Here is a 273,588-nt window from a genome sequence, read left to right on the forward strand (position 1 = left end):
CTCAGGAATACATCAGACACCAGGCCCCTGAGTCAAAACTCCAGGGAACACACATCAGGTTTTCCAGATAGTGCCTCTGTGCCCATCTATCTAGGCATGAGGTAGAGCACCCCTCCCCTTTCCCAGGGCAGGGCAAGGCTGGGGAAATGCATGGCACCACAATATCTTCTCTGAAAACTTTTGGCCTCCGCAACTCTTCTTACACTCCTCACAGAGGGTGCTGGACAGAATTGGGTTTTGCATCCATCACTTCGTCATTTGTGTCTTCATCACTTAGTTGTTTTCTTCGCTTGTCTTCTTCATCACTTGTATCTATGACTACTGTTACTAGTAAGATTTCTACAAGAGAACAAATGAATTATTGGGGGTCTTTTTGTGGCCTTTTCCCTATTGAAATTATTATTTTGTCCAATATGAGCTTGATAAAAGAGGTTTATTGGGAAATGAACATTCAAATATAGCAGGGCAGATTCTTTTTTCAGGAGTACCAAGGAGGAAGAGATAATCTGGAGGAGGTGGGGAAAGCATCACCAGAAAGGAAGGCATTGGCTGTAAGTCTTGAAGGCTGGGTAGCATGTCACAAAGTCAAGAAGAGGTGAGAGGACATTCCAAGCAGCAAGTGTAGCACAGGGGGACAAAGACGTCAGAACACCTGGCAAAGTGCAAGAGAGAGGAGACTGCAGTGGCTGAATCAGAGCCTGTCAGCAGTAAATTGTTAACATATTGGAAAGGCATGCATGACATCGAAATCTACTAGACAAGTAATAGTGAGGTACTGAAGGTGTTTCCAGTAGGGACAGGGCATGGTGAGACGTGTGTTTTATAAATATTACTGTGGTAGCAGGGGGAGGATTGTAAAGAAGAGGGAGACAGGGAGACCAGATGGACCATTGAGCGCTCATCCCAGAGAGAACTGATGAGGGCTGGTACTGAGGTGGTGGGGACAAAGAGGAGATACTGGGGCTGAGAGATGTTTCTGAGGGAGGATCTACATGACTTAGTGATCAACTGAAAGGGACAGAGATGCATCAGTGATGATCCTACAGTGTCTAGCTTGGGAGGCCAGCAAGGTGGTAAAACCATTGAATCAGGAAATGCATGAGAAGAAGAAGGGGGTTGGGAAGGTAGAAAGGGAGTTCAGTTTCAAATACATTAAGTTTGAAGCTCATATAGGACCTCCAAGTGAAGATACTCAGAGCTACATCATTCTGGATCTCAGAGGGGAAGTATGATCTAGAATCATGAAGATATCTAGATTTTGTAAGTCACTCTTACTGGTGGATACCATGAGAGATCTTCAGCATGGATGGAAGAGTGCCAAGCACTCCTTCTAAAAAAATTAAGGAGGAGACTTTTAAGAAAATGGAAAAGGAGGGACTGACCTGGTGGTACAGCGGTTAAGTTCACACATTCTGCTTTGGTGGCCAGGGATCCACCAGTTCGAGTCCTGGGTATGGACCTATGCACTGGTCTTCAAGTCATGCTGTGGCAGGCGTCCCACATAAAATAGAGGAAGATGGGTACAGATGTTAGCTCAGGGCCAATCTTCCTCAGCAAAAAGAGGAGGATTGGAGGTGGATGTTAGCTCAGGGCTAATCTTCCTCAAAAAAAAAAAAAAGAAAGAAAGAAAACGGAGAAAGAACATGCAGAGAGATAAAAATAGCACCAGGCAAGAACTCGTGGGTTTCAAGAAGCAAGTGTACAACCATCCCAAATGCTACAGGAGGTCAAATAGAACAAGGACTGAAAAGAGGCCATGGGGTCTGGCGATTGGGATGGGACCCATAACTTTATTATGAGTGCTTTTATTAGAGTGGTAAGGATAGAAGGGAAAATGAGTGGAAAGTGAAGGCATTTGTTCAACAAATATTAAACACCTATTATATAGCCGGCACTGTTCTAGGCCTTGAGTATACAACAGTAAACAAAACAAAGACCCTGCACTCATGGAGTTTGCACTCCAGCATTGCTTATAGAATTTACTCTAAAGAACATTCTCTAAGGATTTGGGAAGACAACTAAACAGTGTTTTGAGGGGAAAGGTGATGTCAAGGTAAGTGTTTCTTACAGGCTGGTAAGGCTTGTGCTTGTGGCTTAATCACTATAGACAGAAAGGAGAGTTTGGAGGAGATGAAGGGAGCAAGGAAGGAATAGGGACAGAGACAGAGTCAGAGAGTCAGAGAGAGACCAGTAGCACAAAATCTCCCCTGAAGAGTGGAGTGGGTGTTTGACTTTGGAAGGGTAAGGGGTCATCTATTTCTCCAAGACGAAATAATTTGACAGTTCACATCTGATGGCCCCCATTTTCCCTGTAAATTAAGAGACAAGCTGAGAACAGATTGAAGGAGATTTGAGACAAGAATTTGAAGAACTGAAGCAGGAAGTAGGAAAGAGCCAAAGGGCGCGAGGTCAACGTTACTTTCCAAGCAGAGTTGTATCCAGTTAAGCAATGAAAGTATGTGACAGGGAGTCAGCTTAACTCACCACCGACACAGTCATCCCCCCAGAGGCTGTATGGTGTCTTCCCCAGGCGCTAGATAAGACTTCTCCTCTGTCCGCATCCCCCGACTTTTGTGACCATAGCAAATATTTATGTGGAGATGAAATTCCAGGAGATCCAACACTTTCTTTTACTTCTCAAAAAAAAGCAATAGTTGTTAGGGAGAGCTTATTGGCCAAGTACTGAATCTATTGACTCTGGCATTTCTAATCACAGTGGAAAGCAGACAGCCCCCCGGACCTACTTTTCCACCCCAATCCCACACCCACCCAACCCAATTTATCTCACAGAAATACCAGCGAGTCTGCCCCGTTCCCCTCTATAAATCCTCAGCAATTTTTTTCATGTTGCTCAAGCAATCAACCTCTAAGTCTAGCATTCAAAAAGCACAGAGAATGGTCAGATGGATTTTCTAGAGTTAACTGCCTCCCATTCCTTTGGTCTCATCACCTCTTTGACCTTGTCAGAAAATGCCTCTTTATCTTCTTCCTTAGGATGTTTGTCCTGCGTTCTCAACGACACTGTGCTTAATGCAACAATCCTCAGCTCCAGACCTGCCTGACAGCACAGCGTCCTCTGTCCATACATACATGTACTTCTTAACAAGATCTTTTGTGTGGACACAGCTGTCTTGGCCCTGGGTATATATTGACACAGATTTACAGAATCACTGTTGGAAGGTTCTGCTTACCCATTTAGATGGTCCTCTTCGAGTGCCTTTAACGAGCAGAACGCTTGTCCATTAGAGGGCAGGATGGAGAAGCCTGGGCTCTGATGACCAGGGGACACCTGGTCATGACCAGGCAACTCATCTCAGCCCTGGCAACTCCCCTCTGGTCTGAGAGCTTTTTACATGGAAGAAAAATAAATTTCTGTCTTGTTTAGGCCACTGCTACTTGATTTTTCTGTTATATGCAGCCAAACTTAATCCTATCTGACCATTTTTGTCTGACGTTAACACAGCTATATTGGCTTTCTTTTCACTTATATTTGTGGTACACAAATCAATGTGTGGTGTCACTTTCCGTCCTTTGACCTTCAACCTATGTTTTTTATTTTATTGTGTCTGTAATCATCATATAGTTGGATTTGTAACCTGCCTTTTAGCTATCTAGTTCATTAATATTGATTGTGACTGCAGGCATATTTGGGTTTATTTCTACTCTGTCATTTGGGGCCTGCCCCTTACTCTGCTGCTTCTCTCCACTCCACTTCCGTCACTTTTGGAAGAGACTTTTTAACTTCATATTTTCTTCTTTACTGGCTTGAAAGCAATAGACTCTCTTTTCTTTACACTAAAATTTTCACATTTGCATTTAACACAGTTGAAAATAAATCAATAGCTCTACCTTTCTCCAAAACAGTACAAGGAACTAGAATATTTGAACTCCCATGATGCCTTCTCATCTTGTGTGATAAATGGCCAGTAATTTATTTCCACTATACTTTTTTCTTAGCAACCTCTACCTCAAATTAGACATTAATGTCATCATCCTACAGCCGATGTTCATTCGGATATGCCCACATAGTTATGTCTTTATTTCTTGGCCATTCTATTTTGAATTTTAGAACTTCCTTCTCCCTGAAATATATAAATCAGTGAATGTGAGCTGATGGTTTCAGTTTTTATCTCAAAATATTAATAGTTATTTTCTCTTGGTGCTTTACAGAGATACTCCACTGTCTGTTGGCTTCTGACTGTACTGTTGAGAAGTCTGCTGTCAACGTAATTGACTTTTTTTCTTTTTTTGTGTGTAATGTGTCTTCACTTTTAGGATTACCTTTGTCTTCATCTGCAGCTTCACTGCAGATATAGATATATGTTTACTTATGCTGCTTGAAATTTGTTGTGCTTCCTGACTTTGAGCATTCAAATGCTTTCTCAATTCTGGAAAGTTCTCAATCACTATCTCTTTATATATTGCCTCTCCTTTATTATATTTTCTCTCCTCTTAATAGTCACACTAAGAGGATAAATAAATACTTGAAAAGCTTCCTGCCAGTTCAGATCAAGTCTTGCTACCAAATAAGTTGCAAAATAACTTTCAGTCTTCAAGTTTCAGAGCTTATTTTATAATAATATTTTATAATTGTGCATAGGAAATTCCTGTATGGTTGAGTGTAACCCCAGGGAATCTGTGAGGCCTGAGTGGTGGGTACATTCCTGCAGTAAGGAATTGCTTTTTCTTTTCTCTGGTAGCCTGGAGTGTGACCAACCTGAGACACTGTAAGTAAATATTCTTCATCTTGGGCTTTCCCAGACCACACTTGTAGTAGAAAGTCAAATCATAAATCTGTGGAAGATGAGACCTGTAGCGACAAAATCGCAGAAGATAATGTTTTCCTATCTACCCTCGGCCAAGGATGACTAGTTTCCTCGTCATCTCCCTTTGCAGACAGGCTGATTTTTCCCTCTATCCTCCCAATGAAGATACAGCCCTTTACAGATCCTGGCTTTGTGCAGAGATTTCAGATCCAACTCAGGACCCACCTTGAATATGTCCATGTACTTGTCTCCATCACAGGGAGCTCATTAATACACCATCTTGTGTTCAAGAAGGTGGATGAATGCTCCCAGTACAGCCATGGCTTCACTTTCATCTTATCTTTCTGGTCTCCAGCTCCTTCTCAGAGATCCTGGGGATTTCCTTATTTTCTTATGATACCCAAAGCATTTAAATGTATATGTCTATTTTTTTAAGCATTTCTAGGCATGTCATTGAGGGAGGGTTTCCGGGGATGTAAATACTTCAGTTCCCTCTTGGGAGTCTGGCTGGGATAATTCTGAGGTGTGAGATGTTCTATACCATTTCCCAGAGTTTCCTCCAGGATTGAGCTTCAGTCTTTCACTGTGGAGCTGGTTGAAGAATGCACCCCCTGTTGGCCACCTCCTCTTTCCAGCGGCACCTCCCAATCTCCCTGCGAGCTCCCTGTGCCCACCAAATACCTAAGGGCCTTTATCCTTATTTCAGGCCTTTCTCCTTCTTTTCCATATTGCCCACCTAATACCACATGATTCTAGGAACTGGAACAAGCTTCTAGGTGCTTCTAGAGGAGGCTTCTAACACATCCTGTTAAGTGCCTGTCCAGTGAACTCCACTTTTTCTTTCAGCAAACAATACTATCCTGGGAAAAATGCACATACTCTAACATTAGCAAGGGAAAAAAAGCCAGTATATAAAGTTGTACTATGTAAAAATACATAGGAATATCTCAAAGAAAATATTTCCAAAGTTTAGCAGTTCCCAAGTAGGTAGGATTACAGGTGATCTTCCCCAACCTGTTTATAGTTTTCGAAGTTTCTGTGATGAACCTGTATCGCTTTGATAGACAGAGAGAAAAATTCCACAATTAAAAAAAAAAAAGCAGTATTTTATTAAATTGGGAGAGAGAAATGGCAAGGAATCTGGAGGCTTCTCCCCAGACCTCATGTCAAGTGAGGCATTATTCCTTGCCACTGTGTCTGTTTTGTAATCTCTTTTTTTCTTCTCTCGTTGCGCTGGCCTTCATCTGACTTAGCTGGCGTTTCAACTAGTCCCCATATGCTCAGCTTATTGGGTTTTATCACACCAATATGCTTTCTTTCGTAACTCTAAACATCCTAACTGTTGTCGAGGACATTTTTCTTTAACTCTAGAAACTTCAGTTGGGTCAGCTCTGCTGGGAAGCCCATTGGTACAGTGAAAAGGACACAGGCCTGACATAGCTGAACTTGACTGCCTCCCTCTCTGTTACCTGCTGTGACCTTGGACAAGTTACCTGAATACTCTGCATCTCAGCTTCTCTTTATTAGTTTGCACTCTTAGAAGCGATAAGAAGCCCAGCTCGAATTGATGTGATGCAAATCATAGCCTCTTGGAAGTCCTCAGGGAAGGTTTGACTACACAGCTTCAGAAATACAGAGTTCTTTTACTACTGGCCCCAGAATGCAAACACCAGGGTTTGCTTTGCTGTCTCTTGTCCCTACTTCTTTCTGCATGTCAGGTTTATCTTCTACATCTTTTCCAAGTTTTACATCTTTCATCTTCAGTCACCTGGGAAAGAATCAAGATCCTGGGGAAGAGACTTATTGGTCGATTGTGAATAAAGTGGCTGCTTCTGAACCAATAGACAATAGCCAGGTGTGCAGCATCAGGTAAGAACCACAAAAATCTCATGGTATATGAGGCAGGGTTAGTTCCTAGATGCATGTGGTATTAGGTGGACAACCCTGTAAGTGCCCACTCCAAGTCCCTTCCTGATAGCATTTTGGTAAGAATTTTTGAGAAAATGTGTGTAAAGTTCATTGATTCTTCTAACTGGTATCTCTTCAGTGCCTACTACATGATAAGCACTGTCCTAGGCAATGGAGAATCAACAGAGAACAAAATCGAACAAGCAGCCTTGTTTTAACGGAACTTATAGTTCAGAAAAAACACTTGACCCACAGTAGCCACTCAGTAAAGACTGACCATTCAGGTGGTCCATTAGTGTGTGCATGTGGGGAGTAAGATAGTGGTTTAGAGTGGAACCCGGCTATACACACATGTCCCATGCTCAGGGAGTACCAGTTACAAAGATAACTCCCTGAGTTCATACGACCCAGACCAGTCTCCATGGACCTGATCTCTGCCAGCTGACCTCCTTGTGTGGAAGACAGGAAGATTAGATAAACAGCCCCCTGGGGTCGTTGCTGCCTGGATCTCTCAGCCTCACCCAGGAAGAACTAGAAAGCCCCAGATGCAGCTGTTGGCCAGAACTCAGTCCCTGGGACAATCTCCAGCTGTGGCCAGTGCCACAGGGCTGAACTGCATGGATGAGCATCCCCTGCGGGGCTCCCCCCAGTGCTCCTGCTCCTGCTGCCATCCCTCCCCCCTTTGCCCTCCACATGTTCCCACTTTCTACAGCCAACATGCAATGCTAAGTGTCTGTGAAGTGCTGGATTTCTGTTATGTGCACAAGGCTAGGATGACTAAGATTTTGGAGCTGGGCACAGCAGCAGCATTCCCAATTAGAACATATGGGCCACGCAGGGCTTCTTGACTCGGCAGTCACAAATCTTAAATGAAGGGCTGTGACACTGTCCCTGTAGTCCCTGCTCGGGCTATAGGACTCCGGGGCTTGTGTGCTGTGTGTGCAGGTTGGGGAAAGAAGACAGGAACAGTCCGTGACTATTTTCACTTGAATTCCTCAAGGCAGCTACTCTTCTACCAGAAGGAGGCTGGACCTGGGGGGAAAGCGATAACACTGGTCTGGCTCTATTGGAGGGAGGCGTAATCAAGGCAGCCACTTCAGTCTCTGAGTGTCAGATTCCACAGGAGGCAGTTGCGGAGGGAGGACCAGACCCTGCGGTTTCACAACATACCCTCAGCCCTTAAGGCTTCCTCAGAGACGCTCTGGAGCCACCATTCAAGGGATAGGTGGGGGATCCCGAGTCTACACCTCTGCCCCTCCCCCCTCCCCACCATAGCAACTCTGCCTTTAACTGCTCTATGTTCTGTGGGTCCAGGTAAGATTTAGTTTGGAAAAAAAATTGTCCTGAGGTATGAATATATATATATATATATATTTCATTTCCCTAATTTTATGTATATATTCATTCTCCTGATTTTACACACACATATATACATCCATACATATTTTAGGTATAGACATATGTATACACACACACACATATATATTTACACTAGATGATTGCTACAATCTGTTTCAGCAACGACACCTATAGTTTCTTTTGTGACCACAGTCAAACTTTGCACCAGACAGGTTAAGTCAATCAGAAGAAGGTTTGTACAAATTCCAAGTTTTAATGGCTGTTAAATAATAAAAGGGAGGATATTTGCACTATGTACATTCTGTCCACTTATGGTACTGTCAGCTGGGCATGCATGTTTTATTGCACATATAAACAGTGTACAAGGATCTGGAAGACGTCTTAGCCATACAAGGACTGCATTTAAAAGGAAAAAAGCCATTTTACAAAATATTGAAGCCATTTGTATTATACAGCCAACTTCAAGAAAATACTGAAAATTAATATCAAAAGAAATATTTTAATTTTGAAAAAAATCTCTCAAAACAAGGATTACAGAGCTTCATGTTGACATATATACATGTAAAAAAATAGTTCAGGACCCTGCATTCTGAATGCCTATCAAGGGGCAGCAATCGAAATTCCTATCTCTATAGTCAACCTTTGAATGTTGCTTACATGGAATACGCTCTTTGTTCAAAATGTCTTTCTTCTTTACACCATTACGCGATTTGACCAAACAGGCATTTATGCAGTACAGGAAAATATTAAAATATATTTTAAGTTAGGTTAAAGTGCACAGTACATTTGATAGAAAATAGCTGCTAGCTGCCAATCCAAATGACCATTTTCAGTCACCCCTCCCTCTTGCCTAGAGCTGGGGGCAGCGTTGGCATTGGCTGGTGTTAGTCTGTGTTCAATGTACACCGTCCTCCTGGTGTCTTTTCTGTTGTGTCTACCTTTATATTTGTCTGACAAATTGTGGCTGCTGCTCTCTAAAACTTCTAATGGCTTTTCACAGAGGTGAGGATGCAGTCAGCATCCACAAGACTTTGAAAGATGAGTGATGGGGAGATCTGTAACAGTAGGGCCAATGCACACGCGTGCACCTGCCTAAAACAGGCTGTTGTGTCTGTGAAGCCTACGTGAATCTCTCAGACCCACACGGCTCCCTTTCCTTCGCTGGCTATTCTCTAGTCATTCTTTTGTTTGAACTTGCTCCTTCCTAGGCCACTCAGCCTCACAAGGGTCACTTACTTAACCTTCTCCTGAGCCCGCCTTGGTGTGGCATGCAGCTGCCCCACCAATTTACAGACTCACTTCTGCGGTTTCACACCAGAGACCATGAATCGTGCAGTGTTTTATGGACTACTCTGAAAGCCACCAAGTAAGTTACAATAAAACGATCATGTCTGCATCTCAGAATCATTTCCTCTTCTAAGTGGCAGTTGAAGAAAGTGCTGGTTTCCTGATCCAGGTCCTACATGCCTTAAGTAATTCTTGATCACTCTCAGTTGAAGCTGCCCTTAAAAAACTTTTTGGTTAAACAATAAACTTTTTATCATCTCCACTTTCCTATACCATTTCCTTATTATCTACCTTTGGTGCTAGACTTTCTTTAATTACCCAAGTCACAGTGCAAAATTATACTTCAAGACACTTCAAGACACATGATGCTAACACTTATTACTTCTTCGTGTTAAAATGTGAATGTTTTGTGCATAGCAAAATAAGTATGAATCCAAAAATATACTTGTTCACATTTTATCTTCAAGTTTAATATGTCTTTTTTTTTCCATCACAGCTATTTACAAGTAACTTTGGGGTGCTCTCTTGATTTCAGTCAGTTCATTATATCAGAGGACAACAGGGCTGATGGAATGTAGGAAACCGGATGGAATGCAGAACTATAAATAAGACCAATGTCCCATAAACCAAAGTGTAAATAATGCCTCCCCAGAAAACAGTTCCTGTCACAGAAGCACCTGTTTTTTGTTTAATTTTTTTCTGAGTCATGTACACCAGAAAACATGATTACTGAGACCTAGAACTACTTGCACACCAAAGAGGATAGAAAATAACTCAATATTTATAATATTAAAATAAAGTGTTTAACCACAAAAAAGCAGTAATAAAATAGTTTCCTAATTTACAATTTGCATCCAAAGGATGAATAACAACTCACTAATAAATAATATTTATATAAATATTTTGCATGTCGAAAATAGTTTTTTAAAAGGCAATGGTCTCAAGAAACTTCTTGAAAAATTTGGTGGTGAAAAACCTGACTGAGTCCCCCTCCCCCCACTAAATACACAATGAGTCTGGTTTTAATAAAACAAATGCATCTTGCTGTAAGACGGTTGTGCTTGGTGTTTGGTAATGGCAGTGGGTGAGCGTGGAAGGGATGACGGAGGTTGTACAAGGCATTGATGTGCTGTTCGGTTCTTCATAGCCAGCTCCCTCACTGGTTTTACGATAAATACCTGTCACGTCTTAACGTCAGTTAAGGTCAGTTCTGAAAGGTGGAAAATCTCTTATGTCCTTCCTTCAATTCAACTAGAGTCGGGGAACTGACAGGCAGTGAGTGGCTGGGGGGGACAGGTGCCGAGAGCAGAGTTCAGGATCTCTGATGGGAGAAGAGTCTGAGCTGACCCAAAGGAGAGGAGTTGCTTTCATGTGAACAGAGCCTTCGTTACACTTATGTCTAGTAACGCTTGAACGGTCATGCCCACTTTGACCAGGCCTTTCTCTTCAAGGATGTGATGTGGTAGGCACAGCTTTCCCTAAAAAGAAGAAGAACAAAACATTGATTTTTAGATGACTGGAATCTAATCATAAAGTCTTGCAACACCACTGACAGGAGTCAAGTAGAGCTCTGTCGTATGCCTGTCTGATCACCTCAGACGGTGCTCCCTCCCTTGCTTTCCACCCATTGCAAAGACCTTTTCTGTGTCTGCAGAGAAAAGAATGACTTTCCACAAGTGAGAGATGTTCCAAAGATCCTGAAATTTGCAAAAGATCTAAACATTTTAAAAAGTTTTACACTAAATAACTGAGCTACACAGAGTCGGTTGGAAACCACACACCAAGGACATATTAGCTTACATTATTACAAAGCAAAATTACAAATAGCCTCTCACACATTTTAAAGGAACTCAAATACTCATTTATATAGACCACACATTCTTCTACTGACCATAAACTTTGGTTTAATTCATTTTATTTCCTGTGATCTCTGGAAAGGAAGCCTGCTGTGGACTGGTATCCTTTCTTCACGGTTTATGAACAGCCTTGTAAATAAGTCATTTTAACCATAGCCTTTACTAGCCTCTCTTTTAAGACTCTTTTATAAAAGTGTCAAAGACACAAATGTCCTGCTACTTTCTCATGCTGTATTTTTGCTCTTGAGAATGTCCAGCACATACTAGTCGAGGAAAAAAGTCAATGCGAGTCACTCTCTGAGGGCAGCACCTTGCACACTCAACCCAACAGTTTACACAAGAACATGATGAAACAATTTTACTCCTTTGTCATTTGACCCTGGTCTGATATAGGGGAACCTCCTTCCAGGGTGTGTCTCCTTGGCTGGGAAAAGACTCCCTGGCAAGCACTCCCTCTTGTCTACACGATGAGAGTGTGTTCTCCACAGCCCAACAACCGCTGTCTTTAAGGAGAGTTTAAGTGGGATCTGCTTCCAGCCACAGGTGATGGACACAGTGTTTAAGTGAAGCTAATCAGGGCCTTTGGACAGAACTGCTTCTCTTGGTGTGACTCTTGCTTGAGGAACCAGATCTTCCTGCTGCCTCAGTGAAGGACTCTCCATAAGTTACCACAAACACAGGCATTCTTCTCTTAAAAAGATCTTTCAAGGACAAAGCATGACATTTCCAATAACCTGTTCCACTACCTCCAAATGTCAGTAGGTTCTACGTTTCCAGCATCTTGCTATCCCCTCTTCCTCCCACTTCCCTAACTTGTGGCGAATTTAGAGTGTCTCAGACTCTGATTCCAGACCTTATGAAATGGCCACATGTCAACATAAGACAGCCCATTCTTTAAAGAGCAATTTTAACCATTATTTCAAGTGGCTGCTGTGTATCATTCTGTGCACAGAATGTCACTGCATCATCTTGTCATCAATGGTATTTTAGGGGGGCATGAAGTTTATGCTGCTTGTCAACATACTAGCCAAATGTCAACCTGAGAAACGGATGGAAAGTTCTGTCTGGGTTGTGAGTCATGAGCCATGCACGAGGCAAGGATGGACGGTGCTTCCTCCTTGTGCCACAGCCAGGTGTCAGTGTGTATCTTCCCGACACCATCTGCCACGGGCTTGTGAAACAACCTGAATCACATTTCATTGCTAAGCTGATTACATGCGGGCAGGGACATGTTTTCCTCATTTTTAGGGCTCCTGCAGCACCCAAGTCCATATCCAGCTTGGTAGGAAATTATAAATGACTACTAATTACGCTTAAGCTCCTGGTACAAGACATTACTTAGGGGAAAAATAAATCTTCACTTTATACCATATACTAAAATCAGTTCAAAATGAAGTAAAGAGTTAAATGTTAAAAAAGCCCAAAACACCCTTCCCAATAAAATATAGATGAATATTTAATATTTTCTCTGATAAATGGATGGGGAAGGATTTTCTAAGCTAAAAAAAGGTTAAAAAATCACAAAGGAAAAAATAAAATCAATTGATTGCCTAAAAGTTTAAAGCTTCCATGTGTCAAAAAAACCCAAATTAATTAAAAGATAAACAACAAACTGTAAAAAAGTATTTGCATCAAATTACAAAGGGTTTTATATGACACATAAGCTCAACAAATCAGTGAGAAAAACACTGAGATGCCAATCGAACACTGGGCGAGGATCTTGAATGGAAATTTAGCAAGGGATTTGCCTGAGGCATTTTGAACAAGACATTTTGCTTTTCGATCTCAGTGTTTACTTACGTTTAGTCCCAAATGTTCCCGAATTCTGGTACTAATATTTGCACAGAGCCTAAACGCTGTGTACAACATGGTTTTTATGGGGCTAGGTGACCCATCCTGAGTCCTGCTTGAGAGGCAACATGTTTTCATTAGTGACAGCCCCAGTCCCATTGACGAGTGGTGGCTCAGTGGTCTGCAGAGCTGAGGTTCCAAGCTAGTCATGGTCAGGAAGGGCTGCGGCTCCAGCAAGACAGGGATGGGAAGGTAATGAGGCCTCAGCCTTCTGCTAACAGGATGTTTGGAGATGTCACACACTGAATTAGCTTAAGGTCATCCTTTCTCCCAGGCATCTCACCTTCCTGGTCTCCTCATTCCTAAACCAGGTGCAGAGTCCGAGATTTTCCCTTCCGCCCTTACAGCTGGTGATGAGGAGTAAACAGAAGACATGAAAAGGTACCCTTTCAACCTTTCTGCCTTTATCTTTTTTTCAGACCCCCCAAGAAGCCCAGTCGTGCCTCCAGATTACTTTTGATGAGGTTGGAGGTACCTAAGAAGACTAGCCTAAGATAATAAAAATCTTAAAAAAAATGGCAGTTCTGGTTATTCCATCACAGGACTGGGATGCAGACTGATAGGCGCTGGTGAACAGGATGAGCAAGGAGAGCCTGCCAGAAATGAGGAGGGGTATTGTGGATGGCCAGAAGGCCACTGCCTATCACACTAGTCCTGTCACTGCATATCCCACAGCAGAGGGAAGCCCTGAAATGAGCTAGAGGTTGGGATGGGGAAGGAACTGCTATAGATTTATAGCTGGATGAGAAATGACAGAGAAGGGCCCCCTACCTTGTATATAAAGGATTAAAGCAGAGATGGCTGTACATTTACACTGACTTCAAATGCATTTAAATTTCATTGTTAGAGGATCTTAGTGGCTTTCACTGAGAATGTGGCAGCAGACTATTCTAGTACACCCATGAGCCCCTTTTAGTTGTGTTTCTTTTTAAGGCACAGAGCAGGGTCTGTCTACAAAGTAGTATCTTGCATAAAAATAATGCTTCTGATTCCCTCTGGAGAACTCATGCTTTGCATTGCTTCTCTGATGGTGGAATCAATGATTCCCTCATATCCCCTCACCCTCTCCTCTTCTGAGCCACACCAAACAAGGCTGGAAAAGGCAGGCAAGCCATAAAGACTAAATCTTAACCCTGAAAGACTTCTGAGGCCCTCCCACATGCCTGGCACCAATGCTACAGATTTCTGTTGCTTATTTCATCATGACAACCTTGCCATGGAGATATAATATCTCTATTTTACAGATGAGAAAACTGAGATGTAGAGAGTTTAAGTAACTTTGCTAACTTCACACAGCTGGTAAGTACTGGAACCAGGATTTGAACACGTTTCATCTTAGACTTGGGCTCCTTCCACGTTATGCTGCTTTCCATAAAGGCCTTGATCTACGAGCAGGTCTGTTTCCTCTGTGCCCAGCAGACAGGAAGAGACCCCTGGACCCTCGGAGTCCTATCCAGGTAAGTCCCATCAAATTCAACGTCAGGTGGAGATCAGAGAACCCTCAACTTGGTGAAAGGTGTTAGCTCTGCCACTCAGCTCATTTGGCTTCTCTGTGTAGCGAGGGACAGACATCTTGTTTTGGCAGAAAACGCCTCGCGGCAGTGGCAGATCACCGCCACTGCCTGCCTCCCCTCTTTCTATAGTTTCTTATGCTCCCAAACAGTCACAGGCTTACTTCCAGGCCAGCTGCTGAACAAAAGGAAGTCCCTCAGGTCAGCACATTTCATTTTGTTCAGTCTGTTTCTAAAATGTCAAGTCCTGGCACTAAACTGATCTGCCACTAAACAAACTGTCTGCATTATTTTAACCTCAGAGAGCTTCAAGTTCTTGCTCTGCCAGCTGGGCACTCTGAGAGTCCATTTCTACCAGTGTAACATGGAGACCATGTCAAACTCCTACAGACCAGGAGGATTTCTTGTCACTCTTCATTTGATGCTCTGCTTTCCAGCCATGTTACCTTCCAGTCCTTCTTTTCTCTAGAACACTTCGTTCTCCACACACATCTACCCCTTCTTTCACCTCCCTAACCCGTGCCCCCTTCATCTGGCCCTTCCCACGCATCTCTTAGGTCTACGTATAAACATCACGTTCCAGGAAGGCTTCACAGACCATCCGCTCCCCATAGGGTCAGGTCTTCGGTCCATGTATTTTAAAGAATCTTGTTTCCGATCAACTACAGGTCCTTATCACACTGAATTCCTCTCTTTTTGTCCACTAGAGCCACTAGATCAGGAATCCAAAAACTACAGCCTGCAGGTCAATCCAGCCCAAAGCCCGTTTTTGTAAAAGTTCTGTTGGAACACAGCCACATCCATTCATTTACAAATCGCCTATGGCTGCTTTCACACTACAACAGCAGAGTCGAACAGTCATAACAGACACTGTATGGCCCACAAAGCCTAAAATGTTTACTATCTGGCACTTTACAGGAAAAGTTTGCCAACTCCTGGTCTAGAAGGCAAATTTTTGAAGACACGGTTACATCTCATGGTCACCTTTTTCTCCCCAAGGCCTACCACGGGGCCTCGCACAACGAGTGCTCATTCCATATTTGAGGAATGAATGAATGAACCCAAGTGTAAACAAAAACACAGTGAAAAGCCAAGGAACTAGAGCCTGACAGTCTTAAAGAAGGAAAAAAGGGCACATTCTATGTACCTAACTGATTATTTATCAAGAACTAATTTCAAAATCTGAAGCCTAATTTTAACAACTTAATCTCCTGAAATAAAATCACATTAAGATATTTTTCACCTAATTCAAAATCACTTCAGGCTCCTGAAATTTTAATCCATTGTTTGTTACTTTTACCATGTAGTTGAAACATCCTTTGTCCTTATGACTTCTTGCCCTTATGACAGGGACCAGCACGGATTTTAGAGAGAGGACTCTAGCCACCCTGCACTAAATTTAATTTCTTACTCACAAGTAAATAGCATCAAGAGATCAAGTCCCTTTCTTTCTCTACTCTCATTGATGAAATTCCTACTCAGCTGTCTTACTTTTGAATTCTGAGGAGCCCCTTTCCACCCTTTCGTAAGTGTATCTCCCCAAGGATGGCGAGCTGCCTAGGATCCACAAATCCGTAAATAGAAAGAACTAATAGATAATACTTAGTTGTCATATATTTTGGAAATCCTGACATTGAGTGGAAAGTTGCCACCAACTGGAAGAACCAGAGAAAGGAGAACTTTCTATTTCAAATGGACTTTTTGATTTTAAAAAGAAAATGTAAATAAAGACGTAGTTCTTCTTATCAGATATTGGAAGGAAGTACTGAAAAGGGGGGTTTTCTTGTGAGAGGAAGGAGATTTAGAATGCACGTATAAATCACACAGCTAAATTCCTGACCACCTTTCAGATGACAACCACGTCCACCAGGGGTCCCTGGTCTCACTGGAACAGCAGGCGTCGCACTGGCATGTGAGTTGGTGCATGGGGACCTTAGGGAAGAACCAGGGAGAGGCTTAATATTCTGAGTAGAAACCAACAGTTTGATAACGGGCAAGAAGGTTCATTCAAAGTTTTGCCTCAGGGTCTGCATTAATTGTGTTCTGCTAGTTACCATACTACCTGATGAAAAAATCCCATCCAACAGATCCCAAGAGGAGCAGCACATTAGGGCACAGAGACATTAATGACACGAGAAATGAAAGTGCATCCAAAGAATCCTTCGGTGCCAGAGTTGAAACACAAAAGTCGCTAGAGAACAATGACAAGTCAACACTGAAAATTAAATCTGATCTCACATAATTGTTCTACACAGTTTTTATTGATAGAATTTTCTTTCAAGTGGCCACCCAGTAAGTCATCTCTCTTCTTCCCCATTGCCCCCCATAAAGAAGAAAATAAAACAAACAGTGGTGACCATTAAAGAGAAGCCTCAATGCACCACAGAGCTGGAGGGAAATGCTGAGCACTGCTGTGAGTACACACAAATCAACGTATTCATGGCCCAATAAAAACTTGGACTAATCACCCAAAATGTGTTTATTAAGCAATTTATGGCTCAGGGTGCTCGTATGACATTGTACAAAGGGATTTTATTGTGTTACAGATCAAGGAGTACAAGATAGCACCAAAGGCAATCAGTACATCTGTGGGTTATTTATACACAACTGAGGTTAACTAGCTAACTTCCATATACCCTGCATTTCACCAATCAACACAAAATCAGGAGGAAAAAGCTCAGTTAACTCAAGATATTATCATATAAAGAATGTTTCCTGTTTTAGAATCTGATCTGATTCAGCAACAAAGAATCTTTATAAATATACTCTTCTAACTATGTGGGTTTTCCATATTGTCAAGTCCCCTGGATTCATGGAAATGTTCAGAAAAATAAAATTATCTTCGTAGTAGCCATCTGTGAAGACTGTCTGCATCTCAGTAAACTAGACATGTATCTTGAGGAAGTTAACTCCATCATCTCCCCAACTTAACAAACAATATCTGGCAACGAGATGTAGATTGAAGCATAGAGACTGACTTAATCTTGGAGCAGGGCCTTCTCGTATTGGAAAAAGACATTCCAGAACCAGGAATATCTTGGCCTAGATAAGATTCTAATTTTTTTTTCTTTTAATTACAAATTGATTACATTGTTCCAAAAGCAGATACAGTTAATATATAATCCTTTAAGCTTATTTAAAAATAAAAGCGGCTTGCTAATGTTACTGGAAATCAAAGGTTACATGGAAATTTTGAGTCATTAGAGAAACTACATTCTTCCAAAATAAGAGAAATCTTACTGGCTCCTGCCATAGCAACCCAAGCACCAGGACCAAGAATGTTCCATGACTCATGGCTTTATTTGAAAATGAACACAGTCAAATCCAATACATTCTGGACCTGCAGTTATGATGTGATGCAGCAAAAAAGCAAAACAACCCATTACACTATTTAAAAATAGAAATCCCTTCTAGAAAACGTTTTTGCTAAGAGCTTTGGAGTAGACCAAACAAGGAGTAAGAAGTAAAAATACTATACGGACAGTGGTGTGCAAGTGAGTCCTCCAGGAGGCTCTCTAACAGCGATGGCCCCTTGCTCCACCAGCTCCCCAGCGCCCCTTCTGCACCCCTTCCTCTCCTGCAGCAGGGCAGAGGGCTGGCTCAGGGGGGAAATGGAGAGCAACCCTCCTGGGTGCCCTTCATGGCTCCCACTGTGGGAAACAGGGAAGAATCCAATCGAGTGGCCAGCAAAGCAGTCATTCTCCAGATGGTATTTTTTAACTTGGTCAATAATGGTATTATTAAAGGCTTTTACAGACCAATTTGGGCCCCAAATGCTAGTTTTCTGTCTCCTCTGCAAGGTGGCCCCTCTACAGCTCAATTGCCCAGTCCTGAATTAGGATTTGACTTAAATACTGACCCAAAGAAAAGATTTCCATATGCTAAATCCCCTCTGCTCCTGTTCTGGAACCTTCCCCCACTCTACCCAGGGCAGCAAAGCTCACTGGGTGAGAGCAGAGAGGAACTGCATAGCACTGCTGCTGGCACCATGTGGATGAGGAAGCATGAGGTCTGGACACACTCTGTTGTCAATGTTTTTCAGTAAGTGAGAGAAATCATTTAATGGGAACTGCATTATATTTATAAAGTTTGTGCTTCTGGAAAATCTGATTTGTAAATGTTCAGCTTCAAAACTCAAGAGAGTAGAGATGCCAGGGATGGAAGTGTGCAAGGCAAAGGCTCAGATGGAGGAAGGACCCTGTAAGGGGTCAGGTGACAGAGCAGAGCGTCTGGAAGCGCACGCAGGCCTTACGCGGACAGAGCACTCCAGCGGTAAGTGATATAGATCAGCACTATAAAGAGAATATGGACAAGACAGAAGCTTATAAGGTCCCTGGAGCGGAGGGCAGAAGTTGGTTGTGGGGGTTTCTCCCCGAGTGCCAGCAGAGTGTCAACAGTCTTTCGAATGTGATGAAAATCCAACTGCAGGATGTCATACGGAGAGCAGAGGTCAGCCTATTCCGAGGGCAGCCATTAGAACAGAAAGAGACAGTGCATACAATTAAAAATACACAGAAGAACAGCTGGAAGAAGCACACATTTCTGGTTACTAGCAAACGGCAAGAGTAACCCCTTATTTTTAAGCAGGTATAACCCATTCCACCATCAAAGATTTTTTAATTCTTTACAAAAGAAAAGTAGCATATCTAGTGTGTTCTACGCAAACAGGACAAAGAAATCTTTCACCCAAAATCTCACTATTGAGGAATAGAACGTTCTGCAATGTATATGTCACTCTGGCATTCAAACAGTTTTAATATTCAAGTGGTATCATGTGCTCACCAATGGCGTTAAAACAAGAGCTTTTCATTTGGGACTTTTAGGCGTTAACCTTACTAAAGGAAAAAATATAAACTTTAAAGTTGAATGCCCACCTTTCCTCACCATTCTCTTAATGCATTTTTTACTCTGGTCTATGAAGACAATATAAAGTATTTCCCTCTGAAAGGTAATACATACACCTAATTTATCTTCCTTTTAGGGTTACTGATAAACTCTGAGGAATGACAGTTCTGATTATGTCCCTATATGTGTCAAAAATACATTAAATTTCACATTTTTGCAACTACATATACACCAAAAGACTAGAGGAGGCTTCTCAGCCATGTAGTTAGAATAAAGCACATCCCACATAGAGCTGTCATGTAAATTTCTTCACCCCTAAACAGGTATGGTTGGGGGGCATGGACCTCCATGTTTTGGCTTCTTGACAGTCACATGTAAGGAGGCAGAATTCCTACTTCATCAACTAAATGCAAAAATAAGATGCTCTGTCTTCTGAGCTGATGTCTGGATGCCCACCGCTGTCAGGAAGCAAATGGTTTTCTGATACACTGAATTCCTGAACCAGAAATGACCAGGGCTTAAAATTAATGGTGATTATAATTGATATGTCACTATGCAAGAAAAGTTGTGGCTTTGTTCCTAAACGGAACAAGGATTGAAAATATTTGTGACATATTGCATAAATGCAGCTTTATTTCCAAACTAGGCAAAGCATTTTAAAATATATATATAATATATATTTTATAACACACTTTGTTACAATATTGTCCTTTGTTTTAGCCTCACTGCTAAGCAGATGCAAATCACAGAGCAACTGAAAGATGATTCTAAGACTGAGGTTTTTTTCTTGCTTGTTCCCTCTGAAGGTGAGCTTGATGTCTTCAGGTGAGCAGGAATGCTACAATATCAAGTGAGTTGAATAAGATAACCATTTTAATCTCATTTTAATTTTTGAAGAGATACTCTTAACAAAAGATTTTGTTGTTGTTGTTGTTGTTGAGGAAGACTGGCCCTGAGCTAACATCTGTGCCAGTCTTCCTCTATTTTGTATGTGGGACACTGCCACAGCATGGCTTGATGAGCAGTGTATAGGTCCACACCCGAGATGCAAACCCCAGGCCACCAAAGTGGAGTGTGGCAACTTAACCACTATGCCACCAGACTGGCCCCAACAAAAGTTTTTTTAAAGATATTAATAAATCATGTTATATCTATTCAGATCATGCATCTTTTCTCAGTGGATTTGGAGGAACCAACCTACCACTGTTATTTTCCCAAGAATTACAACAGCTACTGGTAGACTGGATTTCATTGGGAGAGAGATGCTGGTCAAGGATTAAAGATTGGGAAACATCTAAGAGAAGAGGTTTCCCATTGCAATAAGAACGATTATTGCAATGTTGTGTTTAACCAGTGAAATCCAAGCCAAGCAGACGTAAGACAGAAGGCATCCGCAAACTGAAATGTGATTTTCACAAAAGTGGTATTTCCTTGTTAAAAGCAAATCATTCTATCTCCAGTCTATATTTTCCTAGAACCCTATGGAAAATGTCTGGTCTGCTCCCCAGCAACTCCATCAAAGAACTTGGGTCAGATCCTCTTTGCAGTTTTCAGTGTACTAATTTAGTACTGCACTTCTCACGTAAGTGAGCAACTTAGACCATTCTTCTCCTCCTAGAAATAATTTCATGATGCCACAGATTCTGGGCTTAATTCAGTTAAAGCGGACAGGGCCTAGATTCACAGCCCATGGTGGCTGGTTTAAATTAAATTACAATTCTAAAGAAAAAGGCATGGGTCTAAGATTGTCTGGTAGGCAAAAATCTGCATCACCGTAATGTGTGGAGCACGGGCTGCTGTGGCTTCTGAGAACTGCTCTCTCATTCTACCCCGTGTCACCAGCCCACAGCCTCACAGCAGCCCCCGGCAAGGATGCTACAGTGGGAACCAGGGCAGAAATTGCTAGGGGAAACTGGGACCTTTCTGACCCTGTGCTTTCCAAATTTGAGTCTTAATGAGAGGGACTTAGAGATTAGACTTAATTTTTTCTTAATATCAAAATAGGGAAATACTAAAAAGGAAGGAAATTTAAAGAGGCAAAATTTCACCATGTGCTTACAGGACATTAGTAATTATCACAAGGCATTTGAAAAACACAGTTAATACAAGGACAGTCCCCAGAGGCAGGTGCAGATGCTGTTTCCCACCACAGTGAACAGAAATCCCAATCGCTAGAGATCACCTGATTCTCTTTGAGTCAACACAGGAGTGTGTGTCCTAAGGTTACTGCTCAAGACTGGCTCAGGTTCCCCAAATATTACAGATACAAACAGAAACGCAGACAGACTTGGCAAAAGCTCTAATTTATAGGTGTTCTGAGTGTAACACAGACTAAATACTAGGAAATTTAGAATATATTTAATTTATTTAAATATAATTTTAACTTTGAAAGTCAATATGCTTACCAAGTACTTTTTTTAATCTAGAATATCATAGCATAGGAATGTTCGTCATTCTGAAAATTTAAAGCCCTAACTGACAGGGCGTAATGTGGTGGAGAGTGGACTGAAGCATGAAAGGGTTTCCAGAGTTTTCTCCAAAGATATAAAAACTATCGCCAATTTTATGGACTTGGAGGGTAACTTTAACATCGGTAAGCTTGTTTATCTTGAAATGTAATTTAAAACTTTTTGAAGATGCTGCTTCTAAAGGGTTTATTCTCAACCATGCATATACAGAAGGCCATCAGGGGGGACTCTGCCACCAGGAGACACACAGTGGCAAAGGATTCCTACATGAATGGTAAACACCTACTACCTGTTACAGATGATGGACTGATTTTACAAGCTAGAAACTGGCTCTTTTTAATAAATTAGGAATTTAAAAATTGATGTTGTTAAAACAATAAACATATCAGTTTTCACTTCTGGTTATTCAACCTCAGAATTAACCAATATAAGTAGAAAATTAAAATTAATTCATAATAAAAATCTCAACCCCTCCAAACGTGTTTATTAGTTATAATTTAAATTCATACTAAGTCATTGATTTGGGAAAGAAAAAGAGACATAAGGCTCAAAGAGGAGAAGGAACTCCTTTCTCCTATCTTAAGATTAAAACAACAACAAAATAGTAGCTTCAATTTACAGAATGTCTTTCAATAACAAAAATTCAGATCAGTTACATATGTATAATTTCCTAAACCTTCACAACAGGTGTAAAGTAAGAAGCTTATTACTATTATATTCAAATATAATATCTCACTATAAAAGACAAGAAAATGCAAATTTTACAAAAGGTACTGAAAAGAAGACTCAGTCCTAATTCCACTTACATCAACACAACCACCCTTAGCGTCTGAATGTACCTTAGGGTTTTATTTTTAACCCCATTTGGCTGACGCAGAAGCTGAGGGACTCCAAGTGACCTGTCCTTATGGACACGGAATGAAAACCCTCCACTTCCTACAGTCCTGTAAGGATCCTAGGCCTCTGTGCTGCCCAGGGAGGCAGAAGTGGCCCTGAAAGGCCAAGGTGTCTACCACTGTCGATGGAGAGACTGTCCTTAATCCTCTTCTCTATTTTTTCTCTGGAGACAGTAATGAATATGAAGGGCTGGGCAGCAGGAAAACGAGATGCATTTCTAGTCTAAGTTCCCGCCTCATCTAAGGAGGGCAAGTCTGTTAAATTAAGAACCTTGCTCCTTACAGAGGTCTGGGGCCAAGGCTACTTGCTTAAAATCGAGTAGAAAAATTTTCCTGCTAAACCAAATAAATATCTATTTTCTAATATTTTTGATGCTTCATAAATCAGAGAGTTCTCTTGACCTGAGACAATAAGAGCCCTAAAATAGCCCTAAATTTGGATCAATTTGGAAACCCCCAATAGCCAAACATGAATTCTCTACATCAAGGTCAGAAGACAGGAATGGCCAAGCTGACTCAGAGAAGGCAAAGGAAGCCTCGGTATGTCCACAAACAGCCTCATGACCCAACGCTTAACTGGACTCAGATTCTTGCATGAAACAAAAAATATATGGTGAAGAATTTGGAAGCCCACCAAGGGTAAGGCTGTCTTCAAGATCAAGTTGATGCTTACACCAGAGGTCACAGACAACTTCAGATTCTGACCACCAGCATCAACACCACAGGGGGCTCTGGGATGGTGCCAGCAATATCACCCAATGCTCAGATTTTCCAGGGTGCCATGATGCATGGCTGTGTAGCTGATGAGGGGGGAAGGCAATTATGGAGCTGCAGGAGGTAACTGAGTTTTCATGGAATATTAGAGCTCAAAGAAACCTTAGGGGTCCAGTGATTTGCAAACTATGTTTAGCAATAGGACACATTTCCATCCCCCAAAGGAAATCTTAGCTGGAAAGCCAATATATGCCTCAGGCAAAAGAGAAACTGCTCTGGCTGAAGCAAGGGGGTAGGAGTGATCTGTAGCCTTTCCACCCAGTTTTCCCTCACCTCCTGTGCAGGCCATTCAAAAGAATCAAGGGCTCTGGAGAATGGGGCTTAAATCCACTGCTTACGTCCAACACCCTCAGTTTGCAGAGCAGGGAACTCAGTCCCAGAGAACCTATGCGTGTGCTGGAAAGAGGGTGGGCTATTGATAATACAGACCTGGGTTCAAATGCCAGCTTGGCTGCTCACCAGGAAATTATTTAACCTCTCTGGGCCTCAGTTTCCTCATCGTATGGTAATGAAACATTTATTTCCAATTCTCAACAGTGAGCGTTTGTGATGAAGCATGTGTAGGAAGTTCTCAGTAAATGGTTAACTGCTCCTAGTTTTAGGGGGTTTGCCTTGGGGCACGGAACTAGTTAACAGCACAGATGGGGCTAATTCACCCCAAACCTCTGCATCCCCTCCCCCTGCTCACAGACACTCTTCCCTCACTCACTCTCATGCTGATTCCCGATTATGTTCACTCAATTTGTGTCCCTTTAGTTGGGGAATTGGCCCCAAACAGAAAAACACCAAAACAAAACCAAAAAACCAAAGCACTGGAAATGGGCAGCAGGAAAGGGAAGCAACCTGTATTGAAAGAACTATCTGAAGAAACATCATCCCCCACGCCGAAAGAGAAACTTACCAGCGAGTGCCATTTCTGGTTTGTTTTTAAGGATCTTTCACTGGTATTCTCATTAGCAAACCTCTCCCTCATTCCAGAATCCCTCACAGTTGATGCTAACTAGGCCTGCTGTCACTCTAACAGAATTGCTCCAGAACCCCATCATCAACTTCTTTCCATCAGTGGCGTCTGCTGTTCCAAAGCCCGTCTATTTCCCTGGACTAAGATTCGAGGGCATGGATCCAGTCTTATCCAAACATCACAGTAACAGACAGAGGTCTAGAGTTACCCTACTTGTCTAGTACATACTCCCATCTTCTGCATAGAAACTAGGCTGCTTCCACTGTCGGGAGTTCTGAACACAGCCAGTTTGAAGAAGCCACCTTTATAGGTAAGCCACGCCAGAAGCACTCTATAAAGCACACAATAAAATGCTTCATGAACCTTACCAAACCCGAGGCAGACACCTGGCATTGTGTCCAGGGGGACTTCTAAAGAAAATATAATAAACTATAGCAATTGGAACAATTTTAAAATTGCTTCCATCCCATTGTATTACTTTACATGTAATAATCTAACTAAATCTGCTCAGCAACCAAATTCCACCCACAGGAACTTGATAAAATCATATAAGCTGCCGACCCTGACTTTGGCTTGTAGTTTCAAACGGTGATTCTATTACAAGGGGCAATAAACTTCAGCTTAGAGCACAGCTGTGACTTTTCAGGCTCTACAGGATGATTCATCATTGTCAATTAGATATTTAGCTTAAAAAAAGACAGAATTCAAGATCTCCATGACTTATGAGCGTATGCAGATAAGTTATAGATGGAGAAGAAAGCAGGAAAAGTTGGCAAATTAGGAGGAATTAACTATTTTTGTTACTGGGAAATGAATGAATATTTTGTTACCCAAATATTGTTTGATGCACATAAGAAAATGTAATGTTATAAGGGTCTCTGTTTTTAGGTACCAGGCTTTCAAAATATCTGATTGCAAGTGGAGAATTTCCGCAACTAGATTTGTGATATAACTATCTTTTTAGTGGAAATATCAACTGTGGTGTGCCACATATACACTCAAAATATCAACCCTCTTAACTAGTGATAGAAGAGTAACTATGTAAGTGCGGGGGAGTCATTTCACCCCCTCCCCCAACTTAGCAATGTGTTCCTAGATGAAAACATTTCCTCATTTCCAATAACTTATTCCCCACGCATTCTGTGAGATGGAAGCATGCTCCTCTGCGCATACAGAAAGATTTGCCAATTGCCTTCCAATTGGCAATTTCTGGTTTACCACTAGAATATTCCTTCCTTCCTTTAACATATCTCATTAAACCAGTTCAGCTGCTACCTAATCAACAGACTTTTTCTAGTAGCAATGAATTAATGTAACTCTAGTCACCAGTAAAATACCATTGGATTGCCCATCAGGATGGATATAGATGTATCACACACACACACACACACACACACACGCACACGCACGCACACACGCACCCATATAGACACAACACAAACTTGAAAATCACCTTGGAGCGTACAAATAATTTCAAAAATAGCCTAAGTGATATAATTCTGACTAAGCATAGTTAAGTGGGACACGAGCAAAAAAGGTCATTTACCCCTTGTAATTCAACCTTCTCAAGAATTATAAATTGCTTACTAGTGCTAGGGGCATAATTCAGAAATCACGGTAAAATTTTCTCTGCATTTCTATGGTAATTTAATTTCCTTTTCCTCACTTTAAAAGGAAATTATAATTACCAATCTTTACTCACAATAAATGCCTAAGGGCATTTCCATTTCATTTTGTATCACCGTAAGCCAAGAAAACTTCGATGAGTTTAAAAATATCACAGGGAATTAGGTCATAACTCATCGGTGTTTTCTAATACAGACATGAATAATTTATCCTCTGAAACCTGGGATGATAGCTTTGAGTCACACATGGGAAATCTTATTAGCCCATGACAGAGTCAAATCATTAAAAAAGGTTTGTGTGTAAGAATTTTCACAAACATTTGAAGCCAAGAATGTATATGCAATATTAAAATGTACACATACAATATACACACACAGATTAACATTGTTGAAAGACATTTAGATTGATCACAAGACATTTAGTCCATATATAAAGATAATGCTCTTTTAAAAAGTGAACTTGTAAGCTTCTTTTTATTGGCGAAGCTCTGACTTAAAGATGCTTTAATAATTTTCTCCTTTTCCTCAAATAAGATCGGAAGCCCACAGCTAACTCCTCCCCTTCAAAGGTCCCAAGCTAAAAAATAGGAAAGAAGGAAAGAAGGAGGAAGGAGGAAGGATAGAGAGAAGAAAGGAAAGAGAGGAAGGAAGGGAGGAAGAGGGAAAAGCCGTTCTCACTTTCAATAACTAACACCTATACTGAGTAGAATTATGCTGAAATGTAATTCCTCCACATACTCAAACACAGCATCTCGTGATAAAGTTTGTAGTTACTATACTCCTGGAACATTAGAAAAGATAGAAGACAATTACAAGAAATAGAATTTCTATCCACTTCCATTTATCACATTGATGATACACTTCTCAACTTACCCCCAGATTTTGAGTGGATTGGCTTTTGTCTCCCTAAGAAATAATTTTATGTTATTAATAGCACAGTCTTCAAAAGCCCCAAATCAGCCATCTGGCTGAGGATGAAGATGGGAGAAAGAAAAAGTAGCAAACTATAGTGGGTCTGGCTACAGGGAATTGACAAATAGGTGTACAGTGGACGAAAGGGGAAAATGTAAATGCAAATAGTTAACAAACCATCAAGCAACATACAAACATTGTTATTATTAATAATGATGAATGATAATAATAACAATCATTACAATATTTTCAATGTTGATTATTTTGATCCACATACCCAAAATGCGACTACAGGGAATGGAAATCAACAAGTGACTAGTCAACTATAGGTCTGCTTTGTGTAAGATCTTTGGATAAAGAAAACCATCAGCTCCAAAATTCTTTCCTGTGGAACCTAACAGAAGGCTTACGGAACCCTCAGCAATTTCTGCCTTTGGCGTAGAGAATCAAGCTGACTAAATTTTTTTTTCAAGTTTGAAATTTCACATTTATTTCAAAACCTTAAAGAAATTATATTCCCTTTTTCCTCAGAATTGAACATACTGGTTTAAGCTACTTTTATTTCACTGTAATAGAGCAATTTAAACTAAAATTTTATATAACTTATTTAATATTATTCCTCAACAAAGACTGAGACTAAAAAAGTTGTACAAAGCTGTACATCTATTTAGTGGGTTCAAACAGATATATTAAAGAAAATCTTTACTAAAACATAGTTATTGGGACAAGTTTAACGTTACCTCTGGTACTCCTAATTTTCGGCATGCTTCCAAAAAGTTTTCCACATTTCTTCTGCACTTGGCCATGCTAAGTTTGGGCTATAAATGCAAATATACAGAAATAATGAATTATTAAAAGAGAAATAACTTTAACAACAGGTTAAATTCTAAACGTTCTAATTTTTAAATGGCACAAGTAATATATTTTATTGAAGAAAAACACATGAGCAAATAGAAGACAATAAAAACATATCTAGAAACATCCACCTATAGCTAAGAACTATTAATATTTTCATTATATTTTTCCAGACATCATGTGCGCATGTGTGTGCATATACAAAGATATACATATCTATGTATATACACAGATATGTGTATATATGCAAAATTTCTGCATGTATGTATGCATGTATATCTGTATCCATGTATATACCTGTATGTGTGCATATGCAAAGTTTCTGCATATGTAGGTTAGTGTCTGTATATATATATATATATATATATATATATATATACACATGCACACACATATACATACATACAATTTTTATGAGATCACACTCTTGCATAACCTGCTTTAGTTCACCTAAAAATACACCACAGGCATCACCTTTTCCCATCAGCAAATATATTTCTATATGAAGGGATAAATTCACCAGGCCAATTAATCTCCTTCCCAGCAAAGCAACAGGTTTAATTAGAAAGAGGCATCATGGAGGTAAATGACCCCGAAAATGGCAGGACTTAACCAAGAGCCTCTCATGATCGAGCTGATCCTGGCTAGGTGACCTCTAAGGTGTGGGATGGATAACAGGTACCTCTGACTCACATGTTTTAATTTTCACATGGTAAGTTTTAAAAGCTGTGCACATGCTAAATTTTAATATTCCACTATAAGTTCTTTTAAAAAGGGAAGCAAGAAGCATGACTGACTCCAACAGCCTAGGGGCAGGAGCAGTGTTTCATAGACCGACCTTACCCTGTTAATGAGCATGAAGCGACCCTTATTCCATCTTACAGGGAACCACACCAAATCACCATAAAAACCTAAATCTGCACAATATTTATTAAAAAAAGGGGCTTTCTCTATGTCTCCCCCCACCCCACCCCACACAAAAAATAGAAAGAAAGAAAGACTGCTGATGTGGAACAATTTAATTTAGAGACTAAACAAACATTCTCCGTGTTGGCTAAAGTGGAACTGGTGCCGCTCAACACGAGGCCTGCAAAGGGTGGGCAAGAAGCTGCTTGGGTGGCTTTGCCCACCCCCTGCAAGACCACTGCATTAAGCCTCATACAAAGAGAAGGAACACTCACAGGTAATGTGACATGGGGATAACGGAAATAGGTCCCAGCCTAGAAGATAGGGCACCAAGAGGCATTTCATCATACTGAGACCCTAACATTTGTCTCTCTGATCCTCTAAGCCATTATCTTCCTTCATCTACTCATGATTTAGGAGAGTCTGTTCTTAAATTCCAAAGATGCCCAACACCATTCAAAATATTTAGGTCAGCCTAGTAAAGTCAACATGTTTCAAGCTACATAAACAAAATTTCCCATCTCTGGAAGTGAGGGAGGGCCCATTCTAAGATTGTTGCCTACTTTGAGTTAGAAAAGCGCTTGTTATGAATACAATGACTTGATTCAACCTCACCATTGGTCAACTAATCAAAAATTACAGCAAGTGCACAAACTGGGATACCAGTGTTCAGCTTACTAAACTGTCAAAGACCGGGGAAATCCAACTTAAGAGACTGTTCCTTAGCATACTGACAATGATAGTGATTCTGTTTATGACTACCTTCCCTTAGCTTGGCACAAAAAATGGACAATATCAGTCTCATGAATGAAAAATGAGAATGCTTAACGCTGGCCATAAACCAGGTAGAAAAGGCACTCTCATCTACTGCTGATGGCGCAGATATGACTGTGTTTAAGTTAAAGGAGATCATAGTATAGTATAGTATATAGGTCTTAGTTGAGGGGAGGTTGCTATAGGAACGAAAAAAAAAAAGAAAAGAATCCAACTCAGTGCTAAGAATGGCTTGCCTCTTGTCAACACTAAAGTAGAGGAGAAATGGGAGCTCGTGATGCTGCAGGTGAGCAGCTCTGGAGGCAGGTGGGAGCCGCCCTCTCGTGTCGAGAGAGCAACCTGTGCAGATACTGGGGTGGAGAGTGATGGCACAGACCAGAGACGGGAGCAGGTTCTCCGGCCGCAGCGTGGCTGGGCCTGGTCACTGGGGGCTTCGAGACGCTCGCTGAAGAATTTCTGAGAAGCGGACATCTAAAAACAGCCTGCATCTCTAAAAAGGAAAACTACAATGTAATGACATAAGCTAAAATGTTAGAATCATTAAAATGGATATTTATGAAGAGTTTTAATGATGTGGGAGAATATTTAGGTCTTAATAATAAATTTTAAAAACAACTAAATAGTATATAGGAGATGCCCACAATTAAAAGAAATGCAGAAAGAAGGCTAGTAGTATAGAAGACAAAATGTTGACAGTGATTGTCTTTGGGTGGTGGGGTAAAGGATGATTTATTTTTCTTCTGCATTTCTCTATTTCCTCTTTTTCTCCAATCAGGCGCTATTTCCCATTCTATTTTCAATTAAAAAAATTTACTTAAAGAAGAAAAAAGGCGACAACCAAAGGATTTCTAAAAGAATGTATCATTTTCCCTGAAGAGCTAATAAAATATACAAATGTGTACAGATGCATGATTCATAGCATCCTCTCACATCTTGTAAAATGATAACTGTTCATTCAAATTGGAGGCTGAGGAGTCACAGTCGCTCTCTTACAATTCAGGAAAAATTATTAAATGGAAATTTGGCACACGGCTCAGACAACTTCATAGCAGTTTGGATCCCATTCATAATTGGGATCCCATTTATAATTAAATACTGGAAAGTTTCACACTGGATTATAGGACAAAATTTACTGCTCCAACTAAGGCAGTTACAGACAGATTTGAAGGAGAAGACAAATTGATCTTCTTTCCCCTATGTTTTCTGAGGCAAAAAAGGGGTCCGACTTTTCAAAGCAAAAATATGTTCCATAGTATAGACAGGAAACAGACAGTCGAAATGGGATCATCAGCTAATTTTTCCTGCTGCCAAGAGAAAAGAAACTAGGACAAATGATGTGAGGCGTTCCTGAGGGGCAAGGGAGGGTGCAGAGGGACTTCACTGAGCCTTTCACCCGACACACTCATTACCAGATATGTATGAACATCGTACCTTGAGCTTAGCGGTTCTGGCTTTTGAAAATCTGCTCTATAAACTAATGATAATAATGGCTTACATTCATGTGTCTATCACGTGTAGTACCTCATTGCATCCTCATAAGAATATTTCCATCGCAAAGAAGAGCAAAGCAAATTAAAGAGAGGTTAAATAACTTGCCCAAAGTCAGATGGCTTATAGGAAAATCTGGGATTTGCATCAAAAACCTACTTTTTTAGCCCCTAAACTCTTCTGCCTCTCCTAGCAAAAAGCAAATAGTGTGGAGAGAAACTTCTTTCTTCTCTGCTTGTCTGAACCCGACATAGGCTTCAAAGACAAGCTTGTTCCTGATTCCCCCACCCTCATCTGAATGGCCATAAAACTGACGCAGTGGCTTTCTTCTGGATGGTAACACTCTCCATGACGTATAGGAAGAGGATCACAGCATACGTGCCAGCTTGTCTACCCAACACAGGGAAGATGAGGATTTTTAGGGCATTAATGGCATCTCTCTCATCTCCACTTTCCCCATTGTTCCCCCAGTATCGCCAACACACCCTTGAGAACAGTGAGCGATCAAGCAATTGTTGAATTTATGGCTGGCTGAGCAACCTCTGGCCTGATTGGTTATTAACGATATTTCACAAAGAATCCACATCTTTTCAGCACTCTCCTAAAATCCCCAATGACTGATAAAGGAAAGAGAGTCCATTTAGAAGGGAAGCCACCAATCAAAAGAAGCTTTCCGAAAAGACTTCTCACTGTTCAAATAACGCCTTGTGGGAAGTGAATCTTTATGCCCCTGCAGTCTTAAAGTTAGCACTCCAACCAGTAATTTTTTCATATGATTTGCTCTATATCTGAAATCAATTCTTTTTCTGTCATTTATACCGTTATTTAAAACAGTCTCCCTTTTCCAGTGAAAATGTTGCTTCATTCAGACCTATGCCTTTTCTGCTCTCCTAGGTGTGTGGGGTCCTGGTGATCCCACGGACATCTTTAACCAGCAACACTGTCCCAAAAGAATTGTTTTATGTCAGTTAGTTTCCCTGTCTATGGCGCTACTTACAACTGCTGGCGAGGGGACATGGATGCTGGCAACAGATCGCGGGCGGATGTGATTGACCAGATGGCAGAGGACGACGCCGTCCATGAGCGCAGCCCCCAGGTCTTCATGCAGGCTCACCTTCAGTCTCATCTCGATGCTCTGTTGGGGAAATCAGAAGGAAGCCAGTCGCTATCAGGCAGCGGAGGCTAAAATACAGTTAACGGGTATTTATGAACTGAGACGTCTATTTCACTATGGGGGAGAAGGATAAGAACACCTGGAGAACACTGACATCATTTAAATCTTTTCAAAGGACATTAAAGCAAAAATCTCTCTGTAGACAAACAAATTGAGTTGTGTCTAAACTTTTTAATTAGTTGAATAAGAGGAATAATGGAACCACTTCTGGAGTTCAATGTTGCCTCAGCCTTGGCTATAAAAAGAGAAAAGCAGAAGAGTTGACCAATAAAAACCAAACCCTAACTGGTTCAGACAGGCTGCAAGGGGCAGAAGAGGGTTTACGGGACGCTTTTCTTTTAGACTATGTTTTAGTAGAGAAATGGATTTTTCCCTCTTTTCAAAACATTAGACTTTTTATTTTGAGATAAATATAAATTCATATGCGGTTATGAGAAATAAGACAGAGAGATCCCATACACCCTTTTTCCAGTTTCCCCCAAAGGTAACAACTTGCAAAAATACACTACAATATCACAACCAGGATACTGACATTGATGGGGTCCAGATAGAGAGCATCTCCATCCCCGCAAGGAGTCCGCCTGTTGCCCTTTTGTGGCCACACCCCCTTCGCTCCCACCCCCAAGCACCTCTTCAGCCCTGCCCTCTGTCTCCTTTCCTTCCAGAGCTCCCAGGACGTGAATGTGTATCATTTGTTATACCACCACAGGTCCCTGGGGCTCTGCCCATTTATTTTCAGTCTGTTTTCTCTGTTGTTCAGATTAGGTAATTTCTGTTGTTCTTTCTTCCAGCTCACTGATTTTACCCTTTGTCATCACCATTCTTCTGTTGAGCCATCTACTTTTTATATGGGCTTTTTATTTTGAATAATGTATTTTTCAGCTCTAAATCTACATTTGGCTCTTCTTTATATCTTCTATTTCTTTGGTGAGGTGTTGTATTTTTTCCTTTGTTTCAACCATGGTTTGTAATCGCTCATTGAAGCATTTTTAGCATGAAGGCTTTAAATCTTTGTCAGATGATCCTAACATCACTGCCACATCAGTGTTATCATCTGTTGATTGTCCTTTTGCATTTGGTTTGAGATATTCTGCTTCGTGGTAGGACAAGTGATTTTTGGTTGAAGCCTAGACATTTCTGGTACTATGTTGAGACTCTGGATCCTATTTAAATCTTCTGTTTTAAGTGGCTTTTGTGGACACTGCTCTAACAGGGAAAGGGGGGTTATCACCTTGTTACTGCTGGTGTATCCAGAAATCCGGGTTTTCCACTTGGTCTCAGTTGACTGGGGCGGGGGGTGGGGGGGAGCTGTACTGCTAGGTGGGGTGAGAATCCAGGCTCCCTATGTGGTCTCCACTGATGCCATGGAGGAGGCAGGCTTGTTCCCAGTTGTGGGGGTGAAATTCCTGGCTCCTGTCTTGGCCTTCTCTGATTCCAGCCCAGCAAGGCTGGAAGTCTAGCCTTCAACCTGGTCTTTGCTGGCATGGGTAAGGGTGAAGCCACAATTTTTTCTGTGTTGTTTAGCTGGAGTACAGCATTTATTGTCTAAAGTGTTCTGTCTCACTAGGCTGCCCCTTTCCTTGTCCTCTGACTAAAGAAAGCAAGCTTTTGTTGGGGCTTTTTTTTTTTTTTTTTTTGCTGAGGAAGAGTGGTCCTGAGCTAACATCTGTTGCCAATCTTCCTTTTTTTGCTTGAGGAAGATTCGCCCTGAGCTATCATCTGTGCCAGTCTTCTTCCTCTATTTTTTATGTAGCTCACTGCCATAGCATAGCCACTGACAAGTAGTGTAGGTCTGCACCTGGGAACCAAACCCAGGCTGCCAAGGCAGAGCATGCTGAACTTAACCACTAGGCCACAAGGCCAGCCCCCTTTTTTTGTTTTAATTTGTGCCCAATAACATTTCTGAGTTTCTGGTTACTTCAGCTCCAAGCCTGAAAAATATGAGGCAAAAAAGAATCCTACAGAACTCCCCACTGTGTCATTCCTAGTCCCAAGGACCCTAGCTGGTCTACCTCCTTCTCTTCACCTTTCAAAGCATTCTGGTGTTTATTTTATATATATGTTGGGGAGTTTGGGTAGTCACTAGTAGGAGAAATAGCAAAAAGTACATCTACTCCCTCTTCTCAGAAGAAGAAGTAGAGAAATCGTATTTTCTTTTTTGAGGAAGATTGGCCCTGAGCTAACATCCGTGCCAGTCCTCCTCTATTTTATACATGGGATGCCTGCCTCAGTATGGCCTAACAAGCAGTGCGTAGGTCCACACCTGGGATCTGAACCGGTGAACCCCAGGCCATCGAAACAGAGCATGCAAACTTAACCACTGCGGAACTGGGCCAGCCCCAAGAAATCAATTTTTAAAACTTTCAACACAAGTTTCTGCTTTACAACAGAACCTCCTTTTAAATGGCTAATAGCCTAAAAAAGGATTAAATTTGGAGATTGCAATAAACGAAGCACTTGAAAACGAGTGCATAGCACAGTGTTATATAATTCTCTTTCAGGACTGTCCTGTGTCTAAACACCTCATTTTTTTCTAAGTACTCTTTTGGTCTCTAATTTTACGTCACTAAATTAAAACGTAAGGGATCAATACGACCCAGGCTTTCAGATAGAACTGTATCACTCTTTGAGAGGCATCTCTCAGCTTCTGATCGTCTTTTCACGAAAGCTCCCCTCCCAAGTTTACAGCACATCCAATGCTCTAGGAAATGATGGAGCTCTGACTATCCCCACGTGACTGCTGACTCAACAACGTGGCTTAAAGTGGTGGTGAGAGGCTCTAAGGTTCTAGTTCTTTCCTCCTGACGACCTGCTAAACCGTCTACAAAGTATCAGCTGCAACAACAAAGATGCAGACCTCCCTCAATGTCACTTTGTTTATAGATTCATCGCTCATTTGTAGAACTCATTGCCATCTGAAATTGTGCATTTATTTGCTTCCTTCTTATTTACTATCTCTTCCCAGCAGACTATAGGCTTCAGGAGAGCAGGCACCTTTTGGTTCTCTCCTGTAGCCACGGCCTAGAAAACCGCCTGGCACACAGCGGCAGTCCACAACGATCTGCCAGTGAAAGGAGAAGATGTAGCATAAAATCTCTCTCTTCCAAGAAGCTCCTTATACTCTTCCAGCTCCTGGCTACAGTATTTCTCTTTGAAGACAGAATTTATGTAGCAATTCACGATGTGCTGCCTTTAATAACTATTACTAATGTGTTCTTTGGCGATTGACCCTCGTATAGCTATTTGACCCTCCACATATTTATGTGTGATCTCCCTAACTAGACACAAAGACCACGAGGGTAGACAAAGACCTACAGAGTATCCACTAGGAGCTGTGTGGAAACAGAAACACAACAAGGAATAAGACAGCCATGGTCCCTGCCATTGCCAAGCTTAAAATCTTCCATGGCACCCAGCACAAGACTTCATCCCTGGTACGAACTCAAAAGTTTTGCCTATTAAATTATTGATTAAGAAGTTCTGACCAGTTCGGGGGACAAAGTAAGGATGACTATAAATATCTTTAAATTAATGGACTATTGTTATTAAGCAAATGAACAAGTGCCTTAGTTTAAAGGAAACCTGAATTGAAATAATACTAGCTTTTTGGGGCTGGCCCCGTGGCCGAGTGGTTAAGTTCGCGCGCTCCGCTGCAGACGGCCCAGTGTTTCGTTGGTTCGAATCCTGGGCGCGGACATGGCACTGCTCATCAAACCACGCTGAGGCAGCATCCCACATGCCACAACTAGAAGAACCCACAACGAAGAATATACAACTATGTACCGGGGGGCTTTGGGGAGAAAAAGGAAAAAATAAAATCTTTAAAAAAAAAAAGAAATAATACTAGCTTTTATACACATTATTATTTCTGCTTACATTATCTCATATATTTCTCAAAACCCTACTAAGGCAGAACTATTTTTTTAATACATGAAAAAACTAAAACTCAAGGATGTTACGTGACCTGCCCAACATCAGACGGTCAGTAGGCGACCTGGCTAGACTTGAAACTAGGTCTGTTTGCAGTGCTTCAAAGTCTATTTTTTAAAAATATAGGATGCTGCTTCAATTCTGAAAATGATTGTTCAGTTATAGAATGTTTCTTGGGTACCTCACGGAGTTGTTCCACCACCTCTTTCTCTTCTCTCATCTGTTCCATTTTCCTCCGAATTGTAAACTGCGGGTCTATAGATTCCAAATTTCTCTGAGGTCTTAGAAACACTATAATAGAAAGGAGAAAAAAAAAGCCTTATGGAATGCCAGGTACCAGTTGCCATTTAGAGCTATTCATATTTAAATTAAACAAATAGTTTCTTTATTTATCCCAAATAATTCATTTACCACTCACACAAACAAAGAAATTCTGACAGCATGAAAAGCTTGATTTGAATATTCTAAAGAAGATTATACTTTAAATTATACTGCGTGAGTGGACTAACAAAGCTGCATCTTTTGGTGATAAACTGAATCCAGGAAAGGGTCTCGGTCATCCCGGGAACCATTCCAGACCATTTCTCTGACAGCTGTCCCTTCTCTCTCATTTTCCCACAGCTTTCCTTCTAAGTTTTCATTTACACTCGAGTTTTCACCAGCCTTTCCTTAAATTCAGATAATGTGTTTCAAATAAGAAGACTCAGAATTGTTTTACATATTAAAAATAAGGACAGATTAATGATTTTCTTGGTTAAGATTTTTCATAAGCCTGGGTTAAGAACTAAGTGATGATACATAGGATTACATATTTGAGCGTGGAGGGGAAAAACTCTGCCTTCTATCACGTCACTGACACTGTATCCAGAAAGTTGGCTCTTCAGAGATGACCATAGACTCCTTTTAAAGTTGGCAAGATTATAGGCAGTTTAAGAGATCATCCTTGGCTTCAGGTCCTTAAAATTATGAGCTCCAAGAATAGCAACGAACAGTGGCGCTCCCTCTGAACGGAGTTAAGCTTCTGGCTCCAGAGAAAATGTATGCTCTAAAGCTCTGAAGGATGACATCTTTTAAAGACTAATAAAGAAGGTATAAAATATTCTACATATGACAGAGTGATTATAGCAAGGGCTTTAATCAATTTTTATTATGATACAAAGCCCGGGGCAGATTTAAACTTGAACTGTTTTCTTCCTAGAGACTTTTATCCTACTAAGCCTGTCAACTTTCCACGCGCACCAGCGGGAGCAAAGGGCTGGGAAGAGCCGCCTTTGGACACCCGTCCCACAGACTTTCAGATTGCATGAGTGGTTTCTTTTCCAGAGGGTGGGGGATCCCTTCAGGAAATTTTGGGCAGAGAACTCCAATTTTAAAAATCAATACCACGTAGAAGGCTGCACTGACACACTAGCAGCTTCAATCAGCATATTTTAAACAATGTAGAAGAAGATGATGCAACTTTTATTCTTTTCTGACAAACATTTCCTATAAGCCACTTTAAAAGCTGTTTCAATTTATTGGTTTTTTAAAAAAATTTAAATATGGTTTACAAATATACTTCAAATAAAAAAACTTGAGTCTACTCCATATAATCAATTATCCCATGCTCACCCAACCATGTCATTTTAATCTCAGTGTCTATCTTCGGACCAAATCAACTTAGTAAATGACTTGCACTATACTTCTCACATCTCAGTGATTTCTTTCTAAATCAGTTCTAGGATGTTTGAATCAGCATTCAATGCTCTGTGGAAGACCAGAAAGTTGACACGTCTTAATAAACCCTTGACTTACAGTTAATGGGGAAAGTGGAAGATCTAATGTACATAACGCCTTCTGGAACCCCAGAGAGGAGCCAGCCTGGGGCCTGGGCCTCTGCCTCAAGCCACCCAGGGAAGTCACAGGCAGAAGGAGCCAAAGGCATGTCACCGAAGGGCTGTCAGCAAGACCACAAAAACCAAACCCGCAGGAAGTGAGACCAATTGTTTCCAAAATAAATACAAGGCTGCCAAAGGAAGAAGGGTAGAGTAACCCGGCAGGGAGAAATGAGAAGCTCACAGAGCAAAGGGAAATGAAGAAAAGCTAGCCAAAATAGAAGCATAGAAGTAACTGAAAATGCATTAAATTTGCCTTTACACCATATCAAGCCCAACAAAAAAAAATCTACCCACTTAAACACAGCAACCAGAAGAGATACATATTAAAATGTAAAATGGAGAAATCATCCACATCCTCAAAGAAAGTAAATCAACCGAATTTACCAAAAAAGTCAAGGAATGCGGACAGAGTTGAGTAATACACACGGTAGCCAGCAGGGGGCGTCCAAACACTGTTTGACCAAATCGAATGTTTTCTTTGGAGGTTTTACTTTCCTTTGCCTTTTTTTCTGGGGGCAAGCTTATCTAAAACTTCATGATTAATATTTCCAATATGTTTTTATTGGCAGATTTATTTCGGAATACGAAATTATCAAGAAGTTAAATGAACCGTGAGCTTCTGTTTAACAGTACACAATGCAAGTATCTAGCCCTTGTTAGAGCCCTATGTGAGATAAAATAACGCAACAGTGTCTAGGTTTTAATTTCCTGGCATCGCTTTTCATTTTAAATTCCTATGCGTCTTAAAAATACAAAATGCATGCTTGGGTATTTGTTCTATGAATGTTAAGCAATCACAAAGTGTTAAAATACATATGAACTGTGGTTTTTTTAAATGAACACTTCAAATGGTACATAAAATTACTGGAAACCATTGACTATAATGCTCCAAGTTTTCTAATGGATTAATATTGTGGAATATATTAGAATTTAAAACAAACTCTTTAGCCGAATAATAAATCTACGGAGCACATCAGTGCTTATTTTGCTGGGTTTGGTAGGACAGAATAATTTTAATGGAACCATTATGGAAACTCTGATTATATTACCTACAGTTTTTTTTTCTTTCGGGTCATATTTAAATAATAAAGGCAGTGACCAGCCTGGGTCAAAGCTTCAAGAAATTGATCTGTGGAAGAATTATTCTGGTTCTTCCTTAATTTCATATCACTAAATCTCAAGAACTTTCTCACTTAATTCAGGGGAATACAAGTTTAACTTGAGGCTAAAAGACAATATTAAGAAGAGCCGCACTGTTAGTATCTGTTTTTCAAATCAAATGCCACCTTGACTATTTAAGTGTAAATAAGAAGGAATAAAGAGGGACAAGGGAGCACAAGAGCACAGTGGGTGTGTGTGTACGTGTGCACGCATGCACACGCATCCGTGCATAGCCTAAGGAATAGGAAGAGAAAAGGAGGTGGGTGATTTAAGATGCAGGAAAACAATCAGTCCTACTTAACTGTTTAATTACTAAATATCGAATAAACAACATTTCAAGAATGAAAAAGACAATTTGCTCCTATTTGTAATTTATTTAGCAGAAGAGACAAATTTGTAAGCAAAGACCCTGCAGAGAATGATGCATATGCTTATGCAGAATATTAAATTCATCCTTGCAGGTACAGGTCAAATTCCACTGATTTCCCCATTATCTCTACCTCTTCCTTCACTCTCTTCATCCTCATTCCAGACCTGGGAGTGATGTGTCTGCTATGAACGTACAAAATTCTTCATATGCGTCTATCTCAATCCACTCATCGCTTTCTGTCTTACAGTGTAGACCTGTTTCTTTCCATTATGATTTTGCAAGCGTTTAAGTCTGTTTCCAACTTGTACCTCTACCCCTGCCCCACACAGCAGTTTGTTGGATGAATAAATGAAAGAAGTGTTTCAAAAACTCCCTCATTCAAAGATCAGTCTATTTGGAGAGTATCTTTGCAGAAATTATCCTACTCTGATAAATAGGCACCTGAATTCTTCTTGTCACAAAAAGTCTCCTAAAACTTAGTTCCCAGGTCTGAACACATTAGACTCTGAAATAAAAGTTCCATGAAAGCAGAAATCTGTCTGTCTTTTTCAGAGCTGTATCCATGGTAATGAGCATCATGCCTAGCACATAATAGGCACTCAATAGATATTTAAGGACGTACACAAGAAACCAATTCTGTAATAGTTGTAAGAATATCTTTTAGTTAAGCAAAGAAAGCCCACTGCTCTAAAAACTGCCTGAAATGTTACTTATTTAATTACTACGTGAAACACACTCTTCATACAGAAATTATCAGTCTATATTATTAACCTTGATTATCTAAATTTAACTCAATGAGAGGAAATTTGTGGAGGCAAATCTCTGTGGATGCATGAAGTTTTGAAATTTAGCTCAGTTTCTGCCTGGAAGTTAAGAATGTGGACTGAGTGTGATGTTTCAGATATACAGAGGCAAGGGCAGCAACATGATGGCTTTGAAAAATCATCATGGGCTTTAGATCCAGGACAATGTGAGTTAGGAATCTGACTAGCTCATTCATTTATTCCCTCTTGGCGTCCAAAAATGAATTATATAAATTCTCTGCCCTTAAAATGCTCACATTTCTCTCTATGGTCTTGGAAAATTGACTTCACTCAGTGACTTTCACCTTCTTCAACACAACACAAAGTCAGTAAAAAAAGCATAATCATGGCTAAGACCCCAGGTTACACCAAATAAATCAGCATCTCTGAGTGCGGGGCATAGGCAGTTATAGTTTAAAAAATGTCCAGGTGACTCTAATATGAAGCCACGGTAAAGAATCACTAAAATACCCCTCCTGGCCTCACTTTCCTCATTTTTGTAATGGGGAAAATAATACCTAAAAGAGCAAGATTATAGTAAAAATTAAGGAAAATGTCTGTAAACTGGCCCAAGACAGATATGTCCGTTCATTCGTTCCCCAGTGATAATTTAAAGATCAATTTTAAATAAGCACAAATTACCCCCCACCAATTCATTGCAAATGAAAAAGGGAAAATGACTCAAAGAAGATAGGAACAGCTTTAACGTGAAAGCAAAGAGGAAAAGGAAGGAAAGATGCAGAGTAGTGAGAAGCACGACAGAAAGAGCAGAAGTGAAGTTTTTAAGTTCAGAATAACTTGAAGGGAAGCGGCCCCAACCAGCCCCAGGGACAGACAGACCTACACACACTTCCAGATGCTCCCCATTCAGCTCAAGAGGCAGAACTTCGGGGACTGTGGGAATTCAAACTCCCAAAGACCTTCTAGCCAGCTGCCATTTTCCAATTTCTTTGCAGAATGATTTTAGAGAAAATGGGGAATTTAAAATGAGATCTATTTGGAATGGAATATTGGAAAGAATTTAAGTAAAGGGGCATTTTAATATAAAGTGAGACAGTGAACAAGGTATAAAAAGGCCAACTTGACCAAAAATAATAACTAAAGAATATAAATGAAAGGCAAGTAACATGACGCTGGGTTGAGTCGGTAATAAGATGCCATTTATTTACAAAGGTTGAGATAGCTGCAGATACTGGATAATAGAGAAAATACGAGGAAACTAAACTGATGTGGTAATCAGCTCTGAAATGCCAAGAGAGGCCTCTGAATAGAATCTCCCGCTTAAGAGGAACCAGGAAGAACAAGAAAAAAAGTAGGCTGTATTCCTATTGCAACAGTAGCCCATATACCTGCGGATGCAAATAGTGCAGCTTCATTAATTTAAAAAATGTATTAGAGAATGTATTCAATCACAAGGCAAGGTTTGGCACAAAGAGAATGAAGACTGTGCATGAAAAAATCAGATCTGAGAAACTGCACAAATATTTGCAAAGAAGATTTCTGCACAGAAAATGATCTGTTGCCCGGGGCTTATTCTAGACACATTGCAAGCAGGAAAAAATGACAGCCGCCAATTGTCTGACGTGAAGGACTGAACCACATGAATATTGAAAACAACCCCTTCATTATTATCATGGTACAGCCTGATAGTTACAAGTGAATCCCTGGGATTTTTCACTCATACAAAAAATACCAACTGAGTATTATAAGGTTATTTTATTTGCAGAACGATTTTTCACAATTATTATTTTCTATGGAAATCTTAGGATTTTTAATAAAAAGAAGGCAGTCTGGCTTAGGAGCTTGCCCAGAGTCCTCAATAAAGAGCCAAAGAATGAAGGGGGTTGTGGTGGAGTCAGAACCCCGGGCGGGGCCCCACCTGAGCTCACCCTTCTCATTCTAGTGGTTCATCTGTAAAGACAGAAATTCTACTGCTACAGAAGATGCCTAGATCGTCCCCAGCTTAAAAAAAAAAAAAAAAAAAAAGTCCTCTGGATTCAGATATCGCTTCTAAGGAAATACCAAGTCACACACAAATCTTTCATTCGAGGCTTTATTTCCTTTAAACAACGTCAGACCCATAAATAGCCGTGATCTCTGAAAAGCAAAAATGCCTCTCCCCTCTTTTTTTCATTTTTAAGTAAAGGAACAGTTAGTTTATCAAGAAAGTTTCCATTTGGCCTTTTTCCACTTCCAGAATTTAAAATAGGCTGATATAAGGAGGGATTTTTGTTTCACGGTTGTTCTTGTTTAATCATACTTATTTTCAGTTAAAAAATTGAGAAAGCTATGAAATAATAAAATTCCTTTTATAACTAACCTAACAAAATATACATTATCTTTCTACATAAGGAAATTGAGAAAGCATTTTTGGTTGAATTTTGACCAAAAATCACAGCACATAAATGTTTTAAATATATATTTTTATGTATTATGTATAGCACAATAAAAAAATAAGTATTGTCAGAAAATATATCTTCTTATTGTGTTTTCATTATGGTTAGACTTCATATGTCACTTCTCTTCCCTATAAATCATACTCTGTTTCGTTTAACATTACTTTTATCACTCTGTATCTTGAAATAAAATGTTTAAAATCTGAATTAACATTAGACTAGAATGGAGATTCAGATGTACATGGTATGTAGATCTAATTAATTATATTTATTTTATTTTTGTCTCTTATGCTATTTAAAATATTTAATGGTATGAAATTAAAAGATATATCCACACTAATCCTAGACAGGTGTCCTCAATTTTTTATTTGCACATTTTATTCTCAAGCCAAGTTACTATTTTTGAATATTACATAGATGAATTTACACTCAACAAGATAGGTATCAAAAGTCAAAATGTACAAATAGTTTGCAAAAAAATTAAAAGGGAGAAAGGAAGTGATTTCTCCTCATCTTTAGAAACTTCTCAATATTAACATTATTTTCAGTGCGCCACTCTAGGATCAGCCATGGAACATCTTAATTACCTTAAAAATCTCATATGATAAACTAGATAATGAAAGCTCAGACTCTAAGGGCATTTAGTTCAGACACAGGAGCAAGCAGAGATGATCCAAATGTGCAAACCCCAAATTTTTGCAAATAAAACAAAACCCCAAGCAGAAAAGGTAGAAAAGAAATTATTATAAAGTCCTCCCAAAATTCAGAATATGCGAGATAATTAAACACAGTTTGACAAACTGCTAGAGCAGAATCCACATGCAATTTTCTGGACTTCACTTTCCAGGCTTACTCATGATTTCTTCTGTCAGGCATGCAGAGGAAAACACTCTATCTTCAGCTGCACAGAACTGAATGTTCAGTATATTCATTGGTTTATTAATGAACACATTGAAGTATAGGTACAAAGCCACCTACCATTGTCACTGTCTCCTTCAGATGGAACACTGTAGCTAGAGTTGTCCCATGTTTGTGCCTGTGTAAGTTTGTTGAAGGAGATAGGAGGAAGAGTGAGGGCGGGGTCTGCAGGAGAGCGAGAGAGCCAGTCCGCGTACAGTTGCACAAGGACCCAGGAAAAACCAAAGGGGCAGCAGCATTTCACAAATGGCATAAGATTGTATGGAAATGAAGCGAATTTCATATTATGGGGTTTAATTTCAAATGTACAATATAGGAGAAGAATGAAAGATGGCGCATGGAATAAAAAGAATGATAAAAACTGAGTGTTAGTACTTATCAATCATATACTCTGCATGCAGTTAATATCGTTAATCTTAACAGTTCTGCAAGCCCAGATTTAGAGTACTAATGAATCGTGTCAGCAGGAAGAGAGAGTACCCATAGATTATGCAGATAAAAAGCAAGAGACCTACCAGATACCTTTTCAAAGACCTTCTAAATAACAACTTTAGCAAATATGATTCACACAAAAAATTTGGTTACACAGACAAAGCTTAATATGTGTAAATATATCTATTATTTAGAAATAAAACTATTATAGCATCAGTGTTTACCATTCGTGAACTTTTTTCCCAAGGCAATGTAAAATTTCCCTTTGAAGACATCTGTAAGTCTAGCGGCATGCTTTATGATAGTTCACTAGTCCACACACCTCCCAATAACGTCTTCGATGTTAACCAGTATAAACACAGTTTTAGACACTAGTAGAGTCTCTTTAACGTTAACCAATAGATGTCAATCAATTTCAAGCACTTCTGAGTTAGTCATTTATGAAAGGATAATATCTCTTTTTTTCTGCACTAAATATCCATAGAGTAATTTTATATGTTTAGGAACTATCTATACACTTTTTATTCATTTGTAAGACAGCACCAGTAAAATAAATGGACATGGTTCTAGGAATGAATACTCGGGTATATTCAGTGGTCTTTCTTTGGAGGAAAACACAGAAGCGAAAAAAAAAAACTTTCTTTAAGAAAACTATCAGCCTGCTTTAAGACTCTAAATTCTTATTCCAACTGGCTCATATGAGTAGTCTGTTTTTATCTGTAACACAGAAATCATATAAATCCATGTACTTAACTTTAAAATAAAAATTGTCTTTCAAAAGTTCCAAAGCTACTCAATCGAAAAGAATTTGTATCTTCTTTAATCACTAATTTTCAATTAAGATTACTACATATATTATTTTCTAGAAAATGTGAAAAATACATACTATAATATTTTTAAATTACTAAATAAAATGAAAAAAATTCCTAATACATAACGTTAGCTTTTAAAAGTTTCAACATGCTACTTGATGTTCCTGAAGATAAATCACATTATTTACAGCAATCAAACTCCACAAAGCTTTCAACACTAGAACAATTTCCACACTGGTTAGTCAGCAGGATAGAAAGGCTGGAAGGTTGGAAATTATCTTTGTTTTCTGCTATTCAAAATAAATACTCTATTTATTTTTCACCACTACAAAGAATTTGAAATGGTTTAACAGTGCAAGTACAATATTGATAAGCCGAGTTTGGACTCCATAAAGGAATAAAAAAGTCACTGAGACAATTTTACAATTAAATTGCTAAGATGCGCATTTAAAAGAATATTGTTCTTTGGCGATTCACTCAACTTTTGATTTGCTCAATTATGACCTATTTTTAAATTATGTAAAACTGCCTGTAAGGATTAGAAGAAAGCCTATAGGGCAATATGAGGTCCTCAGTGTGTAGAGACAACTCTCCTGGCGGGCAGTCACTAAAGGCACTAAAGGATGAGATGTACCCCAAGCGACCTCCATTTCTCCCAGCACACACCTGCGACACGGAAATAGAAACCTGGCCCAGCCCCAGCCCAGAGCTGGCAGAATATGCTCACTTCCATAAACGAGGAGGCCAGCCATTGAGTTTTATTTCATGAGCTATTTGGCTTTCCATAAAACACTACCAACCCCTGCCACGCCTAAACATTGTCTCAAATGGCTTTGTCTTACAGCCCATTCAAAATGCTGGGAAGCAGGTTATATGCAACCACATTACCCATCAGTCAACTTGCTCCCAAAATGAAACATTTTCCATAAAAGAATCATCTTTGTTTTTTTCTACGGGTACCCTTTTGCAAAATATACACATGTATAACTTCTCCTGTTGACAAAATGCTTTACTGAAAAACCCAAGAACATCTGAGTTCTTTACTAGCTTTTTTTTTTTAGTGAGGAAGAGTGGCCCTGAGCTAACATCTGTGCCCATCTTCCTCTATTTGGTATGTGAGTTGCCACCACAGCACATCTTGGTGAGTGGTGTAGGTCCACACCCGGGATCCAAACCTGCAAACCCAGGCTGCCAAAGTGGAGCCTGCTGGACTTATCCGCTACACCAATGAGCTGGTCTCCAGTTCTTTCCTAGCTTTTGCTTAAAAATGTCTGAGTCCTCTCTTAACACTTACTTAGAAGCATTAGCATTAGTACTGAGTGTATGTGAAAGACCAAGGAATCAAAAATGTTAAACAAAGAAGGACCTAAAAGAAGGTAGACAGTACCAGAACTTTAAATACATGGAGAAAACAGAAGAACTAAATCTTTCAATACATAGTCCTTCTTTTTAAAATCAATAGTTATTTTGCACATTGCTATAATTTACTTTTGTGAATATACTAATAGTAAATTAAAAGAAAGTAGGTGATAGAAGCAGAAAGGCTTTTTTTCTTAAGTGACTCCTGATGGCTCAGGTGAGCCTTGAAATGATCACCCTGTTATATGAGTAAATACACAGACCCTCCCAGGCTCAGAAAGCAAACGAGGCATGTCTCAGCAAAGAGTCACCCTTCCAGAGGCCTCCTACCCCAGCAGGGTACCAGGAACCATGGGGGAAAGGGGTAGTTATTTTCTCTTCCACGGGTAAAAAAAAACTTAAGACAATATTCCTTCCCCACTTACATGCCCCATCACCTTTTTCTCTTTGCTCTGATTCAAATGGAGGTAAGCTCATCTATTACTGATAATATGGGCTTAACAGGTGATTCACTGAAAAAGAGGCTCCGAAATCCAGCCTCTGCAAGCTGTAGCAAGGTTTTGATGCAAGGACTCCAACTCGCCAGAGTTCATAAGGACCTTCACACTGTAACGTGTACTTTTACAAGGCTAAAGAAAAACCACTGAGTTGTTGACAAGTGTAAGAACACTGAGGTTTTAATTTACCTGATCGAGGCTTCAGGCCAAACGGAGCTGTGCTGTTGGCGGTGGGAGAGATTGCAGGGGAGTTCTCTCTCATCTGTGGTGTGAGGAGGAAAAGAAATTTTTAAAAACCTGAAGCAGAACTATGCATGCTTCTCTCTGTCCAAGGATGATAATAAAACCACAACCTTGTAGCTTTTGCTGCTATGTGATGAAGGCTTGGCTAAAAAGTCATAATACATGCACCTTCAAATGCTTGAAGTGGCATAATCGACAGAATGTTGTTTGGGGAAGAACCATGCAATTTCTTATTTGCTCCTTATAAAAATATTTTACAATCATGTGAAACTGGCCATCCTTTTCTGCTCTGGCACAGATGCCTGCATGCGTGTGTGTGTATGCACACACGCATGCACACACTCACATCCATCTCACAGAAGGCACATCTGATGGAGAATCTCATAACATAATGAGATGAGGAAACAGAATAACACTGAACAGATGTCTCATCTACAGGGAAACCGCACGCTGAATCATTTATGGATAACAAGGCATTCAAAATGTTGCCTATTTGAGCTCTTTTCACTCTGTTTTCTATAAAGATGTTCCTATATTTGGTTTTCAAAATATATCTTATAAAATTAATCTTTAATTACGGATAGAGCCAGATAGGGCTATGATAGCTAATGAGAGAGATTCCCCTAGAGAATCTGGAATACAATTAACTCATTAATCATGCCAATCTTAGATATTTTTAAGGATACTCCAATTCAGTCTTCACAGAATACCTCAGCCTCCATTAATCTTCAGAAAACATACCTCATTTGGCGAATACTCGCTCCCATTACTCTGTAATGTTAGATCATTTTGCACCTTAAAGAAGAAGAAAAATGCACAGTATGTTCTATTAGCCTGTAAAATTACTGAGGCAAGAACTGGGTCTCTCTTACTTCCATCTTATCCCTGGCACATAAGCACATAATAAATACACACTGAATTAACTAATTCATGTGTTAAGTAGCTAAGTAGGTCATACTTAAATCACTTAAAAGCATGCAGCTGTATTCAAAGAAAAATACATCTAAAGTGTCACAGAAACTAAGAAAAGGGATTTCCCAGAGCAGAGAGTTCAGCCCAAAGTTCCTATGAATGTCAGCTTGCTTTGCTAGATTACCAAGCTGCCTGCCACTTCCCACCCCTATTTTAATACAGGGTTTTAGAAATGCTCTAAGGCAGCAATTCCCAAATACACAGAATCTCATTGGGAGCTTTTAATAAGTACACATGCTTGACCCCAAATTACCTGAAAAAACCTTATGCTGTCAATTCAACATCAGTTTACTTTGGCAATCAATGGTTAAGGGAAACCTTCAAGAAATTTTTCTAGCAGTAAAATGCGCAGGATTGATAAGCAGTCACAGAGGAAGGTCAAGATGACATCCTAGTTTCCAGCTGGAGTGGCTGGGTGGGTGGTGGCACCACCGAGTACCAAGAAAATGGGAGCGTTCAAGAGGGAATTGATAACTTCAGTTTAGGCAGGTAGAGAATGAGAAACTTATGGGGCAGGGAGATGCAATATGAATACTGGAGAGAGGGAGGGATTTGGGGCGTGAGCTATAGATTTGAAAGTCATTATTATTCATGAGGTGCCTGAGTCCATGAGGGTGAGCAGCTCCTCCAGAGAGAGAATATGGAATAAGGAACCAGGGCTGAGGGCAGAATCCTAGAAAACCAGTACGAAAGGGACACACAGAGATAAGGGACCCACAATGGGGAAACTCTAGCTTATTTTACCCAGATCTACCTTCTTTATGTGGTAATCAACAACCCATCGATGCATCCTAATAAAAAAGCTGGTGATAGCTAATATAAACATCTTCACATATACCACCAAATGAGCACAGATTGAAGATGTCTATTCCGATTCCTATTGTTGAGGAGTGCTATTAAAAAATATTCCCAACTCTGACAAATCCAAGGGAAAAACGTATTTTTAGAATAAAATGTCATTAATTTCTCTATCCAATTAAATGGCTTTGTTAGAACTGCTACCAAGCAACTCCAGGTTTGATTCTCTTTATATGCAACTCTTTCAACTAATTTTTCCTATTGTCCCCCCAACCCCCTCCCCCATTCAATATTATTTGCATATGAGAATGGAATTGGCAATTCTTCCTGGACAGATGCCAATGTGACCCAAGCTTGACGTAGACTGTCATCGAAAGTGTGCTTGAAATCAGATAACATGATGTGCTACCGATTTCAAACCACTTCATCATCTTGGCCTCACCCAGCTAGCTGGGCGTCACCCCATTCCTCGGTGTCTCTGCCCAGTTCACACACCTTGGCCAGGGCCCTGCTGTCTTGCTTCAGCACGGCCTCCTGGGACCCATCCAAACCCAGATCACCTCCCAAATCTAGGTTTACTTCCCTTCCTTGAGTTCTCCAAGCCAGCCCCAGTCTCCCAGAGCACCTCAAACACTCATGACTACGGACTGCCTCATATCCTTCTCTAAATCTTTTCAGGATCGAATTCTTCTTTCCTCCTCAATTTTTAAAATGCCATAAATGTGAGGGCAACTCATGTCCTTCATATCCCAATCCTTGACACCAAAAACAAAGCTGAATCCAGAACAAGTACTCAATAAATACTGGATAATTGCTTTTAGACTACGCTAAAGATATTTCTTCCTGAATGAGATAGAAGAGAGAATATGACAATAAGCAAACCATAAAAGAAGATCGCATTTAAGGTCTGCATAATCATTAGCAGTGGACTTGCTGATCCACTACTTTCTTTTCCTCTCTTCCTCCTCATGACTTCCTTTTCCCACCACAGTCAGCTATTCCCCCTCCCTTTTTAAAATCATGGAGACGTGTCTGTGACGGGCAGAGAGCTGCCCCAGAGAAGGAAGACAATGAGTAAGAATTCCTTATACTAAATGTGACTCCTCATTCAGCCAAACGAGAAAAAAAAAATTTACATTAACACAAAATATTGTAAATCAAAGTTGGAGTGGAGGTATCTTTTTTTCTAGAGGTTTTGTGTCCTCCTGGTACTCCTGAAATCATGGACACAGTTATATTCCTTTTTAAAACTCTACTCGAGTGAAAGTTCCAGGATGTTTTAAGCAGGGTGCTTAAATGAAGGCCCCAAGGTGGCTGGGTCTGACACATCCTGTGTGACCGTAACAGGAACACAGTCTGCCAGTGTGAGAAGAAAATGCACTCGGAAGAAAAGTGTGTGGTTGCTGGCTTCAAGGCCCTCACAGCACCGAGCTCAGGGCCTTGTGCTGAACTGCAGCTCAACACTTACTGGCTGAATGTCCGGCTGACTGATGGAAGAGAGGCTCATTGTTAGAGGCAAGCTGGGGTGACTAGACTGACCAACTGATCAGTACGTTACGTGGAAGTCACACTTGCTGCTTTAGGACCATGCTAGGCTTTTCCACATTAATATCATGATTGCAAGCATGGTAAAAGTACAGGAAAGTCCCATGAAGCTTTATGAGCATGCGAAAAAGTGTCAGATGAGTTTCAATTTAGACAAGCATAAGAAACTGCATTTAGAAGAACCTAATATACATTTTGCCTACATGATGGAGAGTTTCAGCGATCAGTTAAGACCCCGGAGTCTCTACATTGAAGATGTAGCACATTGACGTTCTCCTTACCAAAGCCAACTCTTTATCATCTCATTTTCTCTTTCTTCATAGTCCTTCCTCCCTTTCACAAACCCTCACTAAAGGCTCACCGGGTCCTAGGGACTGGGTTAGGTCCCACTTAGAGTGAAAACACTAAAGTGTTTGTGCCATGCAGTGGGAGATAGACAAATAATAGGAGAAATAGAGATCAATAAATAGAATAAAAAATCCACTTCTAAAATCTAGAATTTATTGCAGAGATATAGTTCAGCTTTGCTGATGGGAAAATGAGAGGAAGTCCCACATTAAAATAGTATTGGATTGACCCAAAAAAGTCATATTTTGCACATCCCTTCCTAAAGCATGCTTACTGCTTAATTAATGAAATGCTTAATGTCAGTAGCAATTCTTAACAGCCATTGGAATTGGCATCGACAAGAAATACCACCCAATGTATAGCTACTTGGATTAAAAGAGAGGATTAAAACTAGACTGAGACAAAACTGCGAACTGGGCTCAGCCTACATTTGGTATATACCCATCCATGTTCTTTCCATACCCCATCCACATTCCTGGAAGCACTTTTCAAGCACACACAAGGGTTACCCCCTCTCTGCCTTTGCCAAGTCCTGTTCTTAAGAAAAGGTTTGGTGCATTCAGGTCCCACTAAGGTTTGTAAGAAGGACAAGACTTAGAGTGTCACCTCTAGTCTACAGCATGGAGAATTTCTGGACTATGCTGAGTGGAAAAGCAGGGCCTCGCTATTTACCATGCAAGTGATTTGGCCAGTCTCCTGACCTTGAGTTTCAGGTCCTGCACCTGTAAGTTCGGCATGATAACCCCTACCTTTCACTAACCTTAACTGAAATGAAAACTCTAAGGGGAAGGACCTTTGTTTTGGTCAATGACACTTCCTTAGTGTCCAGAATGGTGCTGACACATTGTGGGCACTTGATGGATAGTCATCAAATGAATGAAATAATGATAACATATATAAAATACAAACACACAGTCTGGCATATAGCAAGGCCTCCTATTTTTTTTTAAGTCAGGAATACTTGGTATTTTTAACAGAAGATAAAACTGTTGGAATGACCCTCCAACTGACAAATAGAAATGGCAAGCAATAGGATATATTGGAGTATACGAGGAAGCCCTTAATTTGGGCTGACTTTGTTTTTCTAAGAGGGCCTGACCTGGCCTTTGAGCATGCATTTATATCTGCTTTAAGGATTTGCTATGTCCCAAAGACAAGAACAAATGGCCTTAGGATAAAGGTGCAACTTCCCCCGACACTGGCATTTCCTTAAGGATAAGCATCTCTCCCTAGGCTAGGAACTAACTGCTGTGCTCACCTGTGACCAACCAGCTTGAGACAACAGATGGGCTACCTGCTGTGTCCACCGAGACAGTGGACCTACTACCTGCTATGTCCGTCAATCACTGTGCGGACAGAGCAGTCTTGCAACTATTGTAAAAGGGACATTTCAATCATATGTGATACATGCTCTTTGAGGGTATATAACCACTCTGTACACCCCACTTTTTTGGTGCCCTTCCTTCCTTCCTTCAGGAAGGCCTCAGGCCATGGTCCTCACATTTTGGCTCAGAATAAACTCACCCAAATTTTCACTTATAGATTGGTTATGGATTATTTCCGTCGACAAGATGGAGTGGAGATATCTTTTTTCTAGAGGTTTTGTGTTTTCCTTGTACTCCTGAAATTTATGCACACAGGTGGTCACCTATTTTACTAGAAATGGGTGGCAGCAGGACACTAACATGGTCTTAAAGTGCCTCTTCACTGGCTGCTTATTAGTTGCAAGGGAAAAACAGAACCGTAATTATACAGTGAAGAAACCAGGTTACACCTCAATTGTGTGGTCACATTAACAACAGCAATGAGGCCCAGATGGACATAGTATGTCCGTAAATGTGATACCCCGAGAAGGACACAACATCAACATCCTCTGTGCAGAACCTAAAAAAGAATGCACAACTCAATCGAACCATGAGCGAATTTTGTCCCACAAAATAAGGGGGCATTCCATTAAAAGAAAAAGAGGAGGGCTATACTCTTCAAAATGTCATGGTCATAAAAACCAAATAAAGGTTATGGAAATGTTCCAGAGTAAAGGAAACTACAGACACCTGACAACTAAATGCAACATCTGCCACTAGACCGGATCCTCCACTGGAGAGGAAAAAAAATGCTATGAAGGATGTCATCAGATCAACTGAAATCTTGAGAATATGGATGGTAGATGGAAATGTTTTATCAATGTACATTTATGAAGTTGATAACTGAAACATGGTTATGTAAGATAAAATCTCTATTCTTAGAAAAAACACACTGAAATGTTTAGGGATAAAGGACTATGATGTATGAAACTTACCCTCAAATTTTCAGAAAAAGAAACATGTGTGCAGAGAAAGAGAGAGAGACAGAACAAATGATACCGTAAATGTGGTAAAATGTTAATAATAGGTAAATCTGGATAAAAGGTTGTAATTTTTTGTAACCTTTTGTAATTTTTTTCAAACTTTTATAAAATTCTTTACAAATAAGAAGCTTAAAAAAAAAAGTGAGTCTGCCCGGAATCAAAAGCAGCGCGTCTTGGGGCTGGGCTGGTGATGGTGTAGCGGTTAAGTTAGCGCACTCTGCTTCAGCGGCCTGCGGTTCACCGGGTCAGATCCCAGGCACAGACCTACGCACCGCTTATTGGGCCACGCTGTGGCAGGCGTCCCACTATAAAGCAGAGGAAGATGGGCACAGATGTTAGCTCTGGCCAGTCTTCCTCAGCAATAAGAGGAGGATTGGCAGCAGATGTTAGCTCAGGGCTAATCTTCCTCAAAAAAAAAAAAAAAAGGCAGTACTCTCAAAAGGAGAGCTTGATGAAATAGGCCCAGGGCATTGTTCACATAAAAGGCTTCCTGCTGTTCCACTATTGGGGAATTCGATGATGCCTCCACTGGGAAGAGGTGGTGTAGAGATGCTGTCTAAGGACCACACCAATAACCATAATAGACTAGTGGAGTAACAGTAGCAGCTAACACTTAGGTGCCCTGGGTTGTGACACGGATTCCAATTTACAGAAGACGAAGGTGAAGTTCAGAGAGGCTGCCCATAGTAGCCTGCAGTCAGCAAGTTTTTGAGATGGGCCTGAAACTTATAATTCCAAATCACTGCTTTTAATAATGCAACCTTACTCTGAGAACACGGGTTTTTTTATTACAGTTCTTTTCCCTTTATTTAACACAGAAACTTAGCTAGGCAAGAGTGTGAAACTGCTTTACTACAGTACATGTTCAGACACCCTGGGGGCATAAATTATTTGGTGCCGAAACTACCCATCCTAAGCCTACTTACTAAGAAGGGATGAAATAGGATAAAATCTATGTTTCACTCCCAAGTCACCAGCTCAAACCTTTCTCTCTACGAGTGTTTCTTTGGGACCTTCTAGGCTCCTCTCCAGTTTTAAGTCAAAATTGCTTTAGAGAGCCACCCCAATTTCACCCAATGTAACTCTATCCTTTACTCTGTCCCCAAATACCCCCACCAGTTTCTCTTCATTAGACTCTCTTAATCCTCCCAGGCATTTCCCAAATCATTTGTTCCTCTCTTTCAAGTCTTTTCTACTGAATTTTCATCTGGCCAGTTCATAGGCTTCTTCCGTGGCTCTAAACTCTGCACTGAATGGTCCTGCCTCCAGTTTCTGACACGAAGCAGGTTCCCAGTGCATCCTAGTTGCCATCGCCTGACTCAGCAAGACTATCCGACAAAAAAATTTAGGGACTTTAATGGCGACAGCCAACTCTCATCTTTACTGGGAGGTGAAGTATACAAGATAAGCAGGAAATATAAAGAGGGTAAAAGCATAAAAAATCTGAGAAAGAGATCTTGAACAAATTTGAATACTGGTCTCACTAATGAATGTTCTACCCCCCATGACAAATCTTTACGGAACATGGCGCCACTATTCTGAGGTTCATCCAGGAACATCATTACCTCACTCATCGGAGATGTTTCCAGCTGTATTTGACCACTGTAGAAAGGAAGAAAAAAAAGATATAAAGTGGAATTTAAAGCATATTAAATATTTCAATGCAAAAAAGAGAAAATATACTCAAGTTATAAAAAGGTCAACATACTTTAGTGCAGAATCTTGTAATTCTAAAGCTTCTCCTGATTCCATAGGATAAAAGTTTACAACACTTCTCTCTGTAATATCTGTGCTCAGTCTAAAGAGTAGGAAAAAAAGATGTTAGCAAATTTATTAGACTTTTAATAAATCCTACTGCTCTTGGGCATATTTAGTTTAAAAATTTAATATATTATAAAGCTATGTTAATCATTATGATTAAGTAATAAAATGTTTATGGTAGAAATTCCAAACCACACGGTATTTTCCCATCATGTGCCAAATTTAATATAATTTTAACGTAAGAGTTTTGTATCTGCTATTGGTATCGAAATCCAACTTATTTGAAATATAACCGTAATGTCTGATAAAGTCATAATATTCATAAATAGAACACGCTAAATTTTATTCTAGAACTTTATTAGTTTACAGAAGCAAGTAAAGTTGCCAAGGTACTAGGATTATGGTATATGAACCAAGGGCATTTTGTTTTAATAGGAAGATCTCTCTGATACACGCTAACACCCTCAGTTAAAAAAATAAGAATTCCTGGGCCAGCCTGGTGGCATAGTGCTTGGGTTTATACACTCTGCTTTGGCGGCCTGGGGTTCACAGGTTCAGATCCCAGGCATGGACCTACACACCGCTCATCAAGCCATGCTGTGGTAGCATCCCACATATAAAATGGAGGAAGGGGCTGGCCCCCTGGCCCAGTGGTTGAGTTTGTGCACCCTGCTTTGGTGGCCCAGGGTTCCACGGTTTGGACCCTGGGAATGGGTGTAGCACTGCTCATCAAGCCATTCTGAGGTGGTGTCCCACATAGCAGAACCAGAAGGACTGACAACTAGAATATAAAACTACATACTGGGGGGCTTTAGGGAGAAGAAAATAAAAAAAAGAAGAAAATTGGCAACAGATGTTAGCTCAGGTGCCAATCTTTAAAAAAAAAAATGGAGGAAGACTGGCACAGATGTTAGCTCAGGGACAATCTTCCTCACCAAAACAAAACAAAACAAAACATAAGCAATCTGATAAGCATTTTTATTTATTTATTTTTTATTTTATTTTTTTCCTTAAGATTGGCACCTGGGCTAACAACTGTTGCCAATCTTCCCTTTTTTTTTTTTCCTGCTTTATCTCCCCAAACCCCCCCTGTACACAGTTGTATATCTTAGTTGCATGTCCTTCTAGTTGTGGGATGTGGGACGCCGCGTCAACGTGGCCTGACGAGCGGTGCCATGTCTGCGCCCAGGATCCGAACCCTGGGCCGCGGCAGTGGAGCACACGAACTTAACCACTCGGCCACGGAGCCGACCCCACATTTTTATTTTTGAAATTGTCTCACAGATAGTTTCTGAATTTCTGAAATTTCAAGTGTTCAACTTTTTTTAAGATCTATAAAACCAGGAATTTCTGTAAGTCATATAAAAGTTACAAAGCCATCTTAAAAGGTGGAGATGAGTTCGTGTTATACGTGCCTATTGAAAATGATATCAAACCAACAATCAGAAATCCTTATGAGGAGAAACCAAGACAAAGGTAAAACAGGATAGCAATATTCAGCTAGGTTTTTTGATGTGAAGGTTGAAAGGTAAACCTCGAAATGTAATCCTACCATCGATGGCTTAACTAAAACACAAATATCTGGATCTATGACATATAAGATAAAGGAAAAACCCAATGTGCATGGAAACTTTTTATACTAATATTCAGTCCAAAGCAGCAGGAAATAAATGACGTCTTGATGCGCCCTCTCCTTATCACAAGCAAAAACAGGCCTCTTTCTCTACCTGTGACACTGGCTTACAGAAACATAAAGTTAGAACTGTCATATTATAATTATTTCAGGATGAACAACAAAGATCTAAAGCAGCCAAAGCAGTGAATTATTTTAGGGAGGAAGTGAAATCCACAGAAAGTCTTACAACATAATATAATTTTATAATAGCACTTCATAAAGATGCAAATCAACTATCATTTGGAGGGTGCTCAGGGCTGTTTTCGTCCACAATTCGGCACACACCCACGATTTCCACTCACTCAGCATCCTTGGCAACTTATTGCCTCAGACATTTCCAGGCTGGAGAAGAGTCTGGAGATCCTCAGTTCATCCCTCTTCTCAGGAAGGATGAAAAACACTGAGACCCAGAGGGGGAGCCACTCCCTCCAGGTCACCGGATCTTAATGCTGGGTTCCAGCCCCACAGTCCCACGCCACTGCTATTTCCACCAAACTAGGCTGTTCTGTTTTGCTTTGGGGCTCCTATGTTAATCAATCTAGAATTTGTAAGAAAAGTGTATTGGAAAAGTGATACAAAATGTGAAAGGCAGAACTGTTAAAACAATGTGAAGTTTGATCCCAAGGGGTTTGAGCCTTCTCTCTGTCACGTCTCGTCTTCAAGGCTCTGTCCTGGGCTCACGTTCCCTTCCCATTGATACGCTCGTCCATGGGAACCTCATCCTCTTAGACAGCTTCTGTTACTGCAGCACCTGGTGAAAATGACTTTCAAGTCTAAGTCTTGAAGCCCCAAAACTAAAGGTCTAGCAGCTGAATGGACACTGCCACATTGCCACCTTAGACTCTATTCAGCAGGTCCTACACTGACCCCAACATCCTCCTCCTCAAACCTGTTGTCCCTCCTGGTTCCTCATCCCAGACAGAGCTACCGGGGGCTCAGGTCTAAAACACCTTGACTGTCCTCTCCCATCCTTCTCACCACCCACTTCAAATGGTCACCAAAGACCTACAGCAGTACCTCCCACTGAGCATCTACAATATTTAAAAGTATAAAGAAAAATAGGAATTTAGAAAGACCTACAGCAAAACATCCATCTTAATGTATTTCCTTCTAGTTTAAATTTTCTAAGCTTCTTACACAATTGGATCCTAATTCTGTCTATATAAGTGAGATCAAATTTTATGCACGTATATACTTGTTAAGTCAACATTATATAATGAGCATTCTAAAATATACTGGAAACTTTAAAAACCATTTTATTGGCCACATTATATTCCATCTTATTAACCACCAAAATATACTTAAGTATCTCCAGATTGTTAGATCATTTTCTTTTTTCCAAATAGTTGCTATTAAACACATCTTCCCTCTCACAATCTTTGTTTGTATCTCTTCATCCCTTAGGATAAATTTTTAGAATCTGTTCGAAAAGTTTATGTATTTTTTAAATTGTGGCTCCATATAATGAGGATGTCTTCTGGAATGGTTTTGCCAATTTACCTTCCCACTAGCAGTTTATTTATTATTTCAAATCCTCACAGTCCTAAAAGGTAAGAACTTGGAACCCATCTCATAGAGGAAGAACCTGGGGTGCAGAGAAATTATATAACTTACCCAGATTAACTGGAGTTGGAGATGGGCTCAGAACCAGTGTCTAGCCGATTCAAAGTCTGCTCTTCACCAGCCATGCTACCTGGCCTGTTTCCTTGGGTGCATGAGCACACGCACACACATGCACACACCCCCCCTCACACTCACACACAAGCTCTCTTGTCCCTGTTTCCTACCCTCTCACTGACTGCCCTGGTTAAGGATGTGAAACCCAGCTCTTTAAAGAACGTGCCTTGATTAGGTGCCTACTAATGAGCCAAGCTCTGAGCCAAACATTAGGGAGAACTAACAACATGAATCATCACATTTTAAACCATCATCACCTCCCTCTACACATAAAATAGTCTCGGCTCCTCTGCATAGCAATGGAAGTCCTCCTTTGCTCACTCCAAACTGCCCCCCGGTGATTCTCAGGTCAGGCTGTCTATCAGCGGCACTGGCAGGACTTTCATGGAGATGCCCAGACCCTGAGCCCCAGAGGTAGCGAGTGTCAGGGTGTCTGTGTTACTGCCGCACAGTCAGGATGGAGCCCATCTCATCTATGTGAGATTTTCCAAGCTTGCTCCATTCTTTTTGACCTCCACGCCTTTGCACGAACTTTTAATTCAATCCAGAATTTGCTTTCTCCTTGAAAATGCCAGTTATTAAAGGGTCCAGTTAAATAACCCAACCTTCAGGAAGGCTGGCCCAGCCATTTGCCCTTTTCCATCTGGGGTCAGGCATTCACTCTGATTTATCACTTTTTACCTCCACTTCAAGCACCTAAATCAATTACACTTACAAAAAACTGCACAAGGCAACCTCCATCTACTATAGTTTGGAGTCTTAGAAGGCAAGAGCTGTGTCTTGTTCATCTTTATATCTCCCAAGGTGCACACTGGAGATCTTCCCATGCTCTAAGCACTCACTTAATGTCTAATCGAAATGCTTTTGAAATCAGTTGCTAAGGATTTTCAGCCACACTCAACCTGGCCTGTCATTATTCTTTAGAGCCAGACAACATTGGTGGTGCACTCTCACCAATACTCTGGGACTCACTAACCATCCTTTTCATAAATTCCAAGAAAGTGGAGTGATTTCCATGTCACCTTCATCTTCATATTTAAATTCGCAGGACCCCTGAACAGTTTACCAGGGATAAGCTCTAGATCTATTTCTCTAGTGATAAGGTAGTTATTACCTGATACCAGGTATATTGTCATACTGAAAAATGTTTTGTCCATGGGAATTCATTATCCTTAGAGAAGAAACCAAAAAATATGACTATGGCATATAGTGCCTATTATTAACAATGGCCAATTCAATTAAGAAATTATCTTGGGGCGGGCCCCATGGCTGAGTGGTTAAGTTCATGCGCTCTGCTTTGGCGGCCCAGGGTTTCACTGGTTCGGATCCTGGGTGCGGACACGGCACTGCTCATCAGGCCAGGCTCAGGCGGCATCCCACATGCCACAACTAGAAGGATCCACAACTAAAAAATATGCTACTATGTACTGGGGGGATTGGGGGAGAAAAAGCAAAAAATATATATATATATTGGCAACAGTTGTTAGCTCAGGTGCCAATCTTTAAAAGAAAAATAAGAAATTATCTTGTAACCTAAATCTTTAGAAATATATTATTTAGTTAGCATATATTTGGCACTATCAGAAATAAATAAGGTAGTATTTGATATACCAAATCTTCCCTTTTTGGAAAATCTCCCTTATATTTCTATAAAATAGGGGTTTAAACTTTAAACAATACAAAATATGTGCTTTGCTGTATTTCTGTTTTCTAGGAATTATACTAAAAATTTACATATGAATTTCATAAAGTGTGAGTGAATTTCATGAGGAGTAGAGAAAGGAGAAACTGATCTCAAAATTCCTCCAGAAGTTAGACTCTTTTCCTTATGAATCTTGGGAAAACAGGCAGTTAAAATGACTTTTCTTTGTTTGTTAGTGCTTAGGCTGAGCCCAAACTTGTGTGTATAAATATTTTTTAAAGTGAGATGATGTACTCAGTAAATTAGTATGCATTATTTACACATGAAACCTGGGCCCAGGAAGACACGCGTACCTGTTGGGATCTTGCAGCAAATCTACTGCCTCTCTCAGCTGTTCAATCATTGCTATGTCCATGTCCTGGTCTTTGGATGAACTTATTCTGCAGCATGAAAGCAAGCATGAAAACCAAAATGATCACTAGAGCACAAATATCATCTAGGTTCTTAAGAGCAAACTTATAAAAATCCACCTAACATATAAAACCGATTTTGACAAATTCAACATTATAAGGAAAACATGTCAGTACCCTGCAGGGTGGGTTGACAGAATGTGGTGGAAAGAGCCCATGGGTGGCTGAAGCCCAGCTCTGCTGGACAGCAGCTCACACGTCACAATGCCCGTGGGCCTCCATCTGCTCAGCTGTAAAACCAGGGCAAGGGACTAGCTGGGTGGCTTTCACACTGCGTTTTCCTGAGCCCTAGGGGGATCCACGGGGATGTTCAGCTAGGGCTAGCCTGCACTGCTTCCAGACTTTCCAAACCCAGTTCAATGAGCGTGGCTTAGTTTTATTGCTTTCATACAGCATGAGACTTCAACGGGGGGCAGTGGTTCTCAGTTCAGGCTTTTTATGCAGCAAAATCATCTGTGGCGCTTAAAAAAATCGATGCCAGGTCTGACATCCCCAAGTAGGTCTGACTGGGGCTTGGCCATTTTATTAAGCTCTCCAGATGATCCTGATCTGCAGGCAGGGCTGAGAACAACAGATACAAGATTGAGAACGAGGTTTCCAAAGCTTTATGTAGTTTAAAAACTCTTTCCCTATAAAATCTCTTTCCTTGTTATTCTGTGAGTCTATCATCAAATTAGTCCTCCTTGGCATCACAGAAATATGCCAAACAAATAGGTGGTAATACTGGTCAGTGATGTGAAAGGAACTTTGCAATGTTTTTAAAAGGCAAGAGAGATTTGATCATGATTACTCCTTCCCACTGCAGAACATAAGCCAATGTCTTTCTGGAAGTGGAGAAACTTTCTAACAACGTCATAAATCCTCACGAAAGGGAAAAACTCCCGAAGGAATGATTGGAAGGTCCAGGCCTGCATGCCAGATCACGGAAAACAAAATCCTAGAAGGAATGATGGAAGGTCCAGGCCTGCATGCCAGATCATGGAAAACAAAATTCTAGGAACCAAAAATCTACTCTATGCCACATGGTCCAAACTCAATTCCCCTGGAAATGGTTTATCAGCTGCTAAACCCTCCCCTATTAGGCTGGCCAAGTAAATCTTTACAGACAATCCAGTAGAGGCGATATCTATCCAGTGTAAGATTTTTGGGTTTAGTCCTTGGGGCAAGATAATTAATCTCTCTGTGCCTCAGTTTTGTCATCTGTGAAATGGGGGAAAATAACAGAATTTACCTCATAGGATTGTTGTAAAGATGAAGTGAATTACTATCTGTGAAGTATTTAGGACAGTGCCTGGCACAGGGCATTTCATAAATGTTGGCTATTACAATTAGGAGAGTTAGGACCAGAATATTAGAGATACATGGTTTTCTCGGACCTTGAACCTGAAGACTCTAGGGAAAGAAGGGGACCAGGGCTACAGAATCACTTTGGGTTCAGTTGTCAGCTTCTTCAGACAAATGGAAGAAAGCGAGAATCTCCAGCCTACACATTCTATCTAATTCTCTGAATCACAGTTCCACCCACAGCCTGAAATCAAACAAAACTCAAGGAAGAGGCATGACCTTCCTTTGTATTGTCCCAATACTGAGACAATAAGCATCAGACAGAAGAAAACTTGTAACGTCTTATTAATACCATTGGGTAAGAATATCAGCTTGCCCAAAGAAAAGGGGATCAAAATTCTATCACAACAGGGCAGTGATTCTGCTTGAAACATGAACTTTACAGGCTGGTGTCTCATAACCAGGCCCTCGGCACTCACCTTCCCTCGGGTTGCCAGTGTGCGTCCTCTTCTATCCGTAACAGTTCTTCACAGTCCCCTGCCCTATCCTGTGGACAGGACATATGGGTCTTCTGAGAGCCACTGGCTAGCAGCAGTCAACAGTCAAAACCCACCCCAGCCCATCTTCAGTGCAGCATTATTCACAATAGTCAAAAGGTGGAAACAACCCAAGTGTCCATCAACGGATGAATGGATAAACAAAATGTGGTCGATACATACAATGGAATATTATTCAGCCTTAAAGGGAAGGAAATTCTGACACATGCTACCACGTGGATGAATTTGAGGCCGTTGTGCTGAGGGAAATAAGGCAGTCACAAGAAGACAAATACGGTATGATTCCACTTATATGAGGTACCTAGAGTCATCAAAATCATAGAGACACAGAGTAGCATGTTGGTTGCCAGGGATAAGGGGAGGGGGGAACGAGGAGTTATTGTTTAATGGTGACAGAGTTTCAGTTTGACAGGAGATGGTGGTCATGGTTGCACAACAATGTGAATGTACTTAATACCACTGAACTGTATACTTAAAAAAAGAGCTAAGATGGTAAGTTTTATGTCATATGCATTTTACCACAATTAAAAAAAAACAACTTGGCCCAGGACCACAATACCTGTTAACTTGGAGTTCAGAAATTTAAAGCTTAACTCTATTCCTTATGGCCCTCTTAGCACCTCCTGATGTTGACAGATTCCTCCATTGGGCTTGTCAGTCACATGAGTATGTGCATTCTAGCACTTGCAAGATGAGGGGTATGAGTGTGTGCGTGTGTGTGTGTATGTGTGTGTTGTTGGGGGGAAAAAAGTGTAAAAGATAGTATAGTTTCTGAAAGTATAACAACAGAAAATGCCTCAAATTGCATCTAATACTTTTCACGTGTACAACACCCAAATTTCACTGAAATGCCCCTCCCGCATTATTTTCCCAAAGAAACACTATGGTGGGACTACTTAGAAAGGTGTGTCCCACCACAGGAACTTCCAGGTGTTTCTTTGCACTTTCACCTGCGACACAGAGAAATGCTGCTTTAAGTCAGCTGACAGCTAGAATGGAAGCCACTCCTGAGTGGGGGCATGGTCCCCAGGCAAGGAAGAAACAACAGGGAAAAGAAACTGTTTTCTGTGTCAAAGTTCTGACATGTTGTTCACTTACTCAAGCCTAGCCAATCCTATAGATGTGTCACTGAGAACAAGTTTTCTTCTGAGGAGGTGGCTAGCTGCCTGACACCAGCCTCTGGGTTGGAAAACACTCAGATTTTTCTATATTGATTATACTTTTAGTGCATAATAAACCAACATATAAGTTACTGTGCCACCATTCAAATAGTGAAATTCATAGTTGAAAATATACCACCAGAAAAGGACAAGAAAACACATTCTTATGTCTTCCTGTTGGGTTTCAACTATAGGAGCCAGGAGTATTTCCTTCTAATTTTCAGTTTCGTAATAAAAAATAACTAATAGTATAAAACATCTATTTTTTTTTCCAGTAGGTAAAATGGGGCTTACTGGATTTCTTTTGCTAAGTTAGATGGTTATGGAGTTGATCCTTACTTGTGGATTCTGTACTTATGAATTTGCTGACTCACCGAAACTTATTTGTAACCCCAAAACCAATACTCATGGTGCTTTCAGAGTCACTGGCAGACATGCACAGAATGGTGAAAAATTTGAGTCCCTGACATGCACGTTCCCAGCAGAGACTGAACAGGAGATGCCTGCCTTCTTGTTTCAGCTCTCAGACTGCAAACAAGTGCTCCTCTCTGAGTCTATTTCAGAATGTTACATTTTCATATTTTTGTGCTTTTTTTGAGTGATTTTGCTGTTTAAAATACCCCCAAGCATGGTGCTGCAGTGCTGTCTGGTGTCCCTAAGGCAGGGAGGCTGTGACGTGCCTGATGGAGAAAACACATGTTAGACAAGCTTCTTTCAGGCATGAGTCACAGTGCTGTTGGCCATAGCTCACTGTTAATGAATCAACTATATGTATTCAGTAATGCGTCTTTAAACAGAAACACAGATAAGACAAGGTTATGTATTGATCAGTTGACAAAAATGATGTGAGCAGAGGCTTGCAGGAACCTAATCCTGTATTTCCCTTAGGAGCAAAGGCTCAGTATTGAATAACTCAGTGTTCAAAGTGACTTTCCAGAACAGAGCTGCTGTGAATAAAGAGGATTGACTATAGTTACAAAAGCACAAGATTCTAATTCAGTAAAGGAGAGAAGGAGGATATAAAACACAGAACTCTTGATTGACAAGAGACCAAGTGGTTCAGCACCATTGCAGGCTGCCAAGCACACTCTCACAGGCTTTGAAAGTGATGCAAGTCACGGCTCGCGCAGTCCTGATTTCCAATGCGTGACTTTTTGTTGTAGATTTAGGTTTTATTTTATTACATAAAATGTTATAAGTGTTCTTCCCTTGACTTTCCAGGAGAAGCCTCTTGAGGGAGTGGGCATTCAGGAAACATGTGTCAAGTACATTTCTACGCCCCTATCTGCTCCTTTAGATTCTGCCCACAGGATCCATTCTGCAAAGCAGCTGTTTCCATGGAGCCGTCTGCTTCCCGAAATCTCTGAATCTAGGGAAATTTGCTTTTCTGAAACAAAATGTTTTATTTTACTAATTGCTTTGATTGTTTTCCTTCAGGGTTTCCATCTTTAATTTAGATTCTCAAGATGAACTGTTTGTGAAATAAAGACGAAAGCCCAATTTTCCAAGTTTTCATGACAGATTTATCCCAGAGTTGATAGACAAGCGTCAAATCTGGGAGAGCCTTGTGAGAACCACCAGCCTCAGATTCATGTCACTAAATTTTTACTTTAGGAAAATGTCTGTGGCCAAACATAAAGCATGTGTGTGCGTATGTGGGCCTGTGTGCGAAAAAGGTGGAATGTTGAGTGAGAAGTTTGGGTGGGAGGGACTCCTGTAGTCATCAAAATGGGAAATTATGGGGGCTGGCCCAGTGGCACAGCAGTTAAGTTGACACGCTCCACTTCAGTGGCCTGAGGTCCACCGGTTCGGATCCCAGGTGTGGACCCATGCACCACTTATCAAGCCATGCTGTGGCAGGCGCCCCACATATAAAATAGAGGAAGATGGGCACAGATGTTAGCTCAGGGCCAATCTTCCTCAGCAAAGAGAGGAGGATTGGCAGTGGATGTTTACCTCAGGCTAATCTTCCTCAAAAGAAAAAAAAAAGGGAAATTATGAGGCTTAACTGAAGTCATGTCAATGGAGGTAGAGAGGAAAACAAAGCAACAGGTGTAAGATATTTTGAAATAAGAACTGGTGGATTATTGATGGATTAGATAGAGCAAAGAGTTAAAGCTTTCTATGTTTTACCCTTCTATATAACTTTAGTAATCATTTTAGTTGGGTTTCTACAAAAGTATATCATATTCATTATTTTTGTCTTGAGGGCATGAAGACCTCTTGAGCCCATGAGGGTCTCGTACAGTGTAAAATTTAGCTGTTTCCCTCCCAGTTCCCTAGCAGGTGATGCCCAGAGATGTTAGTTTAGACAGAATCCAGCCATCATAACACAATCCTCAGGAACACGAGTGAGCACTTAGACATCTCATGGTTGCCTTTAGCATGGTAACTCAGAAACCCTCATCTCTCAGAAGCCATAGTGAATCAAAGTTTTACCAAAAAGTTATCTTCGTGATTTTTGGGTGCCACAACCTGAACCAAAAGGACTGGCAGAAATTGACCAAAGCACCTACTCATGTCTCAGCGTGGAACCTGAACTACCAGCTTTAGTAAAAGGCTGGTTTTCCTCCCTTCTTTTTGCTGCTATGATGATGACGCTTCTCCTGACAGCTCGGTGACTTCACCAAACTTTCCACACCCCAATGCAATGACAACAGTTCAGGACTAACTGTGCCAAGAGTGACCTTTCCAAAAAGGGAAGACACGCATCTCCAGATTTTAGAGTCTCCATTTTTCTCTCTAAACTATGGATATACTTCCAAGAAAGGCACTCACCTAGAATACACTGAAAAGCATGTGAAACTTTGTCTATTTTAGCTTTTACTGGATGGTAAGGGTAATTCTGACAAGTTGGCTAATTTATACAATGCACCGGGTAGTGGAAAGCTGAGAAATTTCTGAATAGAAAAGAAAATCATACACACATGCAGACAAATGGAGGGGTATGTATGGCAGGGACCAGCTCCTAACATCAGAAAATACCCAGGCTGCGCTTTGAAAAGATGTTAAAAAGGCCTGAGGAAGGTGGCAGTCAACTGACATTTAAGGTGATGGATTAGAATCTTGAACTTAAACTCGAAGGTGTTAACCAGAGAAAATAAAAAAAAAAAATGAGTTGATCCTCAACTTGCCTTAATATAGTTTATAAATTCCGGATGGAGAACATCTGTTCCACCAGTAAATTGGTCTCTTTCTTCTCCTGAGTTGTCATTGTCACCCAAAAGGGAAGGCTCTGGTTGAAATTCCTGAGGAAATTCCCCTATTAGGAAAATACAGAGAAAGGTAGAAAGCACGACTTCATGCACAAAGGACCCTCAAACACATCATCTAATTATTTCAGCCTTCTCTCTCACCTCTTAAGGAGGCACGTAAGTGACCCGAGTTTTCTCTTCCCCGAGGGTGTGAGGAAAAGACGAAAAAGAAGGAAGAAGAGGCAGAAAAGTAAAAGAAATGGAGAGCCCCAAACCGAACTTAAAAGTCAAGGCCTGTTTATGGCTTAGTTCCTCATGAAAGAAATGAAATGTCCTCTGACTTTTTTAAGGAACAGAGAAATGCAACGATCAAAGAGGGCTTTGGGGCTCTCTGTAATGTGTGACAAGTAACCATTCCAAATTCAAAATTGAAGAAATATTATTCAACAATTACTCAATGGCAGGCGTTACGCTAAACATTTTAGGGATGAAAAAAAAATTAGTCAGACCTGACTCTTGTCCTTAAAACATGAACAATCTCAAGAAAAAGTGTGGGAAGGAACTAAGACAAGAAGCCCAAATCATAACAACAAACTGAGTGACTACATAAGGGCCACGTGGAGGGAAAAGCATCTTGAGCAGAGCACATCTGGCTGGAGGGTGGTCCAGAGGGTACGAGAGCCCAAAGGAACACCAGGCGGCTCTCTCCTCTGACCCAGAGACTCAAAAGGACCAAGTAGGGCCACCTTTAAGGACTCCTAGCCAGAGAATACCCACTTCAGAACAGAAGGGGAAAGACCCATTGGTAAGAAGTTCTATGATTCTATTACTTTACACATGTGCCTAAAACACTACCTCCTATACTGCGCAATGTTACAAAACTTAGCTAAATTAATAAACTTGCAGTTATATCTTTGCATATTTATATTTTTGGATAACGTGTGGTGCCAATCATAATCTCGGATGAACATTAAACGTTAAACTTAAGTGCTGAACTTAAAAACAAACGTAAGAAGAGAAAGCGAACACTGAAGTCTGAGTTGGTTTCAGGCTCGCCCATCACTAATGAGCAGATTCAAACTATCAAGGAGAAAATCCACAAATTCCTCTGGCTCTATTCATATACCATGACATAGTCTCTGCCACAAATCAGCAAACACTAAATTTGGTATTTTCTTTAAAAGTCACTGAATAGATAGAGTCAAAAATACTGTCATAATGTAATCAAGTGAGGCTTCTCACTTCTCACCGACACATGAAATATATTATTAGGATTTTGAAAGTATGTAAGACATAGAGTGCTTACTGATTATTTGGTGATTTTTAAAGAACCACAGGATTTTAGAGCTACAGAGGAACTTAGAGGTTACCTAACCTCATCATCTCATTTACAGGTGAAAGAATGAAGGTCAATCGACTTGTCCAAAGTTAAGCTGATCCCTGGGCACACGTCTCCACTGCATGTCCCGCCCTTGCATATAGCTTCTCGTAGCCACGGAACCAAGTCTAGCTTAGAAGCGATGGGCACTCCTAGGCCCCATCCATAAAACCTCCTTTGAGCAAAACTCCACACTCTTCCTCTTCTGGTTTGAAACTGATGGGCTTGGAAACGCTGGAGGTCGTGTGTTAAAGATGGTGGAGTCACAGGATAAAAGGAGCTTGGGTCCTTGAATCACCACTTGGAAGGGAATTACCTGGTCATCATCAGCTCCCACGGGGACTTAATTTGGACTGTGGTAAGCCAACGAGATTTGGAGATTTTACGTGTTAACAGCAGCTAGTGTTGTCCTAATATATGTATATATCAATATTTTTCTTTCTGAGAATGGATTTCAGGAATCTTACCTAAATCTTCAGAATGAGAACAGCTCTACTACTGACTAGCTGGGTGACTACTGGCAAGTTACTTAAACTCTCTGAGCCTCAGTTTCCTCACCTATAAGAAGGAGATGAGTAGATTATCCATCACAGAGTTTTGAACTTTGACTGAGATCGCCTTCACAGATTAGCACACTGCCTGGTGCACAGAAAATGCTCAAAAACTATACACTATTATCCCTGCCATATCTGTGCATATTATAAACACAGCATTTGAAACTTCAAAACAAGCACTTTCTCCCCATCTTTCATTCTCACACCTTTAACTGGGCTAAGGCGATGGCATGAGTCTTCCTTGAGGATCTGTTCTTCTTCCATGATGTTTGACATTGGCACGTTGAGGCTAACAGTGTCTTCATCAGAAGGCTGAAAAGAAAGCACACGGCTTCATTCAGAGGAGAAGTGTTATCAATGTAGATTAAGAGAATGCCATGTGATAAAAAAAATACCATGACTCTCAAAAACATAATGTTGAGTACAAGATGCCAGATACAAAAGACAATTCCATTTACACAAGTGCAGAAATGGGTAAAACCAAGCCAGTGTTTGAAGTCAAGATAATGGCTGCTGTCAAGTTGGGGTGGAGGGGTGCATGAGTGGGGCTTTCTGGGCTGCTGGGAAAGTTCTGTTTCTTGAACTGGGTGCTGGTAACGAGTGTGCCCACATTGTCAAAATTCATTGAGCTAACACACGCACTTTCCTGTACGTGTGTTTTGAGCTGAAATGTTGTCAGGTTCCTAAGGATATTTTCTAACCTAAGAGCCATAGTCAGGGCACTAAGAAGGACTGTGTAACACCTGACAGAACAAAGGAATACTTGTAAATACACTATCACACTAGCCCTATGTCTAGCCAATCGTTTCAATAGTAATGGTACTCTGAGATCTGACAACAACGCTAATTTACCAAAACTGCATTAAGATTTCATGCGGCTGGTCACAAAAAAGCAAGCAGTCAAACTGTGACAATATCTCACTTATTTACAGTGTCTTACATGCGACATTAAGTTTTGGTTTATACTCCTGTTTTAGGCTGAGGAAGCTTCGTTAAATATATAAAAGTGCTAAACCACTGCAGTACTTAAGAGAAACATGGGTTCTGTGCAATTTTCAGAATAACACTTCAATTCAGTTATTGGAGTTAGTTCTTTCGGGGGGTCTTGTTTCCCACACTAGCTGATGAAGTTTCGTCAGAAAATCTATGACTCTGTCACAAATGAAATATGAGCCTCATTTATTTTCCTGTATCTCCATTTTCACGTTGCTATTTGGTGAAAAGCTTTCCAAATCACAGGACTCGGAAACCTGAGAACCCATTTCAGGTGACTATGGCTTGCTCCTGAATTCCAGAGGCTACAACCTTCAGAGTACAGTGTTCGTTTACTTTGGGACACGTGCACAAAATGTTCAGAAACCGGCAGAAAACAAATGTGCATTTCATTCATTAAACAGATATTCATCGAGTCCCCAATCTTTTTTGCTTGTTTATCTTGAGAAAAATACGTTTTGAACTTCTTAGTGACAAATGCTAAGTCAATCAGAAAATGGCAATAGCCAGAGACAGGGAACGAGCTGTGACTTTTGAACCTAACAACGAGCTATAAGTGGGGAGCAAGATCAAGTGACCATAGATGGTAACGAATTTGCCCAGCAAAGTGAAAACAGAAAGCTACGTAGGATAATTCAGAACCCTTATGATTCTAAAAACCGAATTTCTTGGAGGTGTTCTCCGGTAATAAAGCTACAAAGTGAGACTTTATTGTGTTGAATGTAATCCATTCTGTCTGTAGTCCTTCCTTCCAGCCTCTTCCCATCTTAAAACTTAGCAAAATGCCACAGATCTGCATCTAGTTAAACGAGAGAGAAGAGACCCTTGGCCTCCTTTTAGAAAAATGCTATTAGCATCCTACTTACACTAAGTGAGAACAAAAGGATAATGGAGTTCTTTGTGTAATGTTTTATTAATGAACTTAATTATCCTTAGAAGACAGATAAGGATAAAGCAGAGTCTGTTTTAATTTAATAGAATATAAGCGAGGGTGAGTAATTTCTGAAACAATGGGATATTTCAGGGAACTTATGAGTTTTAATAAAGCTAAGGGGGTTGAATTAAATACAACTTATAAAGCGATGTGTTGAGCGTTTTCTCCCCCAGGGAACCATAGTAAACTATTCATGCGGCTTCATGAGGGTAATTTTCTTATATTGATACTGGCCCTCTTTCTCTGCCTACTAACTCCTCCTCCTTTTGAAATGTTCTATGTTAGAAAGATTTTAGGTGTCCCGATTTTTTTTAGCACATTTCTTTATAAAAGCATTTTGTGGAAAATAAATTCAAATATCTTAGCTACCTATTAAACCTCAAAGACTTGGAGAGAACAGGGAAAAGGCGTTTTTCCTAGAGTCACACATAGTAAAAATGCAGATTCCTGAAATGTACGGGTAATTGTCCTATTAATTATATCTTCAAAGAGCGTTATAATATTTCAAAACTCAATAACCACACAACCTCAATAAATTTCCTCCAAAGGGGAGATCTGCTAACATGCTTCCCCTCCCCCCGCTATCCCTTCCGGCTCCCTTGGTCGAGAAGCTCCATTTAATGGTTTATTAGTGAAAGATTTGGGGGAATCTAATAGACTATAAATGAGATAACAAATGTGCTAAATCAGTTATTTACAACCACTCTTAGGAAACTCTAGTGCAGAAGGACTCTTAGTTTACAAATAACCAAACTTTGAGCCAATTACCTGAAAAGAACACAATCTAAGAGTTTCAGGAAAACAAATATTGCTATAAAAATTATGGCAACTCAAAAATGCATTTCCAGTGGGCAAACTGCTAAAATGCAACGTACATTTCATTCCTCAACATTTATGTGTGCATATAACAACTTTTTCCTAAAATTACTTTGTGACTTAAAAAAGAACATATTTATAAAAATGCCTCATGGGTACTTAGACACCACTTAGTCATTTCATATATTTATTCAGCTTCAAGAACATTCTAGATAAAGTGAGGGGTGTGGTAGGAGGGGAAGGAGATAGGGACCCTCCTCTTGAGACATTTACAAAATATTAAAGCTGTAGAAAAAGCTAACAACAGCTAATATTTATATGATACTTGGAGGATTTCAAATTGCTTTCACAAACATTATCCTGTATTCTCATGCAGTGGGATTAATGCCCTTTATCAGAAAGGAGTTCAACAACAGATCTAGATATATTTAGAAGCACGGAAGAAAAAAAATCTGATCACTAACTTTACCTCTGTGGCAGATAATCGCTTGTCTCCATTATCACTTCCAACGCCAGAGTCAGAATCCTTCTTGCTGAGATAGACGCCATCAATATTGAATTCATTTACAAAAAATTAAAATCACAAAGTTCAGAAGATACATCAATTTATATTCAAATAGTGACTCTGCTATACAAATTTTTATTGTTACCAGAGGCAACAAATCCACCCACTATTAAAGGATATTAAGACAAGGGCCTAATGAAAATCAGATATTTGTACTGTCTAAATATTGCCCAAGATAAATTATGTTCAGGGTTTCATGAATTTGCACTCTAACCTGTTCTTTGAAACAGGTAATGATTTTCTTATTTTATTGATTCTAGCATATAAAAAAGCAGAAACTACCTAATTACTTTTACCTCTTATGTTATCAGGTGCTTTTTACCTCTTACATGGTTATTTTCAATAATTCCGCAAACTTTTATTCAGTGACTAAATAAGTTTCACAGGATGTTTCCAAAAAGAAAATAATGAACACATATTTTAAGCATTATATAAAGGTACCATTAGGGTAGGCTGACATTTTAAGTCACCATATTTACTTTTTTAGTAAACAGTTAAGGAAAAATTTCTGCAGTGAATTCTCAAAAATGACCTGCGTTTCTCTAAGTGTGTTCAGTGTGGGAATTTCATTCTCTGAAAATTCAAGGCCTGATTTATGCCACAAAAAGGCCAAGGACGTATGAAAGGATTCTACATTCCCATTCTAAACAGGAAACGGCAAAAACTATGCACACTGCATTTTTAAAAGACAATTGATAAAAGAAAGCCTGTAGTTTTTCTTAACAATGTTCCGGAAGCACATTGAAAATTAATAATTAAAAAGAAGGCATGTTTCAGCTTGATATGGTTGTTTTAACTGGTAAGTAAAATATACCTACATTTCTACTTCTTATTCATAAGGATACATATAGGGATATATAGGGACACGTATAAGGATAGACATAGATATGAAGTATCTATGTATGTACATATACGTGTGTGCGCACATGCACAGACACATACATATACATATAGCACTAAGGAAGGATTGATTATTGATTAGGAGAAGGTAGATGAGATTTGAGAGATGCCAACATGTTATCAACAGCATCAATTTTCTCTTTCTTATTCTAAAAGTTGTTGTAACTCGAGTTATAAATCTGCATTGGTTGAGTGAAGCAAAGGAATTGTGGGAGTTAGTTCCCTGGAGCACCTTGGCCTAAGCAAATTCTGAACAGGGCCCTTGAGTGACAGCGGTTACACTCACCCGTCTTCCACGTGCTGGTGTAAATGTGGCCTCTCCATCGTGTGGAGATAAAGGGAGTCAGTTGTCTTAATCTGGCATGCCTGTATGCTCAGATACTTGAATATGTGCACTTTGCCCTTTGCGCAAATCTATGAAGAAATTAATAATGCCTATTTATTTTTAATGGGACTGTATTTTAATTTTCGCATTTCATTTTAAGTGACACTTTAACAATGCCCACCCAATTTGATCTCTCCAAAACTCATGAGAATTTAGGCAATTCTATCCTCCAAATTCTACTTTGAATAAAAAACCATGCTTGAGCAACTTCTAGTTTTTCTTGCACTAACCTGCAAAATTCTAACAGCAGTGTGTTTAAATATAAATAATGTAAACAGTATAGAAATCAGATAGTTGACCTGGTAACGTCCCAATTCTGAAAGCATATGTACTTCATTTTTTCTCACACAGTTTAATATTTCAGTTTGAATCTTGTCTCTAAATAACCAATAATCATATTTCAAAATATTTAAACTCCCTTTTCCAGCTGAAATTTAAAGTAAGGGATCTATTACTCCTCTGTAAGTCATATACTCCATGAAAATGTTTCAAATGCATTTACAATTGATCAAGTAACCAAACATACGATTCTGCAATGGCAGTGATCAGAGTAGCGAGGCAAATGCTGGTAATGAACTTGATGTAGCAGGAGACAAGTTACTGTAGTCAGATTCACTCAAGGTTTCATCTTTTTTACAGACTGTGACTGCTTATGATCGTGTCTAACACAATATCAATTCAGCAAATTATAGAAAACTCGGCTCTGCCAAGAGCTGCCTGGGGCTACTGACAGCACATCCCGCGGGCGGAGGCTGTGCTCCGAGACCCCTCACCTGTGCTGGAGGAGACTGCAGAGGGTTATTCTCAAGCAGTAATACTTGCAGCTGCTTCATCTCTCTAAAACAAATGGGAATCACGAGCACTTTATTGCAGGAAAAGTCAAACTTTACCAAGGGAACAGCTACTAGTTCTAAAAGAACAGGAAAAAAAAAAAAAAAAAAAGAAAGAGAAACACTCAGAAAGCAACAAGAGGAAATGCTAAACATTCAAAAATTAATTTCTGCTTATCGGGAAAAACATCATTCAGCACAATCGAAAGCAAATTGTACATTATGAATATATAGTATATGTATACAATATTTTCACCAAAGGGGAAGGAGAATCTTTCATTGGGAGCCCAATAGTTGAAAATTGTTGTTAGTTCTGATTAGAGCTGGAAACGCTGACATTTACGTCTATTGTTTAAAACGATTTCTTACAGCAAAACAATCACATAAGCCATACTACACAGGACATGTTTATGTTTTAATTTCAAAATGTTTTCAAGCAGTACTGGCTAATATGAATAATATGCTAATTACAAAATATTCTTATCTAGTCAATGTATCTGGGCCGGCATAATCTCGAACTAGTTACAAGAAATGTGTTCAGGATCTTTTAATTCCCCTTTAAAAAATAACTGATATCTAATTCAGAATTCTGCAATGGACCCTGTAATCCCGATTTGATGAGGATTTATTGTGCTGCTTTTAAAAAGTCTTCTGTAGCTCCAGAAACAAGACAGAACATTATATTTAGCTTAAAATCCCCACCCAGTGGCATAGTAAACACTCAGTAATTTCAAGCATTCCAACGGACATTGGCAGCTGCAAGAAACGAAGTCAAATATATTCCATAGAGCAGAGAGGGTGAGCAAAGCCAGACATGTAGGGTGACACCGGGCAAACCACCGAGATCTCTGTGTGAGAGGCTACAGAGGGTTCATTTCAGAACCGGGCCCCGCCTCGCTGGTTTTCGGACCTGGTAAGGAGTGAGGTACGGTGCTTTCAAATACTCAAGGAGTTCCAAAGTGGAGGAAGGGGAGGTGCTGTATAAAGGAACCATATAAAGAAGAGGGGCTGATGACAGTGGCCGGAGTAAGAATTAACACTATTCTCTGCCGCACTACCCAAGGGTTTTCACTTCACTCAGATACACTCCTTCAAGTTCCACCAACAAAGATGCACTTAGCAACCAGTATCTCTTCTCTGATTTCCACTCGCTCTGGGCGTGCAAGGGACTTTCCTTCTTTCACACCTTAGTGAACTGCTCTGTATTAAAGAAGTCATGGGACTGAAATGCTAGGAGGCAGAAGAGCATTGAACTCAGCGGGTTCCAAATTCAGGTCTGTGACAGGCAGCTTTGTAGGAGAAACTCAGGGAGCGTATTTTTTAAATCGCCCTGAGGAATTCACTACTCCAACCCAGCTCTCCCTGCATAGGAAAAGTGATTTGCCACAGGCCACCCTAGTCCTGGAGGTCACCTTGAAGGCTCTTGGAGCAGCAGGAGATGGAGAAGAGACTGAGGGTGTAAATATGAAGGACAGCATGGAATCAAGAAGGCGGAAGGAAAAGGGAAAACAAGATCCTTTTATTGCATAGTTTGTTTCTAAAACAGGGGTAACAGTTAGGGAGATTATATATAAGAGGACTCTCTCGTTGCTGTAATCGCTAGTAACATTAATCTGTCTCTGAGATGGTTAACTTTGCTCACTAAAGTTAGGTCGGCAAATTTTAACTGGACTCTGGATCTTCAGCAATTCTTTGCCAGTCAAAAGGAAGACGTTTTAAAGCAAAACTAGAGGGCTAGGTTCCTGAAAGACACAGCAGGAGGGGGAGAGGCTACAGGTAAATAAAATACAAGTAAATGACCTGGCAAATAAAATAAGCCATGGTTTTCATGATGACTATTCCTTTTAGTGCCCCTTTGGAACACAATTATCATCTTAGTTTGGGAAAACTAAAACCTGACACTTTCACAACAAGAAAATGGAAGGGGAAATGATTACTCCAGCTCAGAAAAGGTCAAAAGAAACAGAGCAGAAAAAAGGAGTAAGAAAAAAATAAAAATAACAAGGAATCTGGCTTCTCTCTCTCCTTTGCATAGAGGGGCAACAAATGGCTACTTCAATCCTCTGTCCATTCTGGTCCTAGAAAGAACAAAATATGGTCTCCTTGATGCAGAAGTTGTAGGAAAACCACCGCAAAATTGACACGGGTAATTAGGCCACAGACCTTTTTTTTCCCTCCTCAAATTGGAAGCATATGAGGAGGGGTACTCAAGGAGGAGACACAAGTATGGAAATTTAGAAAGTCTTTAAATTCACTGCCTGAAAGCATTATCAATGCTCTTTTGTGAATAGCGTTCTCCAGATGGAAGCAAAAAAGAAACTTGACATTCAGGAAATTATTAAAAAAAAAAAAAAAAGATTTTCCAGTAAACTGAAGTTTTAGCTTTGAGTGTATCTAAAAATATTGAACCTGAGAAAACATAATTATGGAAAGTATAGAAATTTGTAACTGATCTTTTTAGGAAAGGAATGCTTTTAAGGTGAGAGAGTAAGGAATGGTGAGAGAAATAAAAACCTGCAGATGCATTTTCTTTCCACACATTGCTAAATGATTCCAGACAACTGTAAAATGATTAAATTAAACTCCCTCTTGAAAATGAGAGTTCAATGATTTGTGATGATTTCTCAATGATTAACATGAGAGCTTAAATCTAAATGAGAGTTTTCTTTAATGCTAGGAAAGTTTATATGCTTATAAATTTGCTTTGAGTAAGTTCTCCCTTTGTACTTGCTTAAACCAAGAAAAACAATTCCATCCATTCAAAAAACGGGAATGCACAATGACAAAGTGAAAAATCAGTGCTTTCATACTAAGTCATCTCAAGTAATAAAGCAACGAATCTTCATGCTGAGATAGTTTCTAATTCAATTCTTTAAAATGCTAGTCAGCACGAGAAGGTGAAGATGGCCGGCAGACCCCTAACCCTCCCATCTATGAAGCACATTCCATATTATAAAGTTCTTTCCCTTTCATGAGCTCTGTCTGTCTGCCTTCAATAACGAAGACTTTCAAGGCCAAGATCAAGAAGCAGGAACAGAATAATAAAAATCAGGAAGCCCTCAAACAGCCGCATTAGCATCACATTAAGTGAATGCTCACTGTTTCCAAATATATGCTTTTGCTTTGAGATACCTTTTTAAATATATGTTTGAAATCGAGCATGCCTAGTGTCCTTAAACAAAAAGGATGGAAATCAATGTGATCTTTGAAAATCGCAGTATGCTTTGGAGAAAGCATTCTGAGTTCTATAGCTCATCCACTCATGCCTGATTCAGGTCCAAAGGAGGATCCCAAAAAATGAAATTCAGATCCACCACCACCGACAAGGCAGCTTGTCAAAGCTCCTAATGGTACAAAGTTTCTGAATAAATATATCTTTTTACTCAAGCTCCAACATAACGTATCAGAGGGACACACTGTGGAAGCCCACGGCTGCAGAGAAGGGTTTGCCCGAGTCTGGTTCCTGCGCAGGGCTGCCTGGGGACGCACCGAGTCTCAAAGCTGAGGCTCTGGAGACATCCTTGCTTCTAGACTGGGAGAAATTCACCAAAACTATGTGATTTCAGTCCAAGAATCACTTCAGCAGGGGCAGTGCCCTCGCCTGAGGAACAGATTTTAGATACAAGGGGTTCCCCACCAGAGCTCCCAGATCCACAAGGCCAGAACCCCCGACAGCTGGATCTGCAGGACCAAACATGTCAACTAAACTTTTGGCTTGATGTTCCAGAAAATCATACATCCATCCCCAAAACCATTTACTCTGCCTTCTGCTATGAGCTGAACTGTGTGCCCCCAAAATTCATATGTTAGGGTCCTAACCCCCAGTACCTCAGTACAGAATGTGACTGTATTTGGAGATAGGGTCTTTAAAGGAGTAATTAAGTTAAAATGAGGCCATTAGGGTGGGCCCTAATCCAAGATGCCTGGTGACCTTATGAGAAGAGGAGACTAGGACACAGACACAGAGGGAGGATGACGTGAAGGCAGAGGGAGTAGACGGCCACCTACAGACCAAGGAGAGAGGCTCAGGAGAAACCAAACCAGCCCACACCTTCATCTCAGACTTCCAGCCTCCAGAAGCGTGAGAAATAAATCTCTGTTGTTTAAACTGCTCAGTCCGTGGTACTGTTATGGGAGCCTAAGTAAACTAGTGCACGTGCACGCGCACACACACACACACACACACAGTCTTACCCAGGGCAATGACTGTGTTTCTGTACCCTTGGCTAAAACTAAACGTAATTTTTCTGTTGCCTACACGTGAAACTCAAATTATACTGAATATTAATAGGCATACATAAACATGACTAGACCCAACTTCACAAAAGTGAACAAAAAATAATGTCTCCCATTCTATTTATTTTTCCCCTTTCTCTTTTACCTTGTGGTAAAACTTTAAGGTAATTTCTTCTGACGTTCAGTTCTCGGAGAGATTTCAGCTGCCCTATCTGCTGGGGCAAGGCTGTGATCTCGTTGCAGCTGACGTCCTGTATGGGAAGCAAAGAGAGAAAGAATAAACGCCTTTCCCCAGGAAATCAAGCGCTTAGTGTGAACTCGCCTGAAGGAATTTAAATGTGAGGAAGGACAACGACACAGGTACGTTCTTATGCTGGTCTCCAGGTCCCGCACCAAGTAAGGCTTAGCACAGACAAGAAAAGGAAAATGCAACATCTTCTGAGGAGAGAAAAGAGACAAAAGAAGGATGTTAGTAGCATTCGGTAGTTCCTTGGCTCGTCTTTGGCCGCTGCTTTCACATGTTTCAATCTTACTTAATTCTCATAGCAAACCCATGAGGCAATATTACTATATTACTAGTCTAATATTTACAGTTCAGAAAACTGAGGCTCAGGAAAGTTAAGTCAGTTGTCTAAGGCTGCAGGTGCCAGAGTTAACACTCGGCACCAACTCCCCGCCCACTGTTCAGTCACTATCCCACAGAGCCTCTAAACAGAAGACAACGCATTCTTCATTTTACAGTGAAAAACTATGCATATTAATACACTGTTCGGATGCACTATTTAAAATGGACTTCTCACCAGAGGGCTGGGAACCTTGGACCTATAGACACATTTTACAAGCAAGACTATAGGGTATGAGGATGGTGTCTTCTTTGCTTTGGAAGACTAGCACTCTATTAATGGTTGATTGGAACCACCTCCTGACACATGCACAATGGAGGCCGAGACATTTTTAATCTTCTATAGACTTACTGGCCCTGCCCGTCCTTCTCCTCTCTTGCTCTGGAAGTTACGCTCTGCTGCTCTCCACCCCCACCCCTCAGCTCCTCCTCTAGTCTAGATCAGCATCATCTCTCACCTAGACATTGTAATGGTCTCCTGATTGGTTTCCACGCATCAACCTCCTCCTCAGACCCATCCTTCACGGAGTGAAGATTCACAGTGTAAATTCCACGATGTCATTCTCCGGCATAAACATTTCCAGCAGCTCCTCAGGAACTACAGGATAAAGTGCCAAGCTCGGCAGGAAGGCCAGGCTCTACGATTTGGGTCTGCCTATTTCTCTGTGCATGCCCTCTCTTGCTCCTAGACTCAAGCCGTTATCTCTGCTCGCAGTTTCAATGTGTACCAAGCTCTTTCACAGTCCCAAAACTTGTTCACACTCTTTCCCTTCCGGGTATGTCATTCCGCAATATTGTCCTCCTGCCCCACCTACTCATCTTTCAAGATTTAATTCAAGCCTCGCCTCCTGTCCAAAACCTTTCTCAAGGCTTCCACCACCTCTCGTGCTCTGATCTAACACCCATGGAGAACTGACCACTTTTCCAATGTGGTCCTACAGTCTGTTACTGTTACTGCTCAGATGTTTGGTCTCTCCTATAAGCCTGTCTGCTCTTAGATGGACGAGACCACGTATAATTCACTCCATCTTCCTGGTGCCAAGCAGAATGCTAGGCAGGTGTAAAGTAAGGGATTAACAAATATTGGATAAAATTTCTAAAGTCCTCTTACGTTGATGCTCCATAATGCTGCATTTTATTCCAGCTCACAGCTGGGACCCCAGGATGCTCCAACATACACACCAAATCTCTTGCAGGTCCTGCTTGGTATCACGGAAACTACAGATATATCTGCACTACACATGATCCCAATGAGGTCAAGTCGTTAAATATCCCACATCACTGCCGAACCTGTAGAAACTCCCCCTTTCACTCCCCCTTTTAGAAGGCACCAAAGCCTGGTTTCAGAAATCGTTTGCACATTCACTCAGAGGAGATGCACTCACCATTGACCAATCCCCTGAGACCCCAGGCTCCAAGTAAGAGCCGGCTATACAGAACACAGGGCATCGCTGCCCTTGAACTGCATCTCATCTTAAAAGTCCCCAGGGCACCTGCCAAGCTGTCAAGGCCACGAGGGTGTAAATGAATATCACTTGATGAAGAGGAATGATATCGCTCCTGCTAACCGGAATGAAGCTGCAATTTATAAAGGTTGAGCTCACGCCACACAACCAGCCAGCCATCCTGTTCTGTACTCAGCTGGACGACAGTGGGGGGTGGCATGTGACGGGGTAGGAACACTAGGTGCTCAATGTCATCACCGCAAGGCTGGCTGTTGCTGCCTCGCTCTTGGCCCAGAAACGTCACACAAAATTTTATGAAAAACATCCCTAGAGTTAAAAACAAACAAACAAACAAAAACACCACAAGCACATGTGCAGAGACACAAAAGTCTAAGGAAGTAATTACAGAATTAGAAGGTCCAGCGATCTGTCTCGTCACTCCTAGCCCCTCACCGAGGCAGTGACCTACTCTGCCTTTCTGAATATACTTCCATACATGAGAAGTGAAAAGTGAAACGCCATGTTTTCCCAATTACTACAGCATTTGAGCTGGCACAGATGTCAAGAGCAAATCCTCTCAGTGAAAGCTTATCTTTCTTTGCCTTAACCAAGCTACAAATAACCAACAGGTACTGTTCCATTCTCTTTAAAAAGAGCCCTCACACAAAAGGACCGTAGGTAGGCTCTAGAAATATATTAGATTATTCTATTGGACTCACGACCATGCATAGTCATGTTGACGATGGTCAGGGGAGGGGTGTGGGGGAAGAATTAGAATTATTTTCCGTCTCTAGAGAGAATTTATGTCACTGACATCTAAAATAAGTTTTTGTAAGTTTGTGAGTGACAGCATGAGAAACACCCTTTTGTAGTTCATGGGAATCACAGATTTTTCAATGTGAAAATGACAATTTTCAGAAGTTTCAAGGACATAATTTTTAAAAGTCTCTCTCTTAAGAAAAGGCGGGGGGAGAGGGAAGCAAAAAGATAACACGTATTTTTATGCAGCATATTCACAGCATGAGCTCTCATGATGCGAAATTCAGCCTGATGCCATTTTTCTGTGTGTACTATATTCACCTGCTCTTGACTACTCCCTGGTTAGCCAGAAATTACAGTATGCTGTTTCCCTAAATATAAGGTAATTTTTTCCAACATATATTTCTAACAAAATGGCTTTATCAAAGATAAATTGCCCTCAGCTATATTTAAATACTTATTTACCAGTAGGGAAAACAGTTACCCAATTTACTTAAAAAAAAAAGAACTTTACAAAATGATAAAAACAAGTTTTTCCTTCTGACTCACAGGACAGAACATCTGTAGACAATTAGAAACACAAAGTCCAATTGTCCATTCACATTTAGAAGGGTATATGGTGAAGGTCAAATTGTTTTAATAGTTCTCTGCACTGCTGTCAGTTACTTCCTGTTCTGCCAAAATAATGGGGAAAAAATGCCCAGGCAGATCTAGCGTACAAGCAAGATAAAGATTTTTCACTATTGTGTAATCAATGTTGGTAGAAAATTGTGCAAAACTCCCTCCCAGCTATGGAACCTTGCCAAATTTTAAAGAGGTCATGAATTTCATCACAAAAATAAAACCCCAAAGGTAATTATGTTCTCCATTAGCTGGGGAATGGGGAGGAGGAGAGAGGGTAATAGTCCAGGTGTTCTGGGATAAGATATTACAGTTTCAGTACTGTAAGAGCAACATTCCTAGGATGGCCTGGTTCTCTAGAACATGTCTGTCCATAATTAGCCTAAGATAAGGTATGGCTTTCGTTGGAGTTCATTTAAAGTAGACATGATTTCGGAAAATAAATCTTCAAAATAAACAATACTAGTGGCTCACACTTCTGAAATGAGCGAGAATTTACCAAGCTGTGAATTCCAGACTCAGTGGCATCTTTGAATAGCCACATGAGTCCCTCCTGATTTGTCTACTTGCTTTAAGCTATGTCTTACACATGAATTATTCCAGGCTACTGTGAAACCAAATTACCATACATTTGGTGTTAAAATATTATAAATATACAGGTAGTCCAAAACAATCGTCATAAACATTTCACAAATAGTTAGTAATTCTATGCTTTTTGATACAGATGTGAATCTAATTCTTATCAGAACAACAAATACTCAAAGTCAAGTTTTTATGGACCAGCCAGTCTAATTTTGTCATTTAGATAAAAAACAAAATAGAGAATTCTAACTAGAACTCCAAATATGCGTATTTTTCACTGGTTTAATCAACTTGCTTTTAAGTAATCAAAAGAACAACTGTGGAAGTTAAGATTCTCATTTCTTCACAGCCCTTGCAGGCAATAAAGGAAGTCTCTAGAAGTGTTAAATGCACACTGGAGATTAACACATTTCTGTTGTTCAGTGCTAGTTGCTAACTTACCTTCAGAGTGCAATGATTACAAAGATTTAAAGCATCAGAGTAAATTCAGGGATTATTAAACTAGGCGATGCTCACTTTCAGAAAACAGCATTGTTAAAAAAGACTTGAAGTGTTTTTTAAGAAGTGACCTCTAATGAAAACCAACACAAATACAGTGCCAAGATGATTTTGGTGAGAGAAGATTTGCAGTAAGACCAGGCCACACCGTGGACCTGTATGTGCTGTTCTCAAAGCTACCTCGCTCTGACTCTCAGGTTTTCAACAACTTCGTGTGGTTAAACTAGGGCTTAAGTTGTATTTTTGTAATAAATCTAGCTCTTTATTTAGCTGGAGGAAATGCAAACATCCTGACAGAAAACACAAGCTATTAAACACTGGTCTCCCATTACGTGACCATGCCCTTTTTTCGAGTATGTCTTCTGTATGACTCACTGTGTAAGTTTAAGTAAATGTCTTAACCTCTCTGTGCCCATATAAAATGAAGAGGCAAGATTAAATAATTCTAATTTCCTTCCAAAATCAGGAAAATCCATCTACCACATCAGAAATAAGGAAGAGATTTTGTTTGAAATATAGATCTTAACTGAGTACTAATGTCAATTTTGATTTCTGAGCAATCAAAAACCTCAACGCCTATAGTAAGAACTTCTTTAGTGTGTGTGAGGAAGATTGGCCCTGAGCTAACATCTGTTGCCAATCTTCCTCTTTTTGCATGAGGAAGATTGCTGCTGAGCTAACATCTGTGCCAATCTTCCTCTAGTTTACGTGGGATGCCGCCACAGCATGGCTTGACCAGTGGGGCTAGGTCCGCGCCTGGGATCTGAACCTGTGAACCCTGGGCCGCTGAAGCAGAGCACACGAACTTAACCACTATGCCATTGGGCTGGCCCCATAAGAACTTTTTAAAATAAAAATCAATATGTTCATTTAAACCTGAAACTTTTTCAAACACCCTCTGGTTTGATAAATTATTACCTCTCAACACTTACTGAGCATCTCTTTCTGGTATAAAACTTTACTTCACACTCCTCCACATCTGCACAAACACCCCACCCCGTAAGAAAGGCAGAGACAGAAGCAACAAAGGAGCCTTGAACAAGCCATGGGTTTCCGATTGTCTCACAGAAACCAGAGGTGAGGAGCCATCTCCAGAGACCACGAATGGACAAATGCGTATGGCAGACACATGAATGGATGTCTCCACTCTACCCACCCCGGAGATTAGAATGCTAGGCCTGAAGATAAGGAAGAAGGGATTTCCCTCAGAAGCTGCCCAACACAGCCCATGTCTATAATCAGTCCCTGAATTCAAACTCTCCATACATCCAAACATTTCATGAAAAAAGGGTTAAAAATAGTGTGTCTAGTCAGGGCCAGGCAATACACCTTCCCATCAGTTATTACTTGAGTCAGGCTCTGTGAGATTTTTGGTTGTAAAAACAGGTTTCTGAACCAGTGCTATTGTGTTCTCTTACAAGAAGGTCATACCCGGAAGATGCAATTTTCATACACTGCATGAGCTGCATGAGGACAGCACGGAGAAAAACCAAATAAGAGACAGGCGACCTCTGGACCCCCGGCATGTCAGCATGCACAATCAACGAGAAGACCCCTAGATCTTTGGCAAATGCCCCATAAAAGGTTCTCAAATTTATTGTGTTCTAACTTAGTGTGTCTGTCTTCATAGACGTCAGTTAATTATAACGTGACATTCGCACAGTATCTCTTACCAACTATCAAACATACCTCATCCTTCAGGTGTGATTGACAGTTAGAGAACCATGTTTCCAAGAAGTCAGCATGGTTTAAATGAGTGAAATGAAGTTTAGTCAACACAAGAGAAGTCTACTGACGCTCCTGCCTGGCTGTGGTTCCTCAGGGAGCAAAGCTTCAGACAGACGCTGCCCACTTGGACCACACCCTATTTTCGTAACATTCTCCGATTCACTGTCAGCTGGTCATGGCCTGCCACGACTTTGGTGGGAAAACCACTTCAAGTAGAACCAGGCAGAAATCAGGGCCACTCTCCATGAGACACTTACAGCCTAGATGAGGACACATCAGCACAGCTGCACTGTGCTGCAGAAAGGGTGTGGGTTTTCATCAGACAAACCTGCTTTGCATCCCAGCTCCACCATTTCATAGCCCCACGGCTTTGAGTAATTCTGAAATTCAAACTTGTTTGTAAAATGTAGATATGATACCTCCCTTGCTGGGTTTTTGTCAAGAGTATATGAGGGGCCGGCTCCGTGGCCGAGTGGTTAAGTTTGTGCACACCACACATCAGGCCATGCTGTGGCGGCGTCCCACGAAGCACAGCTAGAAAGACTTACAACTAGGATATACAACTGTATACTGGGGCTTTGGGGAGAAAAAAAATTTTAAAAAGGGGAAGATTGGCAATAGATGTTAGCTCAGGGCGAATCTTCCTCACCAAGAAAGAAGAAAAAAATGCATGGGCTCTAAAAAAAAAAAAAGAGAGAGTCTATGAAATAATACATGTCGTGTACCTAGCAGAGTGCCTGGCATACAGTAGATGCTCAGTAAATGCCACTGCTTTGTTTCTTTCCCTGATAGAAAGAAGACACAGATACAAAGCAACATACTCAAGCAGCAACAGTTCTGAGGCAACAAGCCGTATAAAAGTAATTCAAAGTGGCCAAGGAGGTCAGAACATTCTGGATCATTCCCATCAGAAATGACCCTGGAGGGGCAGGCTCTGTGGAGCTAAGATTCCCTAAGTTCTCCTGCACCTGAAACAATGTGGAAATACATCCAAGGACAGCTCAGTCGGGCTTCTTCATGGAAGGAGGCACGACTGCTTTTCCATATTCCCAGCACAATCTCAATGGCTGGACAGGCCAATCAAGGAATAGGAATGCTTTTCGTTTTAAGAGTCTTAGGTAACCGTGACACATTTAAAAAGGTAAGATACTGTTTTCCAACTCCGATTCCTCTCAAAAATGAGCAAGGACGACTCCTTTCTTGTAGATGGCTACGGGGCTTTTGTTTTTTAAGCCAATGATGACTCTGGAATGCTCTGCTCATGCTTGGAAGAAAACAAGAGTTTACAAGTCAGTTTCGGGTGCTCTTGAGTCTAACGTGAAAGGTTTAAAAATATTTCTTCCAAAATAGTTCCACAATGCTCAGAGCCTAATCGGCGGAGAGAGTTTCTCAGCACTCAGGTGGCTTACCGGACGCTGAAGGCTTGGGGAGCGCCCAAATTTTTTAACAAGGTGGTTACCATGTAACCACAAAACAGAAGCCTCTCATGCAATTCTACAATGACTTCAGGCTCTCCGGGGAATTTTTTCCAACGGATCGCTAAAAATCCTCTGATAGGGTTACCTATAGCAACACTACTATTTTAAGCAAAAAGATCAAAGATAAATAAGAACAAATGGAAACTAATCTTTTTTTAGTCTGTGACCTTAAGCAAGGCCAGTCACCCCTTGTGTTTAAATAATGTCAGCTTACTAAATTTTTACCAACCTCACAAATAAATGCTTTCTACAAAGATCAAGCTTGCTCGTACACATGGGTCAGCAGAGCAGAAAGAACACAGGCTACAGCGCTGCCCCGGCCGCTGGGCTGGCCTCTAGCCACATGTGGCTACTGAGCATGAGGAATGTCGCTAGTCCAATCCGCCTGTGCTGTCAGTGTAAAATACACACTGGATTTTGAAGATCTGGTATGAAAAAAAGAAAATAAAATACCCTATTAATTTTATATTGCATACATGTTGATGTAATAATATTTTGGCTATCTTGGGTTAAAAAAATATTAAAATTAATTTCACTTGCTTCTTTTTTTTTTTAATGTGCTACCGGTACATTTAGAATCACATTTGCCGCCTGCATTATCTTCCCATCAGACTGCACTGAGCGAGGCTGTTTCAGCTTAGGTTACAAGTTAGCCTCTCCAGGGTGACCTTCCATATGTCACTCACCATCTCTCTGCCTTGAGTCTCTTCATTTGTAAGATGTCAAGAGCTTGGACTAGATGCCTTTTAAAACCTCGCTGGCTCTAACATTCTAAGACTCGAGGGTTTAACGGTCACTGCTGGTGGAGAAAAGACACAAGGACTAGCAGATGACAGTGCTGTAAATAAGGGGCAAGGCAGACTTCCCGAGAGCTGGGCTCTGCACAGGATGCCTAGGAAAGCTCAGGGCGCCCCTCATAACCACCCAGCAGCTCGTGTGTCCCAAGGCTGGAGACGGTGCTGTTCCACTTCTGCTGAATGCCAGCCGGCAGCTGACAAGGGTATTTGAGGAAAGCCCTGCTCTGGTGTGGGTCTGGCTCCTGGCCTCAGCACATATGCCACCTATTAACTGATGAGCAGATCTGTGGCTCGAGAAGCACAGCTGCTGGATGGCATGCTGTCGGCTTAAGCCCAGGGTGCAGTGGAACAGAAACACATTCCGGCTGCCAAAAGGTTCCAGAAGTCTGATCTCACCAGTGTGCCACCCATGGGAGGGAGCCCGAGAAGTGGAAACAAAACCAACTTGCTATTCATATTGTCTGCAAAGCCCAATCCAAATTTTAGCAAACCTGGATTTTGTGGCTTATCAGACTCACAAAAGAAGTATTTTTTTCTTAAGCATGTAAAGATCAGTTTCATCTGAAGAATTATTCTGTATTTTTTGCTTTGTTTTGTTTTCTGGAACCAGTTAAAATGGCACCTTCTGAATTAACTTGGACTGCAAGATAAAGTCATTCCCCCAACGTGGCACGGCACTTGGGAGTCCTCCTCGTCCATCCCAAGCCACCTTTCCAGGCCCACTTTCCACCATTTGACAGCAGCATTCCATTTTCAGCAAACATTTATTGGGTGACAGGCACTGGGATATGACAGCAAGTCAGACGCAGCTCCTGTCCTTAAGCAGCTTTCAAGGTGTGGGGGGAGCTGGCGTGGAGGATGGCAAGTGAGAAGACAAATGTGACTCCATGAAAACTCCGCGACAAGTACAGGGTGCTTGCCTCAGGAGCACTGACTCGGGCTGGAGGATCCGGGAAGGCTTGTTGGAGGAAATGAGATCTAACTTGGCTAAGAACCAACCCAGAGAAGAGGAGAAGGAAGAAACAGGCCATGTAGAAAGAGTGAGGTGTCCCAAAGTCCAGAAGTGAGGAGGAACAAGGTCCATTCCCAGAAGGCTGGAACTCAGAGACGGAAGGGACCAGGGGCAAGAGAAGAACCTGGAGCTGAAGCAGGGGCCTGACTGTGGGGGCCGTAAATGCCCTGTGAAGGAGTTGACGCGGGCTTAAATCTAAGGCAGCGGCCAGGGGAGGGAGCATCCAGCCCCATTCCACCTGGCCTCTGCAGGAGGGTTGTCTTGCCTTTGCATAAGCTGTCCCTTCTCTCTTGAATGCCTCCTCCATCACCGCCTTCTTTTTTCCATCAAGGAAATCCCACAAAGACTTCTGTAAAGGGCCTCTCAAAGGTCTCTTCCCCTCTAATGCCTTCCCAATTCCAAGACTGAATCAACCATTTGTTACCCCATGCACACGTGTCTTGTAATAGAGACTGTGCGGGTAGGGGGTGTCTGCCCAAATAAATATCCATCTTCTTTCAGAATTGCCCTCCTGGTGGCAGCCGAGCAGCCGCATCTAGGTAATGTGACTGTGTGCCTTGGGCATCAGTGGTTGTGTCAGGAGAGGACACCGGACCCAGATCTTGCCTCTCTTACTTAGAAACTGGGGCTGAGAGATGCTAGTAGGTCTCTGCTAAGTGCTTTAGCTGGAGGACATTTAAACTTGGGATCTGTGGGCTGGGCAACCTCTCCACTGTACAGAGAAGAACAGAAAGCTGAGCGAGAAAACAAACTGCTGTCATGGTTCTTGACAACTTCCCAGTGTCTTGTTCTAGTCACTCACGATCCCCCAGCAAATGTCCTGATGCTGAGTGATGGGAAGACCCCTGCATCCTTATAACCAATCCCAACTCTCAGTGTGACCTAGTTGGAACGGGTTTCAGATATCGCTATCACGTAAGTCCTGAAAAAGGCACCCTTTTTAAAACTCTAATGTCTTTACACAACAATTACTCATGTCTATACTAAGATCAAAGTTCATACACATATGACACGGGTGCTGTCACTTTCCTAGCCAATTCCCACTGCAGACACGACTAGGGGATCACAGCACCCTCTACCTGGGCCTCACAAGCCGTCACCGTGGTGTTCCAGGTGGCCGCAAAGAAATTAACCGGAGTTGGCACACAGGAGAAGAGGTATTGGCCACCTTTTCTAGACTGGAATCTACCTAAAGAAAGGTTCTGTGTCCTTTTCATGGTTGTAATCACAACATCCAGCTCTCTGCTTGACACAAGGTCGGAATGGAATAATGCTCGCTTGGAGAATAAATTATGACTATTCTATTTTAGCCTGATTGCTCATCCTTGTCTCTTCGTTCACCCATCTTGGCTCAATGGAAGTCTAGAAAGCATTCATTCTTTCCCATTCTAGAAACAAGGTAATTCAATTAGTAGTAAAAGAGCTGAAATAGAGCAGCGCATCCTGGCCTCCCGTACACACTTACAACCCATCTCTGCCCATCTACAACCCGTCCTTTCTTATCTCTGGGGATATGGCCACATTTTAATGTTACATCAATTTAGGGCAATGGTTACTAAAATCCTTACAGAATCAGAGCGTTCTGTTCCTCCCGACTTAATTATATGCATTCATAGAGTGTGGCCTACTAACTTATTTGTAGGCTATTTTGCCATTTTATCCATAATTTGTCACCAACTTATAAGCAGTCTGAAAAAAAAATGACCTAACTACCATACGTAACCTGTAAACCTCAGGAACTGTAAATCCTGTGAACGTCAGAAAGTATAAACTACAGGAAACCTGTAAATTTCAGGAACTCTGTGTGTCACAGCCAGGCCAAGATTACTCCTTTCCTTACATAACGCCTTTATCAATGCCTCCCACAACGTTGGCTCCTCCTCGTCCAACTGTAGCAAAAAGTCTCTCTGACCACCTTGATAAGCTATGATTAGTAAACAAACAAAAAAGAGCGAGTTAAAAATCAGTAACATACCAGCTCCATTAACTGTTTGAGCTGACCTATCTCTTCTGGCAGCGATCCAAGTTTGTTGTTACTTGCGATTAGGACTTTGAGAGGCAGACCACACAGGCAGGCGGGCAGGGCGGACAGCTGATTTCGACTGCAAAGACAATACAACAGGAACATGCGTAAACACACCGGCCACTTCATACTGTTCGCGAACATGTTTTTCACAAGCAGAGAGAAAGCAGTGATCTGAGAAGACATTTTACAAATACAGAAAGCCCAATAAAGTTTCTCTATATGTAATAACTCAAATCCCCAGTATATAAGAAAATAAAATATATTTAAAAAATAGAGAGTCATAGGCAGTTTGAGGGAAACTCCCAGCACAAGGGACTCCTCATCAAGCCCCCTGTAGAAGCTGAGCCCTGGGCCAGCCAGGAGGCAGAGGGGCAGCCCCAATAGCAATGGGCTGCTGGTACCAACTGTTCTCCTGCAATGTGAGCAGGAAACTAAGTGAGGACCAAAGCAAGCAGCGCTGTGAAGGCCTCGTCTCGTCCATTTTAGTAGTGGTGGGGAAGATCATTTTGTTGCAACTCAGAAAACCACCGGGCCGATTTCCAACGTTTTGACTCAGCTTCCTCTTATTAAAGTGAGAGCTGCTGTGGTTAAAGTCTATTTGGGTATCTGTGAGAGAGCTAATTAAAAGAAACAAATAAAGTTGGCCTTCTGGCAAAAACGAAGCTGGAGCCCGGAGGGGTTCAGTTTTGCAGTGTGGCCAGAAAAGTCTGAGTCCAGGTCTCACCTGGGCTCTGCACGAAGAGGTTCAGAAGTCTTTGAACCTCCTGTCATCAAGGCTCAGTTTTCTGAGAGACGGGAAAATATCGCATTAATGAAATCTATGAAGCATCCATATGGATATGTCCTCCCTCCCAAGGAGCCCTTTTCCTGCAATCAAGTAAGGAGACAGATGGTTTTCGGTTTCCTTTGATTTCCTGGCCATTCCACTGATGAAGCCAACAACCAGGCAGTGAAATTTCTAAAAATCTGTATGTCATGTTATTTGCAACTATTTAGAACTTTTTGGGTATGTGCACACATGCATGAAGCTTCAGAGGTTGTGGTACTGTGTACTTGTATTTATAGGCACACACATATCTGTGTACGTGACAGGGAGGGATAGACAGACTGGAAACACACCAAAAAGTTATCAGTGGTCATTTTGGGGAGAGTAGGTACAGTGAGTGCTTTTTATTTTGTTTACTATACTTCGCTGAATATTCCAAAATTCCTACACAGTGTTTTTATAATTAGGAAATAAATACCACTATAAAAAGAATTCATCTGGATAATGATTACATGGGTGCTTCTATTTGTGAAAACGCCTTGAGATGTACACTTATGACCTGTGCCCTTTTTTCTGTGTAGGTTATAGTTTAATGAAAGATTTTACTCCTCCACTCCCCCACAGGAGGGGGCGGGCCTCTGGCTAGCCAAAGGGCATCTCTAGCTAATAGGCTAAGAAAAAGCAGGTGTTGTGATCAGGAAAGAACCTTTCTAATGTGGGTAGCTCCCCTGTAACCACCCTGACATCGATCCTGCTGCAGGTACCCACTACCTGGTGACTAGGTTTTAGCAAGAAAAGATACGGCCATGTCTTCTCCCCATTGCCCAGGTCCACAAAGAAAGTGACTTTCAGAAAGAGGCAGCAGGAGGAGAGAGCTTTCTGTAAGAGGGAAGGAGGGAGGAGGCTGAGAGCCCTACAGGAGGTTCCCGGCACAGGAAGGGTCAGCTGGCTCTTCACTCCCCCTGGTTAGGGTGACACGCAAGACAGGGGAGATGGGCTTGCCCTGGCACTCTCTCCTGATCTCTGGGAGCAGCAGAAGGGGGACTAGGGCTGCCAGCCTGTCCTTCTGTCCCCTCACATCCCTCCCGCTACTCTGTCTCACCCTCAGGAGCCCAGAGGGGCTCTTCGGGCAGGATGAGAGCCTTCCTGGTGCCCTGCTGGGAGAGCTTTCTTCAAGCTCCAACAAAGGCTCCTTAAGAGCTGGTCCTGTGGCATAGTGGTTAAGTTCGCACACTCTACTTTGGTGGCCCGGGGTTTGCAGGTTCAGATCCCAGGGACGGACCTACACATTGCTCATCAAGCCATGCTGAGGCGGCATCCCACATACAAAATAGAGGAAGACTAACAGAGATGTTGGCTCAGGGCTAATCTTCCTCACCGAACAAAAGAAAAAAAGAAGGCCCCTTAGACACTACCTCCAGAAAAGAGAACTACGTATTAAAAGGAGGCAAGTAAATAATTTGGAATGTAATTTGTGGTTATAAAATATTTATTAATATCTAACTTCATAAGGTGAGGATTGGTAAATTAAAATGTTAATAAGGCAATTCTATTATATTGGAGCCATATTTAAACTTCCTTTTAATGAGAAGATTAAGGGGACAAAGATTTAGTATTTTCTGAAATTTCTACATTCCTATCTTTCACAGAATTAACAATCACTGTTGGAGAGCTTTCCTGTGTTTCTTCGAGTAGAAACTCAGATCTAAATGACCCCCAGCCTCACAGCCTTAATGCAGGCATCAAATCAGATTAGCAGAGGCTGAATTGGGAGAGCCATTTACCCCACACTTAAGCAATGCCACGGAGGCTCTGCTCATTCAGAAGCATGCGAGTATTTGAGACCAAACGGGATTATTCACACTGGGATTCTTCCAGACTGGGTACGAATTTAGAATAAAATAAAATTTAAGCTTGTGAAAGCATTTATGGTTTCTTTGATGGTGATGCATGCTTTTTATGCTAAAAGTTGCTGGTGGAACAGCCTATTTATTTATGCCTTCTGAAATCCTCTATTTAATGTAGTTAATCACCTGTAGACAATCCAGGATACCCAGTCTTTAGTCATATACAGCATGCCAGAGACGCGGGGCTCATTTCTTTCACTTCATCCATCCATTCTCTCAGCCTGGCTTCATATGTTTTATCACAGGATGTTCCTGTATTACTTGTAATTTCCCCAAAGAAAAAGGAAATACACATGCACACAAAAACCCATTAGCGCTCCAGCAAATATTTATAAAGGAGAGGAGAAACTGCATACCCTCTAATCCGATCCCCACTAAAGACTACATCAGCAGCCCGAGCTTTTTGAAACCACTCATCTGGCAGCAATTTTTCTCAAGCAAATCAGTGCCCCAGGCAGCAATCCACTATCCTGCCCCCCACTTGTCTCCTGCAGGCCTCCGTGCTATAAACAGGCCCTTCGAGAGAAGCGTGTTTAAAAATAAGACATAGAGTATCTGATAAGGTAAAGGCCAACATTTATTTTCAAATGTGGCCTGTGAGCCACATCTGAAAGCAAAATTTTTTTTAAAAAAAAAATGTTTTTTCAAACTCACTCATTACAAAAGAGTAAATTAGTGGGGGAAAAGGGCCACTCATTCAGAAGTAGAAATTATGGATTCATGGTGGCCTGAGCCTTCCTGCCATCACAGAGCCGAGCCTGCCCAGCACCTCATGTCACTCTCCCTGCCCAGTCTGGGTTGAGGACGGCACGAGGAAGAGTGAGGAGGTGTTACTAGTTCCTTTTATTGCTAATGCTGCTTCTTCCATCTTTCTCAGTTGAATGTCTCCCACTAGACTTATGGTTTATTTCCTTGTTTCAAGATGAAACAACAATCCGAACATTTTTGATAGTCTAAGTTTGCAGGATAAATTTCTAAGTTCAAGTACCACTATCCCTCACTTAACATAATTCCTAAATGAAGGAATTCACAAACCAATCACTTCTGTGTGGTTTTACCTTTTAGAGACTTATTTTAATGTATTTTGACTATGGCACTTATGAATATCCATGTTTTCAGACTTAATGCTGGTATTTGACATTATTTGACATCGGTTTATCAGAAAGTTATTTTCCTTAAAGTATGTGACAATAAAACATGCTAAAGTCTTACATGTGACTTTATTATCAGGGCATCATTTATATTTTGTTAATTCTACTGGAATATAACTTTTTTTAGTATATGGGTTCACTTATTAATAGAACATAGAATTCACTTAGAAAATAAGTTATAGAAAGACTCCTATAACAGATGCACCTAATTGATCAGTACAAAGGTCACCAACTGTGGAATTAGAAGACCTGAGTTCAAATCTCATCTCTCCCACAAATCGTCTATATGATTTTAGGTAAGTCATTTAAGCTCTCTGGCTCTGTTGTCTATAAAACATAGGTAATAATACCTGATAGGTAGTATTACGATACATGAGATTATAGACGCAAAAGTGCTTAGCCCAACACTAAATCTAAATACAAACATTAACCCTACCCAGCCACTAATGTGGCAAAGCACTGGGGAGGTGACCAGAAAGAGCATATGTGTGCTTGGCTAGGCTTTAGTTATTTATTTTATTTCCTAATTGCTAAAACTTCAGCCACTTTTAAAATATAGTTTCATGCTTCATTCGTTGAAAACGTATACCAACAAAAAATAAAGATGACCACTCGGAGGCATGCTGAGAAGAACCAGGCTGGGCTATAAATTCAGGCCCAAACAAACCAAGTAATTATTTCCAATCTGGAGGCTCAGGACTAGGGCATATAATCACATGAATGACTTTTTTCTCTCCCATCTTCTGGGAAAAGATGAATACCTGGGGATCACCATCTCCATTTACTAGTTGGTTTCCAAAGAGTAACAGAAATAACGATGCGAAATCATTAACCATCACAAACCTATTAAGAAAATGTCACAGCGTGCATCTAAAGGGCCACTGAGAAAGCAGGGCAGGTTTCACGGTGTGAACAGCCCATGCTCACCCTGTTGTGCGTCTCTGCCAGGGAAGGGACCGAACAAGCATGCAGTAGTTACTGTTACTGCCTGTTTGGGCGGCCCTGTCCGTGCTTAGTGCGTGACCTCCTATAAATAGTTATTGTACTTTAGCCAAGCAAGTTTCCTTTTTCACAGGATATCTCACCTAATTTTGTTTTCATGGGTTTTTTTGTTTTTTCGTCTTTTTTTTTTTTTGAGTACCATGTTCGCCTTTCATTCAAGGCAGAGTAACTTTTTTTCTGTTTTGCATACGACGCTTGCCTGTTAATTGTCTTCATGCACACACAACAACAATATCCGTAAAGAACCATTTCCTTTTTCCTGCATGGTCCGTTCTGAAAAGCCCACCAGGGCAAAATCTCTCAGGCTCACTTCCTCTAATGACTGAGGACTTCCCCTTGGTTGCCAGCCCTCCCCCTGCATCCCCGCCATCATCGTATGTCTGAGACAGTTACCAACAACAAGATCATTGCTTTCAGTTGCCTGCTGATATTTTGGTCGACTTTAATTTTATAAATATAAAAATTATAAATATAACTTTAATAATATTTTACATGAAATTTTTAATCTTGATTGAGATTATCTATATGCCAAAAATCTGAGAGTCCATGTTTAAATCTAACTTTGAAAGCAGTTATGCCTCCCACAACTTGAATATGACAATCTTTTGGAAACTTAAAATGTTTCAAAAGTAGAAACAGGGAATCATCATTTCAACTGAATCTTGAACCGGTTCTTGAACACTATACCCGTCATTTCGCACTCTATAGATGGAAAGGCCATATTTTGAGAAGGTAAAGGGTCAACTTTGGAAAAGAGAACTAAAAGAAAAGCAAGAAGCAAAAAGTGAGTGTCTACAGCAGAATTCAGGCAAATTGCTGCACCAGCCCTTTCACTGTGCATTTCCCTGTGCATACCTGCACCATATTTGGCTACTGTAACGGAACTGGTTTCCCACAATAACAGCCTATCAGTCTCCTCTTGAGTATAAATAAACCCTTGCTTAAAATATTTCATTTTTTACACCCGTAACCGTCAGCAACCACCACTAGCAACGTCTGTAATTAGATTTCAAAGTGTGGTTATTGATAACTCACCCCTTCTCAGCTATTTCTTCTCCTTTTTTTCTAAGAGCTTTTCAATTCTAAAAGGACAAAGCTCTAAAAAGTATTACATTTAGTTTCCTCTATAATATTTATTATGCCCTTCTTTCGTTCTAAAAAGGAGCTAAATGTTCAAAATCAAGGAAGTGTTGGATGTTCAAAGAGAACTCAATATCTGATACTAGCAAGAATATTAATCTGCCAAACACCTTCTGAGGCAACAATGTAGATTTGGGATTTCAAGTATTAAGACTGCAGAGGCCTGAGCTCTATGTCCTAAAAAATACCACTGGGCAAAACACTGTTGCTGGCAACAGAGAAACCATCACTAAATGGTAGGAACCATGTATTGACACAGAAGATAGTCCCCCCACTTTGTGGAGCCATGTTCCAGGTAGAATGGACACTAACTTCCTGTTATCAGGAAGGTGTGCGTACCTAACTGCCTTCTCCTCTTGCACTCTCCCAAAGGCAGGAAAACATATATTTTTTACTTTAATATTTTTTTCTCCAACAAAAAAGAAAGGGATATTGGTACTGACTTCAATGAGGACAGGCTGCTCAGATCAAGCTTTACCCAGGAACACTGAGTTAATAAAAGAAATTCATACTAAAAATTAGGATGCCTGAACATTACTATTTATCATATGAAGACATGTGTCTTTCCATCTATTTCTAGGAATTTTTGAATGTGTAATATAAATTGACATGCATGAATACAAGTTTATGTACATCTCTTTTTTTTTTTTTGTGAGGAAGATTAGCCCTGAGCTAACATCTGCCACCAATCCTCTTCTTTTTGCTGAGGAAGATTGGCCCTGAGCTAACATCCATGCTGATCTTCCTCTAGTTTATATATGGGACGCCTGCTACAGCATGGCTTGATAAGTGGCACATAGGTCTGCACCCAGGATCCGAACTCGCAAACCCTGGGCCATGGAAGCAGAACGTCCAAACTTAACCACTGCACCACCAGGCTGGCCCCATGCACATCTCTTTTTCCCACTTATCCTTCCAAGGAAGTGAGTCTTGAGAGAGCTCCTATCATGTAACTTGGCCACCACTAGTAACTCGGCTCCACTTAACCGCTCTAACACTTTTACGAATCAATAGCATATCCTCTTTCTATCAAATACTATAAAATCCACTTACTTTACCCAAACGCTAGATCTTTTGCCACTATTTTTCTTAAGCCATACTGCAATTTGTATGACACAGCACGCCACAAAACGTGATTCAACCATTCAACAAACATTTCTCGGGTAGTTATTACATATAAGGCACTGTGCTAGGCACTTGGACAACTATCACAACAATATTCACAACAATCCTGTAACATAAGCATTAAACCTCCTACTTTTCAGATACTGAAATTGACATTGTTCAGAGAATTTAAATCACTTTAAATTGCCTGGCTAGTGAATTGCTCTGTGCTAAGGTTTGAAAATAGGTGGGTTGAGCTTCAGATTAAAGTCTGTGGTCTTCCTTCAACACAACACTGCCTCTTCTCACTTACTTTGGAATGAAAAGTGAAGACAGAGCCAACCCTGATGGCTTAGCAGTTAAAGTTCGGCGTGCTCTGCTTTGGTGGCCCAGGTTCAGTTCCCAGGTGCAGAACCACACCACTGGTCTGTCAACTGCCATGCTGTGGTGGCGGCTCATGTAGAAAAACTACAAGGACCTGCAACTAAAAGATACAACTATGCACTGGGACTCAGGGAAGGAAAAAAAAGAGAGGAAGATTGGCAACAGATGTTAGCTCAGAGCGAATCTTTCCTAACAACAAAAAAAAAGTTAAGATAAAGCAGGAAAAAAGTAGGAGGAGGGCACTGAGTTCTGAGCAGGAGGCAATGAGATGCTAGACTGGCAGTTCAATGACTGATTTATAGAAAAAAGGATGGAGGAAAGGGTCAAAGATCATTTCTGAGATTCCAAGTTGGGACGCTGGAGGAAAACAGGAGCATGGACAGGAACAAGGACCCAAAATACGCTAATTTGGGAAAGAAGAAAATGGGCTTGGTTGAGCACATGTTGAATTCTGAGGAGTCAACAGGCATTTAAGAGGAAGTGAATATTTTAGGCACTTGGGGAAATGAGGCCTAGTGCTCAAGTGAGTCAAAAGGACAGAGAATATATCTGACACATATGTGGCATGAGCTCTGTGAGAGAAGATTTAAGGACCAAAGATTGAGCTTTGGGGAGTTCTAGAATTAAGGAGCAGGAAGAGAAAGAGCATCCAGGCAGGGGAATAGAGAAAAACAGAAAGAGACAAAAAAGCGAGAGGAAAGTATGGGACCAAAGTCAAGGAAGGAAGGTGCTATGTGTCAAAGACTGAAAGGAAGACAACTGTCTTCTACACTTACTGAACGCCCACTCTGCCCAAGGAGCTGTTTTAAACTCGGAGAAAATATGAAATGTACATGAATCCTGAAACTAACCCCCTCACAAGATTAGGCAACATCTCTCTGAGCTGATATCACCCACATCCTACCTGAACATCAGTCATATATTTTAAAACTGAAAGAATAAAGAAAGTGAGACTTCTTTTATGGATCATATCACGTAAGGTGGAAGGAAAGGATTCCAAGCTCGTCTTTTTTTTTTTTTTGAGAAAGATTAGCCCTGAGCTAACTACTGCCAATCCTCCTCTTTTTGCTGAGGAAGACTGTCCCTGAGCTAACATCCATGCCCATCTTCCTCTACTTTATATGTGGGATGCCTACCACAGCATGGCTTTTGCCAAGCGGTGCCATGTCCACACCCAGGATCCGAACCGGCAAACCCCAGGCAGCCGAGAAGCAGAACGTGCAAACTTAACTGCTGCGCCACAAGGCCGGCCCCCGCAAGCTCGCCTTAATAACTCTTTAAACAAGTGTCTGCAGACTTTGGGCATTGCTGTCAAATGCCCAAAGTTGCCTCTGCTGAAGATCCCAGGTCATTCTCTGCACCCAGTACTGAGGTCACAATGGTCTCCTGCTGGGACTAATGTATGGGAGGGGCCACCACTCCTAACAGTTTACGTAAATTTCCTGAAGATCACCTGTCCCAATTATTGCCCAAACAAAAGTAAATGTGCTGCCCTCCAAGCACATTCCCTCCCTCTTCGGTCCCCCCCCCACCCCCCCCACACACAAACAGCCTCTCCCGGGCTTTAGGACACAAGATCTGAAAGGAAGAGTTTCACAATCTATACTGAACACCACTGCTTATTTTTCTCATCTACCTATAGTCCCATTCAAATAGTTCACAAAGCTGCACAATTCTTGTATGTGGTGATAAAAATTAAATGATTTGGTATATCAGGAAAATTGTAAATGGTTTTGAAATGGGCAAAACCACTGCACATCTCGCACATCCTTCCAGGTCCTCTCGGCCCTTCATTGCCTATGAGTTATTTTACAACTCTGTCATATGTAGAAAACTGATAGTAATGCAAATAATTTTTGTCCACAGAAATGCAGATGAATTGTCACGAGTGCAGCAGAGTTGCAACTGATCACTGCCCTTTGGATATTAACCAGTTCTGCAACTACTCGTAAATTCCGCCAGCCCCCTAGCATGTGTGTGCATATGTGTGTCTGAGTGTGTGTTGAATTCTCCTTTAAACAGGTTATAGCATCTGACTGTTTCCTTCATTAATTAATGAGTTAAATACAATCTTTGACAGATGTTCATTTTATATCTGCATGAGAGTCATGATTTTACCTTTTTTTAAAGAATTACCCTTTAACAGGTGATTCGTTTTAGCCACAGGGACTCTAGTGTTTCAACAATGAAATGTCAGTGCTGACAATTTAAAGACTCTTTCATCTGCTTTAGACTTTTAGTCAAGGTCATTCTTTCCCCCATTACACAATATAGAGCTCTCAGAACCTCTGAAAAAATCCTCCCACCCCCTCCAAAGAACAGATCACCTTTATAAAGAAAGGAGTGGGGAAAAGAAAAAACCTTATAAGCAAAAGTCAGAAAAAATTAACAGTTGTTGAATCCAGATACTGGTGAGCGATCGATACATTCTTTGCACTTTTCAGCCCGTAATTTTTTCTCAAAATAATCACATATTTTAATAATAATTTAATTTGTAAATCATAATAAACAAATAAATAAAGATTTATACATTTAAAAGGTGCTAAATAAAGAATAAATCAGCCTGGATGGCAGCTCTGTGCAACACATTTTATGCTCCAGTGTCTCCCGGGCCTCTCTCTTTTCTATTTACATTTCATCTGAGCTTTCAACACATCCAGCCCATATAGATTGCCTGGCCTCTGAAGATGACATCGTGAAGGCACGTACTTTTTAAGCTTATCCTTTTTCAGGCGTGGGGACAGTTCCTGAAGGATTCCCTGGGTGATAACCATTCTTCTAAACCAGTGTTTACAAACTGGTGTGCCGAAAAGCACTATTCTAGGAGATGCTAACAGGTAGGCCTCACAAAAAAAGGGAGAAAAGTTCTCTGTTCCTTGGAGAGTCACAATACTGGTTAGCACAATACCTGGACTTCTTTCTTTTTTTTAAAAAAAAAGCATAGCTATTAACATCCAACAGAACACTTCTCCATAGAATATACTTTTGGGAAATGATGTTCTACTGACTCAATAACTGAGCCAATGGCATCACTGAGGTTAGACATAAGTAACTTTTTTTCTCCTATGGAGTCTTGCAGCTAAGCTTTCTCTGGATTTATTCCTTATTCATGAAGAGATGAATTAATCACCGAGCAGAATGGATCTATTTTCTTAAATTATTATCACACTCCTTTCTGCCATGGCTTGCCAGTTACCAAATGGAGTATTAGAAAAACACTACCTGATTTCATGAGATTAAGGTAGATAACCTGAGATTATAACACGGTTCCACATGATCCAACTCTAAAAGTGACCCACATCTTCTGGTTACTTGGATCTCACCATTCAGAGAGATCATCTCATTCCATCTGTCTTGACAGTTCCTCGGGTCCAGAGAAGGTCACTCCAAGAAATGACAGGAGATGAAAAAAAATGCCTTACAGAATAAACTGCTCTCATCACAAATACATCTTTTGTCCCCTAAACACCCAATCTCTTGAATCTTTCTAGATAAAGAACCACAGAATATGTATTTATTCTTGACGTAATTTCTCTTCCCTGGAAAAAATGCTATTTGGGATTGTTACACATGCTTAAATTCTTGGCTACATTATTTTATCAAGATTTCCCCTCCCTGAGTTCTCAGAGCACAAGCATTCCTTTCAGAAGTAGGATAATATTTTTAACATCATATCCTGCAATTTTCCAGCCACTACAGCATATGTTTTATTACTTTTGAAAATAAAGCGATGCATTTACGTCTGGATTGGGAAGCTGAGAAATCCAATACTGTGTCTCTTTTCTCAAAAGTAACACTTATAAAAATTTCTTTATCTGTCCAGTTTCTGTAATTGTTACTAACAAGCGAATAAGAACACCAGGAGAACCAAAGTGAAGCCCTGGCGTGGCCATTATGTCTCAGACTGTAATCGAAACCTACTTGCCTAAAGCCCTAATTCCATCTGGACCTTAATTAAAGGCACCAGGGAAGAAGGTATGGAGGATGCTGACAAGATATAAAAGGCAGAGCTCAACAAACAAAAGACTGAAGAATATGAAGTCAACTTCTCAAACTCCAGTTTAATGGGTATTCAAGACGAGTTCTTGTACAGTTTTATAATAAAATAAATGACTCATAGAAATTCAGTTTATCAAGTGAAAGTTTGTTTTAGCCAACCAACAAAGTATATTATTATAAGGGTAAGAGAGTGCATAAGATTTCACTAGTGAGTCAAAAAGTATAGTTCCTGTGCTACACACTCCAGTCATAGAGTCTTTTCAATTAAGAAATCCCAAGATTCTACAACTTTTCCTGCTTTCAAAGTATTACTGTACTTTCACTCCCAATATCTTTAAAGGCATTCTCATGTTTGAGAATTACCCCAAATGTAAAGAAAAGAGAACTAGAAAAGAGATTTAAAAATGTGAAGGAGACTGCAGCGTCCAACATATAAGCAACAGGGTGTACCCAACGAAGATAGAAATAATGGATAAACGGAGGGAGGAGCAAAATTAAAAAAGATACTGATGAAAATTTTTCCAGAGTTGATGAAAGATATGAATCTTCATACTCAAGACACAAAATAAAGTTTATAGCAAGGTAAGTTAAAAATAATACATATCTATATACATCATAGCAAAAAATGCAGAAGTATCAAAGACAAAGAGAAGATATGGAAAGACATCAAAGGGAAAAATATGGAAGATTTTCTACAAACCTAAAACATTTAGATTAGCAAAAGATTTCTCTATAGCAATAGAGAGGCCAGAAAACATAATGTCTTTAAAATACAACAGAAAAGAAGTACCAACTTAAAATTTTATATTAATACAACCTGATACTTTATACCAATAATTGAAACTTCTTTCAAGAATGAAGGGTAAAAGACATTTCAGAAAAAGACTGTATTTACCACAAACGTATCTTACTGAATGAAATTCTTAAGAATGTATCTTATAAAGAAGAGTAAACCCTAAAATGAGTGAGATGAAAAAGCAACCGCAAGCAAAGAATCTAGTAAAAATATGGGTAATACAAATAAGCATCAATTGACTAAAATCAAGGTAAAAAGCAAGGTGGACCTAAAATAAAGAGTAAAAATAATGTATAAGTGTGGAGAGGAGTGCTTACAATTAAAGCTTTCTATGAATGTTAATACTTTTGAGAAGAGGAGAGAGAGATTTTTTACCTTTAGAATTTTAGATTTTTGTAAGTCAAGTATTTATGTCAACGATTTATAGATAATCTTTCTATTAAAAGCATAAAAATATAATGACTAAGCTCTAAACCAGAGGAAGAAAAAAGTAGAATAAATAAAACAGAGTATTAAATAGAAGGCAGGAAAAGGCACAAGAAAAAAGCAAAGAAAATCTTGATAAACAAAATACAAAATAAGGAAATATAAATCCACATACATAAGTAATTAGAATAAATGCAAATGGATTAAACTCACCTATTATACAATAGAGATGATGAGACCGCTTTTTTAAAAAATTCATCTGAATTCTATTTGGAAACACATCTAAAACTAAGGTTGAAAATAAAGGAGTGGAAAAAGATATAGGAGAGTGAAAATCACCAAAAGAAAGCTAAGATGTTAAGTATTAATTTCATATAAAAGAGACTGTAAGTCAAAAAAAAGCATTTTAGGGACAAAGTACATCACTATACAATGATAAAACCAGCAATTTGCCAGAAAGATATGCAACTTTGAACTTGGTCTTAAAATACATATTTTAAAAATTCATGGAATTACAGGGAAAACCCAACAAATCTACAACCATCCTATTTTGCTTAAAACACATCTCTGAGTGATTGATATATATTAAGCAGACACAAATTGTGTTACAGTAGGAAAGATGTGAACATCAAAATTAAGAAGTTACATTAATGGATTTACTAGAACCCAGTGTACAACACTTGGAGAGCATACATTCTTTTCAAGCACAGCTGGCATATTTTAAAAATTAACTATGCATAGGCTACAAAGCAAATTTCAATCAATCTAAAGAATCAATATCAAATAAATATTCTCCAAACACAACGCAATTAAATTAAAAATCAATTTTAAAAGATAACTATCAAAATCCATTCTATAGAAAACTTACGGGTCAAGGAAGAAATACTAGAAATTAGAAACAATCTAAGAGTGATTAAGAAATACTACATATCAAAACGTTTATGAGTCAGCTAAAGCACTATGTACAGAAAAATCCACAGCCTTAAACGCTCCTATAAGTAAAGAAAAAAACCTAGAAATTAATGAGCTAAATATCCAAAACTCCAGAAATTAGAAAAATAAACCTATAAAAAAGAGACAAAAGGAAATATGACAGATAAAATCATAAATTAATGAAAAAGAAAATATCAATAGAGTTAGATACTAAAATTAAAACCTGATTTTAAAAAATTCACAATAAAAACAGACACCCTTCTGAAAAAATGAAGAAAAAAAGGAATGCATAAATTTATAGTATTAGGAATTAAAAAGGGGAACCAATTACAGATACAGTAGAAATTTTAAAAAGTACAAAGGCCCTCCCTTATTTAAATATTTAGCTTGGCCTCCCGGACAATTCTCTAACAACTATTTTTATGATTATGAAACTGGCCTAAGGGACATGGAATGCAATGGAGCATAATGTTAGACAAGTTAACAGAGGCCAGAGTGCTAAGCAAGCTATAAAATGCCACAGAAATTCCACTAATCTCAATTATTCTTATTTATGAAAAAAGTGTGGCCGGGATAAATCACTTTCCTATTTCCCATCTAAAGTAAGAACAGCTGAAGGACCCAAATATGATGGTGTGACAGCTAAATCCTCTTTAGCTATTAAGAGGTGATGATGATGATGATGATAATGATGGCAATGATGAAGATTATTCCAAAATTCGACCCCTTCCTTCACTTCTGTACGTTCTTTTTTCTTTCTCTGTCCTCACTAACAGTACTTGTTATAAGACTTGGTAAACTGCAATGTTCTTAGAGTAAATATAATAAGTTGTTTATCGATGAAATGGTAATGTTTCAAAGAACTTTTATTACCTGTCTAGTTAGAAAAATAAATGTAATTTGCAGCTTGTTCATTGGGGAATGAAAAACTTTTTTGCATGTGTTTTGCAGAAAAAACTTTGAGAATTACTATAAACAAAGTGTCCATACAATGAATTAGGAGTAGGTATTTACCCCATTTTCAGAAAGAAAATCTGCAGCACAAAGATCTTAAAAACTCTAAGATCAGAAGCAGAACTGAAAACAACACATTCTGACAGCGCTCTAGCTATCAAAGCCATAATGTCCCTTTTGTGTCTCTTTTTTTTTTCAACACAAATACTGATCTAAGACAACATCTGTGATCAGGTGATGTGTATAATGGAAAAATCCTCTTTGCAAGTCTTGCCAAGTATGGGCTATACTAAAAGGAATGGAATCTGATAAGAAATATCCTATTATTAACTCATTCACACTTAACAAAACCCATCAGCTACCAATGCCAATGGACATAATTTTACAGACACAAGAATTTATATTAAAATTCTTAGGGACCACTGACTGTAGGTCCCACGTTGAAAACAAACGCCCATTGGACACACTAGGAAAGACAAAGTTTAAACCATATGCTCCTGTTCGCGCAATGGATAGCCCTGATGGCCACTTCTAACTCTAACATTCTGCGAAAAGTATTTCCAAATTTTAAGGTGATACTTCCAAATTCTAACATGGTTCACTGTGTTTTGGTGTCTTCCTGCTGATCGGTCATTTCACAAAGCATAACCTAGCTACCAAAAGCCAGTTCCAAAATACATTTACTAAAATATTCTCATTTTCCCTTTGAATGAGATAAAATCTTCATAAAAGGATGTGGGATACAAATTTGCCTTAAAGAAAACTTCTCACCTTTTCCAGTTTAAGAAGACACCATCAATTTTCTCAGTTTCTAGAAAGAAGAAATGCTATCTTATAAATTGATAGTGTTTTCAGAAATGTTAATGAGAGGATGCATTTCTTATGGATAAAACTGAAAATCTTAGAAACAATGAAAATTAACTTTTAGTTCACAAGAAAAATATAAAATCTGTGCTTTCTAAGGCAACCCTAGCATGCAGGATGCTTCTCCTAATACTTCAGTAGAGAGCTATATTCTTGAGGATTAAAGATTATTTCTCAGAATGACCCCCCAAAGGAATGTGGGGATACAGGTTTTACAGCCATCAGGAAGTTGGCTCTCTCTGTACATTGTTTAACAGCCAAAAAGGATGCCAGGCTTCAGAAAAGGCGGCCAAAACAGATTCCTTTTATGTTGTGATAACATTTTGTTCAAGAGCCTGCCCTCTTCTTTACAGGCAATGCCTCAGAATCTACTCCTAGTGGATGGGGAGAGATAAGGGCTTCCATGGAATAAACCAGCTCCTGGTTCTGTGTGTTTCACCCTAGCAAAGTACAACCACTCACCAAGAGTTCTGGAAGCCATACGATCAAATGGTGTAGAGAACTTTCATCTTTTGGCAGCCTCTATTCCTGAACCTCTCTGAGATGAAAGTTTAAGCTGAGGTCCCGTTCTTCGAGTCACAACACCCCTCCTGTTGCCAAGAGTTTTGCTACTCTGGATTATTCTATCTTCCTAAAGTACATTTTCTTCATAAGTCTCATCAACAACAACCTCTCCAAAAACTTAAAATAGATTTTAAACTTTGTGAGGCTTTCCTGTGTGACTGAAGTTCAAAGTGTTTGTTCCTATATAGGAACAAATCCCGCTTAATCATTTTTATTGTTCTTGGCCACAGTTCTTGGATTAAGACACTTTATAACAGGAAGAGACACAGTGGCACATATACTAAACGAACATAACCTTTTGTTGTAAACACCAAGAAGCAAAGATTAAAAGCCCAGATCCTTCAAATACAGTCTACATAAACAGCAATAAATTAATGTTTTCCACAAATATGACATTTCTATCATGTGAGAAAATGTAGAAGACACTGAAGTGTTTCTAACTGCATTTCACAGTGAAGATTTTTTTTTCCCGTGTGCTAATTAAACCCATCTCTAGTCTAGCACAGGAATTGGGTAGCTGGAACCAAGCAACCATTTGACATTTAAAGATAACATCACTAAGAGATCTGTCAGCCAAGAAGCTGGGTAAGGCAGTGACATATGACCACCATCACCATCACCACCACCACCATCTTTGTCGTCTTCATTAATACCATCACCATCAAATATTTACGGCTGTTTACTCTGCTGGAATATGCAATAGATCTCGGAGGGTATAATCAACTTTGAATGCTTCCCATAAATTCTAAGCAGCTTCATATGGCATCTCTCCTGTTTTGCAAATATCCAATTAGTAATTTCTAAATGTGACATTAAAAAAGAGAAAAATATTTAAAATACCGTAAGACCATGTTTAATTTTAACCATAAAAACATAAAATCTGTGAAATTTGAAAAGCAGCTTCTTTGTACTACTTCAACAACTCTTTCTCCCTAATTAATAAAAATAAGAGGAAAATCCTAAGTACTACAAAAAAGAAAGTATTTTCAGGTATTTATTTATAAAATCTGATGAACTTGCCTATTTGTTGAAGTCATTTCAAAACAAGCTATATTTGACATAGTTTACCTTAAGTATGTGCTCAAAAGTAATTGATATTTCTTTAATTTTCTGAAATTTATACAGACTCCCCTAATACTTTTAAATTAGTGACAATGTCATGATTTGATTATATACTTCAGCCAAGAATACAAGTTTTTTTCTTTGGCATAATATCCCATTTATAACTATCACAGAAAAAAAACTGGATTAAAGGCAATTCAGTAGTTCTACAAGGCAGCAGGTTTGCAGCATCTTGGGTCCCTTGTTTCCTCTTCAGGGAAATGGATTGGCAGCCTCCCCTCCAAAGGCCAGAAGTCAACAGAAGTCCACCATGCCTCTTCACCACACCCAAGAAGGAGTATGTTTTATTTTGTTGACTTAATTTTCATGAGGGGTAGAAAAGACAAGAAAAGGCCACATTGGCCAACTCTGGCTGTTGTGGACGGAGCATATGTCATGATCACACACAAGCACAATATTCTAAATTCCTCCCGGTTACCAGCTTGGGGTGGCTGGGAGTAGGGTGGCAGTTTGAGGACAAGAAGAACTCACATACACATACACATACAACACTACAATCATGCGGGTGATATTACTCATCATCTTAGAAGACTTACAGTTTAATTAGATGCCACTAGGATTCTCCAAATATTATTACATATTTGCAAATAAACAGACTTGACGGTCACCTACTATTTCACAAGCTACAAACAAATCTTTTAGGCAAATGTAACATTCTACCTCAAATCACTCCCAAACTGAGAAATAGCTCAATTTCAAAAGGTCCAACTCCTAGAAGATATGTTTCAACCAAACCCAGTCATCAAACAGGAGATGAAGTTCTTGTAATTGAATAAACAAGATGATCATCTCCTGGTCACTTTAAAGTTTGCCCTATGTTACTACTTTATGTTACGCATTTATATTCATGAAGTAATAAACCTGATAGAAGGTATCAAAAATAATTACACATGTATATATAGTACCTGGTTTTCAAAGAGTTTAAGGATGTCCACACACTTTTCACATACCTTGATATAACACCTCTGAAAAGTAACGGACATACTTTTTCTTAATTTCTCCATGTCGTTATCAATTCTTTCAAAGAGTCACAATTCAGCACTAACGAATAGGTCTTAAACATGGCAATATTCGAGCAGAAGATGTGAGCAAAGAAAAACAAAACCGAATGAAAACGACATGTATAAATGGGAGAAAGGATAGAGGGAAACCAAAGGAAACAATTACAGACAGAAAACAAAGGTTAAAGAGCTGGGAGTTTAACAGTCCCTTTATTTCTTTCTCCCTTCCATTACCTGAGAATTCATCACAAAATTCTGTTTACAACATACCACATGGATCCTCTTCAGCATCGTCAGTCTCAACGACCCCTCTCTGTTCTTGCCTTACAGAATCCCGAGATCCATACTCCAATATATTCTTTCTACCATCTGAAGATAGCAGTATTACTCTACTCTCAACTAGGCTCAACATGAAAATCACCATACCAAAACCAATTTTACTAATGCTTTTAAAACATAATATAAATTTTAAGATTAGATTATCTGGTGTTTGTAGAATTTTATAGTTTATATCATCCCAGAAGAGATATGTCCCCTATACCCAAAAGTTTCTCAGTGCCTATGGACTTAATATAACAATAGTGAAATCTATTTACCTGTTGCATGCAGGACTACTAGAGGTGAAAATGTCACAGCAGGACAGGAGCAAGTAAGCAAAGTAAACAGACCAACTGCATTTGTTCTTGGGATACTTCTGCTATGCGAGCTGGGATTAGAGGACAGATGTCTTAGAGAGATGGTGAACCAAAATCTACAGATACTGCTGTGCTGGCTCCATCAGGCAATTCCAAGGTAATTAACATTCTGCTGTAGCAGAAACAGCTTGGCCTGTTCTTATCCAAGAAAACTCAAAACAATGGTCAGACGAACCAGAAGGCTGGAGAAGTGAAAGTTAGATATATGAGCCTTTAGTTTATGCTAATAGCAACCTACATCTCATTTCCCAAAAAGAAGTTAAGGCCACTTGCAAACATGACTAGGATTTTTTTCCACTCCCAAGGAAGATATGCACTCCTAGTGAAAGGCAATGGAAACCCATTTTTGACTGCAAAGAAAGCAGAAGAAGACCTGTAACTATTGGTGGCCAACTAAAAAGAACTAAGAAATAAGTGACACTAGTATCTATCGTAAGTTAACGCTCTACCTAGTTCACTGCGAATTTTACTTTCAAGTTTGGTTTATTTGTTGCACAGCAAAAGGCTTGCTGATCAGGTGTTACCCTTTGCACACGGATATAACGCAACTGACACGAGTGAAGGCTGTGCCCAGGCTTGAACTGTGGAACCTTGCTCTTAGAGTAGACAGAGATTTGATAAAGCAGCTCCCCTCTCTCTCCTGTCATCCCAGATGTGAGTAAAGGATTTCGAAGACAAAGAGCCAAAGTCCAGCCAGCCCAGCTGAGAGTCACAGCAGCAAAGCCTAAAACCCCGGGCCTTAAAATAGCTGAGTTCTTATCCTCAGGACTACTCAGGAGCACTGATATGTCACACTGCGCTGTGCATAATCATAGTCAATACAGACCACGGACCCATCCTCAGCGAACACTGACCTAATTTAAAGGGCTATAAAGACAGCAAACTTCGTATGTTGCTGGAGTTGCTCAGGGCTCCTCCTGACTTTCTCAGGTGGCCTAGAGTACACAGGCTCAGTCAGTGCTAGGTAGCAAATCCCATGGCACCAACAACTCCCAAAGACCAGCAAGGCCCCGATTTGTCCCAACCCCAAGTTCTTTTTCACTTCCTTTAGGTTTCCTCCTCCAAAATCTCCAAAAAATCCAATACCTGAAGACAAAATACCAGCAAGCTTCCAAGCACCAAATGGACAAAAAGTATAAATGATGCCATATAAATTATCTTGAAAAATCCAAAAACATCTTGTCATACTGACATTCAGAGAAGTCTAGCACCAAAAACAATATTAACCACACTAAAAATGTATTTTAAAAGAGATTTCGTTTTTGTTTTTTTTTTTGAGGAAGATTAGCCCGGAGCTAACATCTGCTGCCAATCCTTCTCTTTTTGCTGAAGAAGATTGGCCCTGAACTAACATCTGCGCCCATCTTCCTTTACTTTATACGTGGGACGCCTGCCACAGCATGGTTTGATAAGTGGTGCACAGGTCCATGCCCAGGATCCGAACCGGCAAACCCCAGGCCGCAAAGCAGAGCATGCAAACTTAACCACTGTGCCACCGGGCCTGCCTCTATAAAAGACAATTCTTAAATGATCTTCGTGTGATTTACTTCAAAGGGTGATCAGGAATTGCAAAAAGGAAAAAGAAAACTGATAGAAACTAAAGCATAATCATTCCACGATTTTTTAACTGAATGTGATTACAATCTTTATAATAGTCAACCTACCTCAAGTTTAAGTAAGTCAGCATCTGCAGATTAATGATGGCCTCAGGAATGACTCTGATACAATTATGATACAGATTAAGAATTTCCAGTGATACAAAATGGCACAATTCCATTGGAACTTCAACCAGTCTGTTTTTAGATAAATCTACAAGAGAAGGAAAGAATATTTTGTCAATAAATCTTCAACATAATCCAGTACAATCTTATCAACCATCAATACTTTTTTCTTAACATGTTTTAAAATAAACATTATAATCTAAACTTAGCTCCACATTATCAGTTTTTGCACTGCTGTTACTACGGTGCTGTGATTTCCATTTTCTAGCATATTAGCTCAATTCATATGGAAAAGTAAAAATACTGCAGAAACAGTTTTAGCTCTCTCTGTAAATTTGTAAATACAGGCCACGTAAAAGGGTAACTGAATCAATATTTACTTTTCACTCTATCTGAGAATTATTTCAAAGTCATCCTCCCCTAGGCAAGTATGTAAATTGTATCCTTTAATATATCTGAATACGTATACTTAACATAACATTTAACTTATTTAATTCAATTTTGCATTCATAACGTGTATTATCTTTCAAACACATCTTTTATATCCTCTGCAAACAAACACATAGTAGATACTAAACAAATATTTCATTCACCGGAATTACTGAGTACCTATATGCATAAGACCGAGATAAACCAATTGTGTCTGTTAAGGACCGACCCCGTGTCTGTCTTGGCAAAGTGTATCCTAGACCGTAGTAATGGTCTACAGAGCAACGTAAACACACAGCACAGTTTACGATATCACCATCTCAACAATAATAAAAGAAGAATAGTCCTTAATGTCTAAATCTGGGAACAGCAGACATAATTGTAGAATACAATAAAACACTGAATTTAAGAAAAGAGCCACTACTCTCAAAAACAATAGCAGATCGCCTCACTCTATTAGGAGGGACTCAATCGGTGTGAATCAAGGACGTTCAGTAAATAACATTTCACACAGTCTGAAGGAACCACACTCTAAAGAAAAAAAGATAGGAAGCTCACATAGGCAATACTCTAATGAAACAGAAGAGCTACTTTCCTGAGTGTCTTTCCAATAAATAAAGACATAAATAAATAAAAATAGGCATAGATGGCTTTAGAGGGGAATTCTAAGAAACTTTAAAGGGATAATTCTGATAATATTTAAACTATTCCAAACTATACAAAAAGAAAGAAAGTTTCCAAAGTCTTATTTAAACAGTACGCTCTTTTTTTTTAAAAAAAGATTTTATTTTTTCCTTTTTCTCCCCAAAGCCCCCCGGTACATAGTTGTGTATTCTTCGTTGTGGGTTCTTCTAGTTGTAGCATGTGGGACGCTGCCTCAGCGTGGTCTGATGAGCAGTGCCATGTCCGCGCCCAGGATTCGAACTAACGAAACACTGGGCCGTCTGCAGCGGAGCGCGCGAACTTAACCACTCGGCCACGGGGCCAGCCCCTTAAACAGTACGCTCTTGATACCATCACCCAACAAAGAAAGTACACAGAAGGGAAATTACGTACAAATCTCCCTTTCAAATATTGATGTAAACCCTAAATTTAAAAAACAGTAAACAAAATTGAGCAGTACGTAAAAAGATGAACATACTGTGACTAAGTGGGGTTTATTTTAGAACCAGAAGGATTTCATATTATTTAAACAATTCACCATATAAATAGAATAAAGGTGAAATAGCATATGATCATCTCTATAGATATTTAAAGATATTTGATAAAATACTGCGTTCAGACTTTTTTTAAGACAACTTTACTGAGTTATATCTTAAATATCATAGAATTGGCCTATTTCAAGTGTACAATTCAATGATCTCTAGAACTTTACTAAGTGATGCATTCATCACCATAAATCAGTTTAGAACATTTATAATCATTCTTAATGCAATTGCTTAATAAAAGGAGAATAGTTGGCTATTTCCTTCCATAATTTACACACACGTGCACGCACACACACACACACACACGCATATGAGAGAGAGAGAATATTTTCATTTACTGATAAATCATGAATGATTAGAAACGTTACCATTAAAGTCAAGACAAGATATCACTACTACCTAGACTACTATTACTATTTCTTACTGTTCGGGACTACTAGCCAACGACGGGGGATGAGGAAAGGAAAGAAGGACCAACATTGGAAAGGAAAAGATAGAATTATCACTATTCACAGATATTCTGACTGGTTTCCTGGAAAACCCAAAAATATCAACAGAAAAACTATTACAAATGTAAAAAGGTACAGGGTAGAAAAGCAATATACTTAAACAACAGCCTTTACACACAAACTAGGAAAATTATACAACAGAAGAGACCAAATTGATGATAATAACAAAAGAGTAAAACACCTAGAAAATTTTAAGACACAGACAAAGTTTATATGAAGAAAATTTTACAGTGCTACTAAACAACACAAAAGAAAAGTTAAAACAGTTCAAAAGATATCCCATAATTTTAAATAGGAAGATAACATCAAAAAGGTGTCAGTTCTCTTTAAGTTATTCCTATTTAATTTAATGCACTCCCAATTAAAAAATTACTTCTAGGATTTTTTTTCCAATTTGCTGAGGTTATTATACAAGCTGATTCTAAGTTCACATGGTAAAATAACAATGCAAAAATAGCCAGCTATCTCTCCAAAAAGAGGAGCTATGAGAGAAATCAGCTCTCTTGGACATTAAAAACACATCATAAAGCAGCGTGGTAGATAGACGGGAAGGTCATGGAACAAATTTCAAAGATGGGAAACAGGTCAAAGACACATACATATGGAAATCACGTATGCAACAGAGGTGGCATTTCCAATCACGAGGGAAAGATGTAAGGTCAGGAAAGAGTCTGAGAGAACTGAATAGTCATCTGAAACAAACACACACAAAGAGGATGACTATCTACCGCACACCTTCTATCGCAATAAATTCTAGGTGAATCAAATAATTAGCTGTAAAAAGTGAAGCCGTGCCAGCACTAGGACAACACACGGGAAGGGTGTGTTTATGATCCTAGCATAGAGAAGGCCTGCCTCTGAGTGACACAAAGCAAGCTTGATACATTTGACACATAAAAACAAAACCTACTGCATTTTAGAACAAACAAAACCTCCACCAAAAAACATAAATGAGCATTAAGGCATGGGGGGCAGTGTGGGAAGGTGGACAATTCATAAACCCAATAGGCTAATTTTTTATACATAAAAAAAGCCCCTACAGTCAATAATAATAAGACAAAAAAAAAAGAAGCAGAAGAAAGAAAAACGATATGAACAGATGGCTCACAGAAAAGGAAATACAAATGGCTCTTCAGCATATGAAAAAAATGGTCAACGTCACTCAAATTAGAGCAATGCAAATTACAACTACATGGATAATATTTTTCACCTATTAGATTAGCAAATATCAAAAAGTTTGATAAACAGGTTGTAATGCTGAGCACATGGTGATATAACTGAAAGAGATTTTAGAAAAATCTATCAAAACTACAAATGTACAAACACTTCAACCTGGCAATCTTTCTCCTCTACAGATAAACTCATACATGTGCAAATGACATATTTTTTAGCATGATTTGAAATAGTGAAAAATAAAAAGCAATTTAAATATCAGTGGAGGTCAGGTTGTATATTAATTTGCCACTAACAAATGTCATAAATAATACTAAAATTAAATCAATCAATATTAACATAATATAAATGATATTTCATGCGATGGATGTAATAGTAAACATTATATTCCATAATGGAATGCTAACGTTATGCAGCCATTAAAATGAATGAAACAGCTTTATAATGTGCTAGTATGGAACAATCTCCAAGATATATTATAAATTTTTTTTAAAAAGCCAAGTACAGAACAGTGTATATAGTATTTGTGGTTTTTAATGAATATTTACATAATTGTTTAAATATAAATAGATTATCTCTGGAAGGCTACACAAGAAACTGGTAAAAGTAGTTGTTTCTGGAGAGAGGATTTCTTGCTGGAGGACAGGAGTGGGAGGGAGATTCCTCCATTACAGACCCTTTTGTACCTTTAGGAAACTGAATGCATTGCTTATTTGATTTTATATATGTATATACATAAGCATATATAATATGTATTATTATAACATATATAGTAACCCATACATATACACACATTTTCAACAACCTCCCACCAGCATTCTTATTCTTTCGCTACACAAAGAAGTTCATTTCATTTGCAAAGAGCTAAGAAGCCTAAGCAAACTGTGAAGTCCCACATATTAAATTAAGGGAAATACAGAGGCGAGCTTCTTTTCAAGAATGGTTAGAACCTATACAGAAAAAAATTCCAGAAAACTCTTGCATTCTTTCTTCCTGAAACTCTTTATTAGACATGGCAAAATTCATGTGCTACAATGTTAGAAATTCGCACAGAAAACTTCTATGTACTGTTTCCTTCAGGTTCAACTCAAACAAAATTCCACGGAGGTTCCAGTTTACATTCAAAACTTTATCTTTCCTGAGAACTGCCAGAACTATATTACCAGGTTGAATGTTTCGATAAATGTTTTAAGTAATAATAATGTTTTCATTAGTTTCAGGGACCCCAATGCTTTTGAAACCAAAAAATATAGGGTTGTTTGTAGAAATACTGTTATATAACTACCAGCCTTTTAAAAGATAATGGACATCAAATTAATAATAAAAACCTCTCCAATCCGACAGCAGAAGACTCCAGTTCTAAAGCTACAACCATCTGAGATATTTGAGAAAGTTACTCAATTCTCTAGGTTTCTGTTTCTAAATAGGCAAAATTAGAGTATGTGCAACTGGATGAATTCTAAGATTCTTTCCAGATCTAAGATTTCTGTGAATAAGTAAACAGTATTCAGAAATCAACTATTTTCTGTCAAAAGTATTCAGAATCCAAGTGATTTTGTTTCATCATCATAACGAATAGCAGCACTTAAGTACCCCAAAAAGCTATAAAATACAAACCCACATGGAATAAATACTGACACACTCTTTTAATGAATTTGTCATTTCATTGTAGAACCTATATTCTATCACATAAGGTGAATTTTAAAAGTGCTCTGCTTTCAAAATTGGGGAAAATGTAATGGTAGGAGAAGAAATTATAAAATAGCTTATAAATTAAGCTAATATTCAATCCTGGGCTAAACTTATTAACGGCATCATTATTAACAATCTGCTAAAAAATGCTCGAATAATGTTCTAATTAGTGTACATCTGATATTTTCATTGCTACTTACAATACAGATGTCACTTGTTCTCCTCCCTTCTTATTTTCTCCTCCACAATCTCCCGATTGGAGGGGAAACTTGTGCCCTTTCCTCCCTGTGATCTCCTCCCTGGCCATCTAGCTGTGCATCCCAGAGCAGGAGCTGTTCGAAGCGCTGGTCAGGGCTTCGGAAGAGATGGAATTAGTCCTGTCTACTGAGAGGAAAAGGAAAGACACCTGGCAAAATCTAAATTTCGCCTCATTTTAAATTGTATCTGATAGCTCCCCTTTAATCTTTGTTTTTAATTGTGCAATTCTGCAAGTATTTTTTCAGGAATCCTTTCTTTTGAAAGGAGTCAGGCTATCCATAATGCATAAATAAAGTTATAAGGTGTTAACTGTGGGCATCTGCGGTGCCCGAGCCTGCACTGTTAGCCAAATGAGCGGACCTCTGTGTCCACAGAGTTAGTGAGAATCTACCTGTGCAATGTGCCCCCTGCCCTCCTGGGTTTGTGTTCCAGTTTCTACACAAAAAGGGAAGAAATTGTATTATAAAATCTACACATTGCTTCGACTCTTCCGATGCCTATATAAAAACAGTTGCCTAGATCAGCGCTGGTCAAATTAACAAAAAGCTGAAAAACAGAAAAAGAAAAATTTTCCTCTTTATTTTAGATTCATTACCCATATGAAGAATTACATGTATTCATCAATATATACTGACCACATGGTTTCTGCAGAAATGAAAAACACATAGGCCTACTTTTAAGGAATTGATTTGAAAAGTGAGACAAGGCAAACCCAGAAGAATCATAAGATAAGATGTTCTAATTGTGCTTAAAAAAAAAAAATGGCACAAACAAAGAGCTGAAATCCTGTTGGGTAAATAACGTTACCATCTGCTGAGCGTTTCCATCGTGCCAGACACTATATCTGGAGGTTTGCATCTGGTAGCTCACTTAAACCACCACAAGGAGCAGTGTCACCACCAATCTGAAGACAAGGAAACTAGGTGCAGAAAGCTAATGTGACTGCCCAAAGCCACAGAGATAAGTAATTACACTCACACCTAAGCATGCCTGACTGAGTCCCCACATGAGACCACTCTTTCTCCATAGAGTAATGGCCAGGAAGACCATGATGTGTCCGGCAGTTCGATTATCAGGAAGACATAGCAATTACATCTTTACTGCATTTTATTTGTCCAAAATGAAATCAAAATAAAGTCAATACATTCTGTGTAGAGACCCTGACGGTAGGAAAGTTATAAACATTACATTCAAAAAAATATAGTACTGGGGGCCAGCCCTGTGGCCTAGTGGTTAACTTCAGCGAGCTCCACTTCAGCAGCCTGGGTTCGTGGGTTTGGTTCCCGGGCGCAGACCTACACCACTTGTCAGTGGCCATGCTGTGGTAGCAATCCATATACAAAATAGAGGAAGACTGGCAGAGATGTTAGCTCAGGGCAAGTCTTCCTCAGTAAAAAATAAAAAATACTGAAACAGGGTGTCAGCTGATGAGCTAAATTCTGGACATGGATACAGGAAGCTTGGTTAAGTAGGAACCCTGGCTTAAATTGCAAATTATGCTAACCTTACGTAAGCACTCTCTTTCACTGAAGAGTTTAGAATGGGTTTCCAAATACATGACTTACTTTTCCTACTCGTCTCTGAGTATCATTTAATTCTCAATTAAGTTTATTATTGGAAGAGAGAAAGAGGGTGCAAAAAACAGGCACATGTGCTTGCTTTACTTAAGCTACTGCAGAAATCACCTTGTATCTTTAGGCATCCACTAACCCGCCACGGGAAAGATGCCCAGAAGGGCAGGGGAAGTCAGTGTGGATTAAGATGTTTTGACTTTGAAAATCCAGAGTGGATAATGCAATTACAAATCATGGAAAAAATGACATACAAATTTGTTCAAAACTTCTCCTGTGAGCTGAAAGCAAAGAAATAAAACAAGGCTTGGTCCCTCTTTTAAAAAGAAGAAGGAGAAGAAAGAGGAGGAGGAAGAGGAGGAAGAAACCTACGACTCAGTTGTAATTAAAGAGGACGGTCGGTTCACAGTGTGCACACAGATGTGGGTGGCCCTGCCTCAGCCCTTGAAAGGGAAGGTCTCTGCCAGAAGGCAGCCAGAGCCCAAGTGGGAGCCTGCTGTCCCACCGACAATTACAGACAGACCACGTGGGAGCAATGAAGCTTTTCCACCTCAGGAAAGACAGAAAGAATAAGAGCTCAGAGGTGACAGGCCAGTGTCAAGAAGGCAGTTAGCATTTTTATCTTAAAATGCAACCCAAACGAGCTGGGCAAATGGGTCAGGAGCTGAGAAAGGACCCAGGAAGGTAGGAGTGACAGAAAGATAAGCTTTGAAAGCCAGCGACAAATATAGATGAAGGATCTGTGTTTATTTTTGTTGCTTCTTGCTCTAATTCTGTTATAAATATAGAGAGGTGTCAACAAATTGGCTTATGAACTATTTTCCTAAATAAGACATTTGCCTAGTATTTCCGAACCTTGCTGGTACACCGAAATCACCTGGAAAGTTTTCACAAATCCTAAAGCCTGGGGCCCACGGCCAGAAATTTTAGGGTGTGACGTGGGCATCAGGATTCCTGGGATGTCCGGTTGCCTCTCTGTATTCTAGAGGAAACAGGTGAAGAGATGATCCAAGTGCTCAGCTTTCCCGCCAGAAACCAAGCCTCACCGGCAGGTGGCCCTCTCCTAGGGGTAGCAGGGGTCTGGTTGGGACATCCGGCTGGTACCTTACCAGGTATCCTAATTTGGGAAAGGAAACCTGCACCAACCCAGAGCTAAGAGTTGTTCAATTAGCTTCCTTACTCTTAACTCCTCCTCAACTAGTTTTTGATACAATCAGAGCAACAAAAATCCGATCTGGAATGGAGTTTTACATATTATAAATTAGCTATGATCACAGAAAATCAAAGTTTTTTCCACATTTAAATCCTCACCATACCCTAAGGAGACAGGGGCTGTTATAACTCCAAGTTACGTGTGCACTCCAAGGCCCAGAGAGGTTAGGTAACTTGCCTGATGACACGGAGCTAGTAAGTGGCAGAGGCAAGAACCAACCTGTAGGTAAGATCGCAAAGCCCCTCTCTAAACCATTACTGATTCACCCTCAGAGGACTGCAATATGGGGAAAGTCAGTTCTTCAGGTGGGTATCTTTTGTAAACAAACAAAACAATTTCATAGATACGTTTCAGATGCCTAGTCAGGAGGCATTACATGATCCCATAGCTCTGGACTAAAGGTAAGTGACCTTTGACCGGGTCCCTAATATTTTCTCCAGGAAGAAGAGCAAGTGTCATCGACGCCTCGTTTCTTCCACCCACCCCCAGCTGGCCACGGTCCTTCCTGGCTGCAGACCCGCCCAGAGCGCAGCCCTGCACGGGGGCCCGGGACACCCCACAGCTGCGTGCTGACACAGCGGGGCAGCAGCCCTGAACCCCAGAACCCGGCCTCCGCGCGGACGCTGCTTAATTGAAGCGTTCACATGAAAGCCGTGCAGCCAGAAATAAAACAATAAGTTTCGCTATGGCCAAAACAAGCTTTACAAATCCCTAAAATAAAGTAGCCAAATGAATAAAAATAAGCAGGGGAGGGTAGAAAAACAGTCAATGGAATCTGGTGTGCAGTCAGCACCATCGGAGGCACGATGTTGTTTTTGTATAAAAAAGGAAAGTGGTGCCTCAGGAGGAACTGGAGGAGGCCCGGCGCTCCAGCAACAACATCCTGAGTTCTCAGGCACGACAGCCACGAAGCAGAAGCGCTGACAGCCCCGTACAGCAGGAACCTCATCTGCAAAGTCTTGCTTTCTGGTCAGAAGAAAAGGCCCAGTCTTGGAAGTTGAAATCATGCCCAGTGCCAGCAAGATCAAACGATATATTTTTTAAGCTCAATGATAAACATGTTATCATGAAAGTTTAATTTTAGAATATTAGCACTAATCACGTTTCAGTAATCGGGTGAAACGTGAATTCATACGTAAATCTAAACCCTGACTCACCAACAGGAGCAGGGGACCCGCTGTTTTCCTAACAGTGAGGAGTGATGCTCTGTGCCTGGCCATCTCCACTCTCTTGCTTGGTCCCTCCTGTGACCACAGGTCAAAGATAGTCCTCGGGTGGAAGGACGGTCTGGGGCCACCTGCCCTCTCTGGACAATCCATATGCTTCTCCACCTCGGTAGGCAGGCTGTGTCTAGAAAAATCTCACCTATATCTTTCTAGCCCTCCTGAACTTCCTCCCTCTGCTCTGCAATGTCCCCAGCATCTGTCTGCCCCTCACTTCACCCTCTCTCAGCACAGACACCCCGCCCAGCCCCATGATTCAGCACCCATGGGGGACCCCTGCACACTGGAAATGCGCTGGAGCTGGAAGTGACGGCTGACTCATCCTTGACTCTGCAGACAGAGCTACCCGACACTCTAGGGTTAAACAGCAGAAATAATAAGCGGATTCCTAAAACTTCTGAGTGAGTCAGTCAAAATCTCAAGCTACATCTCTGAGATCAACAAAAAAAATCATGTCAGAGAGTAGAGATTTGTTAACTAATTCCTCAGCATGAACTGTGAGGTCTTTCCCGACCACCTACTTAAAATTTCAACATATCTGTCTCACCTCCTTACTCTGTTCTACGTTTTCTTTTTTTTCTCAGCAGTTAGATAAGCTTCTAACATAGCATACAATGGATTCATGTATTATGGTTGTTAATTTTCTCTCTCCCTTACTAGAATGTCCGTTCCATGAAGAGTGGGATCTTTGCATTGCTCACTGGTACACAGTAAATGCTTAATAAATACTTGTTAAATGAATTGAATGACTGTAGTAGAAAAGTAGGTTCTTCGGTCAGGCAGTTTGAGTTCAAATCCTGGTCCCACCACTTAGCTGTGTGGCCTTGGAAATAATTACTTAATTTCCCTGTGCCTCGGTTTCTCCACCTATAATACAATGATAACAATAGTACTGGCCCCACTGAATGACCAGAAGGAGTAAATGAGATGAAACGTATACAGTCCTGAGAGCAACGCCAGGCGCAGAGTGAAGCTCTCTAAGAATAGTCTCTGTCATTATGTGAGCTGATGCTGGCTTCTGAGCATTTCCAGCGGGAAGGAAAGCCTGGGCTAGGAAGGAGCTGAAAATCGAACTGACAAGCACGGGAAGCACATCATACATACAAAGACCTCAGGATAACGACAGATCTTAGAGGAAAAAAATAGAAAAAAAGAATTTTGTATCATGAGTGAAAAATGTCTAAGTCGATTTGAAGGTTTTCCTTTCCAAGGCTGGAGGAAGAAATAAGAAATAGAATTAATTTTGGTAAATGCCAAAAAGCGTATCATGACAGATTAGAACCTTGGCCCAGAGATTTTATTAGCAGGTGATACCCATTAAGCCCATAAAGTGCCAAAGAGGTAATTACACATAGATGGCCTTTTATTGAACAAATGCATTTTTGAAATATGGACAGCAAAAATGGATTTCTTTATTGTACCTCTCCTATCCAAAGCACTGCCAAAAAAATTAGAAAAAAAGATTTTAAAAGACCAGCATAGATGTGAGGGGAAAACAATTCCTGTCCCAAAGTATAATTATTTTACTTAAAGAACCTCTAAAATGTTCACTCAGAGGCTTTTTACTCTTAAACACAGTTCTAACAAATGCTATTACTGACTGTTCCAGCCCCACAGTATTTTAGAAGCAACAAATAAATAAAGAAAAAGGAAGTAGCCATAAGAAACCACACTTCTAGCAAAAAATAGTAACAGATAGTGATATATATATTTTTTTTAATTTAAGTACTTTAAACTAAAAAATTTTTAATGTAACGCCAGGGCCCATTTAACTGTTATGGCACAATACAGTTATAGCACAAAAATAATACTGACAGCTCTAAACACTCTAGTGAGAGTTAACATATTTGAGGATTAAATTGTGTTTAAAATGTTCTGTTTAAGAGACCAAAGAAGGGTGTAACTAATTTTATAATGTTTTCATGTAAAATTACTCAAAACAAAAACATTTTAGGTGGTTTTAGCTTCTCTGTAATGACCTTCTCCCTGGCAATTCTGTTTAGCTACCGTTTCACTATATGATGAGTCACTTCCCACTTGCTTAAAGAGAATTTTGGCTCTGAGACATAATAATATTAATCATCTCTAAATTGGGAAATACTAATTTGAAGGGACAATACTAATTTTCTTATAAACCACAAATGCTTTAAGTAGCATTATTTGCAACAGCCAAAAGGTATCAACAATCCAGCTGTCCATCCATGGAGGAATGGATAAGCAAAATGTGGCCCACACATACCATGGAATGTTATTCAGCCTTAAAAAGGAAGAAAAGTCTGCCATATGCTACCACTTGGGTAAACTTTGAGGGCATTATGCTAAGTGCAATAAGCCAGTCACAAAAAGACAAATACTGTGTGATTCCACTGATATGAGGTTCCTAGAGGAGTCAAATTTATGGAGACAGAAAGTAGAATGATGGTTGCCAGTAACAGGGGGAAGGCAGAAAGGAGAGGTATTGTTTAGCAGGTACAGAGGTTCAGTTTTGCAAAATGAAAATAGTTCTGTGGATGGATCGTGGTGATGGTAGCCGGCAGTATGAATCTACTTAATGCCACAGCACTATGTATACTTAAACACGGTCAACTTTATGTTACGTTACGTATCGACAATAAAGAACGCACGTTTTTAAAAATGGTCACAAAATACAAACATTATCCTGGAATTTAAAAGTTCCCAGAATAGGGGCCTGCCCAGTGGTGCAGCGGTTAGGTTCGCACGTTCTGCTTCGGTGGCCCAGGGTTGGCAGGTTCGGATCCCGGGTGCGGACATGGCACCGCTTGGCAAGCCCTGGTGTGGCAGGCGTCCCACATAGAAAGTAGAGGAAGATGGGCACGATGTTAGCTCAGGGCCAGTCTTCCTCAGTGAAAAGAGGAGGATTGGTAGCAGATGTTAGTTCAGGGCTAATCTTCCTCAAAAAAAAAAAAAACTCCCAGAATAACAGACATGACTAACCCTCCAGCGCAGAAAGCCTGAGTGAAGGGGACAGCTTTGCGGATGCACACGGGGAGAGAGAGCACATCTACACCATGAACATTATGATGCAGCACTCTGACCAAGTGCCACTAAATTAGCCTCGCCTTACCCAACAGTTTTGCCTAGCTCCATCCATTGATCAATATACATATAGGCCCTCACTCAGCACCGCACCAACCCTGTGTGCTTGCTGCACTGGCACCTCCTAAATGTTGGGAAGAAGAAGTGAAATGATGCGTACAAAGCAGTTAGCAGTGCCTGGAAATCAACAAATGACAAGCTGAGAAAAGAAACATAATTAGAACATGACTTCTGCCCTAACAACCTCTCTGAGCAGAAAGGAAGAAAGACTCAGAGCCAATAGTTAAATTCTAGAGAGGTGTGAAAACAGGCACAGTTACAGATTACCGAACAGGAACGGGGGCCCTCAGGGTGCAGAGGAGCCCAAAGCAGACACAGCGCAGGGCTCCGCTGGGGACAGGAATCCTGAGACCCTGGAGTGTGTGGCCAGCCCCTGGCAGGGCAGACTAAAGGCAGCTGCTCAGGGGGTGTGAGGGGAGGGCAAGAGACTCTGGGTTCAAGAGAGAGGACAGTCTCTGAAACTTTTCCTGTGAGGCTATGGAGCCCAAAGGGCCCTTCACTAAAGCACATGATTAAGTATTTAAACTGTAACGAATACCTTGTTGCACGACTAAAGTTGAGCAGCTGATGACAGTCACTCACCGGCCAGTTCATGGAGAGTTTCTGACATAATGTAACTAGAGGAAGACTAGTTACAAGTCATTATGGGATCTAACAAGTGCAGGATGAGTAATTTCGGGAAAGCAAAAAAGGTGAGTCCCAAGGGCTCTAAGGAACACTGGTCTCCCGCACACCCAACTGACACGAAGATGCTGCAGCCAGAGGAAGGGAGTGGACTTGCCATAAACAGAGCTGGGAGAAGACAGAGAAGCAAACTATGAACTCGGTGGTCTCAGAGCTGCCGGAGTGTTGTTATCATTCCAGGCTCACCATCAAGAGTGCGACAAGGCACGGTTGTTGAGTTGATGATCACATAAATATTGAAACTCTCAACCATGAAAGAAATGGGATTTGCTGGAGAGAAAGCCCTTTATAATAAAAATGACCAAACCATAAAGTTTTTCCAGGATTTTTACCTTGGTTGGAAGCTTTTGAAATCAAATAGACTGTGAAACAGTCTTTTAACTTCAGTTAATCATAACCATCAATTAATTAGATTCTTTTATTACATACGTTAAAAATAGCAAATAAAAACATCAGGAAAGTTAATACTACCCCCCAAAGGTAAGAGGATAGAGGGCTTTTATAGTTTACCCAGCATTTTTACATGTTATTATTGATTTGGTCTCTCCTTTTAAAAAGAGCCTTTTACAGGCAAATCAAATATTATCACTTTTTTTACAATGTTGTAAATAAGCTCAGGCACGAGACCATGTAAGATCTTTAATTCTCACAGATAAAATTATTGACCCTCCAAGGGACTCTCTAAATGGCATGGAGATGTATTAATACATTGTAAAACAGTTCCAAGATAAAGAAAGGAATCTTTTATTAAGTGTCAAGTAAATCATAGTCCCACTAGCCAGATAATCCGTTATTCAGGTTTTGCAAATACTTGTGTTAAACATAAAGTAGAGTGAGGGTAAAAGCCATCATTTTGAAGTAGAAATGATACAGAATTGAACATTTATACCATATGGTGTTAATTGCCCTGGTAGTTGATTAATCTCAAATGAGGCAAAAATTTCAAAAGCTATCCACAAATTCTGTGCCAGTTTTGACATATTGCTGATGAGGTCAAAGGAGGAATCATGACCACAAATTTTATCAAAAAATCTCAAAGATATTGTCAGTGATATTTTTAAGTAGATGTAATTTAGGAAATCTAAAGCTACTGTCATTTAAATTTAATATTCCATAAGAAAATGAATTTTATATATCAGTCCATTTGAAAATCCATATTTTCTTGTACATAATGAAAATGCTAGTTTCACCACTAGTGACATTTTATGTGGATAAAAATGTTCAAAGTAGCCTAAATTATGATTTCGTTTGTATGTCCTTCTTTGGAAATAGACACACTGTTTAGGGGAATTTTAAAATCAGCCTTTTTATCTTTTGGATAAAATAAGAACTTAAAATTTCAAAAGAAGCCTATAGGGCCAGCCTGGCGCAGCGGTTAAGTTCTCACGTTCCACTTCTCTGCGGCCCGGGGTTCGCCAGTTCGGATCCCGAGTGCGGACATGGCACTGCTTGGCAAGCCATGCTGTATTAGGCGTCCCACACACAAAGTAGAGGAAGATGGCCATGGATGTGAGCTCAGGGCCAGGCTTCCTCAGCAAAAAGAGGAGGACTGGCAGCAGTTAGCTCAGGGCTAATCTTCCTCAAAAAAAAAAAAAAAGAAGAAGCTTATAGTGTTTTGTTTTGTTTTGAGGAAGATTAGCCCTGATCTAACATCTGCCACCAATCTTCCTCTTTTTGCTGAGGAAGACTGGCCCGGAGCCAACATCCGTGCCCATCTTCCTCCACTTTATATGTGGGACGCCTACCACAGCATGGCTTGCCAAGCGGTGTCATGTCCACACCCAGGATCCGAACCAGCGAACCCCGGGCCGCCGAAGTGGAACATGCGAACCTAACTGCTGCGCCACCAGGCCAGCCCCAGAAGCCTATAGTTTTAAGAGAGGGAAATGGACCATTAATTATGCTTTTTCTGTCTGAGAAAGCTTCTCTAGAGTCATTCAACAAATAATTATTGTGCACCCACGATGTGCCTGGAAGGGTTCTGAGCGTTGGGCAAACAGCAGTAAATGCTGGCAAAATCCCCACCTTCTGGAGCTCACATTCTAGTGGGGTGAGCTAAACAAAACTAACAGGTAAAATATATAGCATGTCAGATGGTGGTCAGAGAAAAAAATAAAGTAGAAAAAGGAAAGGGGAAGTATGGAGGAGAGAAGTGCAATTTTAAACAGGATGACCAGAAAGAACTAACAGATAAGGTGACAGTGGAGTGAAGAGCTGCAGGAAGGAAGAGAAGAAGTCATGGGAATGTCTTGGGGGATGACCATTCTCCCTGGGTGAACAGAGGATGGGCAAGCCCTAAGGTTAGGGCAGGCTGGCATCTTGCAGGGACACCAGAGAAGCTTGCATTGCTCCAACAGAGGGAACAAGGGTGAGAAAATAAGAAACTAAGACCAGTGAGTCTATGGGGTAGCAGATCAAAGAGGGCTTTCGGCCGCTGTGAAGATTTGGCATTGACTGGCCACTGGCTCACCTCTTAAAAAATGATCTTACTAGATGTTGTATTGAGAATGGCTTGTGAGGAAGCAATGATCAGGGCAGGAAGACCAATGAAGAGGCTACTGCAATAATCCAGGCAGGGTAAGATGGTGGCCAGACCTGAGTGGTAGAGTGAAGTGGTGAGAAGTGGTCAGATTCAGATTATATCTTTAGAAAGGAGAAAAGTAACCAAATTTCCTGAATAGATGTGATTTGAGAAAAAGGAGTAGTCAAATATGACTCCAAATGTTGACTGCAGGGGATGAAAGAGTGGAGCTGTCATCCCGAGATGCGGAAGCCTGGAGGCAGATACTGTGGGGAAGAGAAAGAGTTCATTTTGGAGACATCAATCTTGAGATGCCTGTTAGATATGCACATGAAGACATCAGGTAGGGAGGTGCAGAAGTCTGGAGCTTGGGGGACAAGTCTAGGCTGGAGATACAAATGGTGGGAGTCGTCAGAGTACAGGTGACACTTAAAGACATAACTATCTAAAATCACCAAGGGATTCCATGAAGGTGGAGAAGAGGGCCCAGCACTGAGCCCTGGTCACCCCAATGTATGGAGGCAGGAAAAAGAAGAGAAGACCAAGACGGAGTGATCTGTGAGGAAGGAGGAGAGCCCAGGCAAGCACGATCTCCTGGCAACCAAGTGAAGAAACCATCTCAAGAAGGAGGGAGTGGATCCATTGTGCCCAGTGCCACTGCTGGGTTAAATAAGCCCGAGACTGAGAAATGACGGTTGCATCTAGCCAGGTGGAGGTCACAGGTGACCTTGAGAAACATAGGGGGAATGTAAGAACAAAAGCCTGATAGAAGTGGGTTCAAGAGAGAATAGAAGGAGTAGTTACAGGGGTCAAATTCATAAAGACAGAAAATAGAAGGGCAGGTGCCAAGGGCGGGGGGAGGGGAAATGGGGAATTATTGTTTAATGGGTAGAGAGGTTCAGTTTCACAGGATGGAAAAGTTCTGGAGAGTGGCTGCACAACAATATGAATGTACTTACTACTGAACTGTACACTTAAAAATGGTTAAAATGGGAAATTTTATGTTATGTGTATTTTACCACAATTAAAATTTTTTTTAATTTAAAGAGAGAGAGTGTGGAAGGAGAGGAATAGGTTACAATGAGTTTAGGCAAATCAAGGCACCTGTGGAAAAGGGGAGCAGAGAAGCGGAATGGAAGCTGGAAGGGTCATGGTATCGGGGGACAAATATCAGCATATTTGGATACTGATGGGAATTAATTGGTGGAAAAGGGGAAACTGATGATACAGAAGAGAAAGGAGACAATTGTGGAGTGACGTTCTTAAGAAGATGGGAAGCGATGGGATCTTGTGCTCAAGTGGAGGTGGTAGTCTTCCATAGGAACATAACAATTCCTCTCTAGCAAAGGAGGTGAGGCAGCAGGTGTGGGCACAGACGCAGATAACTGAGTAGGTGAAGCAGTGGGTACACAGGGAAGTTCCCTTAATTGTCTGTGAGCCCAAACAGCTGAGAGGCACGAGGGTAGGGGAGAAGATGTTAAAGGTTTAAGGAGAAATGAAAGTATAAACAAGTCAATAAGAGAGTAGGAAAGTGATGGGCACTAGAGAAATGTAGAGTGAATGCCAGGTGACACTAAAGGCCCACTTGAAGTTAGTGGTCATGAACTGGAAGTGAGACCGCCAAGATGGCTGCAGTGCATACAGAGAGGCCTAAGAGAGATGTGTACATTTCACTGTGTTAATTGGTTGTGTTCAACCTTAGTACCTTTGCTATCAAAAAGCTCAACCTGGGGGCCAGCCTGGTGGCATAGTGGTTAAGTGTGTGTGCTCCCCTTCGGTGGCCCAGGGTTTAGAGCTTCGGATCCACAGTGTGGACCTATACACCGCTCATCAAGCCATACTGTGGTGGTGTCCCACATACAAAGTGGAGGAAGACTGGCATAGATGTTGGCTCAGACTAATCTTCCTCACCAAAAAAACCCCTCAACCTGGAGATGATAATAATAAAATAAAATATTGGCTTATATTTTGCAGCTCTGGTCCCAGAGCACATATCTAACTGGGGAGAGCCAAGCAAAATCACCACATGTAAGCCTGCTCACCAGTAAGTCATAGATGTTAGAGGAAGACTCTCAGGCACTGTGTGGCAACTTCCCAATTCCTTCCCACCTAGAGAAAACCATCCAAATGTTCACTCACTCACTCATTTATTGGGTGTCTTCTATGAGCCAGACATACCATGCCAGATATTGTATATAGTGACATAAATTTAAGACTCAATTCATAACTTCAAGTAACTCAGAGTATGACAGAGGAGGCAGAGAAATAAACAAAAGAAAGTGTACAATGAATTAGATCTACGTTTATCAGCATGGTTAAATACCAACTCTGTCTGAAAGGTTAAGAAAGTCTTCAAAGAGGCATTGACCTGTAAGCTGAGTCTCTGGACAAGTGTCTGTGAGATTGTCACGGGCAGAGTGGATAACTCACGCCACACTAACAGGCGCAGCCTAGATGAAGAATGGAGGGATGGGGTAGCTTGTTAAGGGACTGTTATTGGCATTACGGCTGAGGCACATGGGACTGATGGTGAGCAGGGATGCATGGAATCAGTTGTTAAAGAGAGTGATCACAAAAATGGAGGTGAGAAATGAGGAGGGCCTGAAGTAAGGGGAAGACAGTTGATTTGGAGGAATGGGCATCTCCATCATCATCATCCTATCATCAGGAGGGAATGGACAGGGGAGACATTTATGAGGTAGAATTGGTAGAGCTCAGTGATCAGTTAAACACAGAAAGTGAGGAGAAAGAAAGAGCTAAGGGCATCTTGGGGTTTCTGGCTTGGGTAAATGCCTGGAAGCACGCTACTTGCTCAAAAGGAAGGCAGGAAAAGAAACAGCTTTTTGGGTAATGGTGGGAGAGTCATGAGTCTAGTTTTGGATACACTGATTTAAGATATCTTTGGAGCAACCAAGTAGAGTGGTCTGTTGGCCACTGGATTGCGGGTCTGGAGCCCAAGAAAAAGGTCTTGACTAAAATGCAGGTTTGGAAGACATCAGCATATAAATGAGTAGCCAGACATGATGCCACCCTGGAAAAATGTGAAAAATGAGGAAAGAAAATGAGCTTGAAAAGAATCTTCCAGCAGCTGTTACCATGAAGCCAATGCTTTGCTCTTTCCATCACAACTTCATAAAGGCTTGGCTCCATGGCCCAAGGGCTCTGGTGAGTCCTGGAATTCAGACTTCCTGAACCAAAATCCAGTGTTATCTCCACTATAGCACCCTGCCCTATGTGTTTATTACACAATTCAATGATAATGGTGGTATTATACTGACATCCTGACCAAGTGTGTGTAATATACTGACGGTATCTAATTACTACATTATCACTCACTTTTTAGGAACCAATCCTGATCCATGCTTTAGAAATAAGTATTTTTCAGTTATACTTAGGGTCACTATCAATTCCTAACGCAACAAAAATATTGTAAGCAAACTACCAAGGCAATTGAGAAGCTTGACTCCTTCCAGAAATACCTCCTTGGGCAATTTTTTTTTTTCTTAGCTTAAAAATATGAAACAAAGAAGGAACTGTCTACAAAGTGCCTGGTTTTCCAATTTTTAAAGTTCACATTTAGCTAGGGCAGCACTGATAAGAAAGACATTTTTGTGACAGTGACTGAATATAGTATATCCCATTGTAGGAACATGAATTTTAAGGTTAGAAATAGTTTATTTATTTCAGACGATTTCTGCATCCTTTTTTACATATCTAGTTGGAAGCTTCTTGTTGAACTAAAAAGTAATAAGATTGTTGATAACAGTACAAAAATTGTTTCACTTATCACTTACTAGAAACTATAATAGAAATGCAGTTTATCCAAATCATTTAAGAAAATATACTCAACTAGTATATTATTTTCAAACATATTGTTTCTGGAAGATTTAAATGTAAACAAATTGCTTATTCTCTTGAGACTTCTCTTTTTCCTCTCATTTTGATCACATGACTTACTCATCTAGAGTTCATGAACAACAAATAATCATTGCTCGCATTAAAGCAAGAATTTTTACCAAAGGCTCTGAAAAGAGCTAGTGTTTATGGAACATACTCAGAAGTCTACCCTCTTTAAGCCACTTGCATTATGCTTTAAGTTTGAAGACTAAATAGGTTTTATCTTCTCATTATCAATTGCTTCAAAAAAATTCGAAATCCAAATCTTAGAAAATCTTTTTTGTTCCCTGAAGTTCAAATTGTACATTAGTCCCATGCTAAAGTGGACACAAAAATGATACAAAATTATCCAGTATTTGCAATGAGAATTCTCTAGGTTTTCATGCTAGTTCAGTGGGCAGTAATTGCCACCAACTATGCATTTGACTATATGCACTATACATATGGCACCAGCTCGTCAAGGGTTCCTACCAGCAAATGCAGGCGGGCCTGCTGGTACTACAAGTTGTTGAGGCCACTAATCATTATTGTGCACTTACTGTGTCTTGGGAGTGCAGAGTGTTTTCCATGAATTAACTCATAATCTCATAAAAACTTCATGGGAGTGTTATCCCCCCTTGCAGATGAAGAAATTGAGAACAGAGAGGTAAAATAATTTGACCTTTAACGCACAGCTAAGAAGTGGAAAAGTTGTGATGTACTTAATGCCACTGAACTGTATACCCCAAAATGGTTAAAACGGTAAATTCTACGTTATGTATATTTTACCACAATAAAAAAAATCATTAAAAAAATAAATTGCTAGATCCACACTTGGCTGCTTATACCAAAATAAATTCCAGGTAGATTAAAAATTTAACAGTAAAAAAGAAACAACAGAAGTACTATGAAAAAAAATGTTGAAAAGCTGGGTTTCAAACCCAGGTAATCTACCTTCAGAGTCCATACTACATGCTAATGGTCTTCCACGAATTGCTACTTCATGGGTAAAACCTACCCAAAATGCTCTTTTATAGACCTCGTTCACCATCATCAAATCAAGTTTCATAAGTCAACTGTACTCCAAGTCTTGCTGGAAAATCTGTAATGCACTGGGCATGTCTGGCGCTCAACAATGATGGGCAAACCTCAAGACCAGGTTGGAAGCCACCTAGAAACCCTTAAAATTGCAACAAGTTGTTCGCTGTAGAGACAGTCACTCTCGACAAGCATTCGAAAGGAGACTGCATGCCAAGTGCACTCAAGAACCCACTTTTGGAGCCTGTAGTTTAGGGGGAAATGTTTGCCATGGAAAAGATGCAAAAAATAATCACACTCGTGTTTTAAGAAACCACATGCATACAGCAGAGAACAAACAAAATTACAGTTTTCCAAAATACCTCAGAGTTGAAAGCTTGCAAAAAGCCTCAAATCTTTACTGCAGATCTAAAATAGAGTTCAGAGAGGAAGGAGGGGGCAGATCCCAATTTTGAGGTCTCCCAGTGGCCTGCAGACAAAAAGATTCCCAGATCTAGGGAGCACATTTCTTCCTGGAGGCGGGACTAGAAGGGAGCCGGGGACAACTGCAGAAAACCAGAGAAAACCAGATCTCCCCAAAGCCCGCAGTTACAGAGGGAAGAGTTTATAAATGCCTTACAGCAGTGATGGCTCACCTCGTCTATTTCACCACCTTTCATTTATTACATGAATGATTGCTTTCTCACCATTGTTCCGACTATCAGTTTGACTGCATTTTAAAAAGGAAGGAAAGTCAAAATGCCTCTCTCCCCATGCATTCTAAGTCTCAATGTTGAGTTTAATTTCCATTTAACAAACAATGCAGTCCTTGCCCAGTCCCAACTTTGTAGTGCACACAAAAGCTTGGCAGAGAGCTACTGAGAGAGAAACAGAACGGACTGCTGGGCGGAGCTCTCATCCAATTGTGGGACTGCAGAGAGGGAGAGAATGGACCTTGCATTCTTACACAACGGGTCACGGTAAAATAAGACGCATCCTTAGATTCAGACGACCCTGATTTACGAAAGCCTTAAGTCCAACCTTGGGAAACCTGAATAATCAATGTCATTCTTTGATTAGTTTGCTGAGGAAGTAGTAATAATAAATAGTAAAAACCTTCAATAATTTTGGAAGCTAGGACCGCAAGGAGAATGCTCATTTTTATAACTTACAATCAACTGTCCATTGGTAAGAAAAAAACAATATTCTTGCCCCATCCATTTGCTTTCCACCCACCAATTATGCTCCAGGGACCCAAATTGTAGACAAGCTCTGAGACTTTCCATATGGCCGTTATCATCAGTTTTCAATAGGCATTCATTGAGTGAGTGGCAAGAGTGTTGTTAAAAAAAAAAAAAATGAAAAGAAAATCATCTGCCCTGGGATTCTAGGAATGAGGCCCATGGACATCACAATTATCATCCTCACAAGTCTGAAGGAATCGCTCTGTATCTTTCCCTTGTCCAGAATTTTCCCTCAGCCCCACTTTCCTTCCCTACCTTCACACTACCATCTCCATGTAGAATCCTGTCCATTCTTTAAATACCTGCTCAATTACCACCCACTGGGGGACACCTCTGTTCCATCCAGCTTTAAGGGATGTCTGCCTTTCCTAACTCCTGCAGGGTGGAACAGGTAAGTGGTTCTTACTCAAATATTCCTTATACTGTGGTTAGTGTCTGTTCAAGATAATGGGCATGAAGAGAGCTACTCTAGGAAGTGACGTGGGACACAAATTGCAACCTGCATTGCTGACTCCTAATTCATATTTCTGCTCTCATTTCCCTCCATTTCCCAGTCTTTCCTGACACATCCCCCTCCACCTCCCCATTCCCACAGACTCAGAGAGGCATAGACAGTCCCCCAGTTTACCCAGCAGAGACCTCCATGAAGTCTAAATCTCCACTGAGAACCCACACGATGGGCCCAGAGGATGGGAGGAAGCTTGATGAGGACAGAATCAAAGGCCAAGTTGCTATGGAATCCCGGTCAATAGCCCATGGACAACTTCAGCCAGCTGCTCCCCATCATTTTCAAACCTTTCATGAACCATACAATTAGAGACATTAATGGTGCTTATTTTTATTTTGATTGGTGCACAGATGACACAAAATGCATTTTCATAGGATTAGTATAGAAAAGTTAAAAATAAAAATAACAGGGGCTGGCCCCATGGTACTGGTTAAGTTCAGGGTGCTCTGCTTCAGTGGCCTGGGTTCCAACCCCTGGCACAGACCTACACCACTCATTGGCAGCCATGTTGTGGTGGCAACCTACATACAAAATAGAGGAAGACTGGCACAGATGTTAGCTCAGGGTGAATCTTACTCAAGCAAAAGGAGGAAGATCAGCAACAGATGTTAGCTCAGGGTGAATCTTTCCCAGCAAAATAAAAAATAAAAAAATAACAAAGGCCAGCCCCAGTGGCCTAGTGGTTAAGTTCAGCACACTCTGCTTCGGTGGCCTGGATTTGGTTCCTGGGTGCAGACCTACACTGCTCTGTTAGGGGCCATGCTGTGCTGGCGGCCCACATATTAAAAAGTAAAGGAAGACTGGTACAGATAGTTAGCTCAGGGCAAATCTTCCTCAGCAAAAAAAAATAAAAAATAAAAATAAGTGAGATGTAAAAAATAAAAGACAGAAATGGGCTACAGACCCTGGGAAGACAATCAGTGTTCACTGGCACTGTTTTATTAATCAGGGAAAGCTATCTTTCCCCCCAATAAAGGATTCTATCCCAGCCTCATCAGTTTGCTCTTCTGCTCCCTGATTTTACCCTAGGTTCTACACCCTTGAGACACTCTGCAACTTTGCCCTCAGCCTTTTTTCATGTTTTCTCTAGCTTACCAGGAACGTGGCATCAAAGTTCTTAGGGAAAATCCTCTGAGATATCTTTATTTAATTTCTAGGATTCAGGGATATTTAGCGGGCCACTGTCACACTCAGAATGAATAATACTTGAAAATAATTTTTGAAGATTACTATCTGGGCAATCCAATGGGTGTGTTCAGGGATGCTCAGCAGCAGCGGCAGCAGCACTAGGTATTGTCTGTTTGTTGCACAGCATCTTCTGTGATACGGACTAGACTGGAAATAGGGGACTGATTGCAGTCACGCTGATCCATACATGATGTGCCCCACACCCCACTGCTATGCCCCTCCAGGTGACAGCGGCTGGCACATAGTGAACTGACACTCACGTAGTACCAGAGCCCCCCATGGCCGTTCCCCTCATGGTCTGGGCCTGTTGGGCCCCATGTCTTAGAAGTGCCCTCTGTGCAATTCACCCTGCATGATTCTCGCAGGTCTTTGTCAGTGTCGCTCCTGTCCCAATCCTCACCAGTCTCACAGCCTTCCTCGCATCCCCTTCTATCAAGCAGCCCCACATTTTTTAAGAAGTTAAAGTCATATTTACCAAAGTGCGCACATATACAGTAGGAACTTACATCTTCTGCACTGTGCTACTCTTCTTAGTCTGGTTTTTATTGTTTGTGTTAGTGCTCTACTTGCAAAGTGGCCTAGATTTAGAGTGGTCGGCCCCAACCCTGTATTTCCCATAAGTTGTGTTCTTTTGACTGCGTGATTTTGTAGAAGGTGAGGTTTTCCGGAATGGGTATATCAGGTTATAGCAGAGACACCTGTAACAGTAATTCACGCCATGAAAAGTGAGCAAAAGAGAAAACAATGTGGGTACCTCAAGGATATCACATGGGTCCGAAAACTATGAATAAAAAGGAAAACCTAGAAAGACGGAGCTACAGTTAGCCCTTCAAAATATGCTATTGCTGTAAGTGATCAACAGCCGTGAACCAAGTCCGGCCAGGGACAGTGTTGGCAGGATTCCTTCCGTGGAAAAGGAGCCTGGACTCCACATCCTTCTTGATCTTTGCCATCCAAGTGTGTGTGTGTGTGTGTGTGTGTGTGTGTATGCACGTGCGTGTGCTCACGTGCACTAAAGTAGTGTGGACCAGGGTTGAGAAGGAGGGAGAGGGGGAGGGAAGGACTGAGAAAATGGTAGGACAGGCGGTGACAAAACAATGCAATAAAACACTGGACAAAGTCTCTAACTCTGCCTCCTGTGTGGTACAGAGGCTTGCATAATTCATTTAATCCTCTGGGCCTCAATTTCCCCACCTGTCAAATAAAAATCCAGCTGCATCTAAAACTCCTTGATACTAACCAAAAGGAAAGGGGTAGAATCAAAACCATCCCTTTCACTACCTTGGTTTCCAGGAAGATGGAGGATTCAGCTTTCATCACATTTACATTTACAAACACCAGCAGACACAGAAGCACACAGATGCCCATGACCAAAATGTTACTATCACATTTTATATATCACATATACTTTCAGACATGGGTCAGTTGGGTTGAACTGAATCTTTCCAATTAACCAAGAGATCACTATTCTCATTTCTACTTTTTCCAAGTAGTACATTTACAAATAAATGACAGAACCAAAATCCAAACTTATGCCTATGAGACTCCAAATCCAAAGCTTCCATTTTACCATACTGTCTAAATAAAAGATGGATGAGGCATAGGAAAACTCCCAACCATTCCTCAAGCATTAATTTGAGGAATACACATGAAGAAATTAAAGGAAAACACTATCTGGTGTTTATCTCATTTATAGTAAAACAGAAAGTCAGGATATTATGATCACTTTCGTTTTTGCTTTTGGGGGGTTTTCTTTCTTTCTTTTGTTTTTGTTTTTGGGTTTTTTTTGCATAACCTTACTGATGGAAGTGGATAATGAAAGAAGACAAAGAAAAGCAAAGGTGGCTGTTTATTTCCTATATTAGCATATGCCCTCCTTCCTCTCTGGTATTTAAATTTAAGTAAAACAGAAGGGCAACACAGCCTCAGTACAAATTTTATCATGAGCCACCATGCCATCGGCGGTCGCTAACAGTGTAAACCAACCAGAGGGACTGCACTTTAGAAACAGCTGCGACCACCCTTCTCTGCACATGAAAGGGCTAAAACTGATCTAACAAAAATCAAGCCTAATATTACACAGTTTGCACATAATATGTCTTTATCAAGGTTGTCAGGCTTAAAATGTAATTAAATAGAAACTAATCAACACACAAAGGAAGTAGTTCCCCTTCACAACTCCTTGAATTACCCAGAAAATTACTCCATACAGCACCACTTGTGAAGTACAGTAGAAGACACAAAATGATGGAAAATTACCGAAATATCACCTTACAAGCTCATAGCCCATTTCCCAATTGCAATTTAACTTAACTCAACCCACGTTTATAAAAGGCTCACTCTGTGCCAGATGCTATCCAATAAGTACATTAAAATAACAGAACAGAGAAAGGCAGTGACTGTCTTTAGGGTACATATCATGGGATGACTCCATCTTCAATATGTTCAATATGACACAATATGGCCCTTGTCACACTTTAGAAAAGAAACCTTCCATTTTCTTTTCTTTTTTGTTTTTTTGAGAAAGATTAGCCCTGAGCTAACTGCTGCCAATCCTCCTCTTTTCGCTGAGCAAGCTTGGCCCTGAGCTAACATCGTGCCCATCTTCCTCTACTTTCTATGTGGGACGTCTACCACAGAACGGCTTGCCAAGCAGTGACATGTCCACACCCAGCATCCAAACCAGCGAACCCCGGGCTTCCGAGAAGCAGAACGTGTGAACTTAACCACTGCGCCATCGGGCCAGCCCCCCATTTTCTATATATACTTATTACCAATCCATCCATCCATCCATCCATCCATCCATCCATCCATCCATCCATTACTCATCCAACAAATACTTTTTGTGCCTGTGCTGGGCCCTGGGATTTAAAGATGGAAAGTCACTGGTCCTGCTCTCAGGTGTTTCCCGTACAATGAAGAAAAGGACCCAAAAAGACAGAATTAACCATAATAGAATGGTGATTTTAAAACACATTTTCCACTGTACAGCCACGTTCAGAGCAGCATTATTTACAATAGCCAAAAGGTGGAAGCCACCCAAGTATCCATCAACAAATGGAAACAAAATGTGGTTTGTACATACAATGGAATATTATTCAGTCTTAAAAAGAAAAGAAATTCTAACACGTTACAACTTGGATGAACCTTAAGGATGTTAAGCTAAGTGAAACAAGCCAGACACAGAAAGACAGCTACTATAGTAGTCCACTCATAGGAAGTACCTAGAGTAATCAAATTCATAGACACAGAAAGTAGAATGGTGGTTGCCAGGGGCTGGGGGGAGGGAGGAAAGCGGAGTTGTTTAATGTGTACAGAGTTTGTTTCGCAAGATGAAAACAGCTCTGTGCATGGATGTGGTGATGGTTGCACAATAATGTCAATGTACTAAATGTCACTGAACTGCATACTTAAAAAACAGTTAAGATGATAAATTTTACGTTATGTATATTTTACCACAACTAAAAATAAAAATTAAGAAAACATATCCCCTAATTCTATGACACTCCTCGCATCAAGAGGTGGGGTCTATGTAACTCCCCGAAACGTGAGCAGGCCTTTGTGACCGCCTCCTTGAATACACTGCGGCACAACTGACCGCACACGACTTTCAAGGCTAGCCAGGCTCTGCCAGTCTCTCTTGGGACACTTACTGCAGGAGCCTTCGGCCACCACAGAGGAAGTCCAGCTACCTGAGGTGGCCATGTGGAGAGGCTATGTGGAGCAATGACAGAGAAAGAGAGACAGTTGCCCCAGGAGCCCCAGAAGTTCCAACTCACAGCTGGAGAATTCTTCCAGGTCCCAGCACCAGACCTGTGAGCAAGTACACCTCTGGGATGAACCACCAGCACCCTCTGACTATGACTGCATGAGACTCAGCCAGAACGCCCTAGCTGGGCCCACTCAACCCTCCAGATTCATGAGCAAAAGAAATGACTGCTATTGTTCTAAGCCGCTGTTTTGAGGTGATTTGCTCCATGGCAATAGAGAGCTGGAACACGGAGTTATGCAGAGGATGTTGGGGGAGTTTGGAAGAGGGTAGTCAGTCCTGAGACTGAGGCAGTTGGGGAAGAGGAAACACTTAAGCTTAAACCTCAACATGCCAACACGGCATCACTGAGCATTTGGGCCAGAAGAGGGCTGGGCATCCAACAGATGAAATCGAACAGCCGTGAGAGTAAGGAGGTAGGTATGGTTAGAACACAGTCAGAAGAGCGGTAATGCTGAAGATGAGGCTGAAGAGATTGTCAAGGGCTTCTGAGCACATGACCCAGAGGCTCTGGGAGTTCCTGAGGGTTTCTAAAGCAAGAAAGTAACAGGAAGAGTTTCAGTGGTAGGAAGATTACTGATCATATTGAATCTGCCTAAGACAACGTTCCACTCCACAAGTAAATGCTGTTGTAAGAGGGTTAAAATACATCTTGAAAACGTAATTCATATATTTGGAGTCGCTGGATGAAGCTCACAATATTATTTTCCCATCAGTAATATCTCTAGGTCATTCATGGTGTTCATGGTGTTTTTCTTTTTTGTGTCACCAGGATAAGCAGCTGCATTCCGACTTTGCAAGGAATTCCCCCGCACCTGCCCAGCCCTCCACCTGTCCTGGGATGTTCTCACCACAAAACCCCTCCACGCGCCACTGATTCCCTGCAAGACTTTCCAACTCTGTGGATCCCCTAATATTCTCAGCAAATTCAAACCACCCTTTTAAGAGGCATTTATGTTCCCTCACCAAGGAAAAAGGAACGAGTGCGTTCCACTAAAAACGGAGATTTCTTGGCTGCATTAGCCCAAGTCGTACTGAGGGGGGATGGGTTAAGGACGGGGAGAGACTGAGGGACTGCCAGAGCCTGGTCATTCTGAAACTAAGTGAGGCGGGTCCTGGGCGGTCCCCCAAGTGCTTTCCTCAATAAGGCGGAGAACACGGCCATTCTCAAACTCCACACCAGTCAAATCAAGCACCAGAGTACAAAAATGAATGGAGGAGGCTCTTATAATGGAGTGTTCTCTTTGGTCCACAAATCTTATAATCTTAGATAAATTCAGTCCTGCAGAAAATTTACTGCAAGTTAAAAACAGAGATGTGGTTGCATAAATTATTCAAGTCAAGCAAAGGGGGCAGAGCAGCAGGAGCAAAAAGAATGATCAAATTGGCACAATCACTAATGGGAGATGATGGGCTTAATTAAACATATCCCTGGAGGAAAAGGCTGACTTTGAACAACACAAAAAGGGACCTTCCAAGGAGGGGTAGACGACTTTTACAAGGAAGCTAGAGATTGGACACTGCCTTACGGTACTGAAAAGCTAACATTTTATAAATATTTTATTTAAGACTCTCAAACTGATCATTTATTTGTGGCTTTCTTTATCCTGCTAAATATTTGCCTTCTTCTCATCACCATCCTTTTATTAAATATTTGCCTTCCCCCCCAATACCACCTTTTTGCCAAAGCCCCTACTCAGTCTGCACATTCTAATAACCACAAACATTACCTGTCACCAAGAGTGCACATTATTATTATTATTAGGTCTCAGAAATGGCTCCCAAGATGAGGCTGGATTGCATTAAACACGCCAGATGACAGGTCCCCAGCTCACATGGAACTTGCAGCTCTTCACCAGCTGCTCTCGTTGGAAGTATAATGTAAAGCTCCGTCTGAAATCTCTCGCTCGATTTCAATGGATGCAAATGACAGACCGGCATCTTTCAACTACACTAAAAGCTTCCAGCCCTGCTCACTCTGGGACACGTGCCAGTAACATCAGCTATTACACCATGGGTCTCTCTCCAAATGCTGTTTCCCCAAAAGGCTTCAGCTCAATGAGCAGTATGACACAAGCACCAGGCTGCTTTCCTGAAATTACTAATTGCAAACTTTTTACAAAAATAAAGCAAATGTAAAAGAATCTCGACAGAAATGCCAGCCTTACCACGGTGTTCTTGAATGTTGCTGGAAAATTCTATAGGCTGTCAAGTTGTTCAAATTAGAAAGTAATTTTCTTAGCTTAATTCATAGCATAAATTCATTTCAATAAATAAACAATCTGAGAGTTTCTGTTTCCCTCTCATTTCACGGGTTCTTCGGTCCTGAGTCAGTTCCCCATGGCTTTATTTAAAAATCAGTATTATTTGAGTGATACTAGTCATACTGAGTCTCCCAGGACTAAACTTTCACGGCAGCAGGAACAGAGTGAGGAAGTTTTCTGACGCTGGAAATACAATTCCCTTACAAGGGTGCTGCAAGTTAATGCCTGCTGCTGGAGACGTTGTCAGGATTTGCACTGATTTTTAATGAGCTTCTGCAGGCAAAACCCTTGCAGATGCTTGCCTGTTAGGAAAGATGCAAATCGCACCCACCCAAGCTGAAGAAAATTAAAATCTATTTAACAGCAGAGACTGTACAACGGCAGATTGCTTTATTTCCTCTGGAGGGCTCAGGGTCACTGACTTAGTTAATGGTGTACTCTATTAACCAAGCAGGTGGTTGGCCAACTGGAGTTCAATCAACACGGAAGATGGAGAACACTGCCTTGAGGAAAACCATAGAAAGGAGAGTGTGTTTATTTGGATTTCAGTCTTTAAAAGTTCTTTATTTCAGAAAAGTTTCATTACACGCCTTCTTTAAATAGCACCTTCTGTTAGCACATTCCATTTGGTTCCATTTACTCAGGACGGGTTTACACACAACCTTGCATAAACATTTCTATTACGTCAGGAAGAATAATGCAATATTTGTTTTATGTTTGGAGTCCAACGACTGAAACATAGACATAACAACCCCGTATCTTATCCATCTTTTAAATCTTTCTAGCTTCCAAGAGCACAGAGGAGGGACGAGAAGAATGTCTGCAGGATCAAGAGACAAAAGCAAACTCTCAAAGCAACACTCTTACCCACTTGAGGAGTTTTCTATTCTGTTACCATAACGCCGTGCACAAAAGTATCAACTGTTTTAAAACATATTATCCTTTACTGATTACAAAGTGGTTACTGACTCTCTACATTCCCTTATTATACTGGGCTTTCTATAATTTTATAACACCATGTAATGCTGGAGGATCTTCTGTGGGGACGGGGAAATGGGGATGAAAAGGCTGTTATCTACAAGAAAATCTGCTCACACACAGCTCTGCTTCAATGACCCTAAGATGTCGTGGGTGCTGAGGTGCAAAACATGAAGAGAAGGGTCTACTGGAGAGAGGCAGCATGTGTGGGCGTGGCAGACTAAGACTCAGTCCCTGTTCTCACCCCAAACAAGTTTACCTTGAACAAAGTATGAACTCAGTGAATTACACTGCATTTCTTACAGAAGCCAAGAAAGGTAATAAGTTCCCCATAACGTTTCAGCATGTGATATAACCTAGTTAATTATCTTCGGTTAATTATTTACGCGACGTCCCTGTAAAATGGAAGAAGAAAGAAATTCTAATTTAGTACAGCCATAACTAAAATTTAAATTAAATGCATAGCATGGAAGCATCCAAGTCCAAAGGCAAAAGTCTCCATCAATAATAAGGCAAACAGCAGCTTCCTGCAGACTTCAGCTACACATCTCATCGTGGCTTCAGAAAGATATGGGAGATAATGCACAACTCACTTCACCACCGCACAGTTCCACGTTCTGACTACCTGCCTGACCAAGGTTTTAGCAACGATTAGAACACTCCATCCTTTGAGCCCCACACCTGTTTCTGGTGGAGAATACTATACATAGACTTTCAATTTACTCTATACTTTTCATTTTTTTCCCTCAAGAATTAACTGAATATAAATGCATATACCACAGAACACTGGACATAGCGTGTCATCATTAGTGTAAAAACAGGAAGAGAAAATGTTCTTTTGTATTTGTTGGTATATAAAGAAGGATGTGCAAGAAACTGGTACCACTGGTTTCCTGGGGGGAGGTGAACTGGGTGTCTGGGGACAGACCCGGGAAGGAGTTTGTACCCTGTACCTCTTCATAGCTGTCAAACGAGAAATGTGTAAATGTGTTACTGAGTCCAAATATCTTAACAACCAAATGGAGACACCAGAATTACATTATCTCCATTCATGATTTAAATTATTACTGAACCAAAAGGAAATTAAATGTGGTCTGTCTCTTGAACATATATTTAATCAATAACAAAAGAAGTAAAATATAAAATGCAATTCTGGCCTTTTGAAAAATGTAACAAGGCCGTAACAAGGACTGAGCATTTGGGTGTAGAACTTAGGAAACGTTTCAACATAAGGATCTATTTTACCTAAAACTCTCAACACATGAACTCCACAAGGATCACATTGCTCCATCTTCCAAAGGAAAAATAGTAGTAAAAATCATGCCAATCTTAGAGCCTCTTCACCCAAATGTTCACTTTCCTTTCTTCTGACTTGAAACATCAAGCTTTGTGTGTGATTTCTTCTAAGAATAAAATTACCCTGAGGATGATTTCTGTCCACAGTATCTTCTCTTTACGTAACTTGCCCATCTCCTTGCCTCTATCCTGCAAACCCCAGCCCTTGCTTTGAGCCTGTTCTGCTGACGAATTTGTTCCTTAATGAATTCTCTGAAAATATGTGGTCACTGCTTCAAACCCAACTTCTTAAACTAAAAGAAGTCAGAAGAAAATGTTTTAAATGGGAACTTAAGACATGAAGCTAATGACCCCAGGAATCTGGCAGGACTTTTCTAAAATTATTTGTAGGGGCCGACCCTGTGGCCGAGTAGTTAAGTCCACGCACTCCACTTCTGTGGCCCAGGGTTTCACCGGTTCGGATCCTGGGCACGGACCTGGCACCGCTCATCAAGCCATGCTGAGGCGGCACCTCACAGAGCACAGCCAGAAGGACCTACAACTCGAATATACAACTATGTACTGGGGAGCTTCGGGAGAAGAAGGAGAAAAGAAAAAGACTGGCAACAGATGTTAGCTCAGGGTCAATTTTTAAAAAAAAAAATTTTAACTGTGAAGCACCGTCCATATGATAGTTATTATTTCATCTAGTAGTAATAAAATAATAAAACCCACACAGGGAAAACACAACAGAGGAGCAGCTATGGAAGCAGCAGAGTTCTACTAAGCTATTAGCAACTCAGCTGAGCCTCCTCACAGGCAAAACTAAACAAGAAATCATGACTGATGAGGGCGAAATGTACAGTGATAAGGGGAAAAAAGCCCACAAGTTACTCAAGGTACAGTAAGTTTTATTATTGTTTTGCTTTATATTAAACTTCAGCTTTGAAGAAATGCCCACCGAGGGCCTTCCTAGCGGGCCGCTCTAGCATAATGTCCAACGTCCTCAATATCGTCTCCATCGCAAATGCAGAAGATAGCTCTATATTTTCTTTTTTTGCAGCAACTTTTCCTGTAAGTTGAGGAAAAAACAGCAAAGCAAAATTCAGCGCAGCCAACCCCGAAGAATCGTTTTCCTGCATACCAGGCTTTGCTAAAATTTGAAGTCGCTCTAATTTCATATTCATGAACACACAGATACGGAGCTTATGTAACACATTGAGGGCATCACTGCCAGGGTGTAAAGCTTCTCGGAGATCGGGGCTCTGTCTGATTTACCCTTTTGTCCAAGAATCCAGTAATAACTGGTGCTCAGCAGATTCTCAAAAATACTTATTGAATGAATGAGCAACCCCAAAAGGAGGAAATGACATCCTATCATGATGAAAAGAAGTCCTGGGGCCTGTCATGGATGAGAGCTTCCGCTGTCCTTCAGGATCTTTCTTAAAAACTATCATTCTCTAAGGAGAACCTGAGTCAGTCAGGCTAAGATTGAAAGACCGCTTAACTGCAACAGAGAAAAGGCCTGATGTGTGTCTTTTAAATAGAAGGGTTAGGCAAGGACCACTGATGGCCAAGCTTCTGAGTGACTTGAAGCTGAGACTTGTCCCGCAAGAACGGTGCTCTGGGTCACACGGCACCTTCTCAAAGCCTTCCTGAGAGGCAGGCAGGAACGCACAGCTCAGACGGCCCTTTATGAGTCCCTGCTTCGAAAGTGCAGGCTCCAACTCACCAAAACATAGTGTTGGGATGGACCACACAGATTCGCCGACGTCCTGATTTTACAAAAGAAAAAAGGGAGGCTCAGACAAATGAAGTGACTTACCCACACAGCCAATAACTAACTGGTCCGGGATGAGAACCAAGTTCTCCAGGTCCCTCGTCCAAAGTTGTGTCTAATTCACCACACTCCTCTGCCTGAAACGAAAGGCTGACTCCCTGACTATTCCCGTCCAAAGCATTCAAGTATAAACACCCAAAAACACATCTGCAATCAGCCAGAAGCCCACCAGAGAGCTATTCACCTGACACAAACGACCCATCAGTTTCAAGCACTGTGTTATGCCAACTCTGAAAGACACTCAAAATAAATATTTCAGGCGCCTGGCTCCGTGGCCAAGTGGTTCAAGTTCCACATGCTCCACTTCGGCGGCCCAGGTTGGTGGGTTCAGATCCCGGGCGCAGACCTACTCCTTTTACCAGCCACACTGTGGAGGCATCTCATATACAAAAAAGAAAAAATGGAAGAAGACTGGCACAGATGTTAGCTCAGGGCTAGTCTTCCTCTGGCAAAAAAAGAGGAGGACTGGCAACAGATGTTAGCTCAGGGCAAATCTTCCTCAGCAAAAAAAAAAATTCAGATCAGTTACCTTCACATGGAAACAAGAGATTTATTCTGAGGCTTTTTTTTTTTTTTTTAAACAAATGATAGTTCACTCCTGTTTTTCAGTACTATACTACTTAAAGTTCTCTGGGAAGAATCTGCGAGTAAGTGACTCAAGAAATTACACTTACTTCCATTTTTAGAAACTCACTAAATAATGGATAAACATCAGCTTCCACTGCCACTAGGCACTTGCACCCTGCAATGTTGTTATTTTTTTACAAGTCAGGCTTACAACTAAGGACGGAGTGAGGGATGCTGTCATCTTAAGGGCAGAGGAAAAGCCATCTGTCAGACAGCAGGTCTGTTTTCAGCTTATTTTGATAGCAAATAAATTATTTTTATGGCGCTGTAACATAAAAACCTAGTTTATGGGCTCTGTTTCTGTTTTGTGCCATTTACTTTCAAGTTTTGTTTGGAAGTTGGTCTTGTGCCCAGGTAGACTCAGCTGGGAAGAGAAAGTACTGACATCAGGGCACAGGGTCCTGTATTGTTCTAATCTGCTAAATAAAGCCAGTTTCCTTATCTGCAAAACTGAAACTTACTCCAGGGTATTTTTCTTTTCCCAATACACAATTCCTCTGCCAAATGCATTACCACAACTTAATTCTAAGTCTCACGTTTACATTTCCAAGAAACAACGTTTAATTACTCTAAGAGGCAAATATAAGAGAGCCGCTCAAATTGTTTACAAACCATAACTACAAGAGTTGCCTTGCAGGGGGTGCAAACAGAGAGAAAAGTCAGAGGGGGGACCAGGGACTGTACCTCACCTGGTGAGTTCTCCTCACCAGCACTCAAAGCTAAAGCTTCCTGGAAAATTTGCCATCACCTCTTAATAATGCTCATTCATTTTTAAGACCATCCACACAGAATACCATAGCTGGGCCTGTCTGTACATGTCAGAAATACTCGAAGAAAATACAAGTGAAAACTATCCGATCTTGGGGACAGAAACATTCCTGAAGTTCTTGTTTTAGTCTCAGGAAACAATGAGACAAAAGCAGGTCCCCATACATATCCACAAGGAAGGTCCAGATGAGGGAACAGAAGGCCATTAAAACCTGGGTTTTAAAAAAGCAAAAATTGCTAGAGTTGCATCTTATGTCTCTTAGCCATGGAAAAAAATGTTTTAAGAATAAGAACTAAGTCATCAGTAGCAATAACTCAGGCTCATTGCTATGCAATGAATTCATCAGTGTGGACAAGAAACTAGCCATAGCCCTAAAGAAAACAGCACCCTCAACAATTAAATTTATAAGAAGGTGTGGCTGTGGAATGAGGTCAGAGTCCCAGATGCCTAAATGTTAGAAAGTAATTCTGAAATGGTTTCTTACAGCATCATACATCTCCAACAGGATTTTCTGAGTCACTGTCATCTCTTCCTGGGACAAAATGTTTTGATGTTGCACTGTGATATACAATAGATAAGCCTCCCTTATTATTCATCCCTAATGTCATAACACCCTTCATCTGAGTGTGGCAGCCCCCGGCAGAGTTAGCACAATAATTTATATGGGAGTTAAACCAAGGAGAATCCACATTATTCACTTTCAAACAAAAATGTCAACCAGAAAACACGATTCAGGGTAAAATTGTAGATGCAATTGGGAAATAGCCTCTGCCACTAGAGATCAGACTTTATTAAGACTTTCTTTTTTTAAATGTTTCCTTAATTGTGCATGCTTTTCCCTCTAAGAACAGTTTGGCTATTTAGCCTTTTATGAATTCTTATGAGTATTTCTTTTTTATTTTTTCTTTATGTGGATTCCTTTGGCAGATGTTTATGACTTCAGTTTTACAATGTTGTTCATGTATCGTCTTTAAGCTCTTTCCATATTCTTTCTTCTAATCTTTCTCTAACACTTTCCTCTCTCTGGAACCAGAAAAAAGGCTCCCAGAATTCAGCGATGGCCGACTACCACAGACACTACCTCAAACGCATAATTAATGAAGCCTGCGTCAAGAAATTAAAACACATGCAACCTGGCTCACCTAAGAAAGAGGATGAAGCGTTGAAAAGTAAAACAACCTGCTGATGTTTTTGATGCTGGAAAAGAACATGTTTGGACCAAGCCACTTGAAAGTCTGAAGTGGCAGGTAGGTATTTAGGGGACATTTAAGAACATATCAGAGTTGAATGATAAACTCTCTGGTCATCTTACTTAGGCTCTACCTATTCAAATGCTTCCGGCTACAAGTTACAAAGAACTCATTTCAAAGTGGCTTAAGCCAGGTCCTGCACCAGACCAATTAAATCAGAACCTCTATGGGGAGAGCCCAAACATTTGTATTTAAAGTTCCCTGAGTGATTCTAACGAACTGCCAAAGTTGAGAAATCACAGCTCTGGCCAATCATGTTTCGGCCTTCAGGTTTTCGACCACTTACCTAAAGCACATGGAGGGTAGAGGACTGAGCAAAGCTGGGGTTTTATTATCAAGGAAGAAATGATGGGGGTGTGGACGATGGCTGATGGGGAGGGAGCAGAGAGTGCTAAGTAAAAATGTAAAGGTTCATGGGTTGGTTTTTTTTTTTGGAAATTGAAAACCTGGTAACATCTATTATGGTGATCTGAAATAATATACAAATTACAGGTCTCTGCAGCTTTACATTGGCTTTCAATAAATTACATTATCCATCAATGTACATATATACATATATATTTAACCAAAAACCCTCACAATTACTTAATCAATCTATTCTATGATTTCAATAGGTAAAAATGAAAATGTTTCCTAGGGGCCAGGACTGGTGGCTGGCAGTTAAGTTCACACATTCCACTTTGGCAGCCTGGGGTTTGCCAGTTCAGATCCTGGGTGCAGACATGGCACTGCTTGGCAAGCCATGCTGTGGTAGGCGTCCCACATGTAGAGTGGAGGAAGATGGGCATGGATGTTAGCTCGGAGCCAGTCTTTCTCAGCAAAAAGAGGAGGATTGGCAGCAGATGTTAGCTCAGGGCTAATCTTCCTCAAAAAACAAAAAAAAGGAAAATAAAAGAAAATGTTTTCCTTAAATTTTGGTTCTTAATTAACCAAATGCACAAACAATAAAATACACAGCCTTAAAGATAAGTAAGGAAACAACTCCACTATCTTCAAAACAATATTATAGTGTTTTCTTAGAAATTATCTCCTTCTCGAGCAAAACATGCATAAAGAGTACAGAATTTTCCTTTTTCTGTGATTTGGCTTTGAAAACACAAAAATAAACCTACTTAAAATGAACAGCTCTTGCAAATTAGTTATACATTTTCCCCGGAAAACACAGAGGTGACAGTAAATTGATTCTCACAGTGACCAAACTGGTTTCCTGCCAAGAGAGAGTGCTCCAAATCAACAAATACAAGCCAATCTCTCTGAAGAGGTGAGAGTTTCAACAAAGCCTTGAGCGCCTTTTATGAATTTATACCTATATAATATAGGTGTAAACACCTATATAATATAATATAACAGGCTCGGTACCAGAGCATTATGGCATGTCAAGTTATTTCTTACTTAGACACATATGAAACTACAAGAGAGAAAGACAGAACTATTCAAAATCATTCTACTCATTAATATGTTCACACCTTTGTAAACGTGTATATGAGATACACACATTTTTATTGAAGTGAACCACTTTAGAAAACAGCAAACATAAAAGTCATTTCTCAGAAGACGTCTTTTGTCATTGCATAACAATTAAAGCCTCATTTATATCTTGTAAGTATTTTCATACACCTTTTATCCAGTTTTATTTTGTTGAGGAAAACTGAGGACCCACTAAGGACAAGATTTGTCATGTTGCATTTTGGTGATCTTGACATTACAGAATAGAAAGGGCATCTACTTTGCCTCCTAGCATTTAACACCACATCCAGGCTACCATGGCAAATGGTGCCCTTGTATCTTTTCTTCAGTAAGCTCTAGGTCAGTGCCCAATAACAGAAATATAATGTAAGCCGTCTATGTAATTTAAAATTTTCTAATAGCCATGTTTTTTTAACAAGGTAAATTATTTTAACAATATATTGTATTTAACCTAATATATCTAAAATGTTATCATTTCAACAAATAGTCAACATTTTTATAATACTGAGTCTTCGAAATATGGTGTATATTTCACACTTACAGCACATCTCAGTTTGGACACTAAATTTTCATTGGAAATACTTGATCATGAAACGTACAGTTGAAAAGGTAAATTCTCATCCTCAAGTTGTTCCAATCACTGATGTAAATGTCAGCTTTAAAGCTTAAACTAAAGTTAATTAAATTAAATTAAAAACTCAATTCCTGGGGCTGGCCCCATGGCTGAGTGGTTAAGTTTGCCCACTCTGCTTTGACAGCCTGGGGTTTGCCGGTTCGGTTCCTGAGAGCAGACCTACACACCACTCCTCAAGCCATGCTGTGGCAGCGTCTCACATAGCAGAAGTAGAATGACCTACAACTAAGATATACAATTACGTATTGGGGCTTTGGGGAGGAAAAAAAAGAGGAAGATTGGCAACAGATGTTAGCTCAGGGTCAATCATTAAAAAAAAATTCAATTCCTCAGTCGTCCCACCAGATCTCAAGTGTTCTTTAGTCAAATGGCTATTGGCTACAGTATTGGACAGCACAACTGTAGGGTGTGGGAGTGCGATGTTGCTTGGATAATACACTGGTGTTCTCCAGAAGGTCTGGTCCATACCCCAGCCACCTTATGTCTAGGGGAGCCCAAGGAAGGGAGCTGTGGTAGCTTGGGTCCAAATAAGGTTCACTCCAACATGGGTGGGCTGAGAAAGGCTGGCCCTCACTAGCCTGAATGGATGCTGTCCAGGAAGACCCTTGGAGGACCTGCATGGGGGCTTAGAGGTGGGAGATCCACCTCATTCGGTGACAGCTGCAAAGCTGGCTCCCAGAGGCAAAACCCACTGAGGACACAAGGACCAGCTTCTTTTCCTAAAGCTTGCTGAAGTACGGGCTGTAACTGAGACCAAAAATCTAAGGCTCCTAAACCCAGCACCCCTAGAGCAGGTTCGAACTTCATTCATCGTAAAACCACCTCCCAAATGACATTTTAACGTTACAATCGCCTCTTGAATACCCATGTTAACAGGATCAACAATTACCCAGATAAATTACATTCTAATTTTCCTAAGCCACTTCCAGTAGACTTTGTAAATGTTGCATACTTAAATGCCTGCAGTGCGATGGGTGGCTGGAATGTGTGAAATGAACTCATATCTGAAAAGACATTATGTTACCTCTGGGGAAGGAGATTTGGGTGAATGAATTAATAAAATTTTACAAGTTTTTAGAGAAAAAATATAAATATAGTGACCATATTTTTTCCCAAACAAAAAAACCAGGATTATATGGTCTGAAAGAGGCAGAATAAATCAGTATTACCCTAGGAAACCTGCCGTTGAACATAAGGCAGTGGGCAAAAAAATACCAAACTGGATACGAATAAGTGTTAAAAACAAGGTTTAAACCATTAACTTCTACAGACATCCAAAGGGAGAGGTCATTTTGGATCATCATTTCAAACTCTCTCCCAAATAAATCTGCAAGAGAATTAAGAGTCAGGCCTAAGAAGTGAGCGTTCCACTTCCTTCTTTTTTGTTTGATGTTGACAATAGAGCCAGTGAATAGTACAAAGGTCCAACTGCCAGCCACAAAAGAGAAAAAGGAAATGGAGAAACTAGCTCCTGGCCATCTTGATGACCACAACTCAGAAAACACCACCTTTCTCCTTTCTTCACATGGCTTCCTTCTATAAGGCTGCTTGTTTAAGACTTCAAGAAGGTCCCTTTCCCAGACTGCCAAACCCTTAGGTAGCTGTGTGTGTGTTTGACAGTGTGAGACTCGATCCTTCTCTCTCCCTTGGATTAATTCCCCTCATCCTCCTGATCTGTTGAAACACCCACTGCCCCACTGCCCCAAAGGGTAGATCTGGTCCCCTCCCCTCATACGCTCTCAGGGCTCCCTCTCCTAGGATGGAATTGCCATAGTTTAAGTTTACAAATAGAGATTTTTTAAAATTACTGGAATATTGTCTACCCCAGACGGTGACCTAGATGAGACAGGGACCACCTCTGTTGTGTTCAGCATGTAAGCACATTTCCTAGCACATGATCCTTCACCCAGTTGGTGTTGGATAAGTCTTTCTGGTTGAAGGGATTAATTGTCTATTTGGTTAGTTAATCCAAGATCCCTTTTCATTCGGAAATTCTAAAACTCTGTATGAGACCTTCTTTATATAATGCTTTCACCTTCAAATAAAGAGAAAAGATCAGTAGCCAAGTGTTTATAAAATTATGAGATTTTGTTTTCCTTGTACGCTTGTTGCTGGCTTTCTCAAAATGCAGTTTTTAATCATAGAGCTTATGCAACTGAATAGCAGGGGAGACAAGTGGCACACAAACTTAGAGAAAACTGGTGTCCAGGTCCTTTCAGCAAAACCATCACCCTCTAGGGGCCAGCCCAGTGGTGCAGGGTTAACTTCGCGCATTCCTTTCAGCAGCCCGGGGCTCCCCGGTTCGATCCCAGGTGTGGACCTATGCACCACTTGTCAAGCCATGCTGTGGCAGGCGTCCCACATACAAAATAGAGGAAGATGGGCACGGATGTTAGCTCAGGGCCAGTCTTCCTCAGCAAAAAGAGGAGGATTGGCAGCGGATATTAGCTCAGGACTAATCTTCCTCAAAAAAAAAAACAAACCACCATCACCCTCTAAGGATGAAGAATGTCGATGTTTTGTCTAAGGAAGCAGCTCTGGAACTCCACCCCAGAACATCACGAAATGAGGAGGCACATGCGCCTCATGCCTCCTGTTCATACCCAAGTGCAGAGCCTGTGACAAAGGGGCTGACCTGGGCTGACATGGCGGTGCTCGATGCCCCCTCTGTGCATAAATACTGACCCCGTTTTAAATTACAGTAACAGGTTAAAGGTCACCTAAACAACTAACCTGAGGTCAAGGAGGCTCTGCGGACACTGAGAAACAACTGGGAAGAGCTGCCTCTACCTGGTTCACTTGGGTGAATTCCACAGCTCAGGTCACACAACTACATGCTACACGCTTCCCTTCGGGAGATGAGCAAGTGAGGGAAAGCCAAGTTCATTCTGCTTAAAACAGTGATGTATACAATGTATAGCAATTTCTAGAAGATTTAAATCACTGTAACGTGATTTAAGTGTTAACTGATAATTACATGGAAAGCAAATCCACTGTATTATATAAAAATCAATCCAAGTCAGAAGTTCACTTTATTAACTCTTTAACAACAGACTGACAAATGTCACTAAATTTTAGTGGTATCCACCTGCAACTCATTGCCTTCTTCAGTGTAGTAAGAAAGGAAGAAACGGGAGGAGGGAGGAGGTAGAGGTTACCCTGAAAACCCTCCAATCTGTAGACCCAGCAAGGGATCTAGGTTCGCTTTCTTGAAGCACGGATAATAAACGCATGTTCATCAAATACGTATTATGAAAAGACTGCAGAGCGCTCTACTAAGCATTTACTTCTTTTTTCCAGAAATCACTCCAGTGGTGTCTTATGGTCTTTTCCTCACACTAAGTGGAAATAAAAGTCAAAGTTATTGCAAGTGACACAAGGCGCTGTCAGTGGAAAATATGACCAGCAACAGACACGTGGTGCATAAGTGTCTCTTTAATTCCAAAGGAAATCAGCTCTACTGCTGAGAGGCCCGTCTTCCCACTCTGTTGGTGCCACATCTGGAGAAGACATGGGGACAGGGCTGCACTTTGCTTCTGCCCTGTGACGACTATTAATGTAAAGGATTAAGAAACAAACCCGGACTCAGACTAAGAGAAATACTTGTCCACTGGGCCCCAAATTGTAGCAACTTTGGAAAGACATTCGTGACCTCTGACCCTCCCTACGCAAATCCATGACTTCTTTGATTGCACCATGGGGTCATGGTGCATCCACCCTCACCTCCTGGCCTTCAGCTTTGATTACAGAGTGAGTGACTCATTACCTTTCAACTCGGGCTATAAAACTAGTATCTTGTGAGGAGGGAAGTGGAGACTGCCCCCTGAGCAGACAAAGGCCCTGACCTCAGCTCTGCTTCAAGCTGACTCAGTAATTACGAGCTGTATCAGAAATGAACAGATGCCCTCGGTGGGGCAGGTCCTTCTCCTGGAGCTGAAATTCTTCATGATGAAGGGAACTGTGCTTCCCTGCCCTTCCCCGCCACCCCCCAGCCCCTCGCACCAGCTCACCTGGTTAGTAGACAATAAACGACAATCGTTCTCCCAAGGTGTCTGAGGGCATTTTATAGTATGCTTTAAATATCAATAAAAGTGTTTAACATGCCAAACATAATTTAAATGTTTAAGTGGAGAGCCGATATTTTAAAAAGGAGGGTTGGTTATTTCTGACAGAAAATGTCTGACGTTGACAATTGTAAATGAATGTTTTAGGCCTCAACTCCAGGGAGGCAATGGCTGTACCTTCCTTTACGGGAGCATCTTCCAGACTCTGGGCAGCATCTGCACACCGGAGGCATTCGGTCAGTTGAAAGCAAGAGAAATAAGCATTCCTTCTCTCCGCTATTATTCCCACTTAAGTATGTGTGTGTGTGTTGCTGCAGAGACTATGGGGGAGTCTCTGTGTTACGGGTCTTCTCTGGATCCCTTGAGAATATACAGAAATCCCAAGTTGCTTTAGCCTGCACCATGTGAAAACCCTCCTCTCCATTCAGTCCAGTTCTCTGGGGCACCCACAGCCCAACAGGAATTAAGAAATTAAAGATTTCTGACCTTGACTGTATTAGTTTCCTACTGCCACTGTAACAAATTACCACAAACTTAGCGTCTTAAAACAACACAAGTTTATCATCTTGCAGTTCTGGAGATCAGAAGTCAGAAACGGGTCTCCTGGGGCTAAAATCAAGGAGTTAGCAGAGCTGGCTTCCTTCGGGAGGCTCACTCCTTGCCTTTTTCCAGCTTCTAGAAGCTGCCACATTCCTTGGCTTGTGGCCCTGCATCACCCCAGCCTCTGCCTCCATCCTGTCATCACATCTCCTTCTCTGACTGATCCTTCTACCTCCCTTTCTAAGGACCCCTGTAGTTATGTTGGGCTCACCAGGAAAATCCGGGATAATCTCTCCATTGCAAGGTCCTTAACTTAATTACAGCTGCAAAGTTGTTTCTGCCATGTAAAGTAATATACTCACAGGTTCTGACGACCAGGACCTGCACATCTGTGGGGATGGGGGTCATTATTCAACATACCATACTGATGAATTACCTTTCAGTGTTATCCATAAAGCCCATGGCAACTGGGATTTTCATTCACATAAAAATATAGTTTCAGCCTACTAATGGATAAGCTTAGGTTGAAGTCTTTCTGATTCAAGATGTTTCATTATACGACCTTGGTTACCCAAACTCCCTTTCTCTGACTCAGTTACTCCATCACGAAAAGCAAGATTACCCCATTAGTCCCAGAAATGCTAGTCTAATGTAACGCCTTGTAGTGTTTTATATATTTAGACACATTAACATGTATTACAGGCAGCAGTTTCTTACATTCCTGAAGTTGCTCAGCAGACAGCTTCAATTAGCAAGACAAATCTGAAATCCAGCAGGGAGGCAACAACAGCAGATGACAAGCCATCACTGATGTCATTCAGCAAAGAGTTACTTCTGGGCACCTACGCAGTACACGGCTCAGCACTAGACACAAGACCACGCCTAGTCGAGGAAAGAAAACGCACACAGGGAAAAAATTGAAAAGTGGTCAGTGCCACATTAGAAGTACAAAGACTGCACTTTGCAGTCTGAACTGACAGAGGTAGTCGGAGCGGGCTATGCAGACAATGACATCACAGTAAAGGTGGCACTTGGGCTAAGTAGTTTAAAATATACATAGAATTTCCCTACAGAACCTCCCCAATGAAAAGAAAAAAAAAATGAATCATGGGGCCCAGGGAAAGAAAATCCTCACTCAGAATCTATTTATTTATCACTTACTTACACTGTGTATCCCAATTAAAAAAACTTGTTTCTAATTATAAACATCCAGTCTTTGTTTTAAAAAAAAAAAACCCATCTTTATGGAAAAGCACAAAAATAGAGTAAAAATGCATCCCGAACTCCATCAGTCATGAAAAAGGTACCCACTCTTCCAGATATCTCTCTCTGAAAATACACACAAAATATACACAATTCCAAGAGATTTGGGAGTTTTTTGGTTCATCACAAAAATAAACGCAACAGAGTGTGACTGGGAAGCTGGGAAATGCTATTATAAATATCACCACTGAAGGCAGCAAAAATCGACCATTGACCATGAGGAAGGGTACCAAGAAGTGATAAATTCAGATCTATGCACCCCTGGGGCCTGTCAGGCTGGAGCTGTAGTATAACTAAGGCAAAGAGTTTTATATATTCATAGTAGCAAAGCCATTTATGTATTAAACCACAAACAGGACTGATGCTCACAAGACAATGTTGATAATTATACAACTGAAAGAGGTTAAAGTATGTTCTACACAGTTGATTTAGACTTCAGAAGATAAAGCATTTCAGAATGACTTCCACCAAAAACTGTCAAAATTAGAGTTTGGGCACTTAAAGGAATATTTCAATAATCTGAAAAGTTAAAGCGTACTGAACTCCGTTTTCTTCAACAGTTAGGAGAAAGCTCTGCTCTGGAGTTAGGTCCTACTCTCAGCTTTACCACTAACTTTGCTGTGTGACTTTCAGGAAGTCACTTCCCGTCTCTGAGTTTCCATTTCCTCTAATGAGGGAAAGTGTTGAACTAGACCAAATGTGAGATTCCTCCTAGTTCTAGCATCTTATATTTTATAAGTGAATCATCACTATTAAACCTGAAATGTGAATTCCAATCCCATATTGCAGCCTTTATCGCAAATTATAGCTTCATTTTTGCCTTATAACCAGAAGTGTATGATTTTTAGACAGCAAGGAAACTGCAAGAAAAAAGAAAACTCAAAGGTCAAAACTACTCAAATATGTCCTTAAGGAATTTATCTCATGAAGAAATACCCAACTTCCCCTATCAGGATGTTTAGAAGTCCCAGTGAAGAATGCCCAACAAAAATATTTACAGGCACATGATGAGAAAAAATATGCTCATGATTGTCTTTAAATAAAAAAGGAAGAAGAAAAAAGGAGAGGGAAGGGAGAGGGAGATGGGAGAAGAAGGGGAAGGAGGGGGAAGGAAGAGGAGGAGTGGAGGGGAGGGAGGAGTGGAGGGGAAGGAGGAGGAGTGGAGGGGAAGGAGGAGGAGTGGAGGGGAGGGAGGAGTGGAAGGGAGGGAGGAGTGGAGGGGAGGGAGGAGTGGAGGGGAAGGAGAAGGGGGGAGGGGAAGGAGGAGGAGGAGTGGAGGGGAAGGAGGAGTGGAGGGGAGGGAGGAGGGGGGAGGGGAAGGAGGAGGAGGAGTGGAGGGGAAGGAGGAGTGGAGGGGAAGGAGGAGTGGAGGGGAAGGAGGAGGGGGGAGTGGAAGGAGGAGGAGGAGTAGAGGGGAAGGAGGAGTGGAGGGGAAGGAGGAGGGGGGAGGGGATGGAGGAGGAGGAGTGGAGGGGAGGGAGGAGTGGAGGGGAGGGAGGAGTGGAGGGGAGGGAGGAGTGGAGGGGAGGGAGGAGTGGAGGGAAGGAGGAGTGGAGGGGAGGGAGGAGTGGGGAGGGGAGGGAGGAGGGGGAGGGGAAGGAGGAGAAGGAGTGGAGGGGAGGGAGGAGTGGAGGGGAGGGAGGAGTGGAGGGGAAGGAGGAGGGGGAGGGGAGGGAGGAGTAGAGGGGAAGGAGGAGGAGTGGAGGGGAAGGAGTGGAGGGGAAGGAGGAGTGGAGGGGAGGGAGGAGTGGAGGGGAGGGAGGAGTGGAGGGGAAGGAGGAGTGGAGGGGAAGGAGGAGTGGAGGGGAAGGAGGAGGGGGAGGGGAGGGAGGAGTGGAGGGGAAGGAGGAGGGGGGAGGGGAGGGAAAGGGGGGAAGGAGGAGAAGTTCCCTCATCCTCAGCCCACAGCCCATATGGACTACGGAATCTCTCAACAGAAAATATTCCACAATTTTTGTACCTCTGCTCCTGCAGGACACAAGTATGTTTTCCAAGTGGATATGAATGGATAAAAGGCACAAGACTGCAGTAAAATAAATACATAAAATAGCATGGAAAGAAACATTATTGTTCAAGAGTCAGGAAGCTTTTGGAGCCCAGCCCAGGAAAACACTCTGGAACCGAAGGTCTGTCCTTCCAGGTCTTGGTCTATTTGTTTATAAAGGACTCAGACAGATCATTCCAGACACGTGTGTTTTTATGTCAATCCAACTTTCCTTAGAGAAAAACTGGTTTAAACTCAGGATAGTTAAGATCTGGGAAGGGTAGGTGAAGATTACTATTTCAGTATACTTCTCCGTGCTGCTGTGTGCTAAAAAGCAGACGCCTCCTGGATTGCCTCTGCTAATGGAGAAGTTAATGGGTTGATTTCTTGAGGAAAAAGCACTATGATGCAATTGCCTGAAACTTAGCCCAACATTTCTCTCACTCATCTGAGTTTTTACTCATCGCATCTCAGCCAATATCCAATATGGCTTAAACCATTCTCAGATGCACCTTTTCCTCTCATCAAAGCATTAGGATTAAGAGTTTGCCTCTTGATAATGTGATAATGGTCAGTGCAACAAGGGTTGAAAACTCTGTGGATAGTACTGTGATGAGATAAAGGACCTAAAAGTACTTAGGCTCTAACATCTAGCTCAAAGTGCTTCACAAATTCCCATCAGATTTTTCTAGTATATCTCAGTCCTTGGGTCATAAAAAAAAAAAAAAGAGAGGAAGAGACAAACCTGTAGGAAGTCACAGACTGAAAGCAGAACAAGACCAGCAAAGTTCTGCCTGCTCTGCTCCAGCTGTAATTCATGCTTGCACAGTACCATGGGGAAGAAAAGGCAGACAATGAAAATTAAAATAGCACTATTGCTAAGTAAACGTCCCCTGGAGACTGGCCACTGTGTTCCTTCAGAATTAAGCTATCCCGTTACCTCGAGCCGTCACCCTCATCCTATTCTGAGTGACACAGGCGAAGGCACAGGGCTGTAGACTCAGAGTGAGGCCCCCACACTGCAGCAACCTCTGGCGGCCACAAGAGCCCACCTGAGTTTCGGGGACCTCTCCTCTAGCCACACTCAGGACCCTCCTACCACGCCCTACTCCAGTTACAATTGCCAGATAAAATAAGGGATGCCCAGTTAGATTTGAATTTCAGATAAGCAACCAACATTTTTTTTCAGGATAAATATGTCCCAAATACGGCATGAGACAACTTAGACCAAGAAATTTTTCCTTGTTTATCTGAAATTCAAATTTAACTCTTGCATTGGACACACTTACACTTTAAAAAATCATTGTTCATATGAAATTCAAATGCAATTGGGTGTCCTGTACTTTTACTTGCTAAATCTGGCAGCCTCTCCCCCAGTTCTTTCCACACTCCTCCATGGTCTTCTACCATACAAGAGGGAAAGTCAACTGCAGCCAGCAAAATAAATGGGGGAGGGAGGGCAATCCACAGGCTGACTTTAAAAGGAAAGTTCAACAACAGGAAGGACAAATGATTTTAGATACCATCACTGTACCCCCAAAAATCTGCACATCATTCAAATTAAAGGGTTTATTATCATTCTTTGAAACAAACAAAGGCATTGGGGTCTGTAGAATATAATGCCTTCTCATAATACTTTGAATATTAAATCACATGATTAAAAAGTTGAAGGTAGAGTAAAAAGTGTTTTTAAATGCTTTCAATTCACCAATACTTAGAAAGTTTTCTAAGACAACTGGCTAAGTCGTCTATATGATTTTTTAACTTATTGATGGCATTCAGTGTTAGCATCCACTATTTTCCACTTAATTTACTTGCTTCCTCCCTACGTTCTCTTCTGTTAGACACAGAACACCTCTGCGGACACCAGCCTTGGACACAACCCATGTTGGTTATGTAAGGAGGGCGGCTGACGGCAAGAGAATGGGGCTGACGCTGACGGAAGGTTTCAGGGAAGACTTGAGGCAGGTCAGGAGGAAGCTGGATGGCTTCCCAGCACCTCAGATCTCCACAGTGCGGCTTTGTTATTCCCTGAGAGATCAGACGCACCCTGCTCAAAACACAATGCCACGCCAAAAAGAAGTCATCTGGAGACTGTCCATATCTCTGTTTGAGGCATATAACAAAGCACAAGGAGCCTTCTCCTTCCTAATCAGGGAAACTGCAAGAGGTACGAAGTTATTTAACAGATGGAGCCACAGAACGCAGACATTTTATTATAAAAGTTTAACCATTTATTCAGCAAGAAACGAATTTATTTAAATGTACTTCCCTACTATTATTTTTTTAAGTATTGAGCAATGGCCAACCATAACCAACTCTCTGACCCTACAGGATTTTAGCCTGGTGTAGAGAGAAGTGTGTTGAAGGATCAAAAGTAATGCCCTTTGATTAAGAAATCATAATTACGCTGAGCACTTCCTGGGTGCCAGCCCGTAGTGCTAAGAGATTTGCATAAACTTCTCTCACTCAATCTTCACCACACCCCTATGAGTTTTTTTTAAAAAAGGATTCTTATTTCTATTTAATCTCACAAGAAGACTAAGTCTGCAAGGAGTTCAGTAGCTTGTCTAACTACAGACACAGTAAAATGCAGGGGAATAATTCAGACTAAGCCCAAACCCATGCTCTTGACCCTGAGTGGAGACCCTATCCCAGAGTAAATGACACGTGTTCTGAGTGGTAATCGTCACTCTACCATCGACACAGTAAACGGAGGAAACGCACTTAAACTGCCCTGGCTCTCAGTTATACAATGAAGCTAGATCATCTCCAAAGCACTTCCCATGTCCAAAAATCCAGGCTCTATCCAATTTGAACCAAAAATTCCTCAAGGTCAGCTGTACATAGTCACATTTCATCTTCTTGACACGTCTGAGGCATGGAGAGGTTACGTGGCTTCCTCAAGCCTACATAACTAGAATGGAAAGAGATGAGATTCAAATTCTTATCTTGTGAATCCACATCCAGGGCAGTCACCTTTAAACCATAGCTGAACCTGTAGTCTCTAATTTATATGACAGTGTTGCAAGTGGGCAGACATAAAAACATCCAGGTGATAAACTCAACTACAACACGCCATCTATTAATCCTTAGGTTTATGAAACAGACTCTTTCCTCCCAAGAAAAAAAAAGGAGCTGAATACACAGACTCAGTAGTTGGATTTCAAGAGTTGGGCGGCAGCACTGATGCCACGATGCACACCTAACCTATGTTCCTAACTCCCAGGCACTGGGGACCTTTTGCGGAGACCTGCCACTCCACGGCCCACCCACAAAAAGCACCTTGGTCCTACTGGGTCTCCACAGAGTAAAAGGAAAATCAACAAGGCTGGGCTTGACAGGCATTGGGTAGCGGGCCAGCTAAACAGTGCTATGGAAATCCAATTACACTTATTAACCTAAGATTTAATTTATTTAAGGTTCTGTGATGCTTCCGATGGAGGCAAGCTCCATCTGGACTTAAAAGGATTGGATAAGAAAATTCAGATTACAAGAGGACGTGAGATTAACCTTAGGGGACAAGTCATTTAACCTTTTAAAAGCCTCTATTTACTTGAGATCTATGAGATAATTACTAATCATTCTCCTCTAGTCACCAAGATATTTTTAAGAATTTTGTAATCTTCCTTTTCCTTAATTTAAAGAGTCTTTTCCCACAATGTGCCTCAAACACAAGCTTTTTCCTACAGGCAGTCTCCACCTCCCAAGCGAGGCACCCCTCAGGCCATTCCGCACAGCCTGGCTGTCTCTTGCTGGATATAATTCTCTGTTTTCTGCAGGGCGGAAGAACAAGCAGTGGAGGAAAGAAGAGAGAGAATGAGGAGACTCTACCAGACCTGAGGCTGATGCATTTTCTCCACACGAGGCATTGTCGAGCTAAGGACTGTTTGAGGAATAGAAGGAGAAACGAGACACACTCAAAGCATCCACAAGGTAGGTGACAGTGTGCTGTTCCCAGTGGGCACGAACCTATGCTTTTAAGGGCTAGGGTGGCTGACATGTGATTTCCGTCCTGCTGAGCCGTCTTTTGTGAACGCTCTCCCCATCCCCAAGTATAAAGCTGTTTCTATGGAATATTCAGCCTGCAAGGCAGGTCCCACCTCCCAAGCAGCAGCCGCCTGTACAGGTAAAACTGAATGTATAACCTGAGCTAGCGTGAGTTTTACAATCAAATTGCTTTAAAATGCTGACAGAAGGCCAAGGCAATAGGTGATCAGTCATAAGCAGAAAGGTTGACTGTTGCTATAGAAGATGAACGACAAAGTTCTACGACGCCAGTACTCAGCGTTTGCCAAACTCTATGACAAAATAATTCAATATTGGACAAGCATTTTATGTAAAGAAAATAGAAACACATATCCTTAGAAAGAACTGTACGCATTGCAGCAAATACCTTAGGTACAGTTGTGTGAGTATGTGTGTGGGTGAAACTGGTCAAAATGTAAAATGTATTTCTTACTGGGAGTCGTGATTTTAAAAGCTTGGAAAATGCTGTCTTAGGCTCAGTAGAAAACCCAATTTTGGGTAATAACAGCAAAACGGACCCAAGGAAAGGCTAACAAAAATGAATAAAAATAAATACTTCCTTGGAAGGGCTGACCATACGGTTCACAGTCTTGACCCCCAACTCTCTGTTATTCTTGGCTTAAAGGAATCTAACTGTAGAAAAAACGACACAAAACACCTAAGAGATTTCCAATGCAGGTGTTTAGAAGGCACATGCCAAAAAAACAAATAACATCAGGCTTTGAAAGACAGGAAGCCACATTTCCAAACCATAAAGACATTACTAGAATTAAAATGTTTATGTTTCTAGGGTTAAAAGCCTGGACAATGTGTATGGCAAAGCCTGAAGGTGGCCCCTGGGACACCACAGAGGCAAAATGTCACACAGGCAATGCCCTTGTGTGGGAAAACAGGACAAGGTCATTTTCTTTTAAAGGACTAACACATTTAATATAACTAACACATTTAACATGGAGTAACATTTACTCAAATTTTCTTTTAAATCTACTAAATGTTTACCTTGGGATATTTAAAGTGGATATTTCCATGTTTTTGAAATAGCTAAAGAATTAACAAAGGGGGGCTAATACATTTCCCCTAAATCTTTGTCACCCCAATCTGTATCTCCATGACAAAGAACAGATTAACAGGCTTCAGGGTCACTGGTTCATTTACGTAACAAAAATTAATTGAGCATCTACTAGGCAGCAGCCACAGTCCTAAGGTTATGGAAGGTAAACTGGTTCTACCTGGTTTACTTTTAACCTACAGAGGGGAAAAGCCTCATGACATTGGATTTCACAATAATTTCTTGGATAAGAGACGTAAAGCACAGGAAACAAATGAAAAAAATGGATAAACTGTACTTCGTCAGTGCTAAAAACTTTTGTGCGTCAAAGGATATTATCAACAGAATGAAAAGGCAACCTATGGTATAGGAGAAGATATCTGAAAACCATGTATCTGATAAGGAGTTATTATCCAGAACATAAACAGAAATTACAACTCAACAACAACAACAAACCCACCCAATTAAGAAATGGGCAAAGAAGTTAAATAGACATTTCTCCAAAGAAGATACACAAATGGTCAACAAGCACATGAACAGATGTTCAACATCATGACTTATTAGGGAAATGCAAATCAAAACTACAGTGAGCTATCACCTCATACCCATTAGGATGGCTATTATTTTTTTAAAACCCAGAAAATAACAAGTGTTGGCAAGGATGTGGAGAAATTGGAACCCTTGTACACTATTGGTGGAAATGCAAAATTGTGCAGCCACTATGGAAAACAGTATGGTGGTTCCTCAAAAGTTAAAAATACAATTACCATATGATCCAGCAGTTCTACGTCTGGGTATATACCCAAAGAATTGAAAGCAGGAACTCAAACAGATATTTGTACACCCATGTTCACAGCTGCATTATTCACAAGAGCCAAAAGGTGGAAGCAACATAAGTGTCGACCGACGGAGAAATTAATAAACAAAATGTAGTATATACATCCAATAGAATATTATTCCGTCTTAGAAAGGAAGGAAATTCTGACACATGCTACAACTTGGCTGAACCCTGCAGACATTACACTAACTGAAATGAGCCAGACACAAAAAGACAAATACTGTATGAGTCCACTTTTACGAGATACCTAGAGTCATCAAATTTATGGAGACAGAAAGTAGAATGGCGGCTTCAGGGATCTTGGTGTGGTGGGGGAGGCAAGGAGAATGGCGAGTTAGTGTTTAATGGGTACGAGTTTCAGTTTTGCAAGATGAAAAGAGCTGTGGAGATTGTTTTCACAACAAGACAAATGTACTTAACCCTACTGAAGTGTACACTTCAAAATGGTTAAGGTGGGAAATGTTATGAGTATTTGACCACAAGTAAAAAAATATATATCAGCCAGTATTAAGCTCTGGGGTTTTATACACCACAGTGTTACCCGCAGTTCTGGAAGCAGAGAACAACTTTTCAAGGGCTCTGTGGAAGCTGGACCCCAGCCTCTGCAGCAGCACACATTTCCCTTCCAGAAAGCCATCCCGGAAGTTCTGACACTTTAATTCATTGTCTAACCAAATAGCCTCACAAAACCATTTCCTCCAAACACAGAACAGGGTGGTTTTGTTTGTCTCCTTCTTGTTTTGTTCAGAGGTGGGGAGGTGGAAGGTGTGAAACTACAAAAGAAAAGGTCATAGAGGGCTTAGAAAGGGAGACCACTTTTTCCCTTGGATTTTTTGAACCTGGACTTTTTCTTGTGCCTGGAGAATTTCATCCTCAAATTGGATTTTTTTCTGGAGCCTGTAGAATTTCATCCATTCCTATGCCAGAGCTTCTATAAATTGGCGACGATCTCCTCCCCCAGACAGGCAAGTTCCTGTGTTGCCTATTTTTATACTGATTGTATACTGACCTGGGGCAACCCGCTCAAGAGGAAACCACCCCAGGGCCGCTCAAGAGAGGCCATTTTACACATAAAGAAACATGGTGTTTCTGGAACGTGTGGAGAACAGAGTACACCACACCCTGATTTACTTTGAAAGTGCCTCAGAAACTGTGAGGTTTGTTTATTTATTAAAGTTGATGTCATCAAGAAGTTTATTATTTGGAAAGTGCCAAACTTTAAAAACGATGTGATAGTTTCTCATGCTATCATGTGAAGGTGCCTTTGAAATTAAATCCACACAAAAAATGCACACGTTCCACAGAATTTTCAAGCTTTCTAGCCTAAACGCACAAATAAACTTCACTCTTTTCTTAAGGGAAAGTGATGGAAACAATTTTGTTAAATTACTGAATTTAAGAGGTGTAGGAAACTGACGTTGAAATTCTGCTGTCATTTTACTAGGGCTGTGGTTCCACAGAAGCACACCAACATATACCCACACTTGCGGTGACAGACCAAGTAGAACATGGCATCAAGAACCTCCCAAAAGTTCCCGAACATTTGGTTCTGTTGGTGAGGTAATATGGTTTATGATCTAACTATGCTGTTACAAGTTCTGGAGGAAACAGGTGGGATGGAAGGAAAAGAGCTCCCACATAGGGCTGATCCTCATTATTTGTGGTAGTTCTGTTCCATAAAAGTCACCTCCAACACAATTAGCAAATACCAAATCACTATTAGTGGAGGAAAAACACAGCGTCGGTTCCTACATACCTCTGGTCACAACATTTTCATCCATCGACGAATACATAACCTTAGTTCATGTGTGTTTCTGTTTAAAAACACCTTATCTGATGTAAGTTGTTGATTCATTAACACTGCACTCAACGACCAACAGCACTAGAACTCAGGCCTGAACCAAGCTTGCCTAAACCAGGCATTTTCTCCCTAAGGCCCATCACAGCCTTCTTGCACTTAGGAACACGAGACAGCACTTCAGCGCTAGGCTTGGGGGCGTTTTAAACAGTGAAAGCAGCAGCCAAAAGCAGAGAAATGCAGAAAGTGTGTGACGGCTGCAAAAAAAGATGTGTTTACAGTAAGGGAGCTGAAACTAGGAGGCAGGGCATCGCCCTGTTCGACCTCAGCCTCCAGCGATTCAAATTTTTCGCTGCTCTACACATGTCCACACATGACCACGCTAGCACTTGGAGTATTGACTTGAGAGTTACAAATCAATTTCAGCAAGTAGTGAATTCACAGATAGAGAATCTGAAAATAATGAGGACCAACTGTATTAGGCAACTTGAGAATTTTCCCAGATTTAAGCTTACAATATAATAAACGTGAAGTCTATTCAAACCTATTAGTGGTGACCCTTTTAAAAGCCATGTGAAAATTTAAGTGTTCTGAGCTGCATATACTGCGCACAGTGACTGTCCGCTGGAGGCAGTGGAAATGCTCCCCTCGCTCCCCCCAGTTCAGCAGGCTCTTTTCTGGACAAATTGCTAATCACTAAAGACCCAGCAGTCAACTCCGGCATCTACTGCCACAAGGCTGCATCACTTCCATCCAATCACCAGCCGCCTGTCTACCCACCACGGGATTTCCCACCGTCTCCAGAAGGCACTTCCTCAAAATCCTTCCCTTTGTCTATTCATGCTTTTAAAGTCTCATCTGAATGTAATTTCAAGTTAGAACTCACTGGCATTCTTTCACACTCTAACAAAGATATCTCTGTTTTGCTGAATATTTCATTTCCATATATGTGCTGAAGATAAAATCCAAGATTAAAAAATGCCAACTTTTTCCTGTTTACTATTCATGGCAACACCAAGTGTCTCACACTATAAAAATGGAAACATATGACAGACATAATGCAACTAAAACAGGATCCTTGCGAAATAACAAATGATTTTTTTATCTCTCTGGAAAAAGTAAAGACTGATTTATCGTCATTCTATCAGATTGCACCAAATCATGCTGCCTCCTTGAGGCAACAAATATTTACCGGCACAGGTGCCCTGGGAGTTTATTTGGATCATGACATTTCTTCAAAGTTGCATGGAAAGTTCAAAATCCATCAGCCCACACTCTCGTGGAATGAAACAGATAAGCACTCAAGACGTGCTTCCAGCGAAGGAACCAAGTTTGATTGCATCTCTTCTCCTTCCCCCATCACAGCCATTCAGTTCTCAGCTCCACCTTCTTTCCAGTCAGATACTAAAATAGGAAGCGCCACTCTCTAAAACTTCTGCTTTTCAGAAGTCTCAAAACTGGTTACTTTTTTAATGCCTTTTTGACATGACAACTAAAAAAGCTTCTGAGCATTAAAGTTATGATTTACTATGTTTAATTTTTAAAGATATGTTTGCCATTCTTAATTACTTTCTCACCTCTAATATCCCTTTCCCACATACAATATTCAAAGAAAAAGTGTTGGGCCGTGCATTGGATTTCACATGGCCCATTTTGCTCTGTGCCCATCACCAGCGTAATTCTGTGTCTGGGCCAACCAGTGTGTGCCTTGGGCCTTTCCTGTTCTTTCTGTTTCCTTGAGTCAATTCCTGTCAGGTGCAAATGCTCCAGAAATGCAGAATTATGACATAGGAACTCACCCTGAGTCATAGTTGGAACCCATCTTCTCTTCTGAGTTCAGAACTAAAAACAAATGAAATCTAAAATTACACTTAAAACAAAAAGGTAGGTGGAAGTTGAAAGTGCAGACATGGCCTGAGCTCCAGCTGGATATGTTTAGGCAAAACAGATGTCAGTAACTGACCTAGGGGAACTACAAAGGTTGGTCTACATCCATCGCGAGTCTTAAGTGCCAATGCTGATATGGATATATACCAGCGTGGCTCTCCCACCCATTCTGTGTGTGCAGGATGGAGAGATACAACCTGGAGAAGAACCCGAAAATGTTATGGAGATGCAGGGCAGGTCTGTCACGTGAGTGGCGAGAAAGTAAGCGTGTTACATGATTAGGGCAGCTTTACAGGCAGCACAAGCAGGAAAGCTATGGTTTCTTCTAACAGCTGCCACCAAGCCTATTCATCCTCTGAGTTCCCCAGAGAAAGAAAATATGTACCCCACTGTTCCGTTCATTCCAGGCTGCCATGAAGGAATATGGTTCTTGATGGAGTCTGGAGAGATGAGAGAACAAAACTATAAGACCAGGAGTGGTATAAAATGAAACCTCCAGTGACCAGGAGAAAACGTGAACCCAGGAATGATCTTCATGAAGATGGTAATCAAATAAAGACTGCAAACTCCGAATAGATAGGAGAAGACCCAGAGCCTGAAAACTTAGAGGCAGTTAACGCAGTAATACTGAAAACAGTGTGAATGTGACTTCGATAAAATCTACCAGGGAGACTTTCTTTATAGATCTAGACTGGATAGCCATGTAAACTCGAGTCAATCAGGTTTTCCTAAATTACACTCTTGTTATGTGATCTGGGCACACTCTTCACATATTGGAGCTAGGTATGTTTTATTTTTAGAAGGCACCATCTAGAAAGTAAGACTATCTTTTTCATATTTGGCAGCCACGTAATTTGGTGAATTTATTCATCAAGGCTAAAGGAAGCAGTCACTTATGAAGTCATGTGGACTAATTTAGTCAACATAAGGAACTTTAAACACTGAATTCCACTGTAAAACTCAGCTCGAAGTCATCTCTCCCTCCACCAAACTCCCAAGGCACCTGGTGCCGATCTATCCTAGGGTCCTACACATTGTCTTCCTCAAGGAGTCAGGATGACAGTGGCGTTAAGTCAAAAGGTTTTTACTTCTCCAGGGAGATGAAAATTCATTTATTATTCTATAAGAATCCCTTCACTAAATTTTTCTTTGGGTCAGTAGCACTCATCAGAAAAACAGGGTCCCACATCTGTCCCATAGTGACTTTCTTAAAAACCTCATCAGCAAATAATATTTTTTGAACAATTCTCTATTACCTTGGAAATGTACTACAGTCTATGCTTATTTTGCTTAATTGTTAAGTATGCATTTTCTACTTTTTTTTTCCCCTGAAATTAAGGAAGGGTCCGGTACCAAACAGTGAGACTATAAATAAGAAAGGAAAACACAAGGATTGTCTTGTCAGACTGCCTGGGTTTCAATCCCATCTCTGCCACGTACTGGCTGTGTGATCTTGGCCAAGTTACTTAAGCTCTCTGTGCCGCAGTGAGAATAATAATAGTCATGACTCATGGGATTACTGTGAGAAGTAAATGGATCAACCAAATATGTAGTAAAGCAGTTAAAACTGCTCTTGCCACATAGTAAATGCTGTTTGAGGGTTAGCTCTTATTTTATTCTATTACTATTATTATTATTATTTGCATAACTATATCATTCCAAATCCTGTATCATTTGAAGCTGTAACATTTAATCCATAATGATACCTTTAAATTTTACCATATCAAATTGAAATTAGGTTTATATAGGAAATGATGCCTGATAAAAATATCTAACAAAAAATGCACTGTTTTTTCTCTATCGTTATTTTGCGGGCCACAGGAATCAAAGTTACTACAGTGAACAAACATAAAATCAGACTAAGCACAGAAAGTACTGCTGGCTAGGAAGTTTCGCCTATTCTGATGGTTTTAAAACAAGATTCTATTGTTGGTTCAAACACCTCATGAGACTAGGGAAGCCTTGAAAACCAGGGACATCGTCCACCAGGTTCCATCACAAGGTTCAAGAAGGACTCCATGGCAAAAATACTTAAGCTGCAAACTGAGGCTTTCTCACTTCTCAAACTGTAAATATCATTTTCCTTGATATTAATCTAATGAACTGAATTAAAAGTAAAACCATTCTTAGAGAAAGAAGTGTGCGGTAAGGCTCCAGTCCCCTGTTCTCCTTCATTTGTTCAAAACACCATTATTGCTTTCAAATTCTCACGAGGGAACAGGGGTTACTATCTTACTTGTCTAAAGGCAAGGGGCTTGGTCAGCCAGCTTTCTGCGGCCCTTCGAGGTCTCAGAACTCTAATTTAATTAGGTTTGCTAGACTGAGAGCTCTCCACAATCCTGACTCTTGTCTTAATTGCCTTCAGGACCCTGGTGGCTAGCCTGGAGCTCTGGTTGAATAAATGATACTTAAAAGTGAATGCTGAAAGTCACCTTTCTTGCTTATCAAGTGCACATTCAGAAAACATTTCTTTTTCTTCAAATATGATTAAAGTCTCCATTCCATTGTGCCTTTTCAGAAGCAAGTCATAATGAAATCATAATAATCCTACTGGAATCATTTCCATTCCAACAAATTTGATATTAACGAAGATTTATTCTTACAATTGAGGAAAGGAACTAATTCATTATGAAAATGAATAACACACATACATGCTTATCAACGACCCGTAAAATAAATATTTTCATATGAAAGCTGTGTTTTTATATTCCAAAATTATTTCCAGTCTTTGGCATGGAACCACAGTGATTCAGTGTCTTTGCCATTTATAGCAAAATTTAGGCTAAGTTGCAGGGCACATACAAAAAAGTATACTTGCTTGACATTTTAAGGCCATAGAGCCAATCAAAATGTCCGTGCAAGAAGGGACTTTCGTCTCACTGAGAAATCAAGCCCTGTGAAAGTGAAAGACAGTCCACGTGTGCCGGCAGAGCACTTAGAGAAAAAATGCCATAGGCAACAGAAAATTATGTTCAGAGAAGACACACATCAACTCCTCAAAACCAGGACATCCACTGGTATACACACCTACCTTCTCACTTCACTTCGGAGTACCTGAAGCCTAGATATGACTGAAAATAGCTAACTAAGGACAAGAGAGGGTGAATCCATCCAGCATTTGAGAAAATATCTACATACCAAGCAGAGACAATTCAGTCGTGGATCCAGAAAACTGCTTTCCCCATCCAATTTAAGAAGAAAGTTTTAAACGGAAATAAATTATCCTATGGCAACACTGAATTATGTTGGGCTTCAAGAAATTTTGGAAAAATCAACACTGTCCCTGCTGTCAGGATCTTAAGGGCTGATGGGCAAGACAGGAAAGTACAAACGACAGTTGCTACATTGTGTGAAAACGATGCTTCAGTGACACACACTTATGGCGCCATGCAAGCCCAAAGGAGAGGAGACAGGAAGGGACGGGGAGGCGTGGTCAACTTTTCCTTCAAGTCGTAAAATAAGCAAGAGACGCTAATCAGAAGCTTACGAATATTGCCTTCCTATAAAGTAATTATCCTTCTCCGCTTTACTCAGTATCACAGAGGCCCGTGTTTTAAGGAAACTTGCTCTGAAAAGACAACATTTACTTTTCTTAATCTCCTCCACCCTATCTCCCAAAACAGTAAAAGAAATAACAACCTCCAAACTTTTGGTGTAACCTTCAGTTGATAGGAAATACAGCGGCGAGAGGAAACGGAACGGCCCCAAGAGAAACAATCCATCAGACACATCCTTAATGTGAGACATTCTCCAAGGCAGGTGGGCCGGTCTCTTTCAAAAGTCAATGTCATAGAAAAAGTGTGAGAGGGCTATTCTAGACTCTATAGTAAAAGTAAGAGACTCGAGACTTCGTGCAATAACATTATTGCAATGCATGAACACGGACTGGATCTTAGCCCAGGGGAAAACATAAACAGTCATAAAAGAGATTTTGGAGAAAATTGGGGAAATCTGAATACGGACTGAATATTAGCTGTCATGAAAAAATTACTGTTAATTTTCATATTTTGAAATGTTAATGTGATTTTGTATTAGAATGCCCTTACTTTTGGGAGATAGATGTTTAAGAAAGTAGGGGTGAGCATCGTGATGTTTGTTTACCCCAATTTACCTCAAATTGTTCAGCAAAAAATATACATGTGGGGGCCGGCCCAGTGGCCTAGTGGTTAAGTTTAATGCACTCTGCTTCAGCAGCCCAGGGTCAGTTCCCAGGCACGAGACCTAAACCATTCATCAGAGGCCATGCTGTGGGGGTGACCCACATACAAAATAGAGGAAGACTGGCACAGATGTTAGCTCAGGGTGACTCTTCCTCAGCAAAATAACATATATACATATATGCATACATGTAACCAACCTCACACACACATATAAAGAAAATGCAGCACAATGTTAACAATTAATGAATCTAGGTGTAGATATATGGATGTTCAAAGTGCTGTTCTTTCAATTTCTCTATGTTCGAAATTTTTGTTACAGTAAAAAGCTGGGCAGAGAAGAAGAAATATTCCTAAGACCTTAAACATGTAGAAAAAAAGCAAATATATCTATAAGGAAATTTGCAAGAGTGAACAAGGAAACTTATGTATTATTTATCACGTAACTAGCAGGGACATTTTATCAGACTAATAAGTTACTTATTTATCTCTGAAAGTTGCTACCACTTTCAGTATCTGATTTGTAAGGGTTTTCTACTATAATCTATCTCAGATTTCCTATGTAAATAGCAAACATTTTATGACTTCAGGTGGTAGCAAGACTGTATGGTTCTGGTTTTCATGCTTTCATGCACAGCATGTTGTAGATATAAAATACTCCAAGATAAGCGAGTCAGGAAAGATCAAATAACTTGGCATTTACAATTCTATTGGAGATATATGACTGAATTTACCCATAAGGGAGAAATATAGCCTCAACTTTGTATATTCTTTTGATTTTCTCATATTAAATTAAGTTTAAACATCCCCATAATGCTAATAATCATAGCCCCATCATCCCTTAACTACTCTATGGTACTAAAAGTGAAATGGAAACACTATGATTAATTTCAGCAACTGAGAGGGGGAAGCGAAGAGATTATTAATTTTATGCACTGTGTCTAATGATGTAAGTGATATATGTATTTTCACAGTTTCTCATAGCTCTCTAACCTATGCTAAGATTATAATTTCAAGTCTATATTATCACAGATGTTAACAATAAGGAGATTTATTTCAACTTTTCACCAATGAAACCAGTGGCATTTAATGAAATTCATCTCCAAAAGTTTGTTATAAAAACTACAGTAATAACAATAAGTTATTCTGAAATTTGTTGCTAATTCCTAACTAATCATAACTGCTAAATAAAGCATTTACTGAGACCCATTCATAAAATTCATAAAATCAGAAACAATCTAATTTGCCTTGAGTCAAACAGTTCCTCTCAGGCAGCAATAATATTTTCCAACACCCTTAGTAATCTTCTTCTCATCTTTCTTCTAAAATATCTTTCACATACTGCAAGCTTATCAGAAAGGCTGTCTAATCTGCCTTAATTCATCATTGCCAAACATCAATTCTCAAACTTCAACATTTTTTCACATAATCAGTATTATAATCTGTACATACTATTCCACTGCAACCTATCAGGCCTTTGCAGAAGGCACAGGACGTGTTTGAGGACAGTGTTCTCTTTCCAGGAATTTGCCATGCCATTGTCTAAAGAAAGTGCGGCCCATAAATAGAGTCAAGAACAAAGATGGCACCTAAGCCAACCCTCCACTCTTCTCTAGAATGAGGGCTAATGGAGAGGAAAGACATCAGCTCCAGCAAGCAGCATCCTTAGGGTGCTGTTGTCAGAACATTTACAACTCAAGCAACTTTGGATTGGTAAAGAAAGGTCTAAACTTATAAGCCTCTTCTAATATCTATCATGAGCTGTTGGATCCTTAGCAAACCACACAACATCTCAAGGGTCTGAACTAGAAGCCACTGTTGAGGTCATTTAATGGCCAACTTCTCATTTTCCTGATAAATGAAGACCCAGTGAGATTCACTGTCTCCTCTGCTGAAGCTGAGAGAAACCCTGGGAGAGATGAACCACAGCTACAGAAAATGTCTAACAATCCTTTCTGCTTGGGGACAGCCAATGTAGGAAAAGCTGCTCATGACAACAAAATATGGCAGGACGTCTCAGGACCCAGCTTGACCCCCAGCACAAACCATTACAGCTACAGTATAATTCCTTAACCCTGGGAGGGAATTCAATAAAAGTTAGCTGAATGGAAAAACAAATGGAGTTCGCCTCTGCCTTACTGGGACGGTTCTTGGCTGCCAATCACATGTGATGGTCAGCCTTTGACCCCATGTGTGGCCCTTCCTACGACCTCCCTGGGCAACAATTACAATGTTGAATTTAGCAAAATGTGCCATCTTGGTGGTCATATCCTCTGATCTTTCTCCCTGTCTGTCATTCTTTCTTCTCCTCTCTCTCTTTATTTTTACAATCATTTATTTTGTATTTCCTCTAAGTCAAGCTATTTCCAGATGCCGGACTGTCAGTAAACATGTTATCTTGGTGCCAGGGCCTGTGAAAAGAATGCATGATGCTTTTAAGGTTTAAAAACTCAAAATGAAAAGTAAAAATAAATTTAAAAGTGCAAATTTTTTTCCAAGTACTGGCCTGATTCATGCCTGAGAACTGGGAGATCACAAAGTCATGAAAACTGTAAAAAATGACACCTGCGAAGCACAACCAAATATAAATGTATGGTTTAGATTTAAAAGGAGGAAAAAAAACATTTACAAAGACTTAAACCACAGTCTCTGTGGTTTGTTCCTTCAGCTGGAAAGGATTTCTTAGTACTGGAATTACATTTGTCATACCAACATCCTAGGGGGAAAAAAAATGATAATGTTCATTCTTATCCCCACCCAGTAAATTCAGTTACAACCAAAAAGATAGAGAGATGTAACCTAAAGTATGAAAATTACTTGAGTGACCAACACACATGTAGATAAAGCATATTCAGGGACAGTAATTTCAGATCACACTCATTTCCATAAAACTGTTGTAAGTTACAGAAATTCTGAATGCATTCTTATGAGTAGCAGAAATACAAGTGCCAACTGCTTTTAAAACATCATACTTAACAAGGAGATTCAAAATGTTTTGAAATATATGTCAGAAATTCGACCAAGTTGTTCCTGCTCATTTCCTCACTAATCATGAGAGAAAAAGACATCTGTTCATTTCAAAAGCTGGAAATGTTTCCAGTTACCTATGGAAAACACAGTTCTCTTAAAGAACTACTTCTTCTCAATGTCACTACTACCCCATAAATCTCCCTTTGCTTTTCAGTAGTGAAGCGAGTTGAGAATTCTCCATGCTTTCATTGCTTAGTTGGATGGAAGCAGTTTGAGGAAGAAACTTTTATAGCAAACCAAAATATGCTTCTCCATCAGTTCCCAATTGACACACAAATTCCATCCATATTTTACATATAGCTGCATCTCAGAAGATCCCTTTTTTTTTCGTAACAAGTGGTGCTTTATAAAACATTATTAAATACATACCATGTGGATTTTGACTACAAAATTGTCACCAGACTGAAAAGCCATGTTAAAATCAAGAAAGGAAAACTGCTAAGAAGAAATCAAAGGCACAAAATCTTAAGCAACAAAAGCACACGGGGGCACAGATCAAAAGCCTAACAAGAGAACACGGGGAGCAGGGACCCTCAGAGGCCCTCCAGTGGCCAAGGGGGCTCTACATCATTGTGAGAAAGAAAGGAGTGGGCATCTCAGCAACATCAGCTACACAAGCCACGCAACCCAGACTCGGCGGGAGGTCGGCTTGCCGAGTGACATCAGGAAAAACAGTTAACTTTGGTGTCTTGAGCAGTAATTTTTAAACTTTAATGTGCTCAAGTCATCAGAAATCTTGTTAAAATACAGACTCTGATTCAGGAGGTTTAGGGTGGGGCCTGAGAGTCTGCATTTCTCCCAAGCTCCCAGGTGATGCCAACGCTGCTGGTCCAAGGACCACATCTTGGGTAGCGAGATCTTAAATCCTATGTGAAAAAGTGGGATTAACACAGCATGCTATGAGAAGGAACGAGGCTGTGTGTGTAAAGAACTGTAGATTCCCCAGTAAAAAGCCGCTCTGGGACTAAAATTAGAGCTACCCCAGTGGTGAACTGAACAGACTATAATTTAAGTGTCTTAATTATCTTTATGTCTTTGAGTACCAGTGCCATTGCTTAGAATCTCAGAGTTATACATACTTTGGATAAAGTTATAGAGAGATTAATTTTTACTGACAAATGGAATGGTTTTCCAACATAAGGTGGTCTTTCTGATAGCTAAAATAAATTTCTAATAAAAGATGTGTGTTTTCCCTGAGCCTGGAAAACAGTTACCATAGTTTCTATAATTTCTTTTTTTCTTTTCTAGGCTAAACATCCAGTTTCTTCAACCGTTCTCTGAATAATAAGGTTTTGATTTATTTCACTATTTTAGTTGCTCTATTCAGAAAATCATTGCATTGGTCTACATTGCGTGATTCTCCCATTTACTATTAAAAAGCTGTAAAATAACAAGAAATAGAAATATAATAATATTAGTTCACATTTACTGACTGTTTACTGTTGGTCAAGTGGAATATCTCACTTAAATCTCCCAGCATTCTACTGTCATCTTCATTTCGCATAACAGGCAAATAGGGCCCAGAAAGGTTAAGGAATTTGCCCAAGGCCACACAGCTATCAAGTGGCCAGGCCAGGATCTATATAAGATGAGGAATCTTCAGAGGTCACAACCTCAACTGCCACCCACATTGCCTCTAAAAAATACCTAGAAAATATTCTTCTATATGAAGGGAAAATGCATTATGTGAAAAATATGTTTCCTGACCTCATGAAGTTTAAAATCTAGGTGACTGAAAAAACCAAAAAACCTTAGTTGAAATATTAACAAATAACACAAATACAAATAAAAGGTTAACGTCAATAGTTTGTAGTAATCTAGTCAGATCGAATCACATCGCTCACATTTCCTCTATGAAAGAGAAGAGAAACCTAAGGGGTTTAGTTGTTCTCAATTGCCTGGAACCTAAAAACTAGTTATCCTGCCCAGAAGTGATACTGACGTTCACACATGCAGCCAGGAATCGGAAGCCATCTTTGGAGCCAAATGCTCGCGGAGCCATTTCTGAATTATGAGCTTTCCATGTGAAAGAGCGGAAGACTCGTTGTGCCACAGAATGAGGACAAAACTCCGCTACCATATTCCCAACCAAGACCTCTAGTGCAGGACACAGATCATTGACTTAATTTGGCAAGGAAGATGTCTTGGTACAATGAAGCTCATTCTTTTTTAATTTAGCCAGTATGCTCACTGGCTATATTTCTTTAGCACCCAGAAAAGAGCAGAAATGTTAGTGCTTTCAATATGGCTGATTGAGGACTGGCATAAGGTTACAGCAAATTTCACCACAACCTTTAAAACAAGGGAAGCTAGGATGGATTTGTCTTGGTAGCTCTCAAAACTAAACACTTAATGTAAGAACTGATTAACTTTTAAAGGATAAAAAGGTTTTCAGTTTTATGACATTAAGATCAGTCTTTGGAGAGTCTGTGGCATAATATTCCTTGAGATTGCTATATTCAGACACTGGATGACCTCTGGCTTTGATCATAGTGGATTTCTTGGGAACACATTTTTGAGAAATTTACTATGTTCTTGGCTCCATCTTTGGCTGAACAGAACTGTCACTGGTTTTCTTTCTGAGAGAGCAATTCTCTGAGGTGCAAGGTGTTACAAGAGTTGGGATCGGAGCCTTTATTCTTGAGCCCGATAACCTCTGTGAAGTGCCTGGTAGCACTTACTGTCTAATTTCATCAAATGGCAGCATGCTCCTACCCCGTCAGCACACCCAAAGAAACTCAAACACGACCACAGAGAGTCTCTTACTGCCCTCAGCCCCGGGAAAGATGAAATGACAAAAAGATGAGAGCAACAGCTGTCTTCCCATTGGTGGAAAAGCCTGGCAACAAGGGTCCTTTGGATCTTACAATGCAGTCAGATTTTCAAAACTGCCAGGGTCCCACAGAAGGAGTAGTTTTTAGCTATACACTTCACTTTCCTCAAATAATTTTTAAAAATTCTTTTGGATCATATAAAGGAAGGGGAACCAATTATGGAAAGGAAGGGAAAACAAAAAGAAGAACAGGAGTCGGTGGGCATGAAAAGGTGGAATACTGATGCGGGGCAGGAGGGTGGGTGGAATAAGCTGAAGGACTAAGCCGCCTTTACTTGCGACTTTGGTCCCTCCCTTTTTCTACAGTTTAACTAAGGGCATAAACTAGAGTCAAATGGCTGACATTTAATCCCTGAAAGGGCCACCTGGCAACTAAATACTTAACTCATTTGTGCTTTAGGTTCCTTATACCTAATCTGGGGATGATAATGACAGCAGCTTGCCTTAGAGGATTCTTGTGAGATGCAGACGAAATCATGAATCTCACGTGCCTGGAGCCTTCCCTGGCACCGGGTACGTGTTCAGCGGATGCTGGTGAGTCTTACTGTCTCTCTTTCTCCATTCCCATCTCCAAATCCTGTGTGTCCCATTTCCTCTATGCCATTTCCCAGTGCCCTTTGTTGTTGTTGTTTTGCATGCATTTCTGTGTCTGCCCTTCCCACCTTGCCTCACTTTAAGCCTTTTCCTAAGATGCTCCAGCACAGTCAACACCATGCTTCACTGAGTGCACAGAGGTTTGGGGGGCGGGGGGAGGGGGTGCGGGTTGAGGTGAGAGACAGGAGGCAAAGCTCTCCAGCTGCAGTGGGGTTCATCGAGGCAATGAAAGAAACGAGGAGACTGAGAAAGCGAACCAAACCCCACTTACGAGGCTCCCCGTGTCAGGCTGGAGTTGACACGTGAACCCACCTTCTGGTACAACAGTGCCACAGGGACTGTGTCTTCCTTTATTTCATTAAGCAAGGCAATGCCAGAACCGTTGGTGAAGTAGTCTAGAAGCTTACCCGGTGATATGTGATTTTGTTAATAAACAAAAGAGTGTGTTCCAGCTATACATGGATATTAGTTCCAGCAAATATCCGAAGTGACATTAAAATATTACTACTACTCATAATAATGATAATAACAATGAGGATGATAGAGGTCTACAGTCAGCCTTTGTGCAGAAATTCCCTTTCCTAGAGCTTCAGTAGAACTGAGCCAGCACTGAAAACTTTGGAGTTTTTACCAATTCCCCTCGTGCTCTGCTTCTCTTTGGTAAGAAAGAGAAAAAACGCTGTCCCTTCTGACATCACTACAATGCACAGAAACTTTTCCATCTTGGCCCGCTGCATCACAGACATGTCTCGCAGGTGACAGTAGGATTCTCCAATATGTCAGCACTAGTTAACTCACTTCTTATAGGATCAGGAATGGCAAAAAGGGAAGGGACTTTCCTTTTGGTCTCACAAACTAGTTCATCTTACAAGTCCTGCTGCAAATGAGAATCAACAGGCAATTTACCAATCTTACAGATTTGTCCCAGAACAAGAAGTAAGTGTCCCCAGGGAATGGCCTGGTGGAATAGTGGTTAGGTTCACATGCTCCACTTCAGAGGCCCAGGGTTCGAGGGTTTGGATCCCAGGCATGGATCTATGCACTACCCATCAAGCCGTGCTGTGGCGACATCCCACATACAAAATACAGAAAGACTGCTCCAGATGTTAGCTCAGCGACAATCTTCCTCAAGCAAAAAGAGGAAGACTGACAACAGATGTTAGCTCAGGGCAAATCTTCCTTACAGAAAAAAAAGGTAAGTATCTCCAATTCCAACATTAGTGCCCCTGGAACAGAAAGCAGTATGCACTACCCCTAAACACTGTCATTACAAGAAGACATGGGTTCCTGTATGTTTCTTAGTGGTTTTACTATTGTCATTTCAATAGCTGGGTAGGATGCAAATTGTAAATTATGCCTGGGACAATTTCATATCCTCATTCTAATAACACAGGATTCCGGTAAGGGGGTAAGAAGAAAAGAGCCGTGTAAGAAAAAGTAAAATAACTAAAGCTCTTATATTTTATTTTATTATTATTATTATATCTTATTGACCTTTAGATACAAGTGTAAAAATGCCTTCTTCATTGGAAATCGTTTTATAAAGCTTTTCCAGAGCTGGCTCACTATCAAACAAGATTATTTGAGTTAAACGGGACTTCATTTTTTATAAATTGGAGGCAATGGGGGGGGTGCCCTGGGAGAGGGATAAATTCTATAAAAGGCCATGCTAGAAACGCGAAGCAAACGTTCACGGCAGAGTACTCCAAGAGCTTCCCTTGCCATCCCACCTGCCTGAAAGGTTTCATCCTTCAAGAAGCCACTTTCTAGACCTACCTTTCTGAGGGACAGCCTGCAAGTCTTCTCAAATTACTCGGGAGCTCCACAAGGTTGACCCTGTCACAATGCTGAGGTTCCTAAGATCAGGCACCTCAGGCTTCAACATTTGAAGTTGCCAGGTTTCTGAAACCAAATTTTTTTTTAACTGACAGCCATTCTCCAAGTTCCGTTGCTCAGGTATTTGGGGACAAAGCAGGCAGCTGCCTTTAGGTGAGTTTACAGAAAAATAAACTCTGAAACGTATGAAGATGGTAAAAAGGGAAAACGTAATTTAGGAAAGAAGCTGAAGATTATCTGCTTTGTTGTGATTATTGAGATGTTATTATCTCTTTATTGTCACATCATCAGATCGAGAGTGATAAACCCCAGAAAAGGAGCCGACTCTACCTTCTGCTCAACTCAGTTAAAAAATGGATTAATAGAGGAAAAAATAATCTTTGTTCCCCACTAGCTACAAAGTGGAGATGTACAGAAAAACTACTGCCAAGAAAGAAGAAACAACCATAGGCAAAAAGACACAGAGCACATCAACCCATCTCATACTGACATCTTGCTCCACGGAGTTCTAAGAAGCCAAATGGACAGTCCACTTTGCATAGTGATTACTATTTCTCCAGTGAGTAAAGAAACGAACCCTATTACTGCTGACAGTCAGAGCTAGAGTTGTGTTCTCTGAGTCAATATCAGGCGGCAGTCCAGTCGGCAAACTCTGCCCATTAGATGCTGCAGTGGAGAACATGACGGCACTCCTGTTCGGTCGAGTCAACTGGACCAGAGTTTCAAAAGAACAGTCCTTTGGCATATTTTGTTTTTATTCCAAGGTCTACATACAAATTCTTGAAAACCCAGTGCTTTCCCTGCACACAGTAAGCCCCCCAGCTACATATTGGGGAAAACGTCTCACTGTTCTTCAGGAGGGAGGGAACTTTTATCAGCCTTAGGCTTTCCATGCAGAGTTGGGAGGCTGCAGTGTGGCTCTACCAGTTAAAATTATTAATAAAAGTAAGAGAATGCCAACCCGTCCCCGTCAGGAGCTCCCCCAGTGTGCTTCCCTGTTCTTTCTGGCAGGAGGGCCAGGCCCTATGCTTCCAGCTCCCAGCTTGTTAGCATCTGACTGCATAATTCAGATGTTCCCAATGCAAGCTAGTGACTGCTGAGTCTGCACCAGCTTGCAGAGACCGTCCCGGCCACCAAGCTATTTCAGTTCTCAAGGGAGAACAAAGGACCAGCATATTAATTTTGGAGGGAATAAGAGAATTGAAAAACAGGGATACGCTATTCTAAAGAAGAATGGTGCTTCTGGCTGAAATGTTGGTTCTTACCATCTAGAAACTGCACTCAGAATGTATCCGACTGTTAATCAGATCAGACAAAGAGTCTTTCACTGTTTATACATTACCAGCCTTCATATTTTCCTCCGAATTTTAATGAGATCCTCCAGCTGCTATTAATGTGTCATCCTTCTGCCTCTGTGATGCACTAAAAGCAGTCATGTTTACACAAGGTGGCACCCAGGCCTGGGAACTGTCAGGGAAGCAGGGCCATTGTCTGCACAGGAAACTCCTGAGGCTGGGCAGAGTGGTATTATGTCACAGGGACTTTTATACCATGTGGGCGCCACCAAGCACACATCCTTTCTGCTCTTCCAAATTAAACACAGACGGCCACGGTTCAATTTGATTTGTAAAGCCAACTGCAGCCAGGAGATTTGAAACTAAAGTTTCCTCTCCACACCTAATGCATCTCAGTGCCAGGAGGATTCCAAGGGGATGCCGCATGTGGTTGTGAGGCACTGAATAAAGACTCACACTAGGCTTGCCTTGATCTCTGGAAACTAAAAACAAAGCTGATGGGGCTTTCTTTACTGGGTGCCTCCGCCCTTCGATGCCCACAGTGGCTGTGCCCAGGAGCAGAACTGAGGAGAGACTCACAGCCTGCTGGGGGTTGAGCTACTGGGAACTGCGACCTGAAATCAGCCCGAAATTTATGATTTCCTTCTGCTTCTCTTTTTCCTTCCTTCCTTTCTTGCTGTTTCTTCTCTGCTTTTGCCCCTATAATTACCAGGAAACAGCTCAGTGATGACAAAGAAACTGCTTGCAGGTGCATTTTGCAATAAGGAACTCAATACCTTCTCTCACTCATTGTACACTAAAGCTGGTTGCTGTATTGCCGTCTATCCGAATTCATTCATTTATTCTTTCAACATAATTGAGCATTCTGGCAGCAGAATTCTAAGATGGCCCCCACAATATCTATGCTGTTGGTGATCATACCCTGTATAAGCCTCTGTCCTTGACTGTGGGTGGGACCTGTAATACGACAGGATATCACACCCACAATTAGGTTACATAATTAAGGCCCCTAATCAGTTGACTTTGAGTTCATCAGAGAGATGATCCTCAGTGAGCCTGACCTAATCAGGTAATACCATTAAATGAGGACGGGGACCCTCTTTAAAAAAAAAAAAAAAAGCCACCACGAGTTCTGAGTGCTAAAGCCACAAAGAACTGAATTTTGCAAATAACCTCATGAACTTGGAAGAGGACTCCGAGCCTCAGATGACAGCAGCCCCCACCAACACCATGATTACAGTCTTGTGAGACCCTGAGCAGACAATCCAGCTAAGCCAGGCCCCGACTCCTGACCCAGGAAAACAATGAGATAATAAATGCATGTTGTTTTTAAGCCTCTATGTTTTTTGGGCAATTTCTTATGAAGCAATGGAAAACTAATACTAAAACTAAAACTAATACTAAAATGCCAATGTGGGTCTAGCACTGTGCTGGGATGCTGGGCATAGAGAAACAAAGAAGTGCGATATGATGAGATGCACGTGATAAAGGGTAACTACAAAATTCAAGGGAACCAGAGAGGGAGCCTCTACTACTAGCTGGGGGAAGATGAGAACACATAAAGAGAAGCAGCCTGCACCCCAGCTTTTCAAAAGGCACCAAAGTCGACAGCATTTAAAACTCAGAGCTCTGATCCACAATAGCATCGTGACCAGGTTGTGAGTGCCCTCCTGGGTCTCGAAACCTACACAGATGAACAGAATAAAGGATGCAATGATTTCTGTTGAGTCCAGTAGCAATGGACAACTTCAGGCAGGACTCCAGGTTTTCAGAAGGAAGGGTATTTAAATTGGTGCACTCAGGAATTCCAACAAGTTTTACACTGATAACCCAAATCCTATAGGAAAAAAAAATAGGAAAAGAAGTCCTCATTTAAGGCCCGCATAAAGGGAGCACTATTATTAAAACATGCTGCCAAGTGTGAGAACCTCGCTAAAGGCATCTTTCCGTTTCTTGTTTCTTTGGCTTATGGAGAAGTTACATGAACACAAGGTCCACACAAATGTCTGATTCAGATGGCTGTCGCCTGGTCACCAGCATGCCTCAAGGCTGCCACTTGCTTTGGCCACAATCAGCGTGTGCGCAAGGAATGCAGACTAATTCCAGTGTTTATCCAGGCAGAACACGGAAGTAAATCCACTGCCGAAAATAAAAATTCATTCCAAAGTCAAATATTAGTTACTTTCGGATGATGGACTGTTTCGTATCATCCCTGCCAGGGCTTTCCTCCTGCACTCCTGTCAATCGTGTTCATTCCCTTTGAACTTCCCAACAGATGTTCCTCATGATTCAGAGGCAAGAGCTGCAGGGCTCCGTAGCTGGCTTTACTCTCATTTCAACCAAAAAGAGCTTCCTGCGTGCACCTCAGGGAAATTTTAAATAGAAAGAGAGAGAGACAGAAAATATGATGTACCTAAATGTAAATTGGGTGATGGTTTCTGTATCATTCAGTTCAATTTAAACGGATCCCATGAGCACACACTGATCTCCAGCAGTCGTCAAGGCACTGACTGGGCAGGGCTCAAGAAGCAATGCTGACATTTAATCAAAACAAGCCCTATGCAAAGCTTTGAAAACCCCTGCCTGAGGAGTTTTACAAGGAGGAACAAGACCACTCTGTACGCCCTCCCAAACACACGCACAGCTTTTCATTTTGCAGATTTATGCTACAGAGCAATGCCTCCTTCACCTTGGAGAGAGAACCACTCGTGCACTCTGCCCGCCGGAGCACAGTTCTGGGGTCATAACCACGAGGCCACAGTAAGAATTCTTTATTTAGATAACCATAAACACATCCTGTGGTTCTGCGAAGTTAAGCCATACAGCAGTCAATCTTCACCAAAGTTTGGGGTGCATAGCTGAGTTTAAACTCCTCGCCTATAAAATTACTAATCTCCGGTGGAGAACGCAATCCTTCGTGATGGCAATGATCAAGAGAAGCAGCAACACAGAGCGTTCCAGCAGTTCTCTGCTGCCCACAGTCGGAGTTATTCCCAAGGTAGGACAGGAGTGGAAAGAAGAGTAGACCCTAGTGAGGATTTCCACCTAATAAAAGACGGTGGTTCTTGTCTATCAGGCATATTTTGATTCGATTTGATTTTTTCGGTTATCTCACTATCCACTGGGCAAAAGAACCTGTTATTCTAACATTCAAGAACGTCTTGTAAATATTTAATGTAAACCTCATCCTAAGACTAAGCAGAATCTTTATTATTACTGCTGCCAAAAGAATTTTGCTGGCTAAAATTATCCAAGCGGACAAGGAAAAGACGAAGAAAAACCAATAAATATCCCGTACACCAAAATGGGGGGGGAGGGGGACACTCATTCCAAGCAACCAAAAGTAAACAAGTGAGTGTTTCATAATCAGTTTTAAGTTACATGGGTTGACTTTTTTAAATCTTTTAAATCATTAAAGTTTGTGTGACTTCCTTTTAAAAACTTTAGAACATGCACATAATGCTTTATATACTTGAAGAAAGGGAATAATTGAGAGGGAAATGCTTTAAAAAGCAGGAGGGAGAACCCACAGAAAATTATTTTAAGTCTTCAAATGGATGAAGGGAAGAAGTGTCCTGTTTATCAGTCAACCACACAACGCAGTCTGCAATGCCCCTTCTTCCCTGACCATGCAACCCAAAAGAGTCCCACTTGGTTCTTTCCCTGCATGAGAGGCGCACAAACTGCCCCAAGTCGCCCAACTGAAAAGCGAGGAAGCTGGAATTTGACCTTCATCTGTTGGACTCCAAGCCCATTACCTAAACAGCTATCATGGTTTTAAACCTCTTGGATAGTCACAGCAAGAAAAGGATGGAAGCCAGTGACAAAGATGTGGGGATGTGAGTACTTTGGTATTTCATTCTGGAAGGGCTCTCATATCACGTACAATTCTAAGAAGGTTGACAGCCCTGGGAGATGATACACATAGCACACTCTGAGAAAACCCAGCTCACACAGCCAGCACTGCTCCAGTTACCACGAGCACAAAAGGCCATGTGCTGGAAGACCAAGTTGGTGCCCATTATTCAAGAGTCTACACTTGAGTCTCTTCTGGCATGCATGCCAACACACACCACTGTGAATGCCACTGACAACTGTTCTCCTGGCGCGCAGCACACTCAGTAGAAACACTCTGCTGATAAGAATGAAAGTGGAGGACACAGTCCAAGACCGAGGAACCACACTTGATGCAGACCTGTCTTCTCATCGCGCTGGGTTACGTGCGCTAACGGCAGAGATGCACAAGGTGTGGTGGGCAGTTAGAGAATGTGTATTTTGATCAACAAAATTCTAACATATTGTAACATATTTTTAAAATTTAAAGGGGTTCCTTGTTTGTTTGGGTTTTTAAAAAAATGGTTAATTACTCTGCAGGGTGAGCTCTAGGGTGAATTTCAATGGTCTACAAATCCACCAATGAAAGAGCCCAGAGCAACTGGCTATTAGTTTTTAATTCTGTCTCTGAGAATGGCAGTTAGAAGTGGGGAAGTCGGCTGATTGGAGAAAGCCAACAGCAGAGCAACTTCAAAATTTGAATAGGAATACTAGGTCATCCTCTCCCAACTTGTAATTTTAGACATTCCTGCTCCACTATAGTAAAATTCAGGGAAGTATAAAGAAAATCTCTCAAAAGATAAACAAAAAATTCTGTGGTTGCCATGCTGTTCGTGAATCTATTCCACCTCATCTTTGTTCTTACTTTATCTCTTCTAACATTCTTTACGGGTTCCACTTTTCTCTACTGGAATATTTCTTATATGCACAGGCTTCTAACAGAATAAAGGGAACTTTAGGTTTTTTCGGTCAACCTATAACTAATTGTAAAGTTTCACTAATATCCAGCATTATGGCAGGCCCTGCAGAGAGTAAAAAGCGGAATACAGAAGGAGTTCTTCATGCACAGAGGTGGCGTCTATAGGAGCAGAAAGACCTGGTTTAATTTTCATGCCTTCACTTATCAGCTCTGTGACCCTGAGTAAATTATTTAAACTGAGCCTCAGTTTTTTGGAGATCATGATATCTGATTCTTAGCATTAGGGTAAGGATCCTGTGAGATAATATGTCACACCATCTCTCCTACATGCTGTAGTAAAGGCACAGGAAATGTCAGTTGCCTTTCTTTTCCACTCTCTTCAATGGATGTGTGAGGAGTCAATAAAAAGAAGGATGTGACCACCCAAGTCAAATTGGATTTAAATTTCAGTTTCTCCAGTAGCTATGTGATCTCAGGCTTTTTTTCTCTGAGACTTGATTTTCTAATCTCTCAAATAGGGAGAAAACATGTACTTACCTCCTAAGATTATTCTGGGGATTAAATGAGAGAAGACATCTCAAGTACATAACACAATCCCTGGCTCAATAAATAAAGCTATTATCATTCTTATTATTAATCGGAAAGAAAAGACATGAAATTAAAGAACAACGAAGGATCAACTCAATCACTTAAACTACCTGTGATAAACCAAAAGTCTAAAGTTCAGAAAAGATGGAGGTGAATGTGGGAGAGGGAGGCTGGGCTTTGGGGCATCACAGAAGAGACAGGATCACTGACACAGACTGGAGAACCAGAGTTTCATTTTTTGTTGTTTTGTTTTCTGTTTTATTTTATTTGCAAATACAGGGAGGAACGGAAAGGTATGATCAAAGGTGAAGTAGAGGCCACTTAATCTGGAACATACGGGGACAGCAAAGAAAAAGGCAGCCGGAGCCACGGAGGCCCATGAGAAGGGTGAGAGGCAAACCTGGTGGCACCACATTCCAGAGGCCTATTAAATCCGCCATCAGGCAGCCGACACTGGGTGAGGACCAGGAGGAGACTGAGCTGGGAGTGGGCCAGATCACAGGAGTGATGTAGGAAGTCTGCAAGTGACATGCCACATGGTCTTGGTGCTAGAGGATTCAAACAGGGAGCTAGCCAAAGCGCTCAACTGTCCCCAGTAAAAGGCAGTTCTTTCTAATGACAGTGCGCTCGGTGAGAAGGGCAAATGCTTTATAGTCAGGCAGCTGGGGTTCAAACTCTGGCTCCTTCACTTTCCATTCGGGGATCTTAGGCGAGCTGTTTAACACGTATGAGCCTTAGTTTCTGCACTGGACAAAATTTACGGTAAATGACACCTATCACAGGCTGACAGGATGAATGAGATCATGTCTGCAAAGTGTCTGGCACCCAGTAGGTGCACAATAAATGCTCCTAAGCTTTGGACTTCATTAGCTAACATCACCCCAGGGATCCTAGAAAACCTGGCTTGGTATCAGTTTTTTCTATCAATAAAATAAAGTGCCACTCCTAAACAGAATAAGAATATTTTATTAGTATGACTACATAGACAGTTACCAAGCTGTTTCAAAATAAAGAAAATGAAGATCAAAGAATCTGTCCACTAAAATAGAAATATCAGTCTTCTAATAGTAGGCACTGATTCAGCCATGACGCCCCAATTATTCTGTTTTAAAACAGCTTGTCAATCAGGGATATGCAGCATGCACAGAGCTAAAAAAGTATTGGAAATGTTCTACTTTTTAAGTTAAATAGTGGGTACATAGGTGTATTTTTAGTCTACTTCATTAAGGTATAATTTATATACAACAAAATGTGCCCATTTTAAGCCTAGAGTTCCACGGGTTCTGACAAACACGTAAGTCTGTGTACTCACCGCTACAGTCAAGACTTAGAACATTTCCATCATCCCTTGTGCTTTCTCAGGCAATAACCTCCCCACCCCCTGTCCCAACTTCTTATCTGCTCTCTGTCCCTATGTCTGTTTTACTATCATCATTTAAATCATGCCCACATTTTGTATAGACTTCTTTCTACATATGCTATTATTCTATAATTTAAAAATAATGCTCTATTTTTCCCACTAAAATTAATGACTAATGCCAAAGGCCTTCCTGAGAGAGTTTCTTAGTGTGAAAGCTAAAAAGAGAAACCAGGGGCCATTGTGGCTAAGTTCACGTGCTCCACTTCGCAGCCTGGGGTTTGAGGGTTCAGATCCTGGGTGCAGACCTGTACACTGCTCATCAAGCCATGCTGTGGCAGTGTCCCATATACAAAATAGAGGAAGACTGGCATAGATGTTAGCTCAGGACCAATCTTCCTCACCAAAAAAAAAAAGAGAGAGAGAGACAGAGAAACCAACCAAGCACTGTAATTCCTTCAAAGGGCAGCAGTAGGGGAAGTTGACAGAGATGACCTCAATAAGCTGGTTGGGGTCTATTCGCCATCTGACAGTAACTGGCTGGGGGGCGTGGGCAAGTCACTTTGCTTGCCTCTATCTCAGTTTATTCTTAAAAGATGGTGTCTATGATCCCATATGAGTCAAGTGACCATATAATTTATCATCTGAATGGGGATGTGTTAAAAGAAGGTGCTATTATTAATTAGGCCAGGGCAAGAAGTATAAACAAGACTGCCCAGCAAACCCAGACTTAGGATGATGCTACTTATGAGCATCCTAAAAGAGCACCTCTTGTGATGTTCACCATGACCTAAGGTTCTTGAAAAACGAAAGAATGTTGCATAGAATTATGCAAAGCGATATGTCTGAAAGCTGAAGTCTCTCATCTAAAGGTGATGGGGCTTGTCCAACCCAATGTACCACGTGGTATGAAGAGCTTACAAACTCTCTTCAGCCCTGGAGAGCAGGCGTCTGAGACACCGAGACGCAAGAGAGCACACACACTGAAACTATGAAACCACGTTCAAAAGATCCGGGTTGCCTGATTATGAGAGTACTTAGCTGGGTTATCTTGTCTTTGTCACTCACTCTCTAAGAGGCAGACATTAAGGGCTCCATCAGGGCACATTACCTCAGAACTCCCACTGTGCGAATTTCATATTGAGATACCGAGTCTTCATTAACATACTGATTCCAAGGACTCTAGGGGTGGGGGAGCAACAGCACGCCTGCACAGCTGCCAACTGAATTTCATAAAAGAGATCAGACTTAGGCACACTAGCACTCCTAAAGTCACAGTGCAGCTCCCTGTAAAGGACTGCACAGAGGCAAGAAAGCACTAACTGTAAATATCGAACAAACCACAGCGAAGAGTTTATTACAAGACTATAACCACTGGAATGACTGGTACAACTAAAATTAACTTTGATTTATCCAGGCTTTCTAAAGAACAGAAAAAAACACATAATTGCCTTAAATTGCACGCAGAGATTATCATCCACACCTCCAAGGGAAGTGCACAAAGAGAGAGCTATTTGTCTTCAATTGCACAATCAGATTCCTTTGAATTAGACCAATTTGCATAAACACAAAAAATTTCGGTTATTTAGCCATAAACTGTGCTGCCATTTTAACCAAAATGGGCTGCTGTGTTATTTCATTTATAAGATTGTAAAAGCAATTAATTAATGTATTGAAGAATCTTTATTACAAAATAAAATGCATTTTTAGAAATCAAATTGATGATCATTACTTAATAAAACAACTTTTAGGACGTAAGCACTTGTATTACAAAGGGAATATTCAGAAAGTAACTACTTGGTCACTCACCCAAAAGCTGTTTATTCATTTCTTGTTGGAGCGCATCAAATCTAGTAAATTTTAAATGGGCTGTTCCATTAGGTTACAGATTAGAAAGTCTAACAAAATTTTATAGCAAAACTAAAAACTCGAATGTGTATTTACATTTTTAAATAATAGACACCTTGAAGGATTTTTAAAACTAATAATTGTCACTTGCTTTAAAACACACTTCTTAGAAATGGAGCTAACTGGGCATGACAAATAGGTGAGGATCAGGACGAGAACCCCCTGTGCATACACCTGGGTCCCCTGCATCCACTTTCAGCTCAGTGGGAGAAATAACACGAGTCCAGAACCTACGGGAGGTTCTGCTCCTCAGTCACTGAGTCACCCCAAGGACTGCTGTCGAAATGCTCCGAGCTTGATTCTCATTGCAAAATCTCCTCCTCTGCTCGGTTGCTCCAGCTCCGAATATTCAGTGACACTACAACAGAGCACGGCAGGAGACACGCACTCTTTCCACAAGAGCTCTGATTGCAATTTTGGCTCTGTCTTTACTGGATCTACAAACGGGCTCAGCTTGCCTAACTGGTAAGTTCCCTTCTCGGCCACAAGGACACTATCTACCCTGCAAGGTAGTCATGAGGACTGAATGAGGAAGCGTGCTCAAGGACCCTGGGCCTGGACCATATCCCCCTTTCAGTTCCCTTATCGGTAAGCTAAGGGTGATGCTGAGCCTATCACAAAGCTCTTAATGAAATAACTTCTGATTAAAGTGCAAAATAAATGCTGGATACCAGGAAAACAGTAAGAAAAGAAGAGATACATTTAAATTTATATATTTGCTCTTAAATCTTTGCCTCCTCATAGACTTCTTCTTACTTCTTATAAAAGAATTATTTGCTGGACCTCTTCAGAGCATTTGCCAAAAACATAAAAAGATTCACAAATTGTTTTTTGCCAAGAGCATAAAAAGGTGGTCAATTTATTTATTTAGTTATGTTAATCTGGAAAAGCTCTTAAATCAATGGCAGGCCTCTGCAGAGGGCGACAACCGCCCTCGGAGCCCTCGGGTGAGGCCCTCCCCTCCTTCCCAGTCCTAGATCCCAAAGCCAAAAACAAGCCCTGGTCCCCAGCACCCTCCCCTGAATTCACAGTGTGGCAATAAGATCCAGCTCCCATTCTCCACCGGGAGAATCCCCAACGCCTTCTCTACCAGCCTCGTCCTTCTCAGGATTTCTTTGTCCTGGTAAAATCAAATCAGACCTAAGACCGCTGTTATATTGAGGAATGAATGGAAAGTGCATTAGAACACACGGTCCTGGCTGGACCGCTTACTAGCAACACAACCCAAAGAAAATCATTTCACCATCTAGTCTGGGTTTCCTCACATGGAATTTAGCTCTGGATATTCCAAGCTGGTATAATAAATATCGCCTACTCGACCATCCTCCAAAGACTGTGAAAAGAATATAAATAACGCTTGCACGCACTGAAAGCACATACACTCAAGTCTTCTGGTATCAAGATGAATTTATTAATGTCATACTATTTCTAGGAATCTAACTAGTCTTTCTGTGCCTTATAAGATTGAACCTCTTTACTAATGAGTTTAATAATAATAATGACAAACATCAGTGTCAGACATTGACCTAAGCACTTTACACATATATTCATTCATTTACTCCTTATAATAATCCTATGATTACTATCCCCCACTGTTTGATGAGGAAACTGAGGCACAGGAAGGTTAAGTACTAGCTCTGCCCTGGTGGAGCCAGGATTAGGACCCAGCCACAGTCTGTGCGCTCAGCCACTATGCTAATGATATGCTGACAACGTCCAATTATTTATTTTATTGAAGAAAACTATGACACATAACCCCATGGGACTCCGGGAAGGCAAGTGACATCTATTGATTACTCCCGCTGGACCAGACCCGAACTGTGCCCTGGGTTCTGGACCTTACCTTGTGAATCCTCACAACCACCCTGAGGGGGAAAGTGTATTTTCACTCCTAACAAATTACAAACCTGAAGTTCAGAGAGATTCGGCACCTTGCTTTAAATTCTAAAATTAATAAATTGAGGCGATAAGATATGAGAAATACAAAAATTAAGTAGAGAAGTATCTGAATCCCTCCCCGTTTCCCTCAGGGGGCATCTCCTGCACCTGCTCCTCCTCAGCCTGCAGCCTCAGAGGCCCAGCACTGACTCCCCTTGATTTATGCCAACCTTTGCACCCTGCACCAGTGGGAAGGGACACCCACTCTGCTGGGCCCACTGACCATGGGACCTGCAAGAGGGGAGGGAACTTTCTGACTTCAGGTAGGAATGGCAGGAGGGGAGAGAATTATCCCCAGGAGGCAGGAGCTTCATTCACAGCCTGATGCCAAGATCTCCAGATTCACAATTTCATGTCAGAACTGAGGCCGCATGTTTCCAAAGAAACTACCATTAACATGAATCATCCACAGCTCCTTACACATCAGTGCTCAAAAACTTTTAGTCTTACCTTATTTGCTAATTTCAAGCAATATTTGGTATATTAAAATCTTCGCCCAGGGGCCGCCCCGGTGGCACAGCGGTTAAGTGCACACATTCTGCTTTGGCAGCCCAGGGTTGGCCGGTTCAGATCCCAGGTGCGGACATGGCACTGCTTAGCAAGCCATGCTGTGGTAGGTGTCCCACATATAAAGTAGAGGAAGATGGGCATGGATGTTAGCTCATGGCCAGTCTTCCCCAGCAAAAAGAGGAAGGTTGGTAGCAGATGTTAACTCAGGGCTAATCTTCCTCAAAAAAAAAAAAATTCCCCGCCCATCTCCTTCAGAATTCATTATAACTCACCTGACCAATAGATGTAACATTGCTTATCAAACACTTGCAAATGTTGATGAGAGGCAACTTCACCTTTGTTTTTACTATTGTTGAAAAAAATGAATGACTCTAGGAACCCGTCAGCCACCAAAAAGGAGATTCTGAATGTATGAGAGATGGTGGGGTGGAGGGGGGCCCAGACAAGCCAGTCACCAACTTTTAAGTGTAAATGGGGCTCCTTGCCCTTTTCACAGCACATTCCTATGCTCAATAGCATTTATGGAGCCCAGGCAGGAACAGCGCGGGCGCTGGGCTAGATGCTGGGGATGGGATGGTGAACTAGACGGGCCTGACCCTGGTCTTGTGGAAGGGCAGCCTTGTGCAGGTAGAAAGTCAGTTTACCCAGGCTGGGGGAGCGGCTGCAGCTGCCAGATACACCAGGGGCGAGTGAGCGTTGGGCTGAATTGTGTCCCCCTAAATTCATATCTTGAAGTCCTAACCCCCAGTACCTTAGAACGGTGAGTGTATTCAGAGATCAGGCCTTTAGAGTGGTAATGAAGGTTAAATGAGCTCAGAGAAGTGGACCCTAATCCCATTTGACTGATGTCCTTTTAAGAAGAGGCTATCTGGACCCACAAAGAGACACCAAGGGACATCCAGCCACAGAGGAAAGGCCATACGAACACACAGGGCGAAGGTGGTCATCTATAAGCCAAAGAGAGACCCTAAGAAACCAACCTGCCCATGCCTTGATCTTAGACTCTCAGCCTCCAGAACTGTGAGAAGATAAATTTCTGTTGTTTAAGCTACCCAGTCTGTGCTATTCTGTTGTAGCAACCCAGACCGACGATACAGTGGGCGATGCTGAGAAGTAGCAAGATGCTGTGCAAGAAAAAATAAGGTCAGCACCAAGAAAATGGCAGCAGTTCAGCAAAACGTGCACACAGGGGACGGCATCACAGCAGATCCAAGATGATGGACTGAAGTGTAGACTAAGAGTGAGCCGTGAGTAGGAAGGAGGAGACCAACAGTCCACTGAGGTTAATCTAGCACTTTCTGTGATCGGCATGAAGGGCACACACAAAAATAAGGAAAACCCGGGGCCTAGCCAGATCTCGCAGGTCAGTAAAGGAGGAAGGAGCTTAAACACGAGGAAAGTACCAAAAGAGGAAGGCAATAATTAGGAAAATATGCCCTGAGGAAATAATGCAAAGGTGCCTTAAGGCTGTGCATGATTCAGTGCTCAGATCTGCACGGAGGGGCTGCTGGGTGTTTGGAGTAGGCTTGGGGACTGGATGAAATGAGAATGGGTAAGTCGACTTTTACACGGCAGGGAGGAGGGGAAGTAAGGGAAATGACCTGCAAAAGCGAAATGAAGGCAATCTAGAGGAAGGCCAAGTCAGGCAGTGTGCGGATGATGTTATCTTTGAACTTGTCACTGTTGCCTGCAGAGATAAAGTGAGTCAAATCAGAGCTGAGCTGACGGAACCAGGTCAGACGCACTGAGGCTACCCCTAACGCTGTATGGCACCGACATCAAAAATATGAAAGAATATTAGAGGAAAGCATTGTGTAGCAAAACTCCATGTCCTGCACTGCAGGGGTCAGCTGTCAAAAGCAAGGCCACAGGAGAAGCCAGAGGATTAAAAAAAACTAAGACAGGGCCTCTTTCTGCGCAGCTGGGGAGAACATGAAGTGGAAATTCAAGACTCACTGAGCTGGAGGGCTCCTGGCCCTGTTTCATCTCACAAGGTCTTGGGTACCCGACCTCCATCCCTCCCCCCGCAACAAAGAGTAGAGGAAACACAGCAGAAGGAAGAAAAGCGAATCTCAAGGAAGATTCTAAAATCATATAACCTGACTCTGGTGACTTAAAAATGTCCTGCAAGAGTTTCAGATGCCACACATTGAGCTGGCTCAGAATGAACACCATATTAACACAGGAGCAGTAATTTCACGTTAAGCAAAAAGATAAAACATTTCTGTTATGCAAATCAAACGCTGTTCTCTAATCTTTTTTTCCCCCACCTATATGCTCCTTTCTGGCCAGTTAAAGAGGATACACACAGGAAAAACTATGAGCATGCACCGAAATTGACTATAAAGGCGTTTCCCTTCTCTTGCGTTGCTGGAGTAAGCGCGAGAAGCCAAATTCTCACAGTTCGTCAACTTTCTGTTCATGTAAACAATCTCACTTTATTTCTGAAACACTTTGTGGGAACAGATGGTTTCCAAATGTATGACTTCTTCCTGCAGTACATGGAAGCAATACTACTCAACTCTTAAATTAAGATGAAGGAAACACAGCATGCTTCAAGCATGCGTCTAGATTGGTAGGCCTACTTTTCCTAAACTAAGGCTTACTTGCAATTCTGACCTTTCTTTTTTTTTTTCTTTTTGGTTAAACAATTCACATCACACACAGAAAAAAATCTATCTGAACTATCACAGCAACTGAAAATTCTGGTGCAAAAAAACCTTCATGTGACAAAAAAATAGCACCAATAACAGAAGCCTCTAGACTTTCTACAAGTTATACCTAAATAAAGCCATCAGATAGGTAAACACAGCTGGGTTTTGTGTTTTACATACTTAAACTTTTTATGGTGGATTATAATTTTATAATTTGAAATAAACACGGCAATTAACACCAAATTACCTTAATTCCAACAACTGACACAATCACTGAACGAGTTCACGAATGGTGATCTTGGCGGCATTGCCAGATCTAAGCCCAGGCCAGCTTCCCCTTGTGTCTCTCTCAGGCAGAAGTCTAATTTTCCACACAGCTAAATCAAGTCTGGAAAGTAGCATACAAACAGTACAAAAGCTCAAGTTCTGTGGCTTGACTGACAAACCCATAAGCGCCTGAGGCAGAGCTGACAGCGGTTCCGCCATGTAAGTTGCTAAGTGTCTGGAAAAGCAGAATCAGGACAGCACCTGCGGGGAGATGACTTTGGAGAGCTACTAAGAGAAAGCAAATGCTGCTCAGCCTAAACATAAAAAGACTTTATACCTACATCTGTGTCTATATCTGTGTCTAATAAATTACGTCTATTATGTGGAGAGAGAGAGAGAGATAGATAGGTAGGTAGATAGATACATAGATAGATAGATAGAGATAGATATGAAAAAGGGGAAAATCAGAAAGGTACACACAAAAGAGGGAAACAACTTATGTTTAAACAAACAATGATGAAGTTGAGTAACAGGATAGAAAAAGTCTTTGTACACACCAGAAGGACAGCAAGAGTAAAAGGAAATTGACCTCTGAACTGACCAACATCAACATGGATTTCAAAAGGTACCTACCCTTTAAATGCTTACCCCAAAGAATTGCTAAACCACAGCATGGAAATTTAAGTTTGCAACAGAACTCAAAAAAAATTTTTTTAGTCAATAATTTAAATTAAAACATTTAAAATTGTGGGGTGTGCCGAATTTTGGCCTAATAACACACACTCACCAAAAATCAAATATGATGTCACAGTGACTGACAACCTATCCAGCAGAAGCATTTCAATGACGAAGGTCAAACCTTGGGCTGTCCTTTATAAACTGGCACAGACCAAAAGTTCCCAGAGGTTTTGCGGCCTATAATAGCATGCTATTATTCTAGAAACATGATTAGTGTGTTCCTGCCTTTTCAATAAAGAGCAGCCTACAATGCAGGCAATGAGAATAGCAGAATGTTTGTGGAGATTGTTTCTGCTATACACAAACACATCTGGACATGATTCAGAGCACCATATACATCGAGTCTTAGTTGTTTTTAAAAGCTTTTACTATTAGAAGTCCCCAATACATGAACAAGAAAGAAACTGATCAACAGAAGAAAAAAATAATAATAGGAAGTAGAAGGCGGTGACTAATGATTTATGAATGCAGAAGTATTCAGAATACATGTAATGAACATAGACATTTATATGATAGTGACTACCACCATAAATCATAGTTACAGCAATAACTAACAAATTTAATTCAACAGCAGAAAAATAATTTGAAACTAGATATAACTATAAAAGAACATACATTTTAAGAAAACACGTGATTTCCAAAGTTCCATTATATTCATAATGAAAAATCTTTATGGCCAAAATTGTGGAACAGAACATGTTCTTGAGAACGAACAGATTTCTTTATCAAGTCCTGTGTGAATTCCAAGGAGTACAGACAGCTAACATCCTATGGACTCAGTCACTATAGGATGGGAGTTGGGTGGGGAAAGCCAGCTTTCAGCAGATAAGCCTGCCCACAAATCTCAGAGAAGATTCTCTGAATCTGTACAGATATTGGAGAGAGCCAGCTCAGACAGATTAGGGTGTTAGTCCCACAGATTGACAAATCCCAGTCGTCAGCCATCTCTGGAGTCCTCAAAAAAACGGTCCCTAAGAGCCCTGTGGTCTGTTACTCCATTACATAGGTACACGCTGAGAGTGGGTGGGGCGATATGACCAAAGGCACAGGCTTAAACAACCTCTTATTGTTTTATTTACAGATATCGCTCCTCATCGTCAAACCATCTTTCCAACCACAAAATGGTCATGGGCACTTCTATCCCAAATCTATCCATCCTACAAAACCTGAAAGTCTTTCCTAAATAGCTTGGCCTTTTCTTCCAAAATCGATGCCTATCTGTGCTACCTGGCATCTCACCTTGACCTGCCTTGAGGCTCCGTGGCTTCCTGGAACTGTGACTTAGCTTCGCATGCATTCCTGTCTTGTCTTACCCTTTGCGCCTCCTCCAGTGCTCCGCACTCACACACATAGAGCCTCAATGAGTATTCTGGATGCCACACGTCTACATTCCTACCTGGGTAAGCTCTTCCCATACATTCTTTCCTGCTTCCGGCCACCTCAAAAAGATACTGGCAAGGATAGACTCCACCCTCTCCTTAATGAGTCCAACCTTCAACAACTGTTCTGCACATCAAAGTCCAAGGGCTTCCTTTTCATTTTCTAGAACCTCCTGTGATCAGCCTGAGACAGACACTTTCTTTTCTTACTCCTCTTTTCGATTCCCTTTATTTCAGTCAGACAAATACCCTTTTGAACTCCTTCATCCCAAAGTGACATTGGTTAATGAATCAGCACTAGAAAAAAAATTTGCTTTCCTGATACACATATTTGTGTGCTTCTTTTTACCCAGCCCAATGTCATGCTTTAGTTTATATTTATTACTAGTCATTGTTAGTGCTTTTGCTGTTACAAGCCACCTCGAGTCACCTTTAACACAAGACACCATGTATATTTCTAAAAGAAAGATATTCCATCTATACTATAACTCTTCCTACTCATGCTGCACAATCTATTTCTTCATTTATCTCCCCATACCCCTCCAACTAGAATGAAAACTCATAAGAAGGGATACAGGGATTCTCCACTGGTCACCGCTGTATCCCCAGTGCCTAGAACAGAGCGTGGCACTTCGTGCTGCTTGGTAGGTACTCGTGGAATGAATGTTGGTTGAATGAATCTCCAGACAGCCTCCCAGATTCTGCTTCTCTCCACCCCTTCCCTGCTTAGAAGGACTATGGTCAAGAACATAAACGCTAAAGTGAAACCATCAGAGTCCATCCACTGGTTCACTATCCCACTGGGGGTATGATCCTGAGCATGGTACCTCACTTGTCTCAGTCGCAGTCTGCTGAGCTGTAAATGAAGAACTGAATAGCCTTCTCTTAGGAGCGGGCAGGACAGTGCTGATGACGTACCTGGCACAGAGCAAAGCACACACACCAAGGACTAACCGTGCTCTTTCGTTCACGCTTCCTTTCAGCCACTATCACCTGTGCCACCATACCTGGGTGGATCAGCCTTTCTTTCCCCTTCTCACCTGCAAAAACACTACACCCTGACAACACAACTATTCTGACTCAAATATGAGTAAATCAATCACCTCAAAGTGTGGGCCTGAGAGTTTTTCCCTATGAAAAATGTGTATGCATTTGAGCGACAGCTTAGACATCTACTGAGTGGCCCAGGGCCTCTATGTTTCCGTGTTGACATCTCGGTTTCCAACTCCATTCAGGTAAGCTACATTGCCCAAGAGGGCAGTTCTGCTCAGGTGGCTGCCAGAAGAGTTACTTTTACAAGATATAGACCAAATGGCCTCTATCATACAAGTGAACAGTGAGGAAAAGCTTTCTCTGTCACTCCCTGTATTACAAAACTTATGAAAAAGTGCACTTTACATCTTAGGTCTTTAAGGATCTCATGGGCCATTCTGATTTTAAGAGAGATTCTGTAAACTAAATATTAACACAGGAGATATCACTATCTTTATTGTACATGTTATTACTCATACTCTCCCCTCTGCTAGAACTCTTTACACGCAGGACATGTCAACAATGGGCAGACTGGAGGTGATTTTAACTCCTGCTTTATTTTGATTTCTGCTTTTCCAAATAAGGAACGGTGCTCAGTAAATACTTCTTAAGGAGGAGCAGAATACATTGGGTTTACACTTAGTTTTAGATCTGCAACAAAGATGTTTTGCAGAAGCAAATCCTTAACACATTTGTCCAATTTCATGTAAAATAACTGGCTACACTGAATATTCTTTATCTTTTTTGAGTTGTCCTAAGTTTCTGCAAACTTTGGTGACACTCCCTCCACCCCATAATTAATACTGCATTTTTTGATGGGGAGTTAGCGTTACGTCTCTGAGTTTTAACTAGAGAGAATTTTCTGAGCATTAAACACGTGCAAGTGAGGTTCCTAATTTAAAACTTGCAAAACTCACAACCTAAGCTAACCACAGGTAAGCAAGAGAGGAGAACAGGAATACTTTTTAGCATCTACCTCACACGGCAATGTCTTAACTGACAGATACGGTCCTTGCTTTTAAAAGCACAAGTCTTCTCAGAGAATGCCAACACAGCAGACACATCAAGTTCACCCAACTTTGGAAATAAACACTGGCGGAATTGAAGCAGAGGAACAACTTTCAAGGCCCCCTGCTGAACGTGCAAACACATATTATTATTGGTCACGCCAGCTCCATCTTCTGCAGTCATATCCACCCCTCCCAGAGTTCATGGGACACTCTACCGCAAAGGGAAGTAGAACTTAAGGGTTTTTTTTTTTTAAGTTAATGATTCAGGCAATTCTTGGAATAACTTCCACTTGAGAAAATGTAACTAAGAGGTCCTAAAAAAGAGACTCTCCAGCTGTTGACAGCTCAACTCTGGAAATTCCCTCCTTTTAGCCCATTCCTGACTCTCCTTAAATCCAAATTACAAAGTTTAATGACCCTGAAGAGTCCTCTCTGCCCCCAGTGAACTCAGAACTCTGTCTGAATATTCATTAGGACTCTTGATAAATGTTTACTGAATTAAAGGAGGGGGGAGCACTGGAAACCAAAAGCCAACCAAGGCTCCCTCACCGGCTCCCCCCCGCCTTAGCCCACAAGGGGAAACTGGGAGATCCGGAAGTGAGAGTCGAGTCATTCAGGATCCAAGGGGTCTGACTCTAGGCCCATGAGGTGATGACAGCCAGGAGACCAGGGCAGAGGTTCCAAAATGGGGCACCCACTGCCTTGGGAAATGTTGGGCGCTTGCCAAGATAGAAACCCTCCCCCAGGAAACTGAACCGGATGGTCGGGAAACCAAGTCAGTTCTGTAGGGATCCCGAGGCCCGAGTCGCCTTCCACCAACCCTCCTTCCTGTTTATAGATCTCGCCCCAGTCACTCCAACTACCAAAGAGAAAGCAGACGTCTCAGAAATATGTCAACACATGACATAACTTGAAAAAGCTGGCTGCTCATTGGCGCGAGTTACAACTTGTCCGGCTCACACAGGAAAACCGGCTCACTTTAATTACTCTTCTTCTAATACACCATGCCGACCCTTCCAGGGCCCCCGCAGAGATCGGGTTACTGAGAACTAGGTAGCCTCGGTGGTAGGAACCAAACCGTATGGGCGGTTAGCTAAGGGCAAGTAACGAGGGAGCCGAGTGCCTGCGAAGTGGCTGCCCATTCGGATTCTCAACAATCGCGGCGGCTCTTTCCTCTCACAGGCGCAGGAAGAGGAAGCCCCGGCGCCTCCTTGCAGTCGGCACCAAATTGCCGGATCGCTCGGTGGGGTCGCCGATGGGGCCCTGGCGGCAACGCGCCGATGCCCTAGGGTCGGCCAAGGGCGCGCCACCTTTGTCTGGGTTTCCCTGTCAGCGGGGCGACGCCTCGACGCCAAGAGTGCAAGCCCTGGTCGGAGGCGCAGACGCGGCGCTCGGGTTCCCAGCCCCTGCGCGGGGCCCAGGAAGCCGACACGGCCGCCTGAATCCTCCCACTTCCACTGCGGCACGCGGCGCGCCCGCAAGTCCCAGCCCGGCAGCCACTTCCCTGGCGCAGCCGCCTCGGGGCGGGGAGCCCGAGCCCCGCGCGTTCGCGGGCGCAGCGGCCAGGCGCACCCCAGCTCTCCCGGCGCTGCACCACCGGCCGCCGGGCGAGGCAGCGGCCACTGTGCCTTCTGCGGGGTCCGCCTCTCCTGCATCAATGCAGGTCCCTTAGTCGGGAGAGCACCGGCCGATGGGCCCCCAGCGAGGCCAGATCTCAGACTGGCCACTGCGTCGGGAAGGCACGACAGCCAGCCAGACAGCCACCCACACCCATTGCCTACCCCTCGCCCTCTCTCACCTGCCTGCACCGTGTCCGAAAGGTCATGCCCGGGGGCCGCGGTCCTGGGAAATTCCTTCAATTTCCTGGCGCTGAGGTTCAGCCCCCCAGAGTTGGCCGCTTCCTCCAGCGCGCGCTCCAGTCCCCGGTTCAAGGGCAGGTTGAAGCCCCCGCTCGGGCCGCCGCCGCCGCCGCCTCCCCCGGCCCCACCGCTGGCCCCGGTTCCTCCGTGGTGCTGATGGTGATGGTGGTGGGGATGATGTGGGTGCAGAGTAGCCACCGAGAGGGCAGGGACGAAGGGTTGGGGTTCGCTTCCCGGCGTCGCCATCTTCTCCCGGGCCCCCCCACCCGGCCCCGCCGCTCCTGCGGGGGGGGGTCACAGCTTTCCCCTGGGAGGGGGAGACGGCACCTCGGGCCCAGTCCCTGCAGTGCTCCACAGAAAGATGCTGGAAGAAGGGGAGGAGGGTGTGGCAGGCGCGCGGAATGGGGGGCGGACGGGGAGGCGGCAGTGGCAGCTCGGTCTCGAAGGTTTCCTGTCCCCGAGAAGCTAAGCACTGCGGCGGCGGCGGCGGCGGCGGCGGCAGGCAGCGCGCATGTGTCTCCTCCCGCCCCTGCTCCCTCCTCTCCGCGGCTCTCCCCTCCTCCGCCGCCGGCTCTCTCCTCCTCCTTCCCCCCAAGCTGTCAGTCCAGCCCCGAACCTTCCTCCGCGCCCAGCCAGGCTGGCCGCCGCAGCTTCGCTGCGCTTGGCCCGGCAATCTGGGGACGTGAGGGGACCGGACGCCTGCACCGGGGTCACTTTCATTTAGACGCCGAATGCCTTTGGGTTTTTTTGTTTTTGTTTGTTTGTGCTGCCCAAGGAGTTTTAGGGGACAAGAGGTTTTAGGGGGTCTGAAAAGACGGTGGCGAGGCAATAGATGGGATTTGAAATACAGTGAGATCACAGGGAGGTGAGAGGTTATCTCAACTCTGCGAATTATTCTGGCTCTTTGACCCAGAGTTCCCCAAGAGGCAATTTTTCACTGTGGGGTCAGGCCGACAGATGACCCCTGGCATTTGGGCGCCTACAATGAGCCAGACACTGGTCTAGGTAGTCTGCATTAATTATCTATTAATCCACGAACCCTGTTTGGGGAAAAATAGTTTCCCCAGTCTACTGAGGAAGTTAAGAAACTAGTCTAAGGTCACACATGCAATCAGAGGCGGAGCTGGATGCTAACTTGTGGCCCTCAGACTCCAGGGTTGCCCTCCTTCCTGTACACTCCCGGGCCCGGCCCCAGCGCGGACTCACAGATAGGAGTAGGGCAGAAGGTTTTCTGAGCGACAGTAGAAAGCTTCAGACGCAGGAAGGACTATCAAAACGAACGTAGTTTTTCTGGCAGACAGAATCCATTGTCCTATGAGGGAGAGGGGCTGGCGATGGCTGACTGAGCCCCGGAATTGGGCGGTGCGGGGAGAGGTTAGAAAGCCAGTGACCCCAACTAGCCAATAACTCAGTCACAGTTTGAGCCTGCCCACAAGTACAGTCAAAGTGACCTCCTCCAGCTTCTCCTTGCCCCTGTGGGCCATGGGAACTGAAGTGTTCCCTTGCAAGCGAATTCACATTCTGCCCAGACCAAGGCTGGCACACCACAAGTGACAGAATATCTGATGCCATAAGGGGAGATCAGCTGGAAGACTGAGAAAATCCCACCCCTTTCCGAAGTTTCAGCTCCAACTCTTTAGGGCCTTTATTTTTGCTCTATACCCGAGGCTGATCGTTACTGTAAGCGACTTGACCAGAGGAAATGGGATGCGGGTCAAATGCGAAAATAATACAACCCTTGCACTAGGGGAACCAGTTTTTTAAGTGGCCATGAAGAAAGGTGATGGCCTGGGCAACAGGCTGGAACTTGTGACTTCACGGAGTCGTCGCTAAAATACGGCATGATGGATGTCACTTGCACTGAATGCGTGTTTGGTCGCCCTTCGTTCCTGCAGCGCTCTAGGCTGAATCAAACATTCTCGTCTCCTCGGAGGAGACAAGCGCCACCTGCTGGTACCCTGCCTCCAACCTCCCCGCTCACTAACCCTCTTTTTCCCCTTCAGCCTCCCAGACTTTGAAAAACCAGGCTTGGAAATAATTGTAATAATAATAATAATAATAATAAATTAAGGTATGCTTACATCACTTATGAAAACTAACCTACCTTCCCCTTTCTTCACTAGTCCTTCCCCAAAAGGCAAGTGAGAAGCAGAGAGAGACACAGTAAAAAATACCAATAGAAAATCTTCAGCTGAAACCAAGTGACCCGTCAGTGTGGTCAATATGCAGGGTATGGTTGAGGACATCTTCTGGCAGCCTGCAAATTTAGTTCAGACCATGAATTGTAGCGATGCACTCTATAGAGCACATTTTTTTTTTAAAGACCACAAATTCTTTTTACGAGAAAATGATGGAATATAAGTTCAGAATTTGCTTTCTAACAAATGATCGATCCTTATGTTAGGTTGATAGTCACTATAGCTTGCTTTACTGTCTACAGCTTGCTAAGGGGGAAACTCCTTGAGGGAGGTGCCTACTCTTCTTTGCAACTCCCTGTCCATATCCCAGAATCGAGAAGAGTACATAGTATATGATTAGTGTACAATGAATTTCAGCAATTAAGCTTCGCACATAGACCAACTGTTTTACAGGTTGCCATTTGTTGATACATCTTTCAAATGATGTCCTTGAAAGAAGGAATTTTTCCTCAGAATGGGAGAGGTTCCTGACCCTTGAAACTGATCTTGATTATTTCTAAATATTCAAGAGTTGTGATAAGTCATTTTCTCTCGCTGTCTTGCTTCTTCGCTATATTTTCAAAAGGTGGACCTCTCTCCTTTGTTTAATATCCTTTTTACTGCTTCTAAAAACAGTGCATATGTATAGTCCTCTGATAGCAGCCGTGTTACTACAACGACTCAGGGGGCCATCTTGGTTAGTACAGAAGTGGACTTCTGACCAGATGACAGAGCACCCAGAGGATCAGAGGACCCTGATTGTGTTCAGACCCTAGATGCTGACTGTTCCTGATTCACATCTTTGGTTTTGATGAGATGTCCAGTATACCTATAATACATTCTGCTGTTTGCTTCAGTCAATTTTCTTTGTTTTTTGTCCATGCAACCAAGGGTTCTAATTAATATATCCAATTTACCATATTTTGGTCCTTATTCCTGCTTATTTTCCTATATAGCCTCATTTTTGGAGGGTCCACAAATAATCTTTTATGAGCTCTTTGGATGATCGCAGCAGTTTTTTTTCATGCTTTGTCTTTAGTTATCTCACAAAGTTAACAGAATTCAAATGATTGAGAAAATGGGGGAAATAGATATATTCTCAGCTTAAAATACTGGCTATTAGGAGAAAAGTGATCAGCTTCGCCAAAAAATCAAAAAATTTTAGAACACTTTTTTTTTTAAAATTCTTCTTGTGCTCAGAAAAGTTACTGCATCATAGACTCTTACACATTTAAGACCAACCAGCCCTTTTATTCTTGCCTGAAACATGGAGCTGTGGACAAGTATATAAAGATCAAACTTATTAAGAATGGCAGATAGATCTGAGCATGGCTATTCAGCCCACACGACCTTCTCAGCAAATCAAGAATTCTCTTTTGGTGGGAACTCAAAAGCATTTGCTGAAGAGGTGGGCATGGTCATCCGTATGTGTCCTTCATGGTCCTGACTGCTGCCTCAAGCCACAGCTAATTGGACAAGGGGGGCTGACACACATTCCTGTCAGCCCCAGCAGATAAGTTCACCCATCAGCCTCTCCTGAAAATTTAAGCAAACCACACCGAGACGGTAGTCCAATAACAACAGGCATTTGATCCCAAAGGCAGGCAGAGTCAGCGCTTATTTTTACCTTGATATTCTCTCACCTCTTTGCTTCAGTTTCCTCTTTCCTAAAAAAGGAGCCAGAATATTTTCTGGTTAACACCCCGCTTTTCTGGTTACTCCCTCCACATGTTCTCAGTACTAAACTACTCTCTTTGTACTGTATCTGTAAACATTTCTTAGTAAATATTATCTGTCAATGATCAGGACATGTTGTATTCACTAGCTTTTAAGTAAGTCAAGGGCAGAGCTCAGGTCTTTTGTTGCTAGAAATTCAATAAATAATGTTGTCTGTCTGACTGAGATATTTGTATATTGTAAGGCAACTAATAAGACAAACATGAATTTCTCTGAAGATAATCAATAATACTATAGTGGATATGCTTAGGAGATTTTTCTAATCTGAACCAGTTGGTTAGCGACAACGTGACCCTGGCAAAATGAGAAAAATTAGGACAATGTCTGGAGTTTTTCGTAAAGCTGAATGCATTCCATTTCAAGAATTGTACATAAATGTTGGACTGTGTATGTAAAAGTCAGACTGTGTTTTTCTATTTTTTTTTCCTAGTGGAAAAAAAATAAAACAATGGTAATAATACATTTTAGTCAAATAAGTCTATTGTTATTTGAAAGAAAAAGAAGGCTACTAGAATCAACTCCCAAATTAATTTTTTTTAATGTGACTTATCTATGACGTCAAAAAGCTTACAAACTACTTGCCTAGACTCTTGGTTTTCTTAAAAGGTAGTTAGTCATACTTAACCCCAGTTCCCTGCCTTCGAGCATGCTCTCAAGCCCTGTTCACGCCAACTGTAATTTAATGTGCTGCCTACACATCTTTGTGAGAGCGTGTGGTGTGTTTGGGTCTTCATCCCCACCCCCTTCTTATTTTCTAGGCATTCTCATTCCAGAATTTATCATAAACCTCAATAGAAGATATTGCCCACCTTTGGATTTTGAAATATTTCACAGCGGACTATTGTCCAGATCTAGGTTTTTGCCCTCTCTATTCCAATGCTCTCAACAAACATCCTCCACCCCCTCACAGGGGCTCATTCTTACCTTTCCTGGAGCAGAGCAGCAGCGGCTACTTCCATGGGACCAGGCCCCGATCTAACTCTTTCTCCCTGTTCTTTCAGAGACTAAAGCACAGTTCAGGCTCCTAGACCAGGCAGACTTTATTCGCGTCCTCCTTTCCATTGCAGCTCCTGTTAAATAAAGAAACCACAAAAGCTGGACCATCAAGATAAGATTCTCAAAGAGGCTGCCTTCTAGAACCATTCTCTGAATGACAATAGAGGGCTTTCTGAGAATGAACGAACTATATAGGCTTTAATCTTTGTCCTGTTTTCATAAATATACTTGGTCTCATGATAAAATGCCAACTTTGTGTGATTTTTATTATTTTTAAACAATAATCTTTAAAAGTTATATATATGAGATATTATGACCAATTGTGTGGCAGAAGAACAACATTCTGACCTAGTACTTATGAGAGAGAACAGCATTTTGAAAGCACCTATGAGAAAAATATATGTTGGACCACTCAGAGTGAGAAGCTGATTGTAAAGAAAGGCATTTCTTTGGCTTAATGGGATTGATATCTCCTCAAATAAATAGTAAGAAAAAAAAATCTCATTGACCAATAGCTGACCCTCTGGTTCCTGTCAGAAGTTTCTTAAGAGGCTATAGGGCAAGAGTCACTGGAAAATAAGGGCACCAGGTAACAGGACTTTAACTTCTAAAGAAATGCATTTTTAATTAACAGACTTTTTAAAGATATGAATGTAAATATTAGGTCATAGATAATATTAGATAATAGCTTCACTATTAATAGATAATAGCTTTACTGTGTTTGGTTCCCCTAAATATTTCACCTATTCCTTATATTATGTTATTGGTTTGTAATATAACAAATACATGAAATATTTAGGGGAACTAATGATTTGTTTATAAATAAATGGCTTAACTTGCATGAATAAACTGAAGCGGCGTTATCCAGTATGTGTTCCTCCGCACCTTAGTTCTTTAGGCTGTTAATAGGCATTGTACGTAAAGGATGTCATTGCCAAATAAGTTTGGGTTAATAAAAAAGTTTAGAAGTTATTTTACTCTGAGACGTCTCAGAGTCTTTGATAGGCTAATATACATTGTGAATATGCAAGAGGGAGAGATGGTTTACATCCAGCTTTTCTCACATACATTTGACTAATAAATCTCTTCTTACGAGACTGTTATCCTTGGACCACACATTGAAAAACTTAGATTGGGGTAATCTCTCTCACTGATGTTACCTATGATATATCACAGTTTAACGGATCAAAATTTACCTCCAAATCAATATTTAAAATGATGCCATGTATCCCTAATGTTGCGGGTCCTCAGCAAATACCATTTTAGTCCTGTTGCTCATTAGGTGCATTCTAAAAGAACAAAAACTTCTTGCTATTTGTACTTAAGTACTTTTCATCCAACTAAAACAGTAATTTGTATCTTCCACAAAGGCAGTTTTTAAGACTCTTGATGTCGCTACAGGGATATTTTCTGAACCCGAGGTCATCCTTGCTGTTTAGTCAGATGCAGAACTAGAGAGTGGCTCCTGGAGTGACTGTTCTCCCAGGACTTGATAGGAAATGCACCCTGGCTACAATGACATTAAGGTTTCTACACCCAGATGCTATCACTGTTCATGTACACAGGGTTTAAACAGTAGATGTGGAGAACCTCAAGTTATTTCTCAAATCATTCCAGTGCATCCTTTGGAGAGGGGTCATGCCTGGACTTAGGAATATGGCTGGACAATGAAGGATAGTGCAGAAGCAAAGAAACATGGCCATCTCATTCTTATCTCCTGGCAAACAAGGTCACCAGGTAGCACAACCCACCATGGTTCAGAGGCAAAACCAGTTAGAACTTTCTTCAGTTTCTGGTTGGCACAGAAAAAGCAAAGTCATGATTAGTGGGATCGGAACTGGGGGACTGCAGGAAGGAGGTTCACCCCAATGAGGGTGGACAGCGCTGGAATCCCTCACAGCAGCCACAGGGCAGTGTGTTGTCTGCAGGTCTATCACAGCCAACGGAAGCCCCTGACAATATAGTAAGAGCAAGGATAGTCTTAGGCCCATGTGGGTTGAAGCAAATCACAAACCAGTGATTGGTAGTATGTATGGTAGAGCCCAGCTATGGGAGAAAGGTCCAGCAGGTGCCCAGGACCCCAGCCTTGACTGGGATACAAGACAGGGCCCCAGGCACAGTGGTGAGCTACAGTCCAGTCAGAAAGCACTCGTATGGCACAGACTGTCTCTGCCAGGATGTATGAGAAACTGCTAACAATGATTGCTATGGGAAAGAAAACTGGGAGAATGGGGTGGGAGAGACCTATGTTTCTCTGGATACCTTTTTGTTCCATTTAAATGTTTCACTTGTGCATCTGTAACTCTTTTTTAAGAATTAATTAATTAGATTTTAAAATTGAGGAGATTGAGCTTGGATCAATAGTCACTGGGGAACTGTTGGTGAGTCCCAAGGATGATTTAAGTAATGCATAATGCTCTGCGGGATGAATTAGAAGTGAAGGAGCAAGCCAAAATGTTGTTAGAGTGACAGGAGGTGAGATCAGGAAGGCTTGGGTTACAGGGAGGCACAGGGCACGCAGAAGAATGGATGCATGAGAAGTATTTGGGAGGAGGAGATGACAGAACTTCAGGATTCAGCCAAGGTCTGCGGAGCTGCTGCCAAGTCACAATCAATGCTCGGTATGGGAAGTCGATGGAGGGAAGCTGTCTCTGCCCTGCAGTTATATCAAATGCCAGAGACAAGGAGAAGGCGAACAGGAAATACCCTGTCTTTGAGAGCACAGTTCCAGGACAGCTTATGAACATCCAGACTGCAGAGGTCAAAAGGCAAAGGAACAAGAAATAGTAGGTGTAAGCTACTTACTCCCAGGATTTGGGGCTCAGGAGGAAGGAAAAAGATTAAAAGGGACTAAAAACAAATAAAGAAGAGAAAAGTAGTTTAATGTTTAAGATAGGGAAGATCTGAGAAGATATGAAAGGAAAAGAAAAAGCCTGTGAGGAAGGTAAGATTGGAGCACCCAGAAGGAGAAAGTTGGGGTGAAGGTGGCATGGACGATTGGAGGTGTGACAGCCAGGAAAGCAGAGGAGACGAGAAGGATGGAATCCAGGAGACATGGAAGGACCCAGATGCCTCCTCTGATCCTGGAGTGAAAAAGTCAGGAGACCTAAGAAAGAATACGAATATTAGCAATTCAGACACCTTAGGGATTGCATGCGGAAGGGTCAAGAATCTAAATGTATACCATCTGCTAAAAGCAGCACTGGAGTTTGGAAGTGGGACAGGAGATTTATGAACAATATTTTCAAATCAGAAACCACGGAGCAGACACCCAATTGTAATCAGAAATATTCCATCTTTGGCTTTCAGGCCTAGCTAGCACATTAACCTATCACTGAGATCTTGATGCGGCCCACAAGTCATGTTTTCCTTCATAGATGTGTCTATTTGCTTTAATCCTTCTATGACTTGCAAAATCCAACATGTCTTAGAACATGTAGGTTGGTTGAAATTAGAAAAATAAACTGGTTCCTAATTAAAGACCAACTCTGTCCCAATACCTCTCTGCAGACAGGGCCACATTGTAGAGTTTGGACACAACCTGTCACATCCTCAGCCAGGGAACCCTCAGGAATCTAGCCTAACTTCCCCGTTCCACAGATTGGGAAACTGAAACGAATGAATGACAGTGAATTACCCAATGTCATGCAGCTGGCCAGAACCAAATGTGGGCTAGAACTCAGGTCTCCATTTCCTATCCATTATATTCTCCTTGTCTCTCATGAGAAGTCGCTGACTATGCCACTCCCTGCCATGTTTGGAGGTCTATTCCTGTCCTTCCGTCAATGTGGTTCATTTGCTTTCTGCCTGAGGATGGCTTTATTAAAGGGAGATCATCTAGGGTACTGGCTCACAGGGCTGATGGCTGAGTGATGCTATGATGGGAGCTGGTCTGAGGGACCTGCGACTTGTCTTTGGAACAGGACAGGCAGCGTGCCCTGAGCCAGCTGAGGGGTGCTGTAAGTACCCAAGGACCAGAAAAAATCCAAGGCCATGAGGTCCCTAATGTCCACTTCATGCAGTGACCCCTCAGGTACCCTGTCTGCCATGCTTAAATAGCCTGGGGTCCCCTGGCCTCCATACCAGTGACTACAAAATATTTTGGGGTCACAGACTCTTTAAGGTTCTTTGACAAAAGATATACTGTCTTCCTAGAAAAATGAACATCAAATCCTACATTCACCATTTTGTATATAATTTCAAAGGTATTAGAGATGCTCTGAACCCTCCAGGGCTGGTCAAGCATCATCTAATCAACTCTGACTCTGAACAAATCTTTCTTATTGAAAAACATCTCAAGAGAAGTAGTTTGTCCCATGAGACTATCGCCAATAATATTCTACTTTTTATGTATAGCAAGGTTTTCTTTCCTGAACCCCTGAGCTGTCCTTTGGGCACAGAAGGAATCATGTGTGGCATTGGAACTGCCAGCACAGAAGTAGAGGTGGAAGGTGGTAAGGGTGATGCTGATGATGAAGTTCACCTATGCTGACCACAGGCCCCGTCTTTAACTCTTTAAACTCCCGTTCAGGCTTCCACAGCCACCTCCAGCTTTGATCTCCGCCCAGCCTGGCCTAATCGCCTCCTACAGCCCAGGGTAGATTATTCCTGTATGTTCAGGCCCTTTCCAGCCTTTCTGCCATCTGGCTAATGATGGGACACCATATGTCAGCAGCAGGATATGGGCACATGCCTGTGGGCTGGGGCACAGATCTGCCCTCACCAGCAGCATGCCTTCCCAGTGTGTGGCTTACTCCCAATGACACAAGGCATCTCTTTTGCATGAGTCTGCAACTAGGACACAAATGACTGAGGTTCCTCCCACTCTGGGCTGAGTTCCTGGTAAATGGCATAAATGCTTTCTGAGTTACCCTTAAGTCACCCATTACCTTCCATCTACCCAGCAGCTTAGAGCAGCTCGAGTTGTTTCACACGTAGGTGCAGACATTATCTAACTAAACAACCCATCACTCCTGCAAGGTTACATATCAGGAGACAAGGGCTTTGCCCAGTGTTCCATGGATGTATTAAACAGATTTGCACCCAACCCCATTCCCAAGGGGTTCCAGATTACTCAGGTCACTCAGTGAATTATGACTGAGAGGAAAGGCACTTTCATTCCTAAAAAATGCTAAAAAAAAAAAAATACTATATATCTGTAACAGGAGCCAGTGCTTTGTCTTCACGCTTCATTAGATAGGAAACTGGTAAGCATGTAGATTACCTTGTGTGGTTGGCACGTCTGTGTATAAATTGAGGAGTGGGAATGAGGGACCTAAAGGTGCAGATCCCACAGATAGGAGATGGTAGCCTCATGATCAGATAGGAGAGAAGCACACTTCTCTTCTTGCAGGTCCTTGCTACTGATTAGCTCACGCTGTTCTCCACTGGCTGTTTCTGATTATATGTGCCTCTTTCTGTAGACAGGCCCCTTTGTGTCCAACTGGCCGCATTAAGCAATACCTGCTTCTCTTTATCATGCTTTTTTTTTTTTAACATCTTTTTTTACTTCTTCTCCCCAAAGTCCCCCAGTACCTAGTTGTATATTCCAGTTGTGAATGCCTCTGGTTGTGCTATGTGGGACGCCGCCTTAGCATGGCCTGATGAGCAGCGCCATGAGATCCGAACTTTGGAAAACTCGGGCCACTGAAGCGGAGCCTGCGAACTTAACCACTCGGCCACAGGGCCCGCCCCACTCTTTATCATACTTGAAAGGCCAAGAGATCCTCTAGGCTTAAGGTTTTCGAAAAATGAGGCCAGGCTCTTACTCACTTTTCCCCCCTCAAACTTCCTTTTCAACTTAGAAAATATTTTGAATGCAAATGAGAGAGATTAAATGCAGGGCTTTTAATAATGGACTGTTTTCTTAGTCATTAACTATTGAATTAAGTAGACAAACAAATATGTGTTCAGCATCCATTAGCCAAGCTTACCTAACTTAAACAAACTAAGGGAAAAACCCAGAGGGCTTTCACACATGGAGGGAGGCGGAATGGGTGGCAGTCATGTGACCTAGTCCAGTTAGTGAGAACAAAAGTGAAAATCTGGTATTAACTTAAAATTTATTTTTGCAGTAATTTAAACGCAAATTTGCTACCATTGACCTTGCCCTTGATTTTTCCTTCAAATGAGTAAAACAATAAGCTTTTATAAATGGCATGATTTCATAAGACCGGAGAAGTTCAGGAAAATAACGCATACTGTATTTATTTCTTAACTACGGTGCTAATTAGACCTCTTGAAGGCCAAGGTCATTGCAATGCTGTATGTCATGGGAAAAGAACTGAACTGGGAGTGAGAGTGCAGCCTTATTTCTAGCAAGCCCACCAGTCAGCTGTGTTACAGCGGCCAAGTCATTTAATTTCTCTGGACTCTGTTTTCTCATCTGTCAAATGAAGTAATTGGATAGTTTATGACTAAGATCTTTTTCCTCTGAAATTTCATGACTCTCAAAATTAGAGTTTAATCAATAACTTCAACTTTCTGTTCTACCAAAGGTATTCTGACGGTACCTTTCACCCAGGGAAAGACGTATTTGTAAAGTGTCCCCTGCCTCGTCAGAATAGACAACACTATTAATGGTGTAGAGCCTGAGGCTGGCAGGAGGAGAAACTAGTGTCTCGAATAATCCACAACACGAATATAATCTGTCACACAGTCGGGGCGGGGGAGCGGTGAAGAACTGAAGGCAAAGCCGATTCTACAATTCTTCTTAGCTGGGCTACAGCTGGATACTCCCCTTCTGGTACCACCTGACTGCCACAGTCTCAGTAAGCAGAGAAACTTAATTTTGCAGAAAAAGAGCAAAAACATTTCAGCGGGAAATGAGAAACAACGCAGTGGCAGCGCTAGAGAAGGAATTGAGAGAAGGACCATCTCAACCATCAATTTCAAAAGGTAGCTAGTCAGCCAAACGAGGTTAGGGAAAGTCCACAGTGATCAGAATTTTTATGGTGCTTGATATGCTGATGTTGTGGGCGCCTAAGCATGATAATGAAATACGCTGACATTGTTTCTGCTTGTATTGTTGTGCACACACAGTACATTCTGTTAAAAGATTGTTTTTTTAAAGTCATGACTGTCATACAAATATAAAATAAACACATGGGAAGGAATAAATTTAACTCATCAATTAATCATTGAACCAGTAAGATATTACAGCTAATTCAAAGGAGAATTCGAATTAATACACATGTATATAGGCAGATATGGAATGCTGAAATGAATTTACAAATAGACACAAAAAGTAGTCTATCCAAAGGGTGATAATCAATTGCACTCCACCAGACACAACTAATTTGCAACTCTGCAGACGCAAATCATTTGCATTATTATTAGTTTTCTCCAATTTGCAGAGTTGTAAAATAGCAGTGAGACAGTGACAGGGGGCGATAACTCAGAGGGGTGCACCAGAGAGGACACCCAGTAATCCTTTTCTTTCGCCCTTCAAAGTCTGTCACAATTTTTCCTGACAACTCACAGTGAGGGAGAGTGCTGTGGTGGAGTGCAAGGAACCCAGGATATGGCCACAGACAGCCCTGAGTTTGAACTCCTTTCTCATCTCAAGCAATATATTTGACTTTTCTGAGTCTCAGTTGCCTTTTCAGTAACACCAGTAGGACAATACTTACCTTTCAGGATTGTTATGAAGGTTCAATGGGATAAATATATAAAGAAATTGGGGCCGGCCCGGTGGCACAGTGGTTAAGTGCGCACGTTCCACTTCAGCAGCCTGGGGTTCGCCAGTTCGGATCCTGGGTGCGGACATGGTACCACTTGGCACGCCATGCTGTGGTAGGCATCCCACATATAAAGTAGAGGAAGATGGGCATGGATGTTAGCTCAGGGCCAGTCTTCCTCAGCGAAAAGAGGAGGATTGGCAGCAGTTAGCTCAGGGCTGATCTTCCTCACTAAAAAAAAATAAAGAAATTAGTGCAGCTCACCAAATAGGTTATGAATAAGGGGTAGCCTTATTTGTTGGTAATAATTATACAGAAAAGTCCATAGTGTATCAAAGAGATAATATGGCTTTACTTTTGAAGAAATATGTCTTTTTGTGATCCAGGTACAGTTAATACAGATAAAAGTGCTTTGTAAATTATAAAATAATGTATAAAAATTAATTATTTCTCATTCATTGCTAGGGGAATGCAAAATGGTACAACCATTTTGGCAGACAGTTTGGCACTTCCACAAAACTAAACATACACTGACCATGTGAAACAACAGTAGTGCCCCTTAGATTTACCCAAATAAGTTGAAAACATGTCCACACAAAAACCTGCACAAGAATGTGCATAGTAGCTTTATTCATACTTGACAAAACTTGGAAACAACCAAGTCCTTCAGTAGGTGAATGGATAAACTGTGGTACATCCAGACAATGGAATACTATTCAACGATAAAAAGAAATGAGCTATCTAGCCACAGAAAGACATGGAGGAAGCTTAAATGCATGTTGCTAAGTGAAAGAAGTCAAACTGAAAAGGCTACACCCTACAATTCCAGCTGTATGACATTCTGGGAAAGGCAAAACTATGGAGACAGTAAAAAGATCAGTGGTTGCCAGGGGTTAGGAGGAAGGGATGGAAAAGAGAAGCACAGAGGATTTTTAGGGCAGTGAAACTATTCTATGTGATGTTATAATGTTGAACACATTTTATCATGCATTTGTCAAAACCCATAGAATGTACAACACAGAGTGAACTCTAATGCAAACTATAGACTTTAGTTAATAAAATACATCAATATCGGCTTATGCAAGATGTCAACTGCACTAATACAAGATGTTAATAACAGGGGAGCCTGTGAGGTGGTATATGGGAACTCTCTGTACTTGCCACTCAATTTTTCTGTAAACCTAAAACTGCTCCCAAAAAATCTATTAACTTTTTAAAAATTAGTTACTTCCCTGTACTGTCTGTGTGATCTTGGGCAAGATCTTATAACTCTCTAAGCCCTCATTTCCTTATCTATAAAATGGATATAGATGCAGGATCTTCCCTCCCAGGGTTGTGGTGGGAAGAGGAGCTCTAGAACGGGACCTGGCAGCACTGATATTAGCGAGTGTACCCAGGACGTCCGCACCCGTTGTTCAAATGTGGAACACTCCTATATACCAGTTAGTAAGTAGCTGCCCTGAGCATATCCCCTCCACCCCAGGCTCCCACATCGTCTGCCCAGCTCCTCCCCCTGGATTTCTCACACTTCCTCATAACCCAGTAACTGAAGCGCTAGTGCCAGCGTGGCCACAGACCTGAGCCATTCTACTGCAGAGTTAAGGCCAATGACGGTTCTCATTGGTCAGTCTCCATGTCACACTGTTTGTTAAATGCTTTTATACTATTCCTGGTACCTGGTGAGTAGCAAGCCCACAAGGACGGTTAGCGACTGTTATTAGCATAACTATTTCTATTAGATTTTATGCTTTAAGAACAGTCTTGTTTTTATCAAAAATGTCAATAGCACATGGCTACTAAAGGAATGTGCATGCCTTAAAGGAATTTTCTTTTCGGCTATGGAAGAACACTATACCCAGAGTGGAAGCTTTTTATGCCAGCTGGTAGTCTGGGCTCAAAATGCATGCTACAAAAATTTAACCGCAGGATGATGAAAAGCAGTATGTTGACTGATATAATCATGCTACATAATTGCTTTATCCCTAGGGCAGCATTCAAGAACTTTGGGGCGATCACTGGAAATGAGAATCTTGTTGATCAGTTGACATAAGTGAACAGCACCATACTAATTTGGACGCCTGTTCTTAGATAGAACCCAGATGCTGCCACCATCAAGAAATAATAAAAAAGGGACCAGTCAGAGCTTGTGACTTCCAAGAGAAAGATGAAAAGGGAGAGGTGAGCCACTATCAAGGGAAGTTGATTATCTGAACTAGACTATCGAAGAGGTATGGAATATGATTTTCCCTAAGAAAAGCTTGTTTAGCCCATGTTTTTGAATCTGAACAACTACCCAAACCATCTCTTTTACATTGTCTGTGCTGACCTCAGGAAGGAATAAGGGGAAGTGACACAGGATGATACTGTCAGCAGGACAATGGGACAGTTTTACATGACTACCCACGCCAGCATTATGGTAATCAAAGTACTCTCTTCATTCCTAAACATTAGTGAGACATTTTTGGTTATACTTGTAGAAATTAATCCACTGTGTAGTTCAACCCAATTGAATCAACTCTTCATCCAAGAGAGCAGCTCCAAAATGATGGGGAGGAAACCAGCTGAGATTCCTCACAGGCTGGCTCACCCAGGCAGCCCTGTTTAAGGTTGCAAGAGGTTATCTGGTACGTTCTTAAGGTCTCCAGATAGCCATTACCAAGCAGAGTGATATCTTCACTTCACACATGCATAGCATTTGTGTGGCCCTATCAGACAAAGCGATTTAGCTTTCATTCACCCCTACCTTCCAATCTGCACTCAGAAACCCACCAAGGAACACAGCAGAACAAAGGCCTTTTCAAGAGCACCAGCTATTTTTCTGCAGAGCCCAACACAGTTTCAGGGGTAGGGTGGGAAAAGCATAGGTAGTCATTTTTTTTTTTTCTGTTAGGTCTACAGATGGAGAAAGACAGACAAACACAGAGGTGCAGACTCAGGAGAAACAGAATGTCATCGCACAACTACATTCTTCCCAAGGTCGCTCCACCTGTGTCACCAGCCTTGTGTCCGCTTTTGGTCCAGCTGTCATCCCCACTCCCCACTCTACCTGAAACCTCTGTATTCTCTCCTTCCTTCTTTCTCATGACACTCATGCAGGCCATCATCTGGGTATTTTTCTCTCCTAGCTTTTCAGCTGGCAGTGACACACATTCCCGAACAGGAAGACTGCCTTCCAGGACTGTAGGGGAAACCCTATCACATTATGATCCGTTATTTGTCTGTCTGAATTTGTTTTGTTTTGTTTCTTTTTTCTCAACTACAAGCATCGTCCATTATTTTCTAATACACCTCTTGAATAGGCTTGTGTTGAAAAGGATTTTGCTGTAATGTAATCCTAAACTATGAAATAGAGTCAACAAACGCATTGTCTAAGAGATATTCGTAGGTCTCTTTGGAGGTAGCTGTGCCAGTTGGGGTGTGTGTGTGTGTTCATGTGACTTAGCAAAGGTGACCAAGGGGATCTGAGCCAAGAGCCCCTGTGGTATGTTCTCCAGTTACCTAACTTTTTGTTTTTAAGATTTTTATTTTTTTCCTTTTACTCCCCAAAGTCCCCCGGTACATAGTTGTATATTATTCGTTGTGGGTCATTATAGTTGTGGCATGTGGGACGCTGCCTCTGCGTGGTTTGATGAGCAGTGCCATGTCCGCGCCCAGGATTCGAACCAACGAAACACTGGGCCGGCCTGCAGTGGAGCACGTGAACTTAACCACTCGGCCACGGGGCCAGCCCCTCCAGTTACCTAACTTTTAAAGGTAAGTGCCAGCCCACTTGTGGCTGTCTTCTCACCAAAGCCACACTGACAGAGGTTATTTGCAGGCTACCAATCCCATTAGGGGGCTAATCTTTGCTATACTATCACATTTAATATCTGATAGGAGTAGTCACTCAATTATTCTTCTTTTTCTAAATTTTCTTTGATATCTTTATCTATCAGTTCTTCCAAATATACTTGAAAATAATTTTGTTCCCCCTGTCCCCAGGATATTTGCTATTTTTAAAGGCAAAACCTCCCCCACCTTTACAACAGAGAGATCCGGCAGTCACTATCCTGTCCATCTCAAGAACTGCAGGACAGCTTGAACCATATGCTTACGCATGTGATGCAATATGGAATATACAGCTGGACCCAGCAAGTGCTCTCGTTAAAAATGTTTACTCTGAACCTAATCAAGCCTTTTTAGGAGGTACAGAGACCGGAAGAGAGAGTTAAAGTATATCATGAAGAGAGAATCAGACACACTCAGGCCAAAGGATTGGCCTGATGTTTTCAAAAGATCAAAATTGTTTTCAAAATATCTCACAACTATTTTCAAAATAACAAAATTATTTTGAAAAGCCAAAGACATGAAAAATGAAATAGAGAGACTGTTTTCTACAATAAGAGTAAAGAGTCATAATAACGCAATGTAACTTGTGAGCCATGATTAGATTCTGATTTGAAGGGGGAAAAAACAGCAATAAATGACATTCTCAGTACAATTAAGAAATTTAAACATGGAATAGGTATTAGGAAACAACTGTTAATTTTCTTAGATATGATCATGTTACCGTGATTATACAGGAAAATTGATTTTGAGGGGATGCACATGAAAGTATTTAGTGTGAAGTATAATGATGTCTGCAACTTAGCTTCATATAATTCAGCAACAATACAAAAACAGTATAAATAATTATTTATGTACGGTATGTGTATATAAATCTACATGCAATGTGCATATGTTTGTGTATACATGCACATTCACACACGTACACATGTAAACATACGCATGAAGAGACAATTATAGAATCTAAGTGGTGGATTTGCTGGTGTTCTTTATACTATTTTTTTTCAATTTTTATGGTTATTTATAAAGTTTTCATAATAAAAAATTGAGGGGAAAAATAAAATCATTTTGTGAAGTTTCCAAAATATTTCATTGGGATTTTAATTTGAGCTGCATTAAACAGTAAGTTAATTTGGGAATAATGAACATGCTTATAGTATTTAGTATTCTTTCCCGGGAATGTGGTATTTCTCCATTTATTCAAGTCTTCTTTTATATCTCTCAATAAAATATTTTTAGTTTTTTTCATAGAGGTCATCATAATCATAAGCTGAATGTTAACAAAAAATGGAAGTCACTTTGCAACATGAACTGTGGATTTTTTAAAATATATATATATATATATATTTGCTTGGGAAGACTCACCCTGAGCTAACATCCATTGCCAATCTTCCTCTTTTTTTCTTCTTTTATGTGAGCTGCTGCCACAGCATGGCTGCTAGCAGACAAGTGGTGTAGGTCCACACCCAGGATCCAAACCCAGGCCACCAAAGTGGAGCATGCCAAACTTAACCACTAGGCCACCAGGGCTGGCCCTGAACTGTGGTTTTTGTTTAATCATTTCAGGTTGCACCTCAGAAGCCGGAGCTAAAGGAGAACTTAGAGGTCCATCTTGTGACTAAAATACTGCACTTTATGCCCTCCATAACATCTTGCAAGTAGAACTGCCTTATGTGTTTTATGGGACGTGGAAAAGAACAGAAGAGGAAAAGGGGTCCCCAAGATCCACATGGCTTTACTCTTCCAAGCACATATTTCCTCAGGAACTTGGTATCATGTTATTACAGTAACCTGCTTAACTCTGCCAGTTCTCTTAAGTCCTTGGTGTATGTTTGGGATCTGAAAGGAGCTGATCATACCTATTACCTAGATCCTTCTCTAGATTCTGAACCATCAACAAAGACACAAGAAGCCAAACTCAGTTGCAATACAATATCACCTATATTTCAAGTGTAGCTGGTGGCTTAGAGAATATGGCTTGACCCAAGACTGAACCAGAACTTTCTATTCTGCCTGACAAATCTGCCAGTCACAAATTGAAAAGCAAAGGACTCAAGGCTTTCCTTGCAGGTTTCCCATTCTCTCTGTTGAGCTTACTGATGGGGAAGAGGAGGTGTGGAGGAGACCTCTGCTTGCTGGCAGATAAGAGAGGCTGAGCCATAATCTCACCCTTCCTATTGGTCTCTTTGCTGTGGTGAGGAGCCAGTGAGAGAGAAAGCTTTCCTACCGGTTCTTCCCCAAAAGGGCTGAAGGGCTGGGGCAAGCTCATCAGCATCTTTTAGAGAGGGCAGGAGCTCCCACTCTGTAGCCAAGGTGGAGAGCACTGGACAAGCATGAAGAGGTGTCCCCCTCCACTGTGAATGAGGTTTCATTCACATGCTTTCCTCCTTGGCTGACTGGTCCCCTGGCAGATGGACTGCGGACCTCCACGAGAAGAAGTTCCTAAAGGGGGAAAAAGATTTGGATGAACCATGTACGAAGACACAGCATGGAAATGAAATGAACTCTAGCCTTTTTTTTTTAACGTAACTGACACCATAAGAAGGCTAATTATCCACGTTGTAGCCTCTGTATGAAAGGCTGCCTGTAAAGTTAACACAAAGAAATACAAGGATTCAGAAAAGCCTGGAAGCGAGCATCAATCTTCCCTTAGTCTCACTGAAATGGTATCTGGCTGTTTCAGCTAAAATGTAATTAAATGGGTAATCATTGTGATGAAAGCCAGGCATGTAAAATGAATATCAAATGGACAGGATTGTGAACTTAAAATAGCATGAGAAAATCCAAGCAGATTTTTATCTTGAAAAAATTCTCTCTTTCCGCTCTTTTTTTCTCTTCCTATTTTTATTTCAGGAAGAGGAGCGATGTGTACGGGGGATCCGCTTAACAGAGGGGAGGAGTTTACCGGGTAAATTCAATTCAGTCTAAGGGACAACACAACTATGAACATACAGTTCTAAGTTCTTCAAATCCCTAACAAAACTGTGGATGAAATGAATCAACAAATGGTTCATCAAAGAGCCCCGTTTATTCAAGAGTCTGGAAGAATAAAATTGCGAAGTTGACTCAGTAAGGGACTTTAAACATTCACCAAAGAGAAGACTTAAGCACATTCAAAACATTTAATAAATGTCGTTTAATAGTAAAAGTGTGATTGTTAATTTTATGTGTCAACTTGACTGGGCCATGGGGTGTCTGGTCGTGTGGTCAAACATTCTGCGTGTGTCTGTGAGGGTGTTTCTGGATGAGATTAACGTTTGAATCGGCAGACTGAACAAAGCAGATTGCCCTCCCTCATGTAGGTGGGCCCCATCCAGGCAACTGAAGGTCTGAGGAGGACAAAAGGCTGACCCTCCTGTGAGTAAGAGAGAATTCCTCCTGCCTGACAGCCTCGAGCTGGCACGTTGGGTTTTCCCTACCTTCGGACTTGAACTGAAATACTGGTTCCTCCTGGGTCTTGAGTTCCTGGCCTTCAGACTAGAACTACACCATCAGCTCTCCTGGTTCTCAGGCCTTTGGACTCAGGCTGGAACTATACCATCAGCTCTGCTTTGTCTCCAGCTTACCATCTGCAAATCTTGGGACTTATTAGCCTCCATAATCACATTGGCCAATTCCTTATAATAAATTTCTCTCTCTCTCTCATCCTCTCTCTTTCTGTATCTCTCTAGATCTATTTATCTAGCTAGCTAGCTAACTAGCTGTTATCTACCTATCCTATCTCTCTCTATATCCTATTGGTTCTGTTTCTCTGGAAAATTCTGACTAACATAGGTTCACATTGATATGTGTGTCCATTAGGACTCTATTGGTGACAAGTGATAGAAAACTGTGCCCAAATTGCCCTCCATAAATAGAAATTCTGGAGGTAGATGGCTTGGTTCAAATAATGACATCAGAGTCAATTTTCCTGATCTCTGCGTTTCTCAGTTGTGCTTTCTTTGAGTGGACTGCATTCTCATACAGGCTTTTCTCTGTTAGTCACAAGGTGGCTCTTCTACATCCTCATCTGAGTGGAGTGGGGCAGGAAGTAAAGTGCCTGTAGTCCGAAGAAAAGCTTCAAAGGTTTCATTTCATTTCAGTAGTTCTGGTTGGGTCATGTGCATGTCTCTGTATATGCCCAAGCAAATATGATACTATTGGGAGGTGCATGGTCCTGAGCATCTTGTATGTACCTGCTGGGTGTTCCAGACTGCAAGGCCTGTCCTTCTCCTTCTCCTAAGCACCTCTGTGGCTAGTCACAAAGACAACTGGGTAGGTCAAGGCTCTATGGTTTGACTACAGCTTGCATGGGGGCCACGGGGAAGGGAAGATTGATTTCTTCTTGTTGGCTACCGTGTTCTTTACTTGCTCAAAAGGTGCTGGGCCCTCAGCTCTGAGTTTCTCTGCTATTTCACAACCCACTACGTCTGCAGGTGGCATCTGGCCCTCTTTGTCACCCTGTGGAATTGGAGCTTGGGGGATCAGTGCAAATATGCTGACACCCTGGCTACTGCTTTTGCTATGAGCAATACATTTTGTGTGTGTGTGTGTCTCTGTCAAGGAGTGTTATGTTCTCTGTCAGCCTCCATGAAATAGTAGCAGGCTAACTTGCTTTCTTGCAAATGGGGTAAAATCTGAGAGCCTTCACAGTTCTTTATAGATATGCTGATTGACTGAAACCTCGATAACCTCCTGCAGTGCATCTCCACAAGGAACATGTCCACTGAGAAGGGAAGAGGAGGTCTCCCAGAGAATGACTGGTTAGAGATACCAGAAGAAGGGCAAAGAGATGATGCACAGGGAAAAAAAAATGGGAATTCTGCCAACTTGCCCACAAGTGTCCTACGTCCATGCTCCCATCTCTAATGAAGATGCGGTATTTCTTAATCTCTCTCAACACTGGGGAAATTCACCTCAGGTGTCTTCACTGGGCCCAAGACTCCACGAAGACTAACAGAATTCCTTAGGACTCAGGCAAAGGGTCAAGAATCCCGTGGCTGCCACAAATTGCCTAGAAGGACACTTATGAATGATGAGAGACAAAACAATTTCTTTCTTTCATTTTAAAGAGGGACTTCTTAAATATATAATTTCCAACACAGACAAGACTAACAGAAATTAAACTAGAAGAAAAAAATTTACCCAACTCTACCTCCTCCAAAAAACTAAAGTGTTTTTATTTGAGCCCCCTTACTAGTTTTTTTACATGCATACATATTATTTATAAAATTATAGCATAAAAATATAATATTAATATTCTTCATTTAACCTGTACCACACTCAGTTCCCATTTTTTAATTTCCATTTTAATTATTGCAAAAAATTTAATGCCAAAACGCAAGTAGTTACACAAAACTTGTTTACCATTTCCTGCTGAATGAGCACTTCAATTATGTTCTATTTTCCCCTAAAATAACACAAGTAAATAACATTTGTATAACTTTAGGCTTTCCACACTTGATTCTTCTGGCAACTCAGTAGGGGTAACTTTGTTATTTATTCCCTTTGTACAATTGAGGAAAGAGAGGCTCAGAGAGAATAAGAATCCACTCCTGAACACAGGCCTGGGGCCACAGGGTGATGACTTGAGCCCAGTGCTAACAGTGCTTCTAGATTCCATTTGCTTGGCAAATGTTGGTGCTGACAGATTTTTCTTTTTAGCACCTAAATGCCCAGTAACTTTTACCTATGACAGAGGTACCAGTGCCAATAAGCAGGGCCGTCAGTCTTGATGAGTGAAAGATCTTCACAGCTCCCTACGTGGGGTCACTGGAAGACTCTGGAGAAGGATTTTATGCCTTTAAATGTCTCATCCATCAGGGCCTGTAATGCCTCTTGTAGAAAGGTATTTCTCTGAGTTTTGGTGACCTTTTGGTCTTTAAGAGGCCCTTATTAAAATCTCCAAAACATTGAGAGGGATGACTGCATAAATAAAGTTTTGCTAACCCCAGTAAGAGATTGTTTATCAACCCTGGATGTTAGCGGACTGCAGTGGACATCTGTTGTTTTCTTTGCTCGGCACCCCCACACCCACTCTTGTTTAATGGAGTTGCCTCTTCCTCCCAGTGACGTGGTTATTATGGGAGCAGCATGTCAGAATAATGCGATTTTGGTGGTGATCATTCCAGTGCCAGAACTGAGTTGATCAAGTCCTTCCTTGGGACTTTGGGATTGAGATGCAGAGAGAAAGCGCTCTCTCTCTCTCTCTCTCTCTCTCTCTCTCTGGCTTCTCTTTCTCTCTGTTGTTAAAGGCCAGTTTCAAAGTCCATACAGAAGACAAAAGCAGCAACTCTCTGCCCAAAGGATTGTGAAGACAAGACCTGAGCCCTGTCCTAAGAAAGCTGCAGAGGCACTAGTTTAGAACATTTTGAATTCCATGGAGATGTTACATAAATGTTAGTGATCACACATCATCATAACTTGTGCACATTTATTTCATCATTTATTCAATAAACACCGAATGAGAGGCTACTATGCCAGGCCCTAGAGGCACAAGGATGAAATCAGTCCCATCCCCAAGAAGCTCTTGGGCTAGTGAGAGAGCCAGACAAGCCAACAAATTATTGCAAAATATGCGACCAGCACTCTAAGAACGATAAATGTGTTAGGTCCTGTACCAAGGAAGGTATGGTTAGAGAAGAAGAGGGGAGTTGGCATGAGGTCATGTGGACTTCAGGAAGGAGTTAACTTTTGAGTGGTCTTTGCTGCATGAGTGGGAATTTTCCCATGGAAAGACATGGGGCATGTATGATGCTCCGTGTGAGGAGAGTAGGGTGTGCCAATGCAGGGAAGAGTAAAAAAGTATGGTGTTTGGGGGGAAGCCTTGCAGTCTGTGGGGCTGAACCTCAGGGTGCATGGTGGGGAGTAATAGGGCAGGGCACATAAAGGCAGAGAAGGGCCATCCTGGGATAGGCCTCATGCTCTGGGCTAGTGGATTCCATCCTGTGTTTGAGGATGATCACTTTGAAAGCAGAAGAGTGAGGGGTTAAGCGCATGGGCTCTGGAGACATTTGGGCCAGAGTTCAGAGTCCCATCTCTGATGCCCAGTAGTTGTGTGACCTTGAGCAAATTGAGGATCCTCTCTAAGCTTCAGTTTCCTCCTTTGCAAATTGCTGTTCTTAATGGTAGATACCAAAAATGCTTCTCGAGAGAATTAGTTGAGTCATGTCTTTAAAGCCCTTAGCACCAAGTCTGACAAACATAGTGATCGCTTAATACAAAGTAGTTAATGTTAGTAATTTGAGTAGCAGTAAGTTGATGGCTCAAAAGGGAGTAAAGAAATTTAGGGTGTATCTAAGATCTGTCAAGGAGGAAAAAACCATCACATCTCCTGGAGAGAAAGCTTAGAGATCTTGTTCACAGGAGACCACTTCATGTACTCATTGTTGATTATCTGGAAAATGTGTTTCCAGGTAGCAGAGTAAGATAAAACGATCAGGGAAAAACAGTGAAATAATTTTCATTGAATAGTCTGTGGAAAGAATAGGATATAAAACTAAAGACATTTGAAAGTTGCTAAGAAAGTAAATCTTAAAAGTTCTCAACACAGGAAAAGCATTTGTAACTATGTATAGTAATAGATGTTAACTGAACTTATTGTGGTGACCATTTTGTAATATATACACATATCGAATCATTACTTTGTACACCTGAAATTACTACAGTGTTATGTATCAATTAGACCTCAATAAATAAAATAAAATAAAACCAAAGACAGAGTAACGGAGGTTAAAACGTTTTGCTTACATTCGTTTGGGCTTTCTCACACCAGGGAAAACCAAGATTTTCTTTTTTCTCTCATAACTCAACAGAAGAGCATGGTGGCCTTTGATGCAGATGTGTTTAGCTGATTAAACAGTTTGCAAAACATGGGGAACTTTATTCTTTTTGTCAGATTGGCAAGCAACATAAAAAGATTTGTGCACTGGAAAATAGCATGGGGAACTTTTGTTGTGGGATACTTTTTGGAAGCTGAAATATTAAAATCTAATCACTTCTAAGCACATACAATGTCTGCAGGATGCTAAAACATTCTGCAGCTGATTGATTAGACAACAACAGAATATTCTGCCAATGAATCAAAGTTTTGTTCTACGTGATGCCAAACATCTGGCTATTTGGAAGCAGCTGTTTGGCATCCTGTGGACCAAATAGAAGCATCATTGTACCACTGTACAATGGTGAAGGCCCTAGATTGCCTTCTGTCTAACCTGCTCACTGTCCCTAAGATCCAGTCCAAGGAACCCTGGTGACGGAGCAGGGGCTGTTCTAGTTTGGGCCCAGATCAAACAGAAAAGTTGATGGAGACATCATTTCTCACTAGACTTTAGATCTAAGGAGTAGGCACGGGCCAGGTGTCTTAGGAAGGCTGAACCTCCTAAATGCAGCGGTTCAGGAGGCCGTGGTGCACGGAAACAAGACAGGAAGCAGTGTGGAAACCAGGCTGAGAGTGATATCTCCTTGTGGTCCAGACAAAGGCACTTGGGGAAGGAGTCTGCATCAAGAGCAACACGTTGGTTGAGTTTTCATTTTTCACTGAATTGATAGCAAGATGTAGTGGAAGGAGCCCAGGACCAAGAGTGAAAGGAGCTGGGCTCTGCGTCTGGTTCCACCATCAGGTTACACATGTGACTACTTGCAAACTCTCTGAAACTCAGCTTTCTAGTTGGCAAAATAGAGATTGCCATGACTACCTCACAGACCTCCCGAGAAGCTCAATGACACGCTTTGTACATGATAAAGTGGTATAAAATGTAAATTACCATTAATAGTGTTTTCATTCCCATTTTTTTGATATGATGTAAAACTTAAAATGACCAGCTAACATTATGGGGGCTACAGGTAAGAACATTTCAGATAGTTCTTTGTGGGAATGGATGGTCCTGAAAGGTGCTGGGAGACTTTCATGGAAAAAAGCTTGGGGTTTGGAGAAAAATAGACCTGGGTTTGAGCTGCTGCTTCAGTGCAGTTCAGCTGTGTATTCTTGGGCAAGTTACTCCTCTGTGCTTTGGTTTCCTGATTTGGGAAGTGGGGCGAATTCTAGTAGCTACCTCAGAGAGTCATGAGGACTAAATGAGACACTATCTGGCTGAAAGCACATGCCGGGGTGCTGCACATATTAGCATCAGAGACCTTCCCGTCATCAAAAGGGTTCAAGCGGAGGCCGAACCCCAGTATCTCCAAGGTATCGATGATGTGTGAGGCAAAACGACCTCTGAACTCCCTTCAAATTCAAAACTTCTATGAGTTTCTGACATAAAAATACACAATTGTAGGAAAGAAACAAGAAATCGAATTCATTTGATCAGTTGACTGATGTGCAGAATGAGAAATGATGTATGAATAAACATCAAAAACTATGCTCCAAAGCCTTTTACTGGCACTGAATCCACCCTATTATTCAGCAAAGCCCAACACAAACAACTAGCGGGCTTGTTCACAATGTCCTGTGCTTTGAAGTGTCAGAATTTCAACGTCTCCGCTCTCGTTGGGTTGGCCCCACTACAAGATAAGGGACCAGAGGATCTTGTTGGCAAGTTAAAGAATGAAAACAGTAATAGCAGTTATCAGTGTAACTATGCCATTAGTTCTAACTTAGGTTGTAATCACTGGCTGAACAGACAAAGTACTTTGGGGCAGAGCTATCAATGTTTCTTGCTTTGCAAACAAAACACCATTCTTCACATGAAACTCATCTTTTAGGAGAGAGGAAGAACAGCCCAGCTTTGGACACTGAACCCTTGTTGAAAAATCTGTGTTGTGGAGAGAAAAATTCTGCCTAGCAAATGTGAATGGCTGTTTGTGGTAGGTAAAGTAAATTGTGAAAACCTCAATAAACATAAGCAACTTTTAAATATTTTTCTTCATGCATTCTTGACTTCTTTCATTCATTTATTTTAGTGCCAATGATGTGCTCAGCACATTGTTAAACCTTTTGCTTCTTCTGCTGGACCTTCTCCATCTGCTGCTCTGGGTCCACTTGTCCACCCTGCCCTGGGACCCCAGGAAGATGGCCTTGTACGGATGGCATTGCCCAGGTTCCCTGACTTCTGGTTTCTGCTTGAGCTTGACCACTGGGAGGCAATAGAAAGGGTTAGAAAGACAGGAGGAGAGAGAGGTTAGGCTAATTATTCCTAGCCTCCCATTTCACATCCCCTCCCTGAGTTTTAGGTACTGAAAATCCAGGACCTGGATTGAGTTGTTGGCGGCCCTGAGATGTCTCACCATCCCTTGTGGTATCTCTTAATCCTGCTCACGCTTTTGTAAATAAGCTATTTATTAAGTGACCCTTTAGAGTGTACCATCCATTTTTGGCTGGGACTCTGACTGGTACACATGCTTATTTCCAATCGACTAGAAAGGGCATAGTTATTCTGAAGACAAAGCAGTAAACAGCCAATGTGGTTCCTCCATTCATAAGGCAGCAAACACTTCCAAGATGTCAAAGTTGCTGTTTGGAAGCAGCCCAGGTCCTTCCTTCCTCCCCCTTGGAGGAAAGCCATCTGCCCCACCTCAGACTGTGACATGAGCAAGAAGTAAACTTTTGTCAGAATAAGTCACTGACATATTGGGGTTCATCTGTTACTGCAGCAGAACCTATCATATCCTGACTAATACTCTTATCTAATTTAAGCCTTGTAACCACCCTATGAAGTAGATACTAATATTAATCCTCTTTTTATAATTGAGAAAGCTGATGCAAAATGCTTAAGTAACTTGCCACAACACCAGAAGCAGCAGTGCTTTCTGACTCCAAAGCCCAGCTCTTACCAGAACATAGCATAGTTTTCCTCTAAACTGTACTCCTTTCTATGGGATAGGGGGACTATCTTTTCAATGTGTGCAAGAAGATGTGTTTTCTGTGCATGAATCTTGCAAATGATATGAGCCCAGGACAGGCCTGCTGGCCAGGCCAGCAGTACCTCTAGCAAATGTTGAGGGAACTTTCCTTAAGCTGAGAACCCCTTAATACTCTTGCTCAACTTCCCTACCTGGAAAGGAGGAATATAAGATTTTTTTTCTTGCTTAGGTTTATAACATTATTCCCATAGAAGTATCACATTTTTCCATTCTTCTCTAGAATGAAAACTATAGCTCTTTCTTTGTTGCCTATATTGGGTAAATTTCTTCAGAGAGATTAGGGACCCATTTATAGCCATTTTATTTTTAAAATATGATTGTTAATGCACATAATGCCACTGAATTGTACACTTAAAATGGTTAAAATGGTAAATTTTATTATGTTACGCGGATTTTACCACAATAGAAAAAATAGTTTAAAAATATGATTCTTCACTTCTGTTGCTTAAGGTACATACGGGACGGCTTCCTTGCCATGGATTATTTGCTTTTGAGATGCGTGTCCAGTGCATTTCCAGAGTTTCATTACCAGCTGGAGGAAACAGGCTTCATCACTTGCAGGAAGAAATCATTGACTCCAGGTCAGATCAGTTCCTTGCATTGAACAATAATGACTGTTTTTTCTATTACCAAAGGAAATTCAGCAACACAGTGACTTCTGAAATTTTGTGCATAGGAAGGAAAAGCCAAAGGAGCGCTTGGTGACCCAAGCCGGAAATGTGACCTTTTGAGCTTTTCTGAGGCAATGAGATCAGAGAAATTTTTTATCCTCTTAAGCTGGATGTGCTAAGCCTCAGCAGTTTGCATTCTGTGGCTCTGCTGAGGATGAACTTGAAGGTAAACTGCTGATCCAAATGTCCTCTGTGTTTTCCTGTACTCAGTTTGCCCTGGCTTCCTTCACTGGGCTTTCGACGCATCTGGAACAGGACTTGGTGTGTGAAAACCATTCTCTCCTACTTAGGTTTTCTTAGACATGACAGTGCTCTTGGAAAAGAAAGCAGGCGTTTACCTGGAGAAGCCAGCCTCCTTATCTAGAATAGTGTCTGAGCCAATACAAATTTACCCAGAGTCCTTTAAAGAATTGATTTGTTGGGTAAAGTGGGAGTTTGGAGTCGGGTTCTCTGTGTGGTCTCCAATCCTCTTCTTGTTCTGCGGGAGCACATCCTCCCTCCACAGCACCTCTCTAGGCTCTTCAGCCCTGGCCAGGATGGGGGGTAGGATGCGGCTGCCCCAGTCCACATTTCTTGAAGTTCCCAGACGTAGCACATAAGACTAGTTTTTGAGTTTTCTCATCACTTCCCGTAGGAAATAAGAGAAGGGGAGGAATTAGAGCAAGAACAAAAGTCGTCTTTTGTGTAGTATTTCTACTAGAAGTAAATCGATTTTCTGAACGATTCAGCTTGGCATTTTTCCTGGACACCACAAGGGTCCCCTGGGAATTAAATGGGAAAGGAAGCTTATGTTGGCTGATCCTACTGAGGGTAAAAACAAAGGGAATCCTAATAATGAAAATGATGTGATGCATTTTCTTCCTGGATTCATAAGTTGCTCCCTTTTTGTTTCTTTCTTTTAGCTTTGTTTTCTCTTTGTATTTTCCTTTTTTTCTTTATTCTTATTTGCTCTTCTCTAGGGACCAAATCTTGACTCTTGTACAAAACCCCATGCAAGGAGATCGCAGTCTGTGAGGTCTCCTCATTGCTCTGGAAAATGAAATCAGAGACTCCAACCATAGGTATTATGAACACAAGCTTATAGAACTAAGATAAACAAACTCCAAATGCTGCCCTGCACGTGATGAATAACAATTCCTTACACTAAACTGAATGTAGGATTTATGTGACATTTCGTGCTGAGAAATAAAGTGTCACTAACTAGGCAAATGACTTGTGGTTTCTCCATTTTTTTCTCAAATGATAATAATAGTCATCTTTTCTCCTCTTTTGACAAAGAAAGAAAAAATTTGACCATCTGCCCTATAGTATTTACCCTTTAGCCTCCCGTAGAAGACTTTGTGCAGCACAAAGTAATGCTGGCATTCTTTTCAGTGAAATTCAGTAATTAAAAGACTAGTCTGAGCAGTTGCACTCAATTAGCCATCCTTTACCCTCAGTTCCTAGAGCAACTCAGGCAAAAGCCATTTCTCTTGAATTTATCAGATTGGTGGTTGTAATGTGATGATAGTTTCTTGAGAAGGCTTCTGGGAAAAATTCCTTGGATTTTTGAAACTAGAGGCAAATATTGCCTTTTATATTTGATTGCTAGAGATAACTGGTGGACTTCCTCCTAAAAGCAAAAATGATCAGTGCAGTTTCTTTGCATGCGTTCACTCAATAGCATTCCTTGACACCTATGACGAAGACATATTATGCTTGCTGTGGAGAGATCCTTGCCTTTGGGAAATCCACTCTGTCAACAGAAGACTGGTATGTAGGGATGATAACAATGTCGAGAGTGATGTCATAGAATTATGTAGAAAGGGCCGTGAGGGCATGGAATAGAGAAAGTTCTAATTTTGTGGAGAGGAGAGGGGATGAACGGAAAGCTTCATAGTAGAGGTGACATTGACACCCGGTCTTGAAGAATGAGTAGGAGAAGGGCAGGTAGCATGGGCAAAGTGAGCAGAGTGAGAAAGGCATGGCTTAAGGTGTCTGTGTGTTTAGGATATAGGGTATATGGGGGGAAGGAAAGGGAAGTCTAGGACCAGATCGTGACTGCCCAGTGGGCCAAGCCAGGAAATTTAGATGTGATCCTGCAGGTAGTGATGAGCTGTTGAGAAGGTTTTAATTAGGTCACTGCTGCTTTCTTGCATTTTCGAGAAAACATCCAGATCCCCTATTATTAAGAATTATAGGACAATCCCCATGGGATCGTATTCCCTAAGGTTCACCTTCACCTTTGATTGGGTCCCTGGTGGTCAGTTCCAACATTACTCAGGTCTCAAAGAGATCTCTGGACCAAGCTGGATGGAAGGCTCTTTCAACGATTCAGTGATTCCCCAAGATCTGATAAGGACATTAAACAAGATTTTATTAAATTTTTGCCCTACAGAAATAAACAGAGTAGGATTATACAATTTATAAAATGTGGCTTGCTCTCAGGATGTAAAGGTCTGGACTTATCCAGCTCCAGGTCTACCCTTTTTGCTTGTAATTAAGCATGCTCACATCGAGTAGGGGCAGGAGGGAGGAGAGTGGTGATACCCCCGGACCACCTACCACCTAGACATCTAACCTCCTCAAAGTCTACCAGCCCTTCTCAACTGGGGTTCCCCCAAAACAATAATCCTTAATGCCTTAAGGCAGCCAAAGAATCTTTATTGAGATATAATTGACATATAACATTATATTAGTTTCAGTTATACAACACAATGATTCAATATTTGTATATATTTTGAAATGACCACCACAATAAGTCTAGTTAACATCCATCACCATATATAGTTACAAATCATTTTTCTCGTGATGAGAACCTGTAAGAGCCACTCTCTTAGCAACTTTCAAATATACCATACAACATAATTAACTGTGGTCACCATGCTGTACCTTATATCCTTAGGACTAATTGGAAACTGGAAGTTTGTACCATTTGATCCACTTCCTGCCTAATATATTTTTAATAGGTCAACTTCTCTCCTATGCTTCTAGAATGGAACTAGCTATGGACTTGGGAGAACTGAGAAAATAGTCCCTCAGATCACTTTCCGTAGGGCTTAATTCTTCATACTCTTCCAGTTAAGAAAGACTGGAGCAGGGCCCAGCTCCCTCACCTGCTTTCTTAAGGCCCATCTTCCAGGTTCAAATTTCATGCTGATTGATTCTAGAAAGTCCACCTCCTTCAGGAAAGATCACACCTAATATCAGAAATGTGAACTTGCACTAACAGTCCCAGAAAGATTCTCTTAGATAATCTAGGGGTAGCAAGAAAGATGGATTGCAGAGGAGAGAGACTAGAGATGGGAGAAAAGTTAGGAGAGTACTGCAATGGCCCAGGAGTTGGATGTACTTTTTTTGTGTATCTCTCAACAAAGGGACAGGCTCCTAGTAACAACGCCTGTGCTGTGCAAATCTGTTCCCAGCCAGAACTGACCATTTTAAGGGAAAGCATCTCACTCAAGTAAACCAATCAGATTCTCTTACTGGAGAATGTGAAACTTGGAAAAGGCACAAAGACTGGAGATCCTTTGCGCTGATTCAGTAACGACATGACTTTAGAGAGATGCTGTTGAGCTTCTCAGGACTTTCTTGCTTTTTTGCCCCTCTAGGCCTGATTGTTAATTTCTTCTTAAGCTTCCTTTAGAAACATTAGTGTCCTTCCAAAAACCTGCATTGCTTACTACTTACTTAATTAATTTTTACTGGGTAAGCAGTAGAAGGTCCTATATAAATCTATGGAACATAGGGATGGACATATAGATCAATGGAATAGAATGGAAAGTCTACAAATAAATCCTCACATTTATGGTCAATTTATTTTCAACAAGGGTGCCAAGACAATTTAATGGGGATAGAATAGTCTTTTCAACAAATGGTTCTGAGATAACTGGATATCTGCATGCAAAAGAATGAAGTTGCATGCCTACCTCCCACTATATAGAAAAATTAACTCAAAATTGATAAGACCTAAATTCAAAACCGTAAAACTCTTAGAAGAAAACATAGGCACACATCTTCATGGTCTTGAGTTAGGCAATATTTCTTAAACATGACACTAAAAGCACAAGTGAAAAAAGAAAAAATAGATAAATTGAGCATCATCAAAATTTAAAACTTTTGTGTCTCAAAGAACACTACCAAGAAAGTGAAAAGACAACCTATAGAATGGAAAAAATTTTTTGTAAATTATATATCTAATACATTACTTGTATCTAGAATATATGAAGAACTCTTACAACTCACAATAAAAAGATAGCTCAATTAAAAATGGGCAAAGAATTAGAATAGACATTCCCCAAAGAAGGTGTAAAAATGGCCAATTAGCACATAAAAAGATGCTCAATGTCATTAATCATCAGGGAAATACAAATCAAATCAACAATGACGTCCACTTCATACCCGCTAGGATGATATAATCAAAAAGACAACTAATAGCAAATGTTGGCTAGGATGTGGAGAAACGGGAACTCTCACACACTGTTGGTAGGAACATACAATGATGCAGCCACTTTGGAAAACAGTCTGACAGTCCCTGAAAAGATTGGACATAGAGCTACCACAGGACACTGCAATTCTACACCTACGTATATGCCCAAGAGAAGTGAAAATATATGTCCACACAGAAAATTAAACATAAATGTTCATAGCAGCATTATTCATAGAAGCCAAAAAGTAAAAACAACTCAAATGTCCATGAATCAAAGAATGAATAAGTAAAACATGGTATATCCATACAATGCAATATGTTTTGGCAATAAAAAAATCGAACCACTGATACATGGTATAAGATGGATGAACTTTGAAAACATTATGCTAAGTAAAAGAAGCCACTCACGAAAGGCCACATATTATACGATTTCATTTATATCAGTTGTCCAGAATGGGCAAATCTATAGAGACAGAAAGTAGATTAGTTTTCGCCCCAGGCGTGGGGGAAGGAGAGAGATGTGTTGGGGGAAACTGGAAAGTGACGGCTATGGGTTTCTTTTTGGATGACGAAAATGTTCCAAAATTGATTGTGGAGATGGTTGCTCATGTCTGTGAATATGTTAAAAACCATTGAATTTGTTTACATGGATGAATTTTATGAAATGTGAGTTATATCTCAATAAAGCTGTTAAAAATAAAGTTATTAAAATATCTGTGGAGAAGTGGATATCAAAATGTTCTTGTGAACTTCTCAGCAAGTTTGGGGGTTCAGCAGGGACTCTGCTGGGGCTCAAGGCTCAGGCGCACGTGTGTGAGGTCCCGGAGTGTGGCAATAGCCGCAATGCTGCAGTGCTGTAAGGTGTCACTAGGATTGCTTCAACAGCATTTTTGGGTCCAGCTGTGCTTGTTTTCTGATCCTAGAACCCAAGATCTCCAGGGAGTAGATAGATTCTGGCTCTGAACCTCAGCCCCAGGTGCTAGGAGAATTCCTAGATTCAGCATCTGGTGTTGTTTCATTTGGCCTTTGACCTCAGCAGCTGGAGCCTAATATTCTTTATGCAGAAAATAAATCGGTGCTCTCCAGCTTTGCTGTGACGATCAGGGCAGAACAACATGGCCATCTGAGGCCAGTGCTGTCTGCCATTAATCAGAATAATTCGTAATACCCAAGATAGCGCTCTGTAAGGCCGACACTGTCAAATTAAGGAATGGTAGGAATAAAAATCGTGTTTCCAGACTTGGTGTAAGTAGTTTGAAAACTTAGTCATGCCATTCAGACCATGTAATTTACCATTAATATTCTAAAGGAGAGATCTCCAAAATGGAATGTGCTCAGCCCAAGAGGGTCCAAGATAATCTACTGGGGTACAATAGCATCATATTAGAATTTCCATGTGTTCTTTATTTCATCTTTTATAGTCTCTATTTTTGTTTCTGTTCTTTAATATTTATAATATTTTATAAAAATTATGCATGCATACTACTTACAAATAAATTAATTAATGTAAGCAAAGGTGCTCAAAAATTCTTTCTTGATAGTCTTATCCAATTTTGTAAAAAGTTCAAGGGACTACTACTCTAAAGAATGTTCTGGCTTACCGCTAGAGGGAGGGGCAAAGATGAACTTGAATGTTACGATGATTCACATTTGAGACCTATCTCGAAAACAAAACCTAGTTCAGAATACCTATTTGCACAGATTTATTTTTTAGTATAAGTTCATTTTAACAGAGCTCAAATCTCTCAAGTTCAATTGTTGCCCCACAATTGATGGGAGCAAATCCCACGTGGCTGGCCCTGCTTGGGTTCCTAAGCTTTTTATCCTCTTCTTCACTAATTGGGCAATTAGGCCCCCAGATATAGGTTCAGCCCTGCCTCAGCCTGAAGGATCTACCCAGACTTGAAAGTCTTCTAGACCTATGCTCTTGGCCAAAGTATCAACTTGCCTTCATTGCTAGTCGATCTTTAAACCACTTCCTCAACTCTGAGAACTAGGTCCTGAGACCAATTCCCAATCAACACACTGGTTCTTTTAATTGAATCCTCTTTTGTGCCCTCTGTCTAAGTTGGCTCTGAACCCACCTGCTACTCAGTCCTACAAAGATGGGGACCACCAAGACCTCACCAATCTCCAGGCATATGATTAGGGCATGGGTACCTGCTGGCAGAGTTTTCAATGTTTTGAGTTCTTGGAAAATTTTCATCATAAAATGAAGCTATGCATAATTATCCAAAGTATTCTCATAACTGATTATTAGTACCAGGTATTATTAACGAGTATACATGTTCTTGGCGTGCATTTCAATGTCCTTTTTGGTGAACAAAGCTCATCTTTCTAAGAATGCAAAGCTATTGCACAGCACCAATCCCCTTGAAACTTAAAGCAAAAGCAGTGAGACTTCTGAGTGTGTCCACTCTGGAGACCATAGATAGCTCCGAGCCACTAAGCCTGCCTTTGGGAACTGGGCACTGCTTACGATGGGGAGAAATTCAGCTGTGGTCAAGCAGACGCCCTGAGCTTTGGGCACCTGCAGATGGCCCCTCTTCTTTTCCACATCCAATCCTTGTCGGATTGATACTCAATAACTGCCTCTATGAATTTAATTAGCTCCAGTTTCCATTAGCAATGTCTTTCTCTGCTTCTTAACTATTTTCACTTTTCTTTTGCTCTCCAGATTAAAGAAAAAAATATTACCTGTAGGAAATACACTCAAAAGTTACCGTAAAGCTTCCTGAAAGGGAATTTAGATTAGTCTTACTTGTATGTCCTGGCTGTTTTTTAACTCCTTCATAGCCCTGAGCACATGACCGCTCACTAGATTTCATGGCTGACTCAGAGAACCGGACCTCATTCTACCTCAGGAGGAGTCTTGTTGATAGAGACCCATTCCACCTCCCCCAATCACATCTGTCAGAGAGGCAGACTTGATCACCGGTTACCTAACAACCAAACAACTTCTGGAGGTGTACCCAGGAGTCACTACATCTGTAGAGTTACCTCATCTGTCAGTTTCCTCATATCTTAAATGGTTCCAATTATCTATTCACAAGATGATTGTTGGAGTAAAGAGTATGTGTTAAAATTACTACAAAACATTCTAACTTCCCAGGTGTCATCATAGCGAATGCAACACATATCAAGTTCTTCATATTTTTCATAGAATATTTTCATATGAATATTTATGTAGAATGTTTTCATCTGACTGCGTAAGGCAAAAGTTCTTCTTGCTATCCAACTTAAATTCTTCTTCAGTAGTCCATCACTCTTCCTCTGCCTGGGGATGCTCACCACCACCAAGATCAGAACTTTCAGTGGATGGAAACTAACTGGCTTTCTCCACCATTTGCCTGATAATAAACAACATTCAGATAAGAAAGGGATCATTTAAAAGAAATGATGTTTGATATTTTATTTCTTATCAGCACCTCACCTTTCAGAGCATAAATTTTATAGCAACTTTAAATTTTTATTAATTGCCTTCAATGAGCAATAAAATTCATATGAAAGTTAATGAAGAGATTTGAAATTCTGAGAAGAGAAAGAAGAGCAAAACTAATTTCAGGGGGAAAACATACAGTCTTTCATACCCGGAGTTGAATTACCTGGAGGTTCGCATTCTAGCTGTATACATTTGGGAAAGTTGTATGACCTCTCCAAGCTTCATTTCCTTATCTGCAAGATGGAGGTATGAGCTACTTAGTTAGGTAACATTAATCTGTCATAGCAGAAAGACCTAAAAGTACATTAGCCTCAAGAATATAGATGTTTATTTCTATCACACATAATAATTCGTAGGTGAGTATGCAGGTTGGCCAGGCTGATCAGAGCTGTGCTCTGAGTAGTTATTTAAGGATCCAATGTCATATTTAAATCCCACATGTAACCCCATGAGAGCATCTGCTAAAATCCATTCTTCGTTCTCCTGGGGCACGTGGCTACCCACCTATGCTGTGTCTCCTATTTTGTGACATAAAGCGGCAAAGAATTTCCCAAAACACAATCTTGAAAATGTAAACTGTAAGGCAAAATATGATGAATTTGCTCACATGAAAATTAAACATTTTTGTGGCCATACTATAAGAAGACCAGGTCATATAGGGGGACCATGGGAAGATGCTCTGATCGACAGGCCCAGCTGAGATCCCAGCCTAGAATCAGCACCAACTGCCAGCCAACCCTACCCAGGTGTAGACATGTGAGTGAAGAAGCCTGCATGCAGTGGCTCCTGCAGTCCCAGCGATGCCACAGAGAGGGATACTAAGCACCCGGCTGAGCCCTTCTGAATTCCTGACCCACAAAATATAAGAAAACAACGTGGCTGTTGTAAGTCCTAAGTTTTGCAACAGAGTTTAAGAAAAAGTCTGAGCCGAAAACATAGATCTGAGGCTTATAAGGATATAAGTAGCAATCAAAAAGCCATGGAAATAGAAAATGTCACTCAAGGATGGAGAGTAATAACAAACAGGAGGCAGCTCACCAATCCTTTGTGCGTGGTCTGAGGAGGGGGACTCTGCAAAGGAGACTGGGAAGAAAGGAAGAATTGAAGAGGAGATGGAAAACAATTTTGCTTTATCAATTTATTTTTGCTAGTTTAACTCTCAGAGGATTACCTGGAACTTTAGAATCACTCAAATCAACGTATTTATTCAAAAGATATGCATGTAGAGGCTGTGTGAAGCAGTTGTTAAAAACTCGGAGCAGTAGAAGTAGACCAGATCTGGGTATGAAACCCAGTACTCCGTGTTTCTGCGACATGATGTCTTCCTCTTTTTCTTCGTTAAAGTATAGTAAAATTCACCCTTTATTAGTAAACAGTAGTGTGCGTTTTGACAGATGTATACTGTTATATCACCGCCACCATGACCAAGTGTCCCTTTAGAGCCAACCCCTCTCCACCCACGGCCTCTGATAATAAGTGATCTGTCTTCTGTCCTGATAGTTTTGCTCTTTCCAGAATGTCATATAAATAGAATAACAGAATATACTCTGTTTTGGTCTGGATTTTCTCACTTAGCATAGCGTCTTTTTGAGATTCATCTATGTTGTTGTTTATATAAGTAATTCATTCCTTTTTCTTGCTGAGCGATATTTTATTGTATGGATGTACCACAGTTTGTTTATTCATTCCCCAGTTGAGAGAAATTTGTGTTTTTCTCTTGGTTTGGCAATTATGAATAAAATAAACTATAAATATTCTCATACAAGTTTTTACGTGAAGATAAATTTTCATTTCACTTGGGTAAATACTTATGAGTGAGATCGCTAGGTCATATAGTAAGTGTATACTTAACTTTATAAGAAATTGCCAAATTCTTTTCTAACGCGGCTGTACCATTTTGTATTCCCACCAGCAATCTGTGAGAAGTCTAGTCACTCCTCACCTGCTCTTGATACTGGCAGGTTGTTGGATTTCTTTAAATGTTAGCCATCCTAGTAGGTGTGTACTACGTTGAGGTTTTAATTTCCCTAGGGACTAATGATGTTAGTGATCGCCACATTTTCAAGTGCTTATTAGCCATCCCTTTATCTTCTTTGCTCAAGTGTCTGTTCAAATAGTTTCTCCATTTTTCAAAAAAGGTTATTTGTTTTCCTACTATTGAGTTTTGAGAAATTTTTATATATTCTGGATAGATGTCTTTTATCAGATATGTAACTTGCAAATATTTTCTCCCAGTCTGACTTGTCTTTTAATTCTCTTAACAGAGCCTTCCAAAAAGCATAAGTTCTCAATTTCAATAAAGTCCAATGTGCTATTTTTGTGTGAATAGTGACTTTTGTGTCATTTCTAAAGTATCCATTCCTAACCCAAGGTAACAAAGATTTTTCTTCTATGTTTTCTTCTAGAAGTCTTAGAGTTTTAGGTTGTATATGTAAGTCTGTGATACACTTTGAGTTAACTCTTGTATATGGAGTGAAGTTTGGGTTAAGGTTCCTTTTTGCATGTAGATATCCAGTTGTTGCAGCAAATTTGTTGAAAAGACTATTGCCTCCCCAGAGAATTACCTTTCCATCTTTGTCAAAAAACCAACTGACCACATGTGTATTGATCTATTTTTGGACTCTGTTCTATTCTATCATTCTGTATGTCTGTCTTTTCTCCAAAACCGCACTGTCTTGACCACTGTAGCTTTACAATAAGTCTTGAAATCAGGTAGTAAGAGTTTACCCCATAGGTTTTTTTACATTTTGATCACAATAAAGTCAAGAAATGGCAGAATAACAATTATGCTAACAAAATCATGAACTCAAATGAGAGAAAACAAATAGATGATTAACCTTCCCTTGTAAACTCTTAGATGGATAAAACATGCTTCTTCTAAGTCAGAATATGATGAATACGTATCCATTTAATTACTACTCTTTTTTACAAAGCATAACATGTACAAAAATAATTTTAAAATATAAAATAGTCATTTGCATTATAGTACAATTTCTATGCACAATCTCTAATATTCAAGCAATTCCCCATTATCATCCCTTTAATATTTAGCAGAACTTAAACAAAATGACGCTTTTATTCTGTGGCTGACCTCTACACTGACATGCAATCCACTGTGATTTCAAAACAGCATAAACAGGAAAAGAACATAAACAGAAATAATGAAATATCAGTTACTCCAGCTTTCACTTTTCTATGGTAGTGTTACTGCTTGACAATTCTTTTTAGACTGAAAAGAGTTATACTCTAAGAGCCTGAAGTCAAACTCAGGCAGTTTTAGTAATTTACATACATTCAATTTTTTAAAAAAACCTGCAGCAAAAGAATGAAGGCAGATGGAAAGCTCAGTAGTTGTGCTTTTTGGCATACTACTGCCCAATTTGCTCTCCTGACTCTAGCCAGTGGCCTGGTAGGGAGTAACCATTCAAATCCATGGAATATCAGCCAAGTGGATCTGTTTGCTTTCTGTGACAGTGATATAAATAGTATTTACCACACAGAAATGTTAAAAAGATTGAATGAAATTATGTATGGAAGCTACCTAATACCATGAGCAATGTATATGAATATTCAATAAACTATATTATGATTGTTAGCCGTTTTGTGAGAGGCAACTTACAGTTCCCTCTACTGACTCCAGGTGTGATGGTCGAAGTTGGGAGTCTTGATAATGGGGAAGAGCAGAGACCTGAGGACTCTGGAGGAAATAGGGCCAGTGAAGGAGCCAGAGAAGGAAATGGGATAGAGAAGAGAACCCTCAGTGTGCTCATGAGGAAAGAGAAGACAGGTGATAACAAATGGATAGGTGCAGGGAAGACAGAAACATCTTTCCAGAGGTCTGGTCGGTCCCTAATGTAATCCCTACTTCTACCTCCTGCCAACATTGCCAAAGACCAGAGCGCCTCTTTGGAGGTCTCCAGAATAACCTATTTGCACCAAAAGGAGTAGTGAGCAATGTAGGATTTACTGAACGTTTTATAATGAAGAGACAGAAAAGGGACCAATCATACCCCCCAACACACAACTTCATAAAATTCTCCTAGGGTGATGGTTCTCTCAATTACCACCTCTCCCAGGCTCCTCCTCTGCCCTTCCTCCACCCAGTTCTCAGCTTCTCATCAGCTGCCCCCTGAAATTCAGTGGTTTAACATAAAACTTAAAGTTTCTTCCATCTGCACTCCCAATCCAAGCCACTTACCAAAGGAGTCCTTCCAACCACGTACGGGACTCTTTCTAAGAAGAGTCCTGGAAAATACAGTTTTCTCCATTTAGTTCTGAAAGGGAAGCAAGAAAAGGATAGAAATTAGAAGAACTGCATAAAAATAGTTGAAACTTGAAAGTGTCTGGAGGCAAAAGCAGAGGGGGAGAGAAGAGGGGGGGAAAGGAATGGATATTGGAGAGCATAGCACGTATCTGGTGCTGGTGTCATCAATGGCATAAAAGGAGTCTGCCAGCAGCTTTTCTATTTTATAAAGATTAAACAAAATCATATTGTTTGGCTTACATATATTGTCTCTTCTATCATTTCCCCAAACTTCATGAGCTGGGCAGTATCTTCTTTTTATCAGTGGAGGAAACTACATTTTGGAATTGTAATAATTTGCCTGAGGACACGTAGCTAGTATTGTGTGAGATTAGGATTGCAATCCTTTTCTAACTCCAAAGTTCATTAGTCTCTCCACCACACCCTGTAACTTTCACAGAGAATAAAGATGACATAGGGAGGGACATGAGACTCTGGTAACTGAGTGAACAGATGTATCAGGATGCTGTCAGCTGCAAGTAACAAAAACTGACTTCATGGCTTAAACAACCAGAAAGGTTATTATCTAAGAAGAGAAAAAGTCTAAAAATAGGACAGATCGTGGACTCCATTTCTACTTTCCATGAATCCCTTGGTATCATCCTCCTCCTTGTGCTGGACTCACTTTCAAGGTTGCTGCTGCAGGAGGTCTGAGGCATAATGTCCAGAGGAAGCAAATAGGTCATCTCTTCCAGTGGAAACTTATTAGGTCACTCCTCCATCTCAAAACTCCTCTTACATTTCATTAGTCAGAATTGGGTCACATTCCCATCTCAAAAACATTCCCTTGGAAAGAAGAATGGAATTACCATTGACAGGCTAAAGCAATCAGGATTTACTACTAGATATGGGAATAAGGTATCAGGAAAAATTGTGAAAGATTTTGAAATGAGCCAAAAAGATTACAGGTCTAGAAATCTTTCCAGGTTTTCTCCACCTTTCATTCTCTTTGTGCTATTTGAGAAATCTATAAATTGTAGGCAAGTGATGATAACATAAGTAATTCTTACCTTGAGAAATGCAAATAAATTTTGTGCAGTGAGATGCAATTGATCATTGCCATGTGATCCTGTGCATCTATTTGTAAATTCATCTCAGCGGTCCTTACCTGCCTCTCTATGTGTGTTTATTTGAATTCTTCTTTGAACTTGTTGTAACGTCTTACTGGTTCTCTCCTTATTTAGTGAGTTTAATAAAATTTCAGATACATTTTATTTTAAATTTGGATGAGACTTGTGATTTTATCTTTAAAAAGAATTCTTGAACAAGAGTCACCTTTCCTGGGGCTGGCCCCGTGGGTGAGTGGTTAAGTTTGCGTGCTCCACTGCAGGCAGCCCAGTGTTTCGTCAGTTCGAATCCTGGGCGCGGACATGGCACTGCTCATCAAACCACGCTGAGGCAGCGTCCCACATGCCACAACTAGAAGGACCCACAACTAAGGATATACAACTATGTTCTGGAGGGGGTTTGGGGAGAAAAAGGAAAAAAATAAAATATTAAAAAAAAAAAAAGAGTCACCTGTCCTGAGGGTTAGTTTTCACCCCCAAATCTGGGGCCCTACAAGCAAGGAGGAAAGTTGAGTAGGCAATCGAAAGTGTCTCCTATAGTGATGTTTCCAAGAATACCAAGAAAGATAGGTTTAATAATGTAGGTAAGGGAAGAGAGGATAACTATTTCCCAAGATTGAAGGAAAAAGTTACCTATGGATGAAAATACAGAACTCTTATGAGGAGGACAACAAAAAGGTGGAGGGAGCTCGTCTCCTTTTCTATCAGCTTGTGGAGAGCTACAGAGAGCCTTGGTAAAGAAGTGCAGAGCGGTGCTATCAAAGTGTGGTTCTCACACGGGCAGAACTGTTACCAGTCCACGCATGATAGGAACAGAAATTGAGAGTAAACATTTACAAACTTCTGTAGCAGTTTGGTGTTGCTGTGAAACGCAAGTGTATGATGAGTGGACTCATCTTACTGAACAGGACATGGACCAGTGTGCATGCTCTCAAACTCCTGATGTGAGTGGAATGCAGTGTAAGCTGCATGTTGGTCACATATGATGGGTCCCCATTTACCATGTGATATTTTAGGATTAGTTTGCCAGCTGTAACCCAAAAGTACAACATCTGGGATCCATTTGTTTCATTGAGAAATGTTACATTTACTTTTACAGGATAAATTTGTCGAAAGTGGACACTGAAAGGTTAGAGACCACCTTTTGAAGATACAGCATCACTGCTCTATTTTCTTGCTGAAATTCCTTTGAAATCTCATCTTCCATTCCTATCAACATACCTTTTCAAGACTGGTTTCTCTACTATGTGTGTTATTAAAACAAAACATAGAAATAGTTTAGATATACATTATCCTCTGTGAATGGTGTTACTATCAGTGCAACTTAAGTTAACAAGAAAGAAGCACATGTATTTGTCATTTAAAAACTTTAAATATTGGTATACATGATATTCATTGAAATCATGCATACAAACATTCAATATTGGGAAAACTATTTCTCTCATAACTTTGTTTAGTTACAACTGCAGAACAGCAAAAAGTTACAAGTCTAATACAGTTTTATTTATTAATTGCCTTAATTCACATTTTCTATAAAATTGTACGGTATGTGTGACTCTTTTTTTCTGTTTTTCTCCAATTATATTTACTGAAAAGCAACTTTATTTTTGGTGATGCTAATCATAAAAACATAGAGCTTGCCTATTTCATTTATTTTTTAAATTCATTTTCCTCGTAATTCATGTTTAATCATTTTACAAAAGGGCTGGTCCCCGATGGACTAGAAATATAGAAAACTAGTTCTTCACCCCAGATTGTTCAAGAAGCACTGCCGTAGACCATGCTTCTCAAAGTTCATGTGCATATGAATTACTGAGGATCTTGTTAAAAAGCAGATTTTGATTCAGAAAGTCTGGGGTGGGGTCTGAGATGCTGCATTTCTAACCAGCTCCCAGGTGGTATGAGAACCACACTTTGAACAGCAAGACTATAAAGGAGTGGGGAATTGATGATTCTAGAAAAGTTTGAAACACTGTGGAAAGGATTAAGGAGAAGGAATCAACCAAAGCAGCAGAAAGGGCCCAGGAGAACAGAGCCGTGTGGGGTGCTTGTCAGCCTTTCACTTTTGATAGAATTCTCTCATGCAGCACCCCTGAAGGTATGAGTGATGGTCTGGGAGAAATTTTCCTTGTTGTGCAAGGAGCTGGTGTTGTGAAAATGACCAGTGTGCTCACCAAGAGTTGCCTGGACAACAAGCTAGATGGGACCCCCAGAGGGAAGGTCAGGCTCACCCTCCTACTGGACTATTGGCTTCTCCTCACCCTAGTGGTAGTAGGGCTGGGTGGTTATAATAACCCATGGGTCTCAGGGACCCCCAACTTCTCTAAGTTCCCCCACATGCAGAGGATCTGGTGTTTTGAGACAAGTCCTTAAATGGTTGGCTATGCACTCTCAGTATTCCTGACGAGGCCACTTCCTCACAATTGTCCTAAAAAAGGCAGACCCACAGAGGAGAAAAGTCCCTCCATGAAATGGAGCCATGGCCCTGGTTCACCTCTCCAGGTGTAGTCCTCCTCCAGGGACGATGGAGCGTGTGGTGGGCCGCGTGAACTTCTGCCTCACTGCCATGGGTCTTTTCCTTGCTTCAGTAAAGATTCTTTCTGAAACCATATCATGTGACAGTGTAGAATTTGTCCTGGTCTTCCTTGTATGAGTAATGGAAGCCTGGAAGGGACTCTTCTGACATAAGGGAAAAAAAGCCAAAAAGTCTAATAGAACTGCAGTTGGCTCAGATAAATCTGTACAAGCAATTCCTTAATAAACTACCTCAAAGAGAAATCTTTTAAAATATGAGTTTGGGGACAGAATAAAATAATAATGGAAGGAGTTCTTAGAGAGACAAAATTGAGAACCATCAAGCAATTTCAACCCGCGTGAGATGGTATTCCCTGAGAGGCTAATTTGTCATATTTTCCTTGTATTCTTACCTTCTCTCTTGATTCCGGAAGGTGGCTGGGCCTTCGTGTTTTTTTACTTCAAGGCCCAAAGCAGAAGTTTCTTGGAGATAACTCCACCCCTACCACCACCTTCCTGGCAATTGCTCTTAAAAGCCTAAAGAGGATTACGCTCTACCTTTCTAGGAAGGGAAGAGAGGAGTGAATGTCTTTAAGGCAGAAAGTGCAAGAAGCTGTGATAACAGAGTAGGGAAAGGGCTTCTTTCAAGTCTGGAACATGGACAGAGGTGAAACGTCTGTGACCTGAGCCTCCGTCCCTTGCAGCACCTCTAGGGGGTGACCAGGCCTTAGAAGGGATGTAGCATCAAGGGTAGGTGAATATACTCATGGGGGCTCCCATGCCCAGCCAAGACCCTATGTTTGTTTGGCAGAGAAAGATCAGTGACCCACCTTCAAGGGGCTTGGACAAAGGACCTAGCACCAGTGCGGCCTATGGACTATAGACACAGGGCCCTGTCTCAGATGTTCAGGGGGGGTTGGAGGAGCCTACCAACAAGATTAAGACTAAACTTCCTGCCTCCCAGGTGGATTCAGGGTCAGAATTAACTTGGCTTTAGAAAAATAGAAGAATGTAACAGTATCTAGTGCATCCAAGGTGGGGGAGTGAAGTTCCTATCTGCTTCGTCACTGTTATACAGATGATCACACTAAGTTTCAATATTAGAGACATAACGATTTCTCCAACATCATGCAACGACCTATGGGCAGAGGCTATTGCTTTTTTTCTATAGCATGCTGCCTCCCTTACTGGATCTGCTTAGAGATTTGTAGGCTAAGAGAAAACTGATCCAATCCTAAAGGCTTTCAGTAATAAGAACAGTAGTACCAACACCACCAAGGCCACTGGGCTGGGGGCTTTCATTTATCGCTTAATTTAATTCTCATAACACCCTATGATACTACTATTATCTCCATCTTACAGAAGACTGAACCTCAGAGACTTTAGCGCCCAAGACTGCACATCTAGGAAAGGCTGAATTGTGGTTTGAACCAGGCAGTCTGACTCCAGAGCCTGTGCACCTAACCTCCACACCATTCCCAGGGCACTTACCTGCGAAACCAGGCTTTAAGAAATGAGGGCAAAAGCTTGGCCATCTGTTTTCTATTCCACCAACCTGATTTATTTCTGGTTTTATGCAGTGAGAGTGTGCTAATAGGAAATCCTATGTTAGTAGTCTATTTCAATTAGGGAAAAGTGGAGCGTAGTATCAATGATGTCCTTTATTCCTAAAGTGAAATTCTTTTAGCCTAGCAGTGAAATGTGCCCAGGCCCCACTTCTGCCTTTCACCCTATACTTCCAGAAAGTTTTCAAGCAGAGTGAGGATTTAAGCAATTATGAATCTCTGAAAGAGTCTCGTAGCTGAGGCACTTTGAAAATGAAACCGTATTAGTTTATTGTAGGCTTGGCAAATGCTCTCAAAGTCAATACATTCCTTGTCTGGTTTCCAACAGCAATGCTTTTAGCCCATGGTCACCTACATGCCTCAAGGCTACGCCTGAATAAGGCAGAACATTATATTTGAACAAACTGGCTTTGATTTTCTCCTTCTTCCCGGAATCTAATTCCTTACAACCACATCACTGAGCAATTTCACGTGGTAGTAATTCAGACCACATTTCCTGTACTTGATTTTCTGGTCCTTGATAAACCACATGAATGGAGGATTTAGGTTCTAAACACCCTGGACACACAAGCCTTTTTTTCTCCTGGCCTCTCACGTTGCTGCTTTCCCAGGTAAAGGAGGTGTTATGGGCTGAAAGTTTGTGTCCCCTGCAAATTCATATGCTGAAATCTTACGTTGAAATCCCAACGGGAGGGCTTTAAGAGGTGGGGCTTTTGGGGTGATTAGGTTATGAGGGCTCCACCCTCACGAATGGGATAAGTGCCCTTATAAAAGAGACCCCAGAGAGCTCTCTCACTCTTTTCCTGCCACTTGAGGACACAACAGGAAGGTAGCCGTCTGCAACCTGGAAGAAGGTCCTCACCCAAACCCAACCATGCTGGCACCCTGATCTCAGGCTTTAAGCCTCCAGAACTGAGAGAAATAAATTTCGGTGGATTATAAGCCACTCAGTCTGTGGTACTTTTTTTTAATATATATAGCAGCTGGAACTATGACAGGAACGAGAGGAAGCAGCGTGCCTTCATTCTTTGATCTTCCCTGTCCAGGATACTTGGATGACGGAGTATGTTCTTACGCCTGAGGGAAGGAGATGATTTCTGCTCCACAAACAAGAAGAACCAAAGGCTATTTCACGGGCAGGAACTAAAGGACATCTTGTGAAAGGGATGAGCTGCCCCAGCAGAAGTAGCAGGGCCCTCTGAACACCAAGGTCTGAACTGGCTGTCCCCGGATCCGGAGAGAGGAAAGATGGGCAAGTTTGTTCTGCCAGAGCTCTCCTCCCATGGTGCAGTTGGTGGCCAAAGAAACAGTCACTTCAGAAGAATGTTGCCATATACATACAATGGAATGTTATTCAGCTTAAAAAAGAAGGAGATTCTGGAACATGCTACAACATGGATGAAGCTGGAGGACATCACGCTAAGTGAAATAAGCCAGATACAAAGGACAAGTACTCTATGACTCACTTATCTGAGGCACTTAGAGTAGTGATATTCCTAGAGACAGAAAGTAGAAAGGTGGTTGTCAGGGACCAGAGGAGGAGGGAACGGGAGGTTACTGCTTAATGGGTACAGATTTTCCGTTTAGGAAGATGGAAAAGCTCTGGAGATGAACGGTGATGGTTGCACAACAATGTGAATGCACTTAATGCCACTGAACAACTGTGTACTTAAAAATGATAAGATGGTAAATTTTATGTTATGTATATTTTACCACAATAAAAAACTTTTGCGTTGAAATTGAAATGATCATGTGTATGTTGAAGTTAGAAGGGCCCTTACAGATTGTTGGAAACAATAGTGTCAATTCACAGATGAGTCAGCTAGGGTCGGGGAGGTGAAATAACTTTGTCAAAAGCTCACGGCTAGTGAGAGGCCCAGCCAGGACTAAAACGTAAGGTCTTTCAGTGCCCTGCCTGGGGGGACTGCTCTTCCCACAGCAGCTTTAGCAACGCAGGACCTCACGGGAGACACACACGTCACAGGGAGACTTAGAGTCCTTCATGGATGCTCCCACCACATTGAAAGGCCCTCCGTAGAGCAATGAGCGCGTGTTTGCTTCGTTTGTTTGGCTGCCTGCTGCTCCCAGACTCTAAACTCTTAAGAGCAAGATCCACGTCTTTTTTTTTTTTTAAATAAACTTTATTTTGTAAAACAGTTTCAGGGTCACAGCAAAATTGAGCAGAAGGTAGAAAGATTTCCCCTATACTCCCTGTCCCCACATACACAAAGCCTCCCCCCATCAATATCCTGACCAGAGTGTTACATTTATTGCAACTGATGAACCTACAGAGACACATGATTATCATCCAAAGTCCATAGTTAACCTTAGGGTTCACACTTGGTGTTGTGCATTCTATGGGTTTGAACAAATGTAATATGACATGTATCCACATTTATGGTATCATAAAGAGTATTTTCACTGCCCTAAAAATTCTCCATGCTCTCCCTATTCATCCCATCCTCTTCCCTAACCCCTGACAACACTGGTCTTTTTGGTGTCTCCATAGTTTTGCCTTTTCTTTTTCTTTTTCTTTTTTTTTTTTTTTTGCTAAAGAAGATTTGCCCAGAGCTAACATCTGTGCCAATCTTCCTCTATTTTTCAATATGCAGGCCACCAGCACAGCATGGCTGTTAACAGAGCAGTGTAGGTCCATGCCCAGGAACCGAACTTAGGTTGCCGATGTGAAGCATGCAAAATTTAACCCCTAGGCTACTGGTGCTGGCCCTCTTTTTGCCTTTTCTAGCGTGTCATATAGTTGAAATCATAGAGTATGTGGCCTTTTCAGACTGGCTTCTTTCACTCAGTAATATGCATTTAAGTTTCCTCCAAATCTTTTCACTACTTGATAGTTCATTTCTTTTTATCCCTGAATAATAGCCCATTGTATGGATGTACCACTGTTTATTTATCCATTTATCATGTCTTTTTTATCTTTGTATTTCAACACCTTGCAAGCTGCCTAGCACACAATAAAATCTGAACAAATATTTGCTAAATGCATGAATAAATAAATAAACAAAGCACCTATCAGCAGCTATAGTCTACTTGACCCGGAAGACACATATCAAGAAGAGGATGGTCTGGAAGGTTCATTATTTGGTTCAGCAGTCCTTGAATATTGGGCCTGAATCTGATTGTAAAAAGTAACACTTAATGTATTATTTTGTTTTTTAAACCCAAATTTGGAGCTTGAAAATAAATCAATACTCACATTTATATAAAATACTGTGCATATTTATATTTCTGATTTTAGTAGAGAGTGAAAATACACGAGAAGCAATAAGAGCTAATTCTCTTCAACTGTGACCTCTTCGTTCGCACTTTGCCATGCCCACGGGCCCTGTTCTCTTAATCCAGAAAAGTGAAGTCTGGCCCCCTCTGGCGGCCTTTTATTTTTAAAAGAGAAATGCAATGAGAAGTTTTGTTGCTCTAGGAAATTCTTATCCACTAAACAGCATCTGGCTTTTCTCAGGAAGAAATGGCTTCCTTGAGACTCATGGCTTCTAATGGTGGCCATGTCTGTCAACAACGTCAAATCAGAATATTCCGCCCGCCAAAGATCCAGTCAGGCTGGCTGTGATTTTTCTGCTAGTGGCACAGCAGGTCCTTTGAGGTCCTATGGAGCTCCTCTAAGGAAAGAGAATGAACTTGAGATCAGAAATTAAAACCATTTTATAATTCCACAATGCTGGTAGGTCAAGTCCACGTGTCATATAAAGACCTTCATGATCTAGACCCTGGCTTGCTCTCTAGTCTCTCCTCTCTCACGCCCTTCCCTCTCCATGCCTTCCTGACCCCCAGAAGACCAGCTGCTCACCTTGCAAGCCTGCTTAAGCGTCCAGGTCATTCCCTTGATAAAACATTTTCTCGGTTAAAAAATTGTCTATTTCTTCTTAGTGCCCCCACCTCCTCGCAGTCTTCTGTAATGGCTGACAACTGTTGTACTTAGATGTGTATTTATCTGACTCCTTCATCAATTATTGTGCTCCTAGAGTGCAGGTTTACATTTTGAAGGAAGTGACTACTCATTCCCATTCACCCAGTGCTTAGCACAGAAGCACGATAAATCTTGATTAGATTACTGTAAATTGAAGAGCAAGGCAGAAAGTTGTAATGGAAGCAAAGAACAGGTAAAAACTAGTAGTTGTCTCCAGGGGCTCCCAGATTCGTCTCTCTTTTTCCCCTCACTGACCTGCTATTGGGTATAAGACTATAAAGGCAGTGTCACTTCCATGATGCTTACAGATCCCCCAGACCTATAGGGGATGGAAAGTTACATTTTCTATGGCCTCTCTATGCACTTTGGAAAGCTGTGAGTCAAACCAAACACTTAATGCAATTCAAAGTTCAGGAGAGCTGAGAGTGCTGCCTTATTACTCTAATATGGGGATGTGAGGAGGACCGGGCTCAGGGTACTGATAAAGAACATGAGCTCAGAGGCTGCGCTTGCCCTAAGTCACATGACTTATGAGTGACAGATACAGAACTGGAACGTGGGCCCCGACTCCCAATTCCATACTCCGTTCATTACATAGTGCAGTCCTTCCTCTTGGCAGGGAGCTCTACTCCTGAACTGGACTTTTCAGCCGTCTGTGCACACACACACAATATTTCAGTAAACACTAAAACATTATTTAGACACTACAAGCAATCCTCACTGACTAGGCACCCCTACCCCTAGTTCCCAAGTAAGATAAACGAAATAAAAACAAATCCACCAATGAAAACAAATGAACAAAACTATTAACCACATTCCCATAGGACCAGCGGAGAATCAGAAATATTATGGAGGAATCTAGAGTCACTGGAGCTGCGTTTGAATCCATACACTGTCATTTTCCTGTCTATGGCCCTAGGCAATTGACTCCTCTCTACTTGAACTTCCTCATATGTTAAACAGATAAAAAATTGTGTGTGTTGAGAGAATTCAATGAGTTCATGTGCATACAGAGACCGGCACATAGTCAAGTACTCAATTAATTTTAGCTATTATTATTATTTGAAGAATCACTTTAGTTACCCAGATTGGACTGTCCATGTTGGTGAAATTCACCACACAATATTTTATTTTTCTTCATATTAGCTACAGTCTTTGATGGGTGGTTTCTTGAAAATAAAGTTTATTTCACCTGCTATGCTATATATAGCAGAGGAACCATCTGCTCTCTCTCTCTCTCTCTCTTTTGGTTTCAAAGTTAAAAAACAGGCTCAACACCATCATTCCATATAAAAGTAAGCCTTCTGTACTCTTTCATATTTCCCATTGCTGAGGTTCAGGGGCTCAAGGCAAGAAACTCTAAATAACTGGCTAAGACTCTTGTCAATACAGAGAAGGAAGTCCTGTTTATTTGTTTCTCAGAGACAGCTGTTCTCTGAACACACTCCCCCAGAGGGAGGCTTGGTCTTGGGGCTTTGATTAGCTTTGATTCTTTTTATCTCCCTGTAAATGACTCCATCTCTCTGAGCTCTCATCTCCTTCAAGACCAATTCATGATACAAATGCCCTTTGATGGATTAGAGAACTAACGGTGCCTTCTGGCCAACTGGATTCTGTGTCCAAAAACAGCCAATAGCAATCTCAGCTCCCCTTTTCACTGTTGCATGCAGTGGTATTTCTCCTTTATCTTAACGCACACATTCTCCTAGACAAGTGGGATTTGCCTTGCTGTTAGGCAGGGGTTCCATCAGTGTTTGTTTTCTTCCCAGAAAGTGAAAAGAATGCCTTTCCCAGAGCAAAGGATTAAATCTTCATCTGGAGGAAGTCAACAGACAAATATCTAGTGAGATTGTTGAACTAAGGGTCTTGGGAGCACCTACCGTTTTGACAACATTTGAAAGAGAAACTGAGCTGAAAACTTCCCGGAAAAAAGACAACCTAAAAACTAAGTTTGACAATAACCAAATTTGACTGTTACCCATGACAACTTTGAGTTTAGTAAAACAGAGGAATCTCAAAGCAAGCACCTGTCAATACCTAATCATGTGATTCCTATAAAGATTAACAACTGTGGCTCAGTATGTTTAGAGAGAAACTTGGGCCAGTGTTTCCTGACTTTGCACTTCAGTGTCCTGGTAAAACTACAGATCCCAAATCTGGTAGATTTCTTCTCTTAAATTCAAACCACATGTAGTGACTTATTAAATAAGCATATGTCATAACATATTTGTGTAACTATTGGGCAAACTAAAAAGTTGGCAATAGATCTCATAGAAGTTACTCAATTGTCTAGTAAGGCAAGGCGGCTTTTGAAAGCACGGCCTTTTGCTATTTCTTTAAGCCCTTGATGTGAGCAGCTCTAGGACTAATGACGACTGAAAAATTTGTTCTTACATGAGCAGGGTGAACATAGGGGCCTGCAGGTCAAGCCAGAGATGTGTGTCTGCACTGCATCTAAGGAGAATGAAGCCCAGCCAAGTCCCATCCTCAGCACCACGTTTGTTGGTGCCATGGGTAAAAAGCCAACTGCTCACCCAGGCAAGGTGTCAACTCCCTACCCCTCTGCAGTTTTGAAGGGAACATTGGAAGGCTGTTGGGTTAATTGGGAGCTGGTTCTTAGAATCTTTTGTCTTTCCTTAATCCCTTGTTTTATAGGGGTAGTCATTTACCCATGATAAAAAATACCAAATATTCCCCAAACACACTAACCTATCCCCTTTCTGGTATCATGGCAGCTGGGAAATACAAAAGTATTTATTGAGATATTTGGATTTACAGGTTGATTAGAAGTTTTTCTGCTTTTCCCTGATTCTTGTGGCTGCTCAAGATGATGGTAGACCAATGGATTGAACTGCTTAAAACCAACAGGCCAGAACTCTAATTTCATCTCTACACCTAATGCTGTAGCCTGTTACTGCCTATATGGTATGGCAGGAAGAGATCAGGGGAGTGATGTCCGGGAGCCCTGGGAAGGGGAACATTTCAAAGAGGAGGAAATTATCAGCTTTCCCAAATACTGTAGATAAATCAGTAAATATAGGACTGAATGTGTGCATGGGGCTTTAAAAAACAACTTGATTGAGATATAGTTGACATACAATAAGGTACATATATTTAAAGCATGTAGTTTGATAAGTTTTTGTATATGTACACACCCTAAAACTGTCACCACACTCAAGCTAATGGACACATCCATCACCCCCAAAAGTTTCCTTCTGCTCCTTTATAACCCCTCCGTCTCGCCCTTCCCTAGCCCTCTTTCCCAGGCAACCACTGATCCGTCACTATAATTACTTTCTAGAATTTTATACAAATAGAATCATACAGTATGTACTCTTTTTTTATCTGGCTTCCTTATTTTGAGAATTGGCCTAATTGTTTTGAGATTAAGATTCGTTCATGTTGGAGTATATATCAATAGTCTGCTCTTTCCTTCTTTCTTTCTTTTTCATTTTGCTCACTGGTACCCCATTGGGGATATACCATGGGTATATCACAGTTTGTTTATCCATTCTCTTGTTGATGGACATTTGGGTTGTTTCCAGTTTTCAGCTAATACAAATAAAGCTGCTTTGAATATTCATATTCATGTGTTTATATGAACGTAAGCTTTCTCTTCTCTTGGGTGAATGCTTGACTGGCTCATATGGGATGTGTATGTTTCACTTTTCAAGAAACTGCTGAATTGTTTTTCAAAGTGGTTGCACCATCTGACCTTTCCCCCAGCAGTGTTTGAGAGTTCCGGTTCTTCCACATTCTCGCCAGCACTTAGTGCAGGAGTCTCTTTAGCCATTCTAATATGTGTTGTCCATGAAATCTGACAATCAGAATGTTCTGAAAACCTTCAGGAAGCATGTCCATTGTAGTTGTGGGTACACAAGCCAGATTGCAATGGATGGAGGAGGCAGAAGTTAAGCAGTGGAGACAATGAGTGTAGGCTGTTTTCGGAAACTTTTGTCCATAAGGGAAGGCTCCAAGTCTGTGTAAAAGTCAGGGCCATATACTCAAAATAGGTCTGCTCCATACCTGAATTAAAACATTTTAGACTTTATTATTTGCCCAGTTCCCAGTGTGGGCAGTTAGGTGGGGCCTTAAGGAATAAAATATTTCTTTTGAATTTTACCAAATCATAAGGCCACGTTGCTTCTTGAACAATATCTGTGTTAAGGTTGGATCAAAATCAGCTGGAATTCTTCACAGTCCTTTAGTCAAGCTTTAAATATGTCACATGTGTCTTTATTCTTTCCAACAGGGCACTTCCAAACAGAAGACACACAGGGAGCTGGAAAGGAGAGACAAAGACAGTAAGGAACAGATAGGGTGACCATCCGTCCTAGTTTACCAGGGACTGTCCCAGTTTTGGCACAGAACATCTTGCATCTGTGAGTGCGTGTTCCACTTTATTCAGAGCTAAATGAAGAACCAAATCAATAAAGCCTGAGGACTTGAATGGAGGAAAGAACAACCTAAAATTGGTTTAGAGAAGATTTCTCATTTCTTCCTAAAAATGAGAAGTGTAACTTCACAAATCAACAGTGTGTTATGTGTGGAAGAGTGATAGAAAAACTAGGGGTTCATAAGGTGGAAAACGTTTCAGAGCAAATAGATCTGAATGAATAGATCCTGGGAGAAGACGGACAAGGCTAGAATGAGTTCAGGACTCCTGCCCCTGCCCACCTCTCTCCATTCTGTGGCCACTGGCTTCTCCTACCCTTTGAGATGCTCTTGTGGGTCTAATTGTGTCCCTCCAAAATAAGGTCAAGTCCTAACCCTAGCCACCTGTGTGTATGACCTTATTTAGAAATGTGGTCTTTACTGATATAATCAAGTTAGGATGAGGTCATACTGGATTAGGGTGGGCCCTAATCCAATGACTGATGTCCTTATAAGAAGAGGGAAATTTGGACACAGAAACACATACAAAGCCATGTGATGATGGAGGCAGAGATTGGAATGATGCATCTATAAGCCAAGGAACGCCAAAGATTGCTGGCAGCCACCAGACACTTAGGAGAGAGGCATGGAGCAGATTCTCCATCAGAGCTTCCAAAAGGGAACCAATCCTGCCCAACACCAGGATTTCGGACTTCAGGCCTCCAGAACTGTGAGAGAATACATTTCTGTTGTGTTAAGCCACCCAGTTCCTAGTATTTTGTTCTGGTAGCCCTAGGTAACCTGTACAGGTTCTTCCACACGTGTAACCCCAATGATCATTTCTGTCTGCAGCATCTGTTTAACAAAGTTTATTGGGTAATCACAATGTTCCAGGGCCTGTGTGGGCATTATGGGAGAAGCACAGTAGAATGCCGAGGCCTGGCCTCTTCCTTTGCCTGCTTACCCACGAGCACTGTCCATGTCTCCACATGGCTGCTACCCCTTCTAGAAAGCCTTTCCTCATTGTAGCCCCCTAGAGAGGTTCCAGTGGCTCCAGTGGTTCTCAATCATCTCTGGGCATCAGAGTCACCTGGGGGCTTTGTAAGTCTACTAATGCCCTGCTGAGCTGAGAATCTGAGTCCATGAGTTTGGGGTGGGGTCAGGGCATTTTGTAAATTCCTCAGGTGATTCTAATAGGCAGGGCTGAGACTCTCTGGAAAGGTGCTTCTCCTCTGGGTTTCCAGAGCTTCCTGTGACTACTTCAGCTTTGGCACCCTCAGTGTTATACCGAAGTGATATGCTTCTTTTGTCTACTAGAAGAACCTTTCTCAACTTTGGCTGCACATCAAATCACCTAGGGAGTTAAAATTCCTCATGTGCCTGACCAACCCCTGGCCAATTGAATCAGCATCTCCCCAGGTGACTGCCATTTGTACCCAAGTTTGAGAACTACTGTACTAGACCATAAAACTCCTTGGGGACAGGAATTTAGTCTTATGGATCTTGGTAACTCCATTTCCAATACACTGCTGGTCCTTGGGGCTGCCACAAGCACACCAATGGATGTTTTTTAAGTTAATTCTGTCAAAAAATGAGTTTATAACCTAGAAGGGAGACTAAAACAAACAAGTTACCATTTACAAAGTTGTAATAAGTGACATAGAATAGGTACAATGGAGTTGCATCTTTTTTGGGAGCTGATGGGTAAGGAGAAAAGTAAGGAAGGTCAAGAATTACTCTTGAAAAACCTCTAGGAAGGTGTCTGTATAATCCAACACTTTCCTCAGATCACAGAAATGACGGCTGTTTCTTCACCTGAACACTAGGTGAAGTAATGAGCTTGCATTGAGGAATTGTGTTGGTTATAAGATCCATCTCTTTGAACACTAGAATCATACTCAGTTTGAGAAGACACTCTAAGAAAGGCCTACAGTGATGAGATCCACTGAGGCAAAGAACCAATTAATTAATTCCCACTCCACTTTCTCCTAAAGTCGAATGTAAATGGGATTTCCCTTGCTATTATATTGTATGCCCTCCCTTTTGGCCAACATATATTTTAATTTACACTTTTTAAATGTGTATATGATTCTATTCCCCTGTACCAGCAAACAGCTTTGTGAGAAAAAAACTTGTATAATTGTGAGGTAAGGGAATGCTTTTTGAATGGGGACAGGACGAGAGCAGCCCTTAGATTTAAATGGAATCAGGATGAGAGCAAAGCCATGATTCTCATAGCTGCTTCTTATTTGTGTATCGACTGTTTCCTCTTAGGCTTCTCCATACCTTAGGGTTAATGGTTCCCAGTGGTTAGGACGCATGATTATAACTCCACATATAAAGAGAATGAAAAATTCACTTGAGCTCTAATTTGGAGAACCACTGAGGAAGGACTCTGATTGGCCAAGCTTGGGTCACATGGCTTTGTGGCAGACGATAAATGGGGTACTGTGATTGGGAGCCCCCTCCACAGGTGCAGGATTGGAGCAGAGAGAAACAGCTACCCAAAAGAGAGAGGTAGTACCCATTTAGAGATAACTAAAGCCCAAGTGACACTGGTGCCCATGAGTATGAAAAGAGAAACTCGGCCCTAATTGAGTGAGAGTTATTAGAGTAAGAGAAGCCTTAAAAACTGACTTGAGAGTTCAAGTGTTGGTGACTGAAAGAACTATAGTGCCATTACGAGAAAGGGAGACTTCAAGAGGAGGAACTGGTCTGAGGGGAAGGCAGGAAGTCTGACTCCACATGTTCTATCTTAAACGATGATCCAGAGGCTATAGGGGACGAGCTGTGCACCAAGTGATTGAACTAGGAGTCTGGTGTTCAGGCGAAAGGGAAGGCCTCGTTAAGCAAATAGGAATGTGATCTGCACAGACAGGAAGAATAAGGGAGTTGATGTCAACGTTAAAAGAGAAAGTATAGAAAGGAAAAAGAAGTAAGAAAAGGATGAACCTGAGGGAGCTCCTACAAGTAAAGAGCAAGAGGAGGAAGAGAGAGAAAGGTGCAATCAGAGAGCTACAAGAAAAGCTTGGAAGAAACAGCTGAGGGAGAAGGACTGTGTGGTGATGAAATACCTGATGAAGGTGTGACTGTGTTTTGCACCTTGACAGAAACTAGGGTTGCCCAGGAGCAGGGTGTGGTATGAATATATCCCATGGAATTCAAAAGAGCAGGAGGACAAGGAGATATTGATGGAGTCCACCTCTTCCCTTGGTTCTTAAGCTTCTCCCATGGCTTCTCTGCCCCTCTCCAACCCTATTGCTCCTTCCCCAGCTGATGTATGGACATGTAGCAGCAGGAACAAGCTATTGTTAAGAGGATGGGATGCAGGTCTTCTAGCCCAGAGATGCTTCAGCTTTCGTTACTCTTTCCTTGACTCAGCTCCTCTGATACTTATCCTAGCTGAGATCATTGAACATAATCTGTTATTCTATCTTTATATTTAGGGCCAGTCTTCATAAAGACGTAGGCAGCTGCCTATTAGAGGTGGAATTTCCGGTGATCCTCCTTGACTTGGAGCTGATGCCTGACATTCCACTATCAAAGCTTCACTTTGTGAGCCTAAGGCTTTGTTCCCTGTTAGGACACAGATCCCAATGGGGGAACAAACACATGTATCTGTTATCAGTACATGATTTTATTAGAATATTTATTACACTACCTCATGGTTCTCACTTAATTATCTGTCTCTTCAACCAGTCCATGCATTAATCTATGAGGACATAAATTGTGTTTTATTTACCTCTGAACCCCTGGTCCTTAGCAGGGCCAATGGTGTGCTGGGGTGAGCCTGCACCAGATTGTGAGAGCTCATTGTGCTAATCTCTTCCCAATTCTGTGTTCAGCAGCATCAATTTTGGTAGCCATGGTGGGTGATTTTGTCAAGGGTATGACAAGCTAAGTCAACTCTCACTGTAAGAGTGATACTGAAGCTCTTAATCTCAAGTTCATGTGCCAATGCACAGTAAGGCTGAGACACTGGTGCTTGGAGATAGAGAAAGGTTTATTCAAATTGGCCAAAATGAGAAGGCAGGAGGATAGGCTCTCTCAAATTCACCTTAACAAAAGAAGAAATCGGAGGATTTTATAGAGCTAAGGGGCTTTGGAGGAGGAGTTTCGGAGAAACAAAGTGGGAAATCTGTGTTTCATTCACTCTTGATAAACCCTTGGGCAGTCTGACAGCAGGGTTCTGGGGTCAACAGCAGCTAGGAGCTGGTTATCTGGTGATTGTAACTTCCTTGAAGGCACTCTCTTTCTTATTTAAAACAGCTCATAAATCCCTGTGACCCTTGAGTCACCCCTCAGGTTAAACAAGAAAACAGCAAATTAACAAGATTAACTTCCTTCCATCTGTGTCTGTGCTGGGAAGAAGATTGAAGGGTAATTGTGTTCTTATTGAATATTTACAGTAACTCTTGGGTACCCGGCTTCAAGAAGAGGTACTCTCCAAGGTGTTGTGATAGGATGAACAGGAAGGAGTTTCTCCCAGCCTCTCATAGAGCAGTCCTGGCCATTCACTAGGAACCTTTCTCTTTGTCATTTTTCTCAATTGTTTTTAGTCTAAGGACCAGAAGTGGCTGCTGTGTTTGGCTACATGACCCTCCTAGAATGCATCCTTGAACAGCTAAGGGCTAATTTTGATTATGTGAAATGGCCATGAGGCAGACAGGCTGTAAGAGATCACCAACCTTATCCTGCTTGATTCCAAGGCTTTCAATGATCTGTGTTCTAGAGGGTCTTTTTTTATCAGGAGTTTCTAAAAGCAGGCTTTTGACAAATAGAATGTATTCTAGACTTCTCTGGAGGTTGAGGGGCTTTTCTCTGCATTGTCTGTCCCTGTGTACTATGACCACAGGACAATTGGAATACGGCAGCCATCCTAAGCCAAGAGGAGAGAATCCAGTAGCATTCTCCAGGTCTGATGTGCTTTCAAGTGCTTCAAGTGATATGTTACATATCACAGTAAAATCTCCAAACCAGAGATCTGAGGCTTCTTTGGGGAAAAGGCAATTGGCTCAGGAAATGGAATTTTGTGCCTTAAATGGAGAATTTTCTGACTCTCTTGCCTCGCTCTGACCTCTGACATGTTCCTAGGATTGAGCTCCAGGTTGACCTGACTTGTAGTCATGTTCTCTGATGGACTCTGCTAAGCCTCAGCCCCTGCTTTGATAAGGGTCGGGTACCTCAGCCCCTTAAGGACTGGGTTATTCCTGATCTTTCCTGCTTTCCAGGTAGCTAAAGTCCTGACCCTGAGCCGTGTTCAGTAGCTGGACCTTCTTTTCTGCACTTTCTGCACTCGATAACTCCTTTCAGACTGCCATTAATGTTCCCATGGTCTTCCTACTTGCTCTTTCTCCAGAAGAGCATTTCTCACCATTCTTGAGTACCGCCCCTCTCCAAGCCATTTTCTATTCTCCTGTCTTATTTTCTTGACAGTACTGTGTGGAGTTACCTCTGTAGATGTATAATTACTTATTTATCATCTGTCTCTCTTGCTCCTTCACTACCTCTTAGAATACAAGTTCCAGGAAGGCAGAGACTGTTTTGTTTACACTGGATTTCCAGCTTCTAGCATAGCATCTGGCCTGCAGTAGGCTCTCCATAAGTATTTGAATGAATGAATCTTTAGGCTAACCCGCTCTGCCACTTTGTCATGTCTCGAATTGCCTTCATTGGGGTCCCCAAGGGCTGCTGCCATCACAGTAGGTGTGTGTAATTTCGAGTTCCCATCTGTTTCTCCCTCCCCAGTTCAGTCGGGCCTATGCCAGGGGACTAAGCACCACATCTGAGCTCTAAGTTTCCCTTCTGAAAACTTACCAGTATTTGTAGATGTCCAGACATCAATTGCTTGACTGCCTAGTTTTGACTCATAGTCTTGCTCTGACTGCCAATAGCTCTGCTGCTTTGACCTTGGCTCCCACTGTAACCTCTAGTCTCCCTCTCTTGTCTTACTCCCTCAACTTTTGTGCAGCCCTCCTCATTCCAGCTCTTGCCTTTACTGTCTGTGGTCCGAGGCCTGCCATGGAGAAGCCAGCATCAAGGTCAGTGGCTCTCTCAGCCTCTAATCCTAAACGTGAAGGGCTTACCAAGATCTCTAAGTAAGAACTTTACTCTAGTACAACCCTGAGTACACAGGGAACTAAATAGTCAATGGTGCCCACATCTCATCCTTGAGAGAATGTTTAACTTCCTAGGAATGACTAGTGCAGCCCTTTTTTTCATATTCTTTTTTAAAATTGTGAAATAGAACATGCACTCAGAAAAAAATGTGTAAGACACATATGTATCATTTAATGAATAATTATATAGCAAACACTATATAGCCACCACCCAGATTAAGAAATAGAACAGGTCTGGCAGTCAAGAACCCCTTTTGTGCTTCTACCCAATCATAACTTGTCCCCACCCCATCTCCAGGTGGGAACAACTACGCTGACTTTTGTGCTTTTTTGTTTGTTTGTTTTGTTGTGTTTTGTTTTGTGAAGAAGATTGGCCTTGAGCTAATATCTGTGCCAATCTTCCTCTATTTTATGTGGGACACCACCACAGCAAGGCTTGACAAACGTGGCTAGGTCCGCGCCCAGGATCTGAACATGTGAACCCCCGGGCTGCCGAAGTAAAGCTTGCAAACTTAACTCCTATGCCCCCAGGCCAGCCCCTGACATTTGTGTTTATTTCTTCATTTTTCTTTGTAGCTGCACCACTTATGAATGCATCTCTAAGAAATAGAGTTGAGTTTTGCCTACTTTAAACTTTACATGAATGGAAACAAAACATGTGTATCTTTTTATGCCTATTCTTTGATGATATCTATTTTTTATGCGGAAGTTGTTCTTAAAACACATTCTCCTTTTTTGTCATTCCTCCTGTACTAGCAGGACCTAGCAAGAGTCATTATCGCTAAGTTCACCCTTTCTCTCATCCCAGGCTTCCTTGGAATGCGACTTGCAGTTTCCAGGCAGGGTTTATTGCTATGTTCTCCAGATTGCTTGGTAGTAAACCCAGTTCTGGTGTGCAGGCCCTAGCTCCCTCCTATCTGCCCACTACCCACTCCCTCAACTAAACAAAGAACATAAGAGGCTTTCTTACTCTACATTTCACATTTGTAAGAGAGATCAGAATGCTCACTGACTTGCCTTGGAACCTAGTGTATAAATATGCAAGCTCTTATTCTACAGAAAAATGGAAGGAGAATTCCTGAGGCCATTGTCCTAAAGTAGGAAAAGAATGTTGAAGAGCGGGCCAATCTTGGATAAAAATAATTGACGTGGAGCAGGTAACCACCAATCCCTAGTAAAGAGAAGCTTTCATCTAGGGCTTTCGAAGGGGAACAAGCTAACACATTTTAAAGTATCCCAATTCTAGAATACATTCATGTTATTTCAATAATATTGAGATAGTCTAATTCTAGAATATAGCAATTTTAAAATATAGTGATATGAATGCGTCTTTTGATTCAAGCTGAATCTTTTGGTAAGCCTATTTGTGCAATTGTGTTTATGTCACACAATGTTGTAAAGAGGGCCTGCATGTATTCTCTGGGTTGCAATGAGTCATGAAAGTCATGCCTTTTATTGTTGCTCCAAAGTTGGCTTTCTGAATCAGTAGTGTTGCCAAGGACTGATTTATATGCTGAGTGATCATTCTGAGGCAAAGAAAGAAAGAAAGAAAAAAAAACACCTCTCGTTTTGGCAATCAAGTCAGAAGCTTCCATTGTGGTTCTGCGAAATTGCATAAACCCATCCTCTGTTCTGAGCTCATTCATTCTCCAAACTAGCATAGTGTGGCCCACTGTGTAGTAGTTACAAAGGGCTGTGTCAGCAGGTTCTATTGCTTCCTCACTGGGGAAGGCCATTGGGGTGGCTCCACCCTGAGGGAGATTGGGTGACTGCAAAAAGCAGCTGAAAGTTGTCTGGGGCAACCACAGAGAGACAGGGTTCCATGACTTCTGAAAAGCCACACGCAGAGCAAAATTTAGTGTAAAAACATCCTTCAAACAGTCAGTGCAGAGGAGTTCAATTTCAGAGCTGATCCATTCTATGCAACCCGGGAACACACCCCGACAGGGGCTGCCAGCTGTGTTCTCCTCTGTCTTCTCTTTAGCTGCCATCATATTAAAAAAAGAAAAATCCTAGCACAAAATTAGGTGACTAGATGTCCTTCTTTCCCCCTCCTGCCTCCTTCTCATCCCTCCCCCAAACAAAGTGCCACTTCATTTCCATTTTCCCTCCTTAAAATCCAGTCCATACCCATCCCCACCCCACCAGAATGTAGTAGTATGGCTTGGTGCGTGGCTTCGTTCAAGTGCTTTGGATAAGGATGCTGACATGTTTGCAGTTATCAGTGTTTTATAGTCAATCATTCTCATTCTCAGCTGCTCCATTAATAACATGGATCCGAGACTAGCAGTGAGCAAAAGGTCCCTCATGAACCCATCCCCAGGGCCAGGCAGAGCTCACAGCCGGGGCGGCTGGGTGTGGCGGTGGGGGTGGCATAGGCCAGTGAACATGGCTGGCTCAGGGCAAACCTGTGTGATGCCAGAAAAACATTTATTATTATCTTTTTATTACTTTAAAAAATTATTTTATTGATGTCATGTTAGCTTATAACGTTGTATAAATTTCAGGTGTACCTCACTATACTTCAGTTTCTGTACAGACTGCATCATGTTCACCACCAAGAGTTCAGTTTTTATCTGTCACCATGAAGCCAGGTACCTGACGGTTACTGTAAATATTCAATGTGCTTACCTTTAGACCTTGTTATGAAAAGAAGTTTATCTTGTCAATTTGCTGTCTTCTTGTTTAACCTGAGGGATCACTCAAGGGTCATGAGGACTTATGAGCTTGTTTTACAGAAGAAAAAGAATGCCTTCAAGGAAGTCACATCACCAGATAACTAGCCCCGAGCTGCCTTGACCCCCAGAAGTCAGATTGGCCAAGGGCTTTTTGGGAGTGAAAGTAACACAGATTACCCATTTGTTTCTCCAAAACGCCTCCTGCCAAGCCCCTTAGCTCTATAACACCCCCTGCTTTCTTTTGGGAAGGTGAATTTTGAGAGAACCTGTCCTCCTGCCTTCTTTTTTTTTTTGAGGAAGATTAGCCCTGAGCTAACATCTGCCCCCAGTACTCCTCTTTTGCTAAGGAAGATTGGCTAATATCTGTGCCCATCTTCCTCTATTTTATATGTGGGACGCCTGCCACAGCATGGCTTGATAAGTGGTGCATAGGCTTGCACCCAGGATCTGCACTGGCAAACCCTTGGTCACTGAAGTGGAGCACGTGAACTTAATTGCAATGCCACCAGACCAGCCTCAATTCTCCTGCCTTCTTGTTTTGGCCAATTCGAATAAACTTTTCTCCATCTCCAAGCACTGATGTCTCAGTGATTGACTTACTGTGCATTAGGCACATGAACTTGAGATAAGAGGCTTGATATCAACCATATATATGTGCCCCTTTACTGCTTTTACCCTCCCCCCACCCCTTCTCCTCTGGCAACCACTAATCTATTCTCCTTATCTATGTCAGAAAAATATTTTTGATGGAAGAAAATCAATTGACACCTTACCTTTGAAAATAAGAGAGAGAGCTAGTATGTTTAGGATTTATGGGAAGAGTTTACGTTTAGTTTGACTATCCCTTCCATTCAACTGTAAATACAGATCTCCTCTCAAGTTAGAATTAATTTGTCTACAACTCATCGTGGCCAAGGGGAATAGCAACACATGGTAGGAGTTTTGTTTATCTAATTAACAAATAATTCATTCACCAAAAGGGTTTTTACTTCTTTGGAATCCTCTAGGAATATGTGAGTGAAAAACTAAATACAAGATTCAAGGTAAAAGCTTATAAGTGTTTATCTCCACAGGCAAACACATCAGTCACCATGTTGAAACTGGGGGCCAACTTGCTTTAACTATAATCATTTAGTTGTCTGTTTGCAAAAGTAGTTAGATAATGCATTACAAAAACCCACCCTATAGATAACATCTCTGATGCCTGGGTCACCATGGTAACAGGTGCTTGAGTTTGCAGGAACTGAGAGTTGAATCTTTGTCCAGTTCAGGTTGGTTAAGACCCCTGACTCATGAACTGGGCCTGTGTGGAAGACCAACAGGTCACCTTTTGATGTCAGGGAGCTGAAAACTCCACCCTCAGATCATGGTAATGCCGCCATTTTGTGAACATGCGTCCTATGAAGAGCCATGAAGCTTGACTACGTTTGTGCAGATCGTCAATTACCTCACTTCTTACTTCCAATCATCTATTCCCACTTCAGACCACCCCATTCCTTTATCCTATAATATCCCTAATCCTCATTTTTCAGGGAGGCAGATTTGAGACTGGTTCTCATGTCTCCTCACTTGGTTGCCTCGTGATTAAACCCTTTCTCTTTGCAAATTCAGTCTTGGTGATTGGCTTAATTGTGCAGCAGGCAAAACAAACCTGGTTCGGTAACACTGAAAGCCCCTTCAAGCCAAAATTTAGAAGAAAACTGAGACTCAGTCAAAGTTCTTACTTGCTGTCATTACTTGTATAAGTGCCACTTCAGATATTTAAACCATTAAGTTATCCTTGCTCTCTAACTATGTAAATAGGCTTGACCCACCTTGTGCATAAAAAGAACAAATTGTGTCCCCAGGAAGACATTATATATAAGGCATTACCAGAGATGCATTTCTTTCTTTCTATAGAGCTGCAGTGAATGATAATTTTATCATCTAAAGCAGTGAGTGTTGGTTAAATAAATTATGGGTCAGTCATGTGACGGACTATTATGCAGTCACTCAAAATCAGGTTTTTTGAGAGACATTTCATGAATTGTAGAAATGTTGATGCTATAACATTATTTTTTAAAGCTGGATAATACTGTATATACAAGACGATTTCCTATTTTGATTTGTGTGTTTGTGTATACATACACAGATATATAACATATATGTACTTATACACACAAAAAGACAAAGTATACCAAAATATTGAATGGTTGCCTATAAGTTGTAGGATTATGTATGATTTAGAAATTTATAATATTTTTCCATCCCAATTATCTTACAATGAATATATTTTATTCAAAATATGAAAAAAAATCCACATTTTAAACATTTTTAGGAATTGTAACTCCCAAAGTGTCTAACCTGTTTTCTGGAATGCTAGCAAATGTGATGAAAGTACATAGATGTCGATAAGGTCAAGAAGATAAATTTGATCATTTTGCAAACTATTTACTTTGGTTTCTTGGCCACATTCCACCCCAAATCTGCTGAGCTGTCTCTAAAATAAAAGCCCTTGATACTTGCTGGAGAAGAGTTTGAAGTCCCTTTCCTTTAGTGGGTCAACGGCCTCATCATTGCCAAGAGGAAACTGACACCGAAGAATAATCTAAGGGTGCTCACAACCCCAATAAACACTCTCTCAACTGGTGAAAGGCCGTGTGCTGGGGTTGACGGGATCCTTCCCAGGAAGTCTAAACATCTGAGTTCTGACCCTGGCTCTGACTTGCACTCCCAGTGTGGGCTTAGACAAGGAACCCCACAGACCTGATGGCTCTAAGCTCTGCTTCAACTCTGCCTAGATCTATGCAAGGAATGTAGAGCACTGGAAATGGTGGCTGCATGGGTAAATATGTGGTAACTATATGGGCAAACAGGAAGACTTTCCTTCTTATGATTTAGATATATGTCTTTAAAAGATAATCAGGGGGCTGGTCCAGTGGCGTAGTGGTTAAGTTTGCGCACTCTGCTTCGGCAGTCCAGAGTTTGCCAGTTTGGATCCCAGGCATGGACCTACATACCACTTATCAAGTCATGCAGCGGCAGGTGTCCCACATATAAAGTAGAGGAAGGTGGGCACAGATGTTAGCTGAGAGGCAGTCTTCTTCAGCAAGAAAAAGAGGAGGATTTGTGGCAGATGTTAGCTCAGAGCTAATCTTCCTCAAAAAAAAAAAAGTTAATCAGTTGTTTAAAGCAAAAACAGGACTGTACTAAATATTCATATTGTCTATTTTAATTTTCATAATCACCCTCTTGAAGTAGATACTCTTATCATGTACACTTTACAGATTAACAAACTGAGGCTGAGGGACCTTAAATATCTTTCCCAACGTCAAGTAAACACATCATTTAAACTCTATTGCTTTGTGTCCTTGACACAGTACACAGCTCCTTTGCTAAAAGTATGTGGAGGGGGGAAAAATGTATTGAGTAATTACTATATTTAGCTGCTTGAACAAACGCCTCTTTGTTAAAAAAAAAAAAAAAGACTTTTTTGGGACACATTACCACATTACCAAGTTACTCATAGATCTAAATGTGAAAGTCTGTAAAAAAGGATGTTGTCTGATTCTCTGAAAGAGAAATGTCCTGAGATCTGATTAGGATACGGACCAGTTGGGCTTTATGAGAATTTAGCTGGCAAGTGACGGGCTTTTATGGCAATGGCTGGAGGGAAGAGAACAAGACGGTAAGTGAATCTTCGTATTTCAAACACATCATGTAGTTTATAATCTCTATTTGGATTAGGGGGAAAAAAAAATCAATGGACACAGGATAAAACCAACTGTTCCTCCCCCCCCCAGTACAATTTTATTCAAGAAAAGGAATATATTAAAAAGAATACTCATTTTTATCTATCCACTAAGTTTGATGGCACAAGTCTCTGTGACTGGACCTGAGCCTTTCAGAAGACCTCAAGCACTGCACAGTGTCATGAAAAAATGTCTAGATTTTTTTCCTTATTCAATAGTGTAATGCTGACCAGGGGAAATCATGCATGCACAGTTGTCTGTGTGTGTGTGCATGTGAGTGTGTGTGTGTGTGTGTGTAGGGCTAGGGAAGCAAGCAACTAACAGAAGTTGGTTTAGAAAAGTGAACATTTAGGGGCTGTCCCAGTGGTATAGTGATTAAGTTAGCACTCTCTGCTTCAGTGGCCTGGGACCTGTGGGTTCGGATCCCAGGTGTGGACCTACACAACACTCATCAAGCCATCTGTGGCAGCATCCCACACACAAAAATAGAGGAAGATTGGCATAGATGTTACCTCAGGAGCAATCTTCCTCACACTACAAAAAACCCAACATTTATTAAGTTCTTACAATATATCAGAAACTGTATCACACATATTTTTAAATATTGTCTCATCTATTCTTCATAAAAACCTATATAATAGGTATTATTATCTTCTTTTACAGATAGGGAAATTAAGCTATAAAAAAATTATCAACAGTACTAACAAATAATGTTTTATTTTAATAATTTATTATAAATAATAAATAATTTATTATAGGATAGGCTGTACTAAATATTCATATTATCTATTTTAATCTTCATAATCACCACACAGAAGTAGATACTCTTATCATGCAGCATGCTTTACAAATTAGTAAACCAAGGCTTACAGACTGTAAATATCTTGCACAATGTCAAATAAACATATGTCATCTATATTATCTATTGCTTTGTGTCCTCGAGAGAGTACAGAAATTAGCACCCATTCGTCCTTAGCCTATCTCTGAGAAATACATACCAATACCAGATAGATGAATTTTGACAAGTTACTTTTTCATTTATGATAGTCAGTGAAAGGCGGGGATAAAGAAGATTTCACGTCTTCAAATTCCCGTTGTCTCAGTCTACGAAGGGTGCCTGTTTTTCCTGTTTCCATAATAATGTGATGTGCACTAGTGTTTGGAACATGGGGAAGATGAGATGCCGAGAGTCAAGGTGAGTCTGAGCGAACATGAAGCATTTGGGGTTGATCCTTAAGGAATATGAGTTTAAGGCAAAAATAGAAGGTAGTTCTGCCGCATAAGAGAGCTGTGATCACCATGGAAACAGTTAACTTCTCCACGCCAGACCATGCACTAAGATCGGGCTGTCTAACTCTACGTGCTAGAAGTCGTTAGCGTTATGCCATTGTACAAAGAAGGGAACTAAAGCTCAGACAGAAGTACTATCTTGCCCAAGGCACAGAGCTGGTGAGCAGCAAAGAAAGAATGAGAACCTCCAGATGTCTGGCTCTGAGCCCTGCACGAAATGCTCTGCTCAACTGCATCTCGAAAAACTGAACGGAGGGAAGGCTGCTGCCTGAGGGGGAGAGACTGGGTGGACACACCAATCCTGTTTCAGTTTACTCTCCTTGTTAACTCTGAAAAGATTGAAGGAGGGAACTAAAAATAAGAGGAAGATGAGGATTGGTGGAAGAAATCAAAACAGTAAGGCTGTGTAAAGAAGAGATGTCAGTGAATCAAATGTGTTACATAAATTTTAGCTTGGGGAAAAGCAGTTAAAGTAAAACCTGAAACAAGAATCATGGTGTCACGGGGTTTCCAGAAATTATCTACGTTTTGTCCTTTTTTCTGATAGAATAATCCAGTGTTCAATTGCACAAACAATGGTCCTGCATTTTATTTAAAGACTTCCTTGGAACTACCAAACTTTAATGTCAGTAAGTTCATCCTCAAGTCTGACATTGAATTGCCTGCTGAAAAAGGTTTGAGAAAGACGAGATCGTCACTCCTGTAGCTGGGAGGGCCACGTGACCCCAGATGATGCTGACAGCTGCATCAGGAGCTCTGTGCACTGACAGCTAGTTTTCTTTCTATCCTACTGTCTTTTTAGGGGAATTCCAAAGGCACAACTGGCATCTCTTTTTTGTTCTCTCTCATAAATCATTATGAGGGGGTTGGGGGAGGGTCTGGTATTTTGCAACTGTAATGTACCCCGAAATCAATGTGAAATTTAAGGCTTCACATTTGTGTGAGCATTTGGATCCCCCTGAGTAGTCATTCATGATACCTTGTGAATTCCTAATAAATACAAACGATAGCTAACATAAAAAACTCAGCTAAATTGTAGGTGTTATTAAATATATTATTTCCAGTACTAATCTTTTCTTTCATGGTTAGTGCTTCTTGTGTCCTGATTAAGTAATCTTTGTTCACCTCCGAATCATGAAGGTGTTCTCCTACGTGGTTTTCAAAGAAGCCTTATTGCTCTACCTTTCACATTAAGGTCTGCAATCCATCTCAAATCAGTGTTCGCGTATTGTGTGAAGTAAACGTCAATGTTCAGTTTTATTCCACATGGTATCAAACTGCTCAACCACTGTTTCTGTGAAAGCCCCACATTTTCCCCTACTCAACTGCAGGGGCAGCCCAGCTGCCAATCAAGTGGCCATCTATCCGTGCGTCTGCGTTTGGAGTCTCTCTTCTGTCCCACTGATTTATTCGTCAGTGAAAGCCTTCGGATTAACTAGTGAGTTATACTGTCTTTCTGAGGTTGGAAGGAAGAGAGGGCCTAACTTTAACGTAGTAACTAAGTTATAAAGCCATGAACAAAATTTTAAGAGAAGTTCCTAGGGGGGGAAAGGGTGTATTCCATAAAATAATATTTGAAGGACCAAAAAATTATCAACATGTAAGTATTCTAGTCTTTCCCCACTATGTGCACTCAATGAAACAAGTCTTGTATTTGCCTCTTTAGTTTCTCCCACTTTGTCACTCCTAACAGATAAGGAGTCTTGTTTGTTGGGAAAAGGCCTAAAAAAATTAATCTGTGTAATAAAAGAGAGAAGCCAACAGTTGTTTAGGCTGTGGGTTGAGAGAGGGTTTAGGTGGCCTTTGGAGAGACACTGGGAGTAGATTCTGGGTGTAAATGAATTGCAGGGGAGGGAAAAGAAATGTTTTGAGGCATCACCTTTGATGGTCCTCAAGAAATGCAAAGGAAGGGGTTTGGTTGCATTATAATTATTGTTGGTTTTGAAATGTGTTTAAGTAAATACTTCACCTTCTTAATCTCCCCAAAATCTTATCATGGGAAGGTAATTCTATTGACAGAAGAGAGAACAGAAGCTCATCTGAGTTTAACACATTGTCTAAAATAAAGCCGAGATTTGATCTAAGATTTTCTGAATTCAGGTCTCATGCTTCTGCCCCATCACTAGAAAACAGGAGAAGACCTGAAGACAACCAGCTGTAATACAAAGCCTGGAAGGACAAGTGCTGAGACAGCAGGGGCGGGGGCACGAGGAGGGATGTTTTCAATCTCCTTCCTGGTAAGAAAGCGTTTGGGGAATTTTCTGACTTCTAGCAGGCCTGGAAGAGCACAGGCTGTGGATGGTGACTCAGCCAGAAGAAACTGACCACTGACTGGCAGCCTGTTCGGACGAGGGTGGGCTCAGCACAGAAGAAGCAACTGTGAGTCGGGTCCTCAGAGGGCCTTGGTGAGGTGCCACTCTCCGGTCCTGCAAACTTTGAGGGGCTGCTCGGATGATGGATGGGGGAAAAAGAGAAAACTGTTTAGAAACTGGAGGAGAAAGAGAGCATCTCGAGCAAGAACTCTCTTAAGCCATGATAGTTTGCGTTCTTGCTTTCATCTTAATTCCAAACAAGGTTATCATAAGAATGCATTAGCCGCTCTCTTTTTTTTTTCTTTTAACTATCAACTAAGCTACAGAGTTTATTTGGCTCTCACCAGTTTTCTTATTAATTTTTTTATTGTGGTAAAATATGCATTACATAACATTTACCATTTTAACCATAAGGATACACTCAATCTTTTTTTTTTTAAAGATTTTATTTTTCCTTTTTCTCCCCAAAGCCCCTAAGAACATAGTTGTGTATTTTCAGTTGTGGGTCCTTCTAGATGTGGCATGTGGGATGCCACCCCAACACGGCTTGATGAACAGTGCCATGTCCACACCCAGGATTCAAACCAGTGAAACCCGGGGCTGCTGAAGCAGAGCGCAGGAACTTAACCACTCAGCCACGGGGCCTGCCCCTATACACTCAATCTTAAACAAAGGTGGCATGCCAAAGCTTTGTGTCTCCTGCCACACCTCCTCATACATGTTCTCACCACCAAAATGAGTCTTGGAGCCTCTCGGAACTAATCTCATCCTGTCTTTTATGCAATGCCAGTTTCTTTCTTTTTTTTTTTAAGGAAGCTGTCCCTGAGCTAACATCCATACCCATCTTCCTCTACTTTATACGTGGGACGCCGGCCACAGCATGGCTTGATAAGCCATGTGTAGGTCAACAGGCCCAGGAACCAGAACCCCAGGCTGCTGTAGTGGAGCACATGAACTTAACCGCTATGCCACAGGGCTGGCCCCCAATGCCAGTGGTTAAACATTTACCAGCACACCAATGTTATCGGCCCTGTTCAAGTCACACTTTATATCCCTCTTCCTCCAACTCTCCACCAACCACCACCTCTTGCTCCTTTTCTTCCTCCTCCTTCTCCTCCTGCTGCTCCTCATCATCTCATCATTGTCATCGTATCCTCTTCCTTCTCATCATCACCACCTCCATCATCATCATCACGATAGCTATGGTGTGTTTGGCATCTACCATGTGCAAGGGACTATTCTCAGTGCTTTCCACGTGTTACCTGACTTACCTCTCACAATGTCTTTATAAAGTATGTACTTTGATAATAATAGCCACTGTATATTGAATGCTTCCTGTATGCTAGACACTGCACTAAGCACTTTACATCATCTCATTTATACTATACAATGTGTACATATAGTCTATATTGACAAAACAAAGACTAGAAGAGTCCAGTGTTCCTCTCTTGGCAATATCAATTTAAAGGAACCGTGATTTATTTACTTGCATCTTCCTTCTGTCCTTAAATCATCCAAACCAATGTACAGCAGTCATTTTTGAAGAACCTGATGTTCTTGGATTAACGTCAGTCTCAAGAAATGAAGAAGCCAATCCCACTAAAAATAGCAGGAAAAAGGAATTTCAAGGCTTGTTTGGTAACTAAGTACATGGAGAACAAGATGAGACGTAGAGTTCTGAGCTGAAAGTGCAGAGTCTGAGTAATGGTCCAGAACAAACGAAGTGCTCAAGATGAATGACTAAGGACATTGCTACAATGTTCTCAGCCCAGGCAATTAGGTCACCCCAGGAAAACACGCAGCTACTTGAGGATGGAAAAGAGCTTTGTGTATGCTTTCTGGCTGCTCCCTTGCCTTCTTGCAGGCTCTAAAAAAAAATCAATGATGGATGCTCACAAGTGATTCTGTTTAGGCTTTTACTATTCAAAGTATGGTCCATAGCTCAGCAGCCCTGGCATTACCGAGAAGCCTGTTGCAGCATCCAGGCCCCCACCTGAGAAATACTGGATCAGGATCTCCATTTTTTCAAGATCCAAGGTGATTCCTATGCACCTTAAAGTTTGAGAACTTAAGAAATATTAGATCATCATAGAAGGAAAATGCAAACATCAGAAAGGTGCCAGCCTGATTGCATCCGACTGTTCAGAACCCTTCAGAAGCCCCCACTACCTTTAGGATAAGGCCCTAACTCCTTAATGTGGCTTTAGACTCTCATCTCCAGCCTCCTCTCCTCGCTCTTCCCTCTTATATTCCAGCCAAGCTCAACTGAATGCAACGACACAAAGCAGCCAGGCTTTCTTTTTGCTCCATGTGTTGCACATATTTCTACTGACTGAAATAGGACTGTTTTAAAGCCAAAGAACTAGAGCACTAGTTAGGAACAATGAACATAAAGAAAGGTCCCCTGGCCCACAGGGGTCCGGTGAATGTGCCTAGGTCAATGCACCAGCTCTGCACATAGCTCAATTGGAGAAGCACATCTCTTCCCAGGAGGCTTCCTGAGTCAGCAACTTACAGCCGATAGCATTTTTCAAGGGACCTTTTCATTTACACTTGGTTTGACTTGCTGACAGCAGCTCCAACACCAGAGAATGACAACAGGACTCTTAGGAGCCCTTCTTAGCTGACCAAATGTTGTAATGATTCATTGATATCTCTACTTGTCTTTCCTTCTCCAAATAGGCCTAGCGTTTAGTGTTGTACATGAGATGGATGTCAGCTGTGTTGACAAGAATGTCACAGGCTCTTTCACCAGCCAGCCTAGACAGCTTCCACAGGCCTTGGAATAGAAATGAGGCTTCCTCTTCTATAAGGGAAGTTAATACTGTATGCTAAGACGAGGCATTGATTTTTAAATGGAATCCTCGTTTTTCCTGTAAGCAGAAAGAGAGCTGAGTATTTTCATCACAAATTCTCTGTTACTTCAAGTCCATATAATTTAACTACCAATTTCTTTCTTTTTTTTTTTCTGCTTTATCTCCCCAAACCCGCCCTGTACACAGTTGTATATCTTAGTTGCAGGTCCTTCTAGTTGTGGGATGTGGGATGCCGCCTCAACGCGGCCTGACGAGCGGTGCCATGTCCACGCCCAGGATCCGAACCCTGGGCCCCCGCAGTGGAGCACGTGAACTTAACCACTCGGCCACGGAGCCGGCCCCCCAATTTCTTGATAGTAGAGGCATTGATTCACAACTAGTTAGAGAGAGAGATGGTTAGTCCTTAAAGTTTTCAGACCATCTAAAATACACCAGTCACGGCTCACAGATTCTATATTTTGCCAAAACTTATTTATTCAACAAATATTTTTAGAAGCCTATATTATTTTCAAAGAATTTTGATGATTGGAGAAAGAGAAAAAATTGAGATTTTTCAGGGGAGTCCACGAAACCACTTGGCAGGGATACTCTGTTGCAGCTCCGGGAACTGCATTTTGTCAGTGCAGCCAAGATCACTTGGTCTCTTGGCGTCTGTACTGGTTTCCTATTTCTAGCATTGTAATGGTTCCCTGTTATATAGTTGCAATAGTTTCCTATTGCTGCTTCGGATTACTACAAACTGAGGGGCTTAAAACAATACAAATTTATTATCGTCCAGTTCTAGAGGTCAGAAGTCTAAAATGGGTCTCACTGGGCTAAAATCAAGGTGTCAGCAGGGCTGTGGTCGTTCTGGAGCCTCCAGAGAAGAATCCATTTCCTTGTCGGTTCCACCTTCTAGAGGTTGCCTATATTCTTCGGCTCATGGCCTCCTTTCGTCTTCAAAGCCAGAGACGGCTGGTCGAATCAGCATCACATTGCATCACTCTGACTCTCCTGCCTCCTTCTTTCACTAACAAGCACCCTTGTGATTACATTGGGCCCATGTGGATCATCCAGGTTGATCATAGGGATCATATTCTCCCTATTACAGGATCTGATTTAATGTGACCAAACTCACTGGAGATTAATATATAAGCAAAAATGATAATTTATTACTACTTACTATGAAAAATATAACTTTGGAGGAGTGGAGTAAGTGAGAATGCCCATGTTGGCTGGTCAGCACCTTCTTTTTCTGTAGGCAAATTGACACAGAAAATCTACTTTTAAATAAAAGACAGCTTGGAGAGCATGAAATCAGAGTATCAAATCAAGCCAAATGACTTGAATGGCTGGTAAAAAGAATCAATGAGAGAGAAGCTGTTGGTTGCATACATCTATGATATAGAAAAGTACCTTCTCTTCAGACTGGAGACAAGTATCCATTGGTATTCATTGTACTGATACATTAAGATTTTTTCACTTAATGTGGCAAAAT

General features: G+C 41.2%; 1 protein-coding gene across 4 annotated transcripts; it reads right to left on the reverse strand.

Moving 5' to 3' along the window:
- Nucleotides 1-8,266: 8,266 nt before the first annotated feature.
- Nucleotides 8,267-200,172, reverse strand: LRCH1 (leucine rich repeats and calponin homology domain containing 1). Of its 4 annotated transcripts, none has more exons than XM_070578279.1 (20): nucleotides 199,565-200,172; nucleotides 110,076-110,220; nucleotides 89,553-89,679; nucleotides 78,181-78,286; nucleotides 73,743-73,879; nucleotides 72,871-72,998; nucleotides 71,589-71,652; nucleotides 68,583-68,688; nucleotides 66,385-66,512; nucleotides 62,013-62,080; nucleotides 60,133-60,219; nucleotides 54,733-54,822; nucleotides 54,590-54,626; nucleotides 47,756-47,809; nucleotides 46,961-47,033; nucleotides 43,732-43,836; nucleotides 36,328-36,437; nucleotides 32,040-32,177; nucleotides 27,760-27,837; nucleotides 8,267-10,798 (listed from the first exon to the last, which is right to left on the reverse strand). In XM_070578279.1, exons 1-20 carry the CDS (start codon nucleotides 199,869-199,871, stop codon nucleotides 10,688-10,690), a joined length of 2,199 nt encoding a protein of 732 aa, XP_070434380.1. In that variant the 5' UTR covers nucleotides 199,872-200,172; the 3' UTR covers nucleotides 8,267-10,687. The 4 variants fall into 4 exon arrangements, with proteins under 4 accessions (XP_070434380.1, XP_070434383.1, XP_070434381.1 ...); XM_070578278.1 differs by lacking the exon at nucleotides 8,267-10,798 and adding an exon at nucleotides 17,663-18,993; XM_070578282.1 differs by lacking the exon at nucleotides 43,732-43,836.
- Between the last annotated feature and the right edge of the window lie 73,416 nt (nucleotides 200,173-273,588).

This window comes from Equus przewalskii, chromosome 16 (genome assembly GCF_037783145.1).
Source record: "Equus przewalskii isolate Varuska chromosome 16, EquPr2, whole genome shotgun sequence".
NCBI classification, from domain to species: Eukaryota; Metazoa; Chordata; class Mammalia; order Perissodactyla; family Equidae; genus Equus; species Equus przewalskii.

Bases quoted from the DNA above. Each gene is read 5' to 3' on its own strand.
- LRCH1 (XM_070578278.1), bottom strand. From the start codon at position 199,871: ATGGCGACGCCGGGAAGCGAACCCCAACCCTTCGTCCCTGCCCTCTCG. The intron at 89,680-110,075 runs GTAGGTTGACTA...TTGTCTTTGCAG, and splicing joins CTGACTTACTTAAACTTGAG to TCGAAATCAGCTGTCCGCCC. The intron at 71,653-72,870 runs GTGAGTGTAACC...CGTCTATCTCAG, and splicing joins CACCAGCACGTGGAAGACGG to CAAGAAGGATTCTGACTCTG.